Raw genomic sequence first — 288,358 nt, 5'->3', positions numbered from 1 at the left:
TATTTAACCTTATCTTACCATAAAATACCTTAAAGCTTAAAACTTGATAATCAGTTATACATAACTCCTGATGTCATTTCTGCTAGAGTCATATAGTTTCATTCCAACATTTTCCCTAATATTCATTAATTTTAGGCTAATACCCTAAATAAAAAAATTTCTTTATAAATTTTCTTCCAATCTTCATCCAACGTCTCTTCTTCCTGGTCTCGGGTCGTGTCAGTCCTTACTGTCCATTCCATCTAGTCCATCAACCTGGAAGTCTTATGTCCGAGGCCCTTAAGTCTCTTCTATGTCCCTTCTGCAGATCTTCTTCTTCTTGTTTATACTTGCCCTTTTCCTTGTCTTTTGTTGGTCTCTTTCTTAATTTCTTTCCTTTCTCATTGAGGAGTAGGTCTCTGGGGGATTCCAACCCAAAATTGTCTCCATCTCCCTTCATCAAACCCGCCCATTCCCCACACTCCCACTCCCCACAGTCATCAATGTAATCCAAAAAGTATTTAAAAGCATATTTCAAGGTCTCTCCAAAGTTAAGAACCTCCTCAGCTCCAGACTCCCCCTGGCCCACTCCAACTTCAATCTTCAATGACAGTGGCTTATGCTCCTGTAGGGCCTCGGGTCTCTCCATTTGTATTATTTGAGGTGCAACCGCATCCTCCTCCATTATCTCCTGCACTTGCCCAGTCAGTACAGGTTCATGAGTTGGTCCCTGAATAGTTTCTGTATCAATGTTCCCTGTTTGTCCACAGTTATTAACCACAACAGTCATCAAGTCCATTTACTCATTCATCAAATCCATCTTCTCGTGCATCTGTTCCAGCAAGGCACTTGTATTGCATAAAGCAAGGACCCAAACTTCCTCCCAGCTCATCTTTAGTCAAGGTCAGAAAAGACTGGTCCCACGATCTTAATCTCACAGCTGTTGAGTCCTCAAGTAGACTGCAGCAACAATTTAACAAGCTCCCTCTAGAGGAGACAATTTCTATTTGTATCCATTTTTTTTAAGGCAAGTCCAACAAAGGAAAATTACTTTCATTTTTCAGATATTTTTCAGATATTTTGTTTCTTTAGAATGCAAAAGGCAACATTGGAATCAGTTTATTTCTCTTCTTTAGCTATCTGTCAAAGTATTCCATTCACAGTCAATGAACCTCTCCAACTATTTCTGTCTCTGACACCCCGTTCCCAGGTTAGAGACGGTGGAAACTTATCCTTCTTCACTCCCTCTCCTGCAGGGGTTAAACAAAGTCCCCCCCCCCCCTTTTCTCCTGCTTCCAAGGGGGTTTCAGTAATTATAAATGAAGGAAATTTAGACTTTTTTAACGGCTTTCCAGGCTTTAGCTTACAAGGTTTTTGCTTTAGTCTATATACAAAAAGCGGAAGGCAGACTTCCTGTTTTGAACCTTCCCACTTCGATGCCAAATTAAGATATTTCTTGATCCAATTTTCCGTTTCTACTCACGGGTACTTGTTTTAAATCCAATTGCCCACAGGAAAAAGTCAGCGCTCTCCGGCAATGGCTGTGCGGCTTCACTCCGTGAAAGTAGCAATCAGTTCGCAGCACCGCACCGCTCACCCCACTTCGCTCCGGCGCCCCAAAATGGGGTTCCCGGTGAGTAGGGGGGCGCGCTCCTGGTGCTCTGCCGAACCCCACGTTCCCAGGCTTCCTCCGCCTGGGATTTCTAGCGGGTCCCCACCTTCGCCGTGGCGGGAAGACCCAGTTTCCATGGAGCCCGTTCCTCCGGTCGGAGGAACTCCACCATTCACTGATGGCGCTACCCGGAAGTGCCAAGGCAGCTTTCTTGTTCCTGTATTTCTGTTTATTCATGTGTTCCTTTGAGATCATTGCCCACTACTAAGGCTTCAAGGTTTCACATATTTACCGTGTTGGTACCTTCCAAGAAGAAGACGCGTCCAAAATTCAGCGGGGTGGGGTTGGAAGAAGCCACCCCATTCTCCTTTCAGAACCAGATAGGAGGAAAGAGGTCCTAACAGGCAGCTCTCCCCTCCTCAGAAGTGAGCACCGCAGTCAGGACTAACCTGGGCAGTGCAGCTATCCTGCAAGGCTTGTGGCAAACCTTGCTTCAATTCCCTGAGAGGACAGGGCAGATGACTATGGCTAGGCATCAAAACTCCATACTTCATAGTGTTGAGGTGGCAAGAAAATGACAGTTGTGGTCTGGTCACAATCATTCCCCTGCTCCCTGGGAAGTGGCCTTTGTGTCTACTGCACAATTTCTTACCATAGCTTCCCTATACAAATTCAATAAATACTGTAGTAGTAGTAATAAGAATAAGAATAACCAGGAAACCCTTAAACTTGGGATGACCAGGCTCTCACACTTCTAGTCTTTGTTACTTCCTTTCTTCCTAGTTGTAAACAAGAACCAGAATTGATAAAATAAAGACTTGGGGCAATATCTATACTCAGAGTATAGTCTACTCTGAAAAAGTCAATGAACTTCTCAGATACATATACTGTATTAAATTCTGAAATGGAATTTTGCCCCTTATAGCAAAGTACAGTGAAATGTAGACGAAGGGCTAGGGCAAAATTCTCAGGACTTTATATGAAATATTCATGCATGCATGCATTTTTAATTTGCCTGAGTTATACAAATAGGACATATTTTGTATGTTGCATAGAGGAAACTATTGTACTAGCAGCATTGCTTGTAATCTTCTGTTGTAGGAATTGCAACAGTATTTAATGTGGTAGCTTCCAGCTGTGGCCATGAAAGCAGTGCAGTAAAACTATGGCAACCTCTAAAGCTGGTGCTACAGCAGCACATACACTGTCAAAATATAAGACTTCTGATTGTTTGCATTTTCCTTCTCAAATGCATCCTGCTGGCAACCATCTTTTGAACAGATATTGCCAACGTCATCCTGGTGCTGCTATTGTCAGCAGCTGATCCATCAATAGAGAACCTGGGGTAGTGCCTTTAGTGGTGGATGGTGGAGTGGATAACGTAAGCCAAACTGAAGCAAAGTACTTTCATCCTGTTTCTCTACATGGTTCAAAGCTGCTAATTAGCAACAGATATGTTCCAGATGAAAGCAACCTAGAGGGCACTTGGATAACATGACAATGATCACTTTTTAATTCCTAGGAACAGACAGCTGATCCACTGGTTCAAATTATGTATTCACATTTCCACTACATAGTCTCTTTTTCTGTACCACAGTGAAAATCTCAGACTAAATTAAGGTTAGGAGTTATTGGGGGCGGGACCCTGTTCTGAGTCTACTTGAGGGATGCGAAACAGCCCTCAGAATTGGCAGTCGGGGTTTCTTTGGGGTGTCATTTGAGCAGATGTTGGAACCCCTCTTACAATCCTTCAAGTATGCTACTTTGCAGCCAGTTTTGCTAATGAGAAGAAAGCAGCAATGTGGTATTCTAGTAGTAGAATTTATATACCACATAATGCCAAAATAGGCTTCTAAGCTCTTTTATGCCTTGTTAAAACGAGTTACATAAAAAATGGAAGATAAACGGCCATAACTAAAATGCACTAGAAAACAATCCCATTAAAACAGGAGAATTGGGTCAAGCGAATGCCAGCATAAACAGATGTGTCATCAAAAGTTTGTGAACTACCAGTACAGATGATATCTGGTATCTGAAGAAGTGTGCATGCACACGGAAGCTCATACCAAGAACAAATTTAGTTGGTCTTTAAGGTGCTACTGGACAATTATGTATATATTTCTACTGCATCAGCCCAACACGGCTACCTACCTGAATCTAGTACCAATACAGATGAGCCTCTTCATGGAGGAAGGAGGCATGACATACTAAAGATTGTGCTTCTTGATCCCTTCAGAGATCTAGTCTTATTGATAAATTCTATTTGTTGTTTTTGTTTGTATTGCTAACTCTGTTTCAAAATAGAATTGCACGAGAGGTATTCAGAGGAGTGGCATCAACTGATTAATGCCCTGAGAAGGTGAGAGCCCAAGGTGAGGTGCAGCTTGGCAGAGGGAAGAGTATATGGACAAACTTAGAAGCTAGGAGGCCCACAGACTTATTCTGTTGTCCAGGACTTCTAAGTTATTCCTTTCCAAGCCATCCCCAGAGGCTTCTTCCATGCACCATCCTTGCAGACTCCTCTCTGTGATCTATTATTTATTTTTAAATATATTCTATATTATAATCTAGACACTAATGACACTCATTTGATGTCTTGGATCCAAATGCAAAGAACTCGCAAGAGAACAACTTTCACTGAAGGCTATCAGCCATTGACCCCTTACAGAAACAGGAGCATGAATACACATGTCAGTGTTTCCGCACTTGCATTCCTGCTCAGGAACAGTTTGCCAAGTTCTACCATTGAAGTGAATGCAGAAATTTACACAAGGAACCTTTCGGATGGTATCAAATCCTGCCTGGGAATCTTCTGGAAAGATTGAGAGCACAATCCAGACAGAGCAAGAGTAATTTGATGCTCATGGTACTGGAGGGGGGAAAAAAGTGTGGGTTTATGACAAGGGACATGCCCACTGGCTTCCCCTTCCAGATATTGGCCAGTGTGCTGTGATCCACCTGTGTCTGAGGAGGGTTAGGAAGGAAAATAATTATTTGCCTTATCATAACCCAACCACTCCATGGACATCCCTTGATTTTTATATTTATTAATTTCACGTGACCGAGTTTAAAAATAGAAAGACCATTTTTAATATTGTGTATTCTTTCTTCCTATAGGACCAAAAAATGTTTATTTTGTAAGACAAACCATAGTATAAAACTCTTTTGTATTAAAGTTACATCAGAGAATTATTTTACAAACTCAAATAAGAAGCATTGAGATAAAGTTGAAAAACCCTATAGTGTTAAAATGCATCTTTCCCTATTTAAGCTACATCAAAAGCAGTTAATAATTCTTTAACCTCTAAGCAAACTATCAAATCCTAAGTTCCTCCATCCCAAGATGCAAGTGTATTTTGTTCCTTATGGAAAGAGAAAGACCCAGCTTCTAATATCAATTCAGCTGTTACCAATTATGCTTAATTAGATAATAGACCTAAGGATTTTATGTTATAATCCTACCCTAGGGATACTTAGTACTAAAAGCAAGAGTGTTGCTATCTCATTTAAATGGGAATTATCAGGTGCTTTTCTATTTGATACTCAAAAGTATCTATTAGCATGGCATTTATTCTGTTGTTCTAGAAGCGCGGGGGGGGGGGAGTGAAGATCAAAACATGCATATTTAGGATGTTTCCCTTTTGACCACTTATTCATACCAAGGTACCACAGCAGAAATCTGTTTGGGCAGCTGCTTTGTTAGTGCAAACTGAAAAGGAACTCCCTCCAGCTAAACAGGAACAGATGTGGTTCACTCCAATTGGCTAAACACACACAAACAATTTTCTCTATTTCTTTTTAAAGATAGCTACAGTCTTTAAAGAGAGCGTTCCTGTAAAGAGGGAATGGACAGATTCCTTCTATTTTGCCTCACTGAAGGTCTGGTGCAAATCTTACACTCCCAGCAGAGAATCCTTTCTGTTCAGGAAGATTTCTGCAAAGTTGGGGCCACCACAGACTGGGCCAATTTTATTAGCCGCATTAGCACATGTGCATGCTCCAAGCACAAAATGTTTTGATGCCAGTTGTTGGGAATGCTGTTCCCCAGAATTATTCATTTATTTTAGGGCATCTGCTAGAGTGCTCAGTCAACAAAGTCCTCTGGGCAGTTCACACAGAGTTGGAGCAATATGCAATTTAAATACTAAAATATTAAAACATCAATGGAAATAACTTTAAATACGAATCGTTCAGTTTACTGCCTGAAAGCCAGTGCAAGGAGCATAATAGCATTTAAAACACAGCATTGCTCTAGGGGCAAAAACTATCATTCTAAGAAGCCTGGGAAAATGAACAGATCTTCATCTGATGCCAAAAGGCTTTTAATGTCCAGTTTGTTTGGGAGAGCATTCTATAGTCGGGGCACCACCACTGAAAAGATCCTCTCCTCACCTCTTTAAGAGCCATTGTGGGGATCCCATCCCTCCTCCAATACTATTTACTTACTTAGCCTTTCTGGAGGGGTGTCTTCCACTTTGTTGTATTCTTAAAGGTTACTATATTTGTATTTTTACACATACAATAACCTCTTGCTCCCTTTTCAAGTCCTTTTGCCACACCAACTCTGTACAGTGGAACCTCAGGTTGTGGACGTAATTCATGACTGAGGCACATCCACAACCTGCAGTGTTCTCATCCTGAAGTGCCGCATCTGCACAGGTGCGATTCGGGGCTTTTGCGCATGCACAAAGTGTGATTTAGCGCTTCTGTGCATGCGCAAGCGGCGAAACCCAGAAGTTAACCTGTTCCGGTACTTCCGGGTTTTCTGCGGTCCATAACCCGAAAACATGTAACCTGAAGCGTCCATAACATGAGGTATGACTGTATCTAAATACCAGGTCAATTTTATGCTTCAGTTTCCCTACAAGGAGGTATGGCTAACTGAGACAAAGCAGCACAGACTCAACTTCAAAGTGAAAAGCATAGTGAATTACATTTTATTTTACAGTACAGTCATACCTCGGGCTACAGACACTTCAGGTTATGTTTTTTCGGGTTACAGACCGCCGAAACACGGAATTACCAGGTCGCGCATGCACAGAAGCGCCAAATCGCAACCTGCGTATGCGCAAACGCACTGCTGTGGGTTGTAAATACTGCAGGCTGTGAATGTGCATCCCACACAGATCACATTCGCAACCTGAGCGACCACTGTATTATAAATCAGTGATGTTCACTTGTGTGGTTACTATATGTTGAACTTCACTTGGTTACTGTTTCTTTGGCTCAGAATGGTTACAATTTCTTTAAGAAGACAGTTTCGAAGTATTCAGTTTATTCTCCTGTACATCTATAGCCATCTTCCCTAAGCCCCTCCTACTCAGGTAACTCTCATCCTGCTGACACACTAAGGTGTTGCGACACAGTGCTTGGAAAGCTCTGAGCTAGGGACTGAGGGCCACACTTGTATTATTTTCTCAGTTATAGTCTGACCTCTTCCCTCTGGAAACTGCCAGGCTTCTATCAGGACCTCTGCTGCAACCTCTGCCCTGATCCAGCAACCTCTGCTGCCTCAAGCACTCAGGAACCACACTTATTCGTGACTGCTAAGCCCAAAGGTTCTTGTAGGCCTCCTCAGCTTCAGCCAGTGATTTCAGTTCTTCAGTGCCTCAATACCATCTGTTTGGCTCCAGCTGTTCCTTCAGCTGACTATTTCCTCCTCCTCCCGTCCTCTTCTTCATGCACTGACCAATGCACTCTACTGCCTGTGGAGCCTCTATTTCCAAACAATTACAGTGGTACCTCTGGTTGTGAACGGGATCCGTTCCAGAGGCCCATTGACAACATGAGCAGAACGCAACCCACATCTGCGCATGCGTGGGTCGCGATTCGCCACTTCTTCACATGCGCGTGACGTCATTTTGCGAGTCTGCGCATGTGCAAACAGTGAAACCCGGAAGTAACCCTTTCCAGTACTTCCGGGTCACCGTGGGATGCAATCTGAAAATGCTCAACCTGAAGCAAACGCAACACGATGTATGACTGTATGTATCTTGGAATGCTCTGGGCTGCTACAGAAGCTCTGTGCGGACCACAGTGGAATAATAAGGTAGCAAAACACATGGTCAAGTAGATAAGTCAGCTGTATAAACTCGAAAAAGCACTGTGCTCATTCTATAAGCCCTTACAGAATTGTGCCTTTCCCACTCTGTGCAGAAAAGTCAATGAAGGTGTGGGGGTCAGAAGTAAAGTCTACTGCAGTAATCCTGCCCAACCACGGTCTTTCCTGTTTCATTTGGTGAAAAGGCAACCATCTCCAAAAGATGTAACATAATGCTCTTACAATGAGAAACAAGTTTGGTTTCTTTAGAAATAAGTATAGATATATTGTGTCTTTGGGGTGAAATAACCAGTTTTAAAATGCTGATTTTATATGCTTTTTGGGAAAGCATTTACCTTGAGGGTAGAAATTTCACTGTTCTAGTTAATGCTATAAAGTGATTAATTAACATTTTGCTCTGAGCAATTAGCAAGACCCAGAAAACATCATTATATAAACAAATTTAAACCATAATTGCATGCTTGGAATTATTTTGGGGCTCATTATTTTCTTTAGTTGTCTACTCTTCGTCCTATGTTCTACCTCTCAAATAGTATTCCAGCATTGATCTGTCAGCCTGAGAAAGACTAATGCTCAGCTTCACATTACCCACAAAAATAGTTAAAGTTGACAGGTTTTGTGTTTGATCATCACATCCCAAGTTAGGAAAATGCAAAACAGCCATCAATTATAGTTTTCAGCTTGTGGCTAATGTACAGAAAACCTTATATATAGCGTATAATAACAGTATAAATTACTACCCTTAGAATACGTGAACAAATTCATTATTAAAGTCATCAAAAATCTTATGACCCAGAATTAGGTGTCCTGACAAAAAAATTTTTGCAAAAAGACAAATTCATGACATGTACGTAAGACATGAAGCGGGCCGCCAGACCTGAGAGGATGAGAAAGGCTATGATCCTCAGCTTACAGAATTGGAAGAAAATATTTTGAAATCGGTAGGAGTTGCTTCCAAAAGCATGTATTTAGAATCAGGCTGAGCATATTGACATGACAGTTAAAGCCATTGAAATTAATGGCCTTGGGTTTATTTCTCACAAAGAGCAGGTGCAGCCTTTGTATGAGCTGTGCCATATAAGATTGTCAGAGAGAGAGAGAGAGAGAGAGAGAGAGAGAGAGAGAGAGAGAGCACTGCAGAGACTGTCTTGGGAGCTGGAGGGGCTATCTTTTTCTAGATGTATTTAAACATAGGGATGAATGGTCATCTATCATGTTGCAGTTGCAAGATTTCTCCCGGGGTTTGTTTTTGTTCTCCATCAGTGAAGGAGAAGAGAAATTGTATTAGAAAATTATTAAAGGGGAGAGGATTTTTTGGTGAAGGGTTCTGTGGTTGCCAAGGAGTGTTTGTGAAAGCCCTTGGTTTCATTCTACAAATCATCTAACTAGCGATGTGAACGCAAATACACACATTCATATCTTTAATACAAATTAAAGGGTTAAATACTGAGATTCCAAGATCACAACAGTAGGTCATTCCACCCTTTTTTATAGCTAGTGCGTTAGCTCTCCAATCCTGCTCCCCACCCCACCCCCAAAAAACTACCTTGAGGAAGCCCTAATAAACTTCTGAAGAACCTATACTTGCCCAGGAAACGTTTCAAAAGCTGTTTGTATATCTTAATTGACAATGCTTAATATTTGTAGTATTTAATATCTGACAGTAATTAATAAATAACACCCAACAGTCTTTGGCATGTGACAAGTTTTTGATAGGTAACATACAATGTTATTTAGTATTTTACAATAACCTTTTGAAAATTCATATTTCAAGTTTTGATTCTGGTAATCTTTCCATGCAAGCATTCAAATTTCAGCTATTTTGAAATAAAACGTTTGCATTCAAACTATGAATGTGAAACTTGTTCATAACTATAATCCAGGTTTTTTTGGTTGTTTGTTTCAAGTCTCACTTTAACTCCCCCCTGCCCAGCCTGCAATTCATATGCGTTAAACTGGACTATTACACGGACATCAGTCTAGCCCCCAGCAGGATACCTTTGCTGAGTCCTTAAGGTTTAATTTCACTAGTAACTTTCTATAAAGGTACCCCCCCCACACACACACATACACATTTTAAATCAGTAGAGTAGAAAATTGTAAGCGCTTAAACTTTTATGAGTAAAGATGTAGGGTCCCTATGGTTTCATAAAATATTCATGGCATGCAACATATTATTTTAAACTCTCCTTATAGTGCCCACTGTGCTTTGTTCAAGGACAGCAGAAGTACTTATTTTTGCACAGGAGAAAATACTTTATCATATATGTAACCATGCCATGCTTGCATAAGACACACACCCCTGTGAAAACCTGAATCAATTTCTGTGTTCAAAAGATAACTCATTGGGAATGTCTAGGGAGTGTTGTCTTCCTCCTCTGTTCTCAACCCTAATTCTGTTACTGCCAGTTCTGAGATCTGAACTAGAAATTAGCATGAATTGCAAATTAGCTAAGTGAGAATAAGACTAGGTCTTTGATCTGGATATTGGAGCATCTTCACAGGATTCTGAAGAAGGCAAAGAAGGCTCATGACTTCAAATGGCTTTCTGGGTTATCTCAGAAGATGGAGGAGATTGAGGGAGGCAATAGGCTCCAGGCAAAGGCAGTTGGGTAGTTGTACCTAAGTGAGAGAGAGGAACAGTGGACATAACATAAGAAGAGCTCTGCTGGAACAGGCCAAAGGCCCTTCTAATCCAGTCATCCATTTTGACAGTAGCCTACAAGCAGGACCTGAATGCAACTGTATTTTCCACATTTGTGACTCCTAGCAACCAGTATACAGTGACATACTGTCTTCAGCTGTGAAGATAGAACATAGCATCATAGTTTCCAGTCATATCCTTCACCAGTGGTGCAATAGGAGTGGGCCTTGGGGGCAAATCCAGGGCTCCACACCTGAACCCTCCTGCCAATGACCACCCAGAGAATGGCAGATGAGGACAGTAATAAACAAGTCTCACATCAGCACCTGGACCAACATGGACATGTTAGGGCTTACTAGAAATGATGGTGTTGTCTTGAAACCTTCATCCAAATATTTTATAGTTAAGGTGGCAGCTGTCCAGGCATATACATGGTTACACCTGCTTATTTTATTGATTTCACTTTACAAACACATCATCTTTCCCCCCAACAAAATACTTATTTTAAAGTAAATGTGTTTAGCATCAGGGCAACAGATGCAAACTCCTTTTCATTTGTATAGATATGATGGAGTTGAGATCATTTTAGTGATTTTAAAATGCAAAACTCCACATACATAAGTATTTCTTTTTAAAAAATACTGGCGGCAAGCTGGTTTTGGTTTGCTGTTTTGCTCTGTGTTAGGAATTCAGAAGTTGTAAAACATGCATTTTACAATTGGGCAGGCAGGGAGAGAGAAAGAAGAGAGAAGAAATGTTGATTTTGTGTTTCACAACTGAGGCAAAACACATGACTATCTAAAGGGAGGCCCCTGTAAGACAATTAAGTCCAGGTTCTATAATTACTTAGCTGCATCAGTGGAGAGAAGGGGTTTTATTGCCTGTCATTTATCTGCTGAAACCATTAAAGCAAGGGACAGGGAGAGAAATCCTCAGTGGCAGGATAAAGATTGAAAGTGATGGGGAAGGCAGGCAGTTCCAGAGCTTTTGCTGGGCAACAACATAGGATGCATAGCTGTAAGGGTCAGCATCAAAGCCACTGGCTTCAAGCAACAAGGCAGGCAGAGGGTCTGCCTAGGAATACTCCCAGAAAGTACACACAGCAGTTCAGAAAAAGAGGGGAACCAGGCACTCCTAGGCAGCAACATAGGTTCTGTTGGGCAGAACCAAGAGGATTGAGATGCCAAACAATCTTCAGGCTAGGTCCTTCAAAAGAGAGTTGTGAGCAATGTGGATGCCAACAGGGTCAAACTTCAAAAAGCACTCTGCCTGAAGGCGCACTGAGTTCAGGGGTCCAAAAGTAGTTGTTGTATTAGGAAACAAAAGCTGGGGTGGAAATGTTATGGCCAGCGACTTCCGGGTTGGCGCCACAACTTCCGGGTTGGCGCCACCGGCAATGGCGGAATTCCTCTGATCGGGAGGAATTTGCCTCGTGGAAATTCGGGTCTGGCCGCCACGGCGAAGGCCCACTAAAAATCACAGGTGGTTGAAGCCTGTGAACGTGGGGTTCGGCGGGCACCTTTTGCGCCTCCCCTACTCGCGGGGAAACCCGGTTTCGGGGATCCGGAGCGATGTGGGGTGAGCGGTGCAGTGCTTCGGATCGACTGCTTCTTCCACGAAGCGAAGCCGCATAGCTGTTGCCGGAGAGCGCTGACTTTTTCCTGTGGACAATTTGATTTTAAAGCAACTACCCGTGAGTAGAGTGAAGAATTGGATTTTTAAACGTTTTAATTTGGCACCGAAACGGGGAGGTTCAAAACAGGAAGTCCACCTCCCCTTTTTGTAAATAAGACTGAGGCAAAGAGGCTGCAAGCTAAAGTCTTGGAAAGCCCATTGTAAAGGACTAAATTCTCACCAGTAAAAAATATTAAACCCCCCTTGGAAGCGGGAGAAGAGGGGGGAGGCTTTGGATTGTATATCCCTGCAGGAGTGAGTAAGGAAGTTAAAGTACACCGTTCCGAACCTGGAAACGGGCTGCCAGTAAAATCGACGTGCCTTGGAAGGTTCATTGACAGCGAATAGAACGTTCGGTGACAGCTAGCATAAGAGAGATACATTGTTTCCATTGTCTTCGTCTGCACTCAAAAAGGAGTAAAGTAACGGAAAATTGAAACAATCTTACTGAACTTTATTAAAAAAGGAGGAAAGTAACTGAAAATTGAAACTAACTTTGGATTATTGAAACTGTGTTTAAAAGAGGACATATTGACTGATACAAATACAACTCGCTTTCCCCTAGTGGAAGTTTTTGAAATTGGTTACTTGATAGGAGCTGGGCTAGGGGATTTTCCAGCTGCAAGATAAGAAAGTGTGAGACTTTGGAATTGACCTTGAATCTTTTAAGTGTTATGGCAAACGGAAAGGGAAAAATAGACGGGATGTCGACAGAGGAGGCCTTAGTGGCTGCATTATTGAAAATAAACAATTCGCTGGAACAACTCCACAAGAAAATAGATGCGAGAAATGTGAAATTGGATGTTGCAAATATTGAAATTGACTTAACTGTAGAAAGCTTAAATAACTTGGGACAAAAGGTGAATACTAATTCAGAAACCACTCAGAAACTGACACAGGATTCTACTTCGATATGGCAAACTGCAGATGAAGTCAGGGGAAAAACCCTTGCTGCTGAATCTAAAATAATACAACTGGAGAGGAGAGTCCCATCCATACAAAGACAACCTGATGAACATAAGCTGACATTCGTTATGATTGAACTTAAAGAAGAACGGATGAATTTGAGGACCAGAGCCCTATCTGAATTGGAAAAGGAAAGCTTGACAGAATTTCAGGAGGCGATACTAACATTGGTTAAGAAAGAGAGGTATTTGGGGGTTGACATGACTGCCCAAAATGTGAATCTGCTTAAGGATAACTGTGAAGGATGTTGGATTGAAGAGAAGGGGGATTTGGAAATATGGACAAATCAGAAGTTGTCACTGTTGGGCCGAGTTATTGTGGTGGGGATGAGGGCTGCTGTGTTGTTGGGGATGTTGCTTTTGTTTCAAACACTGCAAGCTTTGGATGGGATGGAGGGTTTCAGGAGGTGGCAGAGTGATGCTCCTAGAGTTGTCTGGCAGGGCAGGAAGCCTCGAGGAAAACTTAAGATATTGATGGATGCTAAAGAAGAAGGAGGACCTGCCCTGCCAGACCTTTAAATTTTGCTGTGAACCATCTGCTTTTTGCTGGTTGAGAGAATGGTTGTTTTTTGAAAACATTGAAGCGTTGGACAATGGCAGATGAAGAAATGACTGGCAAGATCCAAGACTAGGGTGAAGAGTCGGTGGAAGAAGATTGGAAAAAGTTTAAAGACCATTTATAGAGATATTGTAAAATTAAGGAATGTTAAAAAAATGTTGGAATGAAATTATATGGCTTTAGCAGAAATGTCATAAGGAATTAGGTATAAATAGATTAATAGAATAATTAAGGAAAAGTATGGCAAGAATGTGTAAAGATAATTGTAGAACAGAAAACAGAGTAAGATGGGAAGGAATTGCTGAAACAAATAATAGAAGTGGAATACAAAAAGGGAGGTGGGAGGAGGTCGCTGGAAATAAGTGAATGAAATATAAGATATTGAAAATGTTTGAGGTGATTTTAAACTGTTTTTGCTTGTTTTTATTTGTTTTTTAGTTCATGTAGCGTTTTTGTATTGTATTTGCATTGTTTTTTCTTTTTTCTTTTTTCTTTTTTTTTGTTTGTGTTGGAAATGTTAAAAAAGTAAAAAAAAAAAAAAAATGTTATGGCCAGCTTCTAAAAGAGGGGCAATAGTTGCTGAATTGGGGATTTTGTTTGCTTGCTTGCTTGCTTGCTGGCTTGGTGCAAAATCACAAAGGCATTCAAGGCTGTTGATGCTGTCAATCAAAGAGTGGTAGATGGTGTCCCCATGATCATGCAGGGTTGCTAGGAAATCATGGGGATATGGCCAATGAAGCTGCAAAAGTTTGGCCAGTTGTTCTGGTTTTCTCCCCAAAATCCTTCCTTGCAAAGGTACTTAAGCATTGCAATTGTACAAAGCACTTAAGTAAAGTGAAAATGGTCTAACCCAGGGGTCAGCAAACTTTTTCAGCAGGGGGTCGGTCCACTGTCCCTCAGACCTTGTGGGGGGCTGGACTATATTTTTTGGGGGAAATATGAACAAACTCCTATGCCCCACAAAAATAACCCAGAGATGCATTTTGAATAAAAGCAGACATTCTACTCATGTAAAAACACCAGGCAGGCCCCACAAATAACCTAGAGATGTGTTTTAAATAAAAGGACACATTCTACTCATGTAAAAACACACTGAATCCCAGACCGTTCGCAGGCCAGATTTAGAAGACGATTCGGCCAGATCCAGCCCCCGGGCCTTAGTTTGCCTACCTATGGTCTAACCTAAGGTTGCCAGATTTTTTTCAATGAATCCGGGGACACTTTTCAACTTCAGTGGACTTTGTATGAAGACTGATTTGTAAATCTGGGGACTGTCCCCAGGAAACGTGGATATCTGATAACCTTAGTCTAACCATTCAGAAGGCATCCTTGCAGCCTCTCTGCTCAGATAAAAGTTGTGTTCTGAGTCTTTCCCTATCCTCTCCCTTTGCAAAGAAACAGTGGACACCTTCAACACTGCAGGTGTCTAAATACTTAACACCTGACCTCAGCTGAGATTTGCTGTCACAACTTCTCGGGAGTGTTCCTGCCAAAGAAACTTTCACACACACATGATAAAATGTCAATATACAACATGTTAGAAATACTATTTTTAAATAGCTATTTATTAAAAAAGGTGGAAGCAACAGAAACGCTAGCAAATTTTCATGCTATAACTATGCTAAGAAAATATTTAGGATAGTGAAACAGTATTACCTGTGCTAGAAGATTCACCATGGGGGCAGGGCAGAGGAGAAGACTAGGACTTCTTTGATATGTGTAAACATCTGCTACAGCAGCCTAATGAGGTAATTTAATATAAGTTGTATCTCAGCCCCTGAATTAAATGTGCTAATCATTTCATTGATTTTCACGGATTGCTGATAGAACTCTAGGTGAGATTTGGTAACATTATGCACGCACCTAGAATGAAGGGTATTAATTCATCGTGGTAGCAAGGTCATTGCAGATCAGTGTCTTATATCAATCAAATGTGTGGTTTTTGAAAGCAAGAATAAAAGGCTTTTTTGGTACAGTACACTGAAACATAAAAGGTATTTAAAAGCAAAAACCTTTCTCCTCTTGTTCCTTCATGGTGCAGAAAGTATCTTTTACATGCTAATTTAATTCCACCCTCATAGGCAAATAAAATTTTGTGCTGCTCATTCTAACACATTTATCAGTGTAGGGAAGCAAAAATCCCACTACAGTGGTACCTCAGGTTACATACACTTCAGGTTACATACGCTTCAGGTTACAGACTCCTCTACCCCAGAAATAGTACCTCGGGTTAAGAACTTTGCTTCAGGATGAGAACAGAAATCATGTTTTGGCGGTGCGGCAGCAGCAGGAGGCCCCATTAGCTAAGGTGGTGCTTCAGGTTAAGAACAGTTTCAGGTTAAGAACGGACCTCTGGAACGAATTAAGTACTTAACCCAAGGTACCGCTGTATAACCAGTATTCAGCACAGTAACAAATGGGGTCCTTTGTAGGCCTTGGAAAGATGATCTGGTTCAGGAGTGGACTGGTTCTTGGTGCTGCTGCCAGGGTGATCATGTTTCAGTCAAACTAGAAAGAGATGCTCATAGCTTGTTTGGTCTGGAAAAAGTATTACTCATTGATAAGGTTATTTTCAGCTCTAAATCAGTTGCCACCCCAACCCATCACAGCAGATTTGACAGGGTGGGGAGAGCAGGAAAACTGGAGGTAGAGGACAAGACATAAAAGTAAATTCTGATCATATGAGCTGAACATAGTCCCATTCCAAAAGAAATGTTTGTGTCCAAGTGGGATTTATATTTCTGCTGTTGGGGGTTGCCTTCATGGTATTTGGTATTTTAACTTATGTAAGTTTGGACCCAAAGACTTGTTTTCGGCCACTCTGACCTAAGGATTTTGGAAGGAGATTATCTGTGTGTGTGTGAGAGAGAGAGAGAGAGAGTCTACATAATAATGGAGAAAAGCTGGCAATCTTTTGCAGACTTGGTAAAGAATTTCATATATCATCCAGGCAAAGCCACTCTTCTGTTGTACTCCTGCATCCCAGAGTCTCATACCACAAATAACAACATATTGTCATCGATTAAGATTATCTTTTTATATAACAGTTATCTCATTGGTTTACATGCTATGTTAATTTATTTTATTTTTCAGTTGATGTATTTTCAAACTGCCTGGCCAACTAAACTAAGGTTACCAGATTTTTTTCAATGAATCCGGGGACACTTTTCAACTTCAATGGATTTTGTATAGGGACTGATTTGTAAATCCCGGGGACTGTCCCTGGGAAATGGGGACATCTGGTAACCTTAAACTAAACCGTCTTATTACTTGCATCTTATAGTGTGATTTATTTTCTAAGTTTTGGAGCGGGCAGTGACTGTGCTCTGCATGTTTAAACTTCCTTTTAAAAATGTGGAGATGACCATAAATAGTTTTTGAACTATGTCTTGAAGTTTCATATCATATTTAAATGTTGCAGGATATTTCCAACAAAAAGGATATTTCCTGCCAAACAGGTTGCTTCAACCAACAAGCTAGAAACTATAGCATTCTGGAGGAGACATGGATTTCTATTGAATGCTCTGATCATTAATAATCTCTTTCCATTTCTTGATCAATTTGTGGTGTATTTATAACATTAAGCTGAACATACGAAAAATCAGGAATTGTCATTGAGAAAATGGCAGCTCTTCATCAAAGAAGCATGTGGCGATATAGTTGGATATAAATGCAACATTTGTTCTGGAACATTATATTCTTCTGTAACATTTCCCCAAAGAAACTATTTCCATATTCACCCAACACACATACAAAGTATAAATACTACTGTTCATTTTCTCTCTTCATTATTGCAAAGCTTTCCAACGTTTATTTTATTAATTTCTTTATGACTAGTGGCTTGGTATAAATTTCTGCTTTTCCATCACCACTTTCTTTGCTATAACAATTTACAGTCATCATCCCTATTAATCCAAGGAATGTGAACTTTAGGCAGATTTTGTATTTCTTACGGCAGACTAGAGTCCTTGTTCCTTGACCTCCCAACCTCGTATTGGAAGAACATACAAAGTTTTTTTTCTTTTTTAAAAAAGAGTATCCAATTCTGGCACAGAGTTTGCTGAATTTCCAACTAAGTCTTGAATAGCAATGCTAAATGGTCTTATTCCTGTTAATGATGCTGTCAGTGCAGAAGCTGGGGGCAATGAATATTGCTGAGACAAGGACAATTGCGACACTTAGCAAATTATGTCAAACAGTGATCTGCCTTTCTGTTTCAGCTCTATGCTGAAACAGTGGTGCCCCGACTTGGTTGTTACATGCTGGATGATGATGATTATAATGGTGGTGGTGGTGATAGAACACATGTATTTTTGCCAAGCACAACCTTACATCAGAATGGCTCTTCTACTGGCACACAGTGCACAGAGAGGGACCCATGAGGGAGCAATAAGAGTGGTTGAATGTGTGCTAAACATAGCCGCAACATTAATTGATTACAGATTGGGGTTTAGGCAAGGATCCATCCACTCTAGCCTGATATCTAGACCCAGCTGATCTACTGAGTAAGCTGAATAAATTGTAAACAAGAAGCTCCCATGACAGTACAGGCTACTCTGGTGGGTTCTGCAGCAATCTGGGTATGAGGCATCTCATCCTCTGAGCTAAGACTTACCATGCTCAACCCAAGACATTTTATGAGGATCCACTCTAATGGATCTTGCTCAATGTCTTCCCTGGCAAAGAAAAAAAAAAGAAAAAAAGAACTGTCGTATAAATCCAGCCTTGCTATGAGGGAGGCAAAGATCTCATTATCCCAGGCTAGTTTGGACCATGAGCAAAATTCTTTTCTGGTCCGATTAACAAGCAACCATCACCCATCCACAGCAAAGGTGAAACTAAATCGTTGTCAGCTATTTTGCATGCCATTGGGGGTTGCAGTCATACCAAATAATACAAAAAGGCTAGCTACAATATTCCTTTTCCTAGACAAAATTCACCAGTTAACTTCCCCTCTTTCCCCCCAATTGATTCCTATAGAGGTTCACCAGTCTTAGTAGGTCTAAATAGCTTGTAAATCATCCACATCCCTGGGGATGCATGTGCTATTAATGTTCCACTGAGACTAAATCAAACTCAAGAGTCAGATAAACATCAGAGTGGGCAGTAATCAATGACTGAAAATATTCCACAGTAGTTCTTGATTTTCAGCATTAACTGCCAATATGAGAGACTAAACTTTATGAGACTGTGGATTTTTGTTTTGTTTTGCATGGTTTTTTTGGTTTGTTTGTTTTTTTAAAAAAATCTAAGTGTCATTAAATCGCTTTTACAAAACCCACATTAATTGAATTACTGTCACCTTTAAATGTCAGTCTTTATTAGCTGTAATTGGGCTTAGGTGGGTTTTCTTCAAGATGTCATCATTAAGTGGATTTCCTGATAAAGTACTTTACCATTAAATTGAACAGAGGGTACTTTAACATTCTCTCCACAAAAAGAAAAGAAACAACAACAACAAAAAGCCTCATATTTCAGGCAGGAGGGAAAGTGGAGCCAAGTTCTTTTGCTCTTCCATCTTCTTCTGGGGTTATTTTGCCCTCCCACTCAAAACAATGAAGAAGGAAATAGACTACACCAGCACTGGGGCTCATATAGTCTCCTTCCCAATTTGGGGTGTATGGGTGTTGGCACTGGGGAAAGCATTGGCTACACTGTTTACGTACCCCTAGCACACACACACTCATATGACCATAATAGACACCTTTTTGGCTCTTCTGGCTTCGGTGCTCCATCATTGGTAGGGCAAGACTGCTGAAGTTTCCGTGGTAGGAAGGAAGAATCTGATATTTGATACCTGTCTCCAATCTGTTGCATCCTTTGGCCCCAGGCTGGGGATGTCAGAAGCCACCAGTTTTCATTCTGGCCCTTGTTTGTTGCATGCAGTGCTGTTTCCAATCTGCTGCAGTTCATCCACTGCGGTGGAAGCTTACATAATAAATTAATTAGGTCATTATTACCTTATTCCACCTCCCTTATTTAATGCAAAGGTAACATAATGCAAACAGAAATTACTGAAAACCAAAGCAGTGAATACAGATTGCTGATGTCTGCTTATTCATTCCACGCCTAGAATGCAATTTCCACACCCCTTTCCATTTCCACTGGAATTCTCCAGCAACTGAAGGTTTTGGATCGCAAAGTACATAAGGAAAATACTGGTGTCTGAATGCTCCTTTTCAAATGAATAATTTTAGGACATTATTGTGGCAGGAATTTAATCTCAGAAGGCAAATAAGAAGGGATTGAAAAGCAACATATACAAAGCACCAAAGGGAAATTCATCATTTCTAAACTGCCTTGGGGAAAATGTGCTTAATAATGCTAATATTTTCATGGGAGTCATTCAGCTATGAAAATTTGCCAATCCCCACAGTCCTCCTTAAATGACAAATGAATGTTTTATTAAATCTGCAAAGGCTGCTCCAGTTTTGGAAGGGATTAACTGATCTATCAGGTAAAACGATTTGCACTTTTTTTGTTGTTGCTCGTGATCTAAGAATAAACAAACAACAAGCAGCTCCAGCTTATTAAAATCAAGAAAATCAGAACAGGTAAAAATAATCCTGGAGTTTTAGATTGCTGCCTTCTAATGCATTATTTGAAAAGTTATTCTAATGCTTCTATAAAGTAATAAGGAATTGGTTCTAGTTCAAGACACTGTGTGAATTATTTCTTTCAGGGCACCTTATTTGGTTGCCCATGGCAGTTTTAGCTTAAGAAATAGTTGTGATGAGCCAAAAAAACCAACTTTGCTGTTTTTATTTATTTATTATTTATATATTATTCATATAATGAGTTTTTCCCCCTTTTAAAGTGGTTTTTAGTATTTCCAATACAGTTTTTAATAGTTACTTATTTAATTGGTTTTAATATTTATATTGATAGTGTGTTTTAGCTTTGTTTGTCTTAATTCCTGCTGTGAGCCTCCTTGGGTCCTGACTTGGAGAAAGGCGGGATATAATATAAAATAATTAAATAAGCCAAGATATATAAATAAATAAGCCCCTTTTCTGTCATCTCCTTAGGTTGCTAAGCATGCTCTAGTAATATATGCAATAAACTAAACTTTCTATCTCCCTTGTTACTGTATATTCACATATACATATGTAAACACATATATGGATGGGTGGGGGGGGGGGGAGAGAAGGAGAAAGATCACAGAGAGTTCATGCCATTCTCCCCCAGCTATTTCCTTCCTTGATGGCTGTCTAATACTAGCATCTCAGTCTTTTAGCACATTGGCGCGGGTGGCACTGTGGGTTAAACCACAGAGCCTAGAACTTGCCAATCAGAAGGTCGGCGGTTTGAATCCCCGTGATGGGGTGAGCTCCCATTGTTCGGTCCCTGCTCCTGCCAACCTAGCAGTTCGAAAGCACGTCAAAGTGCAAGTAGATAAATAGGTACCGCTCCAGCGGGAAGGTAAACGGCGTTTCCGTGCGCTGCTCCGGTTCGCCAGAAGCAGCTTAATCATGCTGGCCACATGACCCGGAAGCTTTACGCCGGCTCCCTCAGCCAATAAAGCGAGGTGAGCGTCGCAACCCCAGAGTCTGCCATGACTGGACCTAATGGTCAGGGGTCCCTTTACCTTTCCCACAACAGCTACCACCGCTTCTCATATAAATGGGAAAGTGCATAGAAGCCTGAATGGGATTCCTTTGTGGAGCACCATCCTTACCTTGTATGTCATCTGGAGCAATTACTCAGCTGGTGATCACAGCATCGCTTATATCCCTTTTGCAATTCATCATGGCCAAGTTAGCATGTAACTGTGGAATGGTAGATAGCAGTGAATGAAGGCAGAAGCTTAATCAAACAATAAAATAGACTGGAGGTCAACAAAGCTTTCTGCATGTCTGCCTATAAATCACTGTGCTGTATTGGACTTGGATAAAGAGATAATTGATGTGGTTATTGTGCTGGTGTTAATTCACTGCTAGCTAACTTATGTATGCCACAGAAATTGCAAACAGGTTGCTGTGCTTTTTGTATGCCTTTCAACCCAGCAAAAACGCTGGCAGCGCACACCCAGGGAGTCCAGATGGTGGCAAATAGTACAATCCTATGCAACTCTACTCAGAAGTAAATCTAATTGAATGGCAGAGGTCTTAGGAAACCAGAGCAATCTACAGTGGGGTAAATTCCAAACTCTAAATGCACTTTTAAAAACAGAGTTTGACTTACACCAACCTTTTTGTCAGTGTAACTTCTGCTGGATTGCTAGATCACATGATGGAGAGGAACAAAATATGGAAAAGGAGTCAGTCTCCCTCTGCCTCTTCCCACCCCTGCCATGACACACCATGCTCCTTTTTCAGAGATCTGGCTATTCCAAACTCCACTCATCCCACAGATCATGGGTTTGGATTGCTCCTTAAATGTGTGTAAGATGTGAGTCTAACTTCACAATGTTATGCATGCCTGATCAGAAGTGAGTCCCCCTAACTGAGTTCAACTGGCCTCAGGTAAAAGGTAAAGGACCCCTGGACGGTTAAGTCCAGTCAAAGGCAACTATGGGGTTGCAGCGCTCATCTCGCTTTCAGACCGAAGGAGCCGGCAGGGGCGAACAAAGGTTAACCCACACCTGGGGTGGGGCAAACCACCGGCTGCGCATGCGTGGTGCCACTACATACAATGCATGTGCGGCGGCGCTACATATGACACATGTGCTGTATGCAGCGACACCGCACATGTGCCATACATAGCGGTTTGCTGCTGGCGCTGCTGGAGCGCCATACGGACAGTGGCTGGATCCTCTGCTCACAGCTGCAGCGGTGGTGGAGGGATTCTCTGCTTGCAGCTGTAGTGGTGGCGGAGGGATCCCACCGCTGTCCATATGGCGCTTGAGTGGCACCGGCAGCAAACCGCTATGTACAGTGCATGTGTGACGTTGCTATGTACAGCGCATACGTGCAACACCACACATGCATTGTACATATCAGTTTGCCGCCCGCACCGCTCGAGCGCCATGTGGACGGTGGTGGGATCCTCTGCTTGTGGTTGCAGCCGTGAACGGAGGTTCCTCCACATGCGGCTGCAGCAGCGCATGCAGCAGCCATGCCCAGGAGCAGCAGGACGAGTACTCCATGGGGTGCCTTCTTGCCACCACCCCCAGACATAGCACCCAGGGCACACACACCCCGCCCACCCCCTGCGATGCCACTGGGAGCCGGCATCTGTCCACAGACAGCTTTCCGGGACATGTGGCCAGCATGACTAAACCGCTTCTGGCGCAACAGGACACCATAATGGAAACCAGAGTGCACGGAAATGCTGTTTACCTTCCCACTGCAGCAGTACCTATTTATCTACTTGCACTGGCATGCTTTCGAACTGCTAAGTTGGCAGGAGCTGGGACGGAGCAATGGCTCTGTCATGGAGATTTGAACCGCTGACCTTCTGATTGGCAAGCTCAAGAGGCTCAGTGGTTTAGACCACAGTGGCCTTACTCCTGTGTTGATGTGTATAGAAATTTCAGTCTTATTCCTACTGAATTGCTAAACACTTGTCAATGAAACCCATCTGGTCAATATTTCTATTATGCTTGTATTACAAAGAATGCTGTTGTGCACTTGGGGACAGATTAGTGTAAAATCAAACACTGGTTATGGAAGATGCAGCCCTATGATGAGCAAATCATAAAAAAGTGTCCCCAAACATCCTGATTCGAATCTTAAAGAGTATAGTGTTTCATCTTTAAAATAGCACTGAAGGCTAAATCCATACGATAGCTTTGATATATTTACTAGAATTTCATCAGGGATTAATTTAGCCTTATGGCTGTGCCTTCTTTTTCTGCTCACTGTAGAAAATGTGAAAATAAAAATACATTTTGAAAAGCAAATAAGAGTTAAAAGAGAGGTTCCCATTGTGCACCTTTTCAAGGTCTTATCAATTATGCTAAGAAGCGGGGGGCGGAAGGAGGGGGCTAATTAAACATTCTCCCATGAAGAGTCTGGGATAGATAAATTTGTATGAAATGCAAATTATCAAATGAAGTGCTAAGTTAACAAGAAACCAAAATAGCCGACAGATTTTGATCGTTAAGATAAAATGTAACATATTGCAGTCACAAGCATCATGTAACTATTGACATTCCTTCCAGCAATTCTAATATTCCTTCCACATCTGGCTTTTTAAAAAACTTCATCGGAAGTTAAAGATGTTTAATAATTTAGAATGCCAGTTCAAGCATTAGATGCCAGCAACAAATCTAATAGTAGTAGCCTAATCTCACAGGAAATAACATAAACTGGGGGAGGGATAGTAGTCTGCTGTTGCTGCAACTGTTCCATGGGATAACTGCCTAGCCGTTAGATTAGTATGCATAAGTATCCAGAGTTATACAAGTGACTGTAAGTGTTATCTGTGAGGATAAATACTTAACTATCTGCTGTGTGCATTCCTTTGGCTGGGAAACGCCCTTGACATTCGCACAGAAACAAGGCGATTTTTCAAAGAGGCTTTGAAGTCACTCTCCCTTAGAGTTGCATAATATTGATATTCGGGCTTCAGCCCACATTCAATGCAAATGAGTCTCTTGATCTGGGCTTGATATTTCCCCCTCAGATCTAAAGTCTTTGCTGGCTAGTTTAGATTATTACTGATTTTACTGAATTGCTTCAGGTCACTTTCAAACATTTCCCACAGTTTAGAATTACATATGGTTTGGTCACACCAACTGGTTGCTTATGGCTGAGACCCAAAAGAGCTGTTTTATTCATATATCTATCTGAACTTTAATATCCTGCCTTTCTAGGATAAAACCGCATGGTGACTAACAAATAAAAATATAAATCATAATAAAACAGTTTTTAAAAGTAGGCAGGCCCAATAGCACAATCATGGAATTATATTTATCCTTTAAAAAACGAAATTCAGGACCTTTCGCCTGTATGAAAAAATGCTTTTGAAACTCCTCATTACATAAATCCCACCATGTTCAATAGGGCTTAGTCCCTAGTAACTTGGTTTAGAATGGCAGCAGAATCCTACACATGTCTACTGAGAAGTAAATCTCATTGAGTTGTATGCGGTACTGCAAGGCTGGGAAACCTTTCTTAGCCTGCAGTTAATGCTCCTCCTTAATTTTTAGCTGAAACAGTCATATAGGCCTAAGTGATCTGGTTATTAGACACACCCCACAAACACACTGGAGTTGGGGGGGTTGCTTAAGTTGATATAGAAAATTCTCTCCTTTCAACCTGCCTGCAGTCCATTTATAGTCAATTGCTGCACAACGATCAATCAAGTTCCGTTTTTGAAGGAAGCCTGTTTGAACCAATTTTCTGCACAAGCATCAATTTGTGACAGCATGAAAGCTGTGGCAGCCTCCTTTTGTGATTGGTCTGTAACTCAGACGTCTGTCAAGATAAATCTTCCTGTGTCCTGGCAAGTGCCTTTAAATAATGGAGTAAAGAAACCATGGTGTGAAAAGTGCCAAAAAGGCCAGCAATGCTTGAATGTAGTCATGACAAAACAACACTATTGCAAAATGATATTACACCTCAGAAATAGCAAATGAAGAGTGAGTCTCAGCTTCAGTTGCTCACAGATCTATAGAAGTTGTAGTGATGGTCATTCTCTTACACAGCTTTTAAAAGCCGGGATGGAGGAACCTATGGTCCCTCCAGATGCTGTTGAACTGGAATTCCCATCTTCCCTGGCTGAGGCTGATGGAAGTTGAACCCCAGCAACATTTCAAGGGTCATTGGTTCCCATCGCTGATTTAAAATACAAGTCTATGTGGAATAGAGTTGGAAGCGACCTCAAGGATCATCTGGTCCAACACCCTGCAAGGTCTATCCATGGTTATTTGGCATGATAATTAAATGGAACATCCATGTTTAGGAGTAGAATATCTCCAGGTACCAATGCTGAAGACATACAACAGAGTTAGGATGTTGCCTTCTTATTATGCTCAGAAGCCACCAGTGAAAACAAAGGCCAAAATCAAACCATACATATAAAGCACTATGATACCACTTTAAACAGTCCTAACGTCTCTGAAAGAACTTTGGGAACTGTTATTTGTGGGGAGGCCCCTATTCTCCTCATGGAGCAACAACTTCCAGAGTTCCCCAGGAGGAGAGATTGATTGTTAAACCCCTCCCAGAATTCCTAGGAGAAAGCCCTCTTTCAAGTGGTACCTTGGTGCTGCAAAGGTAGGTGTGAAGTGGCCAGAGTGCGGAAATAGTGGCACCCTTGGTTTGCTCTGATAGGAGGAGAGCTCCTTGTGTCTTGTTTTTCTTCAGGTAAAGCCATCAGTGTAAAGTGCAATACTGATCCTCTACATGTCACATTTGCAGCAGATATGGTTTGTGAGCAGGGGATAAGTAACAATGTGTGCATGTGTAATCTCGTTTTATTTTTCCACAGGAAAAAAATAATTTGAAAGAAAATAAAACAGCTATGCACATTTATCTTACCCATTAATAAAACATTTTGACTTTTTCCTAAGACCACGGAGCAGAAACACACCATCTTGTTTTTCTTTAAAATCCCCAGTCTCAATACTTACTCACTCATCTTCATATGGAAGGGCTGTGTGTGGAGCACATGCATTGCATTCTAATGGTCCCAGGTTGAGTCTCTGGCATCTCCAAGTAGGTTGGAAAATATCCCCGTCCAGAAGCTTGCAGAGTTGCTGCCCAGCATAGACAAGCCTGAATTAGATGAACTCAACGGTCTGACTCAGAATGAAGTGGGTCTCTTTGCTCCAGTTTTCAGAATGCTAATGTGTTAAGTGATAAGAAGCTGTTTTCTAGTTAGAGTAGCTGGAAATGGTGCACCTAAGCACGTCAAAGGCTCAATTTCACTCAGAGGCAGTCAATGTTTGTTTATTGGCATCCATCCTGAAAACTGAAGACAATGCTGCTTGTGGATGAATGTACATGGACTTGGCTAATAATAATAATATTACTTATACCCCACCCATCTGGCTAGGTTTCCCCAGCCACTCTGGGCAGCTCCCAACAGAATATTAAAAACACAATAAACCATCAAACATTTAAAACATCCCTAAACAGGGCTGCCTTCAGATGTCTTCTAAAAGCAGATAGTTGTTCATTTCCTTGACGTCTGATGGGAAGGCGTTCCACAGGGTGGGTACCACTACCAAGAAGGCCCTCTGCCTGGTTCCCTGTAGCTTCATGTCTCACAGTGAGGGAACTGCCCTCTGAGCTGGACCTCAGTGTCTGAGCTGAATGATGGGAGTGGAGACACTCCTTTGGGTATACTGGGCTGAGGCCGCTTAGGGCTTTAAAGGCACATGCACAAACACTTCCTTCATTTCACTGAGAGTTTTGTCAGTGAAAGAATCAAAGCTATTAAACTGAGTGTGGACTGATTTTAGTAATTTCATAATGCATCTCCTTTTTGTTCAAACTACTTCAGCTGGGTTATTTCATAGGGTTCCTGAAGTTTTTAATGCTTTAACTGCAGGGAAAAACACACACACAAATGGATTCCATTAACCATAACAATAAATTTCTGCTATTTGTTGTGACTGCAGCATGCTGTGTTACACGGGAAAATGTGAAATTTGGAGCAAAACTTTACTCATAGCAGAAGCATACAGGAGCTCAAAACTATTTCTGTTTTCTTCCGCAAACAAATTACCCTTCTTTTCCTGGGTGAGATTACATGTCGCTGTTGCTTCTAAAGATGATTCTAATCTCCAGCATGGAAGTTTTGGCTCCCCGCACATTTCCACTTGACTATTTTTCTTACCGACAACATCTACAAAACACATTTCCTGGTTTCTATGCATAGGATTTGCTTGCATCTCTTTCTGATATTGCTATGCCTGTCCTAAGTAAAAAAAATAAAATAGATGAAAGTGCCAAGGAGAGCAATTTCCCTTAGCTTGAAATAAACAAACTGTTTCTCCCCTAAAGCTTTTCGGCGATACAGTCTCTGGCCTAGTATAGATATTGATCAAGTACTCAAGAACATCATTATCTCACTATATTTGTAGAGTTTGCAGCTGTCAGAATGGGAGCAGTTTGTTTCTAAAAATGGAAACAGGCGCTTTGGTCTACAGTAATTGCTACAACAAGAAGAACAACAAATGGACAAAAGTCATTGCTATTGCTTTTTCTAAGCATTTTTAACATTCGCTCCATCTCATTTAGCTTTAGAGGTGGCCTTGGGGGAGAGCTGCTGAGGAGGCAGCAGATTCAGCCTCCGAGGAGTGCGCCACAGCCTTCACTGCCATTGCAGCAGCGGCAGCAGGCAACGCATTCCTTGGAGGTGAGATTGATGCCCCTGTGGATCTTGCTGCCAGAAGTGGTTGCCTCAGCTTGCCTCATGAGTGGGCCATGCCTGGTCATTAAGAACTGAACACTACTTCACACATTTCAATGGGCTCTGCTTCTTTGTTGAAGTACTAAGCTTCTAGATCTCATGGTTGCAAGAAAAACAATATTTCAAATGTGTTCCATTTTTGGATGGTGGGATATTTTACTGTTGTGGTTTTTGATCCCACCCCAACAAGATCCACAGTTTGGGCATCGTATCCTTGTTAGGTTCTAAATTTTGTCATATGGATCACTTAACAGCAAGAAAAAAATTGTGCCAGATTTTTATATCAGGTCATTCTAAAGGATAGTTGCTGAAGGGGAAAGCTTTCCATGGGTATGAGATAATTTCTGGCTTGACATCTATTAAAATTATGTTTTTGACGGAAATAAGGAAAGGAGCTATGTGCAGAATGGCTGGCTATGCCCTTGCAAATGTCACCCAATGCATTATCAAAGTGCTGCTGAGGGTCAGAAGTAAAGTCATGAATTTCTGCTTTGCGATCAGAGTTTCTTTACTCCTTTCCATGAACTTATTGTGTTGCTATGTGTGTTGTTGTTGGCTGCATTTTTAAATCTATTTCAGAAATAAAATTCCATTCTGGGAAAAACCATAATATCATTTTCTCTCAAACATCAAACGAAAGGATTGCTCATAGATCAAACATCAATGTAAATGTTGGTCTGGTGGACAAACCAGTATATTTAACGTCCAGCAATATCTATAGAGCCTGCTATGACCTAAAGCTATTTGTGGACAAATGCCAGCTCCCTCAGCCTGAAAGCAAGATAAGTCCCACACCCCATAGTCACCTTTGACTGGACATAACCGTCCAGGGGGAGTGCCAAAGAATGCTCCAACTACCGCACAATTGCACTCATTTCACACGCTAGCAAGGTTATGCTTAAAATTCTACAAGGAAGGCTCAAGCAGTATGTGGACCAAGAACTCCCAGAAGTGCAAGCTGGATTTTGAAGGGGCAGAGGAACCAGAGACCAGAGGAACCAGAGCAAACATGCGCTGGATTATGGAGAAAGCTAGAGAGTTCCAGAAAGACATCTACTTCTGCTTCATTGACTATGCAAAAGCCTTTGACTGTGTCAACCACAGCAAACTATGGCAAGTTCTTAAAGAAATGGGAGTGCCTGATCACCTCACCTGTCTCCTGAGAAATCTCTATGTGGGACAAGAAGCTACAGTTAGAACTGGATATGGAACAACTGATTGGTTCAACATTGGGAAAGGAGTACGACAAGGCTGTATATTGTCTCCCTGCTTATTTAACTTATATGCAGAATTCATCATGCGAAAGGCTGGGCTGGATGAATCCCATGCCGGAATTAAGATTGCCGGAAGAAATATCAACAACCTCAGATATGCAGATGACACAACCTTGATGGCAGAAAGTGAGGAGGAATTAAATAACCTTTTACTGAGGGTGAAAGAGGAGAGCGCAAAATATGGTCTGAAGCTCAACATCAAAAAAACGAAGATCATGGCCACTGGTCCCATCACCTCCTGGCAAATAGAAGGGGAAGAAATGGAGGCAGTGAGAGATTTTACTTTCTTGGGCTCCATGATCACTGCAGATGGTGACAGCAGCCACGAAATTAAAAGACGCCTGCTTCTTGGGAGAAAAGCAATGACAAACCTAGACAGCATCTTTAAAAAAGTAGAGACATCACCTTGCCAACAAAGGTCTGTATAGCAAAAGCTATGGTTTTCCCAGTAGTGATGTATGGAAGTGAAAGCTGGACCATAAAGAAGGCTGATCGCCAAAGAATTGATACTTTTGAATTATGGTGCTGGAGGAGACTCTTGAGAGTCCCATGGACTGCAAGAAGATCAAACCTATCCATTCTGAAGGAAATCAGCCCTGAGTGCTCACTGGAAGGACAGATCGTGAAGCTGAGGCGCCAATACTTTGGCCACCTCATGAGAAGAGAAGACTCCCTGGAAAAGACCCTGGTGTTGGGAAAGATGGAGGGCACAAGGAGAAGGACCAGATGGTTGGACAGTGTTCTCAAAGCTACCAGCATGAGTTTGACTAAACTGTGGGAGGCAGTGGAAGACAGGAGTGCCTGGCATGCTCTGGTCCATGGGGTCACAAAGAGCCGGACACGACTAAACAACTAAACAACAACAACAAACCGTCCAGGGGTCCTTTACCTTACCTTTTTACCTTAAAGCTTGGCCAACAGGAAAGCCCTGTCCTGATTCATTCAGGTTTATTTTCTATAACATACAGGAAGAAACTATTAATCATAGTAATCCTAATTGTATTGGATGTTACTTGATTTGGCTATGCAGTTTTCAAATGCTCAACAAGGTATTTCCTCATTAAAGGTAAAGGTAAAGGTAAAGGTACCCCTGCCCGTACGGGCCAGTCTTGACAGACTCTAGGGTTGTGCGCTCATCTCACTCTAGAGGCCGGGAGCCAGCGCTGTCCGCAGACACTTCAGGGTCACGTGGCCAGCATGACAAAGCTACTCTGGCGAGCCAGAGCCGCACACGGAAACGCCGTTTACCTTCCCACTAGTAAGTGGTCCCTATTTATCTACTTGCACCTGGGGGTGCTTTCGAACTGCTAGGTTGGCAGGCGCTGGGACTGAGCAACGGGAGCGCACCCAGCCGCGGGGATTCGAACCGCCGACCATGCGATCGGCAAGTCCTAGGCGCTGAGGTTTTACCCACAGTGCCACCCGCGTCCCTTATATTTGCTCATTATTTTAGTGCTAATCTGCATGCTTTAAAACACGAATGGGGAACCTGGCTCTCCGAATGTTGCTGGACTACAATTCCCATCATCCCTCACCATTGACCATGCTGGCTGGTACCGATGGGAGCTGGAGTCCAACAACATCCACACTTCTTCCCATGATCGCCTTATGAACTATGTAGCAGAAGAAAACAAACAATAAGATGAATACTTCACTGTTGAAAATTCATCATCCTTAAGCTTGTAATTGTTTTTTTCTTGACATCTGTGGGCTGGTTCATAACATCCGTTATATCAGACATATTCCTGCAGAAGTTATTGATTGATAGCCCCTTCACACAACCAAGAACACCAGAATTTATTTCACATTTTTAGTGATAAACAGTGCCATTCTATACATGTCTGTTCAGAAGTAAGTTCCATTGAAGTGGGTATAAGATTGCAGCCTAACAGAAGTAAGTCTCACTGAACTCAATGGAATTTACTTCTGAGTAGACATGTCTAGAATTATGCTATTAATCAGCTATTCCTAAGAGAAGACTCTTGACTTTTCACTGCCATCCTTGACTTGTCACTGCTAGCACAGATGTTCCTGTGCTCATTTTTCATCTGATGGAATAGGGGAAACATGGTACATCTAAGATTAGGAAGAGAGCAGACAGGAATTTAAGAATGAAAGAGATGGCAATAAAGCCCTTGTTCTCTTGATGAGCTGCTTGTGCTGTTCTTTTTGGAAAAAATATACTTCAAGACTTTGCTGTTAATGTTCATTAGTTGCATTAAATGTTCATCATCATAGAATCATAGAGTTGGAAGGGACCCTGAGGATCATCTAGTCCAACCTCCTGAAATGCAGGAATATGCATACGGGGGATTGAACCTGAAACCTTGGCATTATCAGCACCACACACAAACTAATTGCTTTTTAAAAATGTTTGTTAGTTGTTCTCATACTCCTGTTAATATTGCATGTCTCAATACAATACTCAGGGGCATAGGAAGGGGGCGGGGGGCGGTCCACCCTGGGTGCCCTTACTGAGGGAGGTGACATTTGGTGCACCGCCCAGGACTCCCAAGCCTACCCCAAGCCGTCGGTGTAAGGGGGGAGCTGTGCCACTTTGTTGGTGGCATTTCCCCCCCCCCTTCCCCTTTGTTTTGACAGCCTGGGGGAGGCTTGGGAGTCACGGGCGGGTGACGCGCCAAATCTCCACCATGGGTGGCTTGCTCCACCCCCGTGGGCATGTGTGCCTCTCCGAGCACCTGATTGGCTAGCCCGTGCCTGGGAGGGCACACTCCATGCCACGCCCCCCCCCCTCAGGAGCGCACCTGTCCTGGGCAGTGTGGGCATATGCTCCGCCACTGATGATACTATATGGTTTTATGATTGTGCTGAATAGCGCTCTGGATATTTTTAGTAGAAGAGAACAGTATAAATTGTTTATGTATTCATCTATTACAGGTCTATCTTATTTCCAGTCCAATTCTCGCTCCACCCATTGTAGGATGACCTCTGCTAGCCTTGCCAAAAAATAGGGATGGTTATGTTTGGTTTCTTAATTAGAGTTGATCCCAGTATTCAGAAGAGCACATCGTGAGGTCCTTCATATGGGCATGTTGGTCAAAAACCCTTAATCTCAGGATTGTGGGTTCAAGCCCCACGTTGGGCAAAAGAGTCCTGCATTACAGAGGGTTGGACCAGATGAACCTAATGGTCTCTTTCACCACAACTCTATGATTCTATGAATCATATCTGTTGATCTACTCACTTTTGCCTTTGGCCCTACCCACCACTCATATGTGGTTCCCTGGGAGGCTACCCCTGAAGTCATGTGGTCCTCTAGCTAAAAAAATTTCCCGTTCAATCGGTGTATACAATTGCAGCCTAAATTCGAACATTTTCAGGTTAAATATTTCATCAGCTGCAGTTTGTATGAATTAAGGGTAAAAATTAAATTTTCATACCTTCCAACATTTCTCTGATGAAAATAGGGACGTCCTATTCTATTATTATTATTATTATTATTATTATTATTATTATTATTATTACGTGCCCATCTGACTGCATTCCCACAGCCACTCTAGGTGGCTTCCAACATATATAAAAGCATAATAAAACAATAAGCATAGAAAATCTCCCTATACAAGACTGCTTTCAGATGGCTCAGGGGTCGAATAACTCCATACCCTCCAACATTTCTCCGATGAAAATAGGGACGTCCTACCATACCCTCCCCCAGTGGGACATTCTGGGGTCAAATCAGAAACTGGGATGGCTTCTGTAAATCTGTTACATTGTATACCCGCCCCACAAAATTTGTATGAACAAGTCAGAATGAATGCTCAGAAAAAGGTCATCAAGAAGGGAATAGTATTTTCAAAATTATATTCTTTCAAGCAAGCCATTATTATCTATAAATCTTTTAGATATATTCAATCCACTTCTGTTAGTTCTTTTAGGAAAAGGACTTGGTGATAGTTGCTATAGGTTCTTCATTGCCTTATGGGTCTTTCAAGAAAGAACTACTTGACATGATTGTCCCTAACAAATTGCTATGTAAGAAAGACTGTCACTATCATCAAACTTTACTTGAAGAAAGTGATCGATAGTAGACACTGGAGGGAAAATTCTCCTTATGCATGTGTTTACCTATAAATATAATGCAGAAAGCTGAGTGACTATACAGAAATTATTTTAATAGGGGGAAATGCTTATAAATTTAAAGTTTATATTTAGTTTCACATACCACTCTGTTGTGAAGTCCTAACATAAGAATATGCTATAGGTCAGAGTTCCAGCTGATACATGATCCTGTCAAAACATTCCCTGATAATGGCAATTCTAAACTATGGTGTTCTGAACATTAGCCAGAAATGTTATAAATATGTATGACTCGAAGATCTAATACCATTTGAAATTTTGTTTACATATCTCTCAGAACCAGAGAGAGTAATTTAGCACTGCATACTTTATATATTATATGTCTAAGAGTCAAGACATTATAAACCACATGGGAAAGAAGATACAGAAAACACAGTGACAGGAAACTATTTTATTTAGTTGAAAGCGGCAGTTACATTCTTATCTTTTCACTCTTTGGAAGAGCAATTGTTAGAGAGTTGATTAAAATGGAAGAAAAATCTATTTCAAGGTAAGTAGGCTTTAAGCGGTGACTAGCTGAACTTCCAGTCAGCAAATAATTTTGCTAGTTTAAAATGACTTGTTTTCTTTCTCCTGCAAACATTATTCTCCAGTAAGATGTTAGTAGAAGAGAACTGCAAATTTGGTTTCTGAGTAGGTCTGAAGCTAACTGAATACTGCTTCAATATTAGATTTCAATTCCAGGAGGCAATTGTTCTGTTCAGCTCATTTAAAAGAAAACAGGTGGGTCCTGAAGGCAGAAACAGTCAGGTGTAGAGATGAGAAAATTGAGAAAGACAAAGAGGTAGAGTCAGAGGAAGGATGGAGAAGTAAGGAAACAGGATAACCAATTCTGCTCTGTCTCAAAATTGCCATGTCAAATTACCAGTCCATACCAAGGTACCATAAAGAAAAAGGAAGCAAGAATTGGTTGTGCAATATGTTTACTTAAACATTTTAATCTATGACTCTCAATACAGCTAATTTTAGTTGACAGGTTTAGATAGAGCTGCAACAAATGTATTTAAGGAAGTGAACAATTTTTGAGAAGGACTTTCTGGACAGGGCAAAATGTTCACCTAGTTTCTTCCTCCTCATGGTTCACCACCACCTCTTTGTTGCCTATTTGTTTCTTTGAGCAATTATGTTTTTAAGAAGCAAAGCAATATAAAATTGTTGCTGAAATAAATGGTCCCAGCCAATCAGGATGCATGTTGTGAATGTTGCCATGTGGCCCTTCAGATTTGTCTTGCATTTGAGTAGAAAATCTGACCTAACCAATTTCCTCCCTTGATTGCAAATTTCAAAAAAACAACAACAAACAAGTTACTTGAAGGAAAACAAGATAACACTTCCATTTTCCCTCTTTCCTCATTTTTGCCCCTCATAATGTTAGACACAAACAGCTGAAGATATCAAAGATTAGTACAACCCTGCTTATTCATAGCAGATACATGCTCGCCAATCACAAATGCCTAACCATTTGCATTTATTTCTCAATCATTCCTTTCATCCACATTTATAATTACTTCTCAGAGTGAAAACTTCTCTATAGTACAGATATATTGCAACTGGGGTGAAAGTGTGGTGGGAATGTGGAGCAGTGCTAAAGGCCCCCAAAATGGAATTGGGTCCCACTTGAGGATAAGTAGATTTCCTATACCAACCTCGCAGTGCCTGTGTAAGATTGAGTTGCAGAATAATAATAATTAATAATGTATCTAATATGCTGCCATATAGAGACTCTGAGATGTCAATGGTTAAGTAAGAAAAGAACATAAAAGATATTTACAGATGGAATTCATTTCCTGTGTTTGTGTGAAATAATAGCAGGCTCTGCTAAAAATAGGGTAGTGGGTGGAAGGCTTATTATTGACTAGGATGTCTAACATAAGCCAGAAAATGAACACATGGACATTTCTCACCTTGAAAGGGCCTTTCAAAATTGGAGTGTATTATTTAAATGTTGCTCCCCCGGTATGGTCTTTTGTTACCTCTACATTCATTTTAATTGCTCTTCTTAGGGAGTCAATCATTCCTCTCGTACAGCGTGGCAGAGAGGCATGCTATGAAACAACCATCTGAGGGGCTCACAAGTAAAATGGACACTGATGTGTGCTACATATATCATTGACAGGAGCCTAGGGAAATGAGAGGAGAGAGAATGAGCAGAGAATGAGCTTATATTGGAATAATGACTTGCATAGGATGATATGGGAAATGTACAAGTTTCAAAGATGACATTTAGTTCCAACCAAATCATGGTCTCAGCATGTGATGTAGAAGAAAGACATTTTGCAAGACAGTGGAATTTTACCAGTGGTGGTGTTCTTTCAGGGAAGAAAACTTCACAGTCCCTGGAAAAGCACATTTAATAATGGTAAGTGAGCTGCATCACAGCCCTGTTCTTGACACAATGTTGATGGTCTCATGCTCCTTACCCCAGAAGTGTTGGACCTATGAACAAGTGGAATACAGATCCTATGAGCCTCATTATATAAAAGACAGCTTCTTGACTTGGCAAAAGGATGGCAATAGGTGAAATTGAAAATGGCAATTGGAATGGTGGCCATAGTGTATGATGATCATGTGGAATGATGATTTCAGAAGTGCCTTTGGCATGTGGGAGACAGCAGTCTTTGAGCAAGTTGGGCAGGTACAAAAGATAAAAAGTGCTGAAATCTACCAGTGGGAAACCTGCAAGCAGGACCTGAATGCAACAGAAGTCTCCCATCTTGCAGTTTGCAGCAATGGGTGTTCAGCAGTGTCTAGACAATGCAGTGTTGTTATGTTGACCACAGTCCTTGCAGAAATGTATAATGCTAGTACAGGGAGGGAAGTTAAGGCTAAGGAGATGCATAAAAACAGAGCAAAATATGCCATGTTATTCTTATGCCCCATGGCGCTCATGAAAACTACTCAAGGTCTAGCTATAGAAGAGAAATATGTTTGCTGTATATATTAGTGAAGAACAAAATAAAGGCCTCATGGTACCCAGCAATCCTCAAGCTATTTACCATTCCTAAAATATATATTTTAAAGTTTTCGTCTAGGAAGTTCTGTTCCATTAAAACAAATAAGCAAAACTACTTTTCTTCCCCAGCATTTCTCATGTTTACAGGCTACTGACGCAAACATAACCTCCTTTGCCCTTATCTCTAGCAAATGTATAACCTCTAGACCTGTTACAGAACGTGAACAAGGTTATAAAACCAGAACGCATGAAATGGTCCATCAGTCTCTGTCTTCCTGCTTGCTCTGTACATGCCCCCTTTGCAATCCAAAATAACTATTGCTCACCTAAAAACAGTTGTCAGAATATAGAAATGGGAATTAGACAGATGCAAGTGATACTGAACAATGACAGAATGTGGATTAGCAGTAATGCAAACCAGACATGCTTGAAGCCCATCTGCTTCAATGAAACTTAAGCAGCCTCTTTGAGACTGCAGCCTTAATACTACCTGCATTATTCAAAGTTAAGGGTGGGATTCACCCAACAAGCACCATCAGCCGAAACCTTGTGCAAGGACTTTCGTTTGCACAATATTGCTTTGCGCCCCCATCCTTTTCCTGCATACTCCCATGGCCCCCTTCATGGGGAAGGTCAGAGGAACCCCCAGAACAGTGCATTGGGGGATCATTGCATTTAGTGAGTTGAAATGCTTGCACAGATGGAGTGTTCATCATAGAGCAATGTTGAATTTCATTCTAAGTAGATTTGTGTTTGTGCTTTACCCTTATAGGTCAGCAGCTCATAGGCACAGGCATGTGATCAGCCCTGCCATGATAAACTTTGTCCACAAATCCCATTCACTGCAATAGGGTTTGACTGGGAGATCATCCCGGTGGCTTGCGCCCTTTGCTTATGTTCTTTGCCTGTGTCATAAGTGTGGGGAGGGAAGTGTATCATTGACAGTGAGGTACAATCCCTTGTTCTGTATGGCCTCATTAGGCTAATAGCAAAATGCACTTTCTCCAGGGTGATTGCAGACATGGCTCAGCCAGTCGCTACTTTCTCATTATAGCTCAGACTAATAACAATTTGACTGATGCCTTTGGGTGATTATAAATGGGTTTGTTATCTCACAGTTTCTTTTTCAAGGATGAAGACATCTGGGACATTTAATAATTCCCTGGGGTGGCTGTGGTTCAGGAGCTAGGTGGGGAAAGGAAATAGTCTGTATGTATTCAACTCAAGGGCCAAAACAGTGAATATGAAGAGTGCCTGGTCTACAGGAAATTCTTTAGTAAGCTGCTGAAGCAGAACTACATAAGAAAATACACTTGGCAAGAAGAATCAGGAAGCTCCTGTGACCAACTTTGCATTCTTAGGGATGGGGAAGAAATCCAGTTTGATTCACATTTTGATACAAGACTTCCTAATTCACAATTCTGGAACCAATGCCTATACTGAAATGTAGCTTTCCTTCAAAATTCACACTTCTCTAAATTTTGTAATGCAGTCCTCCAACCAATTTTTTTAAACAAAAATGTGTATATTAGGGGAAAGTGTGCATTAAAATGCATATATTACTGAAAATAAAAAACAAAAATACAGTATACCTACAAAATTGCGTGGAAAAATTGTATAAGTATCAAACAAATGCATACAAAATGTGCATATTAGAAGAAATTCATTCTGAAATGCTGATGAATTTTTGTGACGACTTTTTAAAAAAAGCAATGCAAATTGAGGTAGACATATAGGGAGCTAAACTTAAAATTGCAGCTGTGGGAAACAGAGAGAAACTGAAATTGCTGGATTTGTCTATCTCTAAGTATAATTAAGTTGTAATGCACAGAGACATACATATGAGCCACAATTCAGCTTCACTTTTATGCAGGTGAAAGTGCAAGCCATTTTTAGTTCCTCCAAAGACACAGAATTAAATGAATTTGCCCAAAGCACCGACCTTTATCAACCTTGACCAATCCCTTATGAATAGAGAGACTTTGAGAAATAGATACAGAGGCTGATGCATAGCATCTAACAAAAATGCCCTTAACAGATCCAAGAAATCTAGCTGCATAACAGCAAACTCTATTGTGAATCAGGAATCTCAGCCTTCTATTCATCAGAGTTTTTCTTTCACCATGGTCAACAATCTCTATAGCTAAAAGAAAGAGGTTTCTGAAATTATACAAAATTCTGCAGAATCGTTTACCAGAGACAAAAGTGAATCAACATACCTGTAGCAATTCTTCTTCGAAATCAGCCTTGACTCTCTTGGTGCTGCATGGGTGGGGAAGCTATTGTCTGACCACAGCTTAGCGCAGAATCTTAGGCCCAACCAGATGATGTATTCATGCCACAACCCTACACACTCTTACCACGGAATAACCCTCCACTGAAAATAATAGGACGTACTTCTGAATTGACATAAGAGGATCAGAAGAAGCCTGAGCTATTTCAAACCCTGATGTGAAATGCCGTGAGGCAGCAAAGCTGGGTGGCAGAACACCTCCCCTCTCACTGACTTGATGTGTTCCTCAGTGCTTTGCCACCCATCCCTCTCTGTCCCTATGAGTGGAAGAGAAGCTGTGCCGTGGAACGCTCTGCTGCTACCGCTGCCCCCCTTATTTAACTTGCTATGGCAGCAGTGGTGGGGCAGGCAGCTCACCCTTGGGGACACCACCTCTTTTGTTCCTGCTGCCTGAGGCAGCTGCTTCACCCTGCCTCATGGGGGTGCCGGATCTGGATAGGATTGTGCTGTGAATGCATAGAACATATCTCACGGATGTTACTTACAGTGCAATCCTAACCACAGGTTGTATCCAACCCTGCTGTTCTGCTCACAGAGCATGCTTCCATTTGTGCATCAATTCCCCTACCTCCCCTCCAGATGCCACCCCATGTACCTCAAAATTTAATCCAGAGGACTGGTGGACCCTCTGAAGAAGGTTTTTGGGGCACATGATGATGGGGGAGAGGAAGGGGATGCAACATTGGCTACGTGCCTTTCTCTACTCAGATATAAGTCCCAGAGAATTCAGTGGGGATCACTCCCAGGTAAGTGGGGCTGGGAGTGCAACCTTATACAGCAGAATCGGGACAACAATGTATGGCTGAAACCTTTTCCATGTGCTGTAGTCCTGACAGAAACCTTCCCTTATATGGTATTTGCCCCAGGAAGGAAGCTAAAACTAGCACCAATTGCAGTCATCATTCCATTGGAAATAGCAGCTTTGAGGGGGGTTTTGGGGGGAAGGGATTGCCGCATCCAGTACAGACATAAATCTCCCTCCCCAAGCAGTGTTCTGCAAGTTTTCTTCTTTTGTGCTTCATCCAGTACTCAAAGCATTTCCTTCAGCAGAAAAGGTTTACATTGATGAAACTAGCAAAGACCATGTACATATTTTTATTTTTATTTCTTTAGTACATGTCTCTCCCACCTTTTCCCATCAGGGAACTCAACATGGCATACATGGTAGTTCCCAGTTGGTCTCCTATCTAACCACTGGCCAGACTCAGACCTCTTTTCAAATGTAACTCTTGCACTGAAGAAGTGAAATTTATTCATCCCCAGAACTGTGTGATCTGCTAGTGGTACAGTACATAGAGTTTTATTTCATGACCAATATGTTTCTTCTGTTGCATATTCATAGGCTTTTTAATGCAAGATATCAGCATTATTGATGCTGAGATGGCTTCTGTGTAACTGTGTCCTATTAACAATACCATAGGAGACAATTAGCATTGTTATGGCACTGCATAATAAGCCAATAAAATTTACTGACGACGTATGAAACCATCATTGACTTTTTTTTTTAATGCTCAGCTATTTAAGCAGCTTGTGCATATTTTTCTTGCTGTTAACTCATACTTCAAAGCATACCATGTTATCATGCTAGAGGTATATAGGATTTGCCGAAGAAACAGAACTGTGGAGTGCCTGTTCGCTAATGACCATACACACATCACAATTCCAGGATCAGGGGAAGTCTATGTGTCTTGAGGTCTATGCAGATGCCTTCAGATGCCTATGCTACTGTGAGGACAGTAGGTCTGGAGTGAGGACAGGGCGCTGAGCATCACTGAGGGGCCAGCAGCATCTTCCAACTCCACATTGTCCATTCATGAAAGAAATGTATGAAAAGGGATTCACCAGGTTGTTGTAAAGACTGAATTGGGTGCTGAAGGAGAATCCTGAGATCCTTGGAGGTCTAAATGAAATAATTTATTTCTTTCTCTCTTTTTTTGTTGGCTGTTCAGTATCTAAAGATTCTGTCTCTATCTCTGTTTCTATTTCCCTCCAATTCAGTAGCAGTATGAAATACACAAGAAAACCCCTACAGACAAATGTTTGGTTCTGCTTCATGCCAATAATGAATTCTCATGAGAATACGCAAATGCTTACTGACAGTAGTTTGCAGGAGCTGCACACAAACAGTTCAGTTAAAAATTTCTCTCCAGTTTAGATGGGATAAAAGAAAACCCACAGAGCCTTTACACCAATCTGCTGTGCACAAAGTCATAAAAGTATATTCCACCAATGCACTAGATGACCCTGGATGCTGTTAAAATATGCTTAATCCCAGGAAGAGATTTCCAGGTGCTTGAACATTCTGCACCTGCCAGCTCCAATGATAATGGGGTGCTGAGAGTTGGATCCTAAACTGGTCATGGATATACACAACTAGCTGGCAGGGAGCAAGAAGGATTTACATGTGATCCATGTCTCTCCCCCCCCCCCCAATAGATATTAGATATTCCATCACATTCATATGAATGGGCCCTATATTTTGGAGAACATCAATCCCCCATCTAGCTTTATTAAAAATGGAGTTGTTCTTGACTGGCACACATTGGAATACATTTCTTATTGGAACCTGTCACTGAGTAGCACAGAACAGTCTTTCAGCCTGATTCCCTATGCTACTAAATAATACTGTATGAGCAGGAACCTTCTTTTGACACTTTAGGGCTCTGTATAAACCTGTGAATGGTGGCAGCCAGTGGCAGCTTTTCTCCCCATCATTCCTACATTAAAGTACACTTCTGTAACCTGCACCCACCCATACAAATATCCAGTGTGCAGGCCAGGCTCCATACAGTCAAGAACCCCCTCAAAATCAGGTGCCCCCAAAGCGCAGGCACATTGCAAGCCTGTGTTTCATTGTACAGAGAGCAGAGCCTACCATTGCCCATCATCTGCGTATTCATTTTTCATGTGGAAATGATCCCTAAGAGGTGAGGAGGCTTTATGCTTCTGCTTATAAAAAATGCCATCCTTGTGGCAACCTCAACACACACACACCCTGTTAGAATTCCTGATCCATGATTGCAGTCATGGGACTTTTGTCTATCACATGACGCTATATGTTTTGACTCCACAGAGTGGGAAGTGACAAAGACAGGATGTTTGCGTTACTGTGTTCCGTGAAGTGGGACTATTGTCCTTTGTTCTTTTTCTCTTTGCTGTCAGATGCTAGAGAGAGAGGGAGCCATGTTGCTGTGCTCCGTGTGTGTTTATATGTAAATAAAGTAGATTAGCAAAAATGCTGAGTTGCTGAGGTCTGTCACATGAGATGCAAAAACTCTGCAGATCCCTAAGTGTGCCGGTGTCAGTTGGCTTCAGTCGCTGTGATGTTCAGGCTGAAGAAAGCTTATGAAGCTCCTGAACGATCGACCAGGAGGGAGAGAACATGCCAGTCTGGCATGTGTCTCTTCCAGGGTCCTACTCGAGAGTAGGCTGAGCTCCTGGCACACCCCTCATCCTGGAATACCAATCACTTAGGTTTGCAGGAACTGGAAAAGTTATGTGCATGGGATGTGGGGCCAAGTAGTGTCATATGTGGTCAGGATTAGACCAGAGGAACAGCCAGACAACACCTTTGTACCCATACTGCCACTTTAGGCACTGGAGCAAATGCCCCAAGATCACTCATTGAGCTCCCCAATTCCAATCCAATAGTCACCACTGCAGCACACCAAAAGAATATCTGAAAGCTCTCGGCAAATATATATCTGGAGGATAGCAACACCATGGCACTTATTGAGCACCTCAGCTCACATGCCCTGTGCTGCCAAAATGTTATGAGTCTGGCAGGCATTATAATTGGGATAATTTTTAAAGATTTTTAAAACTTTAAAAAAAAAAAATGAATGGCAAGCTCAGTCAATACAGCTGTGTGAAAGCCCTGATGAGAATTGCACTAATTTGATAAGCAGTCTTTCACTGAGTTCAAAATACTTGTTTCAAATCTTACTGTAGGCAAAATTTGTCTGCAGCTCTACCAAATGCCTTTCAGGCTATCAATAAAGGCCACCCTTCCAGGAAAAAAATGTTACAGCGATCACTAAAAAAAGTGGAAAAAATAACAATCCAATTGATTTTTCTCCCTTCAGCGTACCAACAAAAGCCGCATTATGATTCTCTTACCTATAATGATGGTCAAACGCATTAAATTTAAATAATACTTATTTTCACTGAAGGTTCTGAAGATCAGTTGCCTCTCTTTGGGGTACCAAGAAAAACAAATAGTGGCTCCTAGCAACTAGAATTGATTGGCAGTTTCTTTTCTATCCTTTTTTCCAGTTTCTTCAAGAAGCATTTGTTCCTTGGTTTTAAAATGTTTCCCACAGACACAAACAAAAACAAATGTGTAAAACATGTATAGTATGCTTTAAAACTTCATGTATAAGGTATTAAAACACCAAAATAAACATGGATTCAGATTATTACACTTTAAAAAGCAGTGGAAATGAAACACTATCTGCATGATAATGGGAATATTATTCATTTATTGGCAATATGGCCACCATTTAGAAATTCTAACATATGTACACTGAAAGTATTCCCATGTTTAACAAAAGCCAGAGTTGATGAAAATGTTTCACAAGTCTTTGTACAACAATGCAAAGAAAGGTGGATTTTCAGTGTCTTTAATAATTGTGCCAGGGCTGTCAACCAACTAGGAGGAAATGGTCTATTTAGGCTGTTACAAAGTATTTGAAGAAAAGCACCAGTAGTGCCCAGGGTCATCATCAGGCAAAGTACTCTGATCACTTAGGAGTGCAGATCATCTGACGCTTCTGTTTTTGTTTAAAAATACAAAAATGAAAGATATCAAGCATACTGGGCACTACAACTGACAAGGAAGGACTGGTAGGTGGCTGCTGGATGCTCTCTGGTTGACACTGACCTATGACCTCCTACTTAAATATAACTCTTCCAAGCCATGCCTGTTTTTCCCCTCACTTAAAGTAATGTTGAAAGAATAAGGTGATTGCTTTTTACCAGTATTATTTAATTAGTATTTAATTAGTATTATTCTTATTATTTATCCATCTATGGTAATTTTCAGAGTTCTGTAAATAAATAATAGGTAATAGGTAAATAAATAATAGGTAAGAACTTAAAACACACTAAATATGGAATTCTATATAATTCTATATTAATATTTACTCAAATACGTAGAGGAAATTATTTCTGCATTCACAACGTATGGATGTTCCTTTCACTGCATCCTTGTTCGCTTTTAGCTACAGAAGGTTTGAACAGGGCAGTTCCAATGTACGTTTTCCAGTATTATAAAAAACAAAAAACCAACAGCATATTTCTCCTGACAAATCTCCTACGGCAATATACACACTGATTACATGTTGTAGAAATCATTACTTTTGTTAGTTCTAAAAACTGCGGTCCTGTAATTTGCTTTAAAAGAATTGCTCAGAAAAGCCATCAGCCAAAGTAATGTAACCGATACCAGCAGGAGCCTCAATGAAGAACAAAGAAGTGGAAAAAAGACTCCTGGCTTTAGAGAACCGCAAGTACAGCAGAACGTTTTGTATCTATTGGTGCACGTATAGAACCCCCTTTTGGGAGGGGCTGTGGCTCCGTGATAGAGCACATGGCTTCAATGCAAAAGGCCCCAGGTTCCAACCCTGGCATCTCCAGGTAGTGATGGGAAAGGCTGGTGCCTGAAGCCTAGAGAAGCACTGCTAGTCAATGGCCAATCAAGGCCAGACCAAGACATTTGGCCACCTGATGCAATGGACAAGGTGGCACCCACACATTCTTAGTCCATAAGTCAACAACTGCCCATTTACTTATTCCTTTTGGTTATTTGTTTCATTTATGAGTCACTTGCCTCAGGAGACATTCCAAAACACTTGTTCATTTAAAAATCATAAGCAATAAAAGCCCATGTAAAAACCATCTCAAATTCAGATACATAGTAGGATAAGAATCTCCACTTACAAGGCCTATTGAAGAAAGAAGGTCCTCAGTAAGCACCAAAAAGACAATAGTTCAAACAGCACTGATTTGTAATGGGTGGAAGTTCGAAAGAGTATACACAGTCATGCTAAAGACCCAATACATGCATCATAAGACCTCCTGTTGAGAAGGTGTCTGCAGGTAGCCCTCTCCAGTGCAGTATGGTAATTGGTTGAGTATATAATGGGTAAGGCTATTACCATTACCCCCCAATGAGCCTCTCCATGAATCATGGCCAGTTTTGCTTGCATTTTAGAGTTATGCGGAACACAAACTGCTGCTATATGTCATGATTTCTGACATCATTTGTACTTGAAGTCAGCAGCTCACCATGATTCATAATTTTTGCATGGCAAACATCTTCTAAAACATACCTTGCAGCACACTGTATGCCCACGATACCAGACTTGTTTCTGATATATTTTGGTGAGAGTCATTGCCTTGTAATGATATTTTGAAACCTGAGATGGACGTGATGTTAATGCATATATATGGCTCTAATCTGGGAAAGTGAGTAACTTCTAGTAATGAAAGTGACTAACTGGAAATCAGTGGTGTGGAATGTGTGAGATGAAAAAATATTTGCTAGTCATGTGAAGCTTTAGAAACCTTATCCTCATTGCTGTGAAGGTAGTGACATGATTACAAGTGCACGAACACTTCAGAGTCAATCAAATACGGCTTCTGCTTTTCCATTTTCTCCTACATTTTCCTGAGTGCTAAAGTCATTTTTGCAAGGTACAAAAATCAAAGAACCAGCACCTAAATGCATAAGGTGTAATAGTAAACAAAAAGTGAGTGGTTACAATCACTAGGCTGGCAGTAACATTCACAAAGACGAATGTAGAAAGCACTGCGCTCCTTGCAAATGTATTTGACTAATTATTTGTATTTGTTGATGCACTCAAGCTCTAGGGCATTAAGGCCTGGAATAAATAAGCAGAAGGCATAACAACAGCAGCAGCAGCAATAATAATTTTATTATTTATACCCCACCCATCTGGCCTGGCTTCCCCAGCCACTCTGGGCGGCTTACAACATAGCTAAAAACATAATACAGTGGTACCTCGGATTAAGTACTTAATTCGTTCCGGAGGTCCATTCTTAACCTGAAACTGTTCTTAACCTGAAGCACCACTTTAGCTAATGGGGCCTCCTGCTGCCACTGCGCTGCCAGAGCCCGACTTTTGTTCTTATCCTGAAGCAAAGTTCTTAACCTGAAACACTATAATAATAAAACCTTTATTGCATTAGCATACAGCCATAGCAAAATAAGACAAAAATACTAGAGACAAGCAACCAAACAAAATTCAAAGCGATATTACTGGCGTAATGACATTTAAATTACCCTAAGACAATAATGTAAAAATTTAGTTGCCAGCGCCAAGAATCTAAAATGCGGATGTATATAAAACATAAAATGGTCCCAAAATAGGCTCGGCACATTGGGTTGAAAAAGTAATAAAAAGAATTAAAACAGGTCCAGGTCTAGGACTCACTACCCAGTCAGAGTAGCCCTGAGTTTCAGAGCCTGCACTATAAAGATTGCCACCCCACGTGAAATTTGGGGATTTGCGTCCACAAGAAGCGATTTCAAACAGTCTTCCTTAGATGTAATGGTGGACGGGATCAAGAGGAGGAGCTTAGGTCTTATTGGCTCATAAATAGGGCAGTAGAAAAAGAAATGTATGAAGTCCTCTACTTCATTCATTGTGCATGGACATAAACGCTGAGTAATAGGGGTCTTAGAGTAAATCCCCTGCAGGAAGGCCGTGGGTATAGAATGGAAACGGGCCATAGTAAACGCTCTTCTCAAATTGGGCTCCGTCAGGTCTATCAAGTAGTTGGCAAGTGATCTTACCACTTTCACTTTAGGGAGCCACATGGAGAGGCGAGCTGTAGTGGACTGTGCCCGGTCCATGGCCTCGTCTCTTGTAAGAATCCAGGCCCGGATTTTATGTTGGTCCCAAGATGACAGCGTGTCGAGATCTGGGAGGGAGTAGCGTGCAGTAATAGTCTCCGTGGCCTTGGACCATTTGTTGGTATGAGAACAAGTTAAAAAGGCTTGCCTAGCTAGTAGGGAACCTGGGGCATTGATTAATTTACAATAAAAACTAATAATAATAATAATAAAAATAAATTTTATTTATATCCCGCCCTCCCCAGCCGAAGCCGGGCTCAGGGCGGCTAACAACAATCAAATAATCAAAAAATCAGATAGTCACACAATCTAAAAATATTTCATTATAAAAATTAATTAAATCAAATTGATGGCAACCAATTAAGCAAAGTTCTGTGCAGGTTGCCAGAGGAGGGAGTCAGGCTGCGCCCTGATCAAAGGCCTGGCGGAACAACTCTGTCTTGCAGGCCCTGCGGAAAGATGTCAAGTCCCGCAGGGCCCTAGTCTCTTGTGACAGAGCATTCCACCAGATTGGAGCCGCAGCCGAGAAGGCCCTGGCTCTAGTTGAGGCCAGCCTAACCTCTCTGAGGCCTGGGACCTTGAGGATGTTATTATTTGCAGACCGTAGGTTTCTCTGTGGGGCATACCAGGAGAGGCGGTCCCGTAGGTACGAGGGTCCTAGGCCGTATAGGGCTTTAAAGGTTAAAACCAGCACCTTAAACCTGATCCTGTACTCCACCGGGAGCCAGTGCAGCTGGTATAGTACCGGATGAATGTGATCTCGCAGCGAAGACCCCATAAGGAGTCTCGCCGCGGCATTCTGCACCCGCTGGAGTTTCTGGGTCAGTCTCAAGGGCAGCCCCACGTAGAGCGAGTTACAATAATCCAGTCTGGAGGTGACCGTCGCATGGATCACAGTGGCTAGGTCAGGGCGAGAGAGATAAGGGGCCAACTGCTTAGCTTGGCGGAGATGAAAAAATGCCGCCTTTGTTATAGCTGTAATCTGCGCCTCCATAGAAAGGGAGGTATCGAAGATTACACCCAAACTCTTAACGGACGGTGCTGGCACTAATTGCACCCCCGCAAGAGATGGGAGTTGCCCCCTCAATCCCATATCGTCCCGCCCCAGCCAGAGGACCTCTGTCTTCGAAGGATTTAACTTCAACCGGCTCCCACGTAACCATCCAGCCACAGCTTCCAGACATCTGGTCAGTGTGTCTGGGGCCGAGTCAGGATGGCCATCCATCAACAGATAGAGTTGGGTGTCATCAGCATACTGATGGCAACCCAGCCCAAAACTCCGGACAAGCTGGGCGAGGGGGCGCATAAAGATGTTAAAAAGCATCGGGGAGAGAATCGCACCCTAATGATTCTAATGTGGGCTCTCGCAACAATGGAGGGGAGGCCCAGTTCTGTTCTTAACTGTGCAGCAACTGAGCCCTTGGGGAGGCCCAGTATCTTTCGTGCAAAAGAGTTTTGCAGAATCTCCAGCCGTTGTAGTGTTTTTAAATTCCACCCCCAGATTTCAACCCCATACAGTAACATCGGGAGGACTTTGCTGATAAATGCTTTTCTGATTGGTGGAACCAACTGGCCGCCTTTTGCATAGAAGAATTTCTCCAAAGCTTTGATGGTTCTACGGGCAGCCAGGATGGTCATATTTAGGTGAGCTGACCAGCTAAGCCCATGCTGAAAAGTGATACCCAGATACTTGAATGCTGAACAATATTCAATAGAGTGGCCCTCAAAATTCCAGAAAGGCTTCCGAGTTTTCATGCCAAAAGTAAGAATTTTGGTTTTGGCGAAATTGATTTTGAGGGAGTTGGTGTCACAATATGTCATGAGCCCTCTGAGCATGTTGTTTAAGCCCTGCTTGGTTAAAGACAGTATCACCATGTCGTCCGCATAGAGTATCTTGAGCTGTTGTAAAGAGGGGGCAGATTGATTTAGGGCCTTCATGGTTGTAACGATGTCATTGATGTAGAAATTGAATAGAAAAGGGGCCAAGAGGCAGCCCTGTTTGACCCCTTTATTCAGAGGGAAAGGATCAGATAGAGCTCCCAGAGGGCCGAATTTTACTCTGGCCGATATGTCATTATGAATTTCCATAAGAAGATGGAGGAGTCTCTTATCTATGTTAGTGTAACTAAGCTTCTGCCATAGCCTATCTCTGGGGATGGAGTCAAAGGCGGAGGTCAGGTCCACAAAAGCCGCGTGTAGTTTGCAGTTGAACCTGTTTAGGTATTTATCAATCAGGGTAAATAGAACAAGACATTGGCCAGATGTGCTGTGACCTTTACGGAAGCCAGCCTGTTCCGGGTGGAATAGCTTTGTTTCTTCTGCCCACTCGATTAATTTCTCTAGCAAGAATCTAGAGTAGACCTTGTATGATATGTCCAGCAGGCTGATAGGTCGATAGTTACGCGGATCTTGTGGGTCCCCCTTTTTATGTATTGGGATGACTATGCTCTGTTTCCAATTAGGTGGAATCTTAAGAGTAGCATTAATAGTGGTGAAGAGAAACACTATTTCTGGGTTAGCGGAGTGTGTAACCTGACGCGTATGTAACCTGAAGCGTATGTAACCCGAGGTACCACTGTAAAAGCATCATTCCTTAAAAACTTCCCTAAACAGGGCTGCCTTCAGATGCCTTCTGAAAGTCAGATAGTTGTTTATTTCCTTGACATCTGAAGGGTCTGACATTTCACAGGGATGGTTCCTGTAACTTCTGCCTGGTTCCTGTAACTTCACTTCTCACAGTGAGGGAACCAGCAGAATGCCCTCGGAGGAGGACCTCAGTGTCCAGGCTGAGGTGATGGGGTGGAGATGCTCCTTCAGCTCCTTCAACTGGGCCAAGGCCGTTTAGGGCTTTAAAGGTCAGCACCAACACTTTGAATTGTGCTTGGAAACATACTGGCAATGGTGGGGGAAGGGGGGAAGGGGGCAGTACACCCTGGGTGCCATCCCTGATGTGGGGTGACATCATCATGCTGCCCCCCCAATGTTTGCCGCCACCCCGGACGCTTGCCATGCTGGCAGCTAGCAGCGCCCCCCCCCATTCTCGCTGCATGAGTGGCAGACGGCTAGGGACACTCACCACGCAGACGGCTAGGAGCGCCCCCACGCTAGGCCCCCCCATGCTAGCCCCGCCCTCACACCAGCCCCACCCCCATGCCGCTCCAGGTGCTGGAGCAGGTAGCTCTGCCTCTGCATACTGGGAGCCAATGTAGGTCTTTCAGGACTGATGTTATATGGTCTCAACAGCCACTCCTAGTCACCAGTCTAGCTGCCGCATTCTGGATTAGTTGCAGTTTCCAGGTCACCTTCAAATGTAGCCCCATGTAGAGTACATTGCAGTAGTCCAAGCGGGAGATAACTAGAGCATGCACCACTCTGGCCAGACAGTCCGCAGGCAGGTAGGGTCTCAGCCTGCGTAACAGATGGAGATAGTCAACAGCTGTCCTGGACATAGAATTGACCTGCTCCTCCATGGACAGCTGCGAGTGCAAAATGACTCCCAGGTTGCACACCTGGTCCTTCAGGGGTACGGTTACCCCATTCAGGACAAAGAATTCTCCCACTCCCACCTGCCCCCTGTCCCCAAAGAACAGTATTTATGTCTTGTCAGGATTCAACCTCAATCTGTTAGCCACCATCCATCTGCCAACCGCCTCAAGACACTCACACTGGACTTTCACCACCCTTACTGGTTCTGATTTGAAGGAGAGGTAGAGATGGGTATCATCTGCATACTGGTGGACACCCAGCCCAATAAGCATGATCATTGATTGGTGGCAGGGATTTTGACCAAAAATTCATTTGTTATAAACTTCTCTCCCCATGCGCAGACACTCTTTCTTTTTCTTGTAAGCTGGAGAGCACTCACAGTGATAATTGCTCCCTTGCATTTGAGGTCAGCATTATGAAATGCCAAGATTCATATTTCTAAGTTGGGATATGCAAAGCTCAGTGACATCTTTAAATAGCATACTTCTCTCAAAGCAAAAAGGAGGTGAGAACTGGGAAGGAAGGAAGTTTTCTCCCTAACTTTCATGAACACCATGCTCCAGCTTCTGACAAAGAGACAAACCAATGCGTATCTAGCCAGCACATCAACATGAATTTCGAATTTGTGTTTGCTCCTTTTGGGCTTCATTCATCTCTCTGATCTTGAACTTTGGTCTGGATATGTGAGATTGGGATTTTTGCTCCAATATGAATCACTTTACACTTTCTTACATTAAACTGCATTTGCCATTTGTGTGCCATTTGAATTAGAGTATTCCACCCAAAGCTGTTTGCTATCCCATTTTGGTTTTGCCAATCTAAATACCGTATTTTTCGCTCTATAAGACACACTTTTCCCCTCCTAAAAAGTAAGGGGAAATGTGTGTGCGTCTTATGGAGCGAATGCAGGCAGGAGGCTCTGCTCAGCACTCCCTTTAAAGAGCTGCGTGGAGCCTGTGTGCGGCTCTTTAAAGGGAGCGCGGTTCTTGGGGGGAGCCTTAGCCACGCGCAGCCTCTCCCGGGCAGGGGATGAAGGCTCCCCTTGCCCGGGAGAGGCTGTGCGCGGCTATCCCATAAGCCAGGACAGCCAGCGGGATCACAGCGATCCCTTCTTGCTTAGCTGTGCAGCCTCCCCTGCCGGGAGAGGCTGCACGCAGCTATCCCATAAGCCAGGACAGCAAGCAGGATCGCTGCACAGTTTCCAGGTCACCTTCAAATGTAGCCCCACGTAGAGTGCATTGCAGTAGTCCTGGCTTCTGGCTTCTGGGATTCAGAAATTGCCAGAAATATCTTTTTTCTTGTTTTCCTCTTCCAAAAACTAAGTGCATCTTATGGTCTGGTGCGTCTTATAGAACGAAAAATATGGTAAAATCCTGACATTTGATGTCAGGAAATCTGACCAGCTCACTGATCACCCCTATCAATCCTTCTTCACAGGAAACACTGAGAAGTGTAGCTCTTTGAGGAGAATAGATGTCCCCTAAGAACTCTCAGCACTCCCAGGATTACTGGGGGGAAGCCATTACTGTTTATAGTGGTACTGCTTTAAATGTATAATATGGATGTTGTTGTTGTTTATTTATACCCCAGCCACCCTGGGTGGCTTACAGCACATAAAAAATTGTAAAACATTAGACATTAAAAACTTCCCTAAACAGGGCTGCCTTCAGATGCCTTCTAAAAGTCAGATAGTTGTTTATTTCCTTGACATCTGATGGGAGGTCGTTCCACAGGGTGAGTGCCAATACCAAGGAGGCCTTCTGCCTGGTTCCCTGTAACCTCACCTCTTGCAGTGAAGGAACTGCCAAAAGGCCCTCGAAGCTGGACCTCAGTATCTAGGCTGAACGATGGCAGTGGAGATGCTCCTTTGGATGGAGCCAAAGACTGGCATGAGATCAGTGCTAGCTCCACAAGCCACAGAGCTCTATTCCTTTCTACACTTCCATCAGTCCCAGAGGAGTAATACCAACAGGCGTGCAGGAAGCTGTGAGAATGTTAGGAACCAAGTTACATTTTTCATATTAGCTGATTATAACTGTGGAGATTGAATAAGAAAGAAAGAATCACACTTGGAAAGATATTACCTTTTTGTACCTTATCTGTTAATATTTGTTGCCTTGTTTATATGTGGGCTGTTGAGGGGAAATGGCAAACTATGTTTCATTCATATAAAGAAAAATAATAATGTAAGAACTATTCCTATTGTCAAAAATAAATAAATATGGCACTCCATTCCTATCAGCTAGTTTGAAATTGAAATTGTTCTGGACACTTTTCGAAAAGAACTTTTCTGATTGCTGAACAATTGCTTTAAGTAAATATCAGCATCAAGATATTTTCTTTGAATATGGAATGTGATGTGTGCCGAGAGGCTCAGCTCTGGCAGGTAAGATTCATTCTTGGCTCTCTCCCTTGACCCAACTACACTATGTAAATACTATTTTCTCATTATGGAATTTTAACTAAACACAGACTGGCACCTTGGCCCAAACATTTTAGTCAGTGGTGGATCCTGGAATGTTGGCATAATGGTCCTGAAACAGCTATTTAACATTATGATCCTAGAGCTGAAAGATTTTAGTCATGAAAATCAGAAGAAGGAAAAGCACAAGGTGTTGAAAGAAATGTGCAGAAGAAAACAGGCTCTGCTTGGTGCTCAAAAATACCATTGGGACAGGTGAATCCATTTACACTGGATATGACACCATGTGCCCTGACTAGGTGGGATCCCAGGATGTCATTTAATCAATTCCACACACATTGTGTAAACGTAGTACAGTAGTACCTCTGGTTACAAACACCTCTGGTTACAAACACTTCGGGTTACAGACTCCGCTAACCCAGAAGTAGTACCTTGGGTTAAGAGCTTTACCTCAGGATGAGAACAGAAATTGTGCAGCGGCGGTGTGGTGGCAGCGGGAGGCCCCATTAGCTAAAGTGGTACCTCAGGGAAAGAACAGTTTCAGGTTAAGAACGGAATGGATTACGTTCAAAACCAGAGGTACCACTGTACTAAGTAGCCAACTGAAACAATAGGTCTTATACATACATGCATACACAGTCATCCCAAAAACTATTTATCCTGTCCACTGAATATGATAACATTTGGATGGAAAATGCCTCCAGGTCCCTTTATTCAACATGAACAAACATAAAGAAAAAACATCTCATTCATCAACACTGGTTGAGCAATAATAGTTGAAAAGCATATTCTTGCCAGGCAAAATGCTCAAGGAGGGCAGGGCACTCAGTGAAGTAGGACTTGGGAGGGACATAGCTGAAGAGAAGCGAGGCCCCAAATGGCCGCTGGAAAGTGAGCCCACCCAGTCACCTGTTTGAGGAGGAGCCCAGCCAATGTCTCCCCCACCAACTCTGCCTGCCCAGAAGTGTGACATAAGGATAGTCCCAAGGATAGAGGTGTGAAATAGCTGATAAATAAATATTTTCTGGTCATTCTCATAAATAACACAATAAAATAATACATAAAAATGTTTTCAATTGTCCTCTACCACCACAAAGAAAACTCTCTGCAATTGTCAGGTAGTTGTTTATCTCTTTGACATCTGATGAGAGGGCGTTCCACAGGGCGGGTGCCACTACCGAGAAGGCCCTTTGCCTGGTTCCCTGTAGCTTTGCTTCTTGCAATGAGAAAACCGCCAGAAGGCCCTCGGCACTGGACCTCAGTGTCTGGGCAGAACGATGGGGGTGGAGATGCTCCTTCAGGTGTACTGGGCCAAGGCCTTTTAGGGCTTTAAAGGTCAGCACCAAGACTTTGAATTGTGCTCGGAAACGTACTGGGAGCCAATGTAGGTCTTTCAGGACCGGTCTTATATGGTCTCGACGGCTGCTCCCAGTCACCAGTCTAGCTGCCGCATTCTGAATTAGTTGCAGTTTCCAGTTCACCTTCAAAGGTAGCCCCACGTAGAGCGCATTGCAATAGTCCAAGCAAGAGATAACTAGAGCATGCACCACTCTGGCAAGACAGACCGCAGGCAGGTAGGGTCTCAGCCTGCGGACCAGATGGAGCTGGTACAGCCTGCGGACCTGGATACATAACTGACCTGCACCTCCATGGACAGCTGTGAGTCCAAAATGACTCCCAGGCTGTGCACCTGGTCCTTCAGGGGCACAGTTACCCCATTCAAAACCAGGGAGTCCTCCACACCAGCCCACTCCCTATCCCCCAAGAACAGTACTTCTGTCTTGTCAGGATTCAACCGCAATCCATTAGCCACCATCCATCCTCCAACCACCTCCAGGCACTCACAAAGGACCTTCATTGCCTTCACTGGTTCTGATTTAAAAGAGAGGTAGAGCTGGGTATCATCCACATATTGATGGACACCCAGCCCAAACCCCCTGATGATCTCTCCCAGTGGCTTCATGTAGATGTTAAAAACCATGGGGGAGAGGACGGAACCCCACAAGTGAGGGTCCAGGGGTCTGAATACTCATCCCCCCCCACCACCACTTTCTGGACATGGCCTAAGAGGAAGGAGCGGAACCACTGTATAACAGTGCCCCCAGCTCCCAGCTCCTCCAGACGGTCCAGAAGGACGTTATGATTGATTGCAGACGACATGTGTTCAGCAAATTGAGTAGCATTTCTAATTACCAAAATTATGTTGCTTTCTCCCCTCCCCCCACTATAAAATGAAAGTTTGTTTTTTAATCTAGTGTTCTTTATTTGTTCCTTGAAATGCTAAAGCTTAACTTTGAATGTCATGTAATGTGCACCGTTGAGCTTAATGAATTGCCTTTATTGCACTCACACCCACACACTCACAAAAAGCCTCTGCAAAAAAAACACATTAAATTTTATAGGAACATATGTTGGCTTCAAACCTTCTTTTCTTCTATTTGATTTGCTTTCAGTTTTCAGTCAACTCTTTATGGCATCCCAAGGATGCTGTTAAGCTGTAGTTACCAGTTGTATAATCATTGCTTTCAAACTCTGTAAAGTGACTTGAGTGAAATGAGGATCCTGTTCAAATCCAGGAATAAATGTGTACATATCTGTTGATGGCTGAGGTATGTATATAATAGCACATGATGGACATGCATAAAAATATGTATTTCTGCATCAATGGATGGTGAAAGAGAAGAAAGACTTGTAAAAAAAAAAGCCATTATAATGGAAGAGAAAATACCAGGAATGAAATTGCAAATAAATGTCAGGATGGATTGAGGCAAGTTTGTCCATCATATAGTGTTAAACCATTCATGAAACTAACTCACACCTATATAAGAAAAGTTGTTTCTAACTCATACATATGTTCTTTTGACCTACTGAAGCAATCTGCTGCAGTCTAGCCCTTTTGGCAAAAGTGCTGTGGAATTACAGATTGTGTTTGTTTTCTAAAGCCAGCAAGATATATGTAGGTAATGAATCCTTCATCTTGACATAGATGAATGTAAATCTTCACACTGAAGCTCCATGGATAGTTCAATGCTGCTCAATTTTTCTTTAGTGACAAGTACATTGTTTTGTGCGGAATGCATAATATTCTTGTCAAACACAATGTGGAACTGCACATACATTGTGCAAAAGCTTCCCCACTTTGAAAGTTAATGAGGAAGAAGGCAAAGGAAAGTCTGTGCTCTTTTACACTTCAGATAAGTAGCATATCAAAATGATATGCTGGTGCCATTATTGTTATGGCACATTGTCTATCATGTTCACAATTCATTACGCCATATAGCAGGAAATGTTTGTGTTTATTTTTCTCATACAACACAATCTCTTCAAACTGGTAAAGTTGATGAAGAGAGATATTACTCAGTTTCTCAATGCAGCAGTTATGGTTCAAAATTAATGTGAACACACATAATCAGTTCAGGCAGCACCTCAGGCCACAGTTAACAAAGATTCACTATGGTTTAGTGTGGGGCCTCAACAAATATTGACATGAAATCAGTCAGCAAACCAGATCCAGGCACACTGTATTGAAGCAGGGTTGTAAACCATGGTTTAGCATGATGTCTGAATTGACAAATGATCAAGTCCAGTGTTCCACTTCCAGTGGCCACCATCCTTAGATACTGGAGTGGTGGGCAGATGGGAAATTAACAAGCAACTTTTAGCAATGGTTTGCTTGTATATTTGGAAATTCAAACCAAGGCTGGAGATATAAACTATGGAGAATGCAAACCACACCTTACAATTAGGTTAAACGACTGGTTGGTGTAGCTAGCTGGAGATGATGGGAGTTATAGTCAAACATCTGGAAACTCAAGACTGAAGAATCCTGATTCACAATGACTGGCAGTGTATTTCCTGGGTTTCAGACAGTGGATGTTCCCAGCCTCACCAGCAGCTCATTGAACCTGAAACCTCTGTATCTGAAGCATGTGCTCTATTCCTGAGCTGTGGTCCTTCCTAAAGCTGCACAATAGAGGAAGAAAGAGAAGACTTGTCTTCCAGGTTCCACCATGGTTCTATCCTCCTGGATACTGTTGATTCCTTCTAATCTGACCTGACTAGAAAGGTGAAGGCTTGGTCCTGGTCAACAGTCATTTTTCAGCTTTGTGTAGCTTCCTAGTCTTCCTGTCTTCTTCATTCTGTCCCTTTCTGCTTGCCTACCTTCCAGCTTGCTACTTCCTTCATCCCTTTCCACACTACCTTGGCTTGGAGCCTGACCTGTATGACCGATTGCCTCCAGATTGCCTCTGATTTTGAGCCACTGCTCTACAGGATCTGTCCCAATGGTCCACCTCCATCTGAAATCCACTCACAATCCTGCTGAGATGCATGCTTTGAGCTGTCCACCACCCATTGCTGATGCTTGGTCAAAATACATTGATGTAAACTTCCCTAACATTTGGTGATGACCTTTTAAATTCAGATTACAACTGATAGGCAGAAAAGCATTGTGGATTTCCCAAGCATGCAGTGCCCAGCTATGCATGATTACAACAAAAGGGATCCATAGGATCCAGGTGTGGGGTTTGGAATTGTAAACTGCCTGAAGCAAAGTCATTTTGACTGATAATGAGCCAACTAATATCTGTGTTGTCTCCTCTCTGGCCAGGTAAATTGCAGCCTCTTTCAAACATTTCACTAGATGGCTTATTATTCTGCGAAGAGAAGCATATTGTATGCATTATTCATAAGAGATGGCAAATCTTCCATGTAACCACAGAGTATGCACTATCAAGCTCTACTTAAAATTCTTTGCCTCCTTTCTCCATTTCTGCTAACTTCAGCTAAGGTTTAATCTCCATGTATAATGTAAAATCTCTGTCTAATCTCCGTCTAAATCAGGTATTGCTATGCAGAAGGAAAAAGACACAATCTATTTTGCAACAACTGTGAAGAGATAAGTTTTTTTATTTCCATGTTTGCATTTTGAGTGCATGTCTGTATTTTTTTGCCGAACATGTCACTGATATGCTTTGTTTTTGACAGGCACTTCTGATTTCTCAAATCTCAGGCTGTCTCCAATACTTATTTAAATGTATGTGTTTCATATCCCTAATTAGCTAGCGTGTGAAACTCCAGGAACATTTGAAAGTTTCCTTTGTTCCCTCTTTCTAATACAAATGCAGGTTGAGATCTCTTTACAAGATGACATGTATCATTTATATCCTGCCTTTCATCACAGGACTCCAGGGAAGGATACAGCAAGTAAAATGCATAACACATAAACTAGTTAAAAGTTAAAAACACAATGCACAGTTCAATAAAAACCATTCCGTCTGGGCAATTTCCCAAAAATATTCAAAAGGGCTAGGCAGAGCACTGAGTGGAGTGCTCCTTGTGAGCCATCTTTAATTATTCAACTCTGAAGACTAGGGGAATCCAACTAGCTACCAGCCTTACTATTATCACCAGTATGATAAATCAATGGAATAAAAATGTTTCTCAAAGTCTTGACAAAGTTTTGCCTAGATACCACCTCTACCCAGCAATGACTTCTTAGTTTCCTCTATGACTCTGATATATGGATGAAGTTGCAGGTAGGGATGAGGTAGAAATTTGATTCAGTTTGCACTGAGGGGCAAACCTGTCAAATTCACACTTTTTGAAACATTATGTGAACTAAAACACAGCTATCCTTCAAAATTCTCAATTCTTTCCATTTTGCAATGCAGTTCTCTAGTGATGTGTGCAAAAATGCATATACAGTATAAGCAAAATTATATTACATGTGGGGAAATTACATGTTCATCAGTCAAAATTACATACTGAAATGTTTATTGGGAGAAATTTGCATCAAAATGCTGACAATTTTTCATCAAGATGTTTTTTAATGTAAATAACTCAATCATCATAGAAAACTGAGACACTTAGAGAACCAAAATGGTCAAATTTGTACATTCCCTAGTCACAGGGAAGTTATCTGGAGTGCAGGTGGGAGCAATTGGGGCAAATCTTGTTGAGCAGAGCTTAGGACAGAGATTGAAAACATGTGGCCCTCAAGATGTCGATGGACTACAGCTCTCATCATCCTTGACCATTGGTCATGTTGACTGGAACTGATGAGATTGGAGCCCAACAACTGAAGGTTGCCCATCCCTGGCTGAGGGGAAGGGCATGTGTATTGCATGTAGAAATTCCCAGGTCCAATCCCTGCCGTCTCCAGATAGGGTTGGAAAAAATTCCTGTCAGAAACTCTGGAGTCTGTGGAGGTTATACGGATCTAGATACACCAATGGTTTGATTTGGTTTTCAAAATGTCATGGTTTGTTCAGTTGTAAAATTTGTGAGATTGCCAGTATAGAAGTTGTCACCAGAATTTCAGTCCCAAGAATTACTTGGGAAAATGATAGTCATACCAGCTTCATGACTCATTAATACCAATAAAATGCACAGTGCAAGCCAATTTTCAGTTCCTCAGTGAAAAGAAAATCCATATCCCAAGTAATTAAAAATATAATAATGCAGTATTCTAAAGTCATTCAAGTAAAACAAAAATATTGACTTGTCAAAGGCTTGAACAAAGTGCACTTAAACTAATGTCAGTTTTGTCTGTAGCTTACACAAAAAAGTCAAGAAACTCAGAGACATTATCAAATATGAAGCTGTAGATCTGATGAAATTGATGTCAGTGGATCATAATAGGTCTAAATTCAACTCAGTCGTCTTGCTAGCAGAAGCCAGTGCAGGGACTCCTACTAGTGTAAGGGGACTTCTCTCCTTGCATGTCCACTATGCCTTCCCCAAATCCACTCTGGAGAGCAGAGGGAATGGCTGGAACAGTATGCAGGGGGCAGGGAGAGATAGTTTCACCTGGCAAGCAGAAATGCTGGTGCACGTGGAATGAGCATCATAGTGTGGACATTGAATTCCACCTTATAACTAATCAGGCCAGTGGTCCATCTTGCTCAATATGGTCTTCACTGATTGGCAGCAGTTCTCTGGGCTTGCAGACAGATGGCATTCCCAACTCTTCCTGCAGTTGCCAGGGATTGAACCCGGGACCTTCTGCATGCAAAACAGATACCCTTACCACTGAGCTATTGCCCTTCTCCATAGAACCCACTCCCATCCATTGCACATTAGTCAGTAGTAGAAATACAAGAGTTAGCCAAAGACAAGTCTTGCTTAATGTCACTTTGTGAACTGGACACATTTGCTGCTCTCATTCAGCAGATACATATAGCAAGAAACTCTTGTGAGCCTCTTTAGATCCCATTATAAATTTAATTGTCTCAGAGATGAACCAGGCATTAAATCACTCTTCAAGTCCAGTTGTTGTTGTTTTTTAAAGAATAAATTAAAAACCCTGAATAAATTTGTCCATTCTACCCCTGGCCCATTCATGCCATCCTTACTATTGAAATCTTCCTCAAGAAATTGTTGCTGTTTTTTCCCACTTCCAGAGTTTGGGACTTTATATTTATATAGTTAATGGGAGGGGTCTGTGGGAAAGTAGAGTTCAGAAACAAAATCCATGGGGTGGTGGAGGCAGGAGACAGAAACACAGATGCAAAGGGCCTCCCACCTAGTCTCAGAAAGATAGCTGCGTACCTGCCCCCAACCTGGTGCCCACCACTGCCTGGGGATGATGGGAGGTTGTAGTCCAAAACATTTGGAGGTGGGAACTGCATTACAGCTGCTGCCATGCCGCTGGCATGTGATTTCTGTTCTCATCCTGAAGCAAAGTTCTTAACCCAAGGTACTATTTCTGGGTTAGTGGAGTCTGTAACCTGAAGCGTCTGTAACCTGAAGTGTCTGTAACCTGAGGTACCGCTGTATATGTCATAATATCCTCAAGGCCTCATACAATCTACTCCTGGCATGCCTTAGCAAGTGGCTCCCTTAATGTGACTTTTCATGGCCTTCAAAGTCAGTAGAAGCTCCACTCACAAACACCTTGGGTGATTGAAGAGGCTCTAAACAACTAATATTCTTAAAGACCATCATTATTTTTCTTTAAATCTGTTACGAAGTCATTGATTTTATTGTGAGCTAAGTATACGAGATACTTCATAACTGACTGAAGCAAATAGTGCATATGAAAGAGTCTTGCGAATTACATAAAAGCATGCCAGACGAGAGAGTATGGAAAACTGTCAGAGAAAAAAAAGCTAAAGGTGGTGTAAGTTTCCAGCACAGTTGGTAAGTTGGTAAGTTTCCAACACAGTTTTTTTTTAAAAAGGCTGTTTCGTCAAGGTACTTAAAAATACAAAAATATGCACTCCGAAAAAATAAGATTACAAAAATAACAAACTATCTCTCATAATCTGTACAATATTCAACCATTGTGGGTGTGGCTATATTTAATCGCATCAGAGTCATAACTTAAAAGTTGGAGCTGTTACTAGGTGTCTTGAAATTCAGCTTAGGTCAAAACAGCTGAGTTAATGAAGAACTTATGTCCTATTGGGATGGTTATATATTAGTTTGCTTAGCTGAGTTAAAAAAGAAGCTGTTTCAAACATTAATTTAAAGAATCATTGGCAAGATTCAACTGGGGGCCAACTTTGGTAATATGGCGTGCTGAGCGAGGTCAAAATTGTCCTATTACACAAGCTCCGTTTGTGCCAGTGGGCAGACATAATTGAATATGATATCTCACCAATTAGGTGTAGTTAGTGTTATCATAAAAGTGGGAAAACCTGCTATCTACCACTATTTGAAACATAGCAATCCATGGAAAACCCAATTGCCATTTGTTCTGATTAAGTGGTAAACAGTGGATTTTCCCAAAGAAAGTGGTAGGATAAAACAGCAGCAGCACTGAGACACAGACTTCAATAGCCCAGACCTGTGCCTAAAAGCGTGGATGTCTGGTTGAGCCCTTAAGAAGTTAGCTACCCTAGCAAAACCACTTCTTCACAATCCCTAAAACGAGAAAAGAACATTTTTCTTTTAAAAAACCAACTTTCCAAATTGACTACTCCAGCAGTTGCAAGGTGGATGGCTGAACTCTGAAGTACATTAAATAAATTTTATAGCCTTCTTGTTCTCAGAAAAGGGCATATGCATTTATAAAATGTCAAACCACTTACATATTAATTGTGCAAAATCAAAGGTAAGTCTGGGCTATTATCTGATAAATATTACATCTTGCTTAATACTAGATAAGAACACAGTAGATTCATGACAAAGGCAGTATTTTGTTATCCCCTTTTGTTTAAAAGTAAGTGGAAGCTGAAGCTGTAATAGCATACTTTTTCCAACCTGAACTACATCAGTGTGTGGATACCTTCAGATTGAATTTTCTAAGTGGCTATCTACAGTGGGCATAAGTCAGTTTTAGAAAGCTGTATTTTTTATTCATGCACAAATGCATACTGTCTCCTGAGCTGTTACGTTATGAGTGCAAAATGAATGAAGGTCTGCAGCAAATTTAATACATGTTCAATCCTATGACGATGAGGTGCATTTGTGTGGCTGTACACATGGTCTTATTTTAACTCAACAAGTATAAATAGTGATAAATTGCCATAATAGGCAACTCACAATCTAGAAACATCTTCAGTATCAATCACTGCAGGATGATCCATTTATTTTATTTGCCAAAATACCTGAATGTCATTGAGCTTAGAAATAAGGTAGAGCAAATACAGGGAGGAAGATCCGGTCAGCTGTGGGGACAGAAGCCATACATGGAGGATTCCCATAGGCTCAACAGAGCCCTAGATACCCTTCACTCAGCTATACATAATTCACCAGAGGGACAAGCAACTAGTAGCCATTGGAGGTCTATGCATATTTCCTATGTCCCCATTCTCCCTTCTCTGTCGCCGCAGTACAAACAGGCAGGACAGGCAGACAACATGTGTGATGGCCTGGGAATCCGATTCAGGGGCTGAACCGGAGGAATCCCAACCTGCACAGGAGTCCCCGCCTCCAGGGCCAGCTGAACTGGGGCAGGGCCTTGATTCTGAAGCGCCTGCACCTGTGCCGGATCCTCAGGAGCAGGCACCAGGTGAATCCACTCTGGCTCCAGAGGTGGTTGAGGACTCAGTGCCTACAGGTGAGTCTCCCCCTGGGTCCAGTAACCCTTCAGTCCCTCCTGAACTGCAGAGGCTCAGGGCAGAGAGGCGAAGGGAACTGGTTTCTCCCAGGAGGAGTGCTCACCTTAAGGCCAGGAGAGGCGGGTCTCCTGGGGGCCGGGACCGCCCCTGGCCTCAGAGAAGATAAAGGCCAGTCAGCCCAGTCCCAGGTTGCAGGAGCAACGTCGTTGAGTACCTGCTCTTGCCCGGACCCAGACCTGACCTTCCAGTGATCCTGTCCCCACCCGGCTTCCTGCTTCGGACCTCGCCTCACTCCTTTTGAACTGTTTCCAGACCAGTGACCCAGGACCGGACTTTGACTACGCCAACGGTAACCTTCCCCCCGGGACCAGCACAACATGGTTCTATTCTAGAGAGGGGAGTAAACACCACATGCACCCACCTCTCTACTGTTGTCTGATTGGTCATCCAGATTGGTTCATGTGATGCTAATCACCCTTCTATTGCATCAAATGGATTGTATATACAGGGATGCGGGTGGCGCTGTCGTCTAAACCACTGAGCCTCTTGGGCTTGCCGATCGGAAGGTGGTTCGAATCCATGCGACAGGGTGAGCTCCTGTTGCTCTGTCCCAGTTTCTGCCAACCTAGCAGTTCGAAAGCACACCAGTGCAAATAGATAAACAGGTATCACTGCAGTGGGAAGGTAAACGACGTTTCCGTGCACTCTGGCTTCCATCACGGTGTTCCATTGTGCCAGAAGCAGTTTAGTCATGCTGGCCACATGACCCAGAAAGCTGTCTGTAGACAAATGTCGGCTTCCTCGGCCTGAAAAGCAAAATGAGTGCTGCACCCCATAGTCGCCTTTGACTGGACTTAATCATCCAGGGATCCCTGCACGATATACAGTAGTTGGGGCAGAGAGAGAAAGAGGTTGGTAGGTAAAGAATAAGGGACTCATATATACTCATATATTGATAAAAGTGTCATGGGTGCCGGAACAAAATGGCTGCCGGGGAACAGCAACAACTCTCCTCCTCCTCCTCATTCCTGCCCATAGCAATGAGTACTGTCAGACACAGAAAAGGCCCTGGCAGTACTCTAGATGGTTTGGGGATGTGCAAGTGAGATGGGGAAAGAGGCACACCTGTGATGATATTCTATAGATGATGATGGCTACATGCAAGCATTCTACTCATTCCCATGTGCCACTAGGCTTGGCAGTGGGAATCAATTTATTAGGTTCAGATTAGTAGAATAATAAATTGGATTTCTTAGGAATGTTGCAGGTCAATGCATCTTACAATTAGAAGATGATTCTTTTCTTTTTTTAAAAAAGAAACTGGGGAGAGGGAGAACGCGCACAGAGGAAGGTGCATGATTAAAAGCTCACTGGGCAATGGGAAGGATTAAGCATCAGTATGGGCAAAATGATGGTGAAGTGAAAAGAAAATTAGATGAAAGCATTTAGATGAAATAACCTCCACTGGAATATATTTATAACTTTAAGACTATACAGTGGTAGTTCCTAGCCCACCTACTGGCTGAACGTGTACAACTGTATGAATAGCTCTGCTCCGAGCTCTGGGGTAGATGTTCTTTCATTAATGGAAGTTTTGATGAAGAGCTTTTCATTGCTTAGTTAACTAGGGCTCTGAATAGAACCCCACACTGCAGCCGTTACAGTCAGAGGTAATGTTCCATAATTTTATAGCACAAGATTAAGCAGAATGTGGCAGAAAGTACAGACTTAATTAAGCCACACTTGACAAATAAGCAAACATGGTGATGTATAAATTATATACTCCTTGCATCTAACTGTTCATTAGTGTCTCAGAGAGTCTGAAAATTTGCAGAACAATATCTTTGATGGAGTTTCCTGCCAGAATGCTTTGCTTCCTAGACACTTTGCATGAGCAAACACTTAACTGTGCACAGAGATATATGCCATGCTCAGCACCGGAGAAACTGCATCATGGTGCTAATCAGAAAAAAAGAAAAGAAATCATGTTATTGTTTTGCATAAACAGTGCAAAAGAATGGGGCATGCTATGAGTTTATATCAATTGGTTGTCAAATAATGTATATTGATCAGGTTAATGAATGCACTGTATGGAAACTTACTTGTGATGACATTTGGCCCCACAGCAGGACCTTCAACAAATATTTCAAAAGATCTATCACATTAATGTTAGACAAACTGCACAAACCAATACATTCATCAAACTTAACCAAGTCTCTCTTCTAATGGCTACTAGATATCATTGCTGTGCCTTCTGAAGGAGTCTTTGCACAACTTGTTTCCTAACTCTGAGGGCCAAACTAAATGTGACCTCATTTATTAAATTAGCAGTTCCATGGGGAGGGATTAGTTTTTAACTGTAAATTGAAGGGCCATGGCTTGTGATCCGAATCAGGACCCTGTGGAGGAGAGGGTTTTACCCTTCACCCTTCTTCTACAGTCGATATCAGCCTCAATCCTTGAGGCTCATATAAGCAGGTGCAGAGGCGTGCTTTGGATTAGGACCACATTAAATGGTAAAATCCACTTTTCCTGCCCTATAGCTGTCTCAGTTCTGATCTGCTCTACATGCCTGCCATTCACACTTGTAAAACCATTCACACAATTGCTGGGTGAATGGTGTTACATTTATATTTGCCCTGATAAAGTTGGGAAGACAGCTTTGGTGGAATGATGAAAAAAAAAAAAAGGTGACCAAACTGTTAACAGAGAGAATTATTGGAGGATAAAGCCATCAATGACTGCTAGCCACAATGACTATGATGTATTCCCACTGTTGTAGTCCCACTGTCAGACTCACAAGTAGGGAGAGTGCTGTTGCCCTCCAATCCTGTTTGCAGAGTTTTCACAGGCATCTGGCTGGCCACTGGGAGACTTGCATAACAGACTAGATAGGCTTTGGGCTGAACCAGCAGGACTCTACTTACATTCTTTGTGGAGAAGCATCACTCCTTAAAATGTGGAGCTTCTGTTTTCCACTGCTGATTTGACAGGTGTGTGGAGGGGTTCCTGTTTTACTCCCAATCCTACCATTGACTTAGGGATGCGGGTAACACTGTGGGTTAAATCACAGAGCCCAGGGCTTGCCAATCAGAAGGTTGGCGGTTTGAATCCCCGCGATGGGATGAGCTCCCATTTTTCGGTCCCAGTTCCTGCCCACCTAGCAGTTCAAAAGCACGTCAAGTGCAAGTAGATAAATAGGTACCGCTCCGGTGGGAAGGTAAACGGCGTTTCCGTGCGCTGCTCTGGTTTGCCAAAAGCCAAAAGCAGCTTAGTCATGCTGGCCACATGACACGGAAGCTGTCTGCGGACAAACACCAGCTCCATCGGCCTATAGAGCGAGATGAGTGCCACAACCCCAGAGTCATCCGCGACTGGACCTAACAGTCAGGGGTACATTTACCTTTACCTTACCATTGACACACATATGAAAACCTTCTAATCTCTGCCACAAAATATCTTCACTTTGCTGTTTACTAACTTAGTGGCTGTTGTAGTACTTTAGACATAGTGCAAAACCAGCCAGACACATATTATAAGTAATTAAAAATAACAATATGTTCTTTATTATTAACTATAAAGGTAAAATGAGGTTAATGTTATCCTTAAATTTGTTACTGTTTCATTAGGATTTATGCTTGCTTTTATAAGATTTTTATTTACTTATTTTCCTACCATATTTCTAGTTTTCCTTTCACTCAAATGTCACAGGACAGAGATATATGCAATTAAAAGCAAAGCTATAGATGAATATTCAGACAGGCCCACAAAAATTCCATTCTGAGAGTTACCATCTTTCAGAACTGTCAAATGAAGCATTTATCAACAAATAAGTTATAAGATTATTGTTATTATAAATGACAATTGCTACCAAATACAGTAACTTGAATACATAACACTGTAAAGTGTAAAAAATAGTCAAGTAGCACCTTTTTAAATTTTTTATTTCGACTGCGTCAGACCAACACGGCTACCTACCTGACTGTAAAGCGTAGTTCATATTCCATATTTATATGCCAATTATTATTAGTCATTGCAGGGTAGCAGTGGAGGAAGAGGAGGAATGGGGTTTTGGGTGCCATTTTCTTTTTGCCTTAGGTGGCAAAATGTCTTGGGCCAGCCTGCCCTTCATCCAATCAATTTGAGTGGTATATAATTTTCCTCCATCACTCTGCTTTCTCCATCCAATGAGTGACCAAGAATTGCTATCCAGCAACCCAACTGGAAGTGAAATTTTACACTCCTCTAACTTAGTATAAAAATAACCTAGTTTTTCCCAGACCAGTCTTATGCAACTAAGTAACAGCCAATTGCCAGCCAGCAAGGGATACTCAGTATTTTCAGCTTAACATTTTACATAACCCCACATACAAAGTTAACTCTCATAAACTGCATATAAAACAAACATTTTAAAAGCTGATTCCTCAGTATTCTTAGGGTGAGTGGAGCTGAAATGAAAGGATGAAGCAGAAGATACAGACCTAAATAAGACACGGGGTAAGACTTCTGGAGAAGAGTTTGATTGGACAAGGCTATGCTGTCCCTTGAGCTGGTCTCATTCAGTTCAAAAGGATTTGCTCAAAAGAACTTAGGTTTTTCCTTGCTTTCCTCATACAGAAGCTCAAAAAACAAGTACATTCCTTACTTTGCCACTGTAAGACACACACAAACGCATAAACAAACAGTAGAATTTATTGCTGTTTCAGACACATGAAAGCTTTGCAATAAAGTAAAAAACAAACTAATAAGTAGTGATCGATTCACCATCTCACTGTGCCCAAGGCCAAAAGATACATCAACAACAACAGCTCCAAACTCATAATTTTTAGTTCAGGAGAGCATGGTATAAAATGTTTTATTAAAATCTCTTTTCTATTAGATCTCCTGAAGTTACAGTATATTTGTGTGTGTGTGTGTGTGTGTGTGTGTGTGTGTGTGATATTTAGGGAGAAGAATCTTCAAACATATTAGAAAAATAGTATATAATCATTACTGGATGTTATCTAACTAACATTTATAATGTGACTCTACAGCCACATACCCAGGAATAAGCCCTATTGAACTTAATGGGACTCACTTCTGAGTAGATATGTAATATTAGGTACTTCACTTTTCACACTGAATCAGGTCAAAAGATGATCCTGTCCAGTATTATGTTTTCAACACTGGAGGAAGATCCCCCTGAAAGCATGAAAGTGATAGCTATGGTTCATTATATTTATTACCAATATCCTTTATGCCATTTCTAACTTTCCCTTCCTTTCAAAGAAACATGGCGATGCAATTAAAAATAAAACCAGTCCATCCATCTCTTTGCTATTTTATTGGAACCTCCCTTCCAGAACTGTGGTAAAACATTAAGAACATTTAAAAACAGCTGCATATCTTCACATCTAATAATTTCGAAGTTGCTGGGAACAGTATATTTCAGTCATCAAATTCATATTGTGATTGCCAAAAGCTACCAAAGCAGCCCTCTCTTTGCATTAAACGTTCAAGGACCACCTCTCCCCATATGAACTGACCTAGACCCTGCAATCATTCTCTGACACTCTTCTTTGTGGTGTGCCTTCTCTGTGAGAGGGCAGTAACACAAGAGTAGGCCTTTTCTGTGGTGACTCCCTGCTGCTGCAATGCTCTCCATAGGGAAGTTAAATATCTTATGGTGCCAGGTGAAAACATTACTCTTCTCCCAGGCCTTTTAAAGTGTGGGTGGCTTATTGATTTTGTTTGTTTCTATACTATGTACTGGTATTTTGGGGGGTTTTATATTGTAAACTGCCTTGTGAGCCTTCGATGAAGGGCAGTATAGAAATTCAATTCATAAAAATAATTAAAATTAAATTAAGATGTAAACAAAAGTTGGGGGTGGGGAGTAACATGCTAGCTCCATCCATGTCGCCATTTCCATGACCATCACATTCTTTTTAAAAAAATTATTTTTATTAAGTTTATTTTACAACACATACACAAACACTTATAAAACTAAACATAAAAGTAATAATACATAATCAAAAAACAAAAAAAACCAAAGAAATACAAATAAAACATAATAACATATGGAAACTTACACAGATCAAATAGTTATATATATATATATATATATATATATATATATATATATATATATAATATTTCAATTCTTCTTTTCTTCCAATTGACTTCCTTCATCCTCAACACGGTTCTCTTTTCGTTTTTGGTGAACTGCGTCCTCCTTAGTTCATTATTACCCCATTTTCTTTCTGTTTTTAAATTTTATACCATAATTTATTTTGCAGAAATTAATCGAAACAAGTCCAAGTATTAATTTGAGGGCACTGCTTTTTAAGGTATTCTCTATATTTTCCCCATTCTTTTTGAAATTTTTGCTTGGGCTGACCCCTAATGGCTTCTGTCAATCTAGCCAAATAATTTATCTTGCCACTCCATCAACATCACATTCTTGTAAAGCAGGGAATTTAGTGGAGGCTCCCAGTCTGCTTTACAACACTGATTTTACAGGGTTCTCAAAGGCTCATCTAAGTAACTGAGGACTATACGTTTTGAGAGTTTAATGAAGAATGTGTGTAAAAACAGCTATTGAGCAATGTGGGAAATATGGACGTATAAAGAACGTAACACAGAATTTTGAACACTGCCTACTAAACATGCATTAAAATAATAGAATCGTAAGAATTGTGGAGTTAGAAGGGACCACAGGCCTCATCTAGTCCAACCCCTGCAATGTGGGAATCTTTTGCCCAACTTGGGGCTTGAACCCACAACCCTTAGATTAAGAGTCTTGTGGCCTAGCAACTGAGCTATGAGCAGTCACATTGTTTTCCTCAGATAGGGAATGTGCACAATTTCCTGGGATAAGTGGGATCTTTCATAGAAAGTGCCCATCCCTGTGCATCTTCTCTATTTGGACACTGCGTACATTCACGCATGTATGAAATACACACATCCTCCACTATCGCATATTGTTGAACTGTGTTCCTGCTGTTAATTTTCAGTCTCCACGACTTATGACTTCCCATTGGTGGTGGACATTACAGTAATAGCACCAATTTAAATCCCATTAAAACTGGATTACACAAATTCGTGGAAAGGGTATCAATGACTTCTAGTCTAGTCTATGCACCACCATCAGAATTTGAGGCACCATGCCAGTCACAGCAGAACACTGGAAGAGGGCGATTTTCTTCATGTCCTGCTCATGGATGTCTCAAACGCACCTGTTTAGTCACTGTGGTGAACAGGATGTTGGACTAAATGGGCCTTTGGCTTGGCTTAACAGGGTCGTTCTTTATGCCTGGTGCTTTTACACATTTTCTGTCCAACCCACATGAGCCACAACATATACATTATGACAAATCTATACTATGGATGAAATTTATATTTTTTGCCATTAATCGCAGTCATACGGGAACTGCATCATACCTCACATAATAACATGTACGTTGCGAATTCGCAGAGGCTCTCGCTCCTCACAGCAGGCTTATGATGACATCTTGTGGCCATTGTGCACTACACTGATCAGCCATGGCGAATTAAGTCTTGTTATGCAAGTTGTTTGTTTTAAAATTGAAATGGAGAAAATGATGCTTAGGGGAGAGGCTAACCCTTCCAGAGCCGCAACTCTTCAAAAATTGTTCATTGCCTCCACTCCAAAACTTAAACCAAATAGTCCTTATGATCATCATATTCTAAACTTTGTATAGCCACAAATCTCATTTTGTTGTAAACAAGAGTCTTGTGCACACAATTCATACTTTCCTTTTCTTCTTGATCGAAAGAGTTGGAGTCTTTTGGCACTTTAAACACGGACACATTGATTATGGCACAAACTTTCATAAGTCAGAGCCTATTCCAATAACATATTGGCAACTCCAGGTTTATGTCATAATAATTCTTTTTAGTCCTTAAAGTGTCCCAAGTCTCTTTTGTCTTTGCTGCAGTGGACTAAAGTAGGTATCAGTGCAAATTGCTTGATTGGGCATTTAAATGATCAGGCTCTGGCTTACACGGAATGTTACGTATATGGTGCGAGAGGGCATTGAAAGAAGGATTCTTTCTTTCTTTTGAAGGCTTGGCAAATTTGCAACAGCAACAAAATCACATGGCAACTCTCTCATGGACCTTTTATTGGGATGACACTGATGAATATAAATAATTATTCAGGGATATGTAGTTAAATAAAACAGTGCTTACCACAGGAGGGTGCTATGGCCCTCAAGATATTGCTGAACTATAAGTGCAGGAGAATGAGATATTGTAAGGCTTATTTAGATAACTGCTGAGCTCCACTGTGTTCCAGTCATTTTTTTATTCAGTTCTGCACCTCCAGCATCCATTTTCCCTCTCAGGTCGCACTATTTCTCCACACTGCCCCTTTCAACCTTTGCATGCACTGTCACTCAGCCAATACTATCCCAGAGCATTCTTCTTTCTTTTGCTCACCTCCTTCCTGTCAGTAATGTATTTGCAATATCTTCCTGTTATATTGCAATAGTTTTTCACAGACCTAGAGATGGGGACCCTTTTTCAGTTTGAGGGCCAAATAACCTTTATGGCAACTCTCCAAGAGCCAGTAGGGAACTAGACTGCAGTGGGTAGTGCAAAAAATAAAAATAAAACGTACATTTTACCTTTTTACACTGCACTCATTTCTACACACTCTGCTCTCCATCTAGGCAAGCAAGAGGCATTATCAGAGTTCAAGGATGCATCCCTGCCTAGCAAAAGTATTTGGGAAGATATGCAAGACTAGTGAGGGGTACAGCCTGGCGAGCATTCTGGGGGCCAGACAGAGAGACCTGGGGGACCATATTGAGTCCCCAGGCCTGAGTTATTTCTTCAACTTTTCAGGGTTTTGTTTATTTCCCCTTTTGATCTTATTCACCTTTATGTCTTTTCCTTCAGGCTCCTGCTTTTCCTTCCAGTGACTCATCATAAACCGCCTGGCCCCTGAGCTCCTTCCTCGCTAATTTCCCATCATTTCCCAGCTCCTGACCTGGAGTGCAGTCAGAAAAGACACAAGGCCACCAACTTGCTGAAGTTAAACAGGCCTAGGTCTGCTCAAGGCCTGAATGGGTGATTGCCTGGAAACCACATGCATGACACCTTGGAAGAAAGGTGGGGCACAAATGTAAGAATATAAATAAATACACACATTTTAGAACTGTGTCTCTCCTTAGCATCTCGTCTTCCAAAGCTTCTGTGAGGACTTTTCCCAGCCAAGAAAAATTTCGCTTCCTTTGCTGAAGCTGGGATTTGTCATTGAGAGTTTCAAAGGCCATAGCCAAAAGTAAACACTTCTTCACACAGCACATAGTTAAACTGTGGAATTTGATCCCAAAGGATAGTGATTCAGATTACTGGGTTAGAGAAATTCATGGAGGATGGTCTATCAATAGCTATATATCGGTTTCTGGGAATCTCAAGTAGGGAGAGTGCTATTGTGCTGAGGTCCTGCTTACAGGCTTCTCATTATTAATGTTCAAAGGAGTGTTTTTAAGGCCAAAATTAAACTAAAAGTCTCAGTTTGCTCACTAGTAAATTTTTTATATAAAAAAACCCAGTTATATAGAAGTAATGCCTTTGACTGGGCCATCAATAGTTTGATCCTAGATATGCTTACTTCAGAATGTCCCAGTGTGTGCAGTTCAAGTTATTAAAAATGTTTTACACATACAGTGCCCTCTCATCTGACACCACCATCTCTGATTTCTGGGGGGGGGGGGGGGGGAGATTCTGTAGTCCATAAAACAGGTTGTAACATACTATAAGCAAGCATGATTGAACTTTACATCCTTTATTTTAGCTCAGAGCAAAAATAAAAGAAGCTGCCGCTACATTCCTCTGCTGCTATGATTTGAACGAATCTGTTCTTCAGGAAAAAAAGGCAGCAGGACAGCAAAGCACATTTTGCTAATTAGGTTATAATTAGGCTTTGCTCAAAGAACATAGGGTGAAGAAGTCAGATACAAAGCTGTGCATGGAAAATATTGACTGTGGAAACATCGCAACACACCAGCATGTCTCATCAAAGCTATGTAAGTCTTAGAACAGGCAAGACAAAATAGGTTAAATATTAGAAAAAGTGGAGACGGATTTTGGTGTCTTACTAGATACAGCGTCGATTCAGTTCAACCCAATTGATTACGTAATCCAGCAAGGTATTCCCTAAATCCATGCTTGAATTTGTGATCCACGTTTGTGCTCACTAGATGTCAGTGTTTTGCAAGTTTCAAAGAAGCATGTCCCTCCCAGTCTTCCTCTTCTGCTTCATTCTGTTGTTCAGCCATTTTCCCGTCTTCATTAAAATTCAGAAAATCAGGCTCTATGGAGACAGGATGAGTGCATCCTTTCTTCAGTAGGTTTGAGATTCTTTCAGACTAAACGCCCTCTTTACTGATTAAGCACCACAGCGATCTAGCATTTTAGTAAAGCCTTTCTGCAGTGACTTTTATCCAGGAGGGCTTGGAAACACGCACATTCACTTCTGCTAGCTTTTCTTCCCAAAAGAGAAAGCCAACACAGAATAAATTTGCAGGCAAAACATGTCCTGAATGATAATTAAAACCCAGACGAGCATCACTCACACAACAGGCTGAGGATCTCAGTTTATCAGACCCAATTGGTAATTTAATGCTGCAGAGGACACAATAGCATTTCTCCCCACTTAGGTAAGAGAAAAACACATTTGGTACATGGTATCTATAAACAACTATATGCTGTGGGCTGAAATGTTATTTTGGCTGCTATAAATACATTGACTCTAACGAGCACGTTCTTCAGTTGTAAACCGTTGCTGTGACAATAGAAAGAAATTGAATTCAAGCTCTGGGCCTGATCCTCACACAGGGGCAAACATGATCCACAAAAGTTAAGGATGTCTATTTCAGTGGATGACTTCAGCATTTGCTTAACTCTCACCCACTGAAAACCAATTTAACTGCTATGCATGATTGGTGGGAAGGCGTTTGTAGCATTAGCTCTAGAGAAAGGGAAAGGAAGGAGAATTCAAGAAGGGATTCAAGTTATTCCAGAATTCTACCACAGAGGAAATCCAAGGAGATGGAACAGAACCAACAACACTGCAGTGCAGTTTGACCTCTTCAGAAATGTGCTCATTGCACCTTGCATGACCTGTGGATGGTTTAAACATCATCTGCTAGCTACACCAGAGGCTTGAGCATGAGAGAGGACCTTCTATGGATGGCCCGGGACATCCTTGAGCTGTACTAGGACTCATGTGTTCCAACCCCAGCAGATACTGGCTAATATGCTGTGGCTGCATAAAAGCATGCCTTAGTTGTTTGAAGGCACCACCTTCAGGTTACACCAAATGCTATCATTCCAGGCACCAGGTGGCATCCCAAAACACCTCAGAGGTGCTTCTCCACTTCATGTGCTCTGAGCTGTGGAGGTTCCAAGAGACTGGAATGGATATTGGAATCTGTTCCAGACTTTGCAACCCATTTCAGAATTTTGTTGAAGTAAAATCCATTTCATTCTCTGCCAAACCTTTGGATCCACATATTCTTAGAAGGGGTTCAGTTTACTCACAGCAGCATAAATGTTGCTGTGTTGGTCTTTCTTATAGAATAGAGGGTTTTAGAAGCAGGCATCCAGTTGCCTGGTTTCCTCGGAAAAATCTTTTTTCTAAGTAAGATATTAAAAGGTAATTAGTTTGGGTGGGGGCAGGTACTAGTCTGGTCAGAAGAAACATGACTTCCTTGAGTACTTCTGCTGATTCATTTTGTCTTTGTTTCTTAGATTCAACTCTCTCACGTGCAGGTGTTCAATACTCTCAACCCCATTGCAGCGCCGGATAGAGATGTTTCATCTCCACCTATCCAGCACCCACCCACCCATTCACAGCACTAGGTTAAAGGTAAAGGGACCCCAGACCATTAGGTCCAGTTGTGGCTGACTCTGGGGTTGCGGCGCTCATTACGCTTTATTGGCCGAGGGAGCCAGCGTTTGTCTGCAGACAGCATCCAGGTCATGTGGCCAGCATGACTAAGCGACTTCTGGTGAACCAGAGCAGCGCAAGGAAATGCCATTTACCTTCCCACCAGAGCGGTGCCTATTTATCTACTTGCACTTTGACGTGCTTTCAAACTGCTAGGTTGGCAGGAGCAGGGACTGAGCAACGGGAGCTCACCCCGTCGCAAGGATTCGAACCGCCGACCTTCTGATCGGCAAGTCCTAGGCTCTGTGATTTAACCCACAGCTCCACCTGCAGTAGGTTAGGTGAAGCTTAAACCCCTCCTCTCAGCCCAGTGCTGCCATGGGGTAGTTTACCCATCACAATCATGGGCTGCGTGGAGGAATTTGAACCTTTCCCATGTCAGAACTGCAGTAAGAAGGGCAACCACTGTGTCTACTCTTCAGAAAGTGGCTTCTGAAGAACAGAGGCAGCAATTTCCTCTCTATCACTGTGGTGGGCTGGAAAAGTAACCTCTGCTCAGCACTGTGATGGGTAGGAGAGGGGCTTATGGGCTACTTAAATGGCTTGGTGGACCGGTTCCAGACTGTGGGCTCACCATCCCCATTCTCAAACAAAGTGTGTTATTTTGAGGCTTTCCTAAGAGTGGCATTTCAAGTCCAGCATTTAATTTAGTGTCCTAATTCCCTACAGTCATAATGTGGACATGAGCATGGAGTAGTTACTTTCTTCTGCATTTTATTTTATTTCTGTGATTCCTTTGAAAGAGGAGAGGTGAGCGGATGGAAGCCATGTCCAACATCAGAATGCCTAGAATGGTTGCTCAAAGTCACCTGATTTTAAGAAAAAACCATTATGACCTGCGAGTGTCACAGCTGTGCAGGGTATTCCAGAACATTGTAACTCCACAAAACAAAATAAAGACCTGTTTTTCTAGGATGGCACAGGAGAGTGCATTTTATTCAGGACTTCTCTCAACAGAATGCATTGCTGCTATAGTTTCACCATAGCCCTACAGTGTTCTTGTGATATTTGGATATTAGAAGTTTTATGGCTCGTGGGGGGGGAGGGAGGAGAAGGTTGCTTCAAAAGGAATGTAAAGGGGATGGATAAATAAGTTCCTGAAAGACCTAAATGAGAATGAAAGTGTTTGCAAACATTCATTGATGAAAAAATACTTCCCTGTTTAGATAAATGCTGCTTGACTTTTCTGCCTTGTAGAAACAGAAATCTCTATAGTAATTTGAAAAGCAACAATTTGAAAACAACATAAAAATGACGAATTAAACTGCGTTTAACTTTCTCTGTTTGTGGAATATTAAAATATTCCATATCTTTTTCTATACAGTAACAGCCTTAAAAAACATAAAGTCCTCCCACTCTTCTGAAAGTTGCTTAAGGGTAGAAAGTTTCAGAAGTTTGGGATGGTCCTTAAGCACAGTTGGGGTCTGAACTGGTGGTGACTGATGAGGAATGAGATATTGAAGTCATAACAACAGTTCAAAAAAGACATTGACCCAGTGCATGGAAGCTGTAACATCATAATGCCATTATACAAATCTATGGTGTAACTGCATTATTTATTTATTTACTACCTGCTCCTCACCTAAGCCTCTGGAATACTGTTTAAAGTTCTGGCTGCCTCATGTTAAAGAGAATATTGTAGAGTTGGAAAAGTGTTGCTTCTTCTCTCGTAACACACATGGACATTTAATGAAGCTGAATATTGGAAGATTCCAGACAGATAAAAGAAAGTACTTTTTCGCACAGCACAAAACTATGAAACGCACTCTCACAGGAGGCAATGGTGACCACCAGCTTGGATGACTTTAAAAAGAGGATTTGACAAATTCATGGAGGAGACAACAATCGACTTTCTGTATGGCTGGTCCAGAGGTTGCAGCTAACGCAGAATGCCCTAGCCCGAGCATTGAGTACCACATAAGGGATCTCCATTGGCTGCCAATTAGCCACTGAGCCAGAGTTAAGGTCTTGTTATTTCCATATAAGGCCCTGAAAAACTCTGGACAAGCTTACCTGCAAAACCAACTTCCCCTCTGTTGCCCAGTAATGACATTAAGATCAATAAATGGAACCCAGTTAGTCTGACCTGTTTGGTGAGTATCAGCTTGTAGTGACCCATAGGTGGACTTTTTCCACTGATGCTACCAGTGTGGTGGAATGCACTCTCTGAGGAAACGAGAGAGATCCCATGCGGACTGGCATCCTGTCAGCTTTTGTAGGTGCACCTGTTTACACCAGCTCTTCCCCTGATCTTTCAACTTGACTCTCCTGTCTTAATTGCTGTGTTGTTTTAATGAGATCGCTTTATTGCATATTTTAATTATGGACACCCATGTTTTAATGGCTTAATGGGATTGTTTCCTTGTGTATTTCAATTATGGTGCATTTTTAATTATTGACTACAGGAACATTGTTCTATAATTGCTTTCTATGTTTTGCAAACTGCTTAGGAGCCTTTTTCTTACTATAGTCTTTAATAGGCCTAGGCAAACTCAGCCCTCCAGATGTTTTGGGACTACAACTCCCACCATCCCTAGCTAACAGGACCAGTGGTCAGGAATGATGGGAGTTGTAGTCCCAAAACATCTGGAGGGCCGAATTTGCCTGTGCCTGGTCTTTAATAACATGGGAATGCATCAATTGTAAGCAATGTAGCAGCTGATAGACACTGAAACATCTACCAACTAACTGAATGCATTATCAGCTATTTCACAGGCATGCATCCTCCAATAGATTGCCAACAAGGACACATGGCTCCTAGGCTGGAAGAGGCTCCCTACTTCTGCCTTAAAGAACCAGGTTCTCAGTGCTCATTGATTCGTCTTGGCTACTGGATGTGCATGCTGTCTCTCTGGAGTGCTTGTCTGCAGTTTTGACTGGTATGCCAGATACAGCCTTACCTGAGCAAGGAGAGCCTTGCTTGAGATGTTGCTGCCCAGATAACTTCATTCTTGGACCACTGCAATGCATTGTGCATGGGGTAACTTTGGAAATGGTCCAAGAACTTCAGTTAATTCAAACTAAGGCTGCAAACTAAGGCTGCACTGATGTGAGTGCACCATGCTGGTGTTTCACAATTTTCATTAGCTCCAGACCGTTCCAGGTCAAATGCAAAATTCTGGTTTTGACTTTTAATTATGTCCCTTCAATTTTTGGAACCAGGGGACCTGAAAGATCACCTCCCTACACATGTGCCTACTCAGATCTTGAGATCTTTGAAGCTGTTTCTCCAAATGCACCCAACAAATGAGATACAGCAGGCATAGGCAAACTCAGCCATCCAGGTATCTTGGGACTACAACTCCCATCATCCCTAGCTAACAGGACAAGTGGTCAGGCATGATGGGAGTTGTAGTCCCAAAATATCTGGAGGGCTGAGTTTGCCTATTCATGAGATACAGCAAGGGCCTTTTCAGTCATGATTCCCAAGCTGTGGCTTATCTAGGCTAATTTCAGTGCCAGGCAATTTTTAAAATTTTCCATGAACTTTTAATCTGTTTTAGCTTTAATCTCTCTCTCTGTAACTGATGCTGCTCCATGTCTGTCTATGTGTGTGTGACAGAGAGAAAGAGAAAGAGATTACACTTTAAATTGTTTTATTTCTTCTTATGTCCACCCCGAGGCTTTCTTATAGGATAGTCTATACTGTATAAATACTCTAAATAAGTTAATAAATTTACATGTGAATCTTGTGAACCACATTCACTAAGCATCCACTAAAATGAAATAAAAATGATTCCCTCCGGAGGGCTCTGAATGAAATGAACTGAACTCAGAAGCATTAGCTTTAAAACAATGATAATTAGCCACAATTACATTAACAAATAGAGTATTCGTGTGGTCTTACATTGTGAACACGCTTGCCTATTTCCAGCGCACTATGGCAAAGCTTAACTACCATCACTTTCCCAAGGACTGATTAATGAAATGCTTTCTCCCATTTTATATATAACACATTTCCTGTATTCCATTTCCTTTTATATTATGCAAACTTAAATAACAAATGGGTTTATTTTCTTGCAATGCTAATATAATTTCTTAGCTTCTGTCAAAATAAGCCTTTCCAAGTCAGGAAATCCTTTGCCATTACTAGTAAACATTCTCCTAGCTAGCTTTGACTAATGTGCAAAGCTAGGACATGCACTATTAATCCTTGAATAGCTTTGACTGCACTCCCATTACTTCAAGCTGTTGAGAGCTGGAAGGTAACAAGGCAAATACCTTTTAGAAGAGCTAATAAGTTTCTATACATGCCTTGCATCTTACTTAACTGTAGCTCATAGGTAATCAGTGAAGCACCCATGGGTGCACATGCACCCACAGCCTCTCCCCCCCTCACTGTTCTCCAGCTGCAATTTAGCTTGAAAGAATTCTATTCAACCCTAATTGTGACATGGGGGGAAATCTGGGGGTTTACAACTAGGAAGAGGAAAGTTAACTCTTCATTTCCCCACTGTGACTCCCCCTTCCAAGAAATACCCTTGTGCCACAATTAGATTCCAAAGAAGACTTTTCTTAGCACCCTTAAAGCCCAATTTCAACTAAGGAGAGGCAATTTCAGGGAAGAACAGTCAATGCGGGAAAGGGAAATGTCCCTCTCATCTACAGCTGTGAACTCTAACAGCACCTGACACTGTAATTAGGTTTCAAAAGAGTCTTCTACTGGCTCCGGGACAAGGATTTGCAAGCTTTATTGTTGAGGAAGGGAGTGATCTTCCTGGAGATTGCAGTTAAAGAGGGAGGCCCAGGCATGCAGGATTCCATCCAACACTGTGGGTGCTCAGCATGTGTGTGTGACATCATGTGCAGCACATGCCACATGTCGCCGCTGCAGTGGGAGGGCCCAGCAGAGCACCCTCTGCAGTGCTTTGGGTCACTTGGCCAAGCACCCACACTTAAAATTTTGTGGGTGCCCAACCATCCAGGGCCCCCAGGATTTGGTGTCAATGAGAAAAGCTGTTAGGCTTGAGGTGGGGTGGGAAAATAAAAAAAACACTTATTTCAAGCCTACTTGCTGGCTGAAGCTATGGGAGGAACAAGAGACACTATTGGGGTGTCTCCTACACCTAAACTTAGGTGTAAATATGTGTAATTAAATCATATTTCTTAAAGACCCTACAGTCTCCACCATGCCTCATTCCAAAGGAACACAATCCCTGGTTAAGTGCCAAGACCCCTGGAATCTTGCTCCTGTTCGGTGGAGATTGGGGAGGCCTGTAACAACATCAATGAACAGTAGAGGCTGATGCATTGGGGCAGATGGGACATTGCCCCACCAAGCTCAGTCTGTCCTCAGCCAGCCCCACCTCCTTGCTTGCTTGCATCCAGTCCAGTGGGTGGCAGTGGCTGTCAGACTTCTCCTCCTTAATCTCAGGGTTGCCTTTGTAAAACTCAGCTAGGGCGAGGACAGACACAATAACAGAATTAGTTAGCTCTGTCCATCGTTGCTTCTAGCTCCTTTCATTGGCTCTGGCTGGCTCCACCTACTGTTGACCTCCCTGCCTTCTACCCTACCAATCCCAAGGAAAAAAACACTCCAATTGTTAACAAATATTGTGGATTCAAGTATCATTTGATTCACCACCAAAGGACTGCTTACAAGAGAAAGACAGCGAATAGAGCCAATGAAATCATGTGTGTGTGACGTGACAGAAATGGCTTTTGCTGCCCAACTCCCCATATGACTCTGCCCATGATCTAAGTCCATGATTGGTCAGAGAAAAATGGATGGAGACCGGATCCAGTGAAAAGCAAGGCTGATTATTTATTTGTCTGTTTTGCAGCAAAAGCCAAACCCCAATTTTTACATCAGTTTTCAAAAGTAAGTCCCACTGAGTGAGGCTTACTCCCAGATAAGCAGGTATAGGGTAGCATTCAAAAAAGCTCAGATGAATAGTGGTCCAATCAACCTGAACGCACAGAATATATCAACAATATGGTGGTGGAAAAACTGTTGAAATAATGATACTCATTACTACCTTTCTTTAGGACTGAGGATACACAGTAGCCATAGATTGCTCATAAAAAATTAAGATAGCTTTGCAGTCATATATTCAGTATAAACTGTATTATCATATGTGCATAATCATCCAACTATATGGACATCAGTAACACCCAAGGCTAAGAACTAATGAGACACTGTCATTCCAATTTCTTGATCTTTTCAGCAAAGAAGATACCCACTCCAAAATAATGTTTATTTATGGCATAAGAAATAGAATATCAATTATCTTTGATCTGATGTTATTTTGAACCAAGGTCTAGTCTTATATTGTGGGCTTCTGACACATAAGACAGCTTTTAGAGAATCCATGACAGATTCATGAAATAATAAATTGACTCCAAAGGCAAGATGCTGAAAAATGTTCCTTTTAAAAAAGAATCATTTTCAAATACTGCCTCTCACATTTTCTAGAAAACAATGCCCCTATTAGCCAATCACTGACAAACAGACAAAAGTGTAACATGATAGAAGTACATGTTGTAATTAGAATACGGATTCCTTCTTCAAGCACTTCTGTAGGTGCCCTGTATTTCTGGTGTTTGGGCTGCGAGTGCTATTGCTTATGTAACCGAAATGATACTAGCCATGTGCAAAAGCCAGATATCAAGAGGTTTGAGGGGTCCCCAAGGTTAACAGAAGTAACAAACATAATATTTTTGAAAAATTTGTAAGTGGAGAAAATGCCCACAACACCCCCAAAACGATTGAGAATACTAAGTGGTCAAAGATTGCTCAGTGCCTATTGGGGTGGGTGGTAGATGGAATGGAGTGTTCTGAATGAAGGCATGGCTGGCACGCTGGGAGGCTGCCACAGTAAACAAGAGCACTGCATACTATGGCAACATTTTGTTGCAGGTCTGCTTGTACACCCAATATCTGAACTTACCAGAACAATTTTAAGGTTCCTGCTGGAGTCTCAAAGATTCCATTCCCTGCTCAGAGGAAGCTGCTTACTCTGTCAGTGCACTAAAATAAATCATGAGATGGTTCAAAACTTGCACACACAGCCCATAAAATGCCGAGAGGGAAATATAACTGCCGAAGCTTTGATTTTAGCTTATTGAAAAGAGCCTGTTTGTATTCTCAGTATTCCCTGCTGAAACAAATATGAAGCATTCCAATGTGAGGAAGGGTAGAATTGGAGCTGACAGGATTTCTGTCATAAGACAAAGCACTGAGAACCCAGTCACAACCCATTGAAAAGGAAATACCTAAATACAAAAGAAGAGTCCTGATTGGTCAGGCTAAAGGCCCATCTAGTCCACCATCCTGTTTCTCAGTGACCTATGGAAGATGTAGGAAACCTGTGGTCCTCCAGATGTTTCTGAACTACAACTCCCATCAACCCCAACAAACATAGACAATGGCCAGGGATGATGGGAGCTGTAGTTCTGAAAGAACCGGAGCGCCAAAGGCCCCCCCCCATAGGAAATTGAAAGCAAGACCTGAGTACAACAACACTCCCCCACTTGTAGTTCAAAGCAACTGGTTAAGAGGTATCTCAGCCAAAGGCAGATTCCTCTGAAGGACTTGACATAGTTGCTTGGCATGGCCTACAGGCTGGCACTATAAGCACAGCCATTAGGTGGGATGAGGCCACTGCCTCAGGGAGAGGAAGCCTCCCAGGTGGCACTCTCACCTGCCCCACTGCCTCTGCCACAGGCAGAGAAATGTAACCAGCATCAATACTGATTTCCAATGAGATCTCACTGAAATCGTGTGAGATCTTGTGGAGTGTGCGAAATTTCACCAGCTTCTCTGCAGCTGGCAGAGGTGGTGGCAGAGGCAGGGGAGCATTGCCCGTTTTGCCTCAAATGGTGAAATAGGATGCTCTGCCCCTGACTACAAGTGCCTGAGATAAGTAGGAAGGAAGAATGCAGGAATAACACAATCCCAACTTAAAGGTGATACTTTAGGATCCTAAGTCCTCTCCTAAGTCCTGTGGAATCTCACCTGAGGATGTACATGCAAAGTTGTCCCTGATATTAAAGTGAATGGTGGAAACCTGACCAGTACTGGAGCTCTGATGAAGCTCCATTAAAACCTTAAAGCAAAGCCTTTAGATTTAATACACTCTTGACAGAACAATCAGGTTGGTAAATGTTCCTTCTGAAAAACAAGAAAACAGTAACTTATCAAGAGCACATTTAACAACATTTCCCCTCTGAAATTTCCAATACATAAAATTTTATATCAAAAGGTGAAAAATGAAACACGGACAACTAATAAGTACACAAAGTACACAAGTGTATTTATTACATTTTTGCAAGCACTTGGTTCTACATTTCAAAAACGCCACCATCAAGCTGTTGGCACATTTATGTACAAAACAGATTAATTGTAATGCCTGCTACAAAGCATTCTTTGTGAAAATACAAACTCTAATACCAGAGAAAAGCCAAAAGCATCAACATCATTACAGGAGTTTAAAAGACACTGTTTTAAAAATCATCACACTGTTTTAAGACACAAAACTGAAACACTACAATATAGAATCGAAAGAGGTTCATAATAGTTTCTGCAGAACTGTAAATACTGGTACTGCACATATCAGAAAATGTTGACCCCGTAAGACAGTAAAGTGTAAAAAAAAAAAAAAGTTAAAAAATTATAATTAAAAAAAAATCAAAATTAACTAATACTACTTGATGCATAAACATGCCACAAGTAACTATAGTATTACCCTCTACTTACTACAAGAATTGTTAAAAATTACTGATGATGCATGACTAGTAATAGTACAAAGAAGAGTTTTACTCAAGAACTTTTATTAGAAATGCACTTACACTGAGAGAGAATTCACAATGGTCCAATAAGTGCACAAAACTAGCTAGGATTTTTTTTTAACGCTGACAAAAATGTCTTGTCAGGATACATCACTTTAAAAGACACTTTACAGCATTCTTGTAGCATTAGAAATAGGCAAAAGAAAAAAGAAAATTAAAAACACCAATTTTGGTCCAATAATACTGATGTCCCCCCTTTTTTTGTATGGTTTTTCTTTTTTTCTTTTTAATACAGGTACTTCTTTCAGATTAACATTACTGACTTTTCTCTTAATATTTTCTTACTCAAAATAAAGGTTCAAATATATTACTAACACTTCCAAACAATAGGTCCAGTAGCAGCCATTAACCTCACTTTAACATAAGACAGGTAAACCAGTATGTGTGTAGGAAAGCTACAAGCCAAGCTATTACATTTATGGAAGCCTCCTTTAAATATATCACATACAGTATATGTATAGTTCAGACAGGTGCAATCCACTTAAATTTTTAAAGCAGGTAAAAAGACTTTTGACTCTTTAAGAGGTTGCTGTATTATAGATATATCACTTTCATAAATGTAGCTAAGCAGCGATTGCTCACATCGGCACATGAACAGCTTCAATTCAGCATAACCATTGTGGGATTACAGCGATCATTCTGCAGAAACCTACGCATAGCTGTATGTAACATTGGTTCTATACACTGCGACTCTTGGAAGGTAACCGCGGAAGGTAATACGCTTTGAAAAAGACAAATGGCCATGCATTACAAGCACCACGGTCTGCATGCTCACAATATAAACATGAATAGCCACCAATGGAACTTTGATAAGAGAGAAGAATACTCTGTTAAGTACATGAAGAAGAATCATACAATGTTAACAAAGATAAGAAGCACTTCTTTTTGTTTTGTTTTTTACCTACTCTTACAAATTTAGAAATTGCACCTTTGATTGTTTAAAATGTTCTCAGGACCCCTCTGTCAAGATGCCCACCGGTCCACCTGGCGAGATTTCCAAATCTGAAGGAATGTCAGCAGTGTGCCTCCTCTAGAAATTGTACGTGATGTACCGTGGTCCCTTTGAAGTATACCTGTAGTTAAAGTACTTACCAAAATCCAAACTAAAAAGTATAAAAAGCTTTTTTTTTCCTTTTCAAAAACATATAAGAAACAATGCAAAAAGGTGTTATGCATAACACATACAAAGTGATTTAAAAAAAATCAAACACATCTCCGTATTTGACAGTAGTTAGTATTCTTGATCTAACAGAAAATAATCACTTTAGGATTCGGGAAAGGGCTGTTTCGGGAGCTTTGTAGTAGAGACTGATCACACAAGCTATTAACTAATTAGGAAAACCAAGTGCTAGACAACCAAGAATTGTACAGGGGTGATGTAGATGTCACCCTAGCTATCTTTTGTGAGAAGCACTTTTCATTTTGTTTTGTTTTTTTAATGGATAGATGGATGGCCTTTAGTTAAACAACAAATCATTCAATGGTAGAAAGTAAGACAAGGTTTTTTCTTATGTGTATGCATTGAGTCGCTCTTTAGAGCGGGTAGAATGAATGTCGTGGAGCTCTTGCTCTTCCTTTGACTTAATATCCTCATATTTCTGCATTCTGCAAGCATCTTTCACATAGGCCCAGTTGGCGGACAGAACCATAAGGTAGTGAACCTGAGAGAGGGAGAGGGAGAGGGAGAGAGAGAGAGAGAGAGAGAGAGAGAGAGAGAGAGAGAGAGATGCCATGGAATTTCATCACATTTATTTCACATTTCATCACACCAAGCCAGATTCTATTGGACTCTGCCACATTCCAGCCCTTACCTAAAAGAGAAGAATTGGCTAGAACAGCCTTTGCCAACTCATTGCCTTCCTGATACCTACAAAACTTCTCTGGCTGGCTGGGGCTGATGAGAGTTGAAAGGCTGGGCTGGGACAATGGTATTCACTAGGCAAAATGGTATTCCAGGCAGAAGAGAAGCTGGAGGCATTGACCATGCTTTATTATGTGCTTGTTTGCACAAGTCTCTGTTTTCTGTGACTTCTTGCAAATACATTCAATCTGTTTCCATGTTATTCACCAGTGTCCTTCTTTGACTCCACTATACTCACCCTCATTTGCACACCTTTCTTTGATTCAAATAGCTGTGGTTAGCCAAACAATTTTGCTCATGATGTCACAGTGCTACAACAGACAATATAATGCTCTGGCATCCCATAAGCAAGATCACAAAGGTCATTATAGCCAGTTGGACAAATAAGGTCAAGGAAGAGGAGGAAGAAGCTGCTGTAGGCACAATCAGATTTCAAAAAGCAGCAGAACAGCATTAATCTTTGGCAAGGTAATTTATTTTCAGCATGCTACTTTCAACTATTTCATGCAGCCCTAGTCATTGTCTTTCTGCTTCCCATAATGGTATCCCTTGCCATTTCTCCTCATCTCTTATCCCTGCTATCATTGACAAGTCTACCCTCCTACTTGACTGAAGTTAAGACAATGCCAAGGCATTTTGAAAAGATGCTTATATGCTGAATGACATTGATCTAGTTTCATTTGATCTAGTTTTCATTTGGTTTCATGAAGGAAGGTGATGCTCTACAAGCCAGGCACATAGTCAAGGCAAGTTTATCCTACTATGTAGGCTTATTCTCATATCTACACTAACTATGGTAGTTCTGAAATGACTGTCAATTTCAGGATGATGGAAGCCCACGTGCAGAAGACTGAGTTCTCCTTTTCTTTCAAGCAGGTTTGTGGGGTTTTCTCTTCCATCTGTTAACAATTCACTGGACAACACCGTCACTAAAAGGCTCCTGTGTAATTGAATTTTACACTTTTATGAGCAGCTTGCCCTAAAGCTTAAGTGTGTCATGTCAAGGCTTTCTGGATATATACAAGGCAAGGCACTTTTCCTTATTTTTAGACATTGTTGATGCCTGAGTTTTTTTTTCTATGAGAAACTGATTTAATCTTCTGGGCTAGTAGAATTTGAGTCTAAGTCACTTCCCACAGCATTCTTTCCTCTACTTGCATGACTACAAGTGTTAAAAGTCTGTAGAGTGTTTGTGCACAAAACCTGCCATGTACCAGAAGGCAGGATCTATCACTCAAAGGAGGCGTGTAGGACACAAATTAGAACTGAATTGGGTGGGTTTCAGTTTCCATGCTGAAATCTGCACGTTGAATTTTAATTTTTTCCATTAAATTTGTATGAGGCCCTATACCCATATATCTCAGGGCAGTTCACTGCATAAATCCAAAAGTTAAACAAACTGCAAAAAACCATCATAGGGTTTCATTGCTTTGTTGTTAAAGTCCAAATAAGTAACTCCTCCTAAGCTCTGGAAACCAGCAAGCTCTGAAGCTCTTGAGCCTTTCCAACAAAGTTCAGGATGCTGTCATACCTGACTGAGATAAAACCTGTTGTGGAGTCACTGGGCATGTTGACTAAGGCTGAAGGGAACAACATCAGGACGACCAAAGGTACTCCATCCTTGTGGTATAAACTCCCACACAGTGTGACAGGAGTTGTGTGACAGTGACAGTCTTGTCCCCGGCACTGCTTCTTTATACGGGGTGATAAGAAAGACTATATGAAAGGAACTCTGCTTATTTCTGGAGGATGAGGAAGCCACCTCAACCATTGTTAGATAAGGCCAGGGCAGCTACCTTCTGTGATGGCTTAGCTGCTTCTCTGAGTTGTAGCCTGTTGCTTAGTTCAAGGACTGCATAGCTCCTCAGACACATGTATATTAATTTAAATGGGTCTGCTCTGAGTAGGCATAACATTGGATACAAACCAAAATATTCATTTTTAATGCAGCCTCTGGAAATTACTTGCAATTGGCAAGTCTCTGTACTCACAGTCAGCTGAACGATTTGGAGTATTTCTCTGTGCCAAAGTACTTGTTGAGAGAATATACTTTGATAAATTAAACAGTGAAAATGTTGTCTTATATTTCAGGGTTTATGGCATATTGACCAGCCTTGCTTTTGGGAGAGCCAAGAGGAAATGAATTAAATATATCATATAATGGATAGAAGAATTTGCACAGCTTTGCACATTCAAAGAAGGAGCCACTTTGAAGTATTAATTAATCTTTGTTCTGGTCTGCAGAGGTAGCTAAATCAAGTATGGAGACTTGAGCAAGAAAGATTGATGTATGTTCCAAAGCTCCAAGTTCTGTCCAACCAACCATGCTGCTGTCTATTTGCTGTCTAAACAATGACCGAGACCAGTGGCGTAGCGTGGGTTGTCAGCACCCGGTGCAAGGCAAGTAATTTGCGCCCCCTAACCCATGGATAGTCCCTCGCTCTCTCCGCACCGCACCGCACGCCTGGCACACACCCCCTCCACAGTGGGTGGCGACCCGGCGGCTTGGATCGGATTCGCACAGCCAGCACTGCAGTGAGAGGGAGTGAGTGAGCCAGGTAGGGGCAGAGAGCTGCAAGTGCAAGCGCCCCCCCCAGATGTTGCGCCCGGTGCGGCCGGCCCCCCCGCACCCCCCACGCTACACCACTGACCGAGACACATTCAACAGCCACAGAACAGGAAAACAGCCATTTTTGACAAGAGGACACTGAAAAAAACAATCTTATCACTATGGAAACTAAAGTAGACAAGTTCAGATTTGTATAAAACATGCAAGAGCTTTATCACTATCTTTTGGAAAATGAAATATAGTTCTGGTGCATTTGTTGCAGGGGCATAATGCAGCACCTCTTTGCTTCACAACAGTAAACTTGCAGACCCCACCTTATTTCACTGTTAGAAGAAGCGATTTCAGAAATTAAACTGAATCCAGATATAATCTGTGTACAGTTGGCAGATGAACAATTGGAGATTGATATTAATGAATGAATTAATTAGAGCATTTGTATCCCCACATTTCAGCCAAAAAGGCTCCCAGAGCAGCTTACATGAAATCAAAAGAAGACACTCCCTATCCACAGGCTTTCACTGAAGCAAATAAACAAACAACACACAATGGAAAAGGGGAAAAGTGGGAAGACAGGAAAAAACCCCTCAAAACTCAGGGTTTCACAGCATGTGCGAACTTGGAGCCCTCCAGACATTTTGGACTACAATTCCCATCAGCCCCAAAGATCACATACTGCCTGGAACTGATGAGGGTTGTAGTCAAAGTGCCTGGAGTGACCCAGGTTGGGTATGGCTGACCTATCGGATGCCATAACTGCATCATAACACATTAAGTTTAATAGAGCTAGCAGTGGGCTGGGGATCTCTGGTTACACTAGGAACATGTCCTTACTATATTGGTTTTTCTTCTTATTTCAGACTTGTTATTTCAATACAACAAGGGCTGTACAAACTGCTTATAGCCATTATGTTTCCCAGGTTGAAAAAAGTCAGAAGTCTTCTGGTTTCTGTTCCTGTACCAAACAATAGCCATGCACTTCTGCATAACTATAAGCATGCCTAACTTCTTCTTTTTAATGGTTACATTTTGGCAGTATTAAAATGGTGTGAGGTACCAAAATGGAATTTGTTTTTCAGTCATCGGAACAGATTTTTCATATTTTATTTTGTACATCTGTTACCCTTGTTTGCTTGTTTGTTCAGAAAAATGCATTGCAAAAAGGTCCATATGCATACTGAAGAAGAGATACTACAGATGATCTCTGAATTCCAAAAAGCCATAGCAGATCAGAGTGTCCTACTAGGACCAAAGTGACTTGGGTTCAAATCCCTACTTAGCCATTAAGCTTATTGGATCAAGTTGGGTCAGTCATGCTTTCATCCTAAGCTACTTCACAGGTTGTTGGGAGGATGAAATGAGGTGGGATATGCTCTTCTCTTTCAATACTTGGATGATAGGACTTAAAGCTCTTGCACATTGCATTTAATATTATTCAATTTAGAGAACAAGCATCTCTTATATTCATTGTGACTTTTACCACCAAGGGAAAGGTTTCTATATCTTACCATAGCGATGACTGCGGCTCCAGCTCCAGCAAGTGCCACAATAAACAAATGGAATGTCATGTTCAGCTGCAAATGGAATAAGGGAAACAAGTTGCAAATTGAGGATGCTAATAATAAAGCCCAGGTTCTGCTGCACTGCCATGCATGGATTAAGCAGCCCAACATTCATTCATTCATTTTATTTCTGTGCTGCTCCATAACCATTGCTCTAGGGGTGACGTTCAAATAATACCAATAGTAAGGTCACATTTTGCAAGTACCACTGTGCAAGTACCATCTCAGTATTTATTTATCTGTTAATTATCTTCCTGTGTCGCCCCATACCTGCTGTTCTCTGGTCAACTTTTAAAACAATATGAAACCACAAAGTTGAGAATGATACAATTAAATACCACAGTGCTAAAACATCAGGATAAAACAGAGAGGAGAGCTACAAGATCATAAAAAAATAAAAATAAAGGAGGAAAACCCTATGTAGAAGTTCCAGGCAGACCAGGCACATCAAGCCATTAAAAAGGATGTGAGGGTAAAAGGTATTTGCTTGGTGCTAGAAATGTATTAATGGAGGTGCTAGACAGGCCTTGCTGGGGAGAGCATTTCTTAACTGAGAGGCCACTGCTGAGATGGCTCTTTCTTGCTTGGTCAGCCTGCTGTATCTCAGCTTGTGAGGGAACGTGAAAAGAGCCTCCACTGATTACCTCAGGGCTCAGGTAGGTACATATGGGAAGAGGTGGTCTTTCAGGTATTTAATTATTATTGATATTTATAACCCACACTTCATCTTCTAGGATTCCCAGGGCAGTGAACACACATAATAGGACAAGGAGTTTGATCATTGTAATCATATTAAACTGTTTTTTTTAATAAAAAAAATCCACCCAGCAGCAGAGTCAAAAACGGCCATTCCCACTCATAGACCTCTCCCAAATGCCTGTTTCATCATTTTGAGCTGCCATTTTCTTCACAGGAAGGAAGCTCCAAGGTCATTCCAAATCACTGAAGAGCTTTAAGGGTCAAAAAAAGCTTTTTGAATTGGGCCTGGAAACAGACTGGGAGCCAGTGAAGGTGATGAAGTATTGGCCTCCAATGCTAATAGCACTCAATGCCAGTTAGTACTCCTGCAGCCAAATTCTGTATACAGACTACAGTTTCTTTCTTCTGAGGCAGCATCATGAATTACATGTTAAAGTAATATAAATTATTGTCTTGATATTGGTATTCTGGAGAAATCAACTGGACTTCTATAAATTCACTACCAGGGTAAGTGAACATTTGCTAGTTGGTTGGTTGCATTTGCCCGTAAACACTTGTACGAATTATGTTGCAATATAGAATTCTATTGCTCCCCATTTGGTTGGGGCCATTTTTGGAACCAAACCTCTGAAATAGCAGCAAATTGTATTTTGGCATTAACTGATCAAGACATGGACATGCACAGTCCTTCTTCCCTTCATTTCTCCATCTGCTTTACATTCACCTCAAAGGGAAAACATAATTTATGTGAACTGGTCCAAACACATTTACATCTGAACTGGATGTCACACAACCACAGTTTGTCTGCTAACCAGAAATGCTACCCAAGTTCAAAATATGGTTTGCTCCCAACCCAGAAGTAAGGGAGGGAATTGAAGCAGTTGACTAAGTGGAAGGGGAGGAAATGAGTTTGTAAGCACCAGGGCTCATTCCCAGTCTTCCACGCCATGGAGTGGAGGTTTGGAAGAGTTCCTATGACTAAGCACACATACCCTTTCATGGAAGGTTCAGTTTTAATGGATCTTATGAGGAAATATATGTGTACCTGTATATGTATGAGTTAAGTATATGAATTAGAAAGGTTTGGAGAAGGAGGAGCACAGGGTAGACAGTGTTAACAGAACATCCCCTGCTCATACCCCATACAAATGGAGTCATTTATTCTTCACTGCTACTATTAGAAATATATTATACAGTACTTTTATATTAAGAAAAGGAGTGGAAGATGGAGCAATGGTGGTATCTGTGAACCTTAAACTGCTATAAACTGCAAGGAAACTGGGCTCATGACAAGAGAGCGTTCCAGATTAAAGCATGAAATTATTCCCTTAAAGTGTGAAAGGAGTGGAAATGTGTGAGCTCCTTCTTTCCACAATGACCAAACTTTTCATACTTTCGCTTACCTCAGTAGATTCACACATCCTGAGGAAATTTTCAGACATTGTGCAAATCTTCTTTTCTTCTCCAATTGTTACAATTCCTGTAATGGATTAAAGACTCGGTGAGCTGTTGACACACATTTTAAGACGAAAGGATAATAAACTACTTGGTAACATGGAAATATGAGAACAATTCAGAGTTAGTTTGTTTCTGTGCCCTTAAATTGGGCGCCCTTGGCTCCAGCAAGCCTAAATACATTTTTTGTGTATCATAGGCACACAATACGGGTTTGTAAACACATTTATTTATGGTATTTTAGGCCATTCTGTAATGAAGTTGTCAGAATGGCTCACAACAAGGATGCCTTTGCTTGGTATCGTAATCACAGCAACCTAAGTACCAGACCAGCCTGTCTTGAGCAGATTCCACAGGTGGATTACTCTTGCTAAAAAGGCTCTGCTTCCCAAAGCCACCCAGCACACCTTGCTTTGAGAAGATCTTATTGTTCCAGTCATGAAACATATAAGTACACAGGTCAAAACCAGAACCTCAAACTGGACCTGGAAATAGGCTAAGAGCCAGTGAGGATGGTGAGACAGCAGCATGATGTGCTCATATAACACCACTCCCTTTAAGAGTCTCTCAGACATAATAAAAACTTACTTGATCTTTGGGCGCTGTTTTCAAAGGCAGTGCCATGTACAACCCATTACAGTAGTCTGAACATGAGATTACCCTGGCAAAGATAACTGAAGCAAGGCAAGCTCTGTCCAGGTAGGGTCATAGCTGGTGCCCCAGGATATGCTAATAAAATCGCTAAACAATTAACCAGCAATATAAAATAATGCATTAATATCTAAAATACAGTGGTATCTCGGGTTACATACACACTCCACTAATAAAGAAATAGTGCTTCAGGTTAAGAACTTTGCTTCAGGATAAGAACAGAAATCAGGCTCCTGCGGTGTGGCAGCAGCAGGAGGCCCCATTAGCTAAAGTGGTGCTTCAGGTTAAGAACAGTTTCAGGTTAAGAACGGACCTCTGGAACAAATTAAGTACTTAACCTGAGGTACCACTGTATTATGAAACATTATATGAGCTTAGCTTAACTCTGACCACTAAAAGTCAGCCCAGCCAGGCTCAGATTTTGATGCTTCATTAGCAGAAAGCAAGTATAATAGTTGGGAAGAAGCCATCATGCATGTCGCTCCACATACTAATCAAACTCACCATGTGGTCTCACTTTCTCTAAAGGATGCACTTGAACTTAAGGAAGAACGTGGACTATATATATGGCTCAAGCCATATATATGGCAAATGAAAAACAGAATTGGCAAATGAAAAACAGAATTATCAGGGATTATGTCCAGAAGACACCAAGTCAGTACCAGGATGAGAATGAGAAGATGAAGAAGTGGGTATCATCAGTGGTGGCCAAACTACCACTACCAATCTGGGACCATCCAGCTTCTTGTCCTTCATGAATGATGCTCTAATAACCTCAGCTAATAAAGGGCTCAGCCATAATTGTATGGCACTCAATAGTTAGAAAGATTGTGGCCCAGTTTGGCTGTAAGAGTAAACCATGACTTAGCGTTATGTGTACAAGCAAGAATGAGCCTTGGATTCATTTATTCCTTCCCTCCTGCCTCTCCACTGCTGTGACCATGGGCAAGATATCAGAAGTTTTAAAACTCTCATTAAACTATGGTTTGTTTGGATGTAAAAAGAAGCTGTAGTTTATTTAAAACTGCAATAAATTTTAATTTTATCCTTGCATAGTAAGAGAAGATAGGGAGCATGCAAGCTCAAGGCTCACTGCTACTAATGCGCATAGTGCTACAATTTGGCTTAGCATGAAATCTGAAAAGGGACTATGTGTACAGTTTACAAGCTGTCATCATCATGTCCACAAATACTATCTCCTGCACCTGCAAGCAAGGCTGACTAAAATGTGTTCATTTTATTCACTGACATTTGTTGACTAGATGTTTGATCTAGTATTTCTAATAGTGATGCAAGCATTTTAATGAGGCTTAATTATTATTATTTTTATAAAACTGAGCCACAAGTCATTCACTTACCAAATTGACGGAGGTCCAAGCAGAGGTTTGCTCCTTCCACTAGGGTGGTGTTTTTGCAAATAGTCCACATGTTGAAGTACATGTAAACAGGCAGAGAGGTGAACGCTGTAACACCCAACCAGGCCAGCATGAAGATATATGTCAGCATGATAAACTGTAACAAATAAGAAAAGAGTGAGACAGAAACCTGAAGAATATTTTAGACTATTTTCTTTCCCCAAAAATCCTGCCAGTCACAGAACAAGGAAGAAATTTTATAATCCATTTGTTTGTTTTGATTCCACATATTTGTTTGTTTGTAAGTAAAACTTTCCAATACTGTATTGAATTTGTCTGATTATAATTCAGGTAAGCAAGCTTTTATGGTTCACAATAAAAGGATCTGCACAAATTACTTCAATATAAATGGATCAGGTGGAATCAAGCTCATAAGGTTTTATAAAAGAAAGACATGACCTGAAGCCAAATATATCCACAATATAACCTACACTGGTAGAACGGCAGATAAGCCATGGCCAACACATATATCCTGGCAGAACACCACAGATATACTGGCGAAGGGGCTGAAATGAGGTGGAGTAATGGGAAGGATGTGGGCAGCAAAGTGGAGGACAGGGTCACTGACCTGCCTCCCACAATGAGGGGGCCCAAGGTCACATGATATGTCTCACTCCTGCCTGGTGCATGAGCGCTCTCCCAGCGGCAGCAGGACATAGTGGCCCCCCTCAATACTGGGGGGTGCTTGGCTCTCTGCCCACAAATATTGAGGGGGCCAAAGCCCCTTCCACCTCCTATAGTTGACACCCTAGTGCAGGAACACATCCTATGCTCCTTCAATCCACAGAGATACCTTCCATTGATGGCACCAAGAATTTCCCTCCCAATAATTTCAATGAGAGAAGGGGAGAAATAGCACTGGTGCGAATTTTGCCATGATGGAGCAGATGAAATGGTGGAACCCAGCACCCAATCACAGCACACCACAGCCATTATTCACAGAGGGACTATAACGCAGGTTACTGGTTCTCGCTTACCTTGGAAGAGCCACTGCTAGTCAGTGTTGACAAAACTGGGTTAAATGGCCCAATGGTCTCACTCAGTACAAGGAAGTTTCCTATGTTCATCATTGGCGCTCAGTCCTCCCTCCATGTACCTCCCCCCCCCCCGCTTGCCAAATTGTGTTTAGCTTCCTCCTCTTCTCTTGGACCTCCACCACCTCCTTCCTACCCCTTGCAATTGCTCCCTTCCTTTACCTTCTTCCCATCATCCCACCCATTGACTCCACCACCAATCACTGTTAACCTTCATTCTGCCTCTTCTCCTTACCATGGCTCCAGCCACAGTGGGCAAAAGGACCCAGGCAGCAGTCATTGCCTTAGATTGGGTGTGGAGAACCTTTGGCTCTTTGGATGTTGCTGAGGTACGACTCCCATCAGCCCAAGCAAGCATGGCAAATGGCTAGGGGTGATGAGAGTTGTTGTTCAGCAACATCTGGAGGGCCAAAGTTCCCCACACCCACTGTAGGCCATAGGACAGCTACCCTGTAGGCATTCCTATTGCCCAATGGCTCCCTTCACAGTTTAAAGACTCCTGGCAGAGGGGAAGGGGAGGGCTGAGGTCAGAGCAAGCACATATTTTCAAATAACAGTTGGCTTCCCATCTGAACTCCCTCTCTGCCTCAGGTTCCAGCTGAAGGAAAGTGGTTTATTCATTATAAAGTTATTCCACAAATTAGGAAAGGATACATCAGAAAAGGAGATGAGATGGCAATTGAGACATGAATAATTTCTTCATTTTTATTGTCTGAAATTTGAACATGTGGGATCCATGCAGAAGTTGGTTTTCTAATGGATCTACCACAACATGAAATATAATGTGTATGTGTATGCATGCACACGTGTGCCTAATATTTATTGAAGTATAAAATATCACAATAAACAAACAATACACACACTCATTTCAAGTCTACAATTTTTACAACAATAAATAAATGGCAGCATTAATGTTATATGGTCCAGTCAGGAACACCAACTGCAAACTCATTTTGCACTAGCAAATCATTGCAAAGGGATATTTGAGATGCCGCAGTATGTGTTACATCCTTATGCTGCTTAACATATGTAATGAAAGGAAAGCATGTCTCAGAAAATATATCCTCCCGAGTTTCACCACTAGCTGTGGAAAAGCCCTCCTTCGCCTCAACTTGTTTTGAGTGCTTTTTTCCTACACCTATTTGCTAATAGTCTGGAGTTTTCCCTTCCATACTCATATAAGTGTTGTTTAGAGTATAAAATGTTGATCATTGTTTTGTTGATTTCTAGGGAGTCTAGTTCTCTCCTTTTTTGTTCTATAAGTTTAAGTAGTTTTATAGATCCTGTTTGTTTGTAGTGCAATGTGAGGGCCGTGATGTCTTGTTCTATTTTGCTAACTTTTGAGGAGGTTTGTTTTTTCCATATGGGCTGCTACTAGTAGCATTACAGAAGGGTTTGTATGAATTATGTTATTATTAAATACCTTGCAAAGAGTGAGTAGAGCTAACACTGAGGGTTGTGCTGGTTGCTGAGGAACATCACAATATGCACAGAGCACAGATTAGGCAGGAAGAATTAATTCTGTTTTCTGAAAGGCTGGTAATGCTGGATTTCATTCTACATATTAAGCATTTCAGGGCACTCTGATTCCATGTAGACCCCGCTGTGTTTTAATTGACAACCACAGGATTGGAAAATAACAGTTGCTTAAAATAACCCTGAATTCCTCAACTTTCTTCATCTTAATTTGTTATGTAGCACAAGATTACCATCATTTGGATTAAGAAAACAAGTATGGCAGCAATCTTACGCACCATTACTTGGAAGTGAGTCTCACTGAAATCGGTGGGGCTTACTTTTGAGTAGGTATGCATAGCATTGTGCAGCATGAGAAATATATTGGTGGGTAGGATCTTTTAACAAATAAAAGCAAACCCACTTTTTAAAAAAACAAAACCCTATTACCTTTTACGTCTTGTCATTTCCTCCCCTTTCTGTTTTATAGCTCTGTGCCTCACCAATATTACTTAAGCAGATGAGACATCTCTGCCAACCCCAGGCACTCTAACTGAAGAAATTACTTGGAAGCACAGAGTCATTTAAGAATATCAAATTGTAGGCTAAAAATAAAAGGTTGGTCTTCAATTCCTCTCCGACTAAATGTTTTTGTTTCTGCAACCATTTAAACTAATTCTGGGTGCAATGAAAAGATCCCCAAAGTATAGTTAATTATATATTACTCTGCAATTTGTAAAGACTAAAAACACTCCCATTTTGGTGATCCTGTAGGCTTCCATGGTTTGATTCAGAGGACTGAAAACAACATGTTTTTACCATGTGATGCCTGTAACATGAGGAAGCAGACGGGTGGTAACATAGGGTTTAATCACATAATGAGAAGCTACCTTCCCATGTCATCCCAGGCACAACACAATAAGTCTTTATGCTCCTTGTATCCTGCTCTACTATTCTAAACCATGAACTGAAAAATCAGCAGCCCTTTAAGGCTCCATTAAAAGCTGCCTAATATTAGAATAAGGTAAGGTATGCCAAAGCAGTAATGGCTTAGTGGCTATTCATGTTGCATCTTCCATTCATCTTGATCAGCGATAGACTTTGGGCTCTTTCTGATGAACTGTTTGTTCAGCATTCATCCTGTTTCAAACTATGTCCATTTTTTATTGAGTATGGATTCATCCTGATTTGCTTGCAGGGTGTTTATAGGTCTTCCTGTTAATCATTTGTTCATCCCTCACTTTTAAATGCGTTTCCCTGTTGCTTTCCAAAATTGGATTTGTTGTGTTAGGGTGACAGAACACTTTCAATTTCAAAAACCCAAAGTTCTGGTATCTACTTGAATCATTCCTGCAAAATACTGACAGTCTGGAGGCACCCTTTTTTGAACGACACAGATAATTACAAAGCAAAACAGCAGTTTTGAGCTGCCAACCAGGGATACTCAAAGGATCATATGGGCTACATTGCCAGCAGCTGAACCCAGGCAGTTGAACGTAAGGATTTGTATTCAGACATAGATGTTCAACACATAACTTTCGTCTGAGCAGAGGGACCAGCAGCACAGTGCAAGTATCTAGCAGAATGGGCCCTCACATCCTGAGACCTACTTTGAAGAATGATGTAAAAACCAGCAAGTTAATTGGATCAGGGCCCTGCTGATGCTTTAGGAAAGGGTGGGGCAGCTATAAGGACGAAGAGTTGGTGCCAAGCTAATGCTGATACAAAATGTCTCTCTGCTCAGCACCCAGTTCTGTGGCATTTCTTGGTTGGACAGCTCATGCCTTGACTCTGCTGGACAGCTCCCCGGCCTTGCTGGTAAGATAGAAAGTAGCAGTGGAAATGGGGCAGACATGTGGGATAGAGCAAGTGGGGAGTGGATGCAAGGGAAGCAACCATGTCACTCCTCTAACATAAAAACTGGCCCCTAGGGTCCTATGTGGGACTAGCAATCTAGACTCTGTTTGAGGAAAGGGTTAATTCCATTAAGTATGTTTCAACCTTGACGCCATTTCAATGCCAGGTAAAGACCACTTTATACTCTCAGGCATGTTTTATCTCCTGTCTGGTGTTCTGCTGCCTTCTTATCTGCTGCTGTTCCTATTGTCACAGTTGTTTTATGCTGCTTTAGATTACGACTGTTGCATACTTGCACCTGTACATTTATACTGTAAGCCATCTGAGGAAAGTTTTGTGATGAGTACAGCATAAATGGGTTAAATCAATAAACAGAGGTTTTTTTGACATGCTGGTTACCCAGTGTATCTACAGTGGTACCTCAGGTTAAGAAATTAATTCGTTCCAGAGGTCTGTTCTTAACCTGAAACTGTTCTTAACCTGAGGTACCACTTTAGCTAATGGGGCCTCCCGCTGTCACCGCGCCACCGGAGCACGATTTCTGTTCTCATCCTGAAGCAAAGTTCTTAAGCTGAGGTACTATTTCTGGGTTATCAGAATCTGTGACCTGAAGCGTCTGTAACCTGAAGCATCTGTAACCCGAGATACCACTGTAGTGCAATCCCATACTTACCATAAAGCTGGCTGAGGGGTCTTGAGAGCAGTGTAAGTGATACTTCATGACAGAGACAGATATACTGGTGGGACAACACTTATATTACCCAAAGTCCCTATGTACACTGGCACAGCTGTTCTGTTGATGATTCGCTGCCAGTGAAGAAGTGTGTATGTCAGGGAGGGCATGCATATGGTGCATTCAAAGCGAACTCACTTCCCTGACATGTCCTAGAATCTGGTGCAAATGTACCCCCACCCCGGTTCCGGCATAGGTAATTCCCTTTCCTTCCCACTTCAGTCAATGGGAGGGGAAAGGAAGAAGCTTCCTCCAAGCCTGCCAACAGTGAAATGGATCTGGATGTTGCTTTGCTAGTGGATTTCCCCACCCCACCTCTGCTACCATGAAATCATAATCAATGAATGCTACATACCACAATGCACTGCATTTTGTGCAACAGTCCTGCCATAATTAGGACTATCCTGCCAGTGTCCACCCTCCTGATCTGCCATCTAGATTAGCAGGGATCAGTCACAGAGATTGGCAAAATCATGGCATGGCTTTTAGATATGCTGAACTGGTGTGCATGAAAACTTCCACCTAAAAAAGTTGCGGAAAAAATATAGAACTTATATTGCAGGGTTTTAAAGTGAGGTTTTTTAAAAAAGAAAGTATGATTGGATGCTTGCTGCTTAGAATGAGGTGATAGTTGCAGAACTGCCTACTTACATAAAAGGGGGAAAATAACAATGGTTTTTGGATATGCTTCAGGGCTGAATACAAGTGGAATCTGATTTATCTCAGTCAGTATCCTAAATTAAGAAGACTTGAAGAATTATGTCTGCAGACTAAATTAATTTGTGATTGTTTATTTCTTCAGTGTTAAAGCAATCTTATACACACATATCTGGCAGTACATTTCACTGAACTTAAAATGATTTACTTCTGAGTAGACATGACTAGAACTGCACAGATAATATAAGTCTCATTTTATTTCTAATTTTAGTTTCATGCTTGCTCTGGTTTTGAGTCAAGAAAAATCCCTCTTCTACATGATGACAATTATTATTAGGTCATTATTATTAGAATGCCAACTAATACTGCCATGTAAAACATAGTTATAATGAAATATGTGAAATGACAGCAATTTCTTCTATTGAATTCACCGAGGCTAAATTTGTTTAATATCGTGTTGAAAGGGAAAGAAAGCTGAAGAAAGTTACCAGATTCTAGGTCAGAGGATCTACATAGCCACTGTTTTAGCCAAGCAACAATTTGCCTAGTAATATACCGTAAGTCTTATGCACTGTAAAGTGCATTATAGTCAACCTAATTGTGGACAGACACTTCTCGGAGGATATTCATGAAGGAACTGATATTCAGAAGCTTAAGGCTTGCAACAGTGGAGGCAGAACCTAGCAATCATGGCTATTAGCCACTAACAATCCTATCCTCCAAGTCCAAGTGTCTTCTGAGTAGATATTCACAGGATTGTACTGTCAGCCAACCTTTAGTTTTTGAAAAAGGATTTTGTTATGTCTCCTGGGGGCAGTAGTCTGATTTAGGGGTCCTACACAGCTTTGTCCTCCAACACCTCATTATCTTTTCCCTCCACCCAAAGCACCTGCCACCTGAGGAGGTTGCCTCTCTCTGCCTAATGGTAGGGTTGGCCCTGCAGACGAGTTTGTGCCTATACAGATGCACATTTCAATCTTCAATTAAACCATTATGAATTGCAGCAAGATCTAACTACCGCCACCATAACCTGAACTGCGTTCCAATTTTAGAAGGTATCTCCTTGTGGGTTGTTGTTGTTGTTGCTGTTGTTTTAAAAAGACAATTTCATTTTATTTCTTGTTACACTATGTATTAAGAACCTGATAGACATTTTGGGGAGGAGGCTGGGTATACACCCAGTGTGCTGGCCTGCTGCCATCCACATTGTTTCCTTTCTTCATTCCCAGTTGTCTCTTCCCTGTCGGTCAGCATAATAGTCACTCAGGGTTCTTCCACTGGTACTTCTATTCTCCACCTCTTTTTAACTTTAGGCCAGAGGTCCTCCAGATGTTAGATGCCAACTCCAGCAAACCTGGCCAATGGTCAGCTTTGATGCGAGTTACAATCCAACATCTCAAAGCATCTCAAGGGCCACAGGTTCCTCATCCCTGCTTTAGGATTCATTTCCCTTACTCGTTTTCTGTTTGCAAAGATGAAGCATATACAGCAGGGGGTGTAAAGCACCCTGAGTCACAGCTTCTAAATTAGGTCCTTCCTTCTTCTTGAAATGCTCATATATTCCCTTCTGCATTATTAATTGAAGTCAATGTGATTGATTCTTCCAGGTTTACTTTCCTGCCTCCAACTGTTTTTCATGAGGAAGAAAATGAGAACGATGTGTGGAATGCTCTATTAATAATGAATCAATCCGTAGTAATTTATCATACTTCAGTAATATTTGTAATTAAATCTATACAGTGAAGCCTATGTGAACATGATATGAAAAAAATAATGTTATGGGAAGAAAAATATATCTGAGACAGTTCAAATGCCTGCTGCACAATCAATTACCAACTTCTGACAGCATAAGGTTATTGAAAGTTGGGCTCCTGTTCTCTTGAATTAGCTATTTAGAACTTGTTAAACTCCAGCCCAAGCATTTGTGTGGGTAGGTCTGCCTACAATGCCACTGCAATGCTGTTTTGTTTTGTGACAAGAGCCTAATTATTAGCACATCCCACAATAAGCATGCATATATTTGACTTAGGGCTCAATCCCAACCCCCTTTGTCCAGGGCTGGGATGACAGTGGAATGCCTCAGTCTAGCTCTGCCAGCCTCCACTTGCAGAGTGACATCAAATGCAAGGACATGACACAGCCCACATCTGCTAAATGCACCCAGATCTCTATTTCAAAACGCTGGTGAATAGTCCTTAACGGAGATGTGCAACGTTGCCACAGCAACAAGAAAAATGGTTACCATGCTCACATGAGAGATGTTGCATGCCACAAAAGAGGCATACAAACTCTCTATCTTGTAATCTCTCAATCCTGTTAAGGTAGAGAGATGCAGACCCAGTCCTAGGATTCAGTCACAGGTAAATGAAATATTGCTTATGGGTAAATTTTCAGCTGAAAAGAAATGAAAGAATCAGACACGGCAGTCAACAATTTAATTATCATGATGAACCAGAGGGAAGAATGGAATATTTGGTAATTGAATTAGATCCCTTTAGAAAGGACATAAATGGAATGGCAAAGAGAGTGCCTACTACGTAGTTGCAATTACTATATACAAGCAGCTGGGCCTGCGATAGTGCAGTCTACTTATTATAAAGCTAAGTAGCAATCAAGGTGATGAATAGCCCACTACTAGCATAAAAATAAACCTGCCAGCTGTGAGTGAATGTGTAGAATTATACATTCATCTTATGAACAATGGAGATTCTTCTCAAACTGCTAGCAGTGGAGGATTTGGAAGGAAATGTCTGACAGTTGACATCAGAGTCAGCATAACTGTGAAAAGGTAAATCCAAATAAAGCATAGCATAATTCTCTTTGGAAAGTATTCATATTGCATTCTAATTGTTAATGAAAGCAGCCTGGGCAGACTTGGTGTTGGCTACAAGTTTTGGTGGGCCCTGGGAGAAGACACCTTCCATGAGCTCCCTTAGTTGAAATTCCTATATTGCAGAGGGTTGGACTAGATGGCCCTTGGGGTTCCTTCCAGCTCTACAATTCTATGATTCTATGCTTAGAGAGTCTACCTCCTCACTACCATTATCACCTGCTACTCTTCTTCTTCATCACTTCTATCAGCTCCTTGCTTGCCAAGCAGAAAACCAATGAACAAGCTACCAGTGGCTTCTACTGGGACTGCCAGGTTTTATGAAAATAAATCACTCATTCTTCATATTCCTCTTACCCCCTTGGAATATCTAGTTCTACTTATTCCTTTCGTGCCATCATTATGATGCATCTTCCCAATCTCCCACCTGTGCTACAAATCACTGTGCCATGTAGGGATAACTAAAAGCATCAGGTCAGAGAATAAATTGAATCAGAAGCTATGGACTGGGGTGGGTAGTGATTTTTGACAGCAGTCCTGTTTTTTATAGTTCTGCCATTATTCAGTTGGCAACATGCAGTACATATGCTCATTTGTAGCAAGCTATCGTGCTTGTTTCAATCCACACATGCAAACACATTACATAAACATTCCATATAAACAAGATGGATGCATTCAAAGCATGTCTCTTTTTCTTCTGGGAAGAAAAATCTCTTCCAAGAACCATTAAAAACCATTAAGTGAGAATGTGAAAGAGTACATAAGCAGAACTATGGAAAACCAGAACATTATGTAATTGTGTTTACTTCCCAGCCTGCATATGCAAATAATAATGCTGAGGCATGTATCACTAGGATAATGACATGATTTTTCCATTCAACTTAGCTGATTACAAAATCCCTCAAATTCTGGCAGTCAATATCCATTATCGCCCATATAAAGTTAAGCCAATATGAGCACAACTATCTTAAATATTAAATACATTTCATTCTGTACTCCAAATTTATCTCATATTAAATTTATTGGACTAGATTGCACCTTAAGAAAGGATGTTAATTTTGCTCTACACAAATGAACCTGAACCCAAACTCTGTGTCCACAGATAGGCCTCTAAACTTTTAGAGAAACAGCACTGAAAAACATGTTTGCGCTAGGGTAAGACTTAGCTGGGCTATTTTTCCATCTTTGATTCCAACACAAATGGCTTGCTTTCTTTTCTTTTCTTTGTATGTCATTTCAGTATGAGTGATTGGCATAGGAATGTAAGCCTTCTGTGTATCATTCTTACACGGCAGTCTGACTGACCTTGTAGGTAGAATCATAGAATCATAGAGTTGGAAGAGACCACAAGGGCCATCGAGTCCAATCCCCTGCCAAGCAGGAAACACCATCAGAGCACTCCTGACATGTGGTTGTCAAGCCTCTGCTTAAAGACCTCCAAAGAAGGAGACTCCACCACACTCCTTGGCAGCAAATTCCACTGTCGAACAGCTCTTACCGTCAGGAAGTTCTTCCTAATGTTTAGGTGGAATCTTCTTTCTTGTAGTTTGGATCCATGTTTCCCCAATGGGAAATCTAGGAGTGGCGTACAATCTTCCCAGAAAGACATCCACCCACTACCAACTGTTTCCTGCCATATGCAAGCACAAGAAAGAACCAGGCTTGTTCTCTCACAGTCTTAGCTCCAAGATTTGAGTTGGAGGATTTCTTGCGTCAGATGACTTCATAGCAATTCAAGGTAAGGGCAGGGTTCATTTAAATCACCTGGGATATGGGAAGGGCAATGTAAACATAAATAGCAATAGAGATGCCCAAGTGAGTTGTTGGATCAGCAGATTAACTTGGAACTGCTTCTTCCAGAGGGCAAGAAAGAGAACTATCAAAGGAGATGGAAGCTGATCAGTTATGTGATGAGTAGTAATGCATGAGTGTATTAGAAGCCTGTTAAGGCATGCAGTGGTCAGAAAAAGAACCACAATAGATAATAAATGTTGTGGTCCCTTGGAGTGCATACAAAAGTAGACTTAAATCTAGATTCACTACATTGTTTTTCTCCTACAGCATGAGAGTGGCTTACTCCCATCTTCACAATGTACTGGTGAACAAATTGACTGCTGATTCAGTAGTCTGGCTTGCCCCGGCCCCATGCTTCAGGCATATTGTGCTGAATGTACATTTTTCCCCAGTTAAATGTACATTTGCCCTCCTTAAAGCAGGGTGGGAGGACCACTGAAAAGCTACCTTAGGGGAGAGGTGTGTTAGTGACAACTTTAGTTTATTATTTATTTTACTTAAACAATTTATATACTGCTTATCTACAATCGGTGCTCTTTTTCTAGAAAAAGAGGTGCTGGAGCTTAGAGTTTATTGTAGACAGGGCTTTTTTTTTTCCAGCTGGAACTCACCGGAACTCAGTTCTGGCACTTCTCAGGTGGGCGCCAGATATGAGAACAAGGGAGGTGTTCAAGGAAAGCCCTGTCTACAAGAAACTCTAAGCTGTGTAAAAGAAATACAATACAGAAAGGGTAAAAAATCAGTTAAAACTTTTAAAAAATCAGACTTGAAGTAAAATGCTTGCTGGAATAAAAAAGAAAGAAAGGCTTTCGTATTTGCTGGAAGTTCAATAGGTAGAGGGCTTGTCTGACCTCAACTATGAGGGATTTGCACAAAATTGGCTCCACCATCTAACCTCATGGCTCCTAGTGGATGTGAGCCATGCACCCAAGACATGGGTGTCTCTGACAGTCACTCCCACAAAGACCTCAGTGCTCAAGCAGTAATTTAATGGATTAGGCAGTCCTTGAGGTAACTGGGACCCAAGCTGTTAATAGCCAGACAATCAGGGCTGTTCAGCTTCAGCCACTGCTGTAAAGCCACAGAACCAGCTTCCTTTGCGCTCAATCTGGAAGAGAAAGTTCTATGTTTTACAAAATTTAGTGAGTGCACTTCCCCAGGGGGCTCACTGCACAACTTAAGTACACCTGTGCACACCTTTTGGCTTTGGAGAGCCCAAAGTTTTAAATGTTAAATAGCAAGTATGCGAAGAACAGTTTTATACCCAAACCCCTAAAACCCATTCACAGAATTTAGGAATCAAAGCCACACCCTATGGTATTAGAACTATCTGTTCAACTTCTATCTGCTGTGACAGCCTTGCTAATAATTGAGATGTGCATACTGCACTTTATCTGAAGAGCACAGGGCTGTTCACAACATTAAAATACAATAAAGGACACAAAATGCATAATATAAGGAAAAGCAAAAACAAACACATTTCAAAGAACATAGAATGTTAATCAGCCAAAGTCCTGGCTTCCCATTCTGAGCATTTGTAAGGTCTTTTTTCTTCAATGTGCATTCTTTTAAGTTTAAGAAGTTTGAACTTAGAAGTAAAGACCTCGTCACAGTCTGAGCATTTTTATGTACCCAGGAAAGGCATCAGTCATAACTCTCTGGCTATTCTTGGTGGAGTACAAATTTCCCTACTATAAAATGCAGTGCATTGCATTTGTCTGCAATACATTTATGATATTACAGTATGCATACAGAAGGCACTGAAAACATTAGTGCATGTGATAAAAAGACACATCTGCGAGTGCAAAGCCTGTTGTTGTTGTTGTTGTTGTTGTTGTTGTTGTTGTTGTTAAACCTGCCTTTCACCATGCATAATTTTGGGGTGCATACATAATATTTAAAAATAAATACAGTAACATATGAATACCATGCAACAATACATCAAATCATCTTCGTAGTTATTTCCATCTTTGTTTTCATTTCCTGTTCATAGTTGTTCTGTCTTTTCGCACCGTCTCATTCTGAGAATGTTATGTTATCAACAATTACTCAACAGATACAGTTATTGAAGAGTTCAATTCCATCGTAGAAGTAGGTGTTCCAAATAATTTGTCCAAGCAATATTCAAATACAGGTCCAAGACCTCTCTTAAAATGGGATTACTTCTCATTGTTGTACTGAATCCAAAAGGAAAATCATCCACTATTGAAATACAAGCCATTTCTGCTTCTATTCATCAAACTGTTGGTTAATATCCCTTAAGCACCACAAAAATAGTACTAAAAGATACCAGCTTATCACATTAAATTGATGTGAATACCTCAAAGGAAGATTTATGTGGCTGATAGAAAGCTATTCTACAGACAGAGATTGAAATCTTATTAATGATTAAGAATTTCTGCAAGCATATGTGCAAAAAGATAATAAATAACTTAGCAGTAATGGCAAAGCAACTGCAAGAGTGAGAATGTTACACAGCCATTGTCATTTTGGGAACATCAATCACAAGAAGATGGTCAGTTACCAGCAGAGAAATCCAAAGTGTTTATTTTGCAAGCTGTTCCTGGACTAATCACAATGAGTTATGTACTGTGAAAAGTATGCTAGTAAACAACAGCAGAATCCTGAACTCCTTGAAGAAGTGCTGATAAAAATATTTATTTGTTTTATGGTTATTAATTTATGAGATTTATATCCCATACTTCATGAGATGACCTCTGGGTGTGTAGCAATATATAAACCTAAAGCATAAAACACCATATACAATTCAATCTAGAATTTCAATCAAACAAGCCATCTGTTAAAATAAATAATACACAGGCAAATATCTCAAAACTCAAAAGGAAGAAGAAGGGTTTCAGCTGGCACTAAAAGATGGAAAGTGTTGGCACCAGTCAAACTTCAGTGGGGAGGTTATTCCACAACCAGGGCATCATTGCCAAAAAGGCCCCCCTGTGAGCCACAGATCATGAACCTCTCTCTTTAATGGTTTTATCAGTAGTGCCTCTGGCTGATCCCAGATTCCAGACAGTCCATATGCTTTCAAGCATCTTTCTGTGTCCTTGGGCCTCAGCAACTAAAGCAGATCCAAACCTAGTCTAGATGGTGCTCTAGATACATCCACCAGATCTGTAATAACTGTGATATCAAGGTTGGCCTTCAAGAGACTTTGCCTTCAAAGTGACTTACAAACTTGACACAGCAGTTGGATTCTAGGTTACTTCCCTTTATAGGAAGATCCCACAAGATGTGATTGTGTGCTTGGTCACTTACGTTATACAGGCACACCTCATTTTATTGTGCTTGCTTTAATGAACTTCTCAGATATTATGTAAAAAAATGAAGGCCTGGAGGAGCTTCTGCTGCTGCATTGGGAGATGAAGCTACAGGAGCAGTGACTCCTGCTGCTCCTTATCAGAATACAGGTGTAGCCACAGCTGCTTCCAGGGGAAGGAAGCCCCCACTGCCCCTTTTCTGGCCATGGGATTGGAGATGGCTGGGCTGAAGCCAGGGTTTTCCACTCCCACCCCTGCAGCCAGGGAGGCTAAGCATGCTTTCTCAGGGGGGACCACTGAGCTTCCCTCCGCCTTTTCTGTGGGAGTTTGAGGCAGGCCATTTTGTGAGAGTCATACAGCACGGCAGTGGGGAAGGAAGCAAAAGGGAACTGGCTTGGCTGCTGCTTCTCCTCTGCTCCTTCCTCGCCACCATCTCTCTCCCTCTTCTTAGCCCTCCCTATTCCCTGAGACACAAAAATATTGATATTAGGCCAATTAATAACCCTACAATGGCCTCTAAGTGTTGAAGTGAAAGGAAGAGTCAATGCAAGACCATTCATCAGCCCAAAGATTATGACTCGCTGAAGGCTCAGTTGAAGGTTAGCATTTTTACAAAGTTTTTTTCAATTGAATAATGTACGTTGTCTTTTAAAACATTATGCTGTTGCACACTTAAAAGACTACAATATAATATAAGCATAACTTTTATATGCACTGAAGGGGGGGGTTCACTTTATTGCAGTAGTCTGGAACTGAACCCATAATATTTCTGATGTATGCCTGCACTTGTACTCCATTTGCTTTAACTGTCATCCAGCCTTTTTTTAAATCTATTGGAGTTCTCCCAGGTACCAAGTAGCCATCTGAAATCCACTGTGCATATTGCCATTCCACAATAAGACTAGTGCCTCAGCAGGGCTGCCAGCCATTCTAACTGGACACACACCTAAAGCTTTCAGGTGTCCATTGGATGCCATAACTCTCAGAGGGTGGACTATCTTAATTAGTCATTTATCCCTGCAAGGGGCAACTGCTACCATCCATCCATGACAACTGGATAATCTTAACTTAACCCATCAAAACATCATTTAGTCGCCCAGTCAAAACTAATATATTAAAGGTATGATCAGCCTAATGTCCAGAGAAACCCTAAGAAGTTGGTTTTGTAATCAGACTTGCCTTTAAATTTGTCAGATAGGCAAAATGCTTTATACACCAACTAAATTAACTTTATGTTCATACCCAGTTAAAAACAAACTATTTTTTGTAGGGATTACAAATGGGTGGATTGGAACTTAACTTATCCACAACTTACACATTTCTCAAAAGTTTCCAAATGATTAAAAGAAATCCCAATACAATTAAAATGCATATTGTGGGAGAAAATACAAGTTAAAATAAATGCACATTTTCTGCAAATAATAATAATAATAATAATAATAATAATAATGCGGGTGAATGCAGAAACAGAAAAGGATGGAATTTTACGTGGACACGTGAAAGTGGCGTGGGATAGAACAGGCTTCATACATTATTATCTATGCACTGAGAGCATAGCTTAATTCTCACTTGGCATCCAAGAAAGCTTGAACATGGTTGCAACCGAATATCCTTGTCTGAAGCACATCTACTTGGAAGAATGTTTTACCAAAATCAATTGAATTTATTTCCAAATAAATGCATTTGGATCAGAAAGTATGAAATTGAAATGGAGAAAGACAAACATTGTGTGATGCACCATCTTTCTTGAGGATAGACTGTTCTTCATTTCTACTCTTAAATTTGTGAGTCCCAGTCTTATTTCTTTACATAAACTTGAATGCTCATGTCTTGGTATCATTCTCACTTATAATCAATAGTGCCATTGTTTCATTAACAGCCTTTATTTTATCTCACTGCATTTACTTTACTATGTGATGCACAGCCTTTCAAACTGTTGTACTTCAGATTACCAATTGTTACCCAGCTATGAAATTCATCTGCATTAAGCTACTAGGGAACTGAGGAGTATATCAACTTACTTCCTACAAAAGTCAGTTTAATATTATGCATTAGCATCTGTGTTTAATAACCACATTTCTTTTCACATACAGAAAGATGTGTGCACAAACAGATTAGACAGATTAACTGAGATACTTATTTTCTCAGATAGCACAAGAAACACTTCCCTGAATATAACTACTCTTTCATTCTAGCTTCTTTTATTTAACCACATTGCCCCCTCTGAAGTTTAATATTCTGATGATTTGAATTCCTATTAACTAGAACTATTTTATTTTTATAATAGCACAAGTGAATGGGGGTGATGGGAATCTCATGTGTGCACTGGGCTTATTTTCTGTCTGCATGATTCAGTTTTCCATGGAGGTGAGCTTTGAACATTTCAAGATGTGCATGCTTGGTCAAATGCAACTGCAAGACAGACTCTGAATCATTCCTTTGGGAGCTCCCCTTCTGACATCATCGTTGAAGAACAAAAACTGGAAGGCTTCTTATAATGTCCAAAGGCAATCTCACAGAAAGGGGCATATTGAAGGCAGATGTACCATAATTAGTTTTAGAAGCACATCTCTGCACACCCTTGATCAACCAAAAGGGCCTATTGTGTCTTGATACAATAATACGACATACAAGTAATTGCTTCTATAAAACGCTGTAACTCCTGAAGTACATTTACAGCTCTGATTTTTAAAACATCTATGAGAATTTGTTCTCTGTCGCAGAGGGCTTTAAATCACTCTCCTGATGGAAACCCTTTATCATATTTCAGAATATTAAGCTTGAGTTTTGGGTGGAATCCTTAAATATAAGAAGATGATGTGTTCTGCTCCACATACATACCTAGAGACACACTTTCTAGTCCACTGAGTTTGCTAACTTAGTATAGATTAATTAAAATACTCTGATGCAACTGAAATTAGCATGAGTAATCAAGGCTGTCATATTAACATACCCAAGCACTGACACATCTGCCGCAGGTGGTGATTTTGAAATCCCCATAGAGATCCTTGATGGCACCAGTTGTAAAAAATCCTTCCACCATCAGCAAAATGCCATAGACAAAGAAGGCAGCTGCTACCCCGTAGATCACATATTTGAAGATGTCAATCCTGTAATTAAAAGGTATCTGTGTTAGTTAATGTTTTAATGATGATTCTTTTTTTAAAAAGAAAGATTCCTTTTTCTCCACATGCAGTATAATAATGCCTGTGTTGTTTCTATATTTTGACATCAATCTTAGGACCAGCGATATGTTAAGGCAAGAACTACAGATTCCTTTCATTGAAAATAAGCTGAGCATTTCACACTGATGGATGCAATTCTACTCTGCAAAAGCAAAGGACTCCCAATGCCCACAATGACATCCACAAGATGGGAAACACCTTCCATTGCTAAAATATCTACGCCTAGCAGAGGCACAATGCATGTGACACATTCACACAGCTGAGCATAGGGTTGTCACATGGAGGAGTGGGTAGGCAGATTATCAATTCTTGTGAAAGTGTTAGGATTGTTCAACCAAGGCCATTTCTAAATCAATTATTTGCTGTTAGCGATTACACAGTATAATTGTTACAGAATTCCACTCTCATTGGTAGTCTTTACCCTCAATTTAAAAAAAAATACTTTGGTAACTGCAAGTCAATGCAACGTGTATATACAGATGGGTAGGGTATAAATAAATTATTATTATTATTATTATTATTATTATTATTATTATTATTTTAAATACAGTAGTACCTCGGGTTACATACACTTCACGTTACATACACTTCAGGTTACAGACTCCGTTAACCCAGAAATATTACCTCAGGTTAAGAACTTTGCTTCAGGATGAGAACAGAAATCGTGCAGCGGCAGGAGGCCCCATTAGCTAAAGTGGTGCTTCAGGTTAAGAACGGTTTCAGGTTAAGAACAGACCTCCAAAACGAATTAAGTTCTTAACCCGAGGTACCACTGTACAATGCTTACATTGATATTAGGAGGTATTTATCAATAGCCCAGATAAAGGTTGCAAAGATTCCTCAAAAAGCATTTTTTATCATATTATCTTAACTAATTAAAGGAATGTCAATTCATTATTCATAAAATGGCAGTATCCCATACCTTCTACTACAGTCAACAAAGTTTTGCCAGATTATCGAGAATGTATCTTGTCTACCTGCTTTCTTTCCATTTAAGAATGCATGAAAGCTTAGCCATAACTGCAAACTCCCACACCTTGTCAATCTATTATTTTAATGTTTGGTGTCATTAATATCTGTTTCTTTCAGAAGGGTATTCTAGCAGCAGCTAGAAGTGTGTCTGGGGACACATGGTGAATATATGCATGGAAATCAGGGTACATGCATACCACCCCACATCTCTCACATTATGGCAATCAGGGACATGCTGCTAATCCTTCGCTTCGTATACAGTGTTACAGTATACAGTACTCCAAAGAAGCCAGAAATGCTTCTATAATTAAAACTGAATTTCACGCAGTCGACATTAATCCTGAATTGATGCAATAAAAGTCTGTTCTCAATTTTGTTCATATATATATGGTCCTAAATATGAATCAAGAGGTCGGGTAACTGTAGGCAATAACTTCAAAATCACATGGTTTGAAGATGTCACTGCCATCTGGCTGCAGCCATTCCATCAGGCTGCAGAAGAGGAAGGAATAAAAGGGATGTGGGGCTGCTTTCTCTTTTCTCAAGTTTAAACATTTAAGGCAGCTGAGGAATCTTAGAGGCAGTGTATGGTCACATCACTGCTCAGCCACTTCCAGTTTTGCTATGCCAGATGAAAGGGTGAAGGAATCCTGAATCTATTGTATGGTGTAGACTTACATTGTTGTCCTTTATGGGTGTTGAAAAATTAAAAATCAGACAGCATGAAATTAGAAAGATTCCTAAGAAAGCTGCATTATGGTGATTGAGAACATACCGTATTCTAAACAGAGAAACAGATGGTTTGTCAAAGAAAATGCATACAACCTTACCCAGCCACTCATTACAAAATTATAATTGTTAAGAGGAAACAATAACACTCCTGAAGCGTCATAGGCTCCCACACTGCAATGTGCAAGAAAGAGATGGCAAATATTGAACAAGAGAGGTACTAAACAAAGTTCTCACTGAAGTGATAAATCTGTCAATGGGTTCCACCACTTCGGATTGCAGGCGGGGTCTGCGTGACTGAACATTCCTCCATAAATAAATTTTTAAAATCCTTGCACGCACAAAACTAGGTGTCATTGAGAATGCCCTTCTCACAAATAAATAGAGGAGGAAATTTGGGGGGGCATGTAGGAACATTCAGTTAGTGAAAGTGCAACGTATCATAATGATCCCGAGACACCCACAAAGTCACTTTACCTCATATGGCAATGTTTCTCAGAGATTATTATCTTTTTGTTATTATTTATTAAATTTATGTAAATCATAGGTGCTGGGTGAACCCTCCTAAACATACTTATAGCATGAAGTCACTCTAATAGAACTTCTTACAGAGACACTATCACAAAGCTACATAATAACATTGGATGAGGCTGACTGGATCAGACCAAGGGCCCATCTCGTCCAGCATCCTGTTCTCACAGAGGCCATCCAGACTGCTGAACAACTAAGGAAGTCCCTGTTACACAGTGAATTGCCAATCAGGCCAGTTTCTGGGAGTGGCACTAAACTATTAGGCAGGCAGACTGCCTGACTGGGAAGCTCAGAACTTGAATAGATATTACTGAACATACTCAGAGCCATTATCTATTGCCAGAAAGGCTTAGAGAAAACAATATGTTTTGTGAGCTGAGAAGTGGATGGCTTACACACCCCTGGTCATTTGAATCTTCTAACCAAACCATGATAAATCTTTCATGTAAAGATTGAACTTACGTTATATTGAGATAAATGTGCCAATAAATGCTAGAGAAGCCATAAGCATGATTAAATATAATTTACCACAATTAGTTCCAAAATCAGTTTTGTAGTCCTGGCAGGAGGTGTGTGTGTTAGACAAGGATGATAAAGACATTTTATGCAACCCTGATTCATTGTTTTATTGGATTGATTCACACATCTTGGTAAACTATAATGAATGGTTTACTATGACTTTCACCTGCTTATAATAAGAATAGTAATTTTATTATTTATACCCCACCCATCTTGCTGGGTTTCCCCAGTATATCTAAAAACATAGTGCATCAAATGTTAAAAACCTCCCGATACAGGGCTGCCTTCTGATGTCTTCTACAAGTTGTATAATTCCTTATCTCCTTGACATCTGAAGAGAGGGCATTCCACAGGGAGGAAGCCATTCCTGAGAAGGCCCTCTGCCTGGTTCCCTGTAACTTCACTTCTTGCAGTGAGGGAAGCAGCAAAAGACCCTTGGAGGAGGACCTCAGTGTCCAGGCTGAGTGATGGGGGTAGAGAGGCTCCTGCAGGTATACTGGGCCAAGGCCATTTAGGGCTTGAAATGTACTGGGAGCCAGTGAAGATTCTTTCGGACTGGTGTTATATGGTCCCAGCGGTCACTCCCAGTCACCAGTCTAGCTGCCACATTCTGGATTAGTTGTAGTTTTCTGGTCACCTTCAAAGGTAGCCCCACGTAGAGCGCATTGCAGTAGTCCAAGCGGGAGATAATCAGGGCATGCACCACTCTGGCGAGACAGTCTGCGGGCAGGTAGGGTCTCAGCCAGCGTACCAGATGGAGCTTGTAGACAGCTGCCCTGGACACAGAATTGACCTGCGCCTCCATGGACAGCTGTGAGTCCAAAATGACTCCAAGGCTGCACGCCTGGTCTTCCAGGGGCACAGTTACCCCATTCAGCATCAGGGAGTCCTCCACACCCGCCCGCCTCCTGTCCCCCAAAAACAGTACTTCTGTCTTGTCAGGATTCAACCTCAATCTGTTAGCCACCATCCATCCTCCAACTTCCTCCAGACACTCACACAGGATCTTCACCACCTTCACTGGTTCTGATTTGAAGGAGAGGTAGAACTGGGTATCATCTGCATACTGGTAGACACCCAGTCCCAACCCCCTGATGATCTCTCCCAGCGGCTTAATGTAGATCAGGCATAGGCAAACTCCGGCCCTCCAGATATTTGGGACTACAATTCCCACCATCCCTGACCACTAGGGATGATGGGAATTGTAGTCCCAAACATCTGGAGGGCCCGAGTTTGCCTATGCCTGATGTAGCTGTTAAAAAGCATAGGGCAGAGGACCAAGCCCTGAGGCACCACACAAGTGAGAGCCCAGAGGGCTGAACACTCATCCCCCAACACCACTTTCTGGCTTTGCTCCTTGTTACTAGTATTACTCCTAGTATTTACTCCTTGCTTAGTATTATGTTCAAAAGGGATTGCTTTTTGTTTCACTAAAATAAACCATGATCAGACATAAATCTAAACCAAAATGTCTGGCTTGTTTCTTTTGCATGATAGTGGAGAGGAATAGAGCAATCAGATCGCCAAATATCATAGATGACAATGAATTTAAACCTTGGTCTCCCCTGTCCTAGTCTAACACTCTAACCACTACAACACATTGTCACTATATGTGTATATCTCTATCTTGCTATTTACAATGAGACAAAAGTGTATGTATTGCAGGGGAAATACAGAATTCCCAAGGAATGGAAGTAATCTTCAGGCATCAATTGAATTTTAAAAATGAACAAATTAATTGATAAATACTTTATCATTGTCTCTGAATTCTTTGTATATAACTATGTTTCTTGACTGATGTTTCATGTACAGCTCTGACATAGCAGACCTGGATAATTTGTGAAAAGCTTAATGCATTGATTTACTATGTTTCTGCAATAACAGCTACCCAGAGACTCATTAAGTTAAAGTCTAGAAAAACGGGTTAGCTTTCATTCAGTAATAAACCAGAGACTGAGCTGTGAAGCCAGCTTTGGAAACATTATTCTAAATGCAATTCTAAAAATATAACCGAATTTAAGAAGAGCAATATAAGCAATATTAATGAGCACCAATCATAAAGCAATCAAGCTAAAATATGTGAATTCTCCATCCCCAGCCACACATACACAGCGCCACATTAAGTATTTCCTATTCCTGGAAAGTGAAGTGTATCCTTCGGGACTTTCTCAATTCCTCCCTTCAGCCCCCTGTATGTCCCCAAAATCTGCTCTGGAGCTTCCAACACTCCCTGCTTGGGGAATTGCATGGGAACGAAGAGAAGATCCAAGTTCTGTTGTGTGAGTGGAAGTCCATTGCACTTGCACACAAGCAGTGTTGAAAACAACCCTCTCTTCCTACTAGGTGGCCATGTTCTCCTTGCCACCGCTCAACCTGCTAACACTTAACAAGTCCTGCCAGTGGAAGCCTTGTGCAAGGATTTGCAATTGTGCAATGGGGCTTTCCTCCCTCTCCTTCTCCTGTGTCCCTCTCCCAAACAGCTCTGGTCAGGTGAACCCCCAGAACATTAAATAGGAGGATGGAGGGGAAATGCATGCATGGTCAGAACACTTGTAACAGCCTGACACTTAATTCCACCAAGTGTCCATTTCTGCACCCACTAAAGCACCCACCTACCTTCACATTTCCTTAGAAACCAGCATGGATAGTCCACACAGACTGAATGCAGCCCACAGCTAGATTTCATCCAACCCTAGATTTCATTTTTTTATGATATTGAAATGTACACTCATTTTGCAGAATGAAAAACTATCAATAGAAATATTTATATAGTGAGAAATATTTTATATCCGTATGCTATGGAATAGATTTAGAAGAAATTCAAGCAAATGTTTTCTGTTCACTTGGCTGCATAATGCCTGACATAGGGAGGGTTAGTAATTACATCTTGTATGGCAGTGGTATAAATGCAAAGGTTAAGCTGAGACTTACATGGTAAAGACATCAATAGTGTCCCCAGGAGCTCTTGCCATCTCAAAGTAGGTCTGAAGAATGTTGACAGTTCCCGAGAGTGCTTCATGACCACAGCCACAGAAGAGGGCAACCCCAGCATACAGCAGGATGGTGGCAATCAAGGAGGCGTAGGGAATGCCCCCCAAGCACTTGATGCAGCATTCAAAGCACCCTGGACAAAACAGAAGAGAAGACTATTCTTAACACATTTTAATTTTCCTCTGCCTCAAAGCCAACCCACGTTTTCTTTTTCTTATTTCAGGACAGTATTTGCAGTCATGTGTTGCCTATACACTCTGCTGGGAGTCTGAGTATGCAAATACCCTGAGGGTATATTCTAAAATAAAATTTCTAAGGGACACCAGTGTTCTCTTTTCTTTCTAGTACCAAAGCACCCTGAAAAAAATAGTGATGCAGCTAGGTGATCTGAAAGACCCAGCCCTTGCTGTCAGACAGGAAATAAGCCCTTGAACCTAAAGGCTAGCCACAAATTAGGAAAGTAGAGAAAAGGAGTGAAAATGGAAGCCTGCAGATCCAATACACAGGGTAAACCTCCTGATTTTGAGTCTTGGTCAGAGAGAAGACTCATGCACACGGCATGCCTTTCACTTATCACTGTCAGCTGAGGACCACACTTCGCACACCTGATAATGTGGACATTAGTCCATGACAGCTTATGCCACAATACATTTCATGGTGTTTAAGGTGCTACGTGATTCTTTGTTTACATCAAGAAAAAACAACAAATACATTACTTTTCTGGGAACTATCCAAAACATCCTACCTGTGACTGAAGCTCCCTGACATTATGAATTCTTTTACATGTCTGAATAACAACAAACACTCACACACAAGCATTATGGATTAACATAGATCCATAGTTTTAGATTCTTCAAAGAGGAAGTTATGAAGTGCTTAGGGAGGGAATAATATCAAGAGAAAGATAGTGAAGCCTTATCTACACTAGAGACTTGAAGAAATCCAGTCGTGCCACATATTCAACATTATATGTATACACGCAAGGAATGCGGTATAAGCACAAGACCATTTTCATTTTCACAACCTTTGCTTTTTATTGGCTCCTGCAGCCCCCTCATTCCTCATGCTTCACTTCTACTTGGATCAGCGACTTCCCTTGCATGATGATGGCTCAAGTCTGCCATTGGTAATGTTAGATTTATGGATACCTGGCCAAAAGTTGTGTGGCCAACAAGAAACCTGGGCTAGAATTTCCGTGGTTGTTCAAATCAACTGCAACAGTTCAAAAGTCTTTGCATTCAACTTTAAGCGCCTTAATCCCAAGATCCATGTGGTTTTAATGCCCATATCTCCCCAGAGGCTGTAATTATTATTGATGATTTTAATACAGATGATTGCTCCACCGGGGAGAGTGAAGATGCCAAGAATGAGTAACATTGTTATTGTCGCATTGTCACTATTTTTAGCTGAACCAGCAGTGTATTTGTAAACCTCCATACCATTCTAGCATGCAAGGGCAAAGGCTTCCATGCTTTGATTAACCGAGCAGAGGTTGGGATAAAACTATATCCAGAGATGAGAACATGGTTCTCCTGTACTACCAAACAGCACTGCCAGTGCAGATAATAACCTGCCTTAACAAAGGAAGAACATATTCCAGATGTCCCCTTCTCTCCCGTTTCTTATATGGAATTAGTCTACTGGTCCATTTTGGTCCAAAGACACCAAACACTGTCTATGTGATATGAATCTGGGACCTTCTGTATGCAAACCTTGTATTATACCACTGAGCTATGGCCTCTCCACATAGGTACAGAGCAAGGGTGGGAAACCTGTTTCCTTCCAGATGTTGAACTCCAACTTAAATCAGCCCCAGCAAGAATGAGTAAGATTTAGGGATGTTGAGAGTTGTAGTCCAGCAACAGTCGAAGGGCTACATCTTCCCCAGAAGTTGGTTGATTCCAATTCTCTTCAACTTTAGTGCAACTGTGGTCCAGAACATCTGGAATGCCACAGGTTCCCCAACTCTAGGGGAGCTTGATCTCTCTTCATAATAAACTACAAACTGGGAAACTACAGCACTACTATTTCATGCCAGAAATCACAGATCTCTAGACCATAATTTCCCCTGGCACTGCTATACTGTTCTTGAAACAAAGATATACCCCCTTCCATTTTGCTATGCTTTTGTGTTATGCCTGTAAGACTGCAGCAAGAGTTTCCCATCTATATGTACAACACCTAGTTTTTATTAAGTGCACTAGACTCCTATGTACAACTCAGCAAGGTGAAAGAAAGTTCATTACTATTCTCCTTGCACACTCTCACACAAAATCTCTGGTGCCTAATCTGACTAACTTTAGCTTTTTCTTCACATGATCTGACAGTAATTTTTCTCTTCTCTGGAGAATAACTGCCAACTGGACTGTCTATTTAATCTGTGTGGATCTTTCCTTTTTCTTCTTTGCTTCAAAGCACAGGGAATGTAGAAATAGGTTTTTAACTCAAGGAAGAAAATAAGTGTTCCAACACTTTTGGGGGTCATTCAATCTGGGACACGTATGTGTTACCTGTTGAAGGGTTATGTCTCAATTACACCTGGTGAAATTTAGGTTGCAACATAAATTTAATATCAAAATAATTTCCTTGTAAAGCAGATGTTCTATTAGTATTTTGACTTATTAGTCACATACTATGGGAAAGTACCGGTATCTAAGCAACTTACAAAAAGGTTTAAAATCAACAAAGTCTAATATTTTAATAATACATTTTATGGCATAATAATAATATCATATTCCTCCATGGGGAGTGTTAATGTGTCATTAATTTACCCAGTTCAAGGCAAGACCCATTCATATTTAATCACAAGGCTCAAATAATAATACTTGAGTTTATGCATTTCAGTGAGCATATCTCAGAATGTTATATATTGGAAATGCATTTCCATACCAAAATCATAAAATGAAAAGACTTGAGGACATGTGATATATGTAAAATGGAAATAGTTTACTTTGCTTTTTGTTTTAAAGTAAATGTGCTTGGTTCTGCGAGGATTTTGCATCAAAAAAGAGCCATTCTTTAAGGTCATCCTCGTTTTACACGTCTAAGTCTCTCAATAAAATCAATTTCCATATAGAATATGGCTACTTGGGCAGTTGACAAATTCTAACCGTTTCTGCTTTCCTGGGTGAATGGTGCCAATGAGTGAACTATGTTCATAAAGTAGATTATATGTAGTTATCCACTTATATCTGGGTATCATTTCAGTTTTCAGTGAGAGGGAGGTGGTCAGTAAGGTGTGCAAGAGAGAGAGAGAGAGAGAGAGAGAGAGAGAGCGCAGTTTTGAATCTGAATAGAATGAGACAGAGAATATTTCAGAGTTGTAAACTAGCTGTAGAGGAAGCACCCTGAGGAGCAAAGATTAAGACTCTCTCTAGGGATTTGTTGCCTGCTGAAAGAATGCCTATTTGCTTTCAGGATGCTCTGCTTGCACATTTGCAATCCAAAAGAAACCCAACTTGGTAACATTGCCCCTAGCATGTTCCACTGCTCAGGGAGTTGGGAGGGGGCACCTAATGATATGACTCATGTTAAATTACAGCATCAAAGGAAAAGAATGGTTTTCTTTGATGTCGGTTGAAAATACGGAACTTCATCGTAAATGCATTTTTAAAATGCAGGATATATCTTCAGTTGAAATAGTGCATGTCCTTATGTTACTAGAATCCTTTTTAAAACAATCAGTACATTCCTCCCACTGCCTTTATAAAAAGGATGAGGTGGGTTGGGCATGATCAAAATAATTCTGCCTCTGGGCTTCCATTTGAAAGCTCAGGAATGAAAAACCCAGCCTCCTTTCACACTTCTCATGTACAGCAAAACTCATCCTATACAAGATGAAAGTGCTAGGCATGCACAAACAAATGTCCTCATGGCAATAAGAGAGATCACTTATTTTAAACATTAGCCTGGTAGCAATAGGAGATTGGAAATTCCATGCATGAGAGGGATGGAGCAGGAAGACTAGGGTGCTCTTTCCCTCCTCTGTGTCCAGCACTGAAAGCAAGCGCTGACAGGGGAGGGATGCCCCTTCCTCCGCATTCAGCATAGAAAAGCATCTCTCTGTCTCTTGCCAGCCCATAGCAAGTTTCTTTTTAAAAAATGCAATCTAGTAAATTTGGGGGCATACTTACAAGGCTATTTTAGGTATAGGTGTTTGTTCCTAAAAATGCACACAGCAAAAGTGCTAAGCTGACATTTGTATGTGTATGTGTGAGTTTCTTGAACAGTTTTGCATCCACCCAAATTCAATATGTCTAAGAGGGCATGTGAATGATGTAAGAATGGTCACAGGGGGGAGAGCGGGGATGTGTGAGCCCATTGCCAAGGCAACTGTGCTTCATGACTTGTTGCTCTGCGCTGACTTGACGATGAACTGCCAGTACAATGTGGCAAGATTTGGCCCTGCTGCCTTGGCACTGACTCAAGGTGCATCTTCTTCCAAGTGCTGTGGATATTAGAAGAAAAAATAGATTGATACTGTGATCCCAGAAGTCTCTTCTCTAGTGCTCAGTGCATTATTTCACTTGGTAAGAAAGGAAAGCAGTAAATTATCACTGCTTAAACCGCTTGCTTAATTATTCTTTGGCGAATTATTCGACAATCTCTCATAGAAATATTGAGGGGGAAATGAAAATATGAGTAACGCTAGAAACTCACTATACCTTTTACCTTTGAACTCTTAGCTCAGTGTTTTGGAACCAGTATCTGCCAAACAAAAGTATCTCATCCTGTGGGGCAGAGTCACAGCAAGAGCCTCCCATGAGTGGAGTCATTGCCACTTACTTGCGAGGGGCAAGATGGCAGCCAAGTCAGGTCTGCATGAACAACTGGTAGATATGCTAGATTAGTTCTGCCAATGTACTGAAAGGGCATAAGAGGAAGGAACTCTTCCTTGACTTTGCACAAGGCAACCTCCACCTGACTTCTCATCTTCTCCACTGGGACAGCTCAGATATATTATCTCTGCAGCATTTGTAATGAAAGGCTATCTCAGTTGCCTAGAATTCTTAGTAAGCATTTGAAATTTGAACTGTGTTTTTTGATAGATAGATAGATGATAGATAGATGATAGATAGATGATAGATAGATAGATAGATAGATAGATAGATAGATAGATAGATGATAGGTAGGTAGATAGATAGATAGATGATAGGTAGATAGATAGATAGATAGATAGATAGATAGATAGATAGATAGACAGATGATAGATGATAGATAGATAGATAGATAGATAGATAGATAGATAGATAGATGATAGATAGATGATAGATATGATAGATAGATATGATAGATAGATAAACACACACACACACACACACACACACACTTATCTAAATAACTTAGTTGTGGGGATGAAACTCTCCTAAGAGAGGCAGAAATGTTCAGTGTTCTGAAACAAACCTTTTAAGTGGAGATCTGTATCCCAGCTGCATCTCTACTAAAACTATTTTCTTTTGTTTTTATTTGTGGAATTATTTTTAAATGCTTTGCAATTATTTTATGGATGGATGGAGTTGTTTCATTTGTTTTATAATTGTATATATTATTGTTGTAACCTGCCCTGTGACCCTGTAGTCAAGGGCAGGTGAGAAATCTAAGAAAATAAATAAATATAAACAAAAAGCTCAGTTGATAGAGTATGGTGCTGATAATGCCAAGGTTGCAAGTTTGATCCTCATATGAGACAGCTGCATATCCCTGCATTGCAGGGGGTTGGACCAGAAGGTCCTCAGGGTCCCTTCCAATTCTTCAATTCTATGATTCTGTGAAATAAATAAACAGTAGGCCAACCCATTGGAATTTAGACACTGGCATTTCCATTTAAAATAGGTCTCCATCCTCAGACAAATTCAAGTCAATCTAATGGTAGACATGAAGAAGGGCGGTCCCCAGCCTACACCAAAAGAACAAGGCTTGGGGAAGTACCACCTTCTAGCTCAACAATTAAACCCCATTCATTTTTAGTAGAAGCTCTTCTCCCAGCAGATGACACTGTCAGTGCCCTTGCCTACATTACACTTCTAAATGTACTAGCTCAACCTTGGGAGAGGAAGAAGGGGAAACTATATGGAATCTAGTTGGAGCAGGAGGAAGTTGGAGTAGTCGAGCAAACAAAACTAGTTGGAGTAGTCGAGCAAACAAAACCATGTGCAGATCAAGTCTGGAGGAGCCACTGATTCGCTGGCGGTTGCATGACATACATGTCAGCCTGGAAAGTACAGGGATGCACCCTCTGATATTCAAGGAGGAAGACATGGACTTAGTATCAAGACTTCTGTTTCTCATTCTCCACACACACACACCCAACCATGTACTTTTGAAACTGCCTTAATCAGTTGCCAAAGTCTAAACACTCATGAAAGTAACTTTACATGCCCAGCAAGGATTTTACTTAGGTTTGTTCAAACATTGCAACACACAGCAGATTATTTCTGAAACATAGGAACTCTTGAGGGTTGAGGGTTGGGGCTTTCTCAGTGAAGCAAAGCTCGGCTGACTGGATGGGTATACAAAAGCAAAAGGAGCTCTCTGGATTATGGCCAACATGTATATTTTTAGCCCATTTGAGACTTAATCTATGCCCAAACTGATACAGACTCAGTAGTTTCTAAAGTAGTGGAAGTTGTTTCTATAAAGACATCTCAGTGTGCCTATTTATGGTTTTTAAAGCATACAATATGCCCAAAGCACACAAAGACTGGAAATAAATTAATCAATATATCCAACAACTTAATTGCACTTCATATATTTCATTAAACTGAGAACTCTCATTTATGGGACATTAATGGTTATGAAAATACAGAGGAAAATTGTGTTGTGATTAGCTTTTATGTGTTTTCAGTACATTAAGTTTATTGCAATATAAATGAGTTATCCTACTCCCACAGCTAATAAACATGTAAGATATGGACATTTAGCAGTGCCTGCATGTAGGGTAAATTAGTCAGGCCCATTGCAAACAGACCCTCTCATCCAAAAACTTACCAAATGTGTTGGTCCACTTTGTCCATCTGCCTTACTTAACATAATCACAAAGTTGTAAAATAAAAAGGGCACAACTGCATCTATCTTCCCATTCTACAACAAAGGTGGTGGTCTTGGCAAATCAGCTAATAATTTTATTATAGAATCATAGAATCATAGAATCATAGAGTTGGAAGAGACCACAAGGGCCATCGAGTCCAACCCCCTGCCAAGCAGGAAACACCATCAGAGCACTCCTGACATGTGGTTGTCAAGCCTCTGCTTAAAGACCTCCAAAGAAGGAGACTCCACCACACTCCTTGGCAGCAAATTCCACTGTCGAACAGCTCTTACTGTCAGGAAGTTCTTCCTAATGTTTAGGTGGAATCTTCTTTCTTGTAGTTTGGATCCATTGCTCCGTGTCCGCTTCTCTGGAGCAGCAGAAAACAACCTTTTCCCCTCCTCTATGTGACATCCTTTTATATATTTGAACATGGCTATCATATCACCCCTTAACCTCCTCTTCTCCAGGCTAAACATGCCCAGCTCCCTTAGCCGTTCCTCATAAGGCATCATTTCCAGGCCTTTGACCATTTTGGTTGCCCTCCTCTGGACACGTTCCAGTTTGTCAGTGTCCTTCTTGAACTGTGGTGCCCAGAACTGGACACAGTACTCCAGGTGAGGTCTGACCAGAGCAGAATACAGTGGCACTATTACTTCCCTTGATCTAGATGCTATACTCCTATTGATGAGGCCCAGAATTGCATTGGCTTTTTTAGCTGCCACGTCACACTGTTGGCTCATGTCAAGTTTGTGGTCAACCAAGACTCCTAGATCCTTTTCACATGTACTGCTCTCAAGCCAGGTGTCACCCATCTTGTATTTGTGCCTCTCATTTTTTCTGCCCAAGTGCAATACTTTACATTTCTCCCTGTTAAAATTCATCTTGTTCGTTTTGGCCCAGTTCTCTAATCTGTCAAGGTCATTTTGAAGTGTGATCCTGTCCTCTGGGGTGTTAGCCACCCCTCCCAGTTTGGTGTCATCTGCAAATTTGATCAGGATGCCCTTGAGTCCATCATCCAAGTCATTGATAAAGATGTTGAATAAGACCGGGCCCAAGACAGAACCCTGTGGCACCCCACTAGTCACTCTTCTCCAGGATGAAGAGGAACCACTGATGAGCACCCTTTGGGTTCGGTCAGTCAGCCAGTTACAAATCCACTGAGTGGTAGCATAGTCAAGACCGCATTTTACCAGCTTCTTTACAAGAATATCATGGGGCACCTTGTCAAATGCCTTCCTGAAATCAAGGTAGGCTACATCCACTGCGTTCTCTTCATCTACCAGGCTTGTAATTCTGTCAAAAAACGAGATCAGGTTAGTCTGACATGACTTATTTTTCAGAAATCCATGCTGACTATTGGTGATCACAGCATTCCTTTCTAGGTGCTCACAGACTGTTTGCTTAATGATCTGCTCCAGAATCTTCCCTGGTATTGATGTCAGACTGACTGGGCGGTAATTATTTGGGTCCTCTCTTTTCCCCTTTTTGAAAATAGGGACAACATTGGCCTCCTCCAGTCTGCCGGGACTTCGCCTGTTCTCCAGGAATTCTCAAAGATGACTGCCAGTGGTTCTGAGATCACATCTGCCAGTTCTTTTAATACTCTTGGATGCAGTTCATCTGGCCCTGGAGACTTGAATACATCTAGACTAGCCAAGTATTCTTGTACTATCTCCTTAGTTATTCTGGGCTGTGTTTCCTTTGCTGAATCATTTGCTCCAAATTCTTCAGGTCGGGCATTGTTTTCTTTATCGGAGAAGACTGAGGCAAAGAAGGCATTGAGGAGTTCAGCCCTTTCTGTGTCCCCTGTTTGCATTTCACCATCTTCTCCTCTGAGTGACCCCACTGTTTCTTTGTTCTTCCTTTTGCTACGAACATACCCATAAAAGCCTTTTTTGTTGCTTTTAACCTCTCTAGCAAGCCTGAGTTCATTCTGTGCTTTAGCTTTTCTGACTTTGTGTCTACACGTGCTGGCTATTTGTTTGAATTCCTCTTTGGTGGTTTCCCCCCTTTTCCATTTTTTGTACACATCCTTTTTTAATCTTAACTCAGTTAAAAGTTCTTTAGATAGCCACCCTGGCTTCTTTAGGCACCTTCCATGTTTCCGTCTCATTGGTATTGCCTGACGTTGTGCTTTTACTATCTCCCTCTTAACAAACTCCCAGCCATCATGAACTCCCTTTCCTTTTAGTATTACTGTCCATGGGATCTCACCCAGCACTTCCCTAAGTTTTATGAAGTCGGCTTTCTTAAAGTCAAGAAATTGAGTCCTAGTATGCTTGGCTGCTCCTTTCCGCTGTATAGTAAACTTCAGAAGAGCATGATCACTCGCGCCTAATGATCCTTCCACTTCTACCCCACTAACCAGGTCATCAACATTGGTTAGGACCAGATCTAAAATGGCTGTTCCTCTTGTTGCTTCTCCCACTTTCTGGACAATGAAGTTGTCTGCAAGGCCAGTGAGGAATCTGTTTGACCTTATGCTCTTGGCTGAGTTTGACATCCAACAAATATCCGGGTAATTGAAGTCCCCCATTACTACTATTTCCCTTCCTTTTGCATGCTTGGCCATCTGTTCCAGGAAGGCATCATCTATGTCCTCCGTTTGGCTTGGGGATCTATAGTAAACTCCCACAATGAGGTCACTGTTATTCTTCTCTCCCTTAATTTTGACCCAAATGCTCTCACTTTGGCTTTGAGGTTCTAAATCTTGGATCTCTTCACAGGTATACACATCCCTGACATATAACGCCACTCCTCCTCCTTTCTTGTCTGGTCTGTTTCTCTGAAATAGATTATCATTGGTTTGGCTCCTAACTTTTCTTCTGTGAATGGGATTTATGGAAAGGGACCTCCCCTTCCCATTGTAGGCTACTGCGCCTTCTGAAAATCTGTTCCTGGAGGTTGAGGGACTCTTGGGAATAGTGTCATGGGTTCAAAACCCACGATGGGCAAAATATTGCAAGGAGTTGGATTAGGTGACCCTCATGGTCCCGTCCAACTCTATGATTCTATTATTGTTCTGAAAATATTTTGCACAACTTTGATTGGTCACTGCAGTGTCCACTACTTGGCAGCTAATTTGTGGACACACCCTTATAGAACCTTACCTCACAGGCTTGTATTGAACATAAAGTAAATTTGTCCACGTGAAACATTGTTTTTTCTTTATTACTTGAAACATAAAAATGGGATTCCTGTGCCTTTATGAATAAAAATTAAATTCATTTTATTCATGAGAACTAGAATGAAACATTAAATTTTCAAAATGGTATTCCATAGATGCTCATGGGAGAATTCCCACAATGTATTTTTCCTTAGGTTTGCATTGTTATGGACAAGATAATTCGGTTTCCATGGGCTGAGGCAGCTGGGGAAAGTGCCACTGCAATCATAGGAATTGTTACCAGCCATATCCCGCGACTGCTCATTTCACACATTCTGTTTGCCCATCTGGACATGCATCAGCTCATATGTCATGAAAATTGTATAACCAAATAAAACTCTCTGTTGCTGGGATTGCTGCAGAGGTCATTATCTATGGTGCCTAACAGTAATCTAACAGTTGTCTACCTGTATCTGTTTTCTCATAGTAGCAACATATAAACTGCAGTGTACACACACACAGTTCTACACAAACTCTTGGCCTAGCTGGATATAAGGTCAGTAAGAGTAACAGCATACCATGCCAGAGGCAACAGAGAGCACTGATCTTGGTCCTAACTTAAGTATGGGATCTGACATTTTTGCAACGATGTAGCATATTGTGAGCAAGATATTGTGCAACTAGATATCTGCTATGATATGGTAACCTAAATGGCTGTAAGGAATGTCTCCTTCACAGTTAGTATTTAAAGCTGGGAAGGTGGGAACTTCTCCCATGAAAGTTACGTTTGGCCTGATCAGTACCACTGCATCCCTGGCTCAATTAAGACAGAAGAATACGAATTTTCCACTATGAAATGTATTGTTGTTATAATTATTAATTTGAATTTGTATTACACTCTTTAACTCAAAGGTTGCCAGGGCAGTAAAGAAATCTATCTGGCACTGTTTCCTCTTACTGATACAGGCCTGTCCCATGATGCATCAAGTGTTATCAGCAGCAGTTATTGCCAGCCAAATACATGCATGTGTGTGTGCACACGCACACATGTGTGCCCCTCATTTTCTTTTCTTACATTTCTAAGCAGGCAACAAAAAAACCCCCCAAAATATTAATCAAGCCATTGAGCCACCACACAGAAATGTTAAGCTCAGTTAAACATGGTGGGTCACAAATGGTTCTGGCCCCAATATAAGCTCTCAAAACCAGGTATAGAAGAGAGTCAAAGAAGCAAAAAATACAAACAGCATGGAAATCCCAGGACAGCCCTGGTGTTACCACTCTATGGAGAGTAGGGAGGAAACCTCAGTTATCCAAACTTGTGACGATCGGTCAAAGATAGTAAGTAAAAGTTAGAAATTTCTCAATATTCTGCCTCTTAAAGCAGAGGTTTTCAACCTTTTTGAGTCCACGGCTCCCTTGACCAACTACAATCTTTCTGCAGCACCCCTATGGGGCTCAGGAGCCCTGTTACTATGTCACCCCATGCCTGCAGAACTTGTAGCCTCTCACCCTTTTTCAAACACCGTCCCTTGTGGAGTGTTCCCTCAGCCTCCTCTCCTCCCCTCTCCTTGGGAGTCCTCCAGGCAGCCGCTGCTGCCACCCCTGGTCTTTGAGCTGCTCCCTGCCCCAAAAAGAGGTGCCTCCCCACACTGCCCCACAGGGATATGGGCAGAGGATGCCCCCAGCCTTAGTGGCCCAACGTAGACTGGCCAAAGGTGAACATGAGGCCAGCACCTTACCTAGGGAGGCAGCAGTGGCGGCAGCAGAGCTGCAGCAACAAACAGCTGTGGAAGCCTTTAGAAGGCAGAGATGCAAGAGGGCATTAGAGGAGGGTGGGAAGGAAAGGGGGACAGAGGCCAGTGTTGCCTGTGGCACCCCTGGCCATCATTCAAGGCACCCCAGGGTGGCATTGCACACTGGTTGAAAACCTCTGTCTTAAAGAGTTCTTTTATGATTCCTGTTTATGAACTGCATAATTTAGGTTACAATCCTGTGCGCAGTTATCTTTGTTTAATGTATATATATATATATATATATATATATATATATATATGCTGGAAGCCGCCCAGAGCAGCTGGGGCAATCCCAGTCAGATGAGCAAGGTACAAATATTATTATTTGTAATAACTATCTGGGAGTAAACCCTGCTGATCACATGGGAATTACAGGCTTGCGATATAAGTTTATGTTTTACGGATAATTTTCTGGGGGGAAATGATTTTTTTAAAAAAAAAAACTTTTGTTTTCTGATTCAACTATGGAAATATAATTCCAAGGTCTCTGATAAGAAGGGAGCAGGAAGAGGATAATGCCTTTCATTGCACCAGGGGCCCCTTTATGTGTAAGCAGACATCAGGACCTCCCCACAAAACACTGTGCATTGAATGTGCCAGCCGCCTCCCTTCCTCTGCTGCAAGGAGGGGAACCTGTGGACCACCAGAGGCTGTTGGACTTTGGCTCTCATCAGCACCAGCCAGAACACACAATGAGATGATGAGAATTGGAATCCAGCACCCTATGGAGGGCCACAGACTCCACAGGTTTCTTCTGCCGCCTCCTCTCTGCATGCAATCAGTGAGAAACAATGGTGTACATAGTTTATCTGTGTCAGTCTATACCTGTATCTGTACTGAACCTGAAATTGTTTCACATCAGCTTTTATTGTTGATTTTTTTAAAAAAAAAATGTGAATCACTTTTGGATGTTTTATGGGAAAGAATAGTGATGTGCCAATGACAGCAATTCCCCCTGCAGCTGCACACCTGCAGCTCCATAGCTGTCAGTAAAGCATATTGAAAGCCATTTGTTACAACCCCTTGCCCCCTATTTTATTCATTTATTTGAAATAGCCCTATGCTGCCCTTCCTCCTATTTAGGATTTCAAGGTTGTCTGTAGCCAGCTGTACCCTACACTTCTGGCTCTGAAGCATGAGCGAAAAGACCACAATGGAAAACAGAGCTTCAACTAACAATGAAACAAGCTACAGGGGGAAAAATGTAAAGTCAAGTGATTGTGGCCAGTTTTTAAATGGAATTTTCCCTTCTTCATTTCATGATAATGGCAGCCGCCTATGTGGGTATTCAAAGCCTTACACAACTGATAGGATTCAGCTGTGCAACAAAAGGAAGGAAGCATTAGGGAAGCCTCACAGTTCCATGGCCAAGGCCCTCTGTAAATGAACAAAGAAGCTACAGATACTAGGGCAACCCATGCCCTGCTGTTAACACTGGGAATGGCAGAAGCAAATTATACATCACATCAAGCTATCTTTTTATCTGGGGCTGCTCTTTAAGCATCCACAGTTTGCATTAATTCTCTATGTGAGAGATTTTAAGTAGGTGCTGAAGATACATACAGAGGGACAGAATTGTCAGGAATCTGGACTATTTTATTCCCCCACCTTGAAGAAGATGGAATGGTATACTGCTTTCTGATATTGGAACACACAGAACACATAAGGCACATAAAGACATTATCTCGGGGAGAGAATGATTCTCGATGCAAATAAATGAAGATGAGCTCGTTTATATTAGCAAGAGATCTGCGACACTCTTTGTTTCACCCACCCACACAGCATACATTTATTTCTCTTTTTTCCCCTGTGACTGCTGTGAGATATATGCTTGGAACAGGGCAGACCCAATGGAATAGGAAGAGAACATCAGCAGTTCTCTTCATTCTCTAAGATGCAGTAAAAGCCCAAAACTTTTTTCTGGCTGAGCAAATGATGCCCACCTCTCAATACCAAACAATTTGCAGTAGTACCTAAGGCTAGTCAGTGTATTTTGGCACCTGAACCAGAAAATCTCAAACATGCCTCTTCCCCTCCCTTGGTGTGTGTGTGTGTGTGTGTGTGTGTGTGTGTACATACACACAACAATAATAATAAATAGCTAACTAGTTTCTTGAATGCCACTTAAAATCAGCTACCTAATATGGCCACCTCACTCTACCAAATAGTAAGACCGGCCTTGATAAGATGGTTCTTCCATAAACCCAGTAAAACATAGATTCATTTTTTAAAGAATACTGCTGAGCAATTTTCATAACTTAGGCTGCACTCCTGTAGCCATTTATCTGGAATAAAGCTCCACTGAATTCATTAGGACTTAATTCTGAGTAGTATAGAGGTGCACTGTGCCCACAAGCAGGATAAGTTTCAAAAAGGGAAGAATCAGGGATAAGGGTTGGTGCATTAAGCCAGTATGAGCTGGGTCTAAACTTCAGGAGGCTTTGGGGCTCAATTTATGATGGGTTTTCTGACCTGGAGGGAGTTCATTTCTGACTACACCCCATTTCCATTCAGAATCTGAGTGCCCTTGCCATGAGTACCAGGTAACCTCAGTGATTGTTACTGATTTCCAAGGAAATAATTCTGGATTCCAAGGTTTCCTCTCTCACTGCCAGTCAAGCAAGGAATCAGAGCATGAATTTAGAACCTTTTGTTTTGTTTTGTTTTGTTTTGTTTTGTTTTGTTTTGCTTTGTTTTGTTTTAGAAGAGGAATGAGTCTCTATGAAGAGCATGGAAACTAATGCAAGTCCATGCAAAATCCATCTGTACAACAGATGTTGTTCTTATATAGGAGCACAAAAGAGTAACAATGCATTGCAACTGCATTTTTAATGATATGATCAACAATGTACTAAAAGGCCCATTTTCTTGCAGCACAGACATGCCCCCAAGGCTGTCTTTTGCTAAGTACTTCAGAGAGGTCCTGCTGACATGGTACCACTAATGTAAAGAAACACTGTCACTTCCAGAGAATGCATGTACTTCAACAGTTCTAAAAGTTTCCATCAAATCACAAGCATCACATGCTGAAGTCAACTTGACCTGATCTTTCCAGTGGATTTGCATTAACTGAAGCAGTATACCAGACAGATGAGTTAGAGCAGACCCAAATATATAAATGAAATATACATGCATATAAACACAAACATATATGAAGGGTGTAAAGACTTATAACAGCATGTAGGAAAATGCCCCATACAGAGCCAGGAAGGTGCACTCAGAATTTAATAACTAATTCCTGGGCCATTTTGTGATGCTTTTGTCACAGGGAATTGTTCAGTCGTTTAAATAGAGCAGCTCTTCTAGCAGTGGAATGCTAGAAAGAGCTGCAATTTCATGTCTATCTAAACTGCTGAATATTTTCCCCTGATGAAGATATGAGACACAGTGGGAGCTATTTATTAAATCACAACTGGATCTCAATTGGCTTTCCCTGCTGCATTTTCCCCTTTATCAGAAGAGCTCTTTATTTTTGCTTGTTACAAATACTATGGAAATTTGTGTATACAGTACAGTACATATATTGTACAGACAACTAACCTTTGTTTCCCCTTTATGCCCTACAAGAAGAAAATAGTAGCAGAGGCAAAACAGCAAATGGAATAAGGACAGCAATAAACTATACCCGATACAGTAAAAGACAGTTATGTCATGCCAATGGCAAGGAAGTAAGTTTAGTGAGGGGAATGGACAACAAAAACAACCAACCCTGATATTTGCCAGATATAGCTGCACAGTGATTTCTGTGGTTATCAGCATAGCAAAGAAAACAGATTTGCAAATAATGGCTTTTCCATGACTTTCAATAGTTTATAGTTTGCTAAAAGCTGGGTGAACATTAAGGGTGCTACCTTAACTTGGAACGTCAGCTCAGCAAAGTAGGCACTAGAAAACTTTCCAGTAAAGTCTAACTTTAAAGCCAGTGTGGTGCAGTGGTTAAGAGCGGCAGTCTCATAATCTGGGAAACCAGGTTCGCGTCTCCGCTCCTCCACATGCAGCTGCTGGGTGACCTTGGGCTAGTCACACTTCTCTGAAGTCTCTCAGCCCCACTCACCTCACAGAGTGTTTGTTGTGGGGGAGGAAGGGAAAGGAGAATGTTAGCCACTTTGAGACTCCTTAAAGGGAGTGAAAGGCGGGATATCAAATCCAAACTCTTCTTCTCTTCTAACTTCCAAAGAAAAGGACATCTGGAGAATGACCACAGTAGAGTGGACTACTATTTTTAGACATCTATGCCAACAATACTCCAACTTCAATCCCTAACTGTTCCTTAGGCTTTGGGCTCTGTAAAAGTCCATTGTGCCTTGTTTAGGCTATTTTATAGCACCTAGGCTGTGTTTTCATGTAGCACGAAACCATAAATTAATGTTATATGCATGCATCTCAGGCTCCTGGACTCACCCTCCTTTCTCCTCTTCAGTATTTCTTTCCACCTTCAACTAACCAAGATTTGTAGTTATATACCTGAACCTGCATAAGCTGTGGTTCACTTTAATTATGACATGCCCAAATAAACCAAATTCAAACCGCAGTTAATTACCCTGGCATGCTTGGCTAAACCATCATTAATGCTAACTGAAATTCCCAGTTTGGGCATGACAACAATCTTCAGCTAACTGAAAATGGAAGTAGATGCTTCTGATCTCCTCACAGCCATGCTGGAGATAAAACAGAAGTACACAGGACTAAGGTTCATGCACATGATGAACCAGAACCTAAAGAGCAATCAGAACAGCTTTCGTTTTCTGAAAATAGTTTAAAAGATTCGGCTAAATGTTTACAAGTACAGAATAATATATGCTGAAGACAATTTCAACACTGGCCCAGTATTCCAAATATTTTTTAAAGGGTCTTACTTAGGCAAAAATGGTTTGCAGTATTTGTAACACTGGAAGCTTGAGCTGTTATAACATGACTGAGGGCGAGAGAAAAGGCTTAAATCCAATTTCATAAAGACCACTTTATGTTTGAACTGATAATGTTTTTTTATTAGTCCCCAATGCACAGAGTTGCCCTCAAAAGCAGCCAGTAGCAAGCTCCTTCAATTGTCTGATCCGAGTTTTCCCTCCAAAGCTGCTTCACAAGGAATATTGCTCACTTTTGGGACTCTCACAATACTCTCAGCTTCATCATTGCCACAACAGAGGCAAACAAATTCAACACCAGATTCAGTGTGTTAAGAGAATAGACCCTTAGAAGATCAGCTATGTGAATACCATTACAATTACTGTCAGGACATCCAGGGAATACCTGTAATGTAGTTGCCTTGCAGCAGATATCTGTGGACAAAAAGAGCTGACATCATATCCCATTGCTATCTGCATGCTAAAATCAAAATACACAGAGAAATCCCTCACGTGGGAAAAGAGATCAAGCAAATAAACTAAGGAAATATTAGCATACTTCGGCCTTTATTTGAAAAGACTCCCTTATAATGTTACCTATCCCCAATCCATGCAAAAAAAATAGCTACATGCAAAACTAATAAAACAATAATAGCTCCATGAAATAAATATCATAGATCAAATCAGTATGTTACTGAAGGCAATTGGTACTGGAAGTGGACTGGAGATTTTAAATAGCCAAATAAAGATTTCCATGTCAAAGGGTGAACCACAAGAGCTATAAAGCTCAAATAAGAGTCATTTAATCACTTCTGGACAAAATAATAATAATAATTGTAAGGTAAAGGTAAAGGGACCCCTGACCGTTAGGTCCAGTCGTGGCCGACTCTGGGGTTGCGACGCTCATCTCGCTTTTTTGGCCGAGGGAGCCGGTGTACAGCTTCTGGGTCATGTGGCCAGCATGACTAAGCATGGCGAACCAGAGCAGCGCACGGAAACACCGTTTACCTTCCCACCGGAGCGGTACCTATTTATCTACTTGCACTTTGACATGCTTTTGAACTGTAAATCCTTTAAGTGCATAGACAGCTGTCAGTTAAGAGGGGTTTTATCAGGTTACGCTCCATACTCAGGCATAGATACCGGCATGCAATATACATAAATAGCAGTTCTACAGGGAAAGGGATGTATTCGTGTAACAACAGCTACAATGCGAAATTTTAATAATGGCATTTCAACAGTTGTTTGCTCTTGATTATATTATCATGATTCATTACATGAGGCATCCTGCTCTGGGATCAACGATGATGAAATGATACATAGAAATAAAGAAATAAGAATCAGATGAAGGTCAAGCCTCCAGTCTCGTGTATTTTAAGGAAAACCAAGCTACTTCTACATGCATAAACTTGCCCCAGCTGATGTATTACATGCATGTTTTGCAGTCATAAACCGACTCAAATGTGAAGTTTGTCTGTCTACATCTTAGGTGGCCATTGCCTTTAAAAATTCCATATACAGAAACCATGTAGGGAAAATGTCTCCTAGACTGCTGTTTAGGCTTGTTGTCAGTTTTTCAATTGCCCTTTTGTGGTCACCTTTTCTATTGCCAGTCAACAGCAATAGAAAATGTGTCCATTCTTCCTTAGCAGGGGATGGTTAGGGTCATGAGTTTCACGTAACATTTAGTAAAGCCGCACACTAGGGTGAATTCCTAAAGAATTAAAGGGTAGACTCAATCCAACACAGAGCTGATACTGTGTGCTGGAAAAGTTAGATACAACTGCACCATAAATGGAAGCAATTTCTCTCTTACTCATAAAAACCAAAGAGTCTTGTGGCACCTGAAAGACTAACAAATTTATAAGCTCCAATAGATGAAAGTTCACTTCATCAGATGTATGAAGTGTCATCGTAAATTTGCAGGCTTATATACACACATTGAGGAGTGAGGATGGAGAGGAATAAGGTAAGAAGAAAATGCAATGCTAAAAGGACAGAGGTGATTAGCAAATAATGTAGCAAAATGGCTACAGTGTCAATTAACAGAGGAGAGTTGATATATGTTGCTTAAATCTGTAAAGCATCCTATAGAGTTTTGAGTTTTGATTCTTTAATGCAAGGTCAGGAATAATAATGTGTGCATATCTCAGTGACTGCTATAAAGTTCTGGATTCTAAAATAATACAAATTTAAGAAGTGAAAAATAAGATAATTCCTATTGCCTTTGTAGATTTGTCCCCATTAGGGCGTGCCTCATTTTAATAAATCACACATTACAATGCCCTCTCTTCTTTTGCCTCCGTGTAGGATTTCCCTAGTGTTGTTTACAAATCCATTTTTTAAAAAAGAACTAAATAAGCATCTATTGGAGTGTTCTGGAGTAGGAAATGCAAATCTGTCAAATTCAATTTCTCTTGGTTGCTCATCAGTTCTCCACATTTCCACATCAGTTTGTGATTAAAAAAAACAACTCATGAAAATTAACCAGAATCTTAGTGCTGTCTCTTAGTATGCACATTGGTGTGCAATTTTGCCAAATATACTCATTTTTACAAAGCAATGTTCCCAAATAATATGCATATTTGTATAATATTTTCACTAATACATGCATTTCGTCGGGGGTTTTTTTTCAGATGGATCTCACTGGAACTCAGTTCCAGCACCTCTCAGGTGGGCACCATTGTCATTATAAAAGAACATTGGAGGCATTGCTGGTGAGTTCCGACACCTCTTTTCTTGAAAAATAGCATTGTATTTCATGGACACTTTACCCTTGTGCATACATTTCCCTATACATTACTAGGCTGGACAAGTGCCCTGCAAAATTCAAAGAAGTATAAATAAGAGCAGTGGAAAGGACTGCTGGACCTAAGAGACTTTTTCTTTCATTTAAGGGGACATATAATACATATAACAGGGGAGTGCCTGCTTCTTGGGAGAAAAGCAATGACAAACCTAGACAGCATCTTAAAAAGCAGAGACATAACCTTGCCAACAAAGGTCCAAATAGTTAAAGCTATGGTTTTCCCAGTAGTGATGTATGGAAGTGAGAGCTGGACCATAAAGAAGGCTGATCGTCGAAGAATTGATACTTTTGAATTATGGTGCTGGAGGAGACTCTTGAGAGGCCCATAGACTGCAAGAAGATCAAACCTATCCATTCTTAAGGAAATCAGCCCTGAGTGCTCACTGGAAGGACAGATCCTAAAGCTGAGGCTCCAATACTTTGGCCACCTCATGAGAAGAGAAGACTCCCTGGAAAAGACCCTGATATTGGGAAAGATTGGGGGCATAAGGAGAGGGGGACAACAGAGGACAAGGTGGTTGGACAGTGTTCTCGAAGCTACAAATATTAGTTTGACCAAACTGCGGGAGGCAGTGGAAGACAGGAGTGCCTGGCGTGCTCTGGTCCATGGGGTCACGAAGAGTCAGACATGACTAAATGACTAAACAACAACGTAACAGGGGAGCAGGTTGTCAGACAGGGAAAGTAGATGGAATTATGGCAAACAAAGATAATTTCCTTACTATTATGCTGGGAATCTCGCTCATCTTCCCACAAACAAATCCTTCTTGTGGCCCCACAATCCTTAGGGTCACCCCTTTGCTTTAAATACCACCCCCTCAGGCAAGTTCTTGAATCATTACACTTTGCCAAGAGTAAGACCTTGAAATTTATTTTATTTATTCACTGTATAAATATGTCATACAGATTTCTTTCTGAAACAAGGACTGAGAAGTCAAGTCAGATTACTTTTGTGGCACAGTTACATAATCCATTATAGAGTCGCTTTCATTGCTCCTGGCTCCACTGCATTTAAAGCATTCCTGCTTCTAAAGCTTCTCCTTTAGGCCAAAGTAATGAAAGCTACTGAATTACCTATGTTTAATAACCCTCTCAGAGGAAACAGAGATTAGCATCATCAAAATAAATGGAAATGCATTTTACCACACTAGCAGGTAACTTATAAAACAGTTACTACTCTCCAGTGTGCAATCATAATAACAGCACAGTCTGGCCAACATTTGCTTTATTCAACAATCTTTTTTTTATTATTAAAAAAAGGTATGCTCAGTGCTCACACGTTCGCTAGCCAAGAAACAAACTATAGTGGAAGTCCTAACCACCTAAATTAAATTTTAAAAATAAAATAAATGAAATGACTTATACAAAGACTTGTAAAGCACACGTTTCCCAACAACTGCTACCTTCTTATACTACAAAGGCATGGGGAAAATATATTACTGTATATGCTGTCTCCAGGCACTATTAGATGAAACCGATTACAGTGGTACCTCAGGTTACAAATGATTCGGGTTACAAACACCTCGGATTACAAACTCCGCTAACCTGGAAGTAGTACCTAGGGTTGAGAACTTTGGTCCAGATGAGAATGGAAATTGCGTGCCGGCAGCACAGCGGCAGCGGGAGGCCCCATTAGTGTAAGCGCACCTCAGGTTAAGAACGGTTTTGGGTTAAGAACAGACCTCTGGAATGAATTAAGTTCGTAACCTGAGGTACCACTGTATCTGGATCCATGCAAATCTGACACGAGGCCTGGGTTCAACATCAAAACTGCCTTGGCTGGGTTGTCTTGGTGGATATCTCATGTAATCCTGCTAATTATTCTGAACACTTCAGCTTTGGTGTCATTGATCATAGAAACTACTGAATGTGATTCTTGGAGGTTGGGCATTATGCTTCAATAGTTCCTGGATGGTTGATTCTAGGAGATTGTCCTGAAAGTCTACTGTACTATCTATTTACATTAGATAGGATTCTATCTTGTATTCCATGCTATACAACTTCCACATCACACTGAGTGAGGTCATCCAGGGATTTGGGAGTGGAAGCACAGAAATGGTGCTTTGGATCAGTAAAGGACTTGATGAGGACAAATAAAATGAAGCTCAATCTGAAAACAGCAATATTGCTAATGGGGTGGTTTGTCTAATCTGGGTGGAGGTTTTCATTCTATACTGGATGGGTAGACACCCATCTTAAAGCAGGGGTAGCCAACGTGATGCCCTCCAGATGTCTTGGCCAGGGATGATGGACATTATAGTGCAACAAATCTAGAGGGCACCATGTTGGCCACCTCTGTCCTAAAGTGCCAGGCTCACAGTCTGCACATGCTAATAGACCTCTGGTTACCCAGATCAATCTAAGTGTCATCCATGAAACCTTTCACCAGATACAGCTGTTATACCAGCTGTGGCCTCTCCAGAGCAGAGATAACCTCTATTTTTTTTAATAAGATATTTATTAGGTTTTTTGAAATATTACAGTAAAAATGAAAAAGAAAAGAGAAAAATACAAAATAAAAACAGTTAAAAACACACATATTTTCAGTTACTTATTTTCCTTTAGCTTGTTTCCCGGACCTCCTCGTACCTCCCTTTTTTGTATTCCACTTCAATGTATTGGTTCAGCAAATCCTTACCATTAGATTTTAACCCATTTATAACCCTTTTTTCATATTCTCTTAAAGCATTACAGCTAGAAACCTCTCAATTACTATCCAACATCATTCTATCATTCATTAATTTTACAATATTTCTGTAAATAGTCTTTAAATTTCTTCCAATCTTCTTCCACCGACTCTTCTCCCTGGTCTCGGATTCTGCCAGTCATTTCTGCCAATTCCATATAGTCCATCACCTTCATCTGCCATTCAAGTGGGTAGATCTTGTGTCTTCCAATACTTTGCAATGAGTATTCTTGCTGCTGTTGTAGCATACATAAAAAAAGTTCTGTCCTTCTTTGGCACCAATTGGCCGACAATGCCCAGAAGAAAGGCCTCTGGTTTCTTCAAGACGGTATATTTAAATACCTTTTTCAGTTCATTATATATCATTTCCCAGAAAGCCTTAATCCTTGGGCACGTCCACCAAAGGTGAAAGAATGTACCTTCAGTTTCTTTACATTTCCAGCATTTATTGGAAATAGGTGATCCTTGCCCTGATAACCACCAGGCTAGACTACTGCAGTGCATGTGAAGTTTAGGAACACAGCAAACTGCAATTGGTCCATGTAGTTCAGTATGGCCAACACTGACTAGCAGAGGTTCTCCAGAGTTTCAGAAAAGATATTTTCCCTGATCCTCCTGGAGATGAGGATTGAATTTAAGACCTGCTGTACTCATAAGCTCTACTAAACTACAGCCCTTCCCTTCTTGGAAACTTCAACTGGTTCTCAACACAGATGCTGGGACCAGCTTGCTCTCAAAGTAACAACACTGGTTACCAGCCTGCTTCCAGGTAAATTCAATGTGCTGATACCTTAAGGCCCTAAATGTTTTGGGACCTGGGTGTCTAAGGAACTACCACTGCTCATATGAACCTGCTAAATGTTATTATGCTTTTTCTGACTCCCCGTCTTCCTGACGTTAGGTGGATAATGACCAGAGAAAAGCTTTTCCACTGCAGTACCCTAAATATGGTACTTGCCAGGTGCAGAACCTGATGTCTTTTTTGCACAAGGTACAGATCTTTTAAATTGGTGATAAACAGCATGTTAGCTAGGTGTTTTAACAAACACTTTGTGTGTCTTTTATTGGTCCTGCTGCTCGTTTTATTTTTATCCTGGTTTTCTCCTTGTTTGTTCTTATGGACTGGTGTTTAGAAGCCCTGGGACCTTTTCTTAAACTAAAGGAAAACATCCAAATATTAATTAATTGTGTTTGAAGTCAAGAGGCATTTGAGCCTTTAAAATTTGTTGAATTCTGAGTTAAATATCTATCCAGAGGGATATTTACAAATGGGTTCCATTTGTTCTCAAAACTGTCCATTTCGAGAATTGCTTTTCTTAGTTTTATGGCTGAAGAACATTTTCAGATCTAAAACTTTTCTCAGTCATGTCCACATTGTTGGAACTTTGATCATTTTCAATGCTAGAATTCAAAATTCAATGCAAATATTCATTTCATGTGATTATTATTTTTTCTAAGCAGAAGAGTAAAACTGTAGTTCATTTGAGTTCTTCCTTGTTTTAGTCTTGCCTGTAGCCTTTAAAGATAATGTCACAAGGTATAAACACCTGCTTCCTCGGGGAGCAAGGTTATGGTAGCAGTAATGTGCAAGAAAGTACTGGAGTGGTCCTAAAACCTGGTCAGTGGAGCAAATTGGAATGGCAGAACACATCCCAAATCCTGACACTCCTATTAGCCAGGTGGGAAGGTGGTTCTTTGAGAAGGGCTTTCTTCAGCTGCACTAGCTCCAGGTAGCTTCCCACCCTGCTGTGTATAGAAGGGGCCTCTGTAGCAATGGAAGCCTCCCGACTCGAAGAGCTTGATGGAGTCCAGTGAAGGCTCCCCTTTGCAGCACAAATTCAGGGTTTAGGATTGCACTCCCACTTTATATCAAGCATAAATACCTTGGATGTCTTCATTCCATCCAATTCAGAAATAATTTGGACAAACTTATGCAGACATCCACATTAAGTTTGAATTTTGGACTTTTAAAATAAGAGGCAGTGACATAATTGACATTTATCAGGACCCCGTGTGTAATTCCGCTGCAACACTCATGCTACTAATAGGGAAAATTGCATTGTTCCCCTCCTCCTCAGTTTATATTACTTAATGAGAGTTCAAAGAGATTGTAAGTCACAATTCATGGCATGGTGATCTCAAGCATCATGGAGGCAACTGATGTCTCCCTGCATGTGCAGGAGACTATGGCTTTTACACCATGAAGTGACTCTTCCTGCCCATCAGTTCCAACTTCACTAAGCAACATGAAGAATGTATGTGTGTTGGTATGCGTACATGCACGCACATATACATTTGTGGAAACTATAACTGTCCTGTTTGTGGGTGTGGAGGATGTAGCCATCCTGGTGAGCTTCTGGTGATTTGAACTACAGCTCCCATCAGTCTCAGCCAGGATGGCCAATGATCAGGAATGATGAGAGCCATATTTCTACTACTGCCCAGGGGCCTAATCCGGTCCTGTTTTGGACCAGATGTCGAACATGGAAATTCAGAATCTGATGCATATAGCTCCAAATCCACTGATTTCTAGTTTATTCTTTCCACACAGTCAATTTTTTAGTTGTATGTGTTTCCAAAGCATTTCATTTCAGATATTAAAAAACAAACAAACACCCAACCCTGGGTGCAAGAGCACAAAAAAGGTGGATGCATTGATCTATAAATCTGATGTACATCTCCAGTCTCTGAATTTTAGCCAAATTATATGCACGTTAGGTCTTGGAAAAATGGAAGAGGGGGTGATTTTCCCTTCTCTGTGGCAACTATCATGAATAAATGATTCTTCTATTTATATTTAAAACATATTTTTTACAATCTCAGTGAGTAGTCAGCCAGTAACTCTGTAGTTTAATGACACACGTCTCCTGTATTTTTAGTAATACAACAATTTTACTTTGGGATTTCAGATTATCTTAAACCATTACACAATATAAGATTTCAGCTAACATATATCTTTATGTGAACTTCATTCAAGATACACACAAACAATTTGCATCATATGTAATTGATAAAAATAAAATTTTCCACACACTATATTTAAAAACCGATTCAAGCATCATGAACATATTTTTGATATAAAATAGGGAATGACTTTGAGCTTCTGATGAGCAAAGGTGCCAGAGGTTTTTAAACAAAGAGAAACAAGTACAAGACCACAGTCTCTACCTTCATTGAAATTCTTAAGGTGTTTCCAACACAGCAGGCCTGAAATAATCAGGTAAAATTACTGAAATTCTATCCTATATATTACAAGGTCACCTTTGTGGAGAGATTCATTCTGGGACTCAACAACTGAACCAAAGGAAGTAGACAGATAGGTGAATTATATTGGAAGGACTCAAACAGCAGGAAATCATATTGAATCTGTTTCTGAGTTAAGTGAGGAGCTTGGTCTTATACAATAACAACTATGTGACTGGACCTACGGTTGCACCAATTTTTTATTGGAGCTGGAGTTTAGTCGGAGCTGGAGTTTTAGAAAACCCAAAGACTATAGCTGTATTCACCTTGCATTTTAAACTCTTTTCTGCTCTCCTATTAGAAACATATTGTGGCCTAAAATATGCAGTACATAATATTTTATGAGTGTCTGAATAATGGATGGGGCAATAATTCAAAGTAGGAATGCTCAACCATGTAAATTCTAGTGAGCAGTATCAAGGTGGGCATAATTTGCATTTGGGTCAGGACTCCATTATTTTCAATGGGATGAGAAATTGGATCCATGAGAAACCCCAGTGAATCCACTGTTGGTCAAAACTGCAAGTATGTAGCTCAGGCCTGGATCAGAGAATGTCTCAACCAAGATTAGTCACAAACAAAACAGACTCTCTTTTTTGGCTTGGAAAACTCAGCAGCTTGGTCCAACTGCTTTCTAAAAGAAGAGGGCTGCTTACTTTACTTTCAGCAAAATATGAAATAGTGGTCTTAATGTCTCAGTGCAGTAGTTTGAGTCAAGGCAAAGGGACTAGACAAAGATCCCTTTATACGGCTAATGTAATCAAATGGCCAACAAAGCATCTTACACAACAGCCATTTACTATGTGACTATGGCCAGTATGTTTAGGTGTATCTCTGACTCTGGTTCAGCCAAAGCTATACATATTGGAAACCCACTGGGAAAGTTCTTTTAAAAAGTGCTTACATCTTTCCCATTTAAAGGAATGGAAAACTTAATATTAACTGGATCCTATTTCTAGACACCTGCTCACCAGTAGAAGATATTACTGAAGTAAAGTGAATATGCAATTCTGCATCATCACCATGTTTCTGTTGGTTTCTGCTTTCCTTCACTGTGCAGCGAAAGGGCTTGTCACGAGACAGGTGTTTACATTCCACAGTCTGTACTGTTGGAGTTTCTCACGGGAAAGGGAGACTGGATGTGACGTACACTGGTTTCCTGTTTTTCACTGTACTTTGCAGTTTCACTGTGTGATTCTCTCCGAGCTGTCGAGGAGAGAGGATGCATTTTCTGCTCCGGCAGAGGCAAGATGTCTTTCTGTAATATACCAGCTTTGAACTGTAAATAAAGCAATATAGAGTATGCAGCACGTACTCCTCATCCTTCCGCTGGGCACCAGACTCTGCTTTAAATCAACACGTGGTTATGGGCTCCAGAAGTCGAATCGGAGTGCCGGCAAAGGATCGGAATGCAGAGGAACAGATCGGAACGGAATCTGCTCTGCGCGTAAAAGTGATTGATGAGGTATGTGCTACTGCTCCGGGCAGCCTGCCAGCTTCTAGTTAATGGCTTTATGGCTGGACTTTGAACTTTCAAAGCCGTTTTGCCGGGAATAGGCAAAAGGCTCCCAGGCACAAGTTACTATGCTGGGGAAATCGAAAGTAACTTTTAAGTGCGCTTTTGGAATAAGGCAGCTGCAGCAGTGACGCAGCAAGATTTAAAGCAGCATATATGACGCTGAAGGCTAATGCCAGAGTCATGATGGCCCTTCAGGATGCTTGTGGGATTCCTAAGCTCAACAAGAAAAATTACGCGGACTGGGTTCTGTATGCAGAGGCAATTCTGCGGAAAGAGGGTTTGTTTGAGGTGATTACAGAAACCCCCCCAGCTCCAGTTACAGATGCATGGGAAGCTAAGGATTCCAAAGCAAGGGGAACTCTTACATTGATAGTATCCCCAGAAGAGCTCTGTCTATTGCGTGATAAGACCTCAGCCAGAGAAATTTGGGACGCTTTGAGAGAAGCTCACTTAAGGACAGAAGCTGGGTCCACTATGTTTTACTTTAACAAGCTGCATAATATGGCTCTTGCTGAAGGTGGAGATGTGCGTTTACATCTGATGGAGATGCAAAATCTGAGACATGAGCTGCAACAGAGAGGACTCAACTTTCCAGAGGCTGTGTATTCTTTCATGATACTACAATCTTTGGGTTCAGGTTGGGAGTCTGTTGCAACCCAGATTGCTGTGCAGCCAACCGCTCAGCTAACAGTGGACTATGTAACTGCCGTGATTTTAAATGAAGCAGATCGCCGGGGTGCTAGCTGCATGGGCAAGGGGGAGTCTTCACAGACGTCATCCCATAGTGCAGTGGAACCACCAGATGGCACCAAAGCTTTGAAGGCAGTGAAATGCTACTCGTGTGGACGTCTAGGCCATATGAAGAGGGAATGCAGATATCCCAGGGCCAAGACAGAGCAGCACAGCGAAAGCTCATCGCGCGGAAAAGGCCGAGGCAAAGGCAAAGGTCCGGTGTCTAGGACAACGCAGCACAAGGCTATGGTTTCACGCTTCACTCCAAAGGTTGCAGAGGTCCAGAAGACGTCTAGATCTTTCTTCGTTGTTGATTCAGCGGCGACCCACCACATGTGCAACGATAAGAGACTGTTTGTGTCTTTTACACCGCAGGAAGGTGCGATTCACCAGGCGGATGACCACACTATTCCCAGTAAAGGCTACGGAACTGTTGTTCTTCACAGTTTGGACTTATCGATACAGAATGTGCTTTACGTGCCAGACGCCAAACATAATCTGCTCAGCGTTGGACAGCTGAATGAGCGGAACATTGACGTTTCCTTCAAGAACAGGAAGTGCATCATCACAAAGAAAAATGATTATGTATTGCATGCTGAATATGTTGATCGTTTGTTTGTTTTGTATTATGATGATGTTGAAAAGGATGACACTTGTTGCATTGCAGGTTCTAACAAAAGTTTGCATGCAGAATGTATTCATGATTTTCACCGAAAATTTGGTCATTTGCATTTTGAGGCAGTATCTAAAATGCCTGCCTTGGTTGAAGGTATGACTATTAAACCCTGCAGGTACCACATGAAGTGCAAAGCATGCGCAGCAAACAAGGTGAAAATGGCTGCGAAAGGTAAGGTGTCTAGTAGGCAAGCTACAGAACCATACCAGGTTGTTCATGCTGATTTAGTTGGACCACTAGCGCCCTCTTTGGGTGGAAATAGATACTTCATGGTTCTCATTGATGCATTTTCTAGATATATTTTTGTGTACAATCTCAAGCAGAAATCAGAGGCTTTTCCTAGGTTCAAGGAATTCTGTGCTTGGTTGGAAAATGTGCACGGTAAGAAGATAAAGACTCTTTTCAGTGATCGCGGGGGAGAATTCACTTCTCAGCAGTTTGAAGCTTTTCTGACTGAGAAAGGAATTCAACACGATTTGTCTAGTCCTCGCTCGCCATGGCAGAATGGGCTTGCGGAAAGGGCAAATCAGACATTGCTTCAAGGGTTAAAAACCTTGCTGCATGATGCCAATCTTCCAGAGAGTTATTGGGCCGAATCTCTCTCGTGTTTTGTTTACAGTTACAATCGCAGGTTATCTTCAGCGATTGGTTGTACCCCCTATGAGAAGATGTTTGGCAAGAAGCCATACATCAAACACATGAAGATTTTTGGTTCTGACATGTGGGTTCGCTCACCACAAAACTCCAAGTTAGACAAGCGTGGATTGCATGGTATCTTTCTAGGTTATCAGAAAGGGTCTTACAGAATAATGATGACTGACTCTAAGACAATTAAGCTCACGAGAAGTGTTGAGTACAATGCAAAGTGGGGGGAGAATGTGGGAATTTTCCAATGTTATCCTGATGACGGTGATGAGACTGAGGATAGTCAAAAGCAACCACAACAACCCACACCCACTGATGAAGGTTCTGAGTCTGAATCTGAAACTGAATCGGGTGATTCAGAGGATTTCAAGAGTGCGAAAGCCTCTATGCGACCCTCTGAAAGCTCTGATCAAGAATTGGAGGAACCATTGTTCACAGTAGGTCGTTTTTCTCCTAAGAAGGAAGAGGAGAGTGTTGAAGACTTAAGGCTAATTCGTAGGTCACAGAGAGCCACAAAAGGCAGACCTCCAAAGAGATTTGCTGATGAGTTTGCTACGATAGCAGTAACAGCTGTTAAAAGCTCCAAGAAGGTATTTGAACCTTCAAGTTTCCAAGACATCCAGGGTTTGGATTCAAAGGAAGCTGAGCCATGGTTAAATGCCATGAAGGCTGAGCTTGATTCCTTAGAAAGGAACAACACATGGGAGCTAGTTCCAGTAGTTCCAGGAATGAAACTGCTTGGAAGCAAATGGGTCTTCAAAGCGAAGACAGATCAAAATGGCAAGATAGTCAGACACAAAGCCAGATTGGTAGCCAGAGGTTTTGCACAGGTACCAGGTGAAGACTATCACGAGACCTACTCACCGACAGTGAGATATGAAAGCATTAGGCTTATGCTCAAGCTAGCTGCAGAGGAAAATCTACACATTAGTCACCATGATATTAACACAGCTTTTCTGTACGGATCTCTAGATGAATCACTTTATATGCTTCCACCTGATGGCGTACAGGTAAAACAGGGATTTGTTTGTGCTCTGAAGAAATCCCTTTATGGTCTCAAACAAAGTGCACGGTGTTGGCACACAAAACTCACTGAAGTATTGTTTTCTCTAGGTTTTCAGCAAGGAAAAGCTGATCCATGTGTATTTGTCAAAGAGGAGGGGCAAAAGAAACTGTACTGTTTGTTTTATGTTGATGATTTATTATTCTTTTGGAAAGATGTCGCAATGTACAATAACGCCCTAGCTCAACTGAAAGAGCACTTTGACATGAAAGATCTTGGTGAGGTAAACAACTACCTATCTCTGGAAATAGAGAGAGATCAAGATGGTAACATTCTAGTACACCAGTCACGGAAAATTGCTGATGTGTTAAGCAAACTAAATCTGATGGATGCTAACCCTGTAGACACACCGATGACAACAGGTTATCAGGTAGATGACACTGAAGAAGCATTTTCTGACACTACACTGTACAGAAGTGTGCTAGGCAAGCTAAACTTCATTGCCAGATGTTCAAGACCAGACATTGCTGTTAGCTGTAATTTGCTAAGCAGACAAGTCAACAATCCTAGTGTCAAGGATTGGAAAGCTCTGAAACGCATAGCGCGGTATTTGAAAGGCACTATGCATTACAGACTGAGATTTAACAATCAGAAGTCTGGTGGTCTTGAGATATTTGCAGATGCAAGTTTTGGAAGTGACACTACAGACAGGAAAAGTACGTCTGGAGTTTGCTACATGTACAATCAAGGTCTGTTTGATTGGTCATGCAAGAAGCAAACAACAGTTAGTTTAAGTACTTGTGAAGCCGAACTGAATGCACTGTCTTATTCACTTAAGGATTGTGAATGGTTAATACAATTGTGCAAAGATATGAAAATTCCTGTCAAATGTCCAATCCAGGTTTACCAGGACAACAAAGCATGTTTGGCTTTGCTGAAGTCTGAAGCTTGTAAGCAAAGCACGAAGCACTTGCAATTAAAGTTGCAGCATGCTAGGGAATGTATTCAGAAGGGACTCGTAACGGTGTCCTATATGCCAGGTAATGAAATTCCTGCTGATGTATTGTCCAAGATTGTATCAAGGGATCAACACTGTACCTATGTGCAGAAGTTGGGTTTGTACTGATATTGTACGAACACGCTGCCCAGTGATGTTCACAGAAAGGGGGAGGATGTTGGTTTCTGCTTTCCTTCACTGTGCAGCGAAAGGGCTTGTCACGAGACAGGTGTTTACATTCCACAGTCTGTACTGTTGGAGTTTCTCACGGGAAAGGGAGACTGGATGTGACGTACACTGGTTTCCTGTTTTTCACTGTACTTTGCAGTTTCACTGTGTGATTCTCTCCGAGCTGTCGAGGAGAGAGGATGCATTTTCTGCTCCGGCAGAGGCAAGATGTCTTTCTGTAATATACCAGCTTTGAACTGTAAATAAAGCAATATAGAGTATGCAGCACGTACTCCTCATCCTTCCGCTGGGCACCAGACTCTGCTTTAAATCAACAGTTTCAACAATCCTCAAACTATATATGAGGTGGTTACTGAAAATGCATTATTGCATAACTGGTTGATTTATTGTTCATGTGTTTTTCCTTTTCATTCATAGGGGTCTGGGGCATCTCACTTACTGCTAAAAATCCTCTACAGATTGGTACTAATCTTTAGTACAGATTGGTACTAAGTTCTTCCAGGAATCATAATAATAATAAAACAAATTTTCATTACATGCTGTTTAAGCAAGTCTTTTCTGGTGGCCTTTCTCTCAGAGCTGGCTGACAGTGCTTATGCGCCAAGCCTTGAATTTGATGCACTGATTTAATTAGCATTTAAGGGAACAAGAAATCAACAACATTAAGATCTTAATTTTGGTACTGTTTTCTACATTGACCCACAGCGTTGCATGGGAGTGTTTAATCCTAAACACAATTAAATGGAAAAATAAAGATTTAGATAAATTAATGGGATTAATGCCCAAATTATCATGTTAGGTATTGGTGGGGAAATAATGTACAGTGCATAATCTGAGCCAGTCATGGCCAGATAGTGAGCCCGTTACTGAGACAAACATGTATCTGTTGTCTCTCCTCAGATATTCTATCTCAGGGGTAGGCAACCTGAGGCCTGGGGGCTGGATCTGGCCCATTCGCCTTCTAAATCCGGCCCACAGATGGTCCGGGAATCAGTGTGTTTTTACATGAGTAGGATGTGTGCTTTTATTTAAAATGCATCTCTGGGTTATTTGTGGGGCATAGGAATTCGTTAATTCCCCCCCCCCAAAAAAAAATAGTCCAGCCCCTCACAAGGTCTGAGGGATAGTGGACCAGCCCATGTCTGGAAAGGGTTGCTGACCCCTGTTCTATCTTGTGTGGGTCAAGGAGCCATGGTGCCAGTACCTCATCATTTCTGTTCACATAGTATTATTCCTCAGGAACACCAAGATGTTTATTAGGTGACATGCAAAGTAACCACAACAAGCACACTTAAAATGTAGCAGCTGTTTTGTTTTTGTTTTTCAATTTTGCAGTTTAATCCCGAATACAACCAAGAGGAAACATATATTTGGACCATATTGTGAATTTTTGCATCTCCAGTCCCTCTCAAATCTTTCTCTCCCTTGCTGAAATCTGGAATGCACTTCCTGTACAAGCATGTGATCCCAAATATAAATCCTTGCTTTTCAGATTAGCTTTTCAAAGGTTTATCACTTAATTTATGGGCACTAGCAGCTGATGCTTAAAGGCTCCACCCAGTTTCCCTAATCATTCCCACTGGCACCTAGGTTCCCAGAGCCTAACAAACTGTACATGCTTCTTATAGCTGATTGCCCATTGTATGAAACTGTTTAGAATTTGTTGTTCAAAAGAAACACTAGGGCAATATCAGTTGCATTAGTTTCTTTGTAATGATATCCTAATTTATTCAGACCAGAAATCAACAGTGGAGTCCATCATGTGTGCATGCATGTGAGTTGCAGTAGAGGAAGGAAGGCAGACAAAACATTGCTCCTACTTTATGTAGAGTTGAGCAGATGCAAACAGTGGTGTAATTATGTAATATTGCATTGTTTGTTAGGTAGAATCCAAAGGATATGTTTATAAACTTATGTGAAATATGGTCCAAAAAAGTGGGATATAACTCCATTACAGGCCAATTCCTTCCTTAAAAGTTAAATACTCCTGCTGTCTCCAACCATCATATTACCAGCAATATGGGGCTTCCAAATAGAGAAGCACACCCCCCCCCCCCTTCTGCAATGATTTATTTGATGCTGAACCAGATTGCAGGTTTTGGTGATCTCAGCTACTGATTTGCTCTAGAGCAATAACTTGAATTATATGAAGGATAACGGACTGGTTGTGCTGTTGTTGCAACTAAAGAAAACTAACATCCTCCCACTAGGCTACTACCAGAGCTCAAAGTGGAAGTCATTGGCTTTCTGTGCAACTGTCATGTGTGGTGAGCTACTGAACAGTAGTGCATTGCTTTTCAGTCCTTGCTTCTGGCTTGCTACTTCTTGATGCTACTTCCTGATTTATCCTTTGGTCCTGGTTTTGCTCCTTGGTTCTCACTACTGACTTCATCCAATAATTTATGCCTCAGCCCTGACAGCTACAAAAACCCCAGCAGGGATATATGATTAGACTGTTTCTCTGCTCCCTACCAATATGCACAGTCTTGACACATTCTAATGCATCTCCTTCAAATGTGGGATTCAGAACTAGGTAACATTGCAAAGGGCCAATGAATCTTAACATGATGTCCCTATCAAACAAAAATATTGAAGGGGGTGAGGGAAGACACTAGAAAGGTTGCTGTATTGAGTCATGAAGCCAAAATAATGCTTTCAACATTACCAAAAGCAATTCTGTAATTGCTTGAAAATCTTGACATTGTGGCTGCTTGGGTTTCACTCAATCGATAAAAAGTTGGGGGTTATTCTACCAATTAATTAAATGAAATAATAATAATGGATCATAAATATGACATTAAATATTAACATTTCTGATGCTTTTGCAGAAGCCATTAAAAAGAATCCCTGGATGATTAAGTTAAAAAAACCACATTTATTTATTTCTAGGAAATGCCAAGTTCATAATCATGAAACTATGTTCGGACCTTACAGGACCAGGGAGAGTTCCCAAAGGAAGCAGGCATTACTTAAAAGACTCCACAGTGTAATGAAAAAACAGCCATTGTTAATGTGAATCTTAATTGTATTTTTATAAATATATAATTTTTAAAAGCAAATGAGGGGCAATTAGATGTGATGTGTGCATCCATTATCATTTCCGGTGATGAGGAGAGAAATTTAAACTTCCCCAACCAGAAAGGTCTGAGCAGAAAACTACACGTCACAAACACGCATAAAAAAAATAACAGCCCACTGTGTCATATCTAGTTTGACTCACTCTTTATCCTGGCATTGCTCCTGTCAGCAAATCATCTCATATCAATTGGAGGTTCAAAAATACTAGTGCTGTGCAGCAGCTCTATGTGGGGGCCAAATAACGAATCAAATCATCCCAGGTTCAAGCCACAGCATATCCAGGCAGGGTTGGGAATGTCTCCCGAGTAAAATCCTAGAGAACCAATTCTAGTCATTGTAGGCAATACGGAGTTAAATGGACCAATGGCCTGATTAGGAATAAGGCAGTTTCCTATGTCACTAAGGGAGTTGACACAGAGCTGCTGGTTTTTGGTAGCAGTCCCATGTTGGTTTTAGATTTGGCTCCCACTCTGAAATGCTTCTCCCAAGTTTGCAGTTTGTTAACTTTTCTTCCTCATAATTGTTTTCAATGAGTTGCCCCTTGACCTCAGGTCTGGTAGACTCACTGGCTAGATATCCTCTGGGGCAGGTGATTCTGGCTTGGAGTTACATCAGAAGTGTCAGAGAGATCCAGGACCTACTATCCGAACAGTCATACACTTGCAGAACCACACACAGTTACTCTAACAATCACACCATCTCCTGAATATTTACAATCACACATAAACACTACTCTTTTGCATACACAAAGTAACATATGCATCTACAAACTACTCACAAATCGACAAGCTTGCAAGGACTCTAAAATATTGTGGCAGTCAAGATGATGATGAAAGGACAGAGGTAAGCAAGCTGTCATTTTCAACAAAATAAAAAGAGCCAGCCCTATACTTACTGGTTATATGAAACCGTCCTTATCCCCATTTGAAGAGAACACAACTTGATTACTCTTTGACCAGGAAAGGGGGCAAGCACCTGATTAAGGATCAATCTCAAGATTACTCCGACACTTTTGAGTCGTTATTATGCTCATATTTCTTCCCTATTAATAGACCCACTTACACTGTTCCCTTGGTACATCTTTGAAAGCCCTTGTCATTTTCCTTTAACTCTTTTACTACCATTCATTCTGCTTCTCTCTCTCCTAATTTAACCTGATATTCCCATGATCATTAGCAGCTGTCCACCCCCTGCCTCTCTACTCATATGTAAGCTGACAGACTAAACCCTATTAAATGATCTTGGCATTTCAAAGTTTCAGTGTATTATGTGAAGACTGTGAAAAAACCTTCATGCTAGACTTTTATGTTGTTCTACTTTCCTGCTGGTTTATACAGTAAGCACTTCCTCTGAAATCCTTTAATTACTCTCAACTACTTCTTACTTTAAGAAAAAAAACTCCCAATATAATTCCCATGCTCTCAAAATATTGCAGTTGAGAGAATAATCAAATGCAAATAAAAGTAAGACCATGTACATTCTAAATATATATATATATATATATATATATATATATATATATATATCACACACAGCTTATAAATATGCCAAGATTCTAATAAGAAAATAGATGAGAAACACGGGTTTGATTCTGAGCCAAACCATGAAACCCCTTCTCAAGCAACAATGCTGACAGCTTTAGTAAAAACTTTTGCTAGAGGAGGAATTAATGTTAAACATTAGTAAAATGCAGGATTATTTTCAGCTGGAAAAAAATAAATGCACACCCAGGGGAACAGAGAAGGTGAACATGCACTGTAGATACCCAACAGCAGGTCAGTATGTCTCTCCTCTTTGTCTCTCCTCTTGTCTCTGCAGCAGATGACAATGTATACATGACTGGACTGCTTGAACAGCTGTGATCTGTCCATGAAGTTCATGCCTTACTCCCCCCTCATAGAAAAATATGACTACCAACAGTAAGAATGGATTTTGAGACTCTCCCAAGACAATGTATCATTGCTGGGGTTGGGGAAGCATGCAACATCAGAACATGGTTAGTAGTGCAATCCTGTTCTCCTTCATGGATGGAGCCCTCTACATGTGGATAACATGAAGGGGGCTTTTGTGAGCAGCTTTACATAATACAGATATAATTCTCATGTAACTTACATATCTCTTGCGAGGAGAGGTACATGAGCTGGCTGAACATTGATAGCAAGCATCCACATGCATGCATGGAAAAGACGTGCAAATTTCAGGAGTGTATAAAAGAGAAAGAAAACACAACTGCACTTCCCCGTTGTGACACTTCCCAGTTCCATGCAAAGCTGTCCCAAAACTCAACAGAAGAGACAAATTCCTACCATTATGTTCTACCACTGGAGGAAACATCATGGAATTGATTTCCTGTATAATGCATGAATGGAAGGAAAGAGGTGACAGCAGCCCAGGTTGGCCCAAGAAACAAGGTAGAGGAAAAGATTTAGGATGGACAGATGATGTCTTAAGTTGGTGTTGGTATTAGCACGAGAAGCATAAGGCCATGTGTATTTTTCAGCCTGGGTGCTTCTGGTATATGTGCTTATCTTATTGACTCAACATGAACTGCATACACTGTATAAGTTTGTGTGCTCATTTTAGCTATAGGTAGGAGTATTTGGCAGGTGCATTTCACTAAACCCAAAGGTACCTAGTGAACCTTGTTAATACATAAAACTTTTGTTTCACTATCAAAATGAACTCAGTGATATGAAGCTATTTGTTTGGATCTAGAGAATGCAAGCTGTGCATGGTTGAACTAGTGAAAGAAGGTTAAACCATCTCTAAAACTAGGAACATAAATATAGACCATCAAATACAATGGAGTTTCATAACTATATTCTCTCTATCAACAAGTTCAGTCAGAGCTGCCCTGCTTTGCTGCCAATGCCACGCCACCACACCTGCCCTCAGTGTGTCCACTTTTAGTACAGACAGACCAGGCAAGGAAGTAGAGCATGTGACTCCTGCATTGACATCTCACATCAGCACTGTGACATAATAACCTTAAGGGGGCAACACGTCAGGTAGCAATGATGATGGGAGCTATATTTCACTTACTGAATGCTTTGGCTAGAGGTTTTGGTAACCATCATACAGTTCTTTTCTTAACTTCTCAAAGAGGCACACACTGAATTAATAACAGGCTTTGTACAGCTTTTGAAACGGGTAGCACCTGTGTAACAAATGTGGTAAAAATCTTTCTCACATAGGAAAAGATGAAAAACCTTTGCACTGTGCATCTGTTAGCCAGACACCTCCTCATGCACAACTGAGTTCAAGGGCTTTATTCAATGTTTTACTATAAGATGTGTAGATACATATTCCAGATCAAGGAACTTGGACTATCACAATGAAAAACTACAAGCGGTAAAGGTTAAGGATCATATTCTGGCCAAAGGCTTCCCAGGATAGAGATTAGCATGTCTTGAAAAACAGATCACTGCTGCTCTCAGCATGTGGCTCAGCATGGTAGACAGCATGTATCTTTAGTTTTCCAGATCATAATGAAATATAACATCTCTTTCCCCATTCTGCATTTATTTTCATCTCCCTCGTTTTAAGGCAACTTGTGTTATCTCTTGCACTCAAAAAGGAGAATAAAAATTAATACTGATTACTGGTTAACAGCAGTATATGGAGGAAAATATTAATACCACATTTAGGTATGAGCACCAAATATACAATTTTAAAATGCTGACCATTCTAAAATGCAATATTCTAACTGTAGAAATACTACTACTGCAGAAGCTCCGTTTCAATTGTTGCTGAATTTTGAAGCATCAATAAAGGAATCAAAAAGTTGTATTAAATATTGTTTCAATGTGGGGGTAACTAACATGTGCTTTTCAGATGTTGCTGAACTACAACTTTCATCAGACCCAGCCAGCATGGCTAGTGGTGAGGGACAGTGTCGACTGCAGCCTCTACGAAATCTGGAGGGTGCCACCTTGGCTACACTTGAAATACCTCCCTTTTCTGAGGAGTCCAAATTCTCAGCCGTTCGACAAGACATCAAAAGAAGACACATCATACATACGCTTTGCTGGCAAAGCAAATTGCAATGTGCTTAATTTCTTTGGTGCCGGCAAGTGTTTGTACATCTGCTTTATTGCTGTGGGAAGCATTACCTAATAAAATGCAACAAGAAACATTTGACTGAATCTTCAGAACATTTCCAAATGAGCCTAGTTTGGGAAACCATTCAAAAACAATGAAGTCATAAACAAGGACCTGGGCCAGGTGGTCCTCATCCTTCCTATCCCACTGCCTGGTTTGTTACCAGACTTTAAGCTAGAGCTCTCAAATTCCACTGTAACAGCCAACTCTGGCTTCACACAAGCCAGGATCTATGTGCCAACCCGACATACAGTGGGAGGAGAGAAGAGGAAAGGCAAGGGAGAAGTGCTTGTCCCCAAAGCTTATTCCTCACTTCATAAACATGGTTTATGAATCCTCATATGAACTGGGCCACTGAGTCACAAGCCACCAACATTCGTTCAGACTCAGTTCACACATTGCCTTTCTAACATGGAAGTGCATGGGCTGGATTAGTCCTCTTGTCTTGTTCTGATGAAAGGCAGAGGTAGCTTAGAACCAGCAGTGCCACCCAGACACACATTTAAAGTCCTGCCGCACAACTTCCTTCCAGATGCGTTGCTAGGGCACCATAAAGGTAGACTGGGCTGCCAGTTGTGTTCATGCCAAATAAATCACACACAAGCAGAATTCAACCCACATTCTTACCACCCCATAATCATTACGTAAGGCTGATTCACATGACCATCTGTGCGCATGGGAGCTGTGAGGAATTGTTGGCTGCTGATAGATTATTTCAAAAATCACTTTTTGAGAAATTATGATGGCATGCAAAAAGCTGGATCCAGCATGCAGCAATTGATGCACACAGCCAATTCACTATAATCTGTAAACCAACATGGAAAGGCTTTTCAAAGGTTCTCGCCACTGACCCAATGGTGGTTTGAATTAGGCTTTAATCATTCATAAATGCTGTCAAACCTGTAATATTCATAACCTGCACCATTTAATAAAACAGATTAAAATTGTTTCACAATATACTTTTCTGATCATCAACCTTCTGTGTACATATAAAAACTGTATATAATCCACAGTGCTTAAAAAATGTAAAAACATAATAAAACAAAGCTAACACTAATACAGAATGGATGTACTCTCGCCCATAAATAATGATCATTCACAGAGAGGGAGCTGTACTCTTCCAACAACAAGCTCTACTGTCTGAGCTTATTTTCTGAATGACTTTTACTTGCCAAAACTGGAAATGAACCCACCCTTATATAATCCCCTTCACAAAGGGCTTTGGACTGCATATAGAGGCAGCTCTACATAAAGGCAACTGCTAATCTTCTCTTGAATGAAAAGAATTAGATTTGTAAAACATAATTCATCAGTTGGTATTTCTGTGGAGTCCCTAGAGAGTTATTTTTAGACTTTAAAAAAAAAAAAGTTCCCTGCAGCAGTGGAATCCCTTCTCCAAATCTTCCACTGGTTTAATTGAATTACATCCCCACAAGGTAGATAACCAACCCTCAACTTTAGTAGGCACCACATAAGTGTGTGAGAATTTATTATTAGTATTAGTATTGCTTTTTCAGGGGGTATTGTGGTTGTTTTGTTGTTGTTGTTGTTGTTACGATTTATTAACCACCTTCTAAACTATCAACTCACTGTGATTTATGCATACATTAATTAAAAACAGTTATAAACACAAAACTACAGGTGCATTTAAGACAAAACTAAAAACTTAGTTTTTAAGTATAATACTATAAATATTGCTAGAAAAAACTTTAACACCACATCTAATTTTTGGTGACCTTCAGTCCTGCAAAATAAGACATCTTGACAAGCATTACTGCAAGATAACTGTCATTAAAGACCTATGGGAATTTGCCCCATCAAAAAGTTGCTCTGTCTCAAATATATGTGCCTAATAAGTGATAAGAAATTTCATAGGAAATTGTCAAAAGAGGATCTCAGCATCACCCACTAGCCTCATATTATGTATTATTTATTCAAATTCATAAACCATCCAACACCCAAGGCTTAGGGTAGGTAGGGTTTTTCTAAAAGTAGGTTGATCTTAAACGTATCAAAAGCGATAAGAAGCCAGTTTAGACAAATTACCTGAATGCTCATTAAACAATAGATAGAAAAGTTTCAGTGGCTGAGCTAGTCTCCTATCCTCAAACAGGATATCCATTATCTAAAACATCTCTGACAGGTACCACCTACCAGTTATAATCATTGCCTTCAGTACATAGATGCCATGTCACGTTCTGCATCTGTCAATAATCCTTCAGTGACAAACTCATGAAGTATGTCACAATCAAATTATGAAGGCATAGGAGTATTTCTCATTGAGGCTGTAAACCTGTTTACAGCCTTACATGATGTACTGTTTCATCATGAAAAAAGATTATTTCAGAGATAACTGCCATTGCAGGGGGACGTATATGCTAAAACCCTTCTCCCTGGGAACAATTTGTGGTTGAATATTCAACTACCTCACCAAGATTTACCATTTCCATGATAACTAGTCTAGAAACAAGACAGCAAGTTCCCTTGCTCTCAGGGATGGGGAACCTCCGGCCCATGGGCCAATCTTGGCCTGTGATGCCGTTTTCCCCAACCCACACCCATTTGTCAATCAACTGATGTCACCGGATGATGTCAACTAGGGAACTCACTGCAGGCAATGCACTGCTGAAGCAAACCACTGCAAAGAGGAGGACTGAATCCTCTCCTCACCAGCTGGTGAGTGGAAATTTCAATCCTTCTGGGTACTGTTTGCCAGAGTGTTCCCCACAGGGAATGTCAGATGATGTCAGATGAATGACAGGTGGGTAGCTGTTCGTTCATGGGGTGAGGAGATAAAGATCTCATAGTTCCCTTGCTTGGTTATTTACTTCCAAGGAGTCCTACAATCTTTTCATGTCATGAACAGTGCTAATCTCTACAGGAACAAATCACAAAGAAATCTTACCTTTGCCTCTATGTTGAATAATCCCCTTTTCTAAAGGAAAGCATTTTTAAAAGGGCTTTGCAGGGGTGCTTGTGAAATTCACCTTCTGTGACTTCCTCCACCTCTCACACAGCCCCAACTAAAATAATGCTCCAGAGAGATGGAGGATTCCCTGGAGCAGATTTTGGCAGTGTACATGGAGAAGACCAAAAGCTAAATGCATTTTAAAAGAAAAAAATAAAATGTGTAAATAGAGATAAAGTTGTCTATAAATACCATTTTGTTTTAATGAAATACTATTTAAATGTGAACTTTTGTGCAGATTATTTTATTAAATGCAAACAAAAGTGGAAATGGGAGAGAACTATTTTATTCATTTTTATTTATTAACTTTGTATCCTGCCCTTCTTCACAAAGGAGCCCAGGGAAGCAAACATCAAAATTATGAATGTGAATTCAGCATAGATGGGAATTCCCAGAAGGAATCTCCTTTTACTTTAAAGATAAAAGATTCAAACTAACTAGCCCCCAAGAGTTAGAAAAATTCTCCAGAAGATACGACAAAGAGTTAGGGAGGACAGGGAAAATAAAACCAAGACAGGATCAGAAAGAGTAAGGAAAGGAAAAGGAGAAAGAAGAACAACGTCAGGAAGAAGAGGAGGAACAAGAAGAACAAGAAGAAGAGAGAGAGGAATCAGAAGAAGAAGACAACAACAACAAAGAACAGTAAATTTAGCGCAACTGAGTGGGAACTCTTAGATAAAAGAAATAATGAACCTGAAAGTATTTTCCTGGAATGTCAATGGGATGAACAATTTAAATAAGAGACGAAAAGTTAACCATGTTTTGATTAAACGAAACCTAAATATCATATGCCTGCAAGAAACACACGTAGCAAAAAAGCATAAAAGCATTTTAAGTAATAAAAAACTGGGCCAAGAGTTTATCGTGTCAGATTCGAACAAAAAGAGAGGTGTGGTAATATATGTAAAAGAGAAGCATGATCCAAAATTAATCTTTAAGGAGGATGAGGGAAGAATATTGATTGTACAAATTGGGTTTCAAGGGGGGAAATGGCTGATTGTGGGGATCTATGCACCAAACGATAAGAAAGCTGAATTCTATACAAAGCTGAATGAAATAATGTTAGAGTATTTAGATCAGAAATTGATACTACTGGGAGATTTTAATGGAGTGGTGGTACCGGACTTAGATAGATTAACGAAGAGGCGAAATACATATGAAGGTAAACTCCCGAAGGCCTTCTTTGATATGGCCAATACATTGGGAGTAATTGACATCTGGAGATTAAGGAATCCAACAGTAAGACAATTTTCATTCCACTCTGAACCAAACCAAAGCTTCAGCAGAATAGATCAGATCTGGGTTTCTAAGATTCTAACACCAAGAGTAACTAGAATTGAAATCCTCCCAAGAACCCTGTCAGATCATAATCCGCTATATATGGAATTAAAAGGAAAGGATCCTTCTACACATAGATGGAGAATGAATGAGAGCTTATTTAATGACCAGAGAGTAGTGGAAACTGCAAAAGAGACAATAACAGACTATTTTAAATGGAATCTAAACAAAGAAATACCAATTGAAACAGTCTGGGACGCGAGCAAAGCGGTGATAAGGGGTTTCCTGATTCAAAAAAACAGCTTCCAGAAAAGAGGGAGAGAGAAGAAGAAAGAAGAGATCCTGTCCCAGCTCATGGAGAACGAAAAACAGCTAATAACAAAACCTAAAGATGAAATAATAAAACGAAATATAAAAATGCTGCAGTCTCAGTTCTCCATGGTGGTGGGACAGGAGATCGAATGGAAAATAAAAACCATGAGACAAAAAAATTTTGAGTCGGCCAACAAAGTTGGGAGATTCTTGGCGTGGCAAATAAAAGCAAGACAAAAACAGAAGACAATTTGTAAAATAAAAGATGGGGATAAATTGATTGAGGACCCGAAAGAAATTAGAAAAGTATTTCAGAGATTCTATAGAGATCTTTATAGGAAAGATAAAGAAGACAATAAGAGAACAGAAAAGTATATCCATGACCATAAACTACATCAAATCTCAGAAGAAGAAAAAAGAATGCTTAACCAGGAGATAACAGAGCAAGAGGTCACGAAGGCAATAAAAAGAATGAAAATAGGGAAGGCCCCAGGACCGGACGGTATCTCAGCAAAGTATTATAAAACACTATCGCAATACCTGACACCTGTTCTAAGTGAAGTAATGAATAAAGTCTTAAGAGAAGGAAAGATGCCAAACACCTGGAAAGAAGCTTATATTACACTGATCCCGAAGAAAGAGGGGGATATATTAGATGTAAAAAAATTCAGACCAATTTCGTAATTGAATAACGACTATAAGCTATTTGCGGATATACTAGCGAATAGACTAAAAATGGTGTTAAATAAGGTGATACACAAGGACCAAACAGGCTTTCTGCCGGGGAGGCAACTAAGCGACAACGTAAGAAACCTGATAAATATAATTGAATACCTTGAAGTCAGAAATGAGAAACAGGCAGTACTATTGTTCATAGACGCGGAAAAAGCGTTTGATAATGTTTCTTGGCATTTCATGAAAGAAAACTTAAAAGTACTAGGAATTGGTGAAAATTTTTTGAGAGGTATTGACACAATTTATTCGGACCAAAAAGCAAAGTTAATAATTAATAACAACATATCAGATAACTTTGAGATAACTAAAGGTACTAGGCAGGGATGCCCTTTGTCTCCCTTGCTATTTATTACAGTCCTTGAGGTCTTGAATAAGAAGCTAAGAGAATCATCAGAAGTCAGATGCATTAAGGTGGGACGAAAAGAATTTAAGTTAAAAGCCTTCGCAGATGATCTAGTCTTAAGTTGGAAGAACCAAGACAAAGTGTGAAAGAGGCAATAAAAAGAATGGAAGAGTTTGGGAAGGTATCAGGGTTTAAACTCAACAAAAACAAGACGAAAATGCTAGCAAAAAATCTGAAGAAAGAAGAGATGGAAGAATTACAAGTAGACTCAGGAATCGCGATAGCTAAAAAAATAAAATATTTAGGAATTTGGATGACAACAAAAAATATAAACCTGTACAAGGACAACTATGAGGTGGTATGGAAAGAAATTAAGAAAGATATATGGAGTAGACTAAAATTGTCATTATTAGGCAGAATCTCTGTGATAAAAATGAATATACTACCTAGACTGTTATTTCTATTTCAAGCAATACCAGTGGTAAAAGGGATAAGACAATTTAAGGATTGGCAAAAAAACTTAGTGAAGTTTGTCTGGCAGGGGGAAAGGCCAAGGATAAAAATGAAGATACTAGTAGATAAGAAAGAGAGAGGAGGTTTTGATTTACCAGACCTGACTTTATATTATGAAGCTTCGTGCTTGGTATGGTTAAAAGACTGGCTGACTTTAGAAAACACTGACCTATTAGATCTAGAGGGCCACGACAATAGATATGGTTGGCATTCGTACCTATGGTACAACAAAGTAAAGGTACATAAAGGTTTTCTAAACCATGTGATTAGGAAATCTTTATATGAAGTATGGGATCGGAATAAAAACCTCCTGGAAAGAAAGACACCGTGATGGATATCACCAATTGAGGTGCTGACTACAAAAAAAGTGAACATGGAAGGGGAAAGAGTAACATATGAGGATATTACTAGGAAAACAGTCCAAGGGATAAAGCTCAAACCATATGACCAAACTGAAAAGATGTTAACAGGGTGGCTGCAATACCATCAGATCAGTGACTTATTAAAGGAAGACAAAAAGAGAAATGGGTTCGAAGATAAAAAATCGAAATTCCAAATTGAGTTAATAGAGTGTAAAGATAAAATTTTATCAAGAATGTATAGTTTATTGCTAGAATGGTATACAAAAGACGAAGAAGAAAAGGAATCAATGATAAAATGGGCAATTGATATTGGGCATAACATTGAATTGGATGCGTGGAAAAGATTATGGAAGGAGGGTTTGAGATTCACAGGATGCATGGCTTTAAAGGAAAACTTGCTAAAAATGATGTATAGATGGCATTTGACGCCAGTAAAATTAGCTAAAATGTATAGGAAAAAAGAAAGAAAGTGTTGGAAATGCAAAAAGGCAGATGGGGACTATTTCCATATGTGGTGGACCTGCGATAAGGTAAAAAAAAAATTGGGAATCAATTTATAATGAACTCAAAAAAATATTTAGATATACTTTCCCCAAGAGACCGGAAGCGTGTCTATTAGGCTTAATAGGAACAGAAATTAAAATAGAAGATCAAAATTTGTTCATGTATGCTACAGCTGCCACAAGGACCCTTCTGGCCCAAAGATGGAAAGTACAAGATATACCAACTATACAGGAGTGGCAGGCGAAGTTGACAGAATATGCAGAACTTGCCAAACTGTCAGGGAGGATCCGAGACCAGGGAGATCAAAGATACCAAAATAACTGGAGTAAATTTATTGAATATTTAAAGAAGAATTGTAAAGAGGTCAAGACACTAGCAGGATTGACATAATACCTCCAATGTATAATAGTACTAATATGAGAATGATGTGTGTGATGGAAAGAGGATAAATATACCAGTTGTGGGGAGGGAGGGGGGTCGTGACTCGGCAGAGTCAAAGGGAATGTATGGCGCTATTATAATTTGTTGGAAAAGAATATGTAAGGAAAACAATAAAAATTCACTTGGCAAAATTATGAATGTGAAATGTGAAATTGACAGAAACTGGAAATAGGTTGGTCTAAACATCCCTATATAAACATTTGCTTCTACTTCTTCTGTTGCAGTATCTCATAGAATCATAGCATCATAGAGTTGGAAGAGACCACAATGGCCATCGAGTCCAACCCCCTGCCAAGCAGGAAACACCATCAGAGCACTCCTGACATATGGTTGTCAAGCCTCTGCTTAAAGACCTCCAAAGAAGGAGACTCCACCACACTCCTTGGCAGCAAATTCCACTGCCGAACAGCTCTTACTGTCAGGAAGTTCTTCCTAATGTTTAGGTGGAATCTTCTTTCTTGTAGTTTGGATCCATTGCTCCGTGTCCGCTTCTCTGAAAAGCAGCTCACATATTTTACTTGTGAGTAGGGCTCATGAACTCAAAACATTTACCTGATGTTCACAGATCTTACCATGAATAAGATTCACAAGCCCCACTTCATGTATTATGTGCAGAATCCCCCCACACTGGATAGCTCAGTTGGTTAAAGTGTGGTGCTGATAACACCAAGGTTGCAGGTTCAGTCCCCGTATTGGACAACTGCATATTTCTGCCTTGCAAGGTCTTGGATTAGATGATTTTCAGTGTACCTTTCAACTCAGCAATTCCATGATTCTGCTGCCTGGTGTTTAAAGTGGTTCTTAGAAGAGCTTCAAAACAATTTGCAGTGCAGGTTGGGTGGGTCATTGGGTTACAGCTGCCACCTTTTGACCAGGCAAATTATAGACGGTTCAGGGGGACAAGGAAGGTGCATAATATTATGTTATATGATCACAATATAATCATGGGTATCTAATCACATCATTTTAATTAGCTGACTTAGTAAGTACTGTGCTATCACAGTATTAAGTACTACCCAATTGTGTTATCCTACCTAGCAATTCTAGAATTTTCAGAACGAATATGATCCAAACAAAAATATTATTATGTGCTGCCAATTGGATTAAAAAAACACACACTTTCCTTTATAATATCTTTAAAGTATACTTGCTACAGCTCTTTGTAATCCATGCCCCCACCTGAAGAAACACACATTTCTGAAACCAAAGACAAGACAAATTTCTGCCTTAACAAAGGTAAAGGTAAAGGACCCTTGACAGTTAAGTCCAGTTGCGAACGACTCTGGGGTTGCAGTGCTCATCTCGCTTTACTGGCTGAGAGAGCCAACGTTTGTCCGCAGACAGTTTTTCAGGGTCATGTGGCCAGCATGACTAAGCCTCTTCTGGCGAAACCAGAGCAGCACACAGAAATGCAGTTTACCTTCCGGCTGGAGCAGTACCTATTTATCTACTTGCACTCTGACGTGCTTTTGAACTGCTAAGTTGGCAGGAGCTGGGACCAAACAACGGGAGCTCACCCCGGTGCGGGGATTCGAACCACTGACCTTCTGATTGGCAAGCCCTAGGCTCAATGGTTTAGACCACAGCGCCACCCGGGTCCCATTGCCTTAACAAAATGTATGGACAAATTCTGTGGTGGTGGTGTGTGTGAATGATTTCCACTTACGGCGGGCAGGTCCTTGAAATATGAGCAATCTCCTTTTAAAATTATTAATGGGTAGCATTCCTTTAAAACTGCTGGCCCTCCCTTCATCAAGTAGCCATTAAGTCAAAATGAACCATGAAGATCAAGCATTTTGTCCTGACCTGGCCATATATTTAACTTCTTTTATATTACACTAGATTGTATTTGTGTGTAACTACCAGCAACAGGAAGCTGTAGCCCTAAGCCCCAGGGAAGACACTTTTTGCTTGCTATTATGCTTTTTACAAGCAGTAGTGGGCAATTCCATTTTGTACCTATGTCTTTTAGGGAGCTCTGTATTTCTACAAATCACATGGGTTCTTTGTATACCACAGTACAGGCATTGCACCTGTGAGAATTTCATATATAATCCCTCTCATAATGCATACCAGAATTATTTTTAAAATGAGGAAGATTAGAGCAAAGTATAAGGTACACAATTAATATTATTGTCTAACGCTGTGGTCTGAATTTAGAACAGTGTAAGATTGGGATGCTAGCAGGACATGGTTTCTATAGCAACTGAACCAGAGATAGAGAGGTGCTATTAACTGGGTGCATGTAAGCAAAGCTGAGTTCATCTTTAGCTGATAAAAACAAAAAAAACCCCAGTGTTTTCCAAGTATCGTTAAGGTTTAGGAAATATGTACATTTTAAAGGACAGACAAAAAGGTTTATGCTTAAAGGTTGCTTTTTTTAAAAGGTTACTTCAGGATTGTGGCTCAAATGGTTATACCTAGGATGCTTTGGCCAAGGTAAGAAGAAACCAAAGGAATGACCTTGCCCAAATATCCCTGCCTAGCAACTGTGATCCTCAGATGGGGCACAACTAAGAAAACCACAGGTCCAAGAAGTGTGCTTAGTATGCACTAGAATCCAGGGTTTTAGTGTTGCAACTGCAGCCCTCTGGAATCAGTTACCACTTGAATTTAGACAAGTACCTAGTGTTTCAATATTTATGTGGCTACTAAATACATTTTTGTTTAATGAAGCTTTCCTTGAAGTGTGACCCTGTTATTTCATGCAATAATAATTGAAGGATGGTAGAAATGGTAGTAAGATGGTAGTCTGATGATTTTTTGCAGGCATACATTGGAGGTATTGCAGGTTCAGTTCCAGACCACACAATAACAAGATCTATTTATTTTTGTTTGTTTCCCAGTCCATTAAAAAGTTATGTTTACTATAGTAACATACTATAGTATGCTAAGCCCTGGCTGCAGGGGTGGGAGAGGGAAAATCCAACTGCAGAAAAAAACCCTGTGTTTATGCAAAACATAAAATCAACATGACATTCTATTTTTAGTTTTGCTTACTAAAATATGTTAATTCAATTCCCAGTAAATTTAGGCCAAAATATCAGAAAGCCCACATTGCTGACTGCAGTAGCTTATTTCTGCTAGTGATGGGATTATATATTTCTGACATCCCGCAGTGCAAAAAATTAGTCTTTAGGTTAATGCACATCAAGAAATTAAGGGTAGTGACTTCTATATATGCCACTCTATAATATGTAAGCTATCCTCCACCCATATTCCTCTGCCCGATTCCACAGTAAAATTATTTATATTTGCAATTTCTCTCCCTACCACCCTTTGTTTTGAACTGGGCTTGGTTTTTTGCAAAGGAGTTCCACAGTCACACATTTGTTTTTTTTTACAAACAGATGGCATCCTCCATTCTGTATCCATAGTACAGCCACCTGCTGCTCTGCCCTTAATCATTGCTGTGCCTCCAATGATGGCATCTTCCTCTATGTGTGCAATTACCAAACAAAATCACAGTGTTTTAAGACCAACACAACAGCGGAACAGAAATTGGCCAAATCTTAGTTGCAACTGAAGCATACTAGCTAGGGCTGTGATTTATAATTTATTTAACAGCAATAACTAGAAGAGTGCTGTAAAGATTGTTGAAAGGCACTGTCACAAAATTATAGCACATTTTCATGAGTCCTAAGTCAGTGCATCTCACACCCAGCATGGACCCCTCCATGTGAAAGAAAGACAGACAGACAGGCTCTCATGGAGGTTTAGTTAAAGCCCGGCCAGCTTTAATCGAAGGGCTTCATTGAGGAGGAACATAATTAATTGTTTTCTACGTTTCTAGCTTATATCTTGGTTTGAAGTACATGCAACAGCTTCAAATTTACAAGCATAAACTCCCAGGAAAGAAAAGATTCATAGCAATGATTAGCAAACTGATTAGCACACTCTTCTTGCTCAAGAAGCATGTGCATCACGTGTTGACAAAATAATATTTAAATGAAAATATTGTTCAAAAGCAGTGTTAGAAACTGAGATATGAAAGCTAGGAGCTAAATGGCACCTTAAACCTAGGTTATGGGCACCCCAACAGAGTGTCTAGGCACGCTTTTTTAAATAACAAGAATAAAAAGCTGAAAATGAATGAACTACAGCTAAAATCTTATGTTCATTTTTCACATGGTCTAGTCCTCATCGGAAGACTGCAAAAAACAAATCCATACTTCCCCTGCCTTCCTCCCTAATATTCTTTTGAGGGTTCCTTCTCCAGTCATCAGAGAGTGGCTGGAAGTGGGGAGGCAGAAAAGGTCCTCCTTTCCTTCCAGCAGTGGCAGTTTTAATCTGAAATCTTAGGTGCAGTACTGCACCCAGAGCTCAGAAACTGCTCACACTGATGAAACTCCCTGTCACAAAATGCACCTAGAGCAATGGGAGTTTTGAACACTGTTCAAAAGTTGAGAGTTCTGAATTGCTCCTATTAGGAGCAGCGACCTCTGGGTTCAGTTATTTTCCAGGAAGCATCCCAGTTTCTCAACCAGTTATTTCACTATGAATAGCCAAGGCAAATCATGTCAGTGTTCCTTGGAAGGCACAGGACTACTATGTTTACTCCTCTGCCCTCCTCTTCCTGTTATCTAACTCTTCCAGAAGTCAAACTCCCACTCTTTTGCAGTGTTTCTCACCTGTGGTTGATGTACAGAGTCTCTATCCCATGTATTGTAGCCAATTATGTTAAATGAGCAGCTAAAATGAGCGTAGCAATATGAAGTTGTAAGGCCAATGGTTCAGTTGCTACAGCTAATGCACATTCAGGGTCAGTTTATGTTCCAACTTCAATCCTTTTTATGTAATAATTTTTTTTCAGCTGAACGGTTAAAGGTGGTATTCAATGAAAGTTTCCTGTCTGGAACCCTGGAGAGCTACTGTCAGTCAATTTAGACAATAATGGGCTAGATAGACCAACGGTCTGACTTGGTATAACACAGATTCCTATGTTCCAATCCATGATCTACTATGGTGACACCCAGCAGTTGTCCTTTGCAGAAGTCTTTCCCTACCCTGCAACCTGAGCTCCCTTTTTAACTGAGGATGCCAGGAATTGATCTTGAGACCCTTCATGTGCAAAGCATGGATCTCTGATTGAGCTATGCTCCCATTCCCACAATATGTGGCAAAAGTTTATAAATCTAGATCCACACTCCACAACCGTCAAATAACGTTTCGTTCCTTCAATTAGCTATCCGGTAAATGTCTCTATGACACTACACTAAAGAACACTTTTCAGTCACTGAAAAAGTTGTGTGCTAAATGTAGTGCAGTGTGTCCTCAGCGTGCCCTTTTAATACTATGATATGATTAAACAAATATCTAAAGACATCTTTGCGTCCACGGGAGAGAAAGCTGGGCTATTAAGAAAAGAGAACACTTGATAAGGTACAGCCCTCCAGCAAGTTTGTAGAACAATGGTGGCTGAGTAAGAAGAACAATGGCCATTTACCACCATGAGGCAGAATGAGGCATCCAACTCAGGGGGCAAATGCTGAGGGTAGAAAGTGGATATCACTGCTAACCTGCTGCCCTTAAGGTACAATGGCAGAGTCTGCCCCAAACTGCCCAGTCTGGCCAGCTTTTGAACATGGAATAAAGGGTGGTGGCATCTTGTATTTTGCTTAAGGCCACAAAATATATTGGGCTTGCGCTGGTTATTGGACACAGTCTACTGGAAAATATAGCACATCAAAATTAACAGGAACAGTGCAACAGGAACACAGGCTTCACAATTCCCTTTCATTTCAGTGGGACATGCAGAGGGGAACTTCTCAGTATTATTGTTGTTAAAAGTTGTATACCACCCTTCATCTGCATTTCTCAGGGGGGTTCACAGCATAACAATACAAGATAAAAACACAAAAGACCTAATAAAAAGAAGAAGAAAATGAAACAATAATAACCCCTTCCACCCTCTCCCATGAAACATTTAAAATGATATAGGATGTTAGCCAAAGGCTTGGTTGAAGAGGAACACTTTCACCTAGCGCTTAAAGCTGCATATTGAGGCACCAAAGGATCTCCTACATCATGGGTAGACAAACAAAGGCCCGGGGGCCAAACGCCTTCTAAATCCAGCCCGTGGACAGTCTGGGAATCAGCATGTTTTTACATGAGTAGAATGTGTCCTTTTATTTAAAATGCATCTCTGGGTTATTTGTGGGGCCTGCCTGGTGTTTTTAAATAAGTAGAATGTGTGCTTTTATTTAAAATGCATCTCTGGGTTATTTGTGGGGCATAGGGATTCGTTCATTTTTTTTCTTTTTCAAAATATAGTCCTGCCCCCCACAAGGTCTGAGGGACAGTGGACCGGCCCCCTGCTGAAAAAGTTTGCTGACTCCTGTAGCTGCATGCTAAAAATTCAAAGACTCAAACAGTTTCATGATAGAATAGTATACTGCTAACTGCCTAATTTTCACTCCATTTTGTATGGCTGTGCAAGTTCCCATCTTATCCTTACAGTAACTAGAAAGGAGAATGAAACCTGATACAACAGCCTACTGCAAATGATGGGTAAAGGGCTTTTTAAATGGTCTATTGGGGGCTACCAAATGATTTAAGGGTGCATTTGCTTCCTTCATTTTGTCCTTAAGATTGTGCCATTACCAAACTTTCTGCAAAAAGTAGAGTTAAACATGGGGCCAGTCACTGTGGCAATACAGGAGATGGCCGGGATGGGGGTGGGGTCACAGTCAGCCCTGCTAAGCAACAGTGTAAAGCAACCTGATTCAGGCAGTGCATGGAATAGATGGAGACATGAATTAGTGGCTCAATGGCGTGTTTGCTCCATTTGGACTCTGCTTTAGAAAAATATAGGTAGGTAGGTAGGTAGGTAGGTAGGTAGGTAGGTAGCTGTGTTGGTCTGCCGTGGTCGAAACAAAATATGTAAAAAAATTCCTTCCAGTAGCACCTTAGAGACCAACTAAGTTTGTTATTGGTATAAGCTTTCGTGTTTAAAAAAATATATTAGACTGGCACTGACATTCATAATTGGCTTTATATATAACCAACAAATCTTCATTGGTTAGGTGTCTGAGAGAAAGCCAGGGGGGAAGGGAAAGAGAGAGAGAGAGAGAGAGAGAGAGAGAGAGAGAGAGAGAGAGAGAGATGTACTGGTCACAAAATTGGAAGTATATACAGAAAACATGCATATGCAGGAGCGAGATCTTGGCAGCAAGTCCCATACCCATCTATATGTATTTACTGTACAGTTTCTCTGTGTGTATGAAATGTACACACAGGCAAGTGTGGTTTTTCGGAGCAGTTGGGAACCTAGTTTCTGCATGGCTTTCACCTACCCATAAAGCAAGTACATAAAGACTGTACAGGTGATACAGCCAACATGCAAAGGTCACCACAATCCCACACCTTCCTTCATGTTTGTTTTATTCAGTTGCATGAATAGGACTATAGAGAGTGTGGGTGTGTGATTGAGAGCCTGTGTATTTCAGAGATCACTATGCAATTATAGGACTACAGCACACATAGTTGCGTACTGCATCATTGGATAGTTTCAGATGTTTCAGCAGAAAAATCTGTGCCATCACAAAGGTTCAAGATGCAAAACCCACCTGAAAAGCATATTGTCATAATTTTGACAGTGGCATATATGAAAAAGGAGGTGGGAGGAACAATGTCAACAAGGGTTGAATTTAAGCAAATGCAGTAACAACTTGGACTCGTGAGAATAAGGAATAATTCCAAAGATTTCATAAAGGAGAAACGTTTTAAATTAAAAAGATTGTGAAGTCACTGTCCTACACTTCAAACTGTTTTATTTCTTGCTTAATGTAAATATTAAATTGCAGTTGTAAGTTTTGTTTTACTATACTTTTAGAAATTGTTCATGTTTGAGTTTATAATACTAGTGCTTAAAGACGTGTGTATATGCCACATGTATGCGTACATACACACACACGCATAAAAGTTTTATCCCAGAGCTAAGAGATATTAGCCAACATTACAACAACTCCAATTGCATGCAAATACATTCTAACAACATCTTGCAGAAAATACATGTCCCTTTCCCTCCTTCTCAAAGTATGAGTGACTAACACACATAGGATCTAAGGGGACACACATTTTACTAGGCATAGTAGCCAACTCCTAGGGGCCAAGGTCCCCTCAACCTCCCTACTGAAATATTTGAGGGGGCTGGGGGTCCCCAAAGTTGATGAACATTGCCACTCTTGTGATTGATTGATTGATTGATTGATTGATTGAGTGAAGTGGGGCTTACTGTGACACCCCTGGTACTAAGACCAAACACAATGAATTCTTTTCTCAAGGGTAGAACCACTGAACTCAGCAGTGCTGAAATAGTGCTACTGAAAGGAGAAGCAGACCAGTCATCATGAAAGCTATTTTCAAAAGCAACCGAAAAGGCCATGATCAGTATAACACACTGTAAATCAACATGCAACAAAATCAATCGAAGCATTACATGGTCAGTGCATCTACCAATTTACAGCAAACTAAGGCAAATCAAAAATATGGATGGCAAAATACTGCAATAAGGAATCAATAACATGACTGAGGAAATATGTATGTCAAATAGGTCTTGACACTTTAGAGCAGCAAAGCAATCCCTGTGTTTGGAAAATGAAGAATTGTCCTGCACCCAACATGGGTTTTACTGTTGTACAAACAGTACAACTGTTTACTGTTGTACAAACAGTACAACTTCTAAAATACTGTTTCAGATACAAGAAGTCATCTACAAATTAAAATTGGACAAGCAGAAGAAGATCTTATAAACATGTCTTTGGGAAGTCTTTTCTACCTCTGGGAGCATTGGAGTCTTCAGGGTACAGTGGTACCTCGGGTTACATACGCTTCAGGTTACAGACTCTGCTAACCCAGAAATAGTGCTTCGGGTTAAGAACTTTGCTTCAGGATGAGAACAGAAATCGTGCTCCGGCGGCGCAGCAGCAGCAGGAGGCCCCATTAGCTAAAGTAGTGCTTCAGGTTAAGAACAGTTTCAGCTTAAGTACGGACCTCCGGAATGAATTAAGTACTTAACCCAAGGTACTACTGTATATTCAAGACTCCCCTATCTTCTTCAAGAGGAGACAGTTCTCTATGGAAACACAGGAACTCTGTGTGTGACTGGAGTGAACCCAGAATCAAGGTGACATTTTTCAGCATAAGGCTTAACTAGTGTATTTTTGTATTTAAGATCCCAAAGCACCTGAACTAGTTTCATTTATAAGATTAGGCAACACCAATATGGGTAGTGACACTTTTTGTGAAGTGACACCCAAACAAACAATGAACTGAGTGATCTTATGAGAATCTACTAATGAATAGCTGGCTGAGTTTAGGATCAATGCTGGGACTTCAGTATCCTCGGGCTCAAGAAATAAATTAATTCTTAACAGGAAACATGGAGCAAAAGAAAGGGGAAGAGCAAATCACAGATCTTCATTAGCTCTTACCATCAAATAAAGCTGCCTTGAGGGCATTCTACTGAATGAAGCATTGCACATTTGACTTGGCCATGAACATTATATAGGATCAAAGGAATCAAGGCATTTGTTTAGAATACCCAACACACAAGTCACAGACTTTTATAGGTGTTTTAGTGAATTCTTCTTTCCAAGAGCAACCAAGCTAGCCACCTATATTTATTGATAGTTAAACCAGTATTTTCATAGGTTTAGAACCTTTTAAAGTGATGAAAAAATCTGACTTCTATTCTTTTCCTTCGCCGCCTGAGCCAAGTCATATTCTTTAAGCCCTCCTCCATGAAGTATGGTAACTTGTCCTGAACATGACCAATAATGTCAAACATTGTTGATTTCTTACTAACTTTTAAGTATTTTGTTTTTAGAAGAACCACATAAGAGAATTCCATTTATGCTTTGATGATGAAGACTTAATTTGAGTCTTTGAATTTTTAGCATCTAGACTTGTCCTTCAAAAAATGTGAAATGCGGGATTTTTTCTGCTCTTCTACAAAACTAGAATCTCTGAAATTTGCCATGTAAAATTGCTAGCAACTAGCAGAATGGCCAGGAGACATTGAAGTGATGCCAGTCCACTCAGTAGTACAGCACCCATTAAGTTCCCCAGGTCTGAGCTATTCATTGAGAGACCGGGTTCATCCTACTCATGTGATCTAAACTTTAACTTCATTAGACATTGCAACAGCACAGAAGATATAGGGGATCGTGGATGACTGACTAGAACAGGGGTCGGCAAATTTTTTTAGCTGCGGACCAGTCCACTGTCCCTCAGACCTTGTGGCGGGCCAGAGAAGCGGGACTGGGGGGGGGGAGCTGAAAAAAGAGGTGAGGGGGGCAAGTAGTCCTCCTCCCCACCCCCAGCCACTGTGCTTACCTTCCCTGGGGCTGCTGCTTCTCGGGGGTAGGCAGAACGAGCTCGTCCGCTCCGCTCTCTGGCCCACAGGAGCACCAGGGCAGGGGCAGGAAGATGAGTGGAGCGAAAGGGCTGGCTCTGGAGAGGGGCTGCTTAAAATGGTGTTCAGCCAGGCCAGGCCAGCCCCCTTCCTCCTCTAGGCAGGACGGGGAGAAGCCAGGAGGAGGGAGGGAGGAGGCGCCACAGCAGTGTGGGAAGGGACAGAATGGCGCAGGAAAAAATGGCGCAGAATCCCCATGCTGATACACGGACAGTCTGTGGGCCGGATCCTGAAGGCAATTGGGCCTGAACCGGCCCACTCACCTTAGTTTGCCGACCCCTGGACTAGAAGCTATCTACATGCTTCTTTCTTATTCCCTTTCTCCCACTACACTCTGCGCCAAAAAGTAAAAAAGGGAGGGAGAGTTAAAATCAGGCAGTAAGAAGACATCTGAAAAGCTACAACAGTGGTGGCATTAGCAATGGCAGTTGCTGTCACCGTATTTGGCCAGCCAGTGGCTTCCTGTTGTCATCCTCTATCCAAATGTCTTTTCCAGACACATGCTGATACTATTTTACAAAACTAAAATGATCATTATGATCTGCAGGACTGCAGGAGCGGAGACGCGAACCCGGTTCCCCAGATTACGAGACTACCACTCTTAACCACTACACCACACTGGCTCCTAACATGTCTGCTATTGAAAACACACACACACAGTAGGCAGTTGCATATATATGTGTGTGTGTGTGTTTGTGTTTATATGTGTCACTGTGAATACCTCTACAGCAAGACATCAAGGAGGTTATATAAGCTCTGACAACTCTAATGTTGGTCATGAAAACCCATGAATTGGAAGTGGTCTTTTCTTCCAATGTCCCTCTACTCTGGAAAATAAAATCTGAATTTTCTCTGTTTCCAACTTATGAAAATAGGAAGGGAGGGAGAGAGAAGATCTTCAATAAGCGGATTCCTTCTTATGTCACTGTCCTACTTTCAAGCTGCATCACATGAAAGCAATTTTGCATGCACTTAAATGTGGTTACACATAGTACTTCCATTACCCACATTATACACTCAGAATTTAAACAGAAGACAGTTTCTATATTTTATCATATCTGTTGAATAAATTATTCACATCTCATTTATGAATGCTCCATTTAATAGCACAATATAAATAAATCACTTTCAGCCAATGCATTCCCAAAGGATTTCAAATGAAGAATTTTGATCTTCTACTTTGTTTCTCCGACTCTTTGTTCACAAATAATTTGTCAATGCAGCCTTCTTTGAATTGATTATAAATGTCTACAATCTGTTATCTGGAAATTCTTTATTGACACTGTTTGGAGATTATTTTCATAAGCAATTGGGGGAAGGAAGCTTGAAGAGGCTGACAGTGTACAATCCTCACCTTTTCAAAATTATGAAAAGAGTCTGGGAGAGAAACTCATATGAGTGGTTGTGTGCTTTGGGGAGAACTGGGTGACATGGCAACTCGTTCTAGCTGACCTCAAGCCACAAAGAACCAGAAGCTGTAACCACTCTACTAAGCAGAGTATTGAATCTCAGACTCCAAAATGACTGTCAGATGAGAGAGAGTTTAACAAGGCTTGCATGATGTGTAGGGAAAACAGACCATGGGGAAAATAGTGTAGGCACTTCTCCATGAGTGGTGGTGGGATTTAGAACTGAACTATGTAGCCACTAAGAACCCTAACGATTCGAACTTCCCTCTGTATGCTGCTAGTAGAGGTTTACATAGTAGTAGTAAGGATTGGAAACCATTTCCCAGAATAAGTTTGAGTAGGAAGGCAGAATCCAAGTGACAGAACTTGGCTAGACTATAGAACAGGGCTTGCCAACCCAATGCCCACAGGTGCTGTAGAATTCACAAAGGCTTTCACTGGCACCCCTGGGCAAATGCGCTAGGCACTGGGCTTTCATTTTTTTTTTAAAAGGTACGATTCTAGACTTCCTGGGGCAGTAAGTTATGAGATAAGATGTGCAGGTATCTTTTAAGCAATTTCTTTGAAATGGCAGTAAGTGTGATGTGGCTATCTTGTATCTTTTTACTGGTACTGAGGCATGTTCCTTGCTATTAAACAGCAACAGCAACAGTGTGTGTGTGTGTGTGTGTGTGTGTGTGTGAGAGAGAGAGAGAGAGAGAGAGAGAGAGAGAGAGAGACTGAGGAGCAGAGATCACAAAATACTCATCCTGCACAATCAGGACTTGCCATGGTAACCACAAGGCTATCTGGGGTAGCTGTCTCTCTAATTTTGTGTTATGCCACACTCTGCATGGCAGCCATTTCGTGTTAGGTCATGCTTACCCCAGAGCAGCTATTTTGTGACTGGCACCCCCAACACCCTCTCTAAATTGTAAATGTGCCCACTGGTCCAATAAAGTTGGCAACCCCTGTTCCAGGAGATGCTGACCTTAGTCAAGGAATTGAAGTTTGATGTGCTGCTGCAGCAAAATGTTGTCTCTTACAAAATTCTATTTTGTAAGAGCTAGAAAGCATGTGGCTGATTCAGATGATATTCTTCAGGCCTAGTGGTGATGCTGCCAAGATTAGCTCTTCCATATTATACAGGGACAGAGATAACCAGGCTAGCAAGTCACTCATCCTTGGGTATTCATTCTGCAATGGTAGTGAAGCAACAGCAGATATACCTAGAGAAGATGGGAAACCTCAGGCCTTTGTAACTGGTCTTCAGGAATTCCCCTAGGCCATACCCCAGGTCACACCCCTCACCAGCCCCACTGAACTCCTTTGTTGAGTGCTTACGTAATTGTGACAAAGCCTCTTGCTTGCCTGGGTACACTGGTTGATGTGTGCATGTATGTATGTAGTATGTACTCTACTGCACAAAGGCGAAAGTGGCATTCATTGCTCCCCCCACTTTTTCTTCAAGACTTGCTTATGCAGCCCCCAGAAGGTTGCCCATAAGGGAATGTGGCCCTTGGACTAAAAAGGGTTCCACCCTTGGCCTAGAGACTGGGAGAAGCCAGGTATAATCATGCCTCTTGTGCATATGTTGCAGACCAGTAAGTGCATAGCATATTCAGTGCCCAACAGTTCCATATCAGAAAGATCTACAAAGTTTATACTCGCTTCTGATAATCTGCTTGCTTTTTCCACATCGTCCTAGGTCCAGTCTTTACTCTGCAGTGCTGTCCAAGAGGGAATCCTTGTGGAGTGGGCCAATTTTTGAGGAAGAACTAAAATAGCAAATGTACAGCTTACCTAAACGATGACAAGTGAGGTGCATGTTAACCAAGCAGATTTCTTCCTCTCTCCCTGTCCTACTGCCCATATCTGAAAGGTGTAAACACCAAGTAGGCAGAAAAAAAATTAAGTATATGACTAATGCAGTCAAATGAAATAAACATGGGAAATGCATGGTTTGATATGGGAGCAGTTTCCTGAATCTGTGGAACATTCTTCTCTCTTAGCAGTTGAGTGTAAGGACCATCATTGGGGCAGAGAGCAATGCAGTCTGCTATTCACAATGGGGGGGGGGACGGGACTTGAAAGGCAATTATTTTTAGCTACTGCATTGTGTCTCAAAATCACATAAACAGTGAATGTCCTGCCAGCCTCAGCCGTGTTTCATCTAAATGCACTACTGTGGACAAACACAGCATAGTAAGTTGAAATTTCCTCTAGATCACTGGCCTGGTGCCCTCCAGGCATTTTGGACTACAATTCTGACCATCCTTGACCATTAGTCATGATGCCCAAAGCTGATGGGAGATGTAGTTCAGAACAATCCTCCAGGTAACAGAGGATTCTCTCTACTAACACAAATAAGGATGAATTTAGGGCTGATTTGGACTTTACATATGCAAAGAAGAGCTGTGTGATGCTGATTTTCCTTCACCTCTCTGCTATTACTCTCCACAGGTTCAGGAACACTTTAAAAATAACACATGACACCAACATCAAGACATTTATGACATGGTTTAGATGCAATCGTAAGTGGGTGGGAATCGAGCCATGAGAAAACTTGTTAAATTATAGTGTGATCTGGAAAGCTGCAACCCGCAGCAAACATGCACATTGTAATTCATGCAGTTTGTATAAACAGGCCAAAGGCAAAACCAAAGTTGATACAACAACTATGACATATGTACTCCAGTTAGTTAATTTGACATCAAGCAGATCAAAAATAATGAAAAAGACTGAGTAAAATATAATGACTTGGATCCTTAGATGCATAAGGAGAAGGACGTTCACATTTTTAAACAAAAGTTTGTTCTCCCCTTGTCCCCTCTGCAGCTGCTGGTAACCCTGAAAGGCATTTCTGGAGGAACAGGGACCCTTCTGAACAATATGGGATAAGGAAGGGGGCATTTAGGAGGGGTGAAGAGCCCCAAATAGGCAGGTGTCAATCACCACCTCCAACTACAGCATCCTCTACCTCATCCTACATGATTCAGGAGGGCCTCTCAACCCTCAGAGGGTGAATGTAGGCAGCTGTAGGAAAGAAAAAGAACGGCAAACTTCCATGCTGCAAATTTCCTCCCATTTGTTTATCTTACAATTCAAGCCAATGATTCAAAAACTCACTTAGCATGTTCTCTGCTTTGACATATACAGCAAATATATTTTTAACATTAACATTTCTACAACCATGGGCACTTTTCAAAAACAAAAAAAAAGCTATTACAATGTGATTCTCATATTCTCAACATGGGGTCTCCAAAGTAATGTCAGTGGGCACCAGAGCACTCTCAGCCACACATACCCTTGACCCTCAGACCTCCTGCCACCGCCATTAAGCTTTTAAAATTGATAGGTTTGGGGAACTTTTTGAGTTGAATGATTGACAGGTTGACTATTTAGGAGGGTTCCTACTTATTTGCTTGTGTTTCATTTGGGTGGGGGGGATTCTGAGAATTGGGCATTTTTGTGGTACCCATGGTAGTTTATTAGATTTCTAAATGGGCTTCCAGGTCAAAAATGTTGGGGACCCCAGGTCTGAACTATGCAAAAAGTGCCGGGGGGGGGGGGATGTTCTGGTTTTGCCATTTTAAATGTGCAACTTCAGTTCAGAAGCTCCTTCCAAATGAAGCAGCTCTGATAAACACACAGAAGTTCCTGCAGTGGCTTTCTCTGCCAAGATCATCCCCTAGTGACGTATCTAACAGACAGAACAAAACAAAAATGTCTGCTTGCTTCTAATGCAACCAAATCAGCCTTGACTTCATAGTTTATACACACTTTGCTGATTGCAAGCGGGTCCTTTTCGCACTGGTTAAAGCAAAATGTGTCACCAGATATTAAATGTCTGAGCATTAAGGGATTCTATTCCTCCTGTGTGTACATTATCCAAAACAAGTAGAGGGAAGTGGGAGAGACAAGACTGGACACAGCTGTTTACAAACAACTACTGAAACCTGCTGAAAAACAACAATAAATAAATAAAAGATGGAGCAATCCATATACAGAAACTGCAAGAGACAAGATAAAGTGTGCAGTGATATCTTCCTGTGCTTTTTATTATAACTATCACCAATGTAATAATAATAATCATCATCATCGTAAAACTATTTTTCTAAGTGTTCAAAAAGAAAGAAGAGGAACAACTACATTGCGACATGAAAATGAAGTAAACATGCACAGCTGCCAGATTTTCATGCACACAACATGCACATTTCTTCACAGCCATACCAAACTAAACTCCAGTTTTTCTCCACGAAACAACCCTCTCCTTTTTTATAGTTTGTTGTAGGTATGTATGCTAATATCTAATAAAGGAAGTGGTTTTGGAAAATATAATGGAACGAATAAGCAGTTCTTGTCTTTTATAGGTATGTTGCTCTTCCACAGATATCAAATTGCCTTATAAAAATTCATGAACCAAACACCACACCAAGACAGCAAATGCAGCACCATCATAATTATTTTGTTTTCTGTACATAGTGAGTCAACCAAAAAGGTATTGACAGGGCTGAGAACCCTATCATCATCTGTGGATGCATAATCTGTGGAAATGCTGCAGAAGCCTACATTTTCTTCTGACCATAATTCTAAGCCTTAAATCTTGAACAAGATAAGAAGACCCAAGTGAATGGGTCATGGTTGAATGGACAGTGTAAGGCCTTAAGGCCTTATTGGCCTTTCCCTTTGGTTCCAGAAATACTGCTTACTAAGGTGGTCCATTTGGATGACACCCAACATCACACCAACAGACATGACTTCCCCTTCTTCTCCTTCCCTCCTATAGCTCCCCAACACCGTTAGCATTAGCAGGACACTCCAACTGGATATCAATTATTAGATTTGCCACACAAATACTTCTTGAGTGTCAAGGCATCCTTCCATAATGTTTTTATTTAGTCCAGACAATTATTTGATCTCACAGTGTGGATAGAGAAATATACAAATTATCTTCTCCTATGAATTTCTTTTCCTAGTTGCATATCCTTGTTCTCCCCCAGCCTCTTTTAAGTTCACACTGAGGGCCACATAAGTTTACAACACTTTAGAGTCCAACAACGACCCATGAGTAGAACGGAAAATTGGACTAAGAAATTCCTTTTAATTTGGCACTGAAGCGGGAAGGTCTAAACAGGAAGTCAGCCTTCCGCTTTTTGTAGAAAGATCAAAGCAAAGACATGGCAAGCTAGAGTTTAGAAAATCGTTTGTAAAGGATCAACTTTCATCATTTAAAATTACTGAACCCCCTTTGGAAGCAGGAGGAGAGGGGGGATTTTTTCTGGACCGTTTAAACCTGCAGAAGAGAGGTTAAAGAAAAGTAATTTTCCACCGTCTTGAACCTGGAAGCGGGGTGTCAGGACAGACGCTTTTGGGAAGTTCATTGACTATAGACAAACGTTTTTGACAGATAGTTAAAAGAAGAGAAACATAGTGATTCCATTGTTCTCCTTCACAGCTAAAAGGAACAAAATATTGGCAAAATATCTGAAAAAGGAAACTTTGTTGTTAGATCTGCTAAAAAAAAGAGAGAGAGAGAGAGAGAGAGAGATGGATACAAATAGAAGTTCTTCCCCTAGAGGGAGCTTGTGAAACTGTTATTAATTTGAACTGGGGAGTTTTGCAGCTGCAATAGATTAAGATCGTGGGATTAGACTTTGACCTTGCACAACAATGTACTCGGAGGCTCTGGTGCGTGCTTTCTGCAAAACAAGTGCTTTATTGGAACAGTTACATGAGAAGACGGATTTGATGACTGATGCGATCAGAAATTTTGGACAGGTAGTGGGTATCTATATAGAACCCACTCAGGAATTAATTCAGGAGTGTGCTCTGACAGATCAGATGAGGGAGGAGGTTGTGGCTGGACCTCGGGAGGCAGAGATGGAGGGAACTGTGGCCCAGCAGGAACATGAGTTGTTGGATCTGATGAATGAACCTGGAAAAAGCCAGATTTGGAGAGATAGAGTCTTGTTCGGTTTGGAGATGGGGGGCTGGATAGACCCCCCTATGAGGGATGTTTTGAATTTTCAAATCTGGCGTTGGGCCGGAAGGAGTTTGGACTTGTGGGGGTCCTCAACCTTGGAGGGACTTTGAAACATGCTTTTAAACACCACATGGAGCTCAGTGTGGACTATAGAAAATGGGCTGATCTGTCGAGAAGAGACAAAAATATTGTCAAGCTGGAGTCTCCACGAGTGAAAGGAGCAGAAGACAAAGTAAAGTACAGGTATAAATATGAAGAAGATCTGCGGAAGGGACATGGAAGAGACTTAAGGGCCTCGGACATAAGGTTACCAGGTTAATGAACTAGATGGATGGGATAGAAAGGACTGACAAAACCCGAGACCAGGAGGAAGAGACGCTGGATGAAGATTGGAAGAAAGTTTTAAAAATTTTATTTAGGAATGTTTTGTAAAATTAATGAGTATTAGAAAAATGTTGGAACGAAATTATTTGTCTTTAGCAGAAATGTTAAAAAGAACTATGTAAGAATATGCTATGGCTATGAGAAATTGGTATAAATAAGATTTAAGTTTTAAGTTCTAGGGTTTTTTATGGTAAGATAAGGTTAAAATAGATTAAGGTAATTTAATGACAGAATATTATGAAAAATGGAAAGGATTTGCTGAGACAATTAACAACTAGAACACAAAAAAGGGAGGTGTGAGGAGATCGATGAAATAAGGTAATGACAGTTAAGGATTTGAGAATACTGGATTTGTTTTTAAAAAAAATTTTTGTTTAATTCTGCTTTTTGATTTTGATGTATTATGTGTTTTGCCTTTGCTTTTTGATTTTGACTTTTATCGATTTGTATTGTTTAATTGTTATCTGTTCTCTTTTTTTCTTCTTTTCTTCCTTGTTTGTCTTTGTAATCTTAAAACTTTCAATAAATATCATTTTAAAAAAAAATAAGTTTACAACACTTTAAAATAACCAGACTAACTCAGTAACTTTTCATTTAAATCAAAAGCAAGATTCGAGCCTGATGTCAGATATGCAAAATGTTCTTTCCTAATAATATTTAATAAAAATATGTCTGAAACTATATTCTGGTAAAACTCAATTCAAAGCTGCAATCTAATGGTAAACACCACTGGAATACCAAGTAGTCTGGTTTCAAGTCAACCCCTTTATGCTACTGCATGGAAATTATAATATAAGAGAACATCAAAATGGTAGAACAGTATAGGCACAAACACATTGATATGGCATTTCTTCTTCTTGCTCACTGATACTCTTTGCTAACTGAAAAAGCAACACATGGAAGATAAATGAACAATGCTGTGTTTTGAAGCATTTGTAAAATGACCTCTTAAATTACAAAGCAAATCTCAAGAGTACTTCTAAGCAAACTAGATCCTGTGGATGCAGTGCATATATAAAATAGGTTCAAATTACTGTTGCTATTTAAATGAGATTTCTGCAAGACCATTTTGTGTTTCCTCAATATATTGGGAAACATTCTTTATTTTAAGCATTATTTGCAGTTTACTGCAAAATTCTGCAGGGGATACAATACATAATAATCCCCACAATGTAACAAATTTGTGAGTCTGGTCTGAATTAACACCACTTCATGTCAATATAGAAGTCAGCTCAGATTACTTGAGTTACTAACAATTCATACCAAGGAATGACCTCAGGGTGTACATGTAACCACCAGCATATGGCCAAATTTCCTTATCTGCACACACTATTCAAAGCAGAAGAGGTCACATTTAACAATTTAATTAACTGCAGTATCTTATACTCACATTGTGTTGCTTGTTTGTTTTGGAGCAGGGGAAAGACTGGCACAGAGATCTTCTGCCTGTTCACAGATTTCCATTTTTTTCTACATAAAAACTTTCATCTGCACTCATATTGGTTTATGTTGTTGCAAACTATGCAGATAATTAGCGGTCCCATGAGCTAGTCTTGCATCTTTACTCTGCTACACTATCAGTTGCTGAACCAAAATAGGCACCAAATCACTGTATACAAGGTGCAACGTGCTACATTTATTATATTATCTTACAATGTTAACAACAGAGGTAAATAGCTAATCTGAAAACAGCCAGTTCTCTCATTAACCACATGGTTTCTTTTTATTAAAGACCCATAATAGCAATTTAACTCATTTGTTAGCACTGTTGTCTGCTTTCATCAGCGTGAGCCAATCCACAGGCAGATATATTAAACTATGACATCATGATGCTTGAATGAGAGATACAAAACCATTTGTTATTTCTCCTCTGTATACTTATTGCAAAAACCCAAGTACATTTACATTTTTAAATAACTAAGGAAATGATAGACCTGTTTTCATACATGACCAGTGAAGAAAGAAACCTAACATACTAGCAATTTGTTTTAGTTAGTTGTTATTACATTTTCCTCAAAGGAGCTCAAGGTGGCATAAATGGTTTTCCCCTTTGTCATGTTATCACCCACTGAACTTCATGGCCAATGGGGATGTGAACACTGGTATCCCAGGTCCCAGTACAGCTCTCTAAGCTAAGGTTACCAGATTTTTTTCAATGAACCTGGGAACACTTTTCAACTTCCTACTAAATAGATGGATTTTGTCAGGGGATTTATTTGTAAATCCGGGGACTGTCCCCAGGAAACAGGGACATCTGGTAACCTTACTCTAAGCACTACACCACATTAGCTCCCATGATTCTAGTCAGGGTTGTCCCAAAACAAAACAAACAAGATGAATTTTAACAGGGAGAAATGTAAAGTATTGCACTTGGGCAAAAAAAATGAGAGGCACAAATACAAGATGGGGGACACCTGGCTTGAGAGCAGTACATGTGAAAAGGATCTAGGAGTCTTGGTTGACCACAAACTTGACATGAGCCAACAGTGTGACGTGGCACCTAAAAAAGCCAATGCAATTCTGGGCTGCATCAATAGGAGTATAGCATCTAGATCAAGGGAAGTAATAGTGCCATTGTATTCTGCTCTGGTCAGACCTCACCTGGAGTACTGTGTCCAGTTCTGGGCACCACAGTTCAAGAAGGACACTGACAAACTGGAACGTGTCCAGAGGAGGGCAACCAAAATGGTCAAAGGCCTGGAAACAATGCCTTATGAGGAACGGCTAAGGGAGCTGGGCATGTTTAGCCTGGAGAAGAGGAGGTTAAGGGGTGATATGATAGCCATGTTCAAATATATAAAAGGATGTCACATAGAGGAGGGAGAAAGGTTGTTTTCTGCTGCTCCAGAGAAGCGGACACGGAGCAATGGATCCAAACTACAAGAAAGAAGATTCCACCTAAACATTAGGAAGAACTTCCTGACAGTAAGAGCTGTTTGACAGTGGAATTTGCTGCCAAGGAGTGTGGTGGAGTCTCCTTCTTTGGAGGTCTTTAAGCAGAGGCTTGACAACCATATGTCAGGAGTGCTCTGATGGTGTTTCCTGCTTGGCAGGGGGTTGGACTCGATGGCCCTTGTGGTCTCTTCCATGATTCTATGATTCTATGAAAACCATGGGGCTGCCCCAACCAGTTGTGTTAAGGAATCCAAGGTGTGTCCCATTACCACTAGATATGTTGCAGAGGCAAGGTATGCTTGGCATCTTCTCTGACACCGCAAAGGATTCTAATATGCATCTCTGACTGCATGTTTTACTGATGCCCCTTATAATGTGGCTATCCCAAGCAAGATATCAAGTTGCTTGTGCCTGTCCCTGAGTCTTGTCTGATACAATGCCTACCTCTGAAAAACAGAGTGCTCTTTTTCATAACACACGGGGTGTTTGTGTGTAGAACACTAAAGGCCCCCAATTCCGTATTGTACAAAACAGAAATCATGAGAAGAGGCCCACACCTTCCCAGAGATTGACTGGGTACATAAGGGGTGAAACAATCTTTCGGGTATCCTGGTCCCAAACTGCATGCACCAAAAAACAGCCCCTTAGCCTGGTAGCTAACTGGCAGCCAACACAATTATTTCAACAGGGAGGTGAAGTGTTAGCAATATACTTCCCCAGGAAGCAGCTGAGCTGCTACATTTTGCACCTGCTGCAGCTTCCAAACCAACCTCAAGGACATAGAGTGCATTGCAGTCATTCAGCCTTCAGGCTACCTGTGCATGGATGACAGTGGTCAGGTGATCCAGGTCCATAAATGCCTGTAATTCTCATACCAGCCTAAGCTGATAGAAGACACTCCAAGTTGCTGAAGTCACCTGATATTCCAGAGACAAAGATGGGTCAAGGAACACCCCCGGACTACAAACCTGCTCTTTCAGAGGGGGTACAGCCCCATCCAAAGCAGGCAATTGACCAATTATCAAGACTTGGGAACCATCTACCCCACAGAATCACCATCTTGTCAGGATTCAGAGTCAGTTTATTGGCCCTCTTCCCGCCCACCACCAACTTCAGGTCCAAGTCTAGCGCCTACATGGCCTATCCCAATTCAGATGCTACAGAGAAGTAGAGCTGGGCATCATCAGTGTATTGATGACCTCACCCCAAATCTCTTAATGACTGTTCTCAATGGCTTCGTGTAGATGTCAAATGGCATTGGGGACAAGATGGTACTCTAAGGCACCCCACTGATAAGGAGACAATCACCCAATTCTATTCTCTGGAACCTAACCTGGAAATAGGATCAGAACCACTGGGAAACAATGCCTTCACCAATACCCATCCTAAAAAGCTGTTGAGATATCATGTAACAGGATCATATTCACCCTGGCCTTCTCCTGATAGCCTCTTAAATCACTTTCCCTAAAGGGGGAGGGTTAATTGTGACCAGGTGGTAGTTGTCACATACCAATGGGAGTGACTGGATCACCGCCCACAAAGATGCATTGATCCTAGACCCACTTGGGGAGATACATGGCTGGCCATGTTGTCACAAGGACCCTGCCTATGACATCAGGCCGCCTCAGGCAAAACTGATCCAAAGACGTTGCAGCAAATGCCACACTGGACACCTCACTAGACACTGCAGTAAGTGTAGATGTGGTATTCTAACTGCTACGAAGGCAATATTACCTTTGAAGTGCATTGCAAACAATTCACATCGGTGTAAACATACTGACCCAATGACATCTACATGCAGTGGAGTTGATCTGCATGGAGATTGGTCATTTCTGTTTGTTTCATAACTTGGTTTTGAACTGCACTCAGCAGAGCATAAGAAATTATCTTTTCTTTCCCCTGCAGACATTGACTTTGTCAAATGATTTTAATTTTCTTTTTGCGATGATTTATTATTCATTGGGGGGTGCTTTAAGTTTCAGATTCAATGAAACATAGTCAGGCTTTAATTGTCTTTCTGTCTCGTTTCAGTTTGCACAATCTCCCCCCCCCGCCCCCCCTTTTTTTTAACAAACAACAGATGCCACTGGAATTCTCTGCCTATGTATTCTTTAAAGGAACATTCTTTAACATTTCTACCCTCTCTTTTGCAGTATCTGAGAACCACAGGCTGCTGACTCCTCTCTGCGCATGTTTAATCGACCACTATGGTTGTCATGCCAACCAGCAAAGAGAATTCTAAGCCTACACTTGGTATTTCAATGCAGTGACCCAATTACTGTCTGTCAACAAATTCACTGGGACAATAGCAAGTGTAACACATTATTGAGATTAAATCCCAGAGACTGAACTATAAAATGTCTGGAACCAAAATCTTAAATCAGTTTCACAAGGCAAAACACTATAAACAGAGTTAGCGGTAATGCCTTCTAATCCTTCAAATGTAATAGTTGCTCTTAAACAGCTTTTTTTAAAAAATCAAATAATGATCTCTGCCCTGTGTGCTTTTTTGGTAGCGCTCAAAAAAACCCATCCCACAACTCAATTTTTGTAGTATTTATGTGGCCATTATGGTTTGAAATTTGGAAATATTTAATATATTTTAATATACATTTGTAAAAAGGAAATATTTAATCAACACAAATTTTCCTCCATGAAAACAGTAGTTGAAGATACACATTAAATGTTTCAGTTTTGCACAATGTAGCTGTGAGGATGAGCACTGCAGAAATGAAATCACAGACACTGTGTCTTCATGCTTGGTAAGAAAAAACTAAATGAGCACTATGGATAATTATAACAACTGTTTTCTACAGTGTTCTGAAACAAATAAGAGCAAAGAAGATTTTCCAAGCTGAAGCACTCTCTACTTTTCATTTAACAACCTCTTCAGCATCAATGTGCTGTCCTACACTTCCATTGTTAACATCTGCAGATGGATTGTTCTGATATAAATAATTCAGCTTAAAAACATCATAGTGGAACATGAACTCGACACTGGCATAAAGCCAATCCCACAATCATATGAATAAAATATATTAACATATCACTGTTTCGACGCACAGCCATATCATCAGAAACCCTGGCGATACCTCCTACCAATCCAGAAAGATATATTTCACACATTATATGCAATTATACACAGAGCAGTCAGTGTGGTATAGTGGTTAAGAGTATGAGCTTAGAATCACCAGTCCAATTCCAACCTCAGCTGTGAACTCATTGGGTTGCTGTAGGCAAAGCACTATCTCTCAGCTGCAAGATAGGTCAGGATTATCAACCCTATCTTACCAAAGTGTGATAAGGATAACTGACTTAATGCACATGAAGTTCACAAACTCAGTCTGTGGCACCTCTGGTCAAAAAGGCTCCAATAATAGGTGATGGGAAAGACCTGTCTCTGCCAGAGTCCCTGAAAAACAACTGCCAGTAATGTTGGGCAAGATGAACAAATAGTCTGACCAGGCATTCCTATGCTATATAAAAGGTTATTATTAGTAACTATCACTGATATTCCCAATCTCTGTGTATTATTAGGTGGCAAAAGCTGAACTCTTACAAATATGATGGTAGAAAAGAAAGTTATTTTATTTTATTTTTGTCCAATCATTCTTTTCAATGAAAGTAGTTCTTACTGCAGGATCACTCAACCAGGAAATCAACCAATTAACATTCTAAGGAACTTGTGGTAGCAAAATGAATTAAGTAGCACTCTGCCTCATCATCACTTTCTCCTGGTAGGTGGGGGAAAAATAGACGTTAAATTGCTTTGATTAAAACCCAGGTGGAAAAGGTGTGTCATGCCCAGGAAAATGTAGCATACAGATCGAAGAACATAGCCATTGGCAGAAATCAATTAAAGTGCAAAGCATTAACATGTGAGATAAATCTCTCACTTGTCTGTAATGTATTTGTTGGTGGACAATGAAGGAAGCTGAGCAATATGTAAAACTAAATATAAAAGTGAATTCCAATACGAATATTCCCAAAATTGGAAACAATTAGCATGAGTGTTGTTAAATCAGGACAAGAGGCTAGGTAATATGTTTTAAAGATGCACCCATGTGGAAGGCGCAGCATTATTTGCTTTTATTTATTTTAAAAACAGATAAATCACCCATAATCCAAAACAGATTTCAGGGCAAATAATGCAAATAAATTTTAGATTACAAAAACACTATCACACAAACCAACAACACAATCAGATTATAGGATTTTTGTTTTACTTAGCAAATCCAAATAAAGCAGCTCAATGAACAACAATAAAAGTGATGCAAGCGGAACACAAGCAGACGTGTGGTGGCTCTCCACATGTGTCTGCTAGGTAGAAGTCCTGGAAGCGTGCACAATACAATTAGTTCCTGGGGGAACATGTTCTGAGAGGACAAGTTCACTTCTCTGATGGCAATCTAGTTGTCCTGGAGATTCTGAGAGAGTCAAAGAGGTTGGGGGATCAGGCCTTCATGGACATGTTAGCATCATCAAACTCCTAGGGTGAAATCTCCTCTGTTTTCATAGAGAAGGAGGGTAATGGGCAAAGAGGGTGTCCCTCTCTGAAAAGAGGAAGAAGCAAATGATCACTTAGAAAGGACTTGGTCTTTGGAGAAAGGGGCAAAGAGATGTTCTCTCATGCTGAGGATAATCCCAGGGGATTTCCTGGTAGTAGTTGATTTGATAATAAGGGACATAGCTAGATTTGTGATGGGCATGGTGACTGCTTGGTGCGGAAGTTGTGGGTGTCATGCATCATCTAGATAGCCTATTAGATGAATCTGGGCAGGAGTCAGGGGTTGTGGTGCATGTTGGCACCAAAGACATGAAGAGATGTAGTCTTGCAGTCCTGGAAGCAAACTTTAGATTGTGAAGTAGAAGGTTTAAAGACAGGTGATTTATGGTTAGCTCTCTCTCTCTCTCTGTTTTGCTGTTGTTGTTCTTATATTCATTACCTGCCCTGTACCAGCAGGTCCCAGGGCAGGCTACAAAAATTCTGTATTAAAAACAGACAAAGCAGATGACTACAGTTCAATACTCTAGACAGGTAGGCAAAGCTGAGGAGCCCTAGTACTTGGCTGGGAGAGTGCTGTTGGGAGGAAGAGTTTCAGAACAAACTGAGCCTGGACAAAAGGGTCAGACTCCACTTGAACCAGAGTGGAATTAGATTGCTGGTGCTTAAAATCAAGAAGGTAGCAGAACAGCAGTTAAAGTGATCCCTGGAAGAAAGCCAACAAGAGCTGAGGAGCATTCAGTTCAGGATGAATCATCCCAAAGGGATGAGAGTGAAAATTATCAACATCATTATTTACTACTACTACTACTACTAAATCACCCTCCCTCCAGAGCTTGCAGGGCAGTATAAAATACAATAAAAATCTAAACATCTGAAAAATTAAAATCTGTTATATTCCATTAACTAATCAGCACACTCAGTTTCCAAGTACCAAACCATTGGCAGCACTACTACCAAAGCCTCCCATATCGATTTCAGGGCCTGGGAAGGGGCATACGAAACAAGACACTCCATCGGGTTTCTCAAGCTAGGGGTAAACTGTAAGGAGGCAAACTTTGCTGCTGACACAAAATTCCTTGGGATGGCAAAAACAAACCAGGATTGTGAGAAGGTCCAAAATGATTTCCAAAATGGCTGAAAGTGAATTAAAATGACAAACGCAGTTCATTGTAATCAAGAGTGCACATTGAGGCCACATAAAATATTGTTATGAGTTTGGGGGTGCCAGCCTCCCTTAAATTCCTAGATCTGGTAAGTGCTAGAATTTAATCAAGCCTCCTGAGCCCCTGGATCCAGCAAGGGTTAAAATATAAGCTCAGCCAGTTCCCTGATGAGGCAATCGCCTGTGAGATGAGCCATTAAGAAAACAAAGGAAAGGTAATAACCTATTGAGAAAGCCAAGGAGAGGGGGCTCTGTGCCTGATGGCAAAAAGATGGGGTCCTTCCTCCAGCTCAGAGTTTGTTAGGAAGGGGTTAGATGTGATGTGATTTAAAGGGGGAAAGGTTGCAGGTTGGTAAGGGCAGCAAACTAGACAGAGAGGCAGAGCATGTTGGATTACTTCTGTTTAAATCCAAGGCTGCAGCTATAGGTAAAACAAGATCCTCTTGGGGTGCTTGCCCCCCCTCCATTGTAGGCTCAGGTTGTACATATGTGTAAATAAACCATATATCATAGACATCACAGTCTTCGCTGTGTCTCATTTCCTAAAGGAAACCTGGGTAAGTACCTGGAACCCCTGGAATCTCACACCGCTTGGAGACTGGGGTGGCATGCAACAATACTAACTTGTATTTGAACTGATGCTTGACCGACCAAGAAAGACAGAGCAGCTGTGACTTTGCTCTCATTTCTATTGTCCTTCTTCCTTGTTTTGCTTCTCCTTTCGCCAGTGATAAATCTGTACAGCTGTACTACCTGTTATCAAGCTATTATGTTACTAATCATTTATTGAGCACTCTTAATGTGGAATGTGCTCTACCGGCTTGAGTTTGTTTCCATAGAAACTCAGTAAGTTTTACTGCTATACATATTTCACAGGCAGGAAATAGAAAAAGCTAAGGTGTACCCAAAGCCACCAGATCCAACTCATGGCCAAGCAGGGATCTGAATTCAGGTTCAAGTTGAACCATTTCCCCCCTTGGTTACTGTTCAATCTGCCTGCCCCACTTGCACCTAGCTGAAGCCACGTTCCCTTGGTCAACAACATATTGTTAACACTAAGCAACTAATTACATGTTGCATTAATAACATGATAAACAATCGTATCGGTACTGTATTTATTTATTTTTACAATTTCAGTATCAGGCATAGTGGGGAAGCAATTGTCATTAGTAAAATTTGATGACCTAAAGAAATGCAATTAAAATGAATGAAAATGTGAAATATAGATGGCTATGCAATTGTTTCCAGCCTAATCTATGATTTAGTTTTACTAAACAAAGCTAGGTTTTAACATATTTAATACTAATAACTTCAAATACAGACAGAAAGAGACTTAAACCCAGCTACTTTGGTTTAACAAATTTTCTATTTGAGTTATTTCTGTTATTGTGCATTTAGCAAAATAAACAATGCATTGTTTTTCAGCTCACTTTAACTTGACTCCTGTTGGAAAGCTGTCTTGCTATCTGACTCCAACCACAGTTTGAGATAAATCTGCAAGAAAGCATCTAAAAAGCATTGCCGGGGGCTAGTTGTGTTCACAGAGAGGGTTCAAAGGTTGCAGAGGCTTAGTACATGAGGATTAAAATATATGCCATCCCCAGTTCTCTTTTAATATTTATGAAGCCTTCATAGAACAGAAATGCAACCTAATTGCTTAATTCTTAGTGACAACAGTCATTCAGGCAGCCTGATCAGTTGCAGGCTCAAAGACTACAGAGATCTGCCAAAGAATGGTCACAGCTCCAGCAGATGGCTCTGCTATAAACTGCTTGTTCTTCTCCCACACATGGAGTGGGGTGGGGGAGGGATGGGGCATGCTTGTGATATCAGCATGTCAGTCAATTTGCTTAGCCCAAGTTTGAACTTAACCTCATGAATAGTGGAATTAGGGCATTTGTGCTCTGTTGCCCAAACGACAGGCAGCCAAAGTAACTCTTTACAACCCTGTGTCTCAGATAGCACACTCATGTTTGTGTACAAATCAACAAACAGTACTTTTTAAAAGCCGTTTTTTGTCATCCGCCACAGGATAACAATGGAGGAGCAGAGGATTAGATTAGGGAAATGTGCTTTTTTAGATTATCCATTTTTAGAGAATGCTACAACATGTAGCTTTTTCCCCCGCTTGAGAATTCTATCCAAGCCTGGTTGATTGTGATATAAGCATTTGCAGCCATTACTGTCTAATATTTATTTGTGGTGGAGAGTTTAAAGTTTAAACAGTAGTTGTTGCACTGATCCTGTACATGCTCCCTAGCATGTCACATCTTAATGTGACGTATGGGGAAGATCCAATGACTGCTTTTACAACTGCTAACAAGTGCCAGGTTTTATTCACAGTCAATAGCCTTATTCAGACATTCAAAGAATACATGGCATTGCGGGGCGCTCCCCATATACAACAGGGTTAGCACTGCCTTTCCTATGATCTTTCTGAAACCCACAAACCACCACTGCTATAACCCAGTTTTCTCATGTCCCCCAAACTCGTATTCAATATATCATCTCTTATTTAGAGACTCCACACCATCTCCAGAACTGACCAATCATCTCTGGACAGCACAGCTAATCACATTAATCAGGGTGAAATCATATTTTAAATAGAAAACTGAAAAACCTTTCCAGTACATGTTACATGGCTCAGGGCTAGACAGCTTTGCGCCTCCTCTTTTTGTGTGTGTGTTCTCCTTCCCCCCCCCCCTTGATTATACCTTTTCCTATTGGGGGTCCCTCAGGAATGCACTGAAAGGACTATAGAGTTTGGGCAGAGTCATGTACAACCCCTTTAGCCAGTCAGGTGCATGTATTTACACCTGAGCTGGCTCTTCTTTTCTGGGGCTGTGTTGGTTATTCCCAGTGGCACAGCCTTTCCTTCAGCCAGCCATCTGTAAGTGTGCATAGGATTGCAGCCTTACACTGCAGTCTTCATCATGTCTCCTGACATTCTTTGAATGTGTGACTAGAGCTAAAGGAGGAGCAGGTTTCAAACAAAGTAGCTCTCGTGCAATTCCAAATATAATATTTAAAAGCTAGATGAGCATGGGAGGTGTGGAGAGAGATTGGAAGCTTTTTTTATGTGATTCCTTTACAAAGATGCTACCTAAAATGGGCTCATACACACACAACAATGTGCGCATTTAATAAGCCTCAAGAGAGAAACAATAGCTTGCTTCTGTGTTTATGGAGAGGTGGTTCCATTATATTAGCTGCATGTAAGTGTGTCTTGTCCCATTTGCTGGGTTAATTTATTATTGAATTTATGACTCTCCAATTTCAGGAAGCTTTATTGCACTAGTCCGAAGAACCAAGTTATTAGTTTTCACTCTATTGTAAGATAAACTTTAATGTGCTAAACTGAATTACCTAAAAGTTACTGATCTGACACCCCCCCCGCCCCCACACAAAAAAACTAGTCGTCTAAGATGTTAAGAATCTTTTCTGTCATTTATATTAATGACTGGGATACTTCTCTTTCTTGTTACATCCGGGCCATTGCACAATTCATTGTCCCAGAAGGACTAGAAAACAGGCTTGTAAAATTATCTCTTTGGCAGTAAAGCCAAGCAATCTTGGTCTACAGCAGCACCTTATTCCTTTGCCCCCTTGCCAAGGTATGAAAGACCAATAATGGCAAGATTGTGATCTTTTTGAGTTGCAATGCCTGCAGATAATATGAAAAAATAAATATGCCCTGCTTAACATCCACAGGCAGGGGTGGGCCAGGGAATTTTGCTGCATGAGGTGAAGGGCAAGATGGTGCACAAATCCATTCCTTCTACAAACGTCTCTTAGATTAGCACTTGAGTCTTACTTCAACGCTGGTGATGGAACAGCTCCTGCTACACTTCAGAGCAGCAGGCTAGCTTTGGGGGTATGGGCCATATCAATGTGGTACATACAGAGCTGCCTGAGTTGGCTGTCTAAAGATAGCATTAGTGGCCAGCAGGGCAGTGCGGATGAGGCTCCCCACTACTTTGCCCCTCCTCTTCTCAATAACTGGTAGTGATGCACACCACTGGGGATGCAGGTGAGCAATGGCATGCTGCCACAGTGGCTGCTATTGAAAGGTAGGGCTGTCCTGGCAAAAGGTAAGGCCATACCGTAATGATGAAATATTATGAGGGCAGGAACACAGAGGGTAAATAAACCAAAAGCAAGGTGTACAACTCAGAAAGAGAGATGCTGTTAAATCAAATACTAAAGCTATATCTCACCTCTGTGTGGCTAACACACAAGCCACATTAAAATCCTGGGCAAGGTCCCCCCCACCCACCCACAGGCTATGCAGCCTCACACAGTCCTCATGTGATGACTCATTGATACATTATTCATTGATTGGTGGGGCTTCTAGGGAAAAGGCTGTGATGAGATAAATGCATCCTGCATTCATATGTCCTGCAGGAGTGCCAGCTTGGCCCCACAACTGTGGGTGCCTGGGGCCATGGGTGCCATGGCCCTTTCATGGGGAATTTTGTGGGTGCTCAGCCACCCAGGGCCCCAGGGAGTTGGCACCTATGGCATCCTGTCCACACTGCCCTGTCTCTCTTGCAATGTCCATGTGGGATTTGGGGCAGACCCACCTCATACATTTAAAGCACATCCAATGCACATTTAAAGCATGTAACTTCCCCCATAGAATTCTGGGGACTGTGGTTTGTTAAGGGTGCTGGGAATTGCAGCTCTGTGAGAGGGAAACTACTCTCCCCAATATTCTTAGGGTGAGTCATGTGCTTTAAATGTGTGTTAGATGTACCATGCTTTAAATATACGGTGTGGATCTGATTGGTTAGAGATTCTTGATGGTTAAGCAGAGGTAGTTTTTACATTATGTGTGTGTTTTTACTGGTTTGATGCACACAGATTAGTAATGTGTAAATAAGGCAGATTTCTTTGTTAGTATAAGCCTGAAAGCAATGATGCAGTCAATGGTTACAATTATACGAGATTTGAGAAAGGGGGAGGATGTGCGACAATAATGGAAGGTGATATGTTGGAAACACAGGCAATGCAGATGGCAGACAGTAGTGCACAGCTGTTTAACAGAGGGTGGGGGAACACCCTGCATCCAAACAAGGAAAAAGGTCTGGGAAATAATACTCCAAATGTCCACAGCGGCTTCTCTGGTGCCTTTATTTTTTAATGACTGGGATGGGAGAGAAAGATCTATCCTGATTGACCTAATAATAATAATAATAATAAAATAAATGCAGCTGACCTAAAGGGCTTGCTTGCTATTCAGTTCTAATCATATAACTGCTGACTAGCAAAACAGTTCCATAAACTCAACACAGATTATGGAAGAAATAAGCATTCTTTTGTTTTAAAAATATTACAAAAACTAGTGAAAGGAAGAACAATAATATCCATATTTAGATCTCCATATAATAGGTAATGCAAGGTATGTTATGCAAGATAGTTCATATCCTGACCTCCTATTTTAGAAGAAGAAGAAGAAGAAGAAGAAGAAGAAGAAGAAGAAGAAGAAGAAGAAGAAGAAGCAGCAGCAGCAGCAGCAGCAGCAGCAGCAGCAGCAGCAGCTACCATAGAGACTAGGTTAGACAGTAACAGTAGGATAACACCGTGCTCTGGTCCATGGGGTCACGAAGAGTCGGATACGACTAAACAATGAAATAACAACAACAACCTTCACAGATATAGGATTCTGGGTATCTCTAGTTGAAGGATCAAACCAGTAAAGGTGCTTAAGTCCTTCTTTAAGAGGTTTTTAAGGAGAGAAGGGATAGTTACCAAACAGGGATATTGCAGTGGTGAATTCCTTGCACTGTCAAGGGGTTGGACTACATGATCTCAGAGGTGCTTTCCACCTCTATAACAGAGACTAGGGCTTGCCAGTCAGAAGGTCGGTGGTTCGAATCCCAGCAAAGGGGTGAGCTCCCGTTGCTCAGTCCCTGCTCCTGCCAACCTAGCAGTTTGAAAGCACGTCAAAGTGCAAGTAGATAAATAGGTACCGCTCTGGTGGGAAGGTAAACAGTGTTTCTGTGCGCTGCTCTGGTTCGCCAGAAATGGCTTAGTCATGCTGGCCACATGACCCGGAAGCTGTACGCCGACTCCTTCAGCCAGTAAAGCGAGATGAGCGCCGCAACCCCAGAGTTATTCGCGACTGGACCTAACGGTCAGGGGTTCCTTTACCTTTACTTAAGTCAGTAAAAAATAGGCATGTTTAAATCCAATTTATGGATCATTTAACCCTCCATATATGAACAGTGTTAAGAGCAAGCAGCTAATGAGTGCTTCTTTAAATTAGCACTATTTGCAGTAGTTGTAATATTTTGCAGGGTCCTTCTCCAATACCTTAGTAGGTTTGGGGTTTGTAGTAGCCCGGCATCAAATCTGGTTACTGGCAGTCTAATTATAAAAACATTTCAGCCCTAGTCTTCATTCATTTGATTCACCAGCTTCTCGGGCATCTAGAGATCGTATTGAAATTCTTTATTTGTTTGCCTGCAAAATGTACCATTCTGCAAAAGGCTATAAAACAAAGCAATGTTCCAAATTTTATATGCAATCTTCGAAATTTCACAGTATTTTACAAATAGATTCTTGTTTGTCCATATCTCAACAAAGCATGGAGAGTTTAGGAACAAGTGATTAATGAGCCTATTTACTTCTATGAACTGAGCTGTAATAGAGTCATATCATTCAATACCAGGTGACAGCTCATCAAATGGAATAACTTTAATGTGAAATTGGGCATCAGGAGTATCTACTTCCCTAGTGGAAAAAGACACCACCTTTCTCTCTATATTCTAAGCACAGAATCATTGGGGCAGAGTGTTGTTAATGGAATGGAGACATTATTTTGTACAAGTCTGTTTTGCAAAATTCTAAGAATGAAAACCTTGTGTTGATGATTTCTTCTATTCAAAGAAAAATTGTTCTAAGCTGATTGTAAGGTAGATCAGGTGAGGGACACAGAGGAACAACACAGAGAGAAATGAAGGCTGGTTCATGCATGGTGCCAGCATCCAGGTAACATATGTCCTGCTTTTGTGTCTCTTCCCCTTTCATGTGTAAAACCTTTAATGTGAATCAGGGCCTACACATGTCAGTACCAATACAAGTAGGCCCTGTCCACATGGTCTATCTGCTGCAAAAAAGTGGGATGAATGGGAGTGGGGCCTTCTGACATGGATGTTTCAATACAGGCACCCTGGATTGTACTGTTGGCTCTGCATGGAGGTGCTGGAAGGCCCATGAACCTGGAACCCCCTCCTCAGCCCAACCATGTGTTACACATACACATTTAAAACAATATCCAATATGAGGTGGATACAAGGTAAAATAAGTTTGCTGCAAGACATTACAATTATGCAACATTTGTTGTTGTTGTTGGAGCATATGAAGTGCACACAGAAACATCTCAGTTCATTTCTATGGGGACTGCATGAATGTAGTACGTTGAGTTCAATTATTGACAACCCATTAACTTTTGTGTTTCATAACCATTCAAGCTCTCTCTCATCTGTATGGCAATGGAACTTTTAGGTAGAGGCATTTGAACACAGAGAACAGTTGCTTCCACAGAGCACCATTGTGGTATATGACAGTACAGTGGTACCTTGAGTTACAAATGCCTCAGGTTACAAACGCTTCAGGTTACAAACGCCACTAACCTGCAAGAGTTATCTTGAGTTGAGAACTTTGCCCCAGGATGAGAATGGAAATCCTGTGCCGGTGGCGCAGCAGCAGCAAGAGACCCCATTAGCGAAAGCCCGCCTCTAGTTAAGAACAGTTTCAGGTTAAGAACAGACTTTCAGAATGAATTAAGTTCGTAGCTAGAGGTACCACTGTATCTAGCATTTTGTTAGCTGGAAAGCCAACAATGGAAATTTCACAATGGGGCCTACAAATAGCCACATAGGGAACAAAACTTGGGAAGTGAAGATTCTGTAAGGCTTCCCCATCTCCTGTCTCTGCTGCCCCTCTGCTTCCAAAGTGAGAAAAGCAGACAAAATAGTAGAATTTGTCAGCCATCAAAGGGTGAGGGGGCATCATTGCAGCAATGACAACAGAGGGAAGGAAGAGGCTGGGTTTGCATAGGTCTAGGGACTGTGGTGGTTATAGGAAGGAAATGGGTGTGAACATGTAGAAGCCAATATATTTGCTGGGGACATTTGGGATGACATGCAATTAAGGGATTTGTGGTTACCTAGAAGGGAATGTAAGTGTTTGTGGTGCAGAAGCACCCAGAACTGGCTGGTTGTGCCATGTGCCTTGGTATTAGCACTCACCTTACAGCTAAAGACATGAACTTGTATGAAATGTTCTTAGAATGCATAGGAATATTTCACCCACATAATATGGTTAGAATAATTCCATTTGTTGCACCATGATGTAAATAAGAACAGAATTTATACCATTCTGTTGCCAAGAAAATGGCAGCTTTTCAAAGCCTAATGGGGAAAATGCTAAATATGTTTAAAGGGGGAAAATGAAACAAGTGATATTGTCTAAACAAAATAAAAATGCTTTCATATTCCCATAAACTGAATACACAATGGGGGGGGGGGGAATCTATACCCATTCATGTGGAAAATGGAGACAAATGAGGGGAAGTGTGGTCCCCTATGAAAAATTAATCTGGTCAGGGTAATCATGAAGTTACTGAGTATTTTCCCACCTGCTACTCTAATGCATAAACAAGTAGATATAAAAGCAATACTGTATTCTCATCCTACTGCCTTGATTTCAGAACACTGAAATCAAGATCGGTATCTGGATAAATATAAAATTGTTTTGTTTAATTCTGAACCTGTAAATTATTAAAAGTGATCCCAGTTTATTCAAACCACATTTTTGTAGATAACTACTGGTAGTTTTGTAGTTCCTGTCATTAAGCATTTCCATATAATGACAGAAGTGATTATGTTACCACCTACAACTTGGAATTTATGCTTTATCTAAGGGATGGGCTTTCTAACTATAGACAATGGATATGCCTTTGCCTACATAACAAAACCCATAACAAACCCATAATTTCTTGTCATTATCCATTATCTTTATTTCTATCCCTTTGCCCCTCCTAATTAATTCCCTCTTATCTTTACTAACTTCCATCCTCAGCCCTGATATTATTAATTTCTACCCTTTCCTTCCTAATATGTATGGCTTTTTGCCCCAGTCACCATGGACATTTCAGACTCTCCATGCTACTCCACAAAGTCTTGGAGAGAATTCATTTTTTAAAAAATTCAAATTCAAAAGAAATCATATAAATGATAGTATTTACCAGTCTAAGATTGCAGTCCAATCTACACACACTTATCTAACAGCATGCCCATCTGAGCATGGCAGGAATTACTCCTGAATGGGCATGGAAAAAAAGGAAGCACTTTAAGTGCATAAATATTTTTATTTCAAGCAGAAGACTTACAATATGCCTGTAGTTTTTATTCATTACAGTTTGCAAGGCTGCTTGAGCAAATGTGATAGATAGAAAGACAGAAAGTCACAGAACCATTACACTTACAATTTTCAAGATGTAAGCCAATCTAGCCTCAAATTAAATTTTATTTTCAAGTGGTGCAAAATATTAAGAATTGAAATTAAATTTTGTGCTGGGTTTTGTCCTCCATTGTAACCTGAGGTACAGTTAACTTTATCTCCCTGGGATTGTTTTATGAATCTCATACTTGGTCCCATTGACATTTTTGGCATGGCATACCTGGCTGTTATCATGAGCCTATTTTAAGTACAGTGGTACCTCGGGTTATGGTGCTGGAGGAGACTCTTGAGAGTCCCATGGACTGCAAGAAGATCAAACCTCTCCATTCTTAAGGAAATCAGCCCTGAGTGCTCACTGGAAGGACAGATCGTGAAGCTGAGGCTCCAATACTTTGGCCACCTCATGAGAAGAGAAGACTCCCTGGAAAAGACCTTGATGCTGGGAAAGATGGAGGGCACAAGAAGAAGGGGACGACAGAGGACAAGATGGTTCGACAGTGTTCTCGAAGCTACAAACATGAGTCTGACCAAACTGCGGGAGGCAGTGGAAGACAGGAATGCCTGGCTTGCTCTGGTCCATGGGGTCACAAAGAGTCGGACACGACTAAATGACTAAACACACACACACCTTGGGTTAAGAACTTAATTTGTTCCGGAGGTCCGTTCTTAACTTGAAACTGTTCTTAACCTGAGGTACCACTTTAGCTAATGGGGCCTCCCGCTGCCACCATGCGATTTCTGTTCTCATCCTGAAGCAAAGTTCTTAACCATAGGTACTATTTCTGGATTAGCGGAGTCTGTAACCTGAAGCATTTGTAACCTGAAGCGTCTGTAACCTGAAGTACCACTGTCTTTACAAAGGCTTGGTTTTGTGCGCTGAGGGGTTCTATTAACACTTTTTTTGTTGTATTTGAACACCAAACACCCCAACTGCAATTGCTTCTTTGACAATTAGATGGAAAAAGATTTAAAATGGAGGTTTCAGTTAACACTTTAATGTTATAAAGTACTATATTATCCTGCAATGTCCTTCCCAATGGCCAAGATCCTTCAGCCAAAGTCCTCCAGGACATAAAGTTCATAGCTTGCCATTTTTGCCATTTTATCACTTCATGTTGGTTCCTACTGGAAAATAGTGATGAAATGAATTTTAATTGCTGGTTTCTTTTCATTCCCCCCCCCCCTTATTTGATTTCATTATATAAAAAAGAAAAAATAGTAATGGCAAGTATTCTGTAATTAAAGCCTCTGGAGCATTTCAATAGAAACAAAAATTTATAGAGGACAATTCAGAATGGTAAAGTACCCCTAGACTGTTAAGTCCAGTCAAATGTGACCATGGGGTGCAGCACTCATCTCACATTCAGGCCAAGGGAGCCGGTGTTTGTCTACAGCTTTCCGGGTCATGTGGCCAGCATAACTAAACCGCTTCTGGCACAACGGGACACCATGATGGAAGCCAGAGTGCACAGAAACGCTGTTTACCTTCCTGTCGCAATGGTACCTATTTATCTACTTGCACTGGTGTGCTTTTGAACTGCTAGCTCCAGCAGGAGCTGCGACAGAGCACTGGGAGCTCACTTTCTATTGGCAACCCCAAGAAGCTCAGTGGTTTAGACCACAGCACCACCTGCTCCCTTATTCAGAATGGTCATTCAAGGGACAAGTTACCACTAATCCTGCTGCCCATATCAATGGGAAACAATAAAATGGGTGGAACCTGTAATGAGTGTTTCCTTTTAAGAGCACTGGTTCCCTGAAAAACCCCAATAACGCTTTGTCTGTCAGCACTGGACAGGAAAGTGCAGCAATTGTGTTTTATTATAAATACATAACTACAAATCAGGTCTGAGAAAACATGGAAGAAGAACTCAGAAAATACTGGCTTGCAACAGCTTGATGACGTCATGTAAATTGAATAGGAATTCCAAAGAAAAGGGCAGCTGCCCATATCAAATTTCTTTTGAAACGCAACTTACGTAAGTTTCAAATGTCACTTTCCATGTAACAATGGAGTTGCTATTAAGTACAAAGTCCCCACATGAATTCAGAACTAGCTGTGCAGTCCTTTGGATCTTTGCCTCTATCCAGGATTCTATGAACCTATTTATGTGGAGATTCCTCTGTCTCAAAACACAGAAGATTGGACAAGATGGCCTGCAGGTATCTTGCTGTTTTACACTTCTATTAATAGAGTTTGCATCATCTGGTATCCTGTTTGGAGCCTGTGCCAAACTGATAACTCTCTTAATAATTGTCAACGGAATTCCATTTCCACCCACTCTAGCTCAATCAACACTGAATAACTTAAGCAGCAAATCGGGAGCCGTTCCACTTGATCTTTACACACAAAAATAATAGTTGGTGAATGTGTCATTGATGGGACAAACTGCAAATCATTCAGGAATAATGCATGCACATTTTTCTCACTGTAAATGAAACAGAAAATTATAGACCAGTAATACTCAATAAATTCCATAAGGAATATATAGGGATATAGTAAGTTGACTTCTTTGAAGCTTGATCTATCTACATTATGACTGACATTACACTGGCAGCAGCTCTCCAGGTTTTTTGACAGGAGTCTATTTCCGGTCTTACTTGCACATGCTGGGTATTGAACATGGGACATAATACTATATGCTACATATATAGCTTTAAACTGGCATATATTATTTAGCTAAAAGAAGGACACATATTTTAAATAATTAAATTTGCTTCCCCACTGAATGCTGTTTTGCCTTTCTCTTTATCCAAAATGGCATTAGGCAGATAACTAGTTGAGGTATTTCATCAGCTGCTAAAACATCACCTCATTGAATGTTTAATTTTTACTACAGCAGAATAGATAATTGATCTGGCAGGGAACCTCTCTGCCCTCAAGCAGTGCATTAAACTAACAAGAACCATCCTTGTGCTGTTTAATGTTGAACTCAAACAATGCTGTTGTGCCCAAGTCCAAACCTAGCCAAGTGATGAAAAAGAACCTCATTAAATTCATTCATTATTTGGTAATGAAACAGAGGGTTGTATCCAGAGAAGCTTCCTCTGATGGAGTAAGCTTTTCTGCTGGATGACGAGTCGTCTTCTACTAGGGGGAAGATTCTCTGGAGCCAAACCAGAATGTAGTCTGTAGAAAAGTATATATGAACTAAACACGAATCTAAAATTAAGGTTTTTGAGGACCACATGACATACATATTTCCACCAATTTTCTTTTTCTTTTAAAGCTACAACAACCATGGAAATGGGATTAAGCAGACCTCAGCACCACCAGAAATATGTACAAACACACGGCGTTCCACAGTTGCTTTTTCTTTAAAAAGCAAGAACCAAGTTAGAGGGAAGTAACATGCAACTGAGTTTAACATCTAGCTCAGCCCTCAAAAAACACCAAACTGGTCTAATTCCAATGCTCCAAAAGACCAGACAGAACAGTTAAATACTTAATTGCCATTCCACACATCATGAAAGGCAAATCTGGGCTTGCCAACAAGTGTATGTTCTACAGGGAGATATTGAGTGTGCTATCATGAGGCATGTGTCACTAAACATGCGATGGTCACATTCACACTTATAGCAAGTGTGTTAGTGTACACTTAAAATAAAATAACACATAAAAAGATAAACACCCATGAAGTCCTCTGAATTAATGAATATAAACTATTTCATTATTGCTGCACAATACACACCTTCCACTGGAAGCAACAGAAGCAGTTGGAAGCAATGGGAAGTAAAGAAGGAAAAGTATACACAAGTAGCCAACAGTTGCAGGGGGGTCAGGCAGGACAAAGCTCAGGCTTGCAAGAGAGGTTAAAATTAACAAAAGAGGTTTCTTCAGCTATGTTCAAAGCAAGAGAAGACAAAGAAATTCTAATGGGTGACAGAGTGAAGGTGGAACTGCTCAACACCTTCTTTGCCTCTGTCTTCACCCAAAAGGATAGCAGTGCCAACCAGGGGATAACAGAATAAACAACGTAAGGAGGGACCTACAGCCCAAGATAGGAAAAGAGACTGTACAGGAATTAAATGAATTCAAATATGCAGGACCCTATGAGCTGCACTCAAGGGTACTAAAGAACATTGCAGATGTAATCTCAGAGCCTTTTGTCTATAAACTTTGAGACTTCTTGGAGAACAGGGGAGAGCCCTGCAGGCTGGAGGCAGGCAAATGTTGCCCCCACCTCCAACAAAAAGGGGGGAACCCAGGTAACTACCAACTGGTCAGCTTAACATCAATACCAAGGTCCTAGAACAGATAATTAAACAGTTGGTCTGAAAGCATTTCGGAAATGATGCTGTGATTACTGACCCATAAAGGGTTCCTTAGAAACAAGTCTTTCCAGCCAAATCTCATTCTTTTTTCGAGAGAGTTTTGTTTTCTCCTGCACTGGTGGGTATGACCCAAACTAATGGCTTCAAGTTACAAGAATGGAGATTCCAACCAAACACCAGTAAGAACTTTCTGGGAGTAAGAGCTGTTTGACAGTGAAACAGACTCCCTCAAAAGGTAGTGGACTCTCCTTCCTTGGAGGTTTCTAAGCAGAGGTTGGATGGCCACCTGTCATGGATGCTTTAGTTGAGATCCCTGCATTGTAGGGGGTTGGGCTAGATGACCCTCAGGGTCCCTTCCAACTCTACAAATCTATGATGCTATGACTACATACCGCCTGCACTCACTGCTAATGTGCTACTGGACCAAATTTAAGAATTTGCTGTTACTGTATAAAGCCCTAACCACTTGGGCCCAGGATATCTGAGACCTCCTTTGCCCATTCACTGTGGTTATCTGTGGGAGAACCTCTTGTGGTATCACATGCACCAGAGGATCATTTCATGGCAACTTGGACCACATCCTTCAGTGCAGCGGCACCCACCTTGTAAAACATATTGCCCATTGAAATTAGACAGGCTCCATCATTATACACATTTTTGATGGATGCTGAAAATTCTGGGGAGGAATTCAGCTCCACACTGTTCCTATTGTTCCATCAGTACAAGCATTTCATTTTTCATGATAGAATGACCTCCCCTCTTCTTTGCCCTGTGCAATACACTGGGGGTTCTCCAAACCTCCATAAGCTGATTTTGGAGCAGGGGAGGGGCTGTTCCATTGCATTACCAGCACTCATTGAATCTAGCCCTCTATTTCCCATAGGCTTCCAAGAAGGATGAATTGACTTATAGACAGTTATCAGAACTGTTACTATCTATCCTATTCAATCTAAATTTATTGTTATATACGGTTATGTTTGCTCATGTTTAGCTGCCTATATGTTTTCCAAATAAATAAATGATTCCAGGAACAGAGGCAGCATGCCTCTGAATACCAATTGCTATTAAACACTGGGAGAGGGATATTCCCTTCCTGCCCTACTTGTGGATTCCCATGGGCACCTAACTGGCCACTGTAGGAAACAGAATGCTGGCGAAGGCAAGGCTTTATCCAGAATATTTTGTCTTATGGTTTTCTGCTTGCATCTGCTTTCAGAGTTGGAAGGGTCATCTAGTCCAACCCTCTGCTATGCAGGAATATGCAGCTGGGATTGAACCTGCAACCTTGGCATTATCAACACCATGTTTTAGCCAGCTGAGCTTAGGATAGCTAAGGCATTCAGTTCTGAAAAACCTACCCCAGAATTTCCCAAATAGGCCAACAAATATAATCAAATATTCCCATTTGCTAAGAAAATTGCTGCTAGCAATAAGAAAACTTGCATAATTTTACATACTTCAAGTTTAGCAGCCTGCTTTTATTACTGTGCTTGTTACCCCTTGCAAAATTTCGTATCACCTGCAGGAGATTATGAACACTATAGTTGGTTTTCTAATTAGGTAATATCTTATATATTTGTTTGGTTGGTTTACAATGAATGTCCAAAATACTGAGACATAAGGGAATGTTGACAATTCCACACACATTTAGGGGGTTCTGAAAATACATAATATACAGTAGAATTAATGTTTCAGGTACCAATTGTCTCAATGAGATTTGGGATTTATGAGATTTGTGCTTCCCACAGGGATATGGTTGGCCACTGTGAGAACAGGATGCTGGACTTGATGGGCCATTGACCTTATCCAACAGGTGCTTCTTATATTATTGTGGAAACAGAAGATTCAAATCTATGTCCGGACTGGAGGACCTGACAATTACTGGGCTTTTTCCAACTCTCTCTTTTGCTTACAGGATTCTTCAGGCTCCCCTTAACCTGGTCTCCTAATAGGCCAGAGATAGACATAAGATAAAGAATGAGTTCAAAGTGTAATTCTAGCATTTGGATCCCACTTTTCAACCTGAACTCAGCAAATCAAATGATGGCAGAAGCCTTTCAATCTTGCTTTCTTCTCTTCAAACTGGAAAAGCATCCCACAGCTAGAGAAGTATTCAGAAATGGGGAGGAGGCAGTGGCAGCAACAGCAAGTGGCAAAGCCAACAGGGAACAGTAAGCAAAACTCAAGGGGCTTCAGCCAGAATTTAATTTGCTGGTATCTCTGACAGTTCGGCTTTGAAGTCTGGCTTGGAGCAATGTGAATAGGCTCTGAGCTCACTTTTTAGCTTGTGCCTGACTCAGTGTCCAGCTCCTGAACATTCTGCTACTGATACATTAAGCATATACATGCTTCTCTGCTACAATTCAATGTTTCTTTTTCATCCTCTATTTCCTCCTCACCTTACTGCAAAGCCCTATACAATGTGTTACCAGACAGAACTATCACAACCCACTAGGAGCTCAGTAAAACTCCTATTTTTATTTTTCATTTTTTAAAAAATAAATAAATCATTTGAGACTGAAAAACAGGATGCTTCTACTTGAAACTGCATTTGATGTTTGCTTTAAGCTAACACAAGGAAGTCACCAGACAGGAAGACTCTGGGGATGCCACCATCATGTCCCAAGAGTTTCTGGCACCCAGACAGGGGTGGCTCAAGATATTTTGCTGCTTGAAACAACATATAAAATAACACCCCTCTCACATACACACACATCCTGCATACAGAAACTAACCAGACTGACAGCTGCATCTTGCTTCAACACTGATTGCAGGATAGCATCCTCCACCACATCTGAGGACAGCAAGCTGACTTACAAGTGTCCATGGCAGGCTGTGTAGCATACACAACTTTGGTGTCTAGCACCTCACTGGCACCACCCTCCCCCAGCAACAGCTGCCTAAGGCAGGTGTCTCTCTCTGCCTAATAGTAGAGCTGACTGTGCACTCTGGATATTCTTGATTGCCTGGACCCTCTGGACAATAAGAAGCATACTGGCTTCCCTGTGCTTTGGAAAGGATCCTGTAGCACTAGATCCCCATTTAGCCCTCTGGTTCCTCCCCTCCTTCACCACTCCTAAAGAGAGGAAGGCTTTGAGGAAAAACACCCTCCAACCCAATTCATATGCACACATACACCTGTTGGCAGCAAAAGAATGAGCAGCCCTTTGGCACCCACCTGAGATCCAAAGTAGACAACGCAATAAATGCATGACCACATTTGCATTATGTTTAAATCTTCAAAAGCAAACACAGCAGTTGCATGCAAGAGGATTCCGACTGGGACTGCAGTGTTGAAGGCAGGGTGTCATGTTAACCCTTTTGCCCTTGCCATCTTCCTGATGAAAATTGACACCACCTAAAGCTGCTTGATTGTCCTGGAAGGGAAGCTGCTATTTTCACCCAAAGTAGCTTCCCTCCCCTGTGTTGGGAGTTCTGCAAATGGATCAGAAGCCTCTGTAGCTGCAATATAGATAAGTTAAATAAATAAATTAAGATTACCAGATGCAGCCATGCATTTGATGTACCATTTACTTTGACCCAGAGTCTTGGAAAATGTGTTCCACTTGATACAATCTGAACCCTACCATGAATAATGGCAAAAAATATTTATCTCACTTCATCCTCACTCCATCAATGTCCCCTCCAAAATTTCATTCATGCTTGAGCCAATATTATTAATGAGCTTGCAAGTGAACTGGGAGCTGCAGCCAGAATTCTACCTAGTGGCTTCTTCTCTGCTGTGGCTTAGGAGAAAGAGGGAGAAGCGCAGCCCAGAAAGAAAAGTGTTTTCCCCTAATTTGAGTACTGAAGAGACCGATGTTTATTCAGATGGCTTGGAGAAGATCCAAAACAGCTGGATAATCAATCAGCTAGATTATAACATTATTCATGTATGGCTTCATGGACACAGGGCTTGACAGAAAGGTCTGCAAACTTAGATAATCAAGAATTTCATAGAAGTGGGAAATGGAGGCCAACTGTAAACGCTGCCAGAATTAGCATTTTCACAACAATCTTTCTTTTTGGCATTCATACACACTGTGCTAGAAATTGCTGAATGAATGTTCAATGAATAGCATCCTGCAAAGCAGATTTGAACTATTTCCATTTTTCAAGTACAAAAAAAAGCCAGGATTCAAACAAGGGTTTCTAATTTAAAGCCCTGTGTTATTGGCTTAACCCAGTGTTGCTTGCTCCACTTGAAGTTCAAAAAGTCACAGCAACTAACATTGAATTCTAGCAGAACACTAATAGAATAATAATAATAATAATAATAATAATAATAATAATAAAAATATTATTTATGTAGCATCTCCAAGTGTTGAAAGCACTTCACATGTATTATCTAGTTGCATTTGTTACAACAACACTGGAAAGCAGGCATTAAACAACCGTTGTGTCCTCCAGATGTTGTGAGACTACAACTCCCATCACCCATCCACTAGCCATGCTGGCTAGGACTGATGACAGCTGGTGTCCAACAACAATTTTGAGGGCAGCATACTGGCTACTCCTTCCATAAGGTAAGTTTTATTATCTCCCAGTTTTGAGGGCACCGGATCTGAGTGACGTCATAGCATAGGCAAGACCTGAACTGGGGATTTGGAGCCTCTTAGCCACTACTGTGGAATAGATTGTTACATTTCTGCCATTAGCTACAAACAGTATTTTCAATAGGAGGGCTACATATGCAAGCAATGGTCCCAAACTGAATTTAGAAATAGCACTGTCTATCTCACTAAATTCCAAATCTTCTACAGTACTTTTGTATGGGTGGTGATGTACCAATAAAATGATTGTTGAATAAATAAAATGCTATCTACTGCAACTATTTGCATTGTATCTGCAAAATACATCAGCATGAAACTATGCATTTCCATCATGGCTGCTAGCAACTTGCAGTGCTGTGTGCTATGCTATGCTGTGAAGAAGAGGCTCAAAGCATTCAGCTGGTGTGAAGAATGGAGGACTTTGTAGGCAGTGACACAATGTATGCTTCAATCGATTTTTGGGAAAGAGGAAGAGGGACAGTGAAGAAACAAACAATTCCAGTCAAGATGGCAGCATTTATATATATATAAAAAAGACACTTGTGTGATTCCATCACGAATTAACATCACGGAGCACTTTCTTAGGAAAAGCAACATATAACTCACTAGTCAAACCACAAGAGGTATATCATGCAAGATCAGGGATGTAGAAACGAACATGCACATACTGCTGTACAAAAACAGCTATTGAGCAAGGGTACAATGCTATTGCCTCTTTCAAGGCAAAGGAATAGCCCTTAAATGATATGTAGAGACCAGAGGAACGTAGTCTGTATTTGACTGCCATATAAACATCTTCCCAATTCACACCACAATTTTCATCTCCTTCCTCGGGATTCTGACTGCTGGTCAAGCAAAAAATTATAAGGACTGGACAAAGAGTTCCCCTGCCTTGCTCCCCAAACAACAGCCAGAGTAATGACCATCTTATTCTGCCTTCCAGATAGAATGAAATGAAATGAAATGTAACCTGTCAGTGTTTGTGATCACAGCTGAGCTCCACTAGAGAGAAAAGGCTTCTCTCACACATGGCATATTGTGCATGGAAAACATGTTAGATGTGACAATCACACTATTAATTACAGCATTTTGAGTGCCCACTGGCTATTTCAAATGGCTGTCATTGGAATAAAGACACAGCCACATATCTTGTTAATTATAAACATCTTCAGGTGTTGTTATGTTTTATGGAGATGTTCCCAGTTCTGGTTTATACTGCTTGCCTAGGCTTTCCATAAGTTTAGGTGGAACCTTTTTCACTGATTTTTTTCTATCTAAAGAACAATAACCGTATGCTAGTTCACCACTTAAATGAAAAATACTTTCCATAGGAGGTCTTCATGTGCAAGCAATGACCACAAAACAATTGTCTCAGAAAATGGCATTTATTGTGCCCACGCATGCACACACAAATGTTAATACGTTTTTTCATGCTGTGCTTCTGATTTTTCAATAACATACTTCATATGCAGATGATTACATTGCTTAAGCTTAAAGAGTAAGCAATCACGTATGCATCTACATTTAGCATCTGTAGTAGCTTTCAAAAGCATACTGTGATTTGGAAAAACATATGAATTCGTACGAAATATTACTGATAGAAATAAGCGTCTTTGCACACACATCCATTGCAATTAACTGTCTGGAGAGTTAGTAAACACTGGAAGGCTGTACACAGTCTAAGTGGGTCAGTTCTAATGAGAAAAGCATGACATCTACATGTAGCAAGGCAGATGGAACACAGACCAGAGAACTGGAATATGGAAACAACTGAGATATTATTTGTTTGCATGGAATTCGTAAACAAAAAACAAACCAAACCAAAAAACCATTGTAATCAGCTCCCAGAACCATCTTCAGCTATGGAAAAACTATTTTAAGATCTGTTATGCCTGTAAAGTACAGTGAGATGAGATGTGTTTGCATTATTATTCCACTGGTTATAACAAGTATCCTCTGATGTGCCTAAGTAATTCCAGAATGCTCAGAGCAACATAAAAAACACTGATGTAACAGCACAGGACTAAGGATGAGATGGTGGGGGAAAGAGGCTCTAAACAGTGGGAAAATGCGGAACTATCACCTGGCAATAAGAATAGTGTGTCCATTTAGAAAGGTGGCACATACTGAAGTCTGCAACAACATGCAATGTGCGCAAGAGATTATACATAAAATAAGACAAATACACAGCTCTGTTTTATTCAGAAACAAAAGAAGATGCACTATACATAATCAGAAATAAAAGAAACGTCAACCTGCAATCTTTCACATTTACAACCATTTTTCTCACTATACATCACAAAACAGAGGTCTTCCAACAGATAGCAAAAGAAAAGGGAGGGAAATATAGGCAGCACTATCCGAAATTTACAAAATATACGCAGAGTCTTTGTTCAGACTAGAAACCCATTCAAAGGTGTAAATAATGGTCACTTTGTTAGATTTCTAAATACAACTAGCTGCAAATGTGTGTGAGTGGCTCTCTCATAGTTCACACTGGGCTCCCTTGACCCAGCTAGACAACCGTGAAAACACGAAATAAATGAAGGTTAACAAAGACTGGTCTAGGAAGCAGTTAGCATTAAATGCTGGCAGTGTTAGTATTTTACATATAGGGCTGCACTGTGCATTCCTTACACGTGAAATATCTGTGAATTATTTGGAAAAATCTTTGCCACCTATCTTGTCGCAACAACAAAAATGGCTTTTAAAAATGGAGGGGGGGGATCTTTCCAACCATCTACACAAGAATTTTAATTACCATGCAGAGATAGAGAGAACAGAAAGACAACATCCCACTCTCACACACACAAACACCCAAGCAACTAGTTTATCACAATACCTTTTTGTGTCTGTCCCTCTTCCATATTTTCTTCCATGGCTACCTTTCTTCACTAGATACTGCTGCACAGGTTTAATCAAAAGCCTCCCTCAAATGTAGGGAAAACTGTAGATTTATTTTTCCCGGGAAGCTCCAACAGCACTGGCTTATGCAGGTCTTCGGAGCTTAGCTAAGGCTCCCCTCACTCTCCTTCCTTGCTTGGAGACAGGCTGTCAAGTGTAATTTCATTCAAATTACTCTCCCGTGAAGATTATCAATTTTTCTTCTCAAAGCTGTCCATTGTATACCACTGTAAGCAGGTATTCAAATGAAAAGCCTGTGAATTTGGGGGGGAATTTTGGTTGGGGTCCCAGTAGCAGTGTCACTGTGATTCGTAAGGCTCACTTTGCATATAAAACAGGGGGGAGAGAAATTGATGTTTGCATTGAAATCTGTGCTTTAAATTGGAAACAGGCTGCACTGCGAACAGATGGAGGGGTGTCTTCCTAACATGAAGCAGACCACGAACCTATAATTCCCCCTATTTGCTACCAAAGTGGGAAAGCCCAGATGCCTGTAGCTGTGGATGCTGCAATACTGCGATACTTACTTCTCCCTCACATACACTACCATGTATTTGGCTTAAAAGGATTTCTAAACACATAATCACAGTTTAGTTCAGAAATAGTGATAGGAATCTTGCAGTTGTGTGTGTGTGTGTGCGCACGCGTGCACATACACACACATATACAAGAGAACACAAAGGTATCTATGAAATCTAACATTTCAGTTTTCACCAAATCTGCTCTCTGAATATATTACAAATTTACCAGCTGGATCAAAGAAAGGACCAAAATGTGAAAAGACGAATACAGTTTTTGGAATTAAAATGGTACTTGTGGATTATTTCAATGCAAAGCTAACACATAAATACATCAAAAATATTTAAACCCTTCAAATTTCTTATCCAATACACAGAGACATAATATTAGCTGTATGTTACACCACCCCATGCAACAACAACAAAAAAAGGATGTTGAAAGGGGGAAACAAATCTGTTGTGTTGTGGACTGGTTAGGGAATGCAGAGGTTAAGTACATCATGAAGACACCTGCTTGTTTGGGGAGATCTGCAATCTGATTTTGAATACCAGCTTGATTGAATACTGCAGTCTAGAGGTGAAATTGCATTCCTGTGCCTTACATCATTGGGTGGCACAGAATAAATTTGGAGTTCCAACACTCTGCATGGGTGTCAAAGGAAAAAACTCTAAATCCGTATTTTATGAAACCTTCCTGTTTCTGTTTCTCCAATTCTATCATCAGAGAGCAAAAATGCAATGTTTCGTTATGAAAAACATTTAACAAATATACATAAGGTATTAAATCTGACACAGAGAACAGGCAGCATCTTACTCTATTATGTACTCTTTCCTAGGGAAAATTGATTATAGCTTCAGTGGACTGCCATAGTAGTACAGCAAGAAGCATCCACCTACCTAGGTGCTTTAGCGAATATAACCCATGGGTGTCCACAGGAGGAGGGGGGCAGTACTCCCCCCTTGGATGAACAGTGGGTTCATATCCATAGCTTTTCTTTTTTTTTCTTTTTTTTTAAGTAAGTTTCTAGTTTTTTAGAACCTGAGTTAAGAAGCAAAATGTGCATGTACTAATTGTGTGGTGATAAACTAACCAGCTTACCATTTCAGTGTTTAACATTCCTCCCTTCCTCCAGAAATAAATAAATAAATTGAGTGGATGCCCACCACAATATCAACATTAAATTCAATACTAAACAAGTAACTGATTTTAGCTTTTTACAAACCAATGTATCTAGCATTGCCATCTGCCTCCAAATCACTGTTAACTTGCAGAATGGCAGAATAAACAATTATTCATGATGCAGCAGAACCCTTTGCACTATAAATAGCTGAAGAAGCCACCCAAAAAGGCACAATCATGCGCCACCATGGGGCCACAGTGAGGGAAATACGTGGTGTGAATGCCTTGCTTACCATGTAAAAAATGTTTCCTAACCATGTTGTCCTATTAATGTTCACTCCAAAGTAAGTTCCATTGTATTGAATGGGGTTCACCCTTTTGTTAACACCTTTAGAATTTCAACCCAAGTCAATAAAGTGACTTATGCTCAAAGTGAACTCATTGAAATAAATGACCACCAGTAACTTGTCCATTGCTTGCAATGGGTCTACACTGAATATGACTTACAGTGGTACCTCAGGTTAAGTACTTAATTCATTCCGAAGGTCCATTCTTAACCTGAAACTGTTCTTAACCTGAAGCACCACTTTAGCTAATGGGGCCTCCTGCTGCCGCCGCACCGCCAGAGCACGATTTCTGTTCTCATCCTGAAGCAAAGTTCTTAACCCGAGGTAATATTTCTGGGTTAGCAGAGTCTGTAACCTGAAGCATATGTAACCTGAAGCGTAAGTAACCCGAGGTACCACTGTAGTTGGATGGCATCCTGTGACTTCACATATCATGTGGAAACCAAACAGAACCAATCATCCGATGAGTTTCTAAATGTATTCTGCATGAGCTGGAATCTGCTGCAAATAAAAAGCCCTGCAAACAGAAAGCACACAGCCAAACTACTCTGTGAAGTAAAGGAATGGTCTTTACATGGTCCATTCCTATTCTGTCTGAATCTCCTGAACAGTAGCTATGAGCTATTGAGTCATCTAGAACCTGTATCCTGCACATAATATTCCAAAGGCTGGACTCCTGGTCGCCTAATTTAGGGCAAGTAGGCCATCTAGTTTACTTAGTCTTATCTCCAGCCATGGACACCACTAACCCAGGATACAGGCAGCCCCCCCCCCCCATTTGAAAACCATTGGAAAAGCCTGCGAACACCCAATTTCTGCCCCCATTCCACCCCACTCCAGCCCCACTGTACCCTTTCAGTGACATTTCAGTGATGTCTTTGTGATGTTTCTGGGTCACTTCCAGGTTCCGTGTGATGCATATATACGCGGTCATGCACATACTGCACATACTGAACAGGTGTAAATGGAGGGCTGCCTGTACAATCGTTAACTGTATAAAAAGGTAAAGGTAAAGGACCCCTGACAGTTAAGTCCAGTCACTGACAACTCTGGGGTTGCGGCGCTCATCTCGCTTTACTGGCCGAGGGAGCCAACGTTTGTCCGCAGACAGTTTTTCCGGGTCATGTGGCCAGTCTGACTAAGCCGCTTCTGGCGAAACCAGAGCAGCGCACGGAAACGCCGTTTACCTTTCCGCCAGAGCAGTATCTATTTATCTACTTGCACTTTGACGAGCTTTTGAACTGCTAGGTTGGCAGGAGCTGGGACTGAGCAATGGGAGCTCACCCCGTCACAGGGATTTGAATCACAGACCTTCTGATCAGCAAGTCCTAGACTCAGTGGTTCAGACCACAGCGCCACCCACCCCGATTAGCTGTATAAAATACTTCAAAAGATATGTGGGATGATTCTGAAATTCTCTTCTGCTTTACTTCTGCTTTGGCAGTGAAGAAACCATGGAATCTATGAGCATACAACTGTACACCTGCTTTTTGTAGGCATAACGGGCTCAAGAGTAAACCAACACGCACTATGGTTCATTAGTGGCTATTACTCAAGAGAAACAGATATGCAGCTACATACGTAGCAGTTTTCCCTGGGTAATAGTCATTAAATGAACCATGAAGATGACTCACTCTCATAACCCACTTATAGGACTGAACTTTTTAATTCTTCACTAATCGTTCGAAAATCCACATGAGTGTGTAAGCATTTTTTACTTTTGATATTTCTTTTAATCTTAAAAACATTTTAAGGTTTAAATAAAGAATCTGCTTGCTCATTTCACCAAATATTTGAGCAAGCGAGCTACACAGTCCAGCTAGCAATCTTGATGTGCATGGTAAAAAGGACCCAATACAGGTGCTAGCATTGCTCAACTGATAAAGAGTTGGGCACTGAGCTAGGAGACCTAAGTTGAAGTCCGAGTGGAGTCGGAGAGCTGAAAATAGTGCCAATATATTTCACATCTGGCAATCAATGTGCCCTTTAATTTCAGATAGTACATGGTTAAAGGTAAAGGGACCCCTGACCATTAGGTCCAGTCATGGCCGACTCTGGGGTTGCGGCGCTCATCTCGCTTTATTGGCCGAGGGAGCCGGCGTACAGCTTCCGGGTCATGTGGCCAGCATGACTAAGCCGCTTCTGGCAAACCAGAGCAGTGCACAGAAACACCGTTTACTGCCAGAGCGGTACCTATTTATCTACTTGCACTTTGAGGTGCTTTCGAACTGCTAGGTTGGCAGGAGCACGGACTAAGCAACGGGAGCTCACCCCATCGCGGGGATTAGAACCACCGACCTTCTGATCGGCAAGCCCTAGGCTCTGTGGTTTAGACCACAGTGCCACCCATGTCCCTTATACATGGGTACATGGCTAGGTGAGTCTAAAAAGCCCTATGAGGGAGGCTTAGTTTGGTTGGAATCAAGGATACACTTCTAGAGTTATTGCTAAATACATTACTCCTGGTAAATGATCCACAATAGCCGCTAGAGAGCTGTGAAAATTTGTGACCTGGGCTTTTTAGACTCATCTACCCATGTACTATCTGAAACCAAAGGGGCGCATTGTTTGCCAGGTATGATTCCCCCCCGCCCCAGCTTTTCTACCCCACTATCCTACTTCATGTGGTCTTGGACTATCACTGCCTTTAATAACTGTGTTTATTAACCATTATTATGTTAATTATTACTTAAACTCAATGCGAAGTGCTTTATGTTTTTTTTTTAAAGTAAACAGTCGTATGCAGTGTAAATTGATGAAGCAAGAGCAGCAGATAGTTTTTCATCTGCATATTTTCATGCGGACTTACAGAAAATGACAGTGTTGCTATTGAACCACTGAACATACCAAAAAGAAGAAGCAATAGCCAGTGTGTGAGAATGTGGTTTGGAGAGATGTTAACCTGTTTGTCATGTTTACTGTCAGTGCTGCAACTTACAACAAATCAAATGATTTCTCTTTCCAATTCAATGCTACTCTGAGCAGCCTAAGGTTTGCAAGGGCAATTTCAAAGACTTTTGGAACTACCAACTTTAGACCACCTGTCAATCCGGCCAAGGTCTGAAATTACACAACCACATTTCAAGTGTATTACAGCAGTGCACATGAAGAGGCTGCCCAGCTCTGGAAACCACCCAGCACTAGATAAAAGAAGAATGCTGAACTGGAAGTATGGAAACTGAAGTGCTACAAAAGAACTTGGTATAATTAAAGTGAGTGCATGCGTCTTCCTGTTTGGTAAAATCACAGTGCTGTGGCTTCCAGTACTAAGAAATGATGCACCACTGCAGGTGCTGACACAAGTGATTTGGCAACTAAAATACAGTATATCCAGGCAGAGACGCGTAAAACAATATCGTCAGGGTGCAACACAGGATGCAAAGGAACCTGGTTGCTCCTGACTTCCTGTTTCTGCCCATTTAAGAGGACAGAAGAAAGAAAAATGTTGCCGTTCCCTACTCACTGCAACACTCATTGGAAATTATGGTTTTAAAAAGGAGACGGGGGGTGGGGGAGAGAGACTGTTCCATGTCCCTTTCCTATCAAGTCTTTCATATTTATGAAGTATGAAAGGATGGGGAGGGGGTTTCCCAACCATATGTGTTGGGAGTCTATGTATCAATTACATTATGCATCAGGTGAGACAAGACATCTGGAAACTATTAACTCCACATATATTAGACCTGGGGTGCCAACTTGAATAAAATATTGGGGGCCCAGGTTAAGCCCTGCCCCACATAATCAAACACATGACATGCCACACATATACACCATTTGAATGACAACACCCATCAACTGGGGAGGGCAGCCCCTTCAAATATTTTAGGGGTGGCGAAGGAACCTCAGCCCCCAGGAGTTGACTCCTATCTACGTATTAGACTGCTGCATAGCTGTAAATGAAAGGCAACTTCCTTCCGGTAGTGGGTGTTTAACCTCCATTCAGATACATCTGAAATGTATCGCCTAAGAAAATCTCAGTGCTCTGGCTAAGCTGATAAGAGTAACAAAAGTTAGACAGGCTCCTATTTAGAGACAAGAGGGGGATGGAGATGCTGAAAAACTTGGCCCATTCGGTGTTCAATTACTTAGTTCACTGAACTTTCCAATATAGCCTAATTCTTTTCTGAACTGAGCTGCAACCATTTCATCTTTATCCAAGCACTGATCCCAGCCAGATAGTGTGCAGAGCAATCAGCCATGTTAGCAGGCTTGATGAAACAGTGTCACGGAATTGACACACTGACACAGTAATCTGCAATCAGAGTGGAAAGAACTTGCTATCATGTGCTAATTCTGTTTGTACATACTAACATTCTGACTTAAGTTTGTGTAACAAGTCAAACTAGTTTTCCCTTCTTTGTCATGAAGGGGGAGTTCATGATCCTTTCATTACTTTTTATTAAATAAAATATAAAATAAAAACATTCCTTCCAGCAGCACCTTAGAGACCAACTAAGTTAGTTATTGGTATGAGCTTTTGTGTGCATGCACACTTCTTCAGATACTTTTACTTTTTACTTTTACTTTTTACTTTTTATTACTTCACCATAAGTAAACCTTCAAAGACATATTTACATCTATGCTCCCATTTAAATCTGATGGCGTTATTTTCATTTTGGCATACCAAGGAACAAAAAGAGCCAAAGCTCATTTCCAGGAGTTCCTGCAAGGATTGTTGGATTGTTAGAACGACAAAAAAAGTTATCACTTATTAAGCCTAGTGGAACTGCCCATCTCCTCTCTCCATGGTCACCATATACAATGTCCCAAATTGCTGCTGTTTACTAAAGCTCCACAATCAACTGACTTCTCATGTGAAATGACTTGCTTTCTTCTTCCTCTACTCAACTGTTTTGCTCTACTATACCCACAAGGTGTTTTCAAATAATAAAATTACACAAAAGCTAAAAAATACCATAGGTCAAATAAAAAACCCAATGCCATATACAGATTTTTTAAAAAGTAACAGATTAAGACTCCTACAAGACTCTGCTACTTCTCCATTGCTGAATTTTGTTGTGGTTTTGTTGTTTAGTCGTGTCCGACTCTTCATGACCCCATGGACCAGAGCATGCCAGGCACTCCTGTCTTCCACTGTCTCCCGCAGTTTGGTCAAACTCATGTTAGTAGCTTTGAGAACACTGTCCAACCATCTCATCCTCTGTCATCTCCTTCTCCTTGTGCCCTCCATCTTTCCCAACATCAGGGTCTTTTCCAGGGAGTCTTCTCTTCTCATGAGGTGGCCAAAGTATTGGAGCCTCAGCTTCAGGATCTGTCCTTCCAGTGAGCACTCAGGGAGGATTTCCTTAAGAATGGATAGGTTTGATCTTCTTGCAGTCCATGGGACTCTCAAGAGTCTCCTCCAGCATCATAATTCAAAAGCATCAATTCTTCGGCGATCAGCCTTCTTTATGGTCCAGCTCTCACTTCCATACATCACTACTGGGAAAACCATAGCTTTAAATATTTGGACCTTTGTTGGCAAGGTGATGTCTCTGCTGTTTAAGATGCTGTCTAGGTTTGTCATTGCTTTTCTCCCAAGAAGCGGGCGTCTTTTAATTTCATGACTGCTGTCACCATCTGCAGTGATCATGAAGCCCAAGAAAGCAAAATCTCTCACTGCCTACATTTCTTCCCTTTCTATTAGCCAGGAGGTGATGGGACCAGTGGTCTTAGTTTTTTTGATGTTGAGCTTCAGACCATATTTTGCACTCTCCTCTTTCACCCTCTTTAAAAGGTTCTTTAATTCCTCTTCACTTTCTGCCATCAAAGTTGTGTCATCTGCATATCTGAGGTTGTTGATATTTCTTCCGGCAATCTTAATTCCTTTGCTGCACAAAGTAAAGCTACTCTCACTAGAAAAGGGGCAGCTTACCTGCTTCTTGAAGACCAACTATGAGCTAAGCAGTGCAAACTTCATAGAGAAAAGCATTCAACAGCTGAGGAGCTAATCCAGTCAATCCAGAGCCAGTGCGTTAAGACTGGTCTTTAGGTCCAGAAAACTAAACTAAGATCTGGGTTTCCCTAAGACGTACCTTTGCTGTAGGAAGCAGTAGAAATTTTATATTTCTAATTAAAGCACTGGTATTCCCAGAATAAATGCAGAATCATTTACAAATTATGTGCAAGAAATCACGGAGGGAAACTGTTCAATACAGTTGTATGCTGCACTCATTTTCTGCTCTACTGGAGGCAATAAGGATCCACCCTATTAAACTGCCCACTACAGACTGCAAGGTCTCTTGTGTTTTGTCTCCCAAAAGGTTCAGGGGCAGCACAGATTTCTCTCCTCTTTGGGTCTGAGTCTAGAAACCACATCAGTTGCACTGTGAATATAATTCTTTATTGGCCTTACCCTTCCTTGTTGGCTCATCCATCCAAATGGAATTCATCCCATCTTTTCACCAGGGGACAAGAAAACATTTTAAAATGAGCACAAAAGAGGAAGCTAAAGGCAACAGGGTATAAAGATCACTGCACAAAAGGCTTCTGCCTGAGCTGCTCCCAGGAGGGCTAAGAAGATTTACAAACCAACACAGTCCATAAATGTTAAACAATTTTGAAAGTCAGCATTAACTGATTGTGATTACAAATCCTTAGTTGTAGAGAAGTTGTAAAAATCAAGCTGTATTCATAGCAATTTACCACCAGTTATTTTATACATTCTGGTACTGCTGAAAGGACAGTTTATCTCTGTCTGTGAACTGGTCTGCTAATGACAAATGAAACATGCACGGAAATGCAGTACTGGCTCTATTCTCTCAAAATGTAAATTAATTCACATTGAAAAGGAGCAGTGTGCATATTATTGAGGTCTGCATCCTAGCCTATCACTTCGCACTTCAGCTGAAATTGTACATAATAAAGCTAGATATCCAAATTTGATGAAAATGTCAACTGTTCATTATTAGGAGATTTAACCTTACAAAGCATTCCACTAAAACGAAAACCAAAAAGGTTTTAAGATCTGTGAATGAAATGGAGCCTCAGATGAACTGAAAAATCACACTGATCAGATCTGCACATCATGGTAAGCCAATGCTCGCCTTGCATATGCCAACTGCACCCACTTTGGGCTAGTGCGTGAAATAAATAGGCCATGAAACCTATCTAAATGATACACCCGAACCGAGGTTCATGCTGTGTTTCACTCAAACAAGCCATGAGTGGGTAATCCAGGAACAGACATTGACTTGTCATTATGATTTATCTCCCCCCCCCCCCCATTAGTGCATTTGTAGAAAAGCATTGGCTATGATTTACCAGGCCAGCAAACTGGGTGACTAAATGCAGCATGGGAATGTACAAAACTCTCTTCTTCATCTAAAGTTTGGAAAGAGGGAGATCTAAACGCTGTAATTCAAAGTGACCACATTATCAGAGAATACAAAAGAACAGTTTATAAATATAATTCATAGGAAACTGTAACATTTTTTTTTAAAGTGTTTGTTCCTTAGTATCTTTGAATGAAGCAAAATGGTTTACAATAACCTAACAGCAACATCATTCATAAGTTTGGAGGCACTGACTGTGAAAAGAGGCCAAGAATTACAACTCTGTTACCATAGTACATTTTGGGAGGTATCCAAGCTCTGTTCCCTTTATAAACTCAAATTAGAAATCTCTTAGTACAATGTGATTAGAAGATCGTCTTAATCTGCAAAACCAAATCACATAAATGGATTTCAGAGCAGTTTTCAAATGGCAAAATCTCCTAGTACACGTGGAGAACTACAACCACGGAAAACAGCTGGTTAAAAATGGCATATCCTTGCAACTTGGGCTATCTAAACTGTTGACTTCAGTATAATACCAATTCCATGATAAACTGCAGCATTTTAGATTTTAAAATAGTAACAACTTTCCTTCTTCCTAGCCACCAGCAGTTTACATTAAATTTCATCTGAAACACTGCAGCCCAAATATAGAACTTCCCTTAATCCTTGGATAAACTAATAATGTTAAAAGCCTACGTTTGCTCAGATTTATAATAAAGCTTTCTTAGACACACTAAATAAATGTAGAAAGCAATACAAGCCTGCATTCAAAAGGCATAGTACTTACTGGCCATTATTAAATAAATCAAATTTGGTATCTACAATCCAAGAAGGATTTGTGGTAACAACACCTGTGTGACTAGTTTAGGGACATGGGATGGGCCATTTTTGATAAGCCAACATAGCTACAAAATCCTCTTCTAGAGGTCAATGTAAGGTGAACCCTCCCCTCCCCACACAATTTAGCCAACCAGTTGTGAAAAATGCAGGACAAAAGGTCTCATTTGTTCCTACTGAAGTCAAGATGCACCAAGTATTAAAACATTTCACCATCCCCTCTTTGCAGGTGTTATTTCCCCAGGAAGCACTCAAAGGAGTATTAAAGTTTTCACAGAGAAGAGAGGATTCATCTCCGTTGCCTTAGCAACTGAGCTGACACTCCCTGTTTTGCTATGCTAGGCAAAAAGGAAGCATCACCCTGCCGCTTCTTGGAAGGGCATCAGAATGTAGATCTGAATGTGGATTTTGTAATGGAATCCCTGGCTGGCTGGGTTCACATAGTAAAAAAGAAACAAGATCCCCCCCCCCTTTTTTTAAGCAAAGCAGCAGATCGTTAGTAAGAAAGAAAAAAGTGCCACTTGAAAGCACACTCAAAAGTGTTCTCGGCAAAAGAATAATGGTACAACTCTAGTTAATGCTTATCACTTACCAGAGGTTTACATAAATATATATCAGTATTATATGCATGTACATATGGATACATAACAAAAGTATGCTTAACATACAATTCTAACAGAAAGGCCTCTTGAACATGATTGCTGCCAAGTCTGAGGCTGTAGAACTTGCATGGCTTCCTGGTACTCTAGAAAGCTGCAGGCGATGAATCAATAAGGCTGGAGCACAAGCTACATAAATCTCAAGGTAAATCCAACTGAACATAGGTGAAAGCAGATTACTGCACCTATGACATGGAAGTGACTCCAGTGAATAAGAACTACTCTTTGCTTCTGTTGCACCATCTAGTAGCCATCCAGCAGAGCATTTCCAGGTGACAAAGAGGCTTCTGAAATTTGGCTAGGAGGAGGAATGATGAACCTACTGGAGACAAGTTTGCCAGGCACTTAGATGATAAAGTTTCTCATATCTGCACTAAATTAGATACCCTCAGGGCTAGTCCTGTAGAAGAGTCCAGAGCACCATTGGGTCCCTTATTATTGCATCCTCAGGATTCAGACTAGTTGTTTCAAGGAGTTTAGCCCTTTATATGCATTATCAGTCCTTGCCCCTTGTGTGCCCCATGGGCAAGATCTCCTTCTCCCATGCTCCTGGTTCTTAATGATTCCCAACAGGCAGACAGCAAGGTAAATATGACATGTACCCACCTGGTGCCTAAACTCATATTGGAAGGCCATGGACTTATTATATGTTCTAAGATAAACAAAACGCTCTTGCTCTTCGAGAAGCTAAGAGCACAGGGAGAGCAGGCCAAATGTCCAGGATCCTGTGTTTATAGTGTCCAACCAAATGCCTGTTGCCAGCCTCCTGCCCCCACCACCACGATGCCCCACCCTCCACTTTCACCCACACCCACTTCTGCTACCAGAACTCCCGGGCTTTTGATGAACCCTGCGAGAGCAGGGCCATTTCTCTTAGCATTGCCACTTGGCTTCTCCACCTCGGGGTGGGAGATGAGTGGACACCACTGTGCAGTAGAATGCCTCCCTTTCACCCCCAGCGGTAGAAGTGGTGGGGTGGCCCAAGCATGGCCTCTTGCACTTTTACCACCAGAGGCAGGCACTTCACCCCACTTCATGGGCCTATGGCAAGCCCACAAGCAGAACCTGAATGTAACAGCACTCTCTGCACCTGCAATACTCAGCAATGGGTATTCAGAGGCATACTGCCTCAAAACAGGGGTGTCAGAACATAACCATTGTGACTGGAAGCCATTGATAACTTTATTCTCCATGAATTTGTCTAATCTTTTTAAACCATCCATGTTAGAAGCCATCACTGCATCTTGGAGGAGCAAAATCCACAGTAGGTGCTGTCCGAATAAATGCTTTTTTTCCCTTTTCTATTTTACATCCTCCAACATTCAGCTTCATTGGATTACAAGTTCTTGCATGGACAGACAGAGAAAAAGTTTCTCCACCCACCTTCTCTACACCATGAGTAATTTTATACAGTTCTATCATGCCCCCTTTGCTATTTATCTAGAGTAAAAAGCCCCAGATGTTGCAGCTTTTTCCTCATAGGGAAGTAGCTCCAACCACTTGGTCCTTTTTGGTATGGTGTCAGCAGGCAAGGAAAAGCTGGGATCTTGTCTGCCAACTGCTAGGATATAACAACAGCTAGCAGAGTTTAGGAACCAGACCAAACACCACATTCTCTTGTAACATGATGGAAGCTGTATGCCAATGGTTGGTAGAACCAAATCCAAATGGGTTGGGGCCAATGCTCAATATGGGTGTTGCAAAGGCCACACATTCCTTGTGTTCACACACATCCACAGATTTTTCATCTGTTGATGAGAGGGAGAGGTGGGTAAGCTGGATTCAGCTCACAAGCCAGACGGTCCCCACCCTTGATCTAGAGCATAAAGCAAACAAGGGCATTGGCAGCATCTGGCTAGAAAGTGAAAACCCGGGCCAATATAAAGAGAAATATCAATCAGTCAAGCCTTTTATTTGTATGCCACCTTTCCAAAGTTAAAACTATGCTCAAGGCAGCTTACAACGTATTAAAAAAATACATAACTACAAACCTAAAAGCAGTTATAAATAATAAACGAAATTTCAAAAAGTACACAACCAGTTTGAACAATTTCCACATAAATCCAAAATAAAGATACAAAAAATTAGTATCAACAGCAACAATACCCTTCCAACAAAAGCCCCTCACAATACCTCAACCCAAGACAAATAAATAAGCTGTTAGCATGCATGTGTTTGCATGCATATTTGAAAGCACCTCGAATTGCACATTCCATACAAAACAGTGTGGTACTGATAGATGGGATCCTTATTCAGAGGTGCATTTATGTCCAGAGTTTGCCATCCTAGTTATGCATGCATACAAGATACAGATCTCCTTCACAGGATCAGGGCAACTGAATGCAGATGTCGCTGAACATCTACAACTCCCACCAGCCCCAGCAAGCATGGCCAACAGCCAGGCATGATGCGAGATGTGGCTCCACAACATCTGGTGGGTCAATGTTTCCCCATGCACAATAATAATAATAATAATAATAATAATAATAATAATAATTTATTTATACCCCGCCCATCTGGCTGGGCTTCCCCAGCCACTCTGGGCGGCTTCCAAAAGAATATTAAAATACTGTGATAGGTACATCAAACATTAAAAGCTTCCCTAAACAGGGCTGCCTTCAGATGTCTTCTAAAAGTCTGGTAGTAGTTGTTCTCTTTTACATCTGGTGGGAGGGCGTTCCACAGGGTGGAAGGCTCTCTGCCTGCTTCCCTGTAACTTGGCTTCTCGCAGTGAGGGAACCGCCAGAAGGCCCTCGGTGCTGGACCTCAGTGTCCGGGTAGAACGATGGGGGTGGAGACGCTCCTTCAGATATACTGGACCGAGGCAGTTTAGGGCTTTAAAGGTCAACACCAACACTTTGAATTGTGTTCGGAAACTACTTCAAGCAGCTTTTCGGAAACTATCATAAGCTGACAATGGTGCTCTCTTCCCTGTTGTTCCTTATCTCTATGTAACCCTGTCTTTCTGCAAAGAAAACATCTTGCTTTCTGGGTTAAGTCCCCCAACCCCCAGCCAGTATGAACAGTGGTCTGGGATGAAGAGAAGGAGCCCAATAAGCATCTGAAGGGCTACACGATCTCCACTACCATCACCAATGAGATGCACAACATAATTTACATTTGACGCCTGGGTCTTTATTTCCAAATATGCAGAATATTTGGGGCTATTATTCAAAATACATCATTGGTAACATATACTAAAGTGACTGTGAAAAATTTGAGAAAGACAAAATGGAGGGAATTAATTAAAACAAAGGAAAAGTTGGGGTGGTGAGGTTAAAAGAGTAGCTGCTGCTGTTCTAACCATTCATTTTCTTCCCTTTCACATTCAAAGCTGGCCACAAAATCAATACAATATTGAACAGACCTCTTTAAAATCTATCCCCTGAATCTCATCCATCTATATACCACCCAACTGTCAGTAACTGTGCTGATAGTCAGATTAAGTACTCCCTCTGGGTGAAGGTAGTTAATTCGCGGACTGATGAAATCTTCATGCTTAGGTTTGCAGAAAACTAGATTTGGGGCAAAATAATATCAATTCAGAGTGGGGGGAGAACTTTAAAAGATTCAGACTCTCCAGAACTAATGGCACCAGCATGTACCTTCCAATCATCACATGCCCATGTTGATGAACAAGCAGAGGGGGCTATGTTTATCATCTCACGATTGCACCGGACTGGGTGAAGTTTAGATCTTAAAAGGTTCGTGAATATCTGGAAACTGGGATTGAAATGTGGGGGGTTTAAAATTAGTTATTCAGTATATTTCCATAATGATTTCCCTCCTCCTGGAGATATTCTCACATTGATTCATATATTTCTTTTAATAGCTTGCAAGACGTCATGTAACCATATAATAGCAAGAGATTATTGTTGTAATAAATAATGTTGTCCTGTGTCTTATTTCTTGCCGCTAGAGACCACGAAGTTTATGCCAACATGGGCTAGAATTTGTTCCTAAGGGCATTATCCACAGCTGTTGAAACAAACGTCATATGACCCTTGTCTGCCCTGATAAGTATCACACTCACTGTTATTTCTACAGCTTTAAGTGATAAATCTTTAGCTAAACCTAGACAATAAGAACCAATGCAAGGAAATTTCACAGAGATTACCTATCTTTGTAGTTTATCTTTCCCTGTTGTACGGAAACCCATAAAATGCAAGGTTTCATCCAGTATGCTTTTTCACAGATAAAAAGGCTGCTTCCCCTGTTATATAATTTGTACATACAGATTCATACCCTGTATAGGGAAATATTTATTTCGTAATGTCCAAATGACAGCACTGATGTATTTTTTCTATTCAAACGAACATATGAGGAAGCAGATGCAGTCTCACTTCCCTTGGCTTGAAGCATGCTTTTTTTAAAAAATAAATAAATAAATGCAACAATACCCAGACAACAGAATACATACAACATCATTCAGGGGTATGGATCAGTAAGTCCAAAAAATAATAATAAAGAAAATCTTCTCAGCACTGTAAATGCAACTGCCAGTAAAAGGTGAAAACAATGGTGGTGCAGAAATACCTGTGGGCAATCAAAAGTGAAACCAAGCAGCCTACCTTCTGCAATAATTAGCATTATAGGCATAATAATAATTAGCATTATAGACTAGGGACATCTGGCAGTGATAACCCAGGTTTACAATCTTGCCATGTTGCTGAGTGCACCACCAAGCCTGGATCTCCATAAGGCAGTGGCAGTGGCAGCCAAAAATGCTCATCATAAATAGCTGAGAAATCAATGTGAAGGCCTTCGGATTTGCAGTCTGCTTTATCTCTAGAATAGAGTAAATCAATGGAGTGCATGTTGAGTTGCCTTTTAAGACTAAGGTTCCAGCTGCTGCACAATGAAGCACAAAACCTCCTGACTGAAGTGAGTTTCTGAGGTCACACTACAATCTAAATGCTCTTCCCCAAATGATCAAGTTCCAAATGTTGAATTGGTATGGATATTTCTTAAGCTGCATTTATATGTAGATATTTTGCAGATTTTATCTGCAATCATACCGTGCCACATTGCTAGATACTTGACCTGAGCCAAAGGAACGTGCAAGGTGCTATTTATAAGCACATAATTTATTTTTATTTATTTATTTATTTTAAAGTCCAAGCAGTTTATTTAAAATAGATTACTCATAAAACAGTGATAAAACCAACAAACATTCAAAACAACCCTACATCCTAGGCTTACTGAAACAAAACAAAAAAATGTTTCTAGCAAATGTCAAAAACAATACAGTACAATGAAGTTGCCTTCCTGATGTAAATAGGCAGATAGTTTTATGGGAACGGCTTTAGCTCCGTAGTATACAGAGTTGCTCAAGTTCACAGAATGAGTTTCTGGTAGAAATGGAGCATTTAAACCCAGGTCTCCAAAGTCCAACACTTTATGCAATTACACAGTTGAATGGAGTGACTACAGCCATTTTCATTATTGCCAGTTAGGTGTCTTTTATACCATGTGACAAATACAACAGCTCAATACACAAAAGCACTGTTAAGATGTTGGCCTGTATGTGGTGGGGAAGGGGAAACAGAATTACACTGGATGACAAAACACTTACACACACTTGCTGTAACTTCTGAAAGAGCGTATGCAAAGAGTTTCCTGGTCTCGTGGAGGGGGCCTGTTCACATGCAGGTTATGAGTGAGTAGGCTCTTTCACACATTATGCCAGATGCACATGGGGCAAAGCCAATGGCCACAAGCATGCAGAGTCCTATTTCCACGTTATGTGCATTCTGATGACCATTTAAACAGAGCTTAAATTTTGTACATCTAAAGAAGAAAAGGAAAGAATTTTACTTTCCAAATTTGCATCTACTGAAACACTGCAGTCATGTGTTGGAAATACAGTGGTGCCTCGAGTTACAAACACCTCAGGTTACAAATGCTTCAGGTTACAAACTCTGCTAACCTGGAAGAGTTACCTCGAGTTGAGAACTTTGCCCCAGAATGAGAATGGAAATTTTGTGCCAGCGGTGCAGCGGCAGCAAGAGGCCCCATTAGCGAAAGCACACATCTAGTTAAGAACAGTTTCAGGGTAAGAATGGACTTCCGGAATGAATTAAGTTTATAAATGGAGGTACCTCGGGTTACAGACGCTTCAGGTTACAGACTCCGCTAACCCAGAAATAGTACCTCAGGTTAAGAACTTTGCTTCAGGATGAGAACAGAAATCGTGCCGTGGCAGCGGGAGGCCCCATTAGCTAAAGTAGTACCTCAGGTTAAGAACAGTTTCAGGTTAAGAACGGACCTCTAGAATGAATTAAGTTCTTTACCCAAGGTACCACTGTACTTGATCACCATCCATTAATCATATACTGTGATTCTGTATGTAATATGTTTAAATCTATAAAACAGAGTGTTGTGAGTTGTTGTTTTTTGTTGTTGTTTTTTTTACAAAACAGCAAGGTCCTGCATAATGAAACATTAAGTGGGTTTAAAAATGAAACACCTGCATGGATGTTCCCAATCAATGTGACTCTTCAGTCAGGATGGGATTTTCAATTGTAACTGTTTTGGCTTGAATTTAAAAGTTTGATTTTTTTTTTAAAAGACATGTCCATAAAATTAGATCTGTTTTTCTTTATCCTAGGGTAAACATTGTCAAATTATGTTCCTGACAAATTAAGATCTAATATGTATTTCCCCAGCCCAGCCCCACTCCAATTTTTTTAAGAAACCACCATCAAATCCTAATGGACATCAAATAGAAACAAATAAAAGCTAAAATGAAGAATTCCTATTCTCCTTGAAGTGCAATGATGCTGTCTAAAGTGAACTTACAATGAGAGCCTATAAAAGGCTTATATAAAAAGCAAAGCGCAGCAGATCAACCTACTTGAAAATCTCCATTGCCATGACAACAGAAGCACAGCATTAAAGGGCCAGTGAACCTTTACAAAACCTGTTTGTGAAAATGTAGCATCTGCTGTTTTCAGGCATTTTTATATTAAAATAGGACTTCTTATGACATATTATTTTGTTAGATCATTGAACAAAAAGAGCACACGACCCATAGCCTTTTAAAACATTTTTTTAAAAAAATCTAGCACATATACAGCAACGCAATTCATGTGGTGAACTGAGAAGAAACAGAGTTCTACCTACGAACTGGTTAATACACTTATTGTGTGAGGGGGGAAATGAGGACTTGAACATGAGTTATTTTTAAAGCTGTATACCTAAAGACAAAAAACAATATCTGTATACTATTTGTTGCTACTTAATTTACTGAAACATATACGTAAGTAATTATTTATTTTAATACAGGTACATTACCTATTGTAACATATACATGCTTACATACTGTAAGTAGCTAGCTAGAAAACTAGATTATACATACAACACACACTAGTTAATGTGTGTGAGAAAGAAAACTTGCAATCCACATACATGTGAAATATTAAACAATTTCCCCAACTGTTCTGTTTTGGTGAATTCATCACCTGTTCTCACTGTTTCTGGTGCCATATGCATTGCTTGGTTTCTGTTGCAAGTTCAGTTGCAAGTGTGCAATTTTATATTGGATGAATTTTATATTGGTTGAATTTAGCATCCTGACAATCATAGCTTTCTAGCACTTATGGATACAAAAAGAAACACAAATTATATATTATCCACACTGCTTCCCCAAACCTATTTAGTAAGCCTTTGCAGGTGAATAAGAAGCAAAGCGAGAAGTTGTCCAAGGCCACAGAATATATCCCTTGGGCCTTGAACCCAAGTCTCCCATATCACAGTGTAACTCATTAACCAACAGGCCACAATGACTCTTCTATTGTAACAGAAATCATTTTGCTTGGATTTGTTTCTATGACCAGGGGACGCAGGAGCAAACTAAAATGAGGTACCGTAATTTAATCCCCAAATAACCAGGACATTTTCTCTGTTGACATCTCAGGATAACACAAGATGCCTCTCTACAGTGGTACCTCGGGTTAAGAACTTAATTCGTTCTGGAGGTCTGTTCTTAACCTGAAACTGTTCTTAATCTGAAGCACCACTTTAACTAATGGGGCCTCCTGCTGCCGCTGTGCCGCCACTGCATGATTTCTGTTCTCATCCTGAAGCAAAGTTCTTAACCCGAGGTACTATTTCTGGGTTAGAAGAGTCTGTAACCTGAAGTGTATGTAACCCAAGGTACCACTGTACATCAAAGCAGGATAACTACATTTACCATTATACTCACTTAGAACATTAATTTCAGCTCTCCCTGGCATGGTTTTGGTAGATAGGCCACCTCACAACTGTGAAACCCCCCACTCCCACTGCCATAGCACAAAAGCTGAGGTAGCGAAGAAATCTGAGATAAGTCATAGGATCCATGTAGACAGCACCACAGGAAAGACAGCTTCGAAAAATTTATCCCAGCTGCTCCTTGGCAGGATTCAGTTCACAGATTCAGCTAAGCAGGATCCAGCTAATCGAGTAGAGGGCCATGACGCCTTCCAGAGACAGAGGACACCATTGCTACAGTGATCTGGGCTGGAGGAGAAATGCACACGTCTCCCCTCCATTCTGCCATGATGAACAGTTACCGGTATGAAATGAAGGGTCTTGATGCCTGGACAGAAGCATTCATAGATGCCACTACAGAATACACTATACCCAGATGGGAGTATTTTGGCAAGTCATCCCCAAAAGCCAGAATCTCTCATCATGTCATCTATATTAGCAAACACACACACAAAGAGCTCAGAGCTGGGGCAGAGGGAAGCGCTCTGAAATCTGCCCACTCTAATACACAGGGAAAAAGAGACACTTCAGAGCTTTCCTTTCCAGGGAGTTCCACTTTGCCCTTTTCCTACTGGTCTTCTGCCATGGTGTTATAACTTTTCTGTTTAGAAAAGCCTTTAGACAGCCTATTACTACCTAGCATGCATTGCTCTGTGGGGGCATAGTGTTTCTTCAGTTCTTTATTGCTCTTGCTTTAACTCTTTAATCTCTGGGGCGCCTGCTCTGTTTGGCAGTTTTTGTTACTTTATTTTATTATATTTCTATTTATTACTTTAATATGTTGCATTTTTAATTTTTATTACATTATGGTTGCATTGCATGCTTCAAGCTTATATAAGGAAAGTGGATATAAATATTTTGAATGAATGAATGAATAGCTGAACTTGTTATATTCATACAGTGGTACCTTGGGTTACATACGCTTCAGGTTACAGACGCTTCAGGTTACAGACTCCGCTAACACAGAGATAGTATCTCGGGTTAAGAACTTCAGGATGAGAACAGAAATCGTGCTCCGGTGGCACGGCAGCAGCAGGAGGCCCCATTAGCTAAAGTGGTGCTTCAGGTTAAGAACAGTTTCAGGTTAAGAACGGACCTCCGGAACGAATTAAGTACTTAACCCAAGGTACCACTGTAGGCCTAAAGAACATGTTACCTCTTATCTTCCTATCTTCCTCAACTAAGCTAGTGTGAAGGATGACATTCATACAAGAAGAGGGGGGGGGGGTAATTTGCTTATTTGTGTGAGGTACTCTTCCTAACAGGGTACACTGCTGGAGGGAAGGAAATGGGATTATGTACACTTAGACCTCCATTCCCTCTATAATACAGATTCGTTTATTATTTTCACCCTATCATTTATCCTGCTTTTCTGTTATTACAGGAGTAATCAAAATAGCATAAAATAATAGTGAAGAAACAACTGAATTTAATGTCCAGTTCAAAAGTTTCAGAAGAAGTGGACTTCCGGGGTGGCGCCATCGGTAATGGCGGACTCCCTCTGATCTGGAGGGACCAGCTCCATGGGAAATGGGTCTTTTCTGCTACGGCGAAGCGGGAACCCTTTCAAAAATCACAGGTGGATGAAGCCTGTGACCATGGGACTCGGTGGGCACCTTTAGCGCCCCCCCAACCCGCAAAGGAACCCACTAACGGGCTCCGGAGCGAAGAGGGGGAAGTGGCGCGGTGCTGAGAGTCAACTGCTTCTTCCGTGGAGCGAAGCCGCACAGCCGTTGCCGGAGAGCGCTGCCTTTTTCCTGGGACAATTTGGCTTTTAAAACAATCACCCGTGAGTACTTAAATTTCGGACAATTGGACTCTAAATAAGGACTTGCGAGTAAAAAGGAAAATTGGACTTAAAAGTTTACTTCAATTTGGCACTGAAACGGGAAGGTCTAAACAGGAAGTCAGCCTTCCGTTTCTTTGTAGATAGATTAAAGCAAAGACATGGCAAACTAGAGCTCAGAAAATCGCTTGTAAAGGATTAACTTTCATCATTTAAAATTGTTGAACCCCCTTCGGAAGCAGGAGAAGAGGGGGGATTTTTTCCGGACTGTTTAAACCTGCAGAAGTGAGTGTAAAGCAAAGTAACTTTCCACCGTCTTGATCCTGGAGCGGGGTGTCAGGACTGACGTTTTTTGAAGCTCATTGACCAGAGACAAACGTTTTTGACAGATAGCTAAAAGAAGAGAAACATAGTGATTCCATTGTTCTCCTTCGCATTTTAAAGGAACAAATATTCACAAAATATCTGAAAAAGGAAACTTTGTTGTTAGATCTGTCTTTAAAAGAAAAGAACAAATAGAAGTTTTTCCCCTAGAGGGAGCCTGTGAAACTGTAACCAATTCTGAATCGGGGAGCTTGCAGCTGTTACAGATTACGATCGTGGGAATAGACTTCTGACCTTGCAGGACAATGTATTCAGAAGCTCTGCTGTGTGCTCTCTGTAAAACAAGTGCCCTACTGGAACAGCTACATGAGAAGACGGACTTGATGACTGATGCGATCAGAAATTTTGAACAGGCAGTGGGAAATTATATGGAGCCCACCCAGGAATTAAATCAGGAGTGTGCCCTGACAGAACAGATGAGGGAAGAGGATGTTACTGAATCTTGGGCGCCAGAGATGGAGGGAGCTGTGGCCCAGCAGGAACATGAGCTCTTGGATTTGACAAATGAACTTGGAAAAAGCCAGATTTGGAAAGATAAAGTTTGGTTTGGTTTGGAAATGGGGGGTTGGATAGACCCCCCCCTATGCAGGGATGTTTGGACTTTTCAAGTCTGGCAATGGGCCATGAGATGTTTGGGGTTGTGGGGGCTCTTAATTTTGGAGGGACTTTGAAACATGTTCTTAAATACCACATGGAGTTTAGTGTGGACTATGGAAAAGGGGCTGATTTGTCAAGAAGGGTCAAAAATATTGTTAAGCTGGAGTTCCCACGAGCGAAAGGAGCAGGAGACAAAGGAAAATACAGCTATAAATATTAAGAAGAGCCGCGGAAGGGACATGGAAGGGACTTAAGGGCCTCAGATATAAGATTACCAGGTTAATGCGCAAGATTGATGGGATAAAAAGGACTGACAAAACCCAGGACCAGGAGGAAGAGACGCTGGATGAAGATTGGATTTTTTTTTATTGTTTTTATTAGGATTGTTTTATAAAATTGATGAATGTTAGAAAAATGTTGGAATGAAATTATTTGGCTTTAGCAAAAATGTTTAAAGAATTATGTAAGAATATTATGGTTATGAGAAATTGGTAAAAATAAGATTTAAGTTTTAAGCTGTAAGGTTTTTTATAGTAAGATAAGATTAAAATAGATTAAGGTAATGTAATGACACAATATTATGAAATATGGAAAGGATTTGCTGCGACAATTAATAACTAGGATACAAAAAAAGGGAGGAGGAGGAGGTCAAAGAAAGAAGGTAATGACAGTTAAGGATTTGAGAATATTGGATTTGTTTTTAAATGTTTGTGGTATATTTTTGTCTTTTGATTGTGTTGTGCTATTTTTTGATTTTGATTTTTATTAATTTGTATTGTTTGATGTGGTTTGTTTTTTCTTTGTTTTTTCTTTCTCTTTTTCTACTTTGTGTGTTTTTTTTTTTTGTCATTCTAAAAAATTTTCAATAAATATCATTTAAAATATATATATATATATACAGTGGTACCTCTGGTTGTGGACGGGATCCATTCTGGAGCTCCAGTCAGATCCCAAGGTTTTCACAACCGGAGGTGCCTATTCTGCACATGTGCGTGCCTCGGTAGAGCGCTTCTGCACATGCGCGCATGGCTAAACCCAGAAAAATACTTCCGGGTTTGCTGCATGCATATCCCGAAGGATACGTAACCAGAGGTGCTAATAAGTAGAGGTTCCACTGTATGTGTAAATAAACCTTATATCATAAAGGCAAAAAAAAAAAAAAAAAAGGTTCAGAAGAAGCCTACATGAATACAGGGCATTATTTTATTCAGTGAACCAGCATATTTAGCAGAAAATCCTATCCATTTATCCTATCCAAGGAGATGGAACACATACTTTCTTTCTTCCTTTTATCCTCACAGCAACCCTGAAAGCTAGGTAAGCTAAGAGTGTGGTTGGTGGCCAAAGGTCACACAAGGAACTTCATGAGTTAGTGAAGCTTTAAACCTGGACCTCCTTAGTCCTAGGTGGACAATGCTGTAATCACTACATCACACTGGCCCTTTTAAAAGGAAGACATATTCCAAGAGTTATCTATATTAGCTTAGGACACGGACCACGGTCTTTACTTTGGAGGCTACTTCAATTATTTATTTATTTCATTCAGTCTAATCCTGTCCACGAATCCTGTAATTACTATTTAAATCGTGGAATTTATGTGTATCATTTTATACTGCAACTTGTGGGCACCATCCATCCTAAAACTGCAGTTATATAGCAATTGTATAGAAACCCACTTGTGGTTTAGTAAATAAAATTCACTTCTCCCATGTATCCTATCCGGATCTCTAGGTATCACGTTATTTTTTCCTAAATGTTTTCAGGAGAGATGGTTTCAGTTTATGGTCACAGACCCGAATTTCAGGAAAGATGGGAATGCCATGTTTAATATTACAGACTTGAGAGGTGGGAGAGTGGTGGTAATCAGAGGGCAACATAGGAAGCAGATGGAACATCTAATTTGAGATATACCACCGGGGGTGGGGGGAGTACAAGCCTGGCAGGATAAAAGATGGGGAACACATACTTCCCAATTGCAAAAACACTAATTATTAAGTGTCAGGAGGTAGGTACCACTGAATGCCAGACTGATATCCCCCCACACCCCAGCTTTTAAACACCCTGCTTTGCACCATATGAGTTGCAATTGCCAAGTGAAAATTACTTTTCTAATTTCTGACTAGCAAGTATTTTTCAATTTGACACTCAGCTGCATTTTCCCATTAATTAGATGCTTGTCTGCATTATTAACAGTAGATGTTTTGAAATCCCAAAACATCAGCATTGATAATAAGCTGGCTAATTAAAATAAGACCTTTTATGCCAGAATTGTATGCTATATTTTTCAGATGAAAGTCACCTGTTTTTTTAAAAAAATGGGCTTTCTGAATTAACTTTTTTTAAAAACCCAATAGGCTTCTTGGATTAAAGCTTTTAAAAAATTATTAATAATATTATTACCATCAATTAACCCTGTTGAATGTCTTCCTCTGTCAATTTTCAGCATGAGTTGTGAGCTTTTGGGAAGTGGGGTCATACATTGCTTCAAGAAGGACTGCTTCTGAGGTTTTCCTTTTTACAACCCTGTTTACAGCAATTGCTCCCCTTAATCTGCTGCTTCAGTGCCATTCCAACCCATGCCCACCCTTATTCTTCCTTCTGCCCAGCCAATCTGGGACCATGTAACATGATGATGCCATGGTGTTACGTTGGTTAGATCTGACTACATGACTGAGAATATGTGAAACTCATTGAGAGTGAAGATCATACTTCCCCCACTGGTCACTAATAGGAACAATGTTTGCCCTCACTTCTGCAAGGGCAAAACACTTTTCCTCTTTCATCTCAGCCCATGGAAACAAACACCAAGAGGTGCACCACCACCCTATTTAGCTCACAGAGAGAGAGAATTTGAAATACACTACAAATCCACTCACATGATCACACAACAGCCGATAGGTTTGCTTCTAAATGCCAGATAACTGTGATGAGAAAGGGCCCATTCATAATAACTAATTGACCATAGTTTTTCATGGAACCAAGGTAGCAGACAATGGATGCAGTTGCTATGTGAGAAACATGGGCATGCAGATCCACTGACAAGGTGAGATCACTAACATATGAAACACTTACTCCTAAATTGGAATCAGGTTTAGTCATACGTTGAGGAGGCCCATTAAAATCAATGACTAACTTATGTCCCTTTGAGTTCAATGAATCTGTTTGAATAATGACTAAGAATGGAGCTAATTCTTCGTTTTCTTCATTTTTGATTGGTTGCCTTTGTTTGAAGTGCAGAGTGATTCACGGCCTGATACTATGGCTGTAGTATCAGTCAGATTCCTGGGTGATAATGGCATGTGAACTTGCATCATTCATTGGCTCACAAGTTAGTTGGAATGGTTTTCTTCCAGGACTAAAAAATTAAGGGCAGAATTTAGCCATCAAAGAAACACCTATTATTGTTTTCAGTGAGAGATATTTACGGTGTAAGCTGAAACTTATTTACTCAGAAATGTTATTGAATTCAATTTTTAATCCCAGGTTAATGGAGTTAGGATTGGAGCCTTAAGCACATTGCGCTAAAAACGAATTAACAGAAGTTTTGTTCAGCTTTATTTTTAAGGGCAAACAGGATGAAGGCTATTTCTTTCTAATTAACCAATTATATTTATGACCCATTCCAAGAATATTTGGTTCTTATTACACTCATACCTCCACGAACGTCCGCCCCCTCGATCATCCATTTTGGTGGACATCCGCGGCAAACCTGGAAGTACCAGAACGGGTTGCTTCCGGGTTTGCCGCTTCGCACATGCACAGAAGCACAAAGCCACTCCACGCGCATGCGCAGAGTGATGCTCTGTCAAGCGTCTCTTTCATCAAGCATCTGGGGCTCCAGAACAGATCCTGGACGCTCGACGAGGTTCCACTGTATATAACAATGATGAATATCCTGTGTCTCTCCAGATATAGTTGGAATATAGTTCTCATCATCCCATATCATTGGTCATATTAGCCAGGGCTGGAGTCCAGAAGCATTTGGAAGGCCACAGGTTAGCTACCTGTGTATGAAAGCACAAGGAATAATAGTTGCAAATCTTGCAGCTTATTTCTACCATTACAAACACAATCTGTGAATTTTTATGGCATCATTGAAATGGAAGCCCACAGAGGCATGTTGAATATACAAAAGGGATATTTATCAAAAGGCAAAATGTATGTTTCATGGAATCCGAGAGTAACCCAAGACATCAAAAAGCCATCTGAAAATAAATCCATGTGTTGCTTTTGACAACGGTGCAAAATAAGATGAAACTGCAAGAGCTTATGCTGATGCCGAAATATATATCCTTTGTTTCATTTGACACGCTTCCATTTCACATCAGCTTGAGATAGTGCTCACCTATGAATTTTGTTTCCATATATAATGCACCTAGTCTAATTTAAAGCAGACTACAGAAATGAAATAAATTATATCCCCTCAAACCCTTCAAAACTCAAGAATGGTTCACAACTACAGCAATAGTCTAGTCAATGTTCTCCTATATAAATATTGATGACCAGATAAATGTGGCTGAATTTGCCATGGGGGGGGGAGGCCTGTGACTACCATAGAGATGTCTTCCTGATATTCAGATGCTCTAGACAGGTCCTGGTCCACCTGCTGTGATCTTTACTCTTGTATGAAATGTATCTCAAAATGTACACTATGGTGACAACCCAAGCCATGTCTTCTCAGTGATAATATGTACTGCCATTGATTTCAACAAGACATGGTTGCACTGAATGATTCAATTAAGCTATTACAAGAACAAGAACAAAATCATTTAAAATATCTTTGAACAAACTTGGAAAATAAATGTGTCAAAAGGTTAATGCAAATGATGCAGTGAAAAAGGTGCAGACAGATGTTGTAATGTTCCTGTGATCACTCAGGTTCTAAAATTGACACTATTACGAGGCAGTAGTTTCAGTACTCTGTTGCCTTGTTTGTAATGTTATTTATTGACTAAACCTTAAAAATTATTTCTATAATGAAAATGAATAACGATGTAGTACTGAACAACACATTCCTTGACTAAGATTTCCCACCCATCCACCCAATCCTTGTATTCCTTTGACAAAGAAGTTTAGAATCAGTGTTCTTTTCCAGTGGAAATGAAATTAAGTATAGATACCAGTCTCCTCTTGTGTACACTAACAGCAGATCTCAGAATACTTGAACTTATAAACTTAAAAAACATGCAGGCCAAGAAATACAAATAAGTAAATAAATCAGATTTTAATCTATTTAGCTATATTTTGTTTTTATTGTGTCTCATCAAGCATATTAAAAACCTTATTATCCAAAACCTGCTTGTTAAGCCAAGTGCACAGTGCTCTTTTTCTAAGTACTTGATAACCATCACCAACCTACTAAGAGTAAAAAGAAAGGCACCAAATATAGATATAAGACTGAAGCATGAGTATTATGCTTAAGCTCCACAGTACACTGTCGCCACCGCTACAGTCATGGTCCAGTTTCTCCCTGAGAAGACGAGGTGTCCTGCCTAAGGTAGTTAGTTATGAAGGAGAAGGCATTTTTGGTGGGATATAATGCCCCCCACCTGGACAGACTCTTCCAGCACCCACACGACTGTCCTTTTGACACCAGCTGTCCTTTCTATTTTAATGGTAGCGGGGTGCAAAATTTTAAGGAACTTTTAATGTTTTAAGTTTTATATGGTTTGCTGGTGGCGGGTTTGTCTCTTCTGTTTTTTATTAGGATTATTTATTTTTGCTTGTTTTGTTTGTTAAAAATATGACTTCCAAACAGAATTGTTTACCGCCCTCAAACCATTAGTTGGCAGTATAAAAATGTTGTTTGTAATAGATGAATATATAGCAGTCTTTAGAGGGTTTTCTTTTTTAAAAAAAGTTACATAGAATATTTTTCTGCCTTCAGAAATGTATCTTTAGCCATATATATATATATATATATTATATATATATATATAAACACTTTACACCATTCTAATATTAAGATTTTACACCATATTAAACTTTACACCATTCTAATATTAAGATTTTCAATACACAAGTTGCTGTTGTTTTAAGTGTTATGAATATGAGATTTTTTTTTCCATTATAGGGAAATCAATGTCAGCTATCCCCACACAAATCAAAGAAATACTAAGAATGTAAATATCTAGTCTGTTCTAATTTCTTTTTCAATTGGGAGAAACAGCTGGCATGGATTAGTGTTTTCATTCATTCTGTGGCTTATTTTAAGAGGCACATGCATTTAGTAAGCAGGCAGAGCTATACATTATTACTTTAGGTGCAATTCACCAAGAACTGCTGCTGCGTTAGCTCCTGGGTACGACCCATTAACATTTATGGAACTTGGGAAGCAGTAGAGCCTGCTGCATTGTCCTGAGTCTATCACTGTCCTCCAGCTGTCATGTGGATGCCATTCCCCCCCCCCTCCATATCCTCGATCCAGGGATTGAATATGGAGGTTTTGGGGTGTACACCATGCACTTCATTGCTGAACTGTGGCCATGGATGAGTTGCCCCTAAGTGGAATGCATTCTATAATCACCCCTCAATCAGGGAGGACCTATCCATATTTAAAATGGCAATACATTTTGGATTTGGAGGAGCTTCATCTTGGCTATCCACTATCACATTTCCAAAAGCCACAAAAGAGAGTCTAAATAAAGGCTTTTATGTCACTTCCAGACAAATGATCACCCCGGGAGGGCAGATATGCAGCAGGATAAATGCTTCCTTTCATTTTCCACTTTGTTGCAATGCTGTTGGTTTTGCTTTATTGTGCTGCATTGCCGCTCTATTGGACTTTAATTGTTTTGACCTGTCCTGGGAGCCAAATTCTAGTTGAAAAGCAGGATTTCCCCCCCAAAAAGTAAATTCCTTTCTTGTGTGCTTCCAGAACATCTCTTCAAAATGCCCTAGCCTTCTTTTTTAAAAATAAAAATAAAAAGCAAAGCTTATGGATTCCTATCAGTGTGAAGATCACACACAGTCTGCAGTACAGTGGTACCTCAGGTTAAGTACTTAATTCGTTTCGGAGGTCCGTTCTTAACCTGAAACTGTTCTTAACCTGAAGCACCACTTTAGCTAATGGGGCCTCCCGCTGCCGCCGCGCTGCCGGAGCATGATTTCTGTTCTTATCCTGAAGCAAAGTTCTTAACCCGAGGTACTATTTCTGGGTTAGTGGAGTCTGTAACCTGAAGCATATGTAGCCTGAAGTGTATGTAACCCAAGGTACCACTGTATTGTCAAACTTAGTCCGTGGGGTTGATAACAATCTGGCCTGCTAGCAAAATCCAGTTCCCACCCCTGATCTACACTTTGGAGGTAAATCACTTTCCAACGGCTTCTATGTATGTGTGGATGAAGAGACAGGTAGATAATATACAGTACAGCACTCCGTCATGTTGAGTCTCTACCTATAAACTGAAGTGATACAAATCAGATTTAGGTCTACCATCTGAGGATCTCAGGGTATTTTACACCATAAAAATACAGAATAAGACCACAAAGCACATGATGATGATGATGATACAGTAGTACCTCAGGTTAAGAACTTAATTCATTCTGTAGATCCGTTCTTAACCTGAAACTGTTCTTAACCTGAGGTACCACTTTAGCTAATGGGGGCTCCCGCTGCCGCCGCATGATTTCTGTTCTCATCCTGAAGCAAAGTTCTTAACCCGAGGTACTATTTCTGGGTTAGTGGAGTCTGTAACCTGAAGCATATGTAGCCTGAAGTGTATGTAACCCAAGGTACCACTGTATTGTCAAACTTAGTCCGTGGGGTTGATAACAATCTGGCCTGCTAGCAAAATCCAGTTCCCACCCCTGATCTACACTTTGGAGGTAAATCACTTTCCAACGGCTTCTATGTATGTGTGGATGAAGAGACAGGTAGATAATATACAGTACAGCACTCCGTCATGTTGAGTCTCTACCTATAAACTGAAGTGATACAAATCAGATTTAGGTCTACCATCTGAGGATCTCAGGGTATTTTACACCATAAAAATACAGAATAAGACCACAAAGCACATGATGATGATGATGATACAGTAGTACCTCAGGTTAAGAACTTAATTCATTCTGTAGATCCGTTCTTAACCTGAAACTGTTCTTAACCTGAGGTACCACTTTAGCTAATGGGGGCTCCCGCTGCCGCCGCATGATTTCTGTTCTCATCCTGAAGCAAAGTTCTTAACCCAAGGTACTATTTCTGGGTTAGTGGAGTCTGTAACCTGAAGCATCTGTAACCCAAGGTACCACTGTAATACCAAACCAATAACACCCCCACTCCCACACACAAACATATTTAGAAGGACTTAGACTCTTAATTAGCCCAAGGCCTCTTTGAAGAGCTAGGCTCTCACTGTGGTACGTTGTATCACCACACCAAGCTTTATTGCTTTGTTTTCCTTTCAAAACAGCTGCAGACATTCTGCATGTTTGTTTTTCAGGCTTTTTAAGCATGGGCCCAATTTATTTGTTTTAAGAATTACAATGAATTTATAGAGAAAGAAGGGGGGGCAACATACAATGAACTCTTGAAATGTGTAATATAAATGTTAAGTGTTATTACTGTTGGTGTAAAAACACCCCAGATTTCCAATGCTCATGATTCCATGCAAACACATTCAATTAATACTGCCCTAAAGGCCAAATTAACTGGTGCACCCAGCTGATAAGTAAAAGTTATGCATGCCAAATCCCAGACTATGAAGTCCCAGATATACCAACATTAATAAGGTTGCTCTAAAAATGGATAAATTTTTGATAAGCATTGGAGTTTAATATTCATCCTGATATAAATTAATTAGTGTCTGTGTCCGGTTTAATTTGTGACAGAGGCAATTTCAATTCATTATTCTACATCCTTGGGAACACTCACTTTTAAGTACGGAAGTACGTTGAAATATCTTGTTTCTGAAACATCTTGAATGCTTTATTTGCTGAATTTATCTATCAGAAATATAATGTGTTTACCAAATAATTAGATTGTTAACTCCATAATGATTATTTCCATTATCTTTACAAATGGCAATCATTTAAACATAATTTTACAATGCATCACTGATTGAATTTCAAATTATATCACAAAACTTCCATTTCTTGATTGCTACTATTGAACCAATATTACCAGTCCTGTTTCTTTGTCCTGTTTGGAACATTGGATGACATGAGGTAAAGGAAGAAGACTCACACTGCTCAGAGCAGTTTCATCTTACCTATTGTAGATTATGAACATCCGGAACTTAGAAAGGCCTTTTCAGCAAGCTGGTCTAGATCAGATCCAGGTCATCACTTTTAGTAGTTTATCATATAACCAGGTTAACTGTGTATTGTAAATTTAAACATAACCTGAACTGAATTTACCTTTAACTAGTAGTCTCATCATTTAAACTGCAAGCTTGCACCTATCACTTATCACTAAATTAACAGAAGAAAGTCCCATGTATAGATGGCTATTGTGAACATGTTTGCCCCAGTTTGTCCTCTTCAGTTCATGGTAAGAATGTTACACATACAGAAAAAACTGCACATGCACAGATACCTATAAGATCCCACAGTGCATAAACAGCAAAAGCATACTCAATATGCTGCTCTATAATTCTCTTAAGTGAACCTGCAGCATATTCACAGAATGGCTCTGCCATATTCATAAGATGTACAGTAAGTATTGCAAATGTCCTCCCAGAACTATCTGTATGAGGTGAGAGTATGTATCTGTATTAAAGTACCATATGTGGCACTTATCATGCACTTTGCCTTCTGCACACAGAAAACTGGATCAAGTTCAGAACTTTAAACCAGACATTTTTTAATAATATCCTGTGGAAGACGCCTAAAAATATGGAGAAGAAATGATCAAGAAATCTAACACTTTAAGAATTTTTAAGAAAACACATCACCAATAATGTCTTCCTGACAAAAATCTAATAGTTCTAAATGGAATATTACGCTTATGTGAATCCACCAAATATTTCTAAAATTATTTAGGAAATAATGCATTATAATCATGACTTTCTGGAAACCTTGGCGATATAAGTTGACTGTGCAACCTGTCAGCAAAAGATGTTATCTATCTAGGAGTGTGACATAAAGAATATAGCTGGAATTGTATGGAAGGTATTATTAGGGTTGCCATATTTCAGAGTGCTGCCTTTCTCAAATTCTCCCCGGATGTCAATTCTGCCTTTGAAATCCCACTAATGTCTGGGAAAACCAGATGTATGGCAGCCCTAGTATTATATGCCCAGAATAAGAATCCAGACTAAAGATAATCTGAATATACTTATATTTATTAACCCTTTTGTGTCTCATGGCCTAACAGTTACTACATTATGTATGATGAAAGCATCACAAATCAATGTCAGTAGCAAATGATCTCAAGAACAACTAGCCATAGGAAAAGGTAATCTCTATGTCATGGGTTTCTGGCTAGACACTATATGTGGCAATCAAAACAATGTGTAATCTGCAGGGCACTCTGAATAACTCTGAATAAGTGCCAATGAACAGCTCTGTCCTACTAAGTGATTTCCTTAACTGGCAGCTAGTAAAAATGTCTGCCAAGCTATCATTTAAATTTAAAGATAGCCTAGAGGACCAAATAGATGAAATAAGGGATGATCAAAAGGCAGGAAGTGCAGAAGAAGCAGTAATTAGACACAGACTACAAACTGCAATGTCATTCGAAAAATAGGAGGCAGCACCCGAATCCAATACAAACAGGAACTTTTTCAGGCTCGGCAGCTTAGGTCCAGCCCCTTTTCAAATTATCAAACCAGTCTCTATAGGCTGGGAAGCATATTAAATGAAAGTATTCTCCCTTAAGGACTGGCCCACAGCAGTAATAAACCAAGTTTCATCAGATGGCAAATCAGTTAAACAGAAAGAGAAACAAAGTGTTTAGGTTTCCAATAACAAGTTTAGGTCAACATGAATGTCAACCAGTTATTTCAGGGTTCTGGTTGTTTACAAGAGGCAACTGGATAACAAATTCCAGAGGACTATTCTGTTACAGAAAACACACTCTATTGCTGACCTGAAAGTCTCTGTTCTTCATTCAAGAACTTCAAAGGGATTCTCCAGAATGAAACTCTAGAATAAGAATTTATCAGCAAATTTGCTTAAATTTGTTTAGGATTCAGCCAAGACTAAGGTTTTCTCTCCCATCACAGACAAGCATAGCAAAGTTGGGACGACAGTTTAATTACCTTTTTAAAAAAACCCATAATATATTTTTAAGGTTATATAGACTTCTAGAAAATACAAATTTATCAAAAGGATCTGATGACAATCTACATAATCCATAAATATTTATAGATCACTATTGTGTAATTACCAATTGTTAGTGTAATCCATGAGTTGTGCAGTGTAACAACTGTACAAATGTGAATTTTCACATTGTGAAAAGTTATTTACATAAACATGCTCTCATTCCATAGCCTCTTAATTTCTCCATCTGGTTTTCCATGCTGCTAAACCTATTTTAAATGGTAGCAGTAGGTGTGCAAATAGGGGGGGGGGGACCTACTGAATTTGCCTAGTTTAAAAATAGATGTACTTTGCAATGCCTGTCATTCTCACACAGAGTTTCTGAGACCACAATGCCACCAAAGTAGGAGTGAATTTGTTTGCTGGGTTAACATCCTAGATTGAAGTAGATGAAATTGGCTATGAATCTGCCTTGTCATGATATTGCCATGATATATACGGTCCATGTTCTGATGTTTGTAACTGCAAACTGAAAAGGACATCGCAGCTGAAGATTTCCACGCAAAGTGAAACAAGACCAATTGTAATAATTAATTAATTTGGCAGCACTGTATTGTAAATAGTTCTTCAGCTGAGGGAGGGAAATTGCCTTATGCTGGGAAATAGAGCAGCACCCTTATTCTGTTTAAAGAATATTTGCAAGTACTTTTTAATATTCTCATTCGCAAGCTGCCATCTGTCTCATCCTAATCCAGCAATGCAGCTACATAAGGCAGCTAGTGTATGATGACCCTGTTCCTGGAAAGGGTAAGGCCTTTAGGCTCAGTAGCCCAGCTGCTAGAACTCCAGTCATGTGAGAAAGCGTTAGTTTGCCATATGCCAAGACAGCTTTGTCTGAAGGGAGTGGGGGCAAGAGCAGGAAAGTGTTCTTCTGAGCTTTGCAACCTATGCAACTTTTAAGAGTCTGCACTGATTAGGTTAACATTGAGTAATAAAGGCATTTTATTAAACTTGCTGTTTGGGGAGTGTGGTTACAGAACTAAGATTTAATGAAGACACATATACCCCAGCAGGGAAGTATGAGAAATTGCGTAAAAGGATGAAATAAACTCCCAGGAGCCTGAATGTAATTTTGTTGCACGGAGTACAAGCCACTGAAGGCTGAAAGCGTTATCACACACTATAGAAACCAAAACATGTATAGCACAGAATAAGGTGGAAGATGGACTCTTTCTACCATTTTATTCATCAGAAGACAACTTTCTACAGTTATCAAGCAATGAAAAACTAGACAAGGTTTTATGGCTTTGCAAATGGTTCAGTTTGCAGATTTTAAGGGTCACTGAGACATCCTAAAGCATTAAAAAAAAAAATGCTTCAGCACATTAGAAAAAAATAAAAGCATTTATAAAATCCCATTTGGACAAGCCTGTTATTCTGTGAATGATTCAGACACATGTAAAGTTGCAACCAGTGATGAAGTCCTGTTTCCAATGGAAACTAACAATAGAATCCATAGAACACAATGAATTTCAAATCAGATGGTAATGTTGGAAGCTTTTCTTCAGGTACAGCAAATATCCATGCAAAACACCAAAGATCGATGCCATAAGCTACAAATTACTTTGAGACATTTTTTGTACAATGCGACTAAGGTGGAACCTACACACATGTTAAAACGTTGCAAAAACGCTTTTTACATCGTTTTGAAAAAATACATTGAATTTGCTATAGCTCACAGTCCCCATCTAGTGTCACAATTGTATATTGCACTCTGCAACACATTCAAAACGTTTTGTTTGTAGCTGTATAGCTGAGTCCATAGAAATGTCATAATATAATGAAGAAGAAGCCTATATCCACCTATCTGGGAATAAATAAACTCCACTGAACTCAATGAGAATTTCCCCCTGCTACCCCATCTGGAAATAAAAACTTGCTAGCTATACTAGATCATTTAAAAGATGGAATAATCCTAAATTAAAACAAAAACAAAAAGCCAAAAAGTGTATGCTGAGAAATAAATAGACCATTCTTTAATAGTCACTGGTGAAATAGAATGTAAACATACAGATACTTTTCAGTGGCATTAGCCCCAACTTAGGGAGCCTAGAATAAAACTGGAGAGTTTATGCCTTCTCTGTCTTGGTGCTGGCAACGAGTTTTCTGAACATGCTATGTTAAGCACATTTTTAAATAATAATAATAGAAAACCTCACAGCAAAATCCCTCTCTCTCTCTGGTTACAAAAGCACCCTTGCATTTAGCCATCCTGCAAATTGTATAATTTACTGCCTAAATGCTGTTTTCCACCATCCAAGGACCCTGTGCATTTTGCCTAAAGTTGGAGACAGACCTCAGTTTTCAATGGGGAAATCAGCCATGTTTATGCTTCTTGTTCCCAGCAGGCCTTGGTATAGCCTGATGCATGCATAGTACCTAATCAGCCACATTTGAGTGTCTTCTACCTTCTCCCCCCCATCCTGTCTTAAGACTGTGACCAGATGCAGACTTCCTGGCTTCAACAGCAGTAACTACAACAACAAAAATGTGTTCCTCCATCCCAGCTGTTGTTCTATTTATCATCTATGCTGGAAAATGTGGCAACTTGCATGCTACTTTGTGATATTTTTGACCTAATAAGGAGGTGTTGTCCTAATATGGACTTTGGAATTCCCTAAACATTAACCTTTTCAGAAATTTAAAATGCACAAAACACTAAAAAGACTGAAATCAGGCAGTCAGTACAGAAGCTCCAGTGTTAAGTGTGAACTAAAGTCAGTACACACCATCAGCTGGCACATACTGAGATAAAGATAGGAAACACTGCCTTCCAAATACTGTACTATTAATTAAAGTTGGAGTGCCTGTACCAAGCATTTGGGGGTGGGAAGAAAATAGATACATAAAAATGGTTGTGATATACACTTGGTGGCCATTTCAGCCAGAAAAATTATCTGGCGAAAGATGTTTTTATTTTTATTTTTAAGTCTCCAAGCAATTGAAGAAAAAGCAGAGAAGTTTATGTGGTCTCCTTCACAAATGTGTTCAAAACAGTTAGCAGACTTTTAATGAGATTACTGCTCCCAATATGAGACTAAAAATCCCTCTGAAGCGCTAGGGGATCAACTGAACAAGGCCTTTCCAATTTACACCTCTGAAAGACAGAATGGCTAGATTGCAAGTGATATAAATTCATGTGAATGTTTTATCCTTGAAGCATTATTATAATTTTCTGCCTCATCTGTGTCTTCCAAAGATGATCCTGAGCAGCTCACAGGAATAAGCAAAAGCAAACACAGTATCAAAATAGCAATCAATGTTACAATATAAGCAGAAAAAAATGAGGTCTAATAATATACAAAAGCAGCATTGGCAATAATAATACAAGTCATACAATCACAATCAAAAGTAGGCACAGCACCACTGCACAGAATGCTGAGGCAAATGATGGCAGCCTATGACTGTTGACTCCTGTGGGTGGAGGGGATTTCACCTGGGGAAAAATCCCAGTGATGTGCCTTCCCCTTAAGGATTGTATATTAAGCTGTTTTCGTCTAGTTTATGGAGCCATCAACATCTTCCTGACGTTATCAGCTATTCTACTGATCCTCACACTCATCTCAAATCTATCTGCATGTCTACCAATTGACACTTTATAATAAGGGGCAAAGAGTACTCTATTTAATAACTCTGGAAGCAAAGGGCTGAATATGAACTTGGGTAGACAAAGGCTGTATTCAGACATGGGGTTTAACTGTGTTAGTTGAACTGGTCACAATGTTTATGCTTCTGTGCCTGTTTCCATCACTCCTTTTACACTTCAGTATCTGTTGTGTTATGGAACTGTACCTTTTTGATCAATATATTGCCACATCACACTAAATTTTTAACTGTATGCCAGGATACACCCAATTTGATCATATGCCATTTCAGTGCAAAATGCCTGCGATTTTTTCCTAGAAATGATTAACACAAGTGCTGAACTCCTGCTAGATTCCACTAGATTCCCAGAAGTGGCTTTTAATGCCGCTTAAATATCACATAAAATGCAGAAATTAACAGGCAAGGAAACATTGGGGAGACAGAATAAAGTGCCGTCTGAATGCAGTGGAAGATAATAGCCAGCACAACTAATCCATATACCAGGAATAGTAAACATGGTTCCCTCCAGATGTTGTTCAACTCCAATTCCCATCATCCCTGAACATTGGCCTTGGGCTAAAGGGAAATGGAACTGGGAAGGAATCATTCTGGCTCCCTCTGCCACATAGGTAAAGGTAAAGGGACCCCTGACCATTAGGTCCAGTTGTGACCGACTCTGGGGTTGCGGTGCTCATCCCGATTTATTGGCCGAGGGAGCTGGCGTACAGCTTCCGGGTCATGTGGTTAGCATGACTAAGCCGCTTCTGGCGAACCAGAGCAGTGCATGAAAACGCCATTTACATTCCCGCCGGAGTGGTACCTATTTATCTACTTGCTCTTTGACGTGCTTTCGAACTGCTAGGTTGGCAGGAGCAGGGACCGGGCAATGGGAACTCACCCCGTCGCGGGGATTCGAACCACCGACCTTCTGATCAGCAAGTCCTAGGCTCTGTGGTTTAACCCACAGCGCCACCCACATCCCTTCCCTCTGCCACATACTTTCATGCTATTTCTCTAGTTTACTATTATCTGAACCTTTGTAAATAGATTTCATTCCTTTATAGCAGTTTCACAAGTATTTGTCATAATCGAAAGTACCACATCCAAATCTTTTATGTGTACACAAGGATCTTTAGGTCTCCACTGCCTGAGAAGGTCATAAGCTGTAAAAAATAGTGCAAAGGAAAACCACCATAAAGAACTAGTCATCCCCCAATGTGTGCAAGGCTCTCTGAATCCCAACAATTACTGCCAACTCTACTTGGAAAAGCAAGACTGGGCATCCCGGCTCATTCTTCTTCAGAGGTTTATATTTTAATGTTAAGATAAACTATGGAAGCCATAACTGCTTAGAAGTACTGTAGTACTGTACAGTGGTATCTCAGGTTACAGACGCTTCAGGTTATAGACGCTTCAGGTTACAGACTCCGCTAACCCAGAAATAGTACCTCGGTGTGATGGGACGATGAGCTGCTTGTGCGTAAAATCCAAGTCCCTCAGAGTTTGGTCATGTTTGCAAACCTCTGTCTGTAACGGAGCCCCTTAAACATGGCTCTGTCAGTCGCTTGCAGATTCCGACAGTGGTTGCTTCCGGAATCGCTTCCAACATAAAAGCTCCTTAACGGAAACACGTCTTCTGGACTCTCTGCGTGACAGTTTCCGGCGAGGAGTGGGTGTCCCTACAGGAGGTCCTGAAACCTCCCCACTGTTTTCGCTGGAAGTGTCTCGGAGCCATCCCTCCTGCTCACTTTCCCTCAGCTCAGCTCTTCTCCCCCTACTGGTTCCCTCTTCAGCTGCTGAGTCTCTCCCAACCTGTGTGAGCCCTTCCACCTCCCTTCCTTCCGATGGCAGTTCCCTGACATCCACCTCCCCTCCAGGGCCCCCTTCACCCCCTCCCGCCCCCTCCTCTATGGGCGGTGAGGAGGCAAAACCCCAGAAGGAACTTCCTTCACCTTCCGATGTCTCGAACACTTCTCTCCACCTGTTGCGGTTCCTGGTCTCGAAGTACTCCTCCTCCTCAGAGTCCATCTCCCCTTCCCCTTCCGAATCCGTGAATCCTTCCAACTCCTCCTCCTCATCGGTGGTCCCAAAGTATTCCCTCCGGAACCTCTCCACAGGCTGAGGTTTCCTTGGGAACCTTTGATGGAACGTTTCTATCAATACCTCGTCATTGATATCTTCTGCCATTACCCAAGTGTTTTCTGACTCCGGTTCTCCTTCCCACGCTACCAAATACTCCACCTGATCCCCCTTCCACCTGGCGTAGAGGATTTCTGCCACATGGCTGCTGCATTCCCTTTCTTCTATGATCGGTCCCCGAGTGGACATCCCTTCTCGTCCCCCCTCATACGGTGACAGTAACGACCTGTGAAATACTGGGTGCAGTTTCATGTGGTTGGGTAACCGGAGCCTGAAAGCCACTGGGTTGACTTGTTGAATGACCTCAAAGGGACCCAACCTCCTGGGTCTTAATTTCTTACAACCTCCTTCGAATGGCAACCCTTGGGTTGACAGCCACACCCGATCTCCCACCCTTATGGTTTCACCTTCCCTTCGGTTCTTGTCTGCCTGCCTCTTGTATTCTTCCTTCGCCCTTTCTAAGTTGAGTTGGAGCTGACGATGGATTGCTTCCATTTCTTCTACAAAATGCTCGGCTGCCGGGACGCTCCATCTCTCCCCTCCTCCCCCTGGGAATGCCCTGGGATGACACCCATAATTAGCCAAGAAGGGGCTCATCCCTGTGGACACATTCTCGGCATTGTTGTAGGCAAATTCCGCCAGCGCCAACTTCTCTACCCAGTCATTCTCTCTGTCATTGACATAACACCTCAGGTATTGCTGGAGGACACCGTTTGCTCTTTCCGCCTGCCCGTTGGTTTCAGGGTGCCGGGCAGTCGAAAAGTTGACCTCCACCTGCAGTAAGCTCATGAGCTTCCTCCAGAACCTGGAAGTAAATTGTTTTCCCCTGTCTGAGACCACCCTCAATGGCACTCCGTGCAACCTAAAAATGTGTTCTACAAATAACTTCGCTGTCTCTTCCGCCGTGACTGCATGCGAACAGGCTACAAAGTGGCACATCTTTGTTAGTAGGTCTACCACCACCATGATGGCTGTTTTCCCCTTGGACTTTGGCAGATCAGTCATAAAATCTATCGACACTGCCTCCCAAGGTCGTTCTGGGGTTGGTAAGGGTTCTAATAGCCCCGCCGGCGCCCGCCTCTCCCCTTTGGCTCGCTGGCATTGCTCGCACCCTCTTACATACTCCCGTACATCTTCCCTCACCTTAGGCCACCAAAATTCCCTGGTGACCAACCACATGGTTTTGTGTTGTCCAAAATGCCCCGCCGTGGGGCTGTCGTGCAACTGCTTGAGTACCCTCCCCCTTAAGTCTCCTTCAGGGATATACAGTGCCCCTTTGTAATACAAAGCTCCATTTCTTTCCTCGAAACCCCCTGGTTCCTCTCCCTCACCCCTAAGACCTCTGAGCTTATTCTGGGCGTATTCATCATTCTCTGTTTCCTCTACCAGTTCTCTTTGCCCCACCAATGCCGCCCCACACACCCAGCGGTCCTCTGGGATGACATGTCTCTCTTCGGGTGCCCCCTCCCCTTCCAAATATTCAGGTTTGCGTGAGAGAGCGTCCGCCCTAACATTTTCTGGACCTGGCACATAACAAATTTCAAAGTGGAATTTGGAGAACTCCTGGGCCCATCGCACTTGCCGCTGGTTGAGCACTCGTGCCGTTCTCCAATACTCTAAGTTCTTGTGGTCCGTGCACACTTGCACCTTATGTTGTGCCCCAATTAATAAATGCCTCCATCTCCTGAACGCTTCATGAATGGCAAGTAGTTCTCGGTCATACACCGTGTAGTTCCTCTCAGATTTGTTCAGCTTTCGCGAAAAAAAGGCACACGGTCTCCACTCTGACTCCTCCTTCCCAGGCTGCAGAAGCACCGCCCCCACAGCCCGGTCTGATGCGTCCGTCTCCACTCGCATCGGTTTTTGTAAATCCACATGCAGGAGCTGTTCTTCCGAAGCGAACACCCTTTTCAGTTCCTCAAAAGCTCGTTCCGCCTCCGCCGTCCAAACGAATTTCCTCTTACTGCTGAGACAGTCCGTAATGGGAGCCGTCAAGTGGGCAAAATTTCTGATGAACTTCCGATAGAAGTTTCCAAATCCAAGGAATCTTTGCACATCCTTCCTTGTTTTCGGTGTTTTCCATTCCAGTACCGCTTGGACCTTGCCAGGATCCATGGCCAATCCCTTGTCCGACAAGCGGTACCCCAGGAATTCCACCTCCTTGGCATGAAACTGACACTTCTCTAGCTTCACCCACAGCTGATTGGCTTGCAGTCTGCCCAACACTTCCCTGACGTCTTTTACATGCTGCTCCTCAGTCTCTGAATATACTAACACGTCATCTAAGAAGGCCACACAATTCTTGTAAAGCAAAGGCCCCAGGACGTGGTTCATAAACGATTGAAAGCACGCGGAGCCTCCTTGTAGGCCGAAGGGCATAACTAAATATTCAAATGCCCCCAAAGGGGTGAACATGGTGGTTTTCCATTCATCCCCCTTCCTTATTCGTATCAGGTTGTACGCCCCCCTCAGGTCCAGTTTAGTAAAAATCTTTCCCTTCCTGACCCTTGTCAAAATGTCATCAATTCTGGGCATCGGGAAAGTCACTGGTTCTGACACTGCATTTAAGGACCTGAAGTCCACTACAAGCCTGGGTTTGTCCGTGTTTTTTTTGTCCACAAAAAACACTGGGCTGCCCCCCACCGCCCTGGACTCTCTGATGAACCCTCTCTTCAGGTTCTTGTCAATGAACTCCCTTAGCTCCTGCATCTCTCTGTCTGACATGGCGTACAGCTTGCCTACAGGGAGCTGTGCCCCAGGGAGTAAATTGATTTGACAGTCAAAGGGCCTATGTGGGGGTAGTTTGTCTGCCTCCCTCTCGCTGAAGACGTTGCTCAGGTCGGCGTATTGTTGGGGAACCTTCCCCTTCTCCGTTACTTCCGTCCCTGCTAGAGTGGCTCTGGCCCCTCCTTGAGCCTCCCGCTCTTTGCAGTGTTCTAGACAATGTGCTGACCCAAAGGAGACCACTCTCTGATGCCAGCCCACTAGCGGATCATGTAACGCTAGCCAGCTCATCCCCAAAATAATGGGAGCTCCTCCCAAGGTAGCCACATTAAACGCTATTAGCTCAGTGTGTCTTGCTACCCTCATTATCATTGGGACGGTCTGCTGGCTGACTTCTCCTCCCAGCAGCTCCCTTCCATCGATCGTGGTCACCTGCAAAGGGTTACTTAAAGGGATAGTCTGTATCTGGTGCTCAGCAGCAAACTCCTTACTCATGAAATTGCAGGAGCTGCCTGAGTCCAATAGCGCCTTTATCTTTAGTGGGTGTCCGTTAGGCAGCTCTAGTAACACCTCTATCACTAGGGCGGGTTTAGGAGGTTCCGGCGTGGGCACTTTCACTGCTCTTTGGCCTGGCTGCTGTGCCCCGACGGTGGCAGCCAGGCGTTGGCTTTTACTTGCTCCGGTACCTTTTCCTCCCTCTCCCCAACAGCTCCCGCCATTCCTTGCCATTCCTTTCTTTGGGGGCAGACTCTGGCAAAATGACCTGGCTGTTGGCAGAGATAACATTTCTTGGCGCCCTTTCCCTCCTTCTTCCGCTCTTCACTGGGCTTTGAAACTGCGCGCGCGCGCGCTGTTCCAATTTCCATCGGCTCTCCCGGCGGGAACGGTGGCTCTGGAATCTCTGGAATGCGAAGCTCCCTCCAACGTTCCCCCTTCCCTTCCCGCCTCTCCAAGGCTCTCGCCTCTTGGCGCGCTCCTATGGTCAGCGCTGATTTGGTCAGCTGGTCCATAGACTCCGCCCTGGGCGCCCGGGAAAGTTCATCCTTTACCGCCGAAGCAAGCCCTTCTTCAAAGAGCATTTGAATGGGTTCCGCCGATAGATCCCACCCCAATTTATGGATCAACATGGTAAACTCAGTCCAGTACTCACGCACAGATCGGCTCCCCTGTTTGCACGCCATTAACTGTCTGCGTACCACTCCCTGCTCAATATCGCTGGAAAACATCAAATCCATTGCACGAAAAAACTTCCTCGTATCCTTCAGGATGTCATTGTTTGTTGCCATCAGGGGCCTCACCCAGTCTTTCGCCCCCTTTTCGAGATGCCCAATCACAAAAGCCACCCGCGATTCCTCGTCGGGAAAGTCATCAAACTGCAGATTAAGGGCATATTGCATCTCTGTCCTAAAGAAATGATAGTCCTTGGGCTCCCCCCCAAACTTCTGCACCAATCCTGGCAACTTTCTGGCGAGCGGGGTGGTTTTCCCCTTCTCTGCATCTTGAGCCCTCCTCTCCTCGAGCCTCGCCGTCTGCAGCGCTAGCTGGACCTCCAACGCCCGGTACCTTTCCTCCAGGCTTGGACCCGCTCCAGCTCCTGCTTCTCCGGTTCCGGCTGGGTTGCTCATGATGCCTTCTCCTGCACAAACTGCTCACAGAGACTGTCGGAATGCTGTGATGGGACGATGAGCTGCTTGTGCGTAAAATCCAAGTCCCTCAGAGTTTGGTCATGTTTGCAAACCTCTGTCTGTAACGGAGCCCCTTAAACATGGCTCTGTCAGTCGCTTGCAGATTCCGACAGTGGTTGCTTCCGGAATCGCTTCCAACATAAAAGCTCCTTAACGGAAACACGTCTTCTGGACTCTCTGCGTGACAGTTTCCGGCGAGGAGTGGGTGTCCCTACAGGAGGTCCTGAAACCTCCCCACTGTTTTCGCTGGAAGTGTCTCGGAGCCATCCCTCCTGCTCACTTTCCCTCAGCTCAGCTCTTCTCCCCCTACTGGTTCCCTCTTCAGCTGCTGAGTCTCTCCCAACCTGTGTGAGCCCTTCCACCTCCCTTCCTTCCGATGGCAGTTCCCTGACACTCGGGTTAAGAACTTTGCTTCAGGATGAGAACAGCAATCACACGGCAGCGGCGTGGTGGCAGCAGGAGACCCCATTAGCTAAAGTGGTACCTCATGTTAATAACAGTTTCAGGTTAAGAACGGACCTCCAGAACAAATTAAGTTCTTAATCCGAGGTACCACTGTATTTACTTTTATTCAGAAAAGTAGGTCTTATAGTGAAAGGGATGTCAATGTTTACAGCCCAACTGTAATTCTGAAGAAATTCTGACTGAAAAGCAGGCAAACATTCGGTAAAAAAATAAATAAATCCTGCTTTTGTTCCAGGGATCCAGAGTGTTACAATAATTAATAAAACAGGCTACTCTTGTGCTGGCCATAAAAACAAATTGTTTCCTTCATAAATCTCCACATTTATAGAGGCCTGAGGGTGTGGAAAAATATTGTTTGTAAAAAGAGAAAGAGAAAGAGAGAGGCTGGTGCATGAAAAGATATAAAATAGACTGTGCAAAAAGAATAACTCTGCACTTTTAGTCAATGGCAGCTTTTGTGTCCACCGAACCTTGGCAGGGTGAGTACTTTGAATCTACAGTACTATTTAAGTGACAAGAATAATAAGCTTCAACACTTCCGCTGGAAGAATAAAGTGTTTGTCAGGACTGTTATAACTTTCCTGGGATCCTTTTTAAAATAAAAAATAAAAAAGCATTAAAAATAGCTCAGAAAACCTACATCAAAGGCTGTGCCAGTAAATGAATGTTGATATCTCTTTTCCATGCGAACCACAATGCAGGAAAGCCTTCTACAAAGATATTTCACTGCAAAAGAATAAGATGCCCCTAGTGTAGAATTTTTATACTAAGAACTTTGCACCCGTTGCATTTTAAAACTGTTTTGAGTCGCTAATGCGTGAACATTTAAGGATAATACAATAATTTCTTACAATATTATATTTCTTATGAGATGCTTTTTATTCTAAGAACAAGTTGGCCTTGCTTGGTGCACTTTTAATTCAAGTAATGGGATTACAACCACTGAACAACTTTAACTCCAGCTACACAGAACTTAAAATGTGCTGGGTAGGTAGTTTCAATAAAAATGTGAAATGGCAAAATATACAGCAACTACATAAACAAAAGGGTATCCTGGGAAACCAGATCAGCTTTCCAGACCAGAGTTCCTAAATGGTGGTGCAGTGTTCTTTTAAAATGTAAACAGGAGAAATGAAGTAAAGCTGTAAGCTAAGGTAAGACTAATACTTTAAAACTTACCCTAGTTTGCAGTTTTCTTCCTCTCCTGTTTGACTCAACCAAATCAAGGACTGTTATAACATTATGGTGTCGCATATGCAATTATAATGGGCACCTCATGGGTAAATTGCATTTCCTGCCATATTAAAAGGTGCTGCAGGGAAATGAAGCTCACCATCGCCACTGCCAAGAGAACTGAACTGATTCTCCCTGTCTCTCCACTGCAGCCATTTCATTGCCCACGCTTGATGTGTCAAGGCCCAGTGTGTCAAGACTGGCTTGGCAATGTGGCCACAGTTACTTCCTACTCCCGTTCAACGTAAAGGCTGCTCTGCACACAAAAAGCAAGCCTTTTCATACTCTTTCTTGCATGCCACCCCCCACCAAAAAAAATATATTACTGAATGGGTGACACTTTTCTCAGAAGATCAAAGTTCTTGTGAAAAATGCCCCACTATTTGTTTCTACAATAATCACAAGGCTATGACTTAGAATAAAAGAAATGGAAGGTATCCTGAGGATCATGTAGTCTAAACCCCTGCAATGCAGGGATATTGTCCCATACGGGGGTTAAACCTGCAATCTTGGCATTATCAGACCATGCTCTAACCAACTTGGACTTGTGGCTATGGTCATTTTAGGATTTTGACAGATCAGTCAAACATACTACACTAGGGGTCGCCAATCTTTTTTGAGATTGTGGGCACATTTGCAAACAGGAGTACCTGTTGTTGGCACGACATGTGCCCCACAACCCACCCACCCCCTTTATTGGCTACAATATAATGCTTCTTTTGAGCTTAATTTCAGAAGGGGAACAGGACCTTGTCAGTGCCATGGAAAGCTTCTGTGGGCAGATGTATGTCCATGACAACCCCTGCACCAAACATAGAAACTTGCCTTGTATAAACTGTTTGTTCGCTTGTTTGTTGCTTTTCATTGTGATGCAGAACTGGGTACCAGTCAAAGAGTACATCTTAAGGAAGCAGGAGTCACCTAAAACACTGACAAGATTTGAATTAAACACAATGAAAGCCCTTAACGTCATTAAAATATGTTTTCTGTGCTTCGTAATGGGACAGTCCCCTTTAAAAAGTAGGGAGAGAGAAGGAAAGGAAGCTATACAGATAGTGCACAGGCACACACAGGGGTGTGACAAAATGTAAGAAAACGTCAGCTTCAGTGTGGGAAAATTCTAACACAGAAGTTGTACCCTAAAGAATATCTGTCCTCCCTGTGTTGCAATAAACATTGTTTTCCTCCAGGAAATAAATCACCTTTATACCACTCAAATGTACCCCACCCTAATTAGATGACTGCATCTAGTTATTCAAACAGTCCTTTGAACAAGAAAGAAAGGAAATCTTGCATGAATGGAACCCACAGACACTTTAATTGAAATGTTACTAGCACCAAAATCACGCCAAGTCTCTACTACTGTTTTAGCATTACTAACATGCTACTTGAGAATAGCCCTGTGAACACCTGCCAGTTGCCATTATCATGTAGGCAACACCTTTTTATAAACAGAATCTAAACAAAGGCATATGAGGTTACAAGAGGATACAGTTTCTATAAATGGTTAGAAACAATGACATACAAAATCACAATACCATACCTGATCCAGAACCAGCTGGGCCCAGAAATCAAAGCATGCTAGTTCAACTGCAGCTGCAAGATGACAACCTGGTTCATATTTTAGTAAAAAAACTCAGTTATGTAGACTGTTCATATAGAAGGGAATCAGGATTTGGGTACTGGTGGTGGTTCTCTTCTTTGAACTGTTTGTATATAAAGATAGTAGCATGGAATATTCACCTCTAGAGATGAGTCTTTTAAAAGAGGCCCCGTGGAACATGTGTACGGTGGTACCTCGGGTTACAGACGCTTCAGGTTACTGACTTCGCTAACCCAGAAATAGTACCTCAGGTTAAGAACTTTGCTTCAGGAGGAGAACAGAAATCGCATGGTGGTGGCGCGGCGGCAGCAGGAGGCCCCCATTGGCTAAAGTGGTACCTCAGGTTAAGAACAGTTTCAGGTTAAGAACGGACCTCCAGAACAAATTAAGTTCTTAACCGAGGTACCACTGCACTCTGTATCGACGGGGCCTCTTTTAAAGGATTCACCCTGTATTAAGCATTACAAACTATAACTCCATTAAATATATGACTCCCAACGAAAGAAGACAAGATAGCTGCCAATTTGGCTGATGGTCAAATATTTATTTCAAGAATCACAATTCATTCTCTGGACTGGTTCATGCGCAACCCTAAATGAATGAGCAAGCATGTGGGTACGCAGAATGAAAACTGTGGCCATTTCACATCTCCCCATGGCCTGCTGCACTACCCAGGGCTAAGCCATGGTTTGTCTTAGCATTGTGTGCAAACATAGACTTATGGTTTGTCTTACTCCAAACAAACCAGAGCCAAGGTTTGCTCCTGACCCACTGCTCACAGTTTGATGGAAGAAATAAATCATGAGTCCAGCTTGGAGAGATTCGTTTTCAGGTACCATGACAACGCCACCACCTGATGAGGAGCAGTCGCATGTCCCATATCAGGCCAGACGCAGGTGGGCAAGGATCCACAGCAAGGTTCACAAGCAGTCCAGGAACTAGACACACAGCTAGCAGTTCAGACAAGGGCACAGGCAAAGCCAAGAGGCAGCTGAAGGTACTGGTCACAAAGAAGGGTCAAGTAAGGTACACAATGACATTGTTCCAGTAGCTCTCGCAACCTCACATACAGGATTTTAAGACAGAGCCTCACCCAGGGCCAAGTTGAAGCCCTGTAAAGGTTTCCACAGAGGCAGTTCATGGTCTGATCACATGACGGCAGTAGTGCAAGCAAGGGAAATTGGCATGCTCATACAGAAGCAGTGGTTAGGGCAACCTACAGGACATTGTTCAGGCAACTCTCCCAGGCTTACATTAAGGCTTTTAAGCCACAGCTGCCAGACCCTCCCCATCCCGTAAAGCCTTAAGAGGTTTCTGCAGAGAGTCTTCTGTGTGAGGATAGCCCCACTCATGAGTAGTCTTTACTCAAGAGCAACCAGCCACTTCTCCTCACAGCGAGGATCTCAATCTGCCTCTGCTTTGGACGCCAAGCCCCTTTCTGCAAGAGTCCTGAGTCCTCCTCAACTATTGTTCTGGGCTGTTCCTGAGTGCTTACAATTTCTGTGGGCTCCAGATCATCCTCGGCTAAATCCTCCTTGGTAAAGGCATCTTCTAGCGTGGGCATGGCACCATAATTTTTGTTGTGTACCCCGTGCTTCCTTATTCACACCACCATGATTTGGCTTAGCTCTACATGCTAACTGGGCTTTATATGGGTGACTGAGCAGGGAACAAAAGTTCAGGTAAAAAAAAAGGTTATTCATATTCTTGCACTCACCAATATTGAGAGAAATAGATAAATATTGGAAAGTTCATTATTTTTAGCATGATATCTGAATAATAGAAATATTGTTTAAAGGGCCCATATACATAAGAAAAGTTTTCAGTAAAAAGGAGTGGTGATATTATTTTCAATGTTTTGTTGTACCTATTAACTGTTCGAGACTTGTGGTAGAATTTGTTGCAATCCTGAATATTTTTCAGCCTACTAATGCTGAAGGGGTTGGGTATTTCATCTCCTCTACAAGGACATGGAGACTTCCTTTCATTCTGGCATCCTTGCCTAAACTAGCTATGCACTAGAAGAAACAGAGTTAAGATATAAAATACAATCTCACAATTTAGTGGGAACATTGAACTGACATTTGACTTCAGACATGCTGAAGAGGCTGCATTTTAACCGGTGGATTGATCTGCATGATCACATGGATACAGCTTCTGTGAGAAAATACTGTTAATTATTTATTTATTTTAAAGAAAAATAGTTTCCCATTAAAATTACAAAATGCAACCCAAGCAAAAAAGCATCTGCAAAGCACAGTCATTATGCTGAAGCCTCTGGGTTAGCAAAATTTTTTAAAAAATTCTTCTTGGATCAGTGTCAAAATATTCCATTAACAGTCAAAAATGCAAATTTCACATTTTAATTAGGCATTCTATTATCAGCTAATAAACCATAGTATGAAGCCCTCTTGCTATGTTCATTATTGTTTACAATTTGAATCCTGATTTTAAAACAAGGAAATATTTCTAAGATCTAGCATGATTTATTGAAACAATACATTATCTGCATTTCCTAGACATACCTATATTTTATTTCAGTTCCAAGTTACAATATGGAACAGAGGTCAGCAACTTTTTTCAGCCATGGGCAGGTCCACCTTCTCTCAGACCATGTGGTGGGCCAGACTATTTTTTGGGGAGGAGGGAATGAATGAATTCCTATGCCCCACAAATAACCGAGAGATGCATTTTAAATAAAAGCACACATTCTACTCATGTAAAAACACACTGATTCCCGGACAGTCCGCAGGCCGGATTGAGAAGGCGATAGGGCCACATCCAGCCCCCAGGCCTTAGGCTGCCTACCCCTGACATAGAATGAAGCTTTGTATGCGGTATCTCAACCAGTGGTTTCTGACCTTCCTGCCTCTGTGCCATGTCCATGTTTAATTCTTGGAATGTTTTAGTCATCATTGTTCCGTGGCTAAATCCAAATTATTATTTATTGACCAAACTGGCAGCATATTAATATAATATTTGTGCCTTAGGTGTTCTCATTTTACTTGCCAACATCAGGCTTCATATTTTGTAATATTCATATTTTGAAGGACAATAATGCAAACAAAATGCACATCATCCTGCCATTAAAAAAGAAGACATTTAGGCTGCAATTCTGTACTCATCTGCCTCGGAGTAAACTAAAGGGGACTTAAGTTCTGAACAGGCATGTATAGGATTGCATTGTGAGGGCAACTCACTCTCCCAGAAGCTATAAAGACTCACAAGAAGGCACTAGCATCCCCAGTACTTTCAAGTAGGAACAGGACTGTGTCAGAATCAAATAAGTATTGACTGCTGCTAGTTCAAATATGTACAATCAGCATGGGTAGCATAGAGATGACAAAACCAAGTAACCCGCTTTAGTGCCAAACACTTGTTCTAGGATTTCAGGTACTCCAACTTCCTGGGTTACGCTTGTTGCATAAAGCACTATTTTGAAATGTCTTGTAGTAAAATACAATCAATAATTAAACCAAGATGGAGACACCTGCCTCCCAACTACTAAATCCACTAACTCTATGCTTCTTTTATACCCCAAAATCCCAGTGTGGTACTCCACTACTGTAAGAAGTGGAAATAATAAAAGCAATGATTTACCGTATTTTTCCATGTACAGTGGTACCTCGGGTTAAGAACTTAATTCGTTCCGGAGGTCCATTCTTAACCTGAAACTGTTCTTAAACAGAGGTACCACTTTAGCTAATGGGGCCTCCTGCCGCCACCACGCGATTTCTGTTTTCCTCCTGAAGTAAAGTTCTTAACCCAAGGTACTATTTCTGGGTTAGCGGAGTCTGTAACCTGAGGCGTCTGTAACCTGAAGCATCTGTAACCTGAGGTACCACTGTATAAGATAATATTTTTTGTGAATTTTTGGTGATAAATTGAGGGTTGTCTTATACACGGGTTAATATGGTAAGTAAGCAAGGGCTGGTGCTGCGGTGGTAGCAGGGAATTGTTGGAGAGGAGGCTGTTTACCCGCTCTTCCCAGTTTAGGAAGAGCATTTGGTGAGTGCCAGTATGCGGTGTATTACGGCACCAGTTCCATCAGCCGGAGTGGGGGATTGTCGAAAAGCTGCTAAACAGCTCAGTGAACATACAAAAGAAGCTCAACAACTGTTGAGGGCTCCCAAAAATAGGGGCTGTCTTATACATGGGGTCATGTTATGCACAGAAAAAATACGGTATGTTGTCATGGCTGCTCTTCACTTTTCTTTTTTACTTTAGTGCGGATTCAGGGTATTGAGATAAGTAGGCAGTGACTCTCATTTAGAACAATGCATGAGAAGGCCTTACACAACTAAAAAAATATAAAGTGGCTTTAATGCAATGCTCTCGAACAAACATGGCTTCCCAGAAGGAAATTTCCCATAATAAGAGCTTTTAAAAAGCAATACATCTCACAGACTAATTTTATTTTCACTAAACCTTTCAGATTAAATGGGATGTGCTAATACATTACTTCAGGATCCATGGTAATAAAATGCCAAAGAACAAGCTACAAGCTGTTTGTGACTTAAGATACTCAAAGAATTAATTTTATGCTGGCATATAGTGTACTGTAATTAGAAATGGCTCTCTGCATTGTGATTAAGCTAGTAACTATGGTAACCAAAGCAGAAGAGAACGAGTAAAAGGAAGACTAGCTGAATAAGCTAATGAAATCCCTGTATTAATCTGTTTATTTAAATGTAAACAGAGATGGAATTGGAGCTTCATAAAATGGTGAACACAACTGAAATGAAAACTCACGTTATATGATTTATGTTATGTGGCACTGTTCCTGCAAGATGTGCATTAAGGTAACTGCTTCCATTTTTATATCAGAACATGTCAACCCACACAATCTTAAATGCTTTAAAAATACACTGCGCTGCATTTTTAAATTAATTATGTAGGATCTGGTGACACACGCAGCTCTTTATCTTACTCTGGGACTATGCATACAGACATTATGCTGAAGTACCTTTTCCAATCTGACACATAGAACGTGCTGATTCCCTGTAGCAATGGCACTGCATGCAGAGGCGTTGCTAGGTTTGCACACCGGGAACCCAAACCCTGAATTCACCTGCTCCAAGTATCATCCAGCTGCCACCACTTGGCATATACCTTGAGCCCACACTTTGCATTTTAAAAGTATCGACTACCAACCCACTGCTACTGCCCACTGTAATATACCAGCACAAGGGCTCTTTAAGCTGTTGCTGCTTCTCCTGAGAGATACTTGGTGGTGCCATTTTCAAAGTGCACAGGCCTGTGTTCCAAGCATGCTATGAAGCCCAATGGCTTTGTTTTAAAGCAAAAACTGGATTTTAAAGCCCTTATGCCACTTCATATACAGTGGTACCTCAGATTACATACACTTCAGGTTACAGACTCCGCTAACCCAGAAATAGTACCTCGGGTTAAGAACTTTAATTCAGGATGAGAACAGAAATTGCATGGTGGCGGCAGCAAGAGACCCCATTAGCTAAAGTGGTACCTCAGGTTAAGAACAGTCTCAGGTTAAGAACGGACCTCCAGAAAGAATTAAGTACGTAACCAGAGGTACCACTGTACTACTGAATAGCAACAGCCTAATCCTATACATGTCTACTCAGACAGAAGCCACACTGAGTTCAGTAGGATTTATTCCCACAAGAGCATAGGATGGCAACTGAAGCAAAGTGCAGACCTGAGCTTTGAGTGACTAAAAAGATAGAGAAGCAAGGAATGAGAAATGGGGGTGTGCACTGGGGGTTGCCCAGCCTGGTCTGAGAGTGGGAAATGACAGCAACAAGGAAAGTGAGCTTTGTCGGCATCAGCATATATTCCAGTTGGCTCCTTCTCTTGGTCGTTGGCCACTGGAGCTAGGCAGGGGTACATTGGAGAAGCTCATCCCTTAGAGGGGATAAGACATACTCCCCCCAAAAAAGAGGGGAATAAGTGTAGTAACATGCTATCCTGCTAGTGACACACATTTTCCCCAAGTGATCTTGTTCTGTCTCTCTTTCTCTCCCACAACTGTATGTGCCATAATCGGAGAGAAACACAATGTACGAAACCCTGTACTTAACTGGAATAAGCATCTCTCACTTCCATGTAAACCCCTAAAAGTTCCCTTAGAACACATTTTCCCAACCCCTTAGATTCCCATAGAACAGCGATTCCCTCACCCTAGCAGCCATTCAGCAAGGCCTCCTAGAACAAGCATTTCATGGCTCCACATAGGTTGAGAATGACTGTAATTCATGGCACTTAACGAACACTTTAGGGACGCAGGTAGCGCTGTGGGTTAAACCACAGAGCCTAGGGCTTGCCGTTCAGAAGGTCGGTGGTTCAAATCCCTGCAATGGGGTGAGCGCCTGTTGCTCAGTCCCTGCTCCTGCCAACCTAGCAGTTCAAAAGCACGTCAAAGTGCAAGTAGATAAATAGGTACCGCTCCGACGGGAAGGTAAACAGCGTTTCTGTGCGCTGCTCTGGTTCATCAGAAGTGGCTTAGTCATGCTGGCCACATGACCCGGAAGCTGTATGCTGGCTCCCTCGGCCAATAAAGCAAGATGAGCGCCGCAACCCCAGAGTCGGTCACGGCTGGACCTAATGGTCAGGGGTCCCTTTACCTTTTAATGAACACTTTGGCTGCTTTTGCAACAATCAGTAGTGGGGATCTTCAGACCACTGTTTCATATTTCATTGTATTTATCCCATCCTTTCTCTGAGGAGCTTAGGGTATCATACATGGGTGTCGTCATTTGATTCTCCAACCACTCTGTGAAGGAGGCTGAAAACAAGACAGAATTTTTTGTAGGCCTACCCAGTTAAACTTTGTGGCCAAACAGGGTTTTGAAGTCAGGTGTTCCTAATGCAAAGGTAAATATTTTGTCCACCATGCCACAACCACTTAATGTGCAATGGATTTACTGCACAGCCAGTCAGGGTCTGTGCAAATCAGCCCTGCCTTTTCCCATCTGCACAATGTTGACAGCATTACTTTAATGGTCTGTTGGCTCTTTTCACCAAGTAGGTGAAAATAGTTTTATTTTCAAGCACATGTCGTTACCGAGACACATTTTGCAAATCTGAATGATAACCTGCTGTTTTACCAGCTCTTCAATTTAGCTATACAGTAGAAAAAGTTAAACAACAAATGCTATACATTGGTAAAATTAACTCTTAACATTGCTGATGCAATGACAATACTTAAAAAGTAGGTCTGGGAACAAGGTACAGTATAGCCATCTTTGTTCTATCTCAAAAGTTGAAAAGATCAATTTAGTGAATCACAGCAAATTTTATTCACTCTGGGGAACTTGCTGGCATCCGTCTGTCTCAAGAGACAATGGTGTGCACTTCCGGGGGTGAAGTCAAACCACTGTGTTAGCAACACCAAAGTGCCCTCCCTGCTGCTCAAGTCTGGGCAATGTGTATGGAGGTCCAGGACCATCACTGATGTGGTCCAAATGAAAGCAGAGCAATGTTTATAAAGTTCCTGGTGCAGATTTCCAGAAACACATTAGTGTGATGCAAGCTATTCAGTTCAAACCACATCACCTCTGTATTTCAAGAGTAAGGGTGTGCAGTTTCAGCTATTTCTTGGTCTGAGTGAGAATGTGTACTCTGCTGGTGGTGGTGCAACCACTCCTAAAGAAAGCCAGCCCTAGATCCCTTGAATTGGAATAACTTTCAACCAGTCACAAATACCTGCTTTTTGAAAGTTGTGGTGGGGCACTCTTGGATCACATTGATTCTTTCTATCCATTTTGATTTGTGTTCATGTCTGGCCATGGAAATGAGTTGCCCTTGGTCTCCCTGATGAATGGCCCTTACAAAGTTTGGATAGTCATTGGATTGTCCAGAACACTTTGTTGCTCAGCACATGAATCTTTCTGATTCGTGGTCACTGTGGACATGGAAGTTAACCTACTAACAGTTTCAAAAAAATAAAAATAAATTTTAAAAATTACCCAACTGAAAAATTCAGAAACACAATCTTTCCGTTTTGGGCTCATAAACTCACCGAAGAATTGATGCTTTTGAATTATGGTGCTGGAGAAGACTCATAGAATCATAGAATCATAGAGTTGGAATAGACCACAAGGGCCATCGAGTCCAACCCCCTGCCAAGCAGGAAACACCATCAGAGCACTCCTGACATATGGTTGTCAAGCCTCTGCTTAAAGACCTCCAAAGAAGGAGACTCTACCACACTCCTTGGCAGCAAATTCCACTGTCGAACAGCTCTTACTGTCAGGAAGTTCTTCCTAATGTTTAGGTGGAATCTTCTTTCTTGTAGTTTGGATCCATTGCTCCGTGTCCACTTCTCTGGAGCAGCAGAAAACAACCTTTCTCCCTCCTCTATGTGACATCCTTTTATATATTTGAACATGGCTATCATATCACCCGTTAACCTCCTCTTCTCCAGGCTAAACATGCCCAGCTCCCTTAGCCGTTCCTCATAAGGCATCTTTTCCAGGCCTTTGACCATTTTGGTTGCCCTCCTCTGGACACGTTCCAGTTTGTCAGTGTCCTTCTTGAACTGTGGTGCCCAGAACTGGACACAGTACTCCAGGTGAGGTCTGACCTGAGCAGAATACAGTGGCACTATTACTTCCCTTGATCTAGATGCTATACTCCTATTGACGCAGCCCAGAATTGCATTAGCTTTTTTAGCTGCCGCGTCACACTGTTGGCTCATGTGAAGTTTGTGGTCAACCAAGACTCCTAGATCCTTTTCACATGTACTGCCCTCAAGCCAGGTGTCACCCATCTTGATCCTGTCCTCTGGGGTGTTAGCCACCCCTCCCAGTTTGGTGTCATCTGCAAATTTGATCAGGATGCCCTTGAGTCCATCATCCAAGTCATAGATAAAGATGTTGAATAAGACCAGGCCCAAGACAGAACCCTGTGGCACCCCACTAGTCACTCTTCTCCAGGATGAAGAGGAACCATTGATGAGCACCCTTTGGGTTCAGTCAGTCAGCCAGTTACAAATCCACTGAGTGGTAGCATAGTCAAGACCGCATTTTACCAGCTTCTTTACAAGAATATCATGGGGCACCTTGTCAAATGCCTTGCTGAAATCAAGGTAGGCTACATCCACTGTGTTCCCTTCATCTACCAGGCTTGTAATTCTGTCAAAAAACGAGATCAGGTTAGTCTGACATGACTTATTTTTCAGAAATCCATGCTGACTATTGGTGATCACAGCATTCCTTTCTAGGTGCTCACAGACTGTTTGCTTAATGATCTGCTCCAGAATCTTCCCTGGACTCTTGAGAGTCCCATGGACTGCAAGAAGATCAAAGCTCTCCATTCTTAAGGAAATCAACCCTGAGTGCTCATTGGAAGGACAAATCGTGAAGCTGAGACTCCAATACTTTGGCCACCTCATGAGAAGAGAAGACTCCCTGGAAAAGACCCTGATGCTGGGAAAGATGGAGGGCACAAGGAGAAGGGGACAACAGAGGACGAGATGGTTGGATGGTGTTCTCGAAGCTACCAGCATGAGATTGACCAAACTGCGGGAGGCAGTGGAGGACAGAAGTGCCTAGCGTGCTCTGGTCCATGGGGTCACGAAGAGTCGAACACGACTAAATGACTAACAACAAACTCTAGCAGGTCTCAGAAACTGGAAGCTGGTAAATATCTCTCCCCTATTTGCACTTAGATGGCCTTTTTATATGCGGCAGTTGGACCTACCACTCTCGCTGAAGGCCTCCATTGGTACCTACCTACAATTTCATTTTCAGTCATATATATTATTTTAACTCTCAGAAGGAAAATATACTATGCTGATCATGGAGATATTTCAATAACTTAAAAATAAAAGATCAGTCATATCCTAGCAGCCGTAGTCTTCTCTTCTTTGCTAGCCAAGGCCGGCCGAAAGAAGAATTATGTATCCTGACATTGTTCAAAACAACATTCTATTTGCTATTGCGTTTGGCTGCCAAATGTGGGTTTGCAGTGCAGATGAAAAAGATGCTGTAAATCTTCTTTATAATATGATAATATGGGTCTGATTCACCTATAGACACCAGAACTGTCTATTTCACATTTCATCCTACATAGTCCTGTTCCTAAATGGGCTACAATCAGAGAACAAATGTTCTCTAGAAAGGTGCTTACACAGCAAAATAGCTTGGGATGACTTCTGCAGTGAACCATGCCACATGCTGAGAGAGACTGCTTAAAGGTTAAGCCTTAACCCTTAACCCTCCAAGTCTCTCTTTTTTCTTTCCTTTTTTTGTAGCTTAAAATCACTCTTCCCAAGCTGCTTCTTCACCCATGGGAAGAAAGATTAGCTTAACATATAGTTTGAGCCTGGTAAAGACTTTCAGACAACATGGGAATCCAGTACGCATGATATTCAGAAATTAATTTACACTTAATTACACTCATTTAATTTTTGCTGTCTCTGAAAATTCATTATGATCTTCAGGGGATTAAAAAAAGAAGCTTCAACACTGCTCATAGTCAATGGATATACATAAATCCATTAACATTGTAAAAAAGAAACATCTTTTGTTAAAATGTCAGAAGAATATAAAGCTGCATTATCGGCTAGTCAAGTCTATCTAGACCAATATCTTTTATAGCTGCAATCTCATGCAGCCGCTTCTGCAAGAAAGGCACTAACTTAACAGAACATTTCCCTCGTAATCTTTGTACATCACCATTTGTTCTCAGGTGGACATCCTTAAAATGAGTATGTAATTAGCATATGCAATCCCCACAGGAAGTGTAGCATTCATAAATTGCTCATGATATGGAGAGCCCTGGAACTGTCCCTATTCTTGCACAAACTGTATCACACTCACATGCAGACACCACACATAAAAGGCAGCCACCCCAACTCCAGCAGGGCAAATGGCAGGTAGGTAGGCAAGCAAGCAGCATGGGTAGCAAGTGGCCTAGACATGCTGTTTAACGGAGGGGAAGCACATCATTAAATGTGACTGCAGAGGTGTTTGACAGAGGCAGGAAGACACTTCACATACCAAGCCGCCATTATTGGCAGCAGTTTCTAATCAAGCTTGGGTACCCATGAAACCAAATCTATGAAACTCTCCTAACACCAACAATTCCTTCAGGAAGAGCTTCAAAAGGAAGTGTGGTGTGCATTTTTCCCATCTTGGTCAACACTTGCTTTTCCCACTTTGTCTGTCCCCCCCTCCCGAGATGTGTAAGCTAAAACTACATTGGGAGTGTGTGTAGATCTCCATTCAGAGCTGGTCCTACCATTAAGCAGAGTGAGGGGATCACCTCAGGCAGCTGATTTTGAGTTCATGAAAGGGCAGCAAAAGTCCTATTTCAGATGAGATTGAGAGGTAGAGAACAAGAAAGCATGAGGGAAATGTCAAGGGTCAAGCAGTAGAAACTGATTGTGTAGACTGAGTGAGTTGATGGAGCCTGTGATTCCCTTTTGTGAAATTTCTGAGACTATAAAAATTGACAGATAGATATGCAAGAGACCATAGTCCCAAGCAGCTATACCAATCAGGCAAAAAAATTATGAAAAGCCTCATTTTCAGTGGATTATGACTGGTTTTAAAGTATAGTAATGTCTACAAGTTATTTTTACTATGTCTGCTTTTTTCTTCTTCTTCAAAAAAGGGAAGAACAAAATAACAATCAATTTCACACGTAGCTCCAGTTTGCAACATGAAACTAGTACATAAAGGTATATTGCCCTCTGCTGGTTGGAATGAATTGTCACATTGTTTATTTATTTTTACTGCTGGTTTCCTGCAACAGAAAGGGACTGAATAACAATATCAAAATAAAAAAAAAACCACACAACTCTAGTCCAGCTTTTTAAGGTAAACCATCTAGGTTCATTCTAGGCAACAAAAAAGAAGGCAGGAAGAGAAAATAATCACATTATTTCCTTACACGCCAAGCTGCCACAGTCATTATCAACCCTTGTTAGTGCCTAGTTTTATTAAAATCCATCACTGTCACTGTCATGCTCAAAGTTGCTAACAAAATTACCACTGTACAGAACAGTTACAACAATGCAAAATAAAAGCAGCTTAAGGATCAACATAAGGAACATGTTGATAGAAACCTGGGGTGCTAAATTTGGCCACTTTTTCTGCTGCTGTCATGAAAAAGTCCTGCAGAGGCAGCAAGAGTCAGGCCCATGCAGTGGGGCAGCTGGGTACACTTGCCCCATGCCTCAGAGGGCTAAGTCAGCTGGGAGGAGGGGACACCAGCGGCCTGCCAGACATATGCTGGCCATGCCAATAACACCATGGGCCTCAGACAAGACTCCTGCCTTAGACAAGCTCTGCACAGGTCTGCCAACGGTGCTTTTAAAAAACCAAGAAACTGAGCATGGAATTTATCACTCCCATCTGCTGCCAATGGTGGTTTTTTGTAGCAGCAGCAGCAAGTGGTAAAAGCTGCAGCAAAATGGAGGACTAGCTTCCTCTTTTTGGTGCTGTTAACTGGTACAGTGGTACCTCGGGTTACAAACGCTTCGGGTTACAAACTCCGCTCACCTGGAAGTAGTTGCTCCAGGTTGCGAACTTTGCCCCAGGGTGAGAACGGAAATTGCGTGACAGCAGCAAGAGACCCCATTAGATAAAGCGCGCCTCAGGTTAAGAACGGTTTCGGGTTAAGAACGGATCTCCGGAACGAATTAAGTTCGTAACCTGAGGTACCACTGTAGTAGCAACAGCAATGCAAAGTCACTGCCTTGGATTTTAGGATTCTGTAATCTCAAACTAAGTGCCCCAAATTGTTACTGTTATATTTGGAGTGCTTATGGGCAGGCCCATATAGAGCTTGTTAGAGGCCCGGGTCAGGAGTCTTGTTAGAATAAAGTTATTGGCATGACAGCGTAAGTCCAGCAGGCCCTTTGTGGGTTTAGCTCTCCAAGGCCTGGGGCAAAGTGTACCTGGCTGCCCCTTCTCTGCACAGGCCTGTTTACTGGGTCATCGGCATGGCATCTGCTGCTTCCAGTATGCTCACCAGTACCTCCTATGGCACCTGTAAACTGTGTCAACATGTATTTCCTCAAAAATCCACAATTCATGAGTGAGGGTCAGGCCCACACCTTTTGTGGGTCCTCTTCCCCTGCCTCTCTTTTAGATGTTTCAGTCATGTTATGTTATGCCATAATCTCCCATAGCAGTCTTTTTGTTATGCCATGCCCCAGACCACATATTTCTGGGTTATAGCCATTTTGTGAGTGGAACCCACAGAACTTACTCAAAATTTCAAATGTGTCCTCTAGCTTCTACATTACAACTTTGAATAATATATTGATGCAAATAAAAGATGGAGCTAACCCTTCTATCCAAACTATATATGCAGGACTCAGCTATACAGCTGCAAATAAATTTTTTAAAATGTGCTGTAAAGTGTGATATACAAATGCGACACTAGATAGAGACAGTGAGCTACGCCAAATTCAGTGTATTTTTCAAAATGTGTTTTTTTTTATTTAAAAGCATTTTCACATAGATCCCACCACAGTCTGATGAGCATATTTCCATGGTGAAACTTAAGGTCATATTATGTTTCAGACTGCAGAAAGCTTATCTAATAAGTGTATTGGATAAATTATGTGGCAAATTATATTTTGGTTATAAGCAAAGATGGTTCCTGTCCACAAATTCTTCTGATTTGCAGATTGATGTGGTCATTTCAAAAGTGTTATTAAATGCTATAAATCTGACAGATTATAAACACACACATTTTTGTGTTATTAAAGTGCCAGTATCTCATTTTGTTTATTGCATGCTAGTTAATTTTAAATAATCTCAACAGCAGAGGAAGTATTACTCTTTCTCTGAAGTAGTCTGCTTTTTACAGAGTATTTCAGAGTATTTTACCACTTTGAACAACAGGTTCACATATTTCTACAAATTAACATGCAGATGGATTATTCTCCACTGCTTTTTTTTAAATTTTCAAACATTTTCCCCACAATCCAGTATTGAAGTCCTGTGTACTCAATACTACTTCTATAGCAATGACAACTACGAACAGGTGTAACTTAAGCACATTAAAAGCAAATCTTTTTTAAAATTGAAACCAGCTTTCTGCATGCAAGATCTGTCCTACATATCATGTAAATTAACTCCTATTTTTCAGCTGGCTGCTATATTGCTTTTGTGTAATTTGTTTTTATTTAATGGCAAGAGTTTTGTTTCACAAAAGGTTTTCAGAGTGGAAGGAAACCAAAGGCTGAAGGGTATATTTTGCCTGTTGTGAAAGACATTTTAAGCAGTGGTTCTCAGCCAGGAGATCACTTCCATGCATTATTTGGAGAAAATTAGCTATAAAGACAAAGGACTGGAGCTAAAAGGTATGAGTAAAATATATTTGAAAACATGTGCATGCAATGATGAAAACAGGAAGCAAAAATGCAAAGTTTTGAAAAGTTACACTGCATAAATTCTCCATGCCCTCTCAGTTTCAAATGGAAACTCTTCAGAGCAAGATTGCATGGTAGCAAATGCATGCAGCTAGTTGCCTAAGGAATGCATTTTATTACTGGACATGAATTTCACATGGCAGCCCAAACTTCTAGCTACTTCTAGTCATGCTACATACAACTAAACTGAATGTGAGAAAACTGGAGGATTTGTTTGCATTTCTGAATGAATTAAAAGCTCCATTCTACTCAAGCACGGAGGTTTTTTTCTATTCATGTCAAATGCGATAGGCAGCTTAGTTTTATTGATGTTGGGATAACCTTTGCCATGATTTTCAAACTGTGACATGTAAAACTTTATTTTAGCATCACTGGTGATCCACACACTGATAATCTCAAGACTGGACTAACGTAATGTGTTCTTTGTGGGACTTCCCTTGAACTTCGTTCAGAATCTTGAGCTAGTTCAGAATGTAGTGGCAAGGTTTCTCTCTTGGGTGGCTTACTGCAAATATTTAACAGCACATCTAAAAACAGCTATACTGGCTGCTTGTAGTTGCCTGCTTCTAGCTATTTGAATTGACTTACAAAACCCTTTAACTTGAGGCCTGGATACCTGAGAGAACACCTTCTGCTGTATACAGACCAAAAATATATTTTAAAAATTGGCTGAGGGAGGCTCTCTTAGCTGAGATCTGCTAAATATTTAGCAATATGCAGGAGAGAATTCTCGGTGGTGGCACTTCAGGTTTTGAACACCCTTCCCTTGAGATATGGCTAGTGCCTACTCTTTTAAACTTTCAATGCCAGGCTTTCTGTGGACTTTAGCACCAATGGCTGTTAGCTGTAAATACCTTTATGTTCTTTTATGACATAGCCTGATTTATTTTAATTTGTAACCCACTTTGGAATTGCATTTATTTTATTCATTTATATACTGCTTATATTGCAAAGAAATTGTAATGAATAACACGTGAGATGTGTTTTAAGTAAGGAAAGAAAAAACAAAATAAAAAAATTCCTTCCAGTAGCACCTTAGAGATCAACTAAGTTTGTTCTTGGTATGAGCTTCCGTGTGCATGCACGCTGTAAAGCCTAACTTGAAGTTTTGGTTAAAAAGAAAAAGAAAAACCTGTCTTTTTTGCATATTCCACTACAAGACAGAGATAAATTCAGTAATCTGCATTTCTCTTCTGTAATAGCCTAGGAAGGCAGCTCAAAATGCAGAAGACAGAGGCTCTGCTGAAGAAAGTACTGCTATTTCAAAGCACTTTTCAGAATCAATCCTTTCTTATTATTTTTAACAAAGGGGGGGGGGACTTCACAGGACAAACATATGCAGTGAAATAAGTTCTTTTTGAACTTGGCACACCAGCAAGGTTTCAAAAGCTTTCTAACAAAGGACTGCAAATTGCTCTAAGGGGATTTGATAAGTTAAACACAAAGGAGTCGTGCTTTATCGGTAATGGCATAACTTGCATTTCCTATGCTCTTGAGCACCAGATTCATTTCCAACCAAGGCAACAGCAACATATATTAATTCTGCCAAGGGTGAAGATCTTGCAGCACAGTACTCAGGAGCAGACACCAGTTAATATGTTAATTTTCTTCCATGAAGATTTAAATACCAAGCTATGCATAGGCATAACTGTTTGTACATAACTTTTAGTCCTGACACAACATATTTTAATACCCACCAGAGACTTTGCTGAGTTGCAATTGTAAACATATGTCTGGCAGTTTCCAATTGGTGAAAAAGGCATGAGTAATATCTCAGAGGAGGGAGCTTTGGATATTGTTGCAACAAGAATTCACTGTGCAAGAGTAAACACAAATTTAAAGGGGGCAATTGAAATGCTGCTGTTTATCCTGTCATTTGTAGCGATCTGCATGACAGAGTATAATAAAAGTAACAATAATGAACACTAGTTCTTTCAAAATTTTCAAAACAATTTACACATATTTTCTTGCTATAATACTTACAGATCTGCAAGGTAGTCTATAATTATATTTTTAATACATAAAGGAAACAATGAAATAACAGTACAGTGGCACCTAAGGTTACATACGATTCAGGTTACAGACTCCGCTAACCCAGAAATTTTACCTCGGATTAAGAACTTTGCTTCAGGATGAGAACAGAAATCGTGCTCCAGCGGCGTGGCAGCAGCAGGAGGCCCCACTAGCTAAAGTGGTGCTTCAGGTTATGAACAGTTTCAGGTTAAGAACGGACCTCCAGAACGAATTAAGTACTTAACCCAAGGTACCACTGTAATGGACACAGATTTGCTGAGCTACTCATAATATTACTACTGGTTACATATGTCTGCCCACCCAAACCAATTGCATAGACAGCCCACATACAGCAGAAAGGGGGCCAGAGACTGGGAGAGGGTGCCCTACCTAAGACCTACAAGCTACTTCACTGCAAGGGCCAGATTCAAACTGGGGGTAGCTGGATTTGTAACTCATTCTTTTAGGAACTGTACCACACAACTTATCAGTAAAAGCAATAGTGCGTGCATATTTAACTCTAGTAAAATCCCAACATTTCAGTCTTTTAATATGAATAAAATGTGTGCTTCTTTTGTAACCAAGTTTGTGGTGTTTCTTTGTTTTTTAAAAAAACTTAACTAGAGATCTGCCAACAAACAAAACCCCTTGCATGCACACATACTACACGCTATCGTTATAAGAACTTAGAGTGGTTCAAGAAGAAAAACACAGGAGAGGCAGAAAAGCATGATTTACACGCCACGAAGGGATTGCATTGAATATGCAATCATGTTTAGAGCTGAAAATTAATTCACATAAGAAGCTACTGAGGTTTCAAAGTTAGTACGTCTGGCATCAAAAGCAAACACTATCTGGATAACACCTGTAATGGTACAATTGATATAGTAAAACATGGCAAGTTCTACATTCTCAGTTCTTGATTATGTGTTATCTGCACTTTTGTCATTGGAACAATGAAAATACTACACTTCAGTTGCAATGTTATGCCCAAATAGACACAGAATTAAGAGCTTATGTATGGGTCCCTCTGTCCTATACACAAACCACCCCAATGTATGCTTATCCAACTTTAAAATAAAATTGAAACTCCAAGGAAGAATATTATTTTCCTTTCCAAGGTAATTTATTACATTGCTAAACTGATCCCAAAGCTATGATTTTTCTCTCTTTCTCTCTTGATGTTTACATTACATCTCCTTTCTATAATCTAAACTCATCACTTCTTTTCCCAGGCTAGTAGACAAGACTAAACAACCAGTTGTCTCCTTTTTCAAATATATAGTAACTTTGTAAGTTTCTTCTCTGTGTTTTCCCCCCCTTCCCAGCCTACATGATCCTTTGAGAGCTCTTCCAATTCCTTTGCCAGATTGTCTAAACTTCTCCTGAATCACATGGTGCTGAAATGAATGCTTCTTTAAAGCACACACAGCCCGCCATGAAGAACTAAACAGGTATAAATTTCATGCATTTTTTTTCTACTTTCACTGCATCAGATGTAATCAACCTTTGGGTTGCTTCTGTTTAAGCCATGGTTCAGAACAGACCCACTGAAATAAACAGACCAGTTAATCATGATTAAATCAAATTATTTAAATGGGTCTACTCTAAGTATGACTTACTCAGAGGCAACCCTTTAATTGGAGGTTACATGTTTTAACCATAATAAAATGTATGGCGGGGGGGAATTTAAATGGTTGCTTGTTATATGTCACTAGATTCTACACATGTTTATTCACTAAGATCTGCAACATTTACAACACAGTCCTATACTCTGAAGCAAGTCCTGTTGAGTTCATTGAGGTTTATTCCCAAGTAAGTGGGGTTGGGACTGCAGTTTTAAACAATTAATTGGACAGGACAGTAATTCTGTAGCAGAGCATCTGTCTTGCATATGGAAGGTCCCAAGTTCAATCCTCAGCATCTTCAGGTACAGCTGGCAGAATCCTCTGCCTTGAACCTTGGAAAGCCACTGCCAGCCCGTGTGGACAATATTGGGCTAGATGGAACAACAGTCTCACCTGGCACAATGCAACTTCCTATGTTATCTAACTTAATGGGAAAATAATCTATTGAAAACCTTAATGAGTGTAAAAAGTACTCACAACCAGAGAGCAGATTTAAATTTATTCTTAATGTGAGTACATACAAAATACATTGATAGCATTTTTCCACACAAGACAGTTACTGATGAAGCACAAGTAAAAAATATTTTAAAGTATTTTCCCCGTCCATGCCTGTTTCTATGCGAATGAATATTTAATCCAATAATGGATTAAAAGCTATATCAAGTGTGTGTTTGTGTGTTGTGTGTTACAGTCCTTTTCCAAGGTAAATGCCCATAGGATTGTGGTTTTAAGACCACACTATTCATGAGGCAGGACATATGTGATCAAATATCACAAGGCTTTTCTTTACTTTGAAGCACTTGTGAAAGGGGGTACTGATAATTCAAGTCAAGGAACTGCGACTGGGGAAACAGGTTAACCCTTTCCCCCTGTGCTACTCCCTTATCAAAATCACCCCCCAAGTTGCTAATCACCACCATCAGGAGAACAGACATAACGCCTGTATTTACACCTTTCCCCACCTGCAGCCAGCTAACAAACTTTGAGAAGGAGGGTTTCTGTAACTCCCCCACATTACTTTAGCACACACACCCTCACTTGGCCAGGGGCTTCGGAGCAAAGGAAAATACTGTATTTTTTTGCTCTATAAGACTCACTTTTTCCCCTCCTAAAAAGTAAGGGGAAATGTGTGTGCGTCTTATGGAGTGAATGCAGGCTGCGCAGCTATCCCAGAAGCCAGAAGAGCAAGAGGGATTGTTGCTTTCACTGGGCAGCGATCCCTCTTGCTGTTCTGGCTTCTGAGATTCAGAATATTTTTTTCTTGCTTTCCTCATCCAAAAACTAGGTGCGTCTTGTGGTCTGGTGCGTCTTATAGAGCGAAAAATACGGTATGTCAGAAGATCATGTCATGTATCTCCCATGCCAGGCATAAATTCTCCCCTAGGCTTTTTTTTAAGAGAGAAAAAGACACATTTAGGAACTATTGTTCTAGGAAATTCATATATTATCTAGGCAGAATAGTTTTGGCCCAGGAAAAGCTATCTTCAGATAATGTATCCTGGCAACATCTAAGCCACTAGAGCAGGAAGACTTTACAATACTTAGTGATTTACTGTCAGTCAAAATTTACATGCATGCTGGCATCAAGTACTGGAGACACAGAGGAATAAAAAGAGGCAAGAATCATTACGAACAAATTGCAGCTGACTTTGTTACCCCTCTCCTTGTCCTTTTTTTATAACTAATACTCCAGATTCCACAGTTTATGGGCACTGTTGCATGAAAAAGTATAATCTGATTTTCTCCTCCAACGGTACTTGTTGTATCTTGGAACTACATTCAGACCCAAGACATTCTTTGGAAGCAGTGAACTGTTGCCTTGCTTCCAGAGATGGGATGTTTCCTAGTAGAGGAAAAACAAATCAAAGCAGGCAGAGTGGGGGAAGCAATGGAGAAGAGCCATGCAAGTCATCTCCATTAAAATTAGTTTTATTAACTTAAGGTTTTCCTACTGCAATGGTCATTAGTGCATTAAATTCATATAAGCATAGGACCTAAGAAGTAGGAAAACTCAGATATCTAGTCCTTGACTATTCATGGACTATCAGCTAATCCGTGGCTATTCTGGTTTTAGCTTTTGTAGCCTAAACCCTAGTTAATCATAGTGGACAACAAATCATAGAACTGTATGGATGGAAGGGGTCTCAAGGGTCATCTAGTTCAACCCCCTGAAATGCAAGAATCACAGCTAAAGAATCCCTGACAGATGGCTACCTGACCTATGCTTAAAAACCTCCAATGAAGGAGAGTCTACCACCTTCCATAGAATCCATTCTACTATCAGGAAGTTTTTTCTAATGTTTAGTCAGAATACTGCACATAAACACACCCACACAAGTTGAAGGGGTTTGTTTTTACAAGTAAGGTTAAAGACAGGTCCATATTCTGAAAGCAGAAATGTAATACATTGCTGAACCTCAAAAAAACTCCATGCTGACATCTATCCCCAACAGGGCTGCCAACCTGAATAAAATATGGGGGGGCAGGTAAGCCCCACCCAGCATAATAAATCACACACCCCATTTGAATGGCAATATCCATCAACTTGGGTGGGCGGCCCCCTCAAATATTTTATTGGGGGGGAGAGACCTCAGCCCCTAGGAGTTGGGTCCTATGCTCCCCAAGACTGCTTGTTCCATTGGCAGAATGCTCTTAATGTAGCATTAATAAAAGAAGATGCCTCTAGTCTAAGTGTTATATAGCACTTTTATTGTTCCAATGAGACCTGCTGCTGGAGGGAAGGTGGGTCATTATTCAAGGGAAGGAAACTGAGTTATGTTTATGAAAGGAAAGGGTTGACATTACTAAGCGCAAGGCGGGGGAGAACAGAGAATATCAGAAACTGGTATTCTGAACCTTTTCCCAGCATGTGGCTACAGCGATTAGTAAAACTTTGCCTACTAACCATGGATGTGTATTACACACGATATAACTAACTGCAAATTTCCACGGACTATGTGTACAGAATGCAGCAACTCAAATAGGAAAATGGAGTAGTATTGTTTTAAAAAGAAACCCACCCCAAATGTTCCCATTATGTAGAATCCCTGCCAAGAGGGGAAAGTTGCCAATCCTACTACAAAACCCTGGCAAACCACTCATTAGACAATTCTGACACATTTGTTCACATTCATCACTGAACTATATAACTTCATAGCGTCAGGAGAATTCTGGCAAAACACCTAATGCCCTTTTATCAATGGTGGAAACCTAGCCTGTACCAACAGAAAGCAAAGTTTAAAAAGCTACTTAGATACAACAACCCCTAATGGTCTGAGCCTACACCCACAAACCCATTCAGAAAAGTCTTACTGATTGCCTACACAACTACAGTAAATACATTTAGTAAACGGAAGATTTTGGGCTCCTCTCCAAACTTTTGGCACATGTCTCACATGACACATCTTAAGTCCAAAGCTTGCCTCACACCTTCTGAGTGAATACCTCAAGTAACCAGGGGTTGTTATGCTGTTCTGCAGTAAACTGTTCTGCAACCTTTTGACAAACGGCAAGATATACATGGCTTATTAAGGACCCCTCCTTCTTAGCGCACATTCATGATTACTGTCCTTTGAATTGCACATTCATTATTATTTGCGCTCATGATGCTGCTGGGGTGGTGAGGGGCCGCCTTAAGGGTAGGCGAACTCAGTGGCTGTGCGTTTTAAAAAATATATACTTTCTGCAGTGATCTAGGGAGGCAAAAGGTGAGTGTCTGCACTGAGCTGAAGGATGGGACAAGCTGAGCAAGCAAGCCATACATACATACATCTTCCACATACAACTTAGTAACACTGTGAAACTGTAGAGCTACCCAACCTGGGCATGGGGCAACTGGGACAATTTGCTCCAGGCCTGCTACTAATGATTACTGAATGCCACCTAAGATTTTCAGGCGAGGTGCCACCGGAGAGAGAATTTCTGTGGTAGTTATCATAAGAAAACATGTAGGAGTGGTGTGAGGCCAGGCCTTAATAGAGGAAGTCTTCCTGAGTGAGTAGTGGTGAAGGCCAGCAGCAGGCCACAATATGGAGACTTGTGAGACTGAGCCCCAGGAAGTCAAAGGAAGTTCTGCCAGATGGGGTTGGAATTTGGAAGAGGCAGTACAACCTTATCCCTATTTCCTTATCCCCACGTAATTATTATTTATTTATTTATTTATTTATTTATTTATTTCATATGCTGCCCTTCATCACAGGCTCTTAGGGCGGTTCACAGAACAGAAGAAAAATGAAGCACATCTATCCATCTGCAAGAATCTGTGGTCCTTGCATGTAACAACACTTGCATGTAACCACCAGCATTGTGCACATATGCATGAGTATTTGCAGAGGGGAGACATGAGGGCTGCCAACATCACACCTACTCCAGGCCCCATAACCCTCTGGGTGGTCTTACAATGCTGACCACAGGGGTAAGGGGAACTAAAGGTATGCCTTGCCCTGGGCACTATTTATCCTAGGGCCAGACCAAGACATTTTGACACCTGAGGTGAACCACAAAATGGCATCATTGTAATAGTTCCTGGCACCACCAGTGAAGAAATGCACCAAGAACAAAGCCGGAAAATCAAATCATCCCTACCCAACAGATGAACTGGCAATCAAAGGCCACTGTGGGGGGGGGGAGAGAAGGGGTCCACTTTGAATCATGCCAGGCAGGTGCATAGCCCAGTAGACCCCAGAGCGCAGCCCTTGCCATTTCCTCCCTAGGGGTGGGAAGAGACCAGCAGCACCTTCTAGTCATCAGAGGCCCTGCAGAGGCAGGACTGGAAGAGCTGCAAGGGGACAGCAGATCTGGCCTCCAAGGAGCACGTCGCAGCAGTGAATGCCACATTGGCAGGCAATGCATTCATTGGAGGCCAGATCTGCTGCCTCTGTGGATCCTGCCACCTGAAGCAGTCTCTTCACCTTGCCTAGTGGGTGTGTTGGCTCTGCTAGCAATAGCAATCCTGCATAGTGTTTATACATGGAAAAACTTTGGAAATAAGCAGTGTGACCACCCCAATCAGTGCATATCCAGTAAGTTCCTGCAAGAATCCTTTAAACTTTTAAAGTGTCCTGCTTAGTTTTCCTCCGTTTTTGTTGTAAAGCAATGATGTGGTGGAATCGGGGAAGCCTTGCAGAACCAACTAAAGTGTAAGAAAGCCACTGTTATTGTGCCAGGGGCTATGTTGCCGAATATAGCAAAAGACCACTCTGAGCTAGTAAACAAGTAAACCCCAAGGAACAGTGGCGTAGGGTGGGTTGTCAGCACCCGGGGCAAGGCAAGTAATTTGCACCCCCTAACCCGTGGATTTTAGCAGGGGGCAGAGAGCTGCGAGTGCGAGTGCCCCCCCCAGATGTTGCGCCCGGTGCGGCCGGCCCCCCCTGCACCCCCACGCTACGCCACTGCCAAGGAAACAAAACAAGCAGAAGGCAGCTGTAGAGCGGGGCGGGAAGACTCGTTGGTTATTGTTTTGCCAGAAGAGCTTCTTGGGTCTCTGAAGCGGAGCGAGCTGCTCCTGCCCACTCTCTTTTTCTTCTACTTCTACAACTTCGAGGGACGTGACTGACCCCCGTCCTCCATTTCACGGCGGGTCTCCCTAAATGCAGCCGCGACGAGCGCCAGCTTTCGAGTCTTTTAACCTTGCAGCCCATAGACAACCAGTTACAGAAATACACACAAAAACACCTCCCCGCCCTCACGCCTCTCCCCTGCCCCGGTCGTGGGGGTCACTTGTCGCTGCAGCCGACTCTGACCCGGGATAGTCCCGCTTCAAGCGAGGCGCCAGGCAGCAACGCCGCTGCTCCGAGGGCGGGAAGTTGCCCAGCCCATGCCAACTCCCGACGAAGTTTCCCCGGAGCCCCAACTTGGCGCGTCTCTCCCCCACGAGGGCTCCTCCTTCCTCCCCCGGGACTAACTCACCCATGTCGCCTCTCTCGGCTCCACGCGGCCGCCCAAGCCCAGGCGCGGGTCCCCCTGCAGCGCAGCAGCAGCAGCAGCAGCTCCCTCAGCGACCCTCCGGCGCTCTCCCCGAGAGGAGCCGCCGCCTCGCCAGCTGCCCCCACCCCCAGTCCCTCGCCCCGGCGGCGTCAGCGGAGCGGAGGCGGGTCCCCAAGCCCCTCCCCCACGCCCACCTGCCTCGTCCCGCGGCCGCCGGGAACCCCCGCCTCAGTTTGGGGAACTGCAGACCAACTTCTCTCAGTTGGGCGGGAGAGCAGCGGGACAGCGGGCGCGCTGCTGAGGCGCTTCTTCGTCTTTGTCGCGCGGGCGAGAGTAGCCAGCGCAGCCAGGCTGTTTTCTGGGTCCCCCCACAGCCGAGGGTCGAGCGCGGCCCCTTTTATTTGGAAGGGAAAGCATCGTCAGCGGCGGCGGCTGCTAGGAAGGAGACGTGGTGGAACAGCGGGAGCAAACTTTCTTTGCTTCCCATGCTCGGCAGCAGAACCTGGAAAAAGAAGTAGAGACAGGAGGACTCTCCAACCGGGAAGCGCCCTGGGAGAAACGCAGAGACACCCTGCGGCATTTCACCCGTTGAGCCAACGTTCCCCAGCCTGGTGCCCACCAGGGGCGTTGGACTACAACTCCCAGCAGCCGCAGCTGTCGTGGCCAGTGATGGGGGAGGGTTGGAGATGCAGTTCAACACATCTGGAGGGCGCCAGGTTGGGGGAGGCTGTTCTAAGCTTGGGGGGTCTGTAATCAAGCAAGAAAAGGGGGTGACTGCTGCTCCTAGCTCCTCTCTCTTGCTGACTGTCTCTAGGCACCGAGGGGGCAAGGACTGTACCCAAGTTGAAACCACCTCTGCGTGTTTGCTCTCTCTCTCTCTCTCTTTCTGTCTGAGAGGTACTGTATATAAGGTTGATGCTAGACCTAGAAGGTCACCTCACCACCTGCATTCAGCCTACTGAACCACACCTGCCCTGCCCTCCAGAGGCAATGTGTGAGGGACAGAAGGCAGTGGGTTCATTGGACCCAATCCCCATTCCCATGCCACCTACAAGGAGGGTGCAAGTAAACAAATGAGTCCTTTAATCGGCAGCTCCTTCCATGACTATCCCACTGCACACTGTGTCATCAAGGCAGAAGGGGCTGCTCTCAATACTGTATCTCTCCAGCCAGCCCCATGGGCCCAATCTTTCCTGCTGTGGTACCCAACAGGGGTGGAGAGATGGCTGAGCAAGTGAAGAGGTAGAGTTTTGATGATGATGATTTGCTTTCCTCTTTTAGAAAAGTCATAGACTGCTCCTAATTCTGAATCAAAACTACAACTAGTGTGGATTCAAATGATGAGGGTTTTATCACTGCATAGTGCTTGCTGTGTTTTGTAATATAATCTGGAAGAATGTTGCCCAGCTCAGGAAGTCTGTGCTCTTCTCACTTTCAGCAGGATGTAAAAATCTAGCTTTATGAAAATGTAGCAGACTCAGATTCAGTGCGAAGTTGGACCTGTTTAGAAAACATATGAATGGGGAATCCCCCTGTAAAGGTGCACATAAGGCAGGTGGAAACTGTTACTATATCTCCTGTAAATCTGGGCATTATTAGTAAGAGTAATGTAATTAGTAAGAGCTTTCTCAAGTACTCAAAATTGGTTACATTTTTAAAAACATGACTAAATTAAATTTCAGTACAAATCACTCCATTTTTATTTCCTCTCCTCTAGGAGATTGCAACTTTCTGGTCACAACTTTTGCCTAGCATATCCTTGTCTATACCTCTCCCAGCTTATTACAATATATATCCTAAACTAAAGCAAAGTACAGGCGTACCTTGGTTTACAAACAGCTTAGTTCTCAAACGTTTTGGTTCCTGAATGCCGCAAACCCAGAAGTGACTGTTCTGGTTTGCAAACTATTTTTGAAAGTCGAACGTCCAGCGGGGCTTCCACGGCTTCCGTCCAGCCAAGCTTCCTGCAGCTAATCAGAAGCCGCACTTTGGTTTCCGAATGTTTTGAAAGTCGAACAGACTTCTGGAATGGATTCTGTTTGACGTCCAAGGTACGACTGTACAAATAAGAGCAGGGAACTATGAGTCTCCAGATATTGTTGGACAGCAACTCCCATTAGCCCCAGCCAGCATGGCCAATCAGGGCTGTCTTTAGCAGATGTGGCGTCGGGGTGCAAATATCTTCCCAGTGCCCCCAAATTACCACAAATGGGGGGGCAAAGTTGTGCACTGCCAGCCATCGGGGGGGAGGCGCAACTCTCCCCCATGTCACTGCAGGAGAGCAATCCCTGCAGAGGCTTGGGAGGGAAGCTGCACACCTGCCAGCCATATGGTTGGTGGGGCACAGCTGGTGGGCGTGCATGGAAAGGGGAGGCTGCTGGCAAAGCTGCGCAGCTCCCCCACTCGCTGGGGCGCCCCTGAGAGGCCAGCGCCCTGGGGCGACACACCACTAAGCCCTATGGAAAAGACGGTTCAGTGGCCAATAGTAAGCAATGATGGGAGATGGAGTCCAGCAACATCTGGAACACCACCAATTCCCCATCCTGTGTATATATTTATATAATATCAAAAGCTTTTCCAAAACGTTAGCACTGTTGCTGCAACACAGGGCTGAGAGGAATGATGCAGGATCCAATTCCCAGATGGTACTAGATAAACAAGAACTGGCCCTAGAGATAAGTCTTTGTACCTGTAAGTTTTGCTAATTAAAGCAAAGACTAGCTTTGATGGCATAGAACTAGGGGAAAGGGTTAAATCCCATACTTCACAGGTCTGGTTTAGGTCCCTTGAAGCTGCTTTTTGTAAGGAAAAGGATGTCAAGAGTTCCATTCACAGAACTTCCATGCCACATCTAATTTGACTATAATGTCTGTTATGCTACCCAGGAGACAGTAGTAACTGAAAAACAAAGATTTGCCTAACTACATCTGAACACTATGAATCCCAACCCTACCCAACACACACACACACACACACGCAGAGAGAGAGGCAGAGAGAGAGAGAGAGAGAGAGAGAGAGAGAAATGACTTAAGCAATTATGCTTGTATTGGCTGATATTCTAAAGTCAAAAATAATTTTGGCTGCTTTTTGTACACTGAACATAAAATCATGGCTCTTTATTAACTGAGTATAGAAAGCCCAAGAAGCAGTAGTAAGTATAAAATAGGGTTGCCAACCAAACAAAACCCAATAAGTAAAAGCCAGGCCTGTTCTTGATCCTTTCATAGCAGCCTGAAGATTTTCACAGCATGGAGATAACATTCTCCATTGCAACTTTAGAGAGTGTTCGAAACATCGAGAACTATACTCAAAAAGTCGCCAAACAGTGGCTTTATAGATCTGTCTTTTAGCTTAGACCTTTTGATATAAATACATTAAGTCTTCAAAAAGCAATTATCTGTTTACTATGCATTGTCCAAAGCCTGCCTTTCTGTAGATTAGTCTCCATGGGGTTACATCACATAATACTTTTGTTGCTGATTTATACCACTGTTGCAAGGTTATTCACACTGCAAAAACATCCATCTTATAACATTATTCTGATATGATCCCACCTACCTGAAACTGTATGTGTGCATATAAATTCAGACAATGTGTCCATATGTCGGTGGGAAAAGAAAGAAAGCGACCTCTGCTGACCAAGTAGTGCTGCTGATTATATTTCTTCCTCCTGCTTTCATTTAAGTACGGTAAGCTGTCCAGGAAAAAGAAGCCAAAACTATCTAGGAAATGCTATTGCACACTACTACTGAGTTCAGAACAGGAAATGGCTGCATATAGATTAGGAGCACCATAAAGATAGAACTGCATGGATAATGTAACCCCCCTCCTATGGGGAGATAATCCTGCATGCCACTGCTAGAAGCAACTGACAAGGTGAGGTATATGAAAATTATGGAGGGGTGAGAAATAATATCACATTTTTTTAACATGGCTGCAATCCTGAACATCAAATAGTGGCATCTAAGCACAGGATTGCATTAAAAGTATTATTTCTATAGTCAAATAATTATTATTATGTATAGATTATACATACAATGTAAATTCCTCTTCACCTTTTGTAACGTAAAAATTCTGTCCAAGTAGGCCTTCCTGCAAATCTAGTAGAGATCATGGCAGTAGAAACCAAACATACTCGCTCAGAATGCACAATGTTAAACTCTTGCTTCTTCTGAAAAGCACTGCTTTGCTCAATTAAAAGTAGTTATGTTCCAAAGAAGCAGAATATATTCTAAGCTCTTCAGTGTGCTGAAAGTAGTAAAATGAAAGCAAAACACACTGTTTCTGTTAATGTAGTTGCTCTTTGAGTCCTGAGTATTCACCCTGGAATCTTCTAGTTCATATCTCTGTTTAGATGTCAACTCACCAGCTAGCCTTTGGCACAAGTCATTGTGTCTTCTTAGCTCATCCTCCATCTTTAACAAACACATAATGCTGCTGGTCTACTTTACAGGAGTGTTGTAAGGACTACTAAAATAAACTGTATGAAGAAAAAAAATACCACATGATATTCATCATGGCTAAAATATATGTGTTATAAGTTTTTTGGGGGGAGGGGGGCCAAGGATCCCCTAAACTCATGGTTGCTAGATCCTCCCCATAATTCCTGGATTTAAGAAAAGTTAGAATTAACCAGTGCTTAGAGCGTTAAACTGAAAGTTAGACTTTAAAGAGCTGGGTTCAGCTTTCCCTGTCCAGGAAACAACCTGGGAGAGGAACCATCAAGGGGAACAAAGCTAATAATGGCCGAATCATCAAGAACACCATTAGGAAGGTGAAGATTATGCCAGAGAAAGAGGGGTGGGGGTCTTCCTCCAGCTGTGCATTAGTAGGCAGGAAAAAAAGGGTTTAAAGCAGGGGTCTGCAAGGTTTACCTTGCCTGGGCCGGTTCACTCCAGCAGAGAGCCCTCCGTGGGCCGGATTGCGCACCCACGATTTCCGGCTTCTGCACAGACACAATTTTAGGCATCTGCATCTGTGTAGACGCGATTTTCGGTTTAGTGCAGCGCGCAGGGACTCGCCGAGTGGACGGCTCGGTTCGGGGGCAGCTCAGGTGCCGCTTAAACGACCTCTGTGGGCTGCTTGTGGCCCATGGGCCTTAGGTTGCCGACCCCTGGTTTAAATGGTGTAGGATTTTAGTTTGGATGGTATGAGCAAACAGGAAATAAGTTTCATTTTTGCAAGCTGGGGGGGGGGGTATTCCAGGACCGAAGGCTGTATGTCTGTTTTATTCTGCACAGAGGTCAGATACAATGTTTGGGGAATGTCTTAGAATCTGAGACTTTAACAATAAAAGGAAGAGGACCCTCTTGGGATGTGAATGCTCTGAACTCTCTCCATCTAGCCTCAGGTTGTATATATGTGTAAATGAACCATATATCATAAAGACACCACAGTCTCCGCTGTTCCTCATTGTGCAAAAGGAAGCACAGACCCTAGTAAGTGCACCTGCCTGGCACCCCTGGAATCTCACACCACTCAGAGGTTGGGGTGTGATATATTTTTCCTCATTGAATTTTGTGGGACTTGCTTCTGATCATTGTTTATTTTCTTTCATTTTTACCTCATCTTCCGTCCCTCGTGAAATCCAAGGCACACAGTGTCTGTTGAAAAATCCCTGCAAATCAGCACACAGCAGGGGAGAAGGCCAGGCGAAAATGTTACTCCTTGACGGGCTTTTTTTCCTTTTTGACTTGCAAGCAGGTTTAACATTTTTGTTTTGTTTTATGGGAAGCATTTAGAAATAGACTTTCACCTGCAGTCTGAAGATGTACGGTCCAGAAAGCTGTCTTCTGATCACATGACCTCCACAATAAATAAATAAATCCTAGGTGCTGTGTAGTGCAGATCAACCATCTGACAACTCTGCAAGAGGCATCAGTGGGCTGGACTGGCTATGTCCTGCTGCCTACTTGGCTGCAGTCCAGACCAGCCTGGTCAGGCAGCGGGGATGGAATTCCCAGCCAAGCTGTGTGTGGTCTCAAACAACAGCAGCCACCATACCATATGCAGTGATGACCGCTTGGCGACCGCATCTGGAGGAAAGAGAGAGGAGGAAAAGTAAAACAGAGTGAAGGGAAAGCACTAAAAAGGGAAACAGTTCTGCAGAGCCACTGATCATGGGATGAGCTTGTTTACACAAGGTTTCTTTCCTAAGGGAGGAAGAGATGTAGCAGTGGCACTACATGGCTGCATTAGCTCACAGGCTAGAAAGGCAATCTCATAGAAAAAAAAGAGGAGGGAGGAATCCTGAAACAAGAATGTTGAGGCACCATAGGTGGTTTCACTTGGAAGAATGGGGGAAAGCAGAGAAGTGGGCTTGAATCTGGTGAAAATCCTCCCAAGAAGGGAGGGTGGGCCATGCATGTGTAGCATTTTTGGCAAAGTTGTTGAGCTTCTTTTAGTTTTGCTGAACTTTTTTGGCAAAACTGCAAGAAAAAAATGCCATTTTTGAGCTATTTTTATGGGAAATAGGCAACAACAGCACTGCCAACAAACGTCCAGATTTTCCCATACATTTTTGCCAATTTCCACACAGACACTGCTGTCAACTGCAGTATTCTGTATATGTCTGGGAAATTCCAGACGTATAGCAACCCTAAATTAAATCAATATCTCCCTCTCCAATCAAACTATGATCTGGAAGAACGGTAAATCCTTTTGTAAGCATCTGATGAGTGTCTACTGCATTATTAACTCCCACCAGAGGTCACTCAAATCATAGGTTTGAAATAATAATTCAGTATGTTGCTTTGATAAAATTTTGCTCACATCTATTCATATTATCTTTCCTAATAATTCATATTGTGCCATCAGTTCAAACAGGTTTGAATCAGTGGGAATGGGAACTGTGTAGTTCAGCAGAAATTTGTACACTCACTGCATATATGGGGGCAAACTTCTGTGAAACACCCCCCCCCCCATTATTTGAACTTGAAAACATGGGCCTTGCATTATGCCATATGGGAGATGCGAGTCCACTACACTGACATGTATATTTTCACTGCCTGATTGTGTGAAGCGGATTCTGTCCCTGATGTGCCAGTAGGGTTTTGAGAGGAGCTCTTTGCAGTTCCGCAGAGCTCACAGACCCAAGAGGAATAACTCATCCAATGCCACAAACAGAACATTTCATCTCACTTCTGAGCACAGTGTTTCCAATGGAATAAATTCGCACAGCACTGAGTCATCAAGAGGCGAAGAAAAACAAGTAGAATTATTATCATTTTATTACACTGGTATTGAAGGAAGGTGAGGACAGGCGACCTCACCTAGGCCCGAAGTCACCCCCCCACCAAAGCAGGCTCAAAGCTTCTCAAAACTTTTCAAAATCATTTTCTCAGCAGCTAAGCATCAGAAACATTCCGCTCTGTTGTAACAAAGGTAGAGAACAGTCCATTGTTTCTCAGGCCTTTCTCATGTCTTCTGGCCTTGCTAAAGAACCACATTGCAACTTACTTTCTGTCCCGGAACCATGCCAGAACAAGAGATTGAAACATATCTGAACATGCTGAAAACCCCTTGGCTTCTCACCCCCCCCCTTTCCTGGGAAGGGTGCCAAGAGTCCACAATAGTCCCAAGACAGCTTTCTGTTCATGCTCAGAGGAACTCCTGAGGGAGGAGAAAGGGGGAGGGAACTGGAAAGGGGTATATATGCTTGTGCACTTGATTGTGAACTCGTGCATGCTTTTTGTGACTTATCACACTTGCTCCTTCTACCAGTTCATGGATGGTAGAAATAAAAGCATTTTCTCCGAAACTATTCCTGGAGTGTCTGTTGACTCCCACTTCCCTTTCCCAGGCGCAATATTTTTCCCACCCGAGGGCAAAGCCTCATAAGGCTACATTTCACAGTCCTTGCATTCATCCGAAGATATCAGGGTGGCTCATGGTATAAAAACACAATATATAAAACTCAAAAGCATGTAATAAAACAATAACAAAAACCACAGAATAAACACCCCCCAAAAAACAAACACATTTAAAAAGGGGAATAAGATGTTAATTAACCAAAGGCCTGGTTGAATGTTTTCGTCTGGCTCCTAAAGGTGTATAATGGAAGGGACCAGATGAACCTCCTTGGGGGAGAGCATTCCACAAATCTGATAGCACCTTAAAGGCTATAAAAAATAAAAAAAATAGGGCACAACCTTTCATGGAATAGGGTCCATTTCCTCAGATGCGTGGTATATTTATTACTATTTCATTTATCCACGCATTTTTAAAAGTTCCCTTTCCTGACCATGGTTGCCTCCCCAATAAAACCTCGCACCAGAAGAAAGAGGTGGGAGTTACAAATTTTAAAAAAATGAGGCATGCGAGAAAAAGTGAGCGTAGACAAAAGTGGGGGGAGCAAAATCCACCT

The 288,358-nt window shown here is 41.3% G+C and overlaps 1 protein-coding gene across 3 annotated transcripts; it reads right to left on the bottom strand.

Annotated features, from left to right (window-relative positions):
* Positions 1 to 82,405: 82,405 nt before the first annotated feature.
* Positions 82,406 to 280,124, bottom strand: GPM6A (glycoprotein M6A). Of its 3 annotated transcripts, XM_081021773.1 has the most exons (8): positions 209,524 to 210,009; positions 175,255 to 175,326; positions 115,677 to 115,869; positions 109,763 to 109,919; positions 93,118 to 93,271; positions 91,057 to 91,133; positions 88,901 to 88,966; positions 82,406 to 84,626 (listed from the first exon to the last, which is right to left on the bottom strand). In XM_081021773.1, exons 1-8 carry the CDS (start codon positions 209,558 to 209,560, stop codon positions 84,474 to 84,476), a joined length of 909 nt encoding a protein of 302 aa, XP_080877899.1. In that variant the 5' UTR covers positions 209,561 to 210,009; the 3' UTR covers positions 82,406 to 84,473. The 3 variants fall into 3 exon arrangements, with proteins under 3 accessions (XP_080877899.1, XP_080877901.1, XP_080877900.1); XM_081021775.1 differs by lacking the exons at positions 175,255 to 175,326; positions 209,524 to 210,009 and adding an exon at positions 279,976 to 280,124; XM_081021774.1 differs by lacking the exon at positions 175,255 to 175,326 and having other exon boundaries at positions 209,524 to 210,004.
* Positions 280,125 to 288,358: the final 8,234 nt, after the last annotated feature.

Source organism: Podarcis pityusensis, assembly GCF_964106645.2.
Source record: "Podarcis pityusensis genome assembly, chromosome: 9".
In the NCBI taxonomy this organism is placed as follows: domain Eukaryota; kingdom Metazoa; phylum Chordata; class Lepidosauria; order Squamata; family Lacertidae; genus Podarcis; species Podarcis pityusensis.
This window is presented reverse-complemented; position numbering and strand designations above follow the sequence as displayed.

Excerpts from the sequence above, each read along its gene's own strand:
- GPM6A (XM_081021773.1), bottom strand. The coding sequence starts at position 209,560 with ATGGAAGAAAATATGGAAGAGGGACAGACACAAAAAG. Across the intron at positions 91,134-93,117 it reads CTTGGACCTCCGTCAATTTG|GAATTGTAACAATTGGAGAA; the intron begins GTAAGTGAATGA and ends AATCCATTACAG. Across the intron at positions 88,967-91,056 it reads GGATGTGTGAATCTACTGAG|CTGAACATGACATTCCATTT; the intron begins GTAAGCGAAAGT and ends TTCCATTTGCAG.